Source organism: Mauremys mutica, chromosome 2 (assembly GCF_020497125.1).
Source record: "Mauremys mutica isolate MM-2020 ecotype Southern chromosome 2, ASM2049712v1, whole genome shotgun sequence".
In the NCBI taxonomy this organism is placed as follows: Eukaryota; Metazoa; Chordata; order Testudines; family Geoemydidae; genus Mauremys; species Mauremys mutica.
The window spans coordinates 106,587,705-106,831,497 of NC_059073.1; the positions used below are offsets into that span (position 1 = coordinate 106,587,705).

Below are 243,793 nucleotides of genomic sequence, written 5' to 3' on the forward strand. Positions count from 1 at the left end.
GATTTGGAATGTGGGAGGGGGCTGTGGGTTGAGGCAGGCGGTTGGGGTGTGGGAGGGGATGAGGGCTCTGGAGTGGGGCTGGGGGTGAGGGGTTCAGGGGGTGGGAGGAGGCTCTGGGCTGGGGCAGGAAGTTGGGGTGTGGGAGGGGGTGAGGGCTCCATCTGGGGATGCAGGTTCTGGGATGGGGCCAGGGATGAGGGGTTTGGGATGCAGGAGGGGGCTGTGGGTTTTGGGGGCTCAGGGTTGGGGCAGGGGATTGGGGCGTGGGGTTGGGGTGTGGGCTTACCCCTGGCGGCTCCCAGTCAGCGGCACAGCGGGGGTGCAAAGGCAGGCTTCCTGCCTATCCTGGCAGCGCAGACTGCACTGCACCCCAGAAGAGGCCAGTAGCAGGTCCGGCTCCTATGGGGAGGTGCGCAGGTGGCTCTGCACACTGATCTCACCCACAGGCACAGCCCTGCCGGCCAATGGGAGTGCGGAGCCGGTGCTTGGGGTGGGGGCAGTGCGGGGAGCCCTGTGGCCCCACTGCCCAGGAGCCAGACCTGCTGGCCCCTTCCAGGGCACAGCACAGTGTCAGAATAGGTAGGGACTAGCCTGCCTTAGCCAGGCAGCACCGCTGACTGGACTTTTAACAGCCCAGTCGGCGCTGCTGTCCGGAGCCACCAGGCTCCCTTTTTGACCAGGTGTTCCTACCCTTCCACCTGAGGCCCCTCCACCTGAGGCCCCTCCCCTTCCACAAGTCCCCCCCACCATGGCTGCCAGCCCCCACGTCAGGCTGGCTAGTGCCTGCGGTCCCCAGCCCTGAAGCACCAGGAGGGAGAGCGTGTGGTGCCGTTGTTGCAGCCTCCCCAGCCCCAGGAAGGCAAGTGGTGTTGCCCCAGTCCCTGGAGCCCAGCAGCACCACCGAAGCGGGGCCCTGGGGCGAAGTGTGAGCAGGGCCATACCTGGCTGTTTGGGGAGGCACAGCCTCCCCTACCCACCGCCCATGCTGCTTCTTATTTACAATGTCACCTGAAAGTGAGAACGCGTGTTCACATGGCACTTTTGTAGCCGGCGTTGCAAGGTATTTACGTGCCAGATATGCTAAACATTCATATGCCTCTTCATGCTTCGACCACCATTCCAGAGGACATGCTTCCATGCTGATGCTGCTTGTTAAAAAAACAAATTGTTAATTAAATTTGTGACTGAACTCCTTGGAGGAGAATTGTATGTCTCCTGCTCCATGGTTTTACCTGCATTCTACCATATATTTTGTGTTATGGCAGTCTCGGATGCAAATTTGCAGATTTGACAAAACACAAAGAAGGTTCCAGTATCAGATTTCTAAAGATAGCTACAGCACTAGACCCAAAGTTAAGACTCTGAAGTGCCTTCCAAAATCTGAGAGGGATGAGGTGTGGAACATGCTTTCAGAAGTCTTAAAAGAGCAACAATCTGATGCAGAAACTATAGAACCTGAACCACCAAAAAAAAAAAAATCAACCTTCTGTAGGTGTTATCTGACATAGATGATGAAAATGAACGTGCGTCAGTCTGCACTGCTTTGGATGGTTATTGAGCAGACTCTGTCGTCAGCATGGATGCATGTCCCCTGGAATGGTTGTTGAAGCATGAAGGGACATATGAATCTTTAGCGCATCTGGCACATAAATACCTTGTGACAGTGGCTATAACAATGCCATGCAAATGCCTGTTCTCACTTTCAGGTTACATTGTAAACAAGAAGCGGGCAGCATTATCTCCTGCAAATGTAAAAGACTTGTTTGTCTGAGCGATTGGCTGAACAAGAAGTAGGACTGAGTGGAGTTGTAGACCTTAAAGTTTTACATTATTTTATTTTTTAATGCAGTTATTATTTTTTACATAATTCTACATTTGTCAGTTCAACTTTCATGATAAAGTGATTGCATTAAAGAACTTGTATGAGATGAATTGAAAAATACAATTTATTTTGTTTTTTACAGTGCAAATATTTGTCATAAAAATAAATATAAAGTGAGCACTGTACACTGTGTATTCTGTGTTGTAATTGAAATCAATATATTTGAAAATGTAGGAAACATCCAAATATATTTAAATAAACGGTATTCTATTATTGTTTAATAGTGTGCTTAATTTTTTTAAATTGACAGCCCTAGATATGATGTATCCTTTTTATTAATAAAGGATTTTGCCAATGATTTTATTTTCTTATATAATGCTTTAGGGTTAGATTCTGCTATCCTTACTCATTCTGACTAGTACTTTACTCAGGTACTACTCGGTCAAATAAAAGCAGGAACTCCAATGAAACCTCAAGTGTTTATAGACAGCTCTCCCAGACACCAAGTTCTTGGTTCGCCAATGTCCTTTGCTCACCTGTTATCATCTCACACCCTTGGTAGAGATAAGGCAACAAGATATGAGCATGCTCCTTTCTGGCTGCTTAACAATAGTGGCAGAACATCCTAGCCATGTTCTCAGTGCAGGGGACAGCAAAGGAGGCAGCTTCCAGAAGAAGCAATGTGATGAAGTATATTAATCGTAGGACTAGAAGTTGGCCTCTACTACATATTTGATGTGTAGCCTTTAGAAAGTCACTCAAACTCAATCTGCCTCAGTTCACCCAATCTGTAAAATGGGAATAATTATACTTGCTTATCTACTAACCTACCTGACAAAGATGCTGGGAGTATTAAGTAACTGGTTAGTGTTTGTAAAACCCTGAGTGTATGGAAGCACTAAATAAGTGATAAGTATTTTTACTTTTGATCAGTTCAAGTGATTCTTATAATTAGGCCAATAGAGGCACTCCCTGGCCAGTTTGGAAATTTTCACTGTCATTTTTTTCTTCCATGGGTTTTTAAATAGTGTGAAACTGAAATGAGTGTGAATGTTTTCAGTTCTAGAGTATATTTAAAAACAGAAGCACCATACATTTTAATCAAAGTTAGGATGCAATGAAAGGGTTTGGGCTGGCCCTAGTGGATGCCCAAAATGGGAAGTGAGCTAGCCAAAAACAAGCATTTTTAGTTCACTGCGCTGCTGATACTGTCTCAAAATTTGCTGAAATGAAGGGCCTGGCTAAGAAGAACAACTGTTGCTTAAACAGCCCCCTAAAATATGGATTGATGGCAGATGCATATTCCCATATACAATAAGATCTGCTAAATAAAGGTCACATATAAGACATTAGCAATCCAGAATTGCAAGCTGGCTGTTGACCGTCCCTGGAGTCTACATTCCCCAAGACCTTATGAAATCAGGTTGGCAGTTTATGAAAAGTACAATGCTGCTCCCACATGTCTAATACAAAACTTCAGGAAATTGCGCTCATGTTTCTTCCACTGGCACTCACTAATAAGACTCGCTTTTCAGTGGAAAGACATTCAGAAACTCATATTAAACAACTACTACCCTCACATAGTCTAGGATTTCACAATACTGAAGTAGAGTCTGGCGCATATACCCCAGACTGCCTTTTACATTTCAAAGCAAGAAGATCATCAAAATGTCACACAGAGCTCCATTACATCACATTAGCAGAGAGGACTACTTGCCTCCTAAAGCTGAGTGAAATGAAAGATAGGGGAGAAAAGCAGGCAGGCCAGGCATCCAATGGAGATTAGCAAGGCTGGATTAAGGAGAAAAGGACATCCAGCCCTTGCATGACCCAGTGCTATAGGACAGTAGACTCCTGGGCCTCTCCAGGAAAAGGGGAGTGAGGGTTTTTACGAGAGTGGTCTGTGCCTATATATATGTAAATAGATATGATGCCAGTAGCTGGCACTCAAGAATATGTAGCATAGTTCCTGGATCTTGTACAACCATTTAAACTTGTGTGCTCTACAGATGGTTTCTTCTTTGCAGCTTCTTACATCAGCTCTTGTCAGGGGTGTAAGAGAGAGTGGAGCATTCCCCCAAGAAGACAACACAGGTAGGGAAAGGAGGGGTCTAGTGGAGGGATTTAGGACCTATTGTGTGCCCCAATGTTTGGTTAATTCAGAGAAGCTTTTGGTACACATTCATACTGAGTCAAACCTTCAGACTTCCGAAGGACTACCTGTCGTCACTGCAACAGAACACAATACAGCAGTGCCTATTGCTTTGTTTTTTAACGTCGCCTCCTGGTGACGGTGAACATAACTTGTCTGATGGTTCAACAGAGGAGTTACATAATCACAGGCCTATGTTTCACTTGTTTCATTTTATGGAAAACGTTGTCTGGATAATTCATTGTGTAACAACCTTTTGGTCTTAATTGGTCTGTCAGTACAAATATATGTACTTCAAATAATATTAGTCTCATTTAAGGTGGACATTCTGTGGACAGTGAGGTGAGAGGGAACTAAAACATTAGGTCTGTGCTTGCCAGCTGGAGCAAAGTGTCTTGAATAGTCAGCATATGCACAGATATCACCCAACCTTTTACCTGAGCATAGCCATACACAGGAAAAGTTCAGATCTGGAAACTCCTTCTAATATCCAGAGCTGAATGGCAGAGGGATTTGATACATGATCTGCTGCCCTGCTGATGCCTGGAGATCTGTATGCACTGGGGACAGCGGATTGTATTCTAAATGTCCAGTGAAATATTCTAGTTCAACCACAAGTTATTGGGTTCTGTGCAGGAATCGCTGGGTGAAGTTCTCTGGCCTGTGTTAGAGGAGGTCAGACTTCATAGATTTTTAAGGCTAGAATGCAAAAATTTTGCAGTACCTTGAAATGCTTTAGAAAACTTCCCAGAAGACTGATTCATAGGGAAGAATCTTTGTTTTATCCCCATCATTACTATGTGATGTACATGAAGCAAAATACACCTCTGTGCTGCCTTATGCTGAGAACTCACCACAGTCTTCTTGAAGTGCCTGCATTCCAATGGAACGCTCTCAGTTATCAGAACACAGAGGCTGGAGCAGCTAGCTGTGAAAATGGTGGGAGGGGGTTTGTTTTTTATTTATTTATTTTTTAAAAAGCTCATTTCAGAAAAATGCACTGACTCAAATGTTCAGTCAGGTTTATAGTTTGCATGCAGGTATCTGGGTTACACACCAACTGCTTTAAAATTGTTGTTTGTCCATGGCAAAGGCTTTGTAGCAAACTGACAATGTTGCATGTTCAGCCAAATGCTAACTTGAGCCACACTAAGGCCTCGTCTACACTCTTCGGTGAGGCGGGGGGGAAATTCGGTCTAAGTTACGCAACTTCAACTACGAAAATAGCGTAGCTGAAGTCAGCGTACTTAGAGCTACTTACCACGGTGTCTTCATTGTGGTAGCTCAACTGCTGATGCTCCCCCGTTGACTCTGCATATGCTTCTTGCTCCGGTGGAGTACCGGAGTCGACAGGAGAGTGCTCGGCTGTCAATTTATCGCGTCTTCACTAGCCGTGATAAATTGACCCCCGCTGGATCGATCGCTCCGGAGATAAGTGTAGACATGCCCTAAGAAAGAGGCTGAACTACAGGAGATGGATTTAATTTACACACTGAAGGAGGCAACAGTTTGCATTAGAATAAACACTAGAAAACAAAATATAAAGACTCTGTTTCACAGCCTGCTTGTAAAAAGCCCCAAAGGGTATGTCTACACTGCAGAGAAAAACCTATGGCGCCAAGTCTCAGACTCAGGCTCACAGGGCTCAGGGCTAAATATAGCAGGGCAGATATTCCCACTCAGGCTGGAGCCAAGACCTGAAACTTGAAAAGGGGGATGGAGGAGTCTCAGAGCCCAGGCTCCAGCCCAAGCTGGAATGTTGATACTGCTATATTTAGCCCTGCAATCCAAGCCCTCTGAACCCAAGTCAGTTAACCCAGGCTCTGAGACTTGGTGTTGCAGGTATTTATTTGCACCGTAAACATGCCCTAAGAAGTCATTGTTGGGCTGCAGTTTTGCCAGCTGAATCCATTTCTGGTTTAGCCCGAGACACGACACAACATGGAATCTGAGTGACAGGCAGAGGAAGGTTTGAAATGTGATTCACTGCCCTGCTCATGATCAGAGACAGTTGCTCAGATGCCATGGTGATGAGCATTAAATAAATGCCTCGATAGATTAGTTTATACCTTTTAATATTAAATAAAGGGACTTTTCAATTTTGTGGCATAGCTTCGTACATATGAGGTAGCTGGCCTGTGAGGAGTCCACACTTTTTTCAGTGTTGCATATGGAACACATGCTATGATGCTTGTGTGCATCTTAGTTGTAACAGAGACAACAAAGGGACAGTTAGTTCCAATTAGTGTTGGAGGTATTCATTTCTTAAGGCATCTCAAAGCCTAACCCAAATATAATTAAAACTAAGAATTCTTTAAAAAGCAGCATGACCCAGTAAATAGATCCTAGAGCTGGCATAAATCTCTTTTATCTGTCTAGGTGCTTATTCAACCTTAATTACCATAATACCCAAGCATGTTAAAAAAATTCCCAATAACCTAAAACCATAGCAACCATAAATAAACCCCTGTCTTGAGCCTCATACAAACAAAGGAGAAAGGAAGCAAAGAAGAATGGAGCAGCTTTTGGAAGTAAATTGAGGACAGCACTAATCACTGGACCTTGATGGAGAATGCTCTGGTACCTGTCTTCTGAAAATGACATCATACAATGTCCCAAAGTTTCAACCCAGCTTATCTTAAGTGCCACAGCCAGAGATAGGTTGGTAGACAATATCACAGATTGTTCCTATATTGTTTTAAGCTTTAATACTACACTGGTCTTGATGTGCCCCCACTGGCAGCTTGCCAATCACTGCCAACATCTCTGACTCAGAACAAATGTCCTGGAGTAGTCATACTGCCACATTCTGCATTAGCTACTATCTACAAATTCATGACTGTCATCTAGCTTGCATTAATAATGGATGAGCACCACTGTGGTGAGACACATGCCTGGAATAAAAGTATATTCCAAAATGTCCAGAGTTGAAAAAAGTCATTTCTGACCACAGATAAAACCAGGGCTTCCATGTTCAGCACACAGTTAAACAAACAAACAAAAACCACCTCTCACATTGTGAATCATATTTACCTCCTTGAGACAAATCACTTCTATAGAGAGGGTTGCCACCGAACAGGCAATAGCCTTTGTACATGTTCTTCCTGACCACAAGCAGTTTCTCTGATTTTTCAGGGTTGACTTCAGCTGCTTTAGATCCACTCTGTAGTCTCAGCTAGGCAACATAATGGCACTTAGATAGAATTGCTGGAGTCAGGAGGATGATAATACAATTCTGGGTACCATCAATGTTCTGATATTAACTCAGGCCAGGACAATGAATCAGCTCTTTGTGTGGATTTATATGCATAATAGACAAAGATCACTAAACCAACCACTACTGTATACAGGAAAGGCTTTTGGGGTAAATGATTTATTACTTGATATCACTGAGTGAAACCTCCTTTGAAGCAATGATAAGAACTCTAGTCCAACCCAGTTAATTGATGCAGTCAGTTCATCAATACCTTGTGGTCAATGATATCAAAAGCAGCTTGATAGATCTGACGTTGCTTTTATGGAAAGCTGGCTCTCAGACAATGTCATCCCAACTATCAGCCTCTCTGTGCTGTACTGTGGCCTGGAAACAGAGTGGAAGAGGTCAATGAATCCCATTCAGTCCAGATATTCCTGGAGTTGTTCACCTATCACGTTCCTGATCACCTTCCCAAGAAAAGATAATGTAAGACTGGACAATAATTAGGTCCTCAGAATCAAGTGATGATTTCTTAAGTGGAAGTTGACAATTGGTGTATTTCAACTGCTCTGATATCTTGCCCTACCTGAAGGAAGCACTATTAGTGGAATTCTTCACCAGGATAATGCATCTGTGGTGGCTTTCACAAGCCAAGAGAGGCAAAGATCTTGACCATGGCTCGAACTTCCCAGGACACTCTCTGAACACTGTCAAGGCTCTGTGGAAAGGTAAAACAACTGTGAGTTTTACTGATCATGTTTGTACTGTATGAGCATCCACCTACCACTGCCTAACATCCCGAAGTCCTTTCCAAGCATGTAACAGGCTCAGGGTATCACTATCAATGGATTTCCTGGGAGCAGTCTCTTAATTGGATCTTCCAAAGTTCTTCCTAAAATTTGGCAGGGATTTGCCCAGGACATTACATTGGCCTGTCTGGAGCAAGTGTAAGAACAGTAGTGAGGCAGTCCAGAGAGATTTGCACATACCACTGCCCATGCTGTACGTGTACTGTGGCTAGACAAAAGATGTCAGTCTTCAGAGATGTCAATCTATTGCCTTCACCATTACAATATTCCTTAAGAAGGAGAATATTTTTAGGCAGAAATATTTTCAGCGAGGCCTAAGGTTCTCATGCCACATTACAGTATTCACTAGAATAATCTTTGTTTAGTGGTTGTGTCTTTACTGTTGCTTTTCAGAAACCTTAAGCAGTAGCCAGGTCTTGGCTGGTGTGCTTATTTGATATCTCTCTCTCTCTCTCTCTCTCTCCCCCTCTCTTTTGTTATTAAAACTATCTAAATAAAATGATATTTCAAAACCATCAGGGACTTTCCTGGTCTGAGTGTCTTACAAAAACATTTCACCAACCACACAAAAAACTATTTAAAGAAAAAAGGGAAACAGCATGTTTAGAACAAGCTGAAAAAATAAGCATGATCTAAACTTCTCCTTTTTTTTAAATTCAAAAGTGTGTCCTTTCCATATTTTTAAGGAAAACGTGCCTATGTGTAATAGTATGCAGTGCCTGATTGTCTCTGAAAGGAGAGATCATCTGTAAATTCTTTAATGGTAGAAAACAATGACAAATCTTTCCTGTTACTCATCAGGACTGAAGTCTTGCTGATGATTAGTGCACAGTTTCCTGAGCTATCACACTTGCATTGGTTAGAGCTATATTTCCAGAGTATAAGGTATCTGACTGATTTTGTACTTAATTTAGTACAGAATATTTACAGCTAGCAGATGAGTCAAGTCTGAGAGAGCTTCTTCATGTGCTAACAGTTATAATAAACGAGGAACAGGAAAAAACTCAATAAGCTTCTAATGTTTAAAGTAAATATTTTATGAGTAAAAATGGGAGAATATGCAGCAAATATATTTAACAAAAATAAGTAAGGGGACATTTTAACAAAAACTAATTAGGGAAATGTTATAGGTTTAGTAAAATTTTTTTTAAATTACTCATTTAAATTATATACTTTATCATCACTTTTTGGTGGTCTTTTTTAAACTTTTGCTACAGCTTCCATCTGTCACTTCGCTTTCTGATGTGCCTCACAAGGGAAGGAGTCTGGTTAGAACAAGAGAGTTGGCAGCCAGATACCCGTGGGTTCTGTTCCCTGCTTTGCCACTGATTGTGTGTGATCTTGGCTAGTCATTTTAAGCTCTTTGTGCCTTGATTTCCCTGTAAAAATAAGTATGCTAATACTTAGGTATTTCTCAGAAGTGTTGCATGACCAAGGGCCTACTAACTCACACATGTAAACCTATTGACTTAACTCCTGATTCTGCACTGACTTATGCACAAGATTAACTTTAACTGCTATAAATAACCTTGATTCAGCAAAGCACACAAGTGTGTTCTTAACTAAGCACTTACTTAATTTCCATTGACTGCCCTGGGACTGAAGCACATGCTTAAAATTAAGCACATGCTTAAATGCTTTGATGAATTGGAGCCTGAAAATAATCCCACTGAAAATACCAGGACTACTCACTGTCCCCATGTCAGGAAAGCATGTAAGACATGCTTAAATCCAGCTGAAGCAAAACTGCAAGCATATTTGTGTCCCTATTTGCACTCATATAGACACCTAGGTACTGTCAGGTAGTTCGAACAAAAAATTTCCAAAGTGGCCTCCTTGGGCCTGATTTTTCAGAGATCCCGAACATCTACAGCTCCCATTCACTTCAACTAGAGTTGTGGATGCACAGCATGTCTGAAAATCGGTAAAATATTAAGGTTGAGCACCCAAAATCAGTAACAGGTTTCAATGGTAGCCGTGTTAGTCTGTATCAGCAAAAAAAACGAGGAGTCCTTGTGGCACCTTAGAGACTAACAAATTTATTTGGGCATAAGCTTTTGTGGGCTAGAACCAACTTCATCAGATGTATGAAGTGCAAAATACAGGAGCAAGTATAAATACATGAAAGGATGGGGATTGCTTTACCAAGTGTGAGGTCAGTCTAACAAATTAAATCAATTAACAGCAGGATACCAAGGGAGGAAAAATAACTTTTGAAGCGGTAATTTTTGAAAATGTTGGTCTAGGTATCTAAAAGGATGCAGTTGTGGGTACATTTTATATCCAACTTTATTTAATTTCAGCTACAAAACTCTCCCCTTAGTGCCATTTTTGAAAAAATAACCATAAGACATATATATCACTTAAATATGTTAAAATATTTAATATCTACTTCTGCAAAAGGACAGAGGTTCAGATAGGGGCATCCAGCTCCACTTCAGATAGTGTCAATTATGCCCATTTTGAAAGTCCCCTGCATGAGGAGAATAACTTCATCAGTTTCACGGACCACACTGAAAGACTAGAATGGGAAACCATGCAGGTACTCCACCTACGTGAGGAATCTGTATCTGGAACATTAAATGTACAGAATTTATAACAGACCAGTTCCCGCACAGACATCTACAATGGTTTTGGGAGCCTGCTTAACTACTTTTGAAGGTAGGCATTAAAATTCAGCCTGCTGCATGCAGATTTAAACTCATAAATATTTATTGTGGAAGGTCTATTCACTAGCCAATATATGTAGTGCCAAGTACAGTTAAACATTCATTTGTAACATAAAAAATAAGAGGATGTAATGAATTTCTGTTTAGATTCTAGACCTGAAACAAATGACAGCTACAGTAACCCTTTAGCTTTTTCTGCTGCTATATATTTGAAAAATAATGGTGATGTTAGGGTGACCAGATGAGAGGAAGAAAATATCGGGACACATGGGGGGGAGGGTTGCCGGGACGTGAGACAAACACCTAAATATTGGGACGGTCCCGAACATCTGGTCACCCTACATGACGTAAAGAATCAGATTGAAGGAGACATACTGAAGGAGACATACGTACAGAGCCGTCCTTAGGCATAGACAACATACACAGCTGCATAGGGCACCTGAAAATTTGGGGCACCACTGGGTCTTAGTGTCCACCTCTCTGGCTTTCCTATCCCTGTTCTGACCCTTCCTGCAGGCTCTCACAGCTGGCTGCTGCAGCCTGGTGAGTCTTCCTGGGGAGGGGATCTAGTAGTTAAAAGTGAAAAAGCATTCCAGCCTGCCAGACCTATTAGCACAACATTGAAACTGCTAAAGAGCCATTCAAGGGGTAATGAAGCCATTTAACAGGCATTTGCCAAACCTCAGGTATATACTGTCAGTTTCTGAATGTACTGACAAAAACAGTTGTGCATTACTGTAATATTTACTCAGAAAATATTAGTCTACGGGACCTTAGTTTAAATTTGCTTAAAAATATTTCATTACTGTGTTGGTGAAGATTATAAAATCACATCTCTAAAAAATCCTTGCATAGATTTTTAAATGCACAATCATCTTTAGCCTTAAATGCTTGGCTCTTCAGACATATATTTTTTAAAATAAATCCTTCTAAAGACCACCTTTATCTAAAATACACATTCTAATTACTATAGTAAAAAAAAACTTGCTTCCAAAGTCTTCCTGTCCTTTCTGTCCTTCCCTTTCTCCCTTCCCCCTCTTTCTTCCTTCACCTCCTCTCCTCCCCCCCCAATTGAAGAGAGCCCTTAAAGAGACAACGTGTTTCCCTTTCTTTACTTCTAACTATTTGATTAACTACTTTTAAGAGGACCCACCAGCAAAATCAGTACCGTAGTAAGATTCCTTTGTTAAGCCTAAAAACTTTGGAAACATATTTTTTAAATCTGGTGAAATTTCATAAACATGTCTATTGTTATGGGGATCACACAAAGTAAATTAATGTTCCCTTTTCCTAAAAGCAATGAACATTGTTATGAACACACTAAACCTCTGTGACTGATTAATTTAAAATAATGTCTTTGTTTCAGTGAGTTAAATATGTAGTAATCTGGAATGATTACTTTATGAAGGCTTAAGAGTACATTTAAAATATAAAATCAGCTTAGAAATACTGATTAAGAAAATGTAAAACAGAGAAGAGCTGCATTATGTATTCCCTAATATTTAATGTTGTATTCAGCAAGACAGCTGACTCACCCTTACTACAAAGTTTTTGCAAATAAATGTCTGACAAACTTCAAGGCATACCAAAAAACCTGTGACCGACATTTTTTATTCTCAAGTTTAGTGCTTTTAATTAGGTACCTTCTGCATGTCCATTCTGCATGAGGGAGAGGGTACTGGGGTCTCTGAGAGGACCTGTGACTCTCTGCCACCGTGAGGCGGGCCAGGCATCTTGTTATCCTTTGCTGCCTCATTCCTCCCCCCGCTCCCGCCCACTGGGCTGTGAGCTCGGGCTGCCATCAGGCTTAGGGGCACCAGTTTAATAATACTGAGTAGGGCCCCATAAATCCTAAGGACAGCCCTGCATACATGTTTCTGATCTACACCAGTACATAAGAAGAAAGATGAGCCAATGACAGGGAAGATAATGAAGCTATTAGTGAAGTGCCAAAGGAAACAAAATACAGGAGGATATGTCATGGGATTAAGAGATTGATGAACATGAGATCTGGTCAGAATTTTATTTTTGGTAAAACGGAAAAATTTTGACTGAAAACTAAAATATTTCAATTCAGAAATGCCACTGCAATGCCTCCTGGGAGTTGTCCTTCTGGTGCCTCATGCACCTACTCTCCTCTATAGGTCAGGCTTCCATGATGCACCAGAGTCTCCTCTCTTGGAGGGGAAAGGCAATGCATCATGGGAGATGAAGTCAGGCTCGGGAGCCCGGCCTGTAGAGGAGAGTGGGGACATGAGCCCATGGAACTTACAACTCCCCTGAGGCACCAAAGTGGCATATCCACATCAAAATGTTATGTTTTTCAGCTAAAAATGTTTCAGTTTTTGATTTTCAGATACCTGTTCTTTCATAGAGTCACAGATTTCAAGGCCATAAGAGACCATTGTGATCTAGTCCAATAATTTTCAACGTTTTTCATTTGTGGGCCTCTAAAAATTTTAAATGTAGGTGCAGAACCCTTTGGAAATCTTAGACATAAATCTGTGGACCCCAACAGATCTGCAGACCATGGGTTGCAAACCACTGTTCTATGGTAACAACAACCTTTAATGACCCCCTTAGACATAGTCTGCGGACTTGCAGGTTGAAAACCACTAAACTAGTCTGACCTCCTGTATAACACAGGACATAGAACTTCCCCAAAATAATTCCTAGATCATACCTTTTAGAAAAACATCCAATCTTGATTTAAAAATGGTCAGTGATGGAAAATCCACCACAACCCTTGGTAAATTGTTCCAGTGGTTAATTACTCTCACTGTTGAAAATGCACGCCTTATTTCCAGTCTGAATTTATCTATCTTCAACTTCCAGAAAGTGAATCATATTATACCTTTCTCGGTTAGATTGAAGAGCCCATTGTCAAATATTTGTGCCCCACATAGATATTATAATATATTGCCCGAGTGGTGCAAAACAACTGTAGAGGGAAACCAGAATCTGGCCCACTGTGTAATTTCATTATTATGTGAATAACACTTTGACATCGTTCTAATTACTATGGAGCAATTTATAAATTAAAATGTGAACAAGACAAGACAAAGAAATTCTAAACTTTTTTTTTTTTTGCTTTAAGAGCTCTTGCATTTGTACATACATCACTCAAAGATTTGATGATATCAGTGTGCTATCACCAAGTCATTTAAGTTGCGACTTTCTTTCCATTGTTTGTTGCTTTGAAAACCTCTGTGAAAGCTGTCTGTCACAGAAGCTGGTCTTGCCAATGAAGCTATGTACGTTGTATAGTGTATTTTGAAAGGATTTAGCTGGTTAGGGAGTGGGAAGTGAAGCTAACAGTTGCTTCTCTACTTTCTTACACAGCTCCATCAGAAAAGTCATCTGGGCCTGAACTTTCCCCTGATACTAATCTCCTAATAGCTTGTTTTCCCTCCTCTGTGGGTGATGGGTTGCCCAATCTTTCCTGGGAGTCACATGATAAGCTAGAAATTTTTTCTAACCTGCAGTAGAAATTCGTATGCTTCCTCACTGCCTTTTACTTTCAGAGGCCTGTGTGTTAATACTTGATCAAATGCAAGGAGAAGGTATTATTTGTCTCTTGCTTGAAGAGAAATCCTTAACTTCACAGGGATCGTCTCGTGAAAGTATCTGATCCCGTTACTCTTTTTTTCTTTTAATTGCAATGCAAAGATCTTATCTTTTTATTACCCCCTTACTGTGACAAGTGCTTTAATGGTTCACTCTCCACAAATGTCTTGGCTTATATGTACAACTGGGAAAGCAGTTCATTCTCCGCCCCCACCCCCCTTTAGCCTTAATCATTTGCCTAACAACTGAATTCTGCCAAAGTGGTTTGTGAATCCCTTCCAGTGCTGCTGTTTCCTTCTCAAATGCCTGTTCTATGTCTGGTTTCAGAGTAGCAGCCCTGTTAGTCTGTATCCGCAGAAAGAACAGGAGTACTTGTGGCACCTTAGAGACTAACAAATTTATTTCAGCATAAGCTTTCCTGGGCTACAGCTCACTTCTTCAGATGCATAGAATGGAACACACAGACAGGAGATATTTATACATACAGAGAACATGAAAAGATGAATACTTTTCATGTTCTCTGTATGTATAAATATCTCCTGTCTGTGTGTTCCATTCTATGCATCTGAAGAGAACATGAAAAGATGAATACTTTTCATGTTCTCTGTATGTATAAATATCTCCTGTCTGTGTGTTCCATTCTATGCATCTGAAGAAGTGAGCTGTAGCCCACAAAAGCTGAAATAAATTTGTTAGTCTCTAAGATGCCACAAGTACTCCTGTTCTTTTTGTTCTATGTCTGTCTGTCTCTAGTTTCCACGCACAGAGCAGGCTTGTGACTCCTTCTCTAATAACTGCCTGAGATACAGGAGACCACTTTACAGGAATTCAGGGAATTCACACAAGCCTATGTTAAAATAACAGTAAAAAGAAATTTGCAGCAGAAGGGAGCTATCGCATGTGAGGCATATGCCCACTACACCCTTAGCTCAGTCTCATTGTGGCTTTGCATTGTAGTATGTTTAGCAGTGTAAGGTACAGTGTGTGGAAAAGATGATCTTGTGGATAAAGCACAGAACCAGGACTCAAGAAATCTGGGTTTTCTTCCCATCTCCACTACAGACTTCCATGTATATGTCACTGAACCAGTTTGCACTTCCATTTCCCTACTTGGGCACTAAATCCAGTGGCTTAGTTCTTCTCCCTCCACATGGGACACTGCAGCAGCAGGTAGGAGGAGCTCACAGGGGGCAGACTCTGGAAATTCCAAGACACTCAGTGTTCCCAGAACAACCAGCTCCAGCCAATGTGCAAGGGGTAGGTAAGTTAGGGCCTTTTAGGTGTCCTGCTCTCTCACTGAATCCAGAAAGACCAACCTTGGACATTGACCTCTCTTCACATAAGGAACTGCAGCAGCCAGGAGGAACCTTCATAGCATCGTGATTCAGTCCATTCTGAAACTTCATCTATGGAGATTTGGGGGGTGTTCAGGGGGGTGTTGTTGATGCCCTTCAATCCTGCACCTCTCCCACCACTGCAACACCTCACCTGCCTGCACTTCATGTTTCTCACCCTCCACTGTTCCCTTTCTTCCTCTCTTTCACCTCCTTAACGCTTTGTCCACTCTAGCAATCCCTTCCCAGCTCCACTTCAACCCCAAGTGCTTCAGCAAAAAGTCAAACTAAAACATGAAAAACAAATACAGAGCAAACCTGATGTGAGCCTGCCATCACAGTAGTTACTTTGCATATGTCATGCTCGTTCCTCTCCCTTTGTCTGGTTTTGTCTTTTAGACTGGGGTAGGGACGCTCTCTTCCTATATGTTTGTACGGCGCAAAGCAGATTGGAGCCCCAATCCTGATAAGGACCTCTGGGCACTACTGAAATATAAATACTAATAATCTATAACATGGGGATCAACATATTTCCCTATCTCAGAGAGGCTTTGGGAAGCTTAACTCATTAAGGATTGTGGAATGCACTATGTGGTGTATGTAGCTATGAAATTGTGGTTTCTTTATTTGTTGGGGTACTGTATCTTTAAATGTCTAAGAGTGTTGCCTCTAACAGAGAGAGCAGCATTTTGTTCTGAGACCTACCACAGTCTGTTTCAGACGAACACACACACTGTGCTCTCTCATCGGGTATTTGCTCTTGTTCTTTTGTTCTGTATTCCATAATCCAAAATAAAATTAATTCAGGCTGAAGACATGGTTGTTCTTGGTCTGTGGAAGAAAATAACCCCAATTATTACAAATCCAGGAGGGAAGGAGAGGGAGATGCCCTGAAGTGAAATTCTCCTCTTTATGAACACAAATGAAGTTTACTTGTAGCTGTCCTGCAGAGAGAAAATACAAGATTCCAGTAATTTTATTAATATTTGCTGAATTCCCCCAATACCCAGTCTAAGATTGGCATCCAGCATCCTATGTACTATAAAATGTGTTTGTCTCCTTTCAAGTCCTGCAGTATACTTTCCCATTACATGCAGGCTGGAGCTGAAGGCAGCAGGACCATGTCACAGATATCAGAGACCCTCTGGAGTTGTCCTTTAGAGGGGGAAGTAAGAGCTGCCTTTATGTTTTGTGAAGCCTTTGTTATACTGCCAGCAATGCTGCTTGTACTGTACATTTTATTTGTTTAATCTTTCAATTGGTTTAATGTGTTATTTGGAATCTCTGGACACATGTACATCAATTTAAAAACAAAAAATATTGTAACAAAACTGACAAATAGCTACCACTAGAAGAACTCCCTTCACATCGTAATTAAAACTCAAACCATGTGCCTGAAACAAAAGTTGGAGTAATTAGATGAGCCATGCCTATGTCCTGAGTGTAATCCAAATCAGGCTTTTTTCCCCCAGTGGGGGGAAGGGGGGAGTTCCATAGTTAAGGTCTGAGAACGCCCTGCCTCCAGTCCTCTACACTCAAATCTGAGGTCCGTTAGCAAATATGCCTCAGCAGACCTCCACTGTTGGGATGATGCATAAGGAAAGCACCCTTTTTGCCAATCCCAGGAGTTCAAAAATCATGAGTCAAGCCTGAAAAAAATCAAAAGATTGGCTTAAATACTGTGAAATTTTAAAAATAAAAAGTATTGGATTCTTTTTCATTTGCCTGCTCATTTTTGAGCCTTGAGAGTTCACATTTTTAAGCTGTTCACTGCAGCATGAGGGCTAGAAACTTGCTGTTTGTAAATGAAAGTGGAGATTCGCACACAATCACAGGAGTTGGGCTTTAAGAAAAACTAGAGCAGGTTAGAATAATTCTGACAAAACCGTTTTTCATTCAGATTTACTGATTCATCTTCATTGAAATGTTCTGCGCAATTTTTTTACAAAATTCATTTGGAATCCAGGAAGCTTTTGAAATCTGCCACCAGGGTCCACAACTTCCCAAAGCAGCCAGCCAGATGGACTGCCCCCATGGTGGGGATCTTAGGGATTCCAGGGTCTGTGACTCCATAGCAGCCAGCTAGACAGATGGCCCTGTTGCCGAGGTCCCCAAGGCTTCCAGCATCCATGGCCCTGAGCCAGCCAGCCAGCCAGGTGGATTGCCCCTGAGTTAGAGAAGCCAGGGCTTTCCCTTTTGTGAAGAAGTTTGAAATTTTTTATTTCATTTTGATTCTAAATTAAACCAAATTTCAAAACATTGTAATCCTTTGCTAAATGGAATTACCTTTCTCTGTACAGCTCTAAGAAAAACACAAAATACAGCAATAAAAAATGAATAAAATCATAAGCATTGACAACACTGCATTCCCACTCTAGGGGCTTGTCTACATGCAGTTCTTGTACTGATTGAATTAAATCAACAGAAAAACTGGTTTAGATAAATCAGTGCAACCCTCTGGCATGGAGACAGTTATACCCATATCAAGGTGTTTATATGGGTATAATTTGTTTCAGTAAAATTTCACAGCAATGTTCAGCAATATAGCTGTTACTGCTCTTGGCATTAATGTATCCCTAGCTGATGTTTTCTGCAGTGCATGCTAATCTGAAGACAAATTACTTTTTAAATGTGTCCAGAGGTTAACAGGAGGCTAGTAGCTGTGAACAGCAGTGCCGGAAAGTTGCTTGTGCAATGACAAATCAGTAGAATCAACATAAATGGAACCTGGGGTTGAAAGTTTTCTAAAGATACTCTTTAGTGTACAAATAGAGGACATAATTTTGGAAGCCAACCCCCCCCCAAACTCAAAAAGCACTTAATAGCTACAATCTCTACAGTCCTTACAATGTAATTTTGGGTCTCTGCTTCTACTAAGAACCATTTTCTACAGTGAGAGTTGTAAACTGAGCAATTATATAGTTTGCATAGAAGCTAAAATCAGGACTGAGATGCATTACTGAGACATGATTTTTCATGACAGGATCTCAGAGTCAGCAGCAGCAAGCAGCACTTTCCTCCTGTTCCATTAGGGATATTATAATCCAACCCTATTTGAGAGGAGCCTACTGTATCTTTGTTTTCAAAATGGAAAAAGCATCACTGTTTTTAATTTTCTGTCTAACTACGTTGCCACATGCACACAAGACACGTACACACCGTGCAAATCCAGAGGCAGAAAACTAAAATCTTGCACTGCCATCCTGTGGTGAAAGGCAAGAAGCTATTATGTTGTCCAGCTCAATAGAATTGTATTATTCTATACAAAATGTGAACATTGGGCTGCTTTGGAGACCTTGAGACAGAATTACCAAGAGCTCTGCACTGAACTAGTAATCATGGAAATCAATTTCTTACTCCTTGGAAAAGTAGACTGGGAATGTTATGAAGGTGCGACACCCTCAGCTTTGTATGAAGGGAGAAGGATAGGCTTTCTGATACTCTGGCTTGGTCTATGCTAGGAACTTAGGTCGATATAACTACATCACTCAGTGCTATGTCAACCGGAGGGCCTCTCCCACTGACATAGGTACTGCCTCCTTTGGATGTGGAGTACCTATGCCGACGGGAGACCGCTCTTGTCAGCATAGGTAGTATCTTCATTAAGCACCACAGTGGCACAGCTGCACTGGTGCAGCTCTAAGTATAGACAAACCCTCAGAAGCAATCCTCACCAGGCCCCGATCCTGTCTATGCAGTGATCAGAAACTTGCTGCTTTAAGCATGATCATTGCAAACCAAGTTCTGTAGCATTGTATCCCTGACCACTGTGGATAGGGAATTGTTTTATATTAAAAAAAAATTGTAAATCTATGAGTTTTAGAAAAGTCTCTGTCCACACTGTAGGAAAACTATGCTAAAACCCTGATAGCAACAACCATGCACACAACCCAGCATATTTCTGATCCCATTGTGTATGGTAGGGGATGGAGTGCATTCTGCTCTCAATTATGCCAGTGTAAATTGACTTCACTGGAATTACTCCAGATTTTACACCAGCATTGTTGAGAGCAGAATCTGGGGTAGTATTCTATTCATTTATCTCTGCTTTTGAAATAGCACCTAAAGCCTATGCACCTTCCAGACACGGAAACATGCTCCCTGCATTCTGATGAGAGCTTAGTTAATTCGATCAGGGTGTGGTCATGTGACTGAGTAGCGTTCAGAAAGATGCCACAGAAGTCAGTGGGAGCTGAAGCATTCAGCACTTTGTAGGATCTGGCCCTAAATGCAGTTTTTGGGTTGGTGGTTGTTTTTGTTTTGTTTTGTTTACTTGGGAGGTGGGGGTGTTTGGTTTTGTAGACTTGTGAAAACAGGGTGAACTCCATTTTGTAAATATGTCATAAATTCCTGTTCACTGGATAAAACGACTGTTTTCCAATGACTCAACACAGGGCTTTTAATATATTTTTTTTTTTAAAAAGGAACAAGCCAAAAGGAAAAAAAGCCATAAGTCAGTTAATAGGAGAAAGAGAGAAAAAGAGAGGTTATATAGATAATGTGCAAAATATGCAATAAAAAAGTAGAATGTTTACCAGAACGTCTGGTCCATAATTGAATGCTGTCAGGGGACGGTTCTAACTTATGCTCTGACACTTCAGACATGGTTTTAGTCTGAAGCCTTTAGACCACAATGTACTATTTCAGAAAAATGTGGATTTAGTATGGTAAGCACTATACCCCGGGAGATCTACTCTTTTCTCTTTCAAGCCATGGGGCATGGAAGCATTTTTTCCAAACAAAAATATGTAGAACGTGCATTTATCTGAATACTTGACAGCCAGGTTTGACATTGAATCCCATGACTGGCTTCCCCAGTACTTACCATGTCTCCTTCGAGGTCCTTGTCCTATAAAATACATAATAAGTTAGTCCTGTGTTAACTCAGGAACTGCCTCTCCATCTGAGTTATGCTGCAGGGACTGTGAGCTGCAGGCATGTAGTGGCTGAGAGGACCTCAGGCAAAACTACTAAGAAACAGTGGTAAGGCTTTCTCAACTTAGGGTCCTGAGCTATGGAACTGCCTGTCAACAGAGATCAGGATGACCCCAAGTTTTGCTATGTTTAGGGCATGATGCAAAAGTCACTTTTTCATACAGGCTTTCCCCAAATAATGGAGTGGAAAAACAACCAGCAGCATTCATATGGGAGACAGAATGTATAGCTAAAATAAGGGAAAGGAAAGATTTAGATCCCATTTTAAGCAGAACTCATTGTGATTCTCAGTGTATGAACTTATGATAATAGGTTCCTTAGTTAGATCAGAAAGAACTCACTCCCACCATCTCAGCCACTTAATCCTAGCTTTACGGTCTCAATCTGTAGTTTGCAGGACAACATTATGTGGCTACCTTGTGAGCATTCTATATTAATGCTGCAGCTAGTGTCTTATCTCTGATCACTCATGTAGGTATACACATATTCCCCCATCCCACTTAAAAGTACTGGTATCATCCTCTCTTTTGAAAGGCAAAATCCTCGCCTTACCCTTCCTCACTTGCTAATGACCAAGCTGTGGCCAGTCTCTTTACTCAACAAGAAACTGAAGAAAATACTCTTCTCATATTACTCTTCTCAGAACAAGCTTTCCTTCATCAGGCTTCTCACTCTGGAACAGTGGTTTTCAACCTTTGGTCCATGTACCCTTGGGGTCCGCAGACTATGTCTAAGATTTTCAAAGGGGGCCACACCTCCATTCAAAATTTTTAGGGGTCTGCAAATGAAAAAAAGGTTGAAAACCACCACTCTAGGATGTTTCTTCACTTAGCATCAACCTTGGCCATCATTTCTGTGCAGATGAAAAGCACCCTGTGAACCACTTCAAATTTTACCTTGAAATTTTCCTGTTCAAATTAGTGGATGAGGAATGTTTTTATTTCATTCATCTCAGTCATCCCTCACTGTGACTAGTGTAAAGGCTTGCATCTTCCCAACTGAGCATTCTTTTCTTTTGCTTTAGCCATTGTTTTCTCTTTCTGTATAAACAAGCATTATTAGATGCAATATTTTGCAACTTCATCTCGCTCTGTTGAGCATTCTGTGGCATTTTGTGCAGAGGAGCTATAGACAAATATTGTATCATGTGCAGACTTTTAGAGAAGTCCATTTGTGCCACCTTGTGGGAATAGATAATAACACAAGCCACTGTATCTAGCTGCACTACTGCCATCAACTTGTCTTGAAAGTGTGTTCAGAAACATTTCTTTTTCATATTTAAAAGGAATAAGGTCTATTTAGTGGCCTGCGGCAGAAGTCTGTAAAAGGTTTTTGTTTGAGTAATTGAATCTTATATATATACTTAATAAAAGGTCTACCCTTTTCTTTAAAATGTTGCAGTTAGGAGGAGCTCATGGAGGCAGACTGTGGAAATTCCCCAACCCTTTTGGCTCCTTCACTAACACGCCCATAACTGTGGGTGCAGAGGATATGTCAGAGCCTTCCCTCATGCTCTTTGGCTCCGTCTACACAAGGATCATTGTCCAAAAATCTTCCACTTTTGCTAAATGGGGTTAAGCGCCACTGGTTTAGCAACGTTAGGCACCTTAGTGTAGTGAGCCCATTGGTGGCTGACACTTCTAAGCACCATGTCATCTCACCTGCTCAGAGTAAGTCTACTAGACACAATGCATTAAATGGGGTCGGGTGCCGGCAGGCTGTCTTGTCTACCCCATGACACTAGCGCCACTAACAATGGTGGAATTGAACACGTTTTAACTTATTGTAGACACTTCCTTTTTGGCCAATGAACTTGTCGAGAACGTTTTAGAGCAGAGGTAGGCAACTTATAGCACACGTGCCAAAGGCGGCACGCAAGCTGATTTTCACTGGCACTCACGCTGCCCGGGTCCTGGCCACCAGTCCGGGGGGCTCTGCATTTTAATTTAATTTTAAATAAAGCTTCTTAAACATTTTAAAAATCTTATTTACTTTACATGCAACAATAGTTTAGTTAGATGTTATAGACTTATAGAAAGAGACCTAAAAATGTTAAAATGTATTACTGGCACGCGAAACCTTAAATTAGAGTGATTAAATGAAGACTCGGCACACCATTTCTGAAAGATTGCCGACCCCTGCTTTAGAGGATCTATACTGTGATGCTACAGGAGCCTCTATCATGAGCTTCAGCTGTCTCCCCTCCCAACTGAGGAAGGAGGAAATGCTGAGTCGTAGTTCTCCACTCTACCAAAGGGGAGTGGAGAACTGCTGAGTCATGCATCTCATAGAAATTTGAGCTTCAAGGCCTACAGCCAAATTCTAACACTCTCATACAAGTAGCCCCATGGAAGGCAATCGGATTGTTTTATGAGTAAGGATGCCTCCCATAAGGATTTACAAGATCAGGCCCTAAGGACTTGCCTGCACTGGAGATGTACCTGTAGCTACATTCACGTAGATGCATTAGTGCAGTGTAGATGTATTGCAGTTTGCACCTGGTTTGAGACAGGTAAGCTGCACTCACACAAGTCAGTTTTTACACTGGTACACCACATCTACACTAGGGCTTTGCATTAGTGCAATTACTTCTGTGTAGTTGCAGCAGTGCAAAAATACCCCTTTTGTGCACAAGACCCAGTTGGGATCATTTAAATGCTACCATTCGTGAACCCATTGCTTTTCTATCAATTTTGCTTTCAGGTTTCCTTTAAAATAAATAAGTAAATAAAAACAAAGAAGCAAAACTAATCTCTGATATGCTTCCACAGAAATCTATAAAGTTTCACCAGGGGTGTTTTTGCAAAGAAATGAAATGCAAGAAACTATGCTAACTCAGCAATGAGGCTGCATTTTCAAACATAGAAACTGAGGTAGCATAAAAGTTAAGATTCTCTTAGTGACACTAACTCACTGACATTGCACATATATAATATTTATGACTATTATTTATTAGGATATTAAGAGTTTGCTTACTCTCCCTAAGGCAATAACAAAGCTTCTGTTGACTTAAGTGAGAAGAGGATTGAGTCTCAAATGTACATTTTATTATATGCAGTGTAAAAGAACGAGTGTAGACTGCACCTGTAAAACTGGCACAAACCTTGGCAGAGGGTCCATGGCTGAGGAGAAGCAAGGGAGGAATTGCAACAATGGAAAGCATCTGCAACTTCACCTCCGCTGGGGCTCAGAGTCAGCCAGTTCAGCTTCAGTATCAGATAGTGTCAGCTAGATAAAGAATTGTGCTTAGAGTGGCTGGGGGATCATACACATCTCCTCTGAAGCCTCCTTGAGGGGGACTTTTGTGGAGCACCTTGCTGAGATTAAAACTGTCCTCCCTTAGCGGAAATCCCAAGGTAGGGCATGTGGCAATGCCACCGTTTGCCCTCCCTGAGGTGAATCATACCAGCTAGGGTGCAGTGAGTTAAATTGGCCCAGTATGTGCAATGCAGGTGAGGTAATACGAGAACCATATCTTTTGAATGCACTAATGGCTGGGTTCACATGTTTAAAGTTAGCTGCACTTAGCCCTCTACTACCTCCCTAGAATTACTACAGTGAGGTATCAGTGCCATTTAAATGTGCTATGACAGATCTCCGCAGTGAAAGTCACCCAATCTGAACAGAAAAACAGACAGCCATCCTGAAGAGACAGCATTTAATACACTTCAAGCTTCTAGGACAGAAGGCCTAAAATAGAGTGGGGTGTATTTTATTTCAAGGGAAGAGGAGTTCAGGTTAGTGAGGTAGAAGCTAAAATAAGTTCACTATGGCGTATCTTTTTTACCTTCTTACAAACCAATCCTGTATTTTATAATTCCTTCAAAGCCTTCACTCATCTATCATTTGAAAACCTTGTTTGCTTAGAGGTCTGTAGCTACCAGCCCAGTGCCTTACAGGCTGCAGTCCTGTGAAGCTGATATCTAGAGCAAATGCCTTTGTTCATGTTATGTACTTTTAAATAAGTGGGTGTGGTTAATTCTGATGTCCTTTTCTAACTGAAGACTGTGGAAAACATCTGCTTTTTAATGTAAACCATCTGCTATTACCAGACACAAAGTCAAGCATTTTAACACAGTATATGCCTCAGAATTACACTTGCTGAAGAGAACAATATTACAGATTACAGATTCCCCTCCCAATGTTCTCATCACACACCAACTCAGGGATTTTCCCTTGCACCTTATCTGGGATTGATCAGTGCAATTATTTTGTAAAGGTCTTTGTCAGTGAATTCAAAATAACTAGAAACAATAATTATTATTGTTTAGGATTTAACGTGTAATCTTCCAGCTGAGATGCTGCCTTAGCTTTGCACAGTTACAGGTGCAGGGAAAGTCAAAAATTGTTTTTGTGCAGTTGTGTGTGTAGAGGGAGGGCGGGGGGGGCAAAGGGTTTGCTGAGCTAGTTCATTACTATTTGACATGTGGAATACTCATTTAAATACTTAGCATTGTTGCAAAAGCTACCCTGCTGAGTTTTACAGAGGTCAGGAATTTGCAAGCACCAGAGTATTAGGAAGTGTGAGGGAGGTTTTTCTTGCCTTACTGGGAATCATCCCTTTCCAATGGAACAACATTGACATTTCTAGCCCTGCAAGGCCATGACATATCAGACTTTAAAGTCATGACATTTTACACCTACAAACCCTGTTACTGACAAAGGTCTGCATCTTGTCCACTCTGGCAGTTGTAAATTTTTGGATGGTGGGTAGGGTGCAAAGAGGAAACGCTTTCGTGTTAGGCTGACTTTTAAAAACTGGCAGTAGTTTGGAGTGGCTCATGGTTTGGAATGTGAGAATAAATATTGGAGATGAATTAATGTGAAAAGAGCAGGTGTGGCTGTCAAAGGCTCATGATAAATTCATTTATCATAGTTCTGCAATTTTGTCAAATGGATCTCACCTCCACACACTGGATCTTGTTATAAAGGGCAACTGCAGTTTGACAAATATTACTTGTTTAATGGAGGTGATCTAGTAGAATTATACTCACTGAGTTTTGGGATACTTTGAGTGGTCTCTTAAGGCACAAGGTTGCCTAATCAGGTTTGTTGCTATTGGTGGAAACCGAACAAATTACTGCCGTAATCAAGAGCTGATCTTGAGTCTCCACTCCTGTCTCCCAATGGGTCCAGATGATGCTGTTGCTAAGTGGTCAGCTCTTTCCCTTTCCCCCATGACTACTTCTCCCCATGGGATAGAGGGGTTTTGAGTGGCTCTCCACTAGCCTGTCTTATTGCTAGGCCCAAGGACATTTCCTGAGCAGTTTTCTTGCTCCCTGGTGATGTGTGTCTCCTTCTCTTTTAGCAGAATGTCCCTTTTCTAATCCCTTGAGCAGAAACAGGGACATCTGAAGTGGGCGGAGCTCACAAACACAGAGAGCAGGTCTCAGCATCCTGCCCATACACACTTGCACAGGCACTTTGTGCTGCCTACTACACACAGAGGGAGACGGAGGGGAGGAGGGAGCCTTACTGAAGTGTGTCAGGAAGAAAAGGGGATGGGAGGCAGCAATCAAAGACATAATCTCATTGGTCCGAATGAGAGTTGGGGTGGGACTCTTCAGGCCAGCACATCCATTGGAGTTCCTGTGCGCTAGGGATCTCAGAGTGCAGTCCAGTGTCTTCTGTTACTCTCCTCGATGCTTGTTGCTTGTATAGATTTTGATTTCTCACACTCAAAGAGCAAAACATGGATATTTCAGTCTTGCTTACTTTTATTTCAGATTAAACCAAAAACAGAACAAAACAAATGAACCCATAAAGTCTCCATGAGGGTGAGGGAGAGTGTGTGAGAAAGAACAGAGACTAACTGTAACATTCTGCATCTGAGTTGAAAAACCAAATGCCAGGTGCCTCCTAGCCAGGGCCGGCTCCAGACCCCACCGCGCCAAGCGCGCACTTGGGGCGGCGTCCCGCGGGAGGGCGGCAGGCGGCTCCGGTGGACCTCCCGCAGGCATGCCTGTGGAAGGTTTGCTGGTCCCGCGGCTCCGGTGCCTGCGGAGGGTCCGCTGGTCCCGCGGCTCCGGTGGAGCATCCACAGGCATGCCTGCGGGAGGTCCACCGGAGCTGCTGGACCAGTGGACCCTCCGCAGGCACGTCTGCAGGAGGTCCACCGGAGCCGCGGGACCGGCGACCGCCAGACCGCCCCCCGCGGCGTGCCGCCATGCTTGGGGCATCGCAAATCCTAGAGCCGCCCCTGCTCCTAGCTACCCCAACAACAGTCAGGCAAGATTTCTGTACATTTTTAAAGTGTTGTATGCAAACAAACAAACAAACAAACAAAAGAATGACCATGTCTTCTTTCAATTATATAGCTATACTACACACACAAAAACTATGCTAGAAGAACATTATTAAGGTTGTAAAGTCAAGCACTCAAAAGTTAAAAATGCCAGAATTAAGGTTGCCCAACCTTAATTTGGGCCCCTTGTATATATGTGTTACGGTAGAGTCTTTAATTACACTATCACATACTATTTTTTCCACAGGATCCCTGTCTCATTCAGTGCCCAGGATGGATCTGTTCTGGGAAGGAAGCAGGGTTGTGTAGTAAAAGAGCTTGTCAGTAGGAGCCCTGCTTCATTTGTTGTGGAAGTCAGAAGGTGTGTACTATTTGCAAGTATTGGGACAGGCAGGTCAGAAGGTGGATAATGAAAGAGGCAGGAGACTGCAGGGAAAGTAAGGAGGGTCTCTGTTGTATCAACCAGGCAAGGTACTAACAAACTTCAACAGGACTTTATTTTTACAGTGAAGACCTCTTTACCAAGCTGCAGCTGCACACTCTGTAACTCTCACTCAGCCTCCTCAACTCCTCCCCCCTCCTTCCTGTTTCCTGTCCTTTCAGACTCCCAACAGCCAGTGCTCCGAGTTCTAATAATTACAAGCACATCTAAACACCACATTCCCTCCTCTCTTAAGAAACTCTCCCAATTAGAATAAACACTGTTGTTCTAACCACAGGAACAAATAGGAAACAAGACACTATACTATTGGCAGAAATATTACACTGGAAACACTGTGCATACCAGAACATAGTCTTTAGTCCAGACAGGTGGTCATCTGGGTCTGACAGGCCGTCTCTCAAGCCCTGGTTCCAGTGCAATGTCTTGTTGTGTTGGTTCTACAGTGAAGTCATCCAATGCAGACTGGGTGTTGGCATAATCTCCTCTTGGTGCATAGGCAGGTGCAAGATAAGAAGCATTCCATACCCACCCATCAGAAAGTCGATAGGTGTAAGGTCCCTTCTTCTCTATGATTTTAAGAGGAGCTGTGTATTTATGGTCCCCTTTGCATAAAATTCCAGGTTTTCGTATTCTAATGAAGAAACCACACTCAAACTTTAGTTCCTTAGCACCCCACCGCTTGTCTGTGAAAGCCTTATACTTTGCTTGGTTCTGTTCAACTGTTTTTCTCACATCATCCTCGTTTGGGGCATCAGGTCGTGCCTTTAAGAATCCAGCAATGTTCAGTTTAGTATTCATCTGTTTCCCATGCAGTAACTCTGCGGGTGATCTTTGCCTTGTGACATGTCGTGTAGCCCGGTATGCTTGCAAGAAATCAGTAGTGAAGGGTATCCACAATCACTCTTCCAGTTTAGCTGTTTGCAAACTCTCTTTCAAACTTCTGTTAAACCGTTCGATTTCCCCACTGGCTTGAGGGTAATATAGGATGACCTTCTGTGTAAAATGTTCCTCTCTGCTAGAAAGGTTTCAAACTCCAGGGAAGTAAACTGACTACCATTATCGGAAACCAGGTCTTTGGGGTTACCTTCCCTGCTAAAAACTGAAGAGAGGAACTTAATTACTGTAGCAGAAGAGATTTGCAATGTAAACGCTACCTCAGGTCATTTACTGAAATAGTCTATTAAAGTGATAGCGTAACAACAGTCAATTGGAGCAGTATCAAAGGGTCCTACAATGTCAATCGCCACTTTTCCCCATGCAGATTCAGGAAGAGGAACAGGCTGTAATGGAGAGGTACATGTCACTGCTCTTTTATCATGCATTTGGCAAGTGACACAGGATTTTATGAGTGCTTCAATTTGAGAGTCCATCTCCGGCCACCAATACAGATCCCATAGTCGTTGTTTGGTTCTGACAATTCCTTGATGAGTATCGTGTGCCAGGTGTATGAGTTTTGACTATAATTCTTCTGGAACAAGTAGCCAGTGTGTATCTCGTAGCACACGGCCATCGAGCAAAGAAAGTTCATCCTGAACTCTAAAATAAGGCAGCAAAACTGGGTCAAGGTTTTTAGGGTTACTGGGACATCTCTTTGTCAGAAATTCCCATAGTTTTTGTTGAATTGGACATGCTGAACAAGCAGCTTGAAATTGTTCTCTTGTAACTGCAGTAAGAGTGCTTGTAATAAGCGCAACTACTACATCCTCATCCTCCGGTGGACCATCTGGTGAAGGCAAAGGCAGGCGAGAAAGGCAATCAGCTACCACATTTTTGTTTCCAGGCTTATATTCCAGGTCATAATTGAAAGAGAGTAGTCTTGCAGACCATCTAGCAATACGATATCCTGCTCTTCCCAGTCTTTTCGTGGTGAGCAACATCGTCAAAGGGCTGTGGTCTGTGCGCAACTTGAATGTGCGGCCCCACAGGTAAGTTCTCCATTTTTCAGTAGCCCAGACACAAGCAAGTGCTTCTTTTTAGACTGTAGAATATTTTCTCTCAGAATTACTCAGTGTCCTTGAAGCAAATGCAATCGTCCTCTCTGTGTTTTCCTCATGAAGTTGTGTGAAGACAGCCCCAAGTCCGTAATCAGAAGCATCAGTAGTTACAATTGTGAACAATGTGGGACTGAATAGTGCAAGTACTGGACTATGTACAATCAAGTCTTTTACCGTTTCGAAACTAGCTTGTGCATCTGTTGTCCATGCTAAGGTTGAATTTCTCTGTAGTAATTCTTGTAATGGTTCAATGACAGAAGCATAACTGGGAATGAATTTTGCATACCAGGAGGTAAGACCCAAGAAGGAACATAAGGTTTGCAAATCTGTTGGAGGAGGAGCATTTGAAATTGCCAGGATATGATCTGGATCACGTTTAAGTCCAGCCTGTGAAATTGTATGACCCAGAAAGAAGAGTTCAGTTTGTCTAAATTTGCATTTGGACCTATTGAGCTTGAGGCCTGCTTTGCTGATGCAGTTTAGTACAGACTGCAGGTTATTGTCATGCTCCTCAGTAGTATTTCCAAACATGATAATATCATCCAAATAGCATTGAACTCCATGATGATTCTTCAGAATCAATGACATCATTTTTTGGAAGGCACTTGGGGCTGATGCAAGACCATATGGAACACATTTAAAACGAAATAGTCCCTCGTGTAATAAATGCTCTGAGGTCTCTGCTGTCTTCATGCAACATAACCTGGTGGTATGCACTCTGCAAATCAAGAGTAGAAAACATCTTTGCTCCATGGAGTTTTGCAAATACTTCTTCTATGTGAGGAAGAGGATGGCTGTCGATCACAATAGCTTTATTTGGCTCCCTTAAGTCCACACAAAGGCGAATGCCTCCACCCTTCTTCTGCGTCACCACTATAGGTGAAACCCATTCCGAGGAGTTAATCTCTTCAATATTATTTTGAACAAGTTTTCTAAGTTCCTCTGAAACAACTTCCCTGACTGAAAATGGTAAGCACTGTAATTTCTGTCATATAGGCATCATTCTGCATTTTAACTTTATGCAGAAACCCATAAGCACAGCCGAGTTTCTCCTCAACCTGGTGTTGGGTCCCAACTGAAACTGGTGTGTGTACCGCAGGAGTGCTTTGCTGAGGAAGATCAATTCGTCCATTAACTACCCTGAGATTTAAAGCAGCCAATAAATCTCTGCCAAGGATAGGAGTGCCTTTGTGGACAATGTAGAACTCTGCAGTTACACAGCAATCACCAAAAGTAACTATTGCTGGCAGGCAGCCATGTACTGGAATATGGTTTTTCAAATAGCATACCAACTGAAGTTTGGGTTCAGTAAGAGGCACTTCTTTAAAGTAATGCAAATAAATAGAATCAGGTAGTACAGATACTGCTGAGACAGTGTCCAACATTAGCTGAATAGAGTGTGATTTGCCTGAGGGTATGGCGGAAACGTTTACAGTGCACTTTATCTGTTCTGGAATATGTGCAGTAGTGATTTTGTCCACACTCAGCACAGTAACATCTGGTATTGTAACTGTATGCACCTGTTGATTGAACTGGCAACTGCAACATACTTTAGCAAAATGCCCAGGATTTGCATCAAAGAAATACCCGACTCTGTGATCAATTTCTCCTCCTAACAGAAACAACCTTGGAGGCCATGAATATTGGCTAACTGCTTGGGTCAAAAGTTATAACAAAAACTAGCCAAGTCGGGGATTCCCCCAGTGTAAAGGATTCCTTCAGTGGTGTAGAGACAGTGTAGGGGCTCCTGTGTCAGCAGTGTGAGGGGAGTGGCTGGCAATTCTTATGTCCTGCCAGTCCCTGGGCACTGGACCAGTAGTTGGGGCTATAGGACAATTTAGACTAGCCTTCCGAACGCTCTAAAATTCACCTAGGGATTGGCCTAATTCAATATATTTGAAATATCGGCACGATGGTTCACTTTTTGACCTCCGTCGCCTGAACGCAAAGACTAAGACAGTGCAGAAACTCCTTCTTGAGGCACTCTTTGCCGACGACTGTGCTTTCATGGCTCACACTGAAAATGATCTTCAGCACATTGTCAACAAGTTTGCCGAGGCCTCGCAACTCTTCGGACTATCAGCCTCGGAAAGACAGAAGTTCTTCATCAACCTGTACCTGGATCAAATGCTTCTGTCCCAAGTATCTCCATTGATGGCACTCAGCTTAAAGTAGTGGAGAACTTTAAATACCTGGGTAGTGTCATATCCAGTGATGGATCACTGGATAATGAGATCAACGCACGAATATCCAAAGCAAGCCAGGCACTTGGCTATCTGCGTGTCAAAGTTTTAAACCACCACAACATCCGGATGTCAACAAAACTGTTTGTGTACAGAGCTGCTGTTCTTTCATCTCTTTTGTACGGGTGTGAAACATGGACACTATATAGGCGTCACATCAAGCAGTTTGAAGCATTCCACATGCGTTGCCTCCGCAACATCATGAAGATCCGCTGGCAAGACAAAGTGCCCAATCTTGAGGTCCTCGAGAGAGCCCAGATGACAAGCATCGAAATGATGATCATGAAGTCACAGCTACATTGGACCGGTCATGTCAGCCGCATGGATGCCAACAGAATCCCCCGCCAGTTTCTCTATGGTGAGCTCTCCCAGGCCATCCGGCATATAGGTCGTCCACGAAAACGTTACAAGGACACCATCAAAGCCAATCTGCAGTATAGCAGTATTAAACCCAGGGACCTTGAGGACGCTGCCAGCGACAGAACACAGTGGCGTGCAACAGTCAGAAATACCTGCATCGCCTTTGAGGAAGACCGCTGCCGGCATCTACAAGAGGCATGCGAATGACGTCACAGAGCACCAGCAGCGCACAACCCACTGACTGCAAACTTCCCATGCACCATCTGCAGCAAAATGTGCACCTCTAGAACTGGCTTGTATAGCCATCAGAGGGCACACCATGAGACCAACAATAGATGATTTACTCAGATTTGTCATCATCGGATCGATGGACTACCAAGAAGGGGTGCCTCTCAGGCACACCACACTTGCACTGGCTAGGTGGCTGCGTCTCTGCCATATCTACTATGCAGAATCCCCATAGCATTAAAAGAAAAAAATACTGAAAGCAATAAAACAAATGGAAAAGGATGTCATTATTGCCAAAGTGACTGAGCCTGCAAAATGGAGAAAGATGGTGGCCATAGAAAAACCAGGAAAACTTTGTATATACATAGACTTAAGCAATTTAAACAAGGTGCTGTTGAGGGCTCATTACCAGATACCCACAAAAGAAGAAATTATACCTGACCTTGTTAAATCAAAGATATTTTCAGTGGTGGATGCAAAATATGGATACTGGCAAGTCCTATTAAAGGAAGAAAGTATTTATCTCACCAACTTCTGGACACCAGCAAAACGATACAGATGTCTGATAATGCCATTTGGAATCAAACCAGCTGCAAAAGAATATCAATGCCACCAGCAAGATATATTAGCAGGTTTCAAGGGGATTAGCATTATAGTTGAGGACATTTTAGTATACAGGTGTGGAGACACAATGGAAAAGGTGCAATATCAGATCATGACCATAATCTCCTTAATCTCCTAGAAAGAGCCAGGGAGGTCAACCTAAAATTCAACAAAAAGAAGATGACTCACAGAGGTACCACACATGGGATGCCTGCTGACCAGATCCAGAAAAGGTGAGAGCAAGATAGCAAATTCCCAAACCTTCAAATACCAACGCCTGCCACGGCTATTAGGATTTGTAAATTACCTGACCAATATCCTTCCTTGTTTCTCACAGGTACGTGAGCCTCTTAGACACTTACTAGATACATGTGCAATGTGGATTTGGCTACCTGAGCATGACACAGCTCTCATGCACATTAAAGACTTGGTCACCACAACCTTGTGCTAAAATATTATGAGGTGAAAGAAGTAGTTACCATATAGCATGATGCCAGTGAAACTGGACTTGGAGCAGTCCTCCTGCAAAAAACACAATAAGTAGTCTTTGCATCAAGGTCCTTATCTCTGACAGAATGACAGTATGCTCAAATTGAAAGAAAAGGTCTAGCAATAGTACTTGCCTGTGAAAAAATTGATCAGTACATACAAGGTGAAAAATCCATACATACTGAAAGCGATCATAAGCCACTTGAAGTCATTTTCAAGAAATCACTGCTGTCAGCTCTAAAGCACCCCAATATACGCTATTAAATGACAATGTCACCACCTAGATGTATGCTATTAAAAAGGAACCAAAATGTATATAGCAGATTTCCTCCCCAGATAAGCTCTGCCTCAAGAAGCAGACACAAATGAACAAGAAATCCTTAACCTAATTAGGAGAAACACAAACACAAAAGAAACACAAAAAGAAATAGAAAGTATTAATCAAGCCAGCTACATTCCTATTTCCCAGCAAGGACTACAGAAAGTCCCTGAGCATACACTACAGGATAAAGAGCTACAATTTCTGACATGTTACTTTAACAAGAAGGCCGGACACACAGGAAGAGGTCACTTGTGAATATTGGAACTCTTGTGATGAATTCAGTGTGAAGGACATTATATTCAAAGGCAACCAAATACCTAAACCCTGAAGAAGAGAGATCATATCTCAAATACACCACAGGCCTTCTGGTATAGAAGTGGGTCTATGAAAAGCTAGGGATGTAGTATTGTGATGGGATCCCTGGGGTACAACCTGGAAGTCGGGTACCATTGCGCCCCCTTAACTCTCCAGCCTGGGCTGTCTCTCACAATGCTTTGCTAATGACAAGCCGCAAACCCCTTCAGGCATTGTTATCCCTCAGTAGGATAGCATGTGGAGCCCCACTCCCAACTAAATTGCATGAATGCTCCCTGAGCCACTCACAAATCACAAAGAGAAAGGCACCAGCAAATCTCCCAAGCCCCTAGCCTTGCACCCCAGAATGTACCATCTTGCCCTGGTCAGAAACCTGACCAGTGTAAGTTCATTATCCAGTCCACCCCTCCCTCAATGTGGAGAGGACACACACTAGCCTTTGTAACCTGAAATGAGATTTCCCAAGTACTTCAACCAAAACACACAGTTTTTTGTAAAATATAAAACAGATTTATTAACTACAGAAAGATAGCTTTTAAGTGATTATAAGTGGTAGGTACAAAAGGTCAGAGATAGTTACCAAAGAAAATAAAAGGTAAGCATGCAGTCTAAATCTTAAACCTTAACAGACTAGACGGTATTTGGATCAAGCAGTTTCTTTCACCGCACTGAATGTTGCAGGTAGGTTACAGTTCTTAATCACAGGCTTTTCCTTTAAGCCTGGGACCAGTCCCCTCAGTTCAAGCCTTTGTCTTTTGCCTTCACTGTAGATGGAGGAAGAAAAAGGTAAAAGCACAATGCCACTGTCCCTTACTTTATACCCTGAGTCTATATATGCATGGAAAATACTAGTGCGGATATGTCCTGGTGGGCTTTGTTGAATCACAGAGTTGAGCAATACTACATTGTGGGATGCTTGCATAGTTCTCTTACAGCTTTGTAAATCTGTTTACAACTGACCTGCTGATTAATGGTCATTTCATACCCTCCTGGGAGTGGATCATCTTCTTTGTTGTCTCTGGAGAATTGGCAGTGCACAACCTCTCAAACATACAACATATTTCAGTGGTAACCAAAGAGCAAAATCTCATAACTTCATATACACTAATGATATACATATTTTGACAGAACAATGGGTTTCAGAAGATAATGACCTTTCGTATGATATCTTACATAGCATGTGTTTTATGAAATATTACAACCATATATGAATTATGAATATGGAGGTTCCAGAGTGCTGCTTTGAGGTACAGAGTGCCACAAGTATACTGGCCAATAATGAAATTAAAGACCTGATAAGGAACTGCAATGCATGTGCAGAATCCCAAGCAAGTCAGCAGAAGGAAACTTTGAAGATACATAGCATTCCCAACAGATCCTGGAGCATGGACTGATTACTAATCTTGATTCTGGGGAATTAAATGAACTATCAAACTCTACTGCAGCAATGATAATAGACAAAGCAATGGAAAACTTCAGTAGGCATGGTATACTGGATTGTATCATCTCAGATAATAGACCACAGTTCACCAGCAAGGAATTTGCACATTTAGCTAAAGATTGGGCATTTAACCATGTTACAACCTCCCCTACAACAGCCAGTCCAATGGCAAAGCTGAATCAATGATAAAAATGGCAAAAACTCTCTTTTAAAAACCCCTCAAAGAATAAGGAAAACGAGTGACAAGCTATCTTAGAATGGAGAAACACATCCACTGAAGGCATGACCAGCAGCTCTGTGCAACTTCTAATGTCCACACACACATGCACAGTGGTACCTATAGTCAATGTGCTATTACATCCTGAAATAATGGAAGGAGTCTCAAATCAATTAGAGAAAAAGCTCAACAAAGCTAAAACTAGGCCAGAGACTTTCTAGAACTACAATCTGGAGAACCAGTTAGAGTGTGATTATTTCTTTAAACCAGATCCTGCAGATGGAAATGGGCAATATGTATGGAATAGATAAACCTCCACTCCCATACTGTTGTGGTTGATGGACATACATACCATTAAAACAACGAGCAGTCTGGTGGCACCTTAAAGACTAACAAATTTATTTGGGCATAAGCTTTCATGGGTAAAAAACCCACTTCTTCACCTGCATGGAGTGAAAATTACAGATGCAGGCACTATTATAATGACACATGAAGAGAAGGGAGTTACCTTACAAGTGGAGAACCAGTGTTGACAGGGCGAATTCAATCAGGTTGGATGTGGTCCACTCCCAATAATTGATGAGGAGGTGTCAATACCAAGAAAGGACTCCTGCACAATGCCTGCATCTGTAATTTTCACTCCATGCATCTGAAGAAGTGTTTTTTTACCCACAAAAGCTTATGCCCAAATAAATTTGTTAGTCTTTAAGGTGCCACCAGACTCCTCGTTGTTTCTGTGGATACAGACTAACATGGGGGCTACCCCTCTGATACTTGATACATATCACTGGAACAGTGAATTAATCTGTCCAATACAATATCCTACAGCCAAGGGAAACCTGATCTGGGGTGAGGAGAAAGGCAAGATCCTCCAAACAGTGATAATTGGAATACACTGAATTCACTACCTAACACACCCATGGACAGCAGTGGAACCACTAGAATATGCCACCCAACAACATGAAAAGACAAGCAAAACCAACACCAATGACAAGTCAAACACATCAGCCTTTCCTGGCACATGAAACCCCATACTTTGTATTGAGTGAATGGTAAATGTTTGACCCTCCCAAACTACATCAACTGTTGTTGCATAAATTCAGTCAGGTCTGTTCTAGTATTTGTTGTGTTATGAAGTTTTCTTACTGAACCACATTGTGTTGCTGAGGTATGCTGTCCTAAACAAACATGTTAAAGCGGATGTTATATGAGACAGCTTCCCACCCCTAAGAACGAGCTGCAACTAGAACTTCTAAGGGCCTGAGCTGTGCAACATCTTGTATAACAGGATGTAGAAAAGGGACGAGGTGGGTGACGTGAGGTACTGTATATTATTGGACCCACTTCTATCAGTAAAAGAGACAAGCTTTTGAGCTACACTGAGCTCATGTGTAAGCTCAAGAGCTTATCTTTTCACCTACAGAAGTTGGAACCAATAAACAATATTTCCTCACCCAGATTGGCTCTAAGATGTATAATAGTCAGAACCAGGGAGCTCATAGTGTCAGAAGCTAAGGCAGCAGTGAGGTCTGTGCTGCAGCCCTGTTTGTATGTATGAAATAAATGTTACTGAAAAACTTCAGGGATTTCCATGCCTTGTGGACAGAACCAGAACCACTTTGAAATCACAGAACAGCTCTGGGTAGTGACTGCACTCTCATTTTGTGGAGAAAGATCTAAGTTAAAGTTACACTGAAGAATTATCTTTGAAAAACAGCAGCTGTGCCCAAGGCCCCAGGGCTTGTCTACACTTAAAATGCTACAGCTGTAGTGCTGCTAGACACTACCTCCAGAGCCAGGGACGGCTCTATTTTTTTTGCCGCCCCACGCACGGCAGGCAGGCAGCTTTTAGCAGTGCGCCTGTGGGCGGTCTGCTGGTCACGTGGATTCAGCGGTATGCCTGTGGGTGATCTACCAGTGCTGCGCCATCAGTGTCCCCGCTGCTGAATTGCCACGAAGCCGCGGGACCGGCAGACCTCCTGCAGGCGCACCACCGAAAGCCGCCTGCCTGCCGCCATCACAGTGGCCAGCAGGCTGCCCCACGCGGCTTGCCACCCCAGGTACGCGCTTACTGCGCTGGTGCCTGGAGCCACCCTGTCCAGAGCTACCCTAGGGATAATCCACCTTCCCCAGAGCTGGGCCCCAGGTCAACTGGAGAATTCTTCCATTAACCAAGTGCTGTCTACATGGGGACTTAGATCAGTTTAACAACCCTGCTCTGGGATGGGGGGGTTTCACCTGACAGGTGCATTCTAACAGTACCTAATTTCCTCATGTGGACCAAGCCACAGGCATTAAGCTCTGGGGGGAGGCACAGATCGGCAGGGAGGTGCATGAGGTCGCTGGACACCTGGAATAACACGGGACGCTCGTTCATCCCTGCGAGCCCCTTAGCTTCCCGCTATGCCCTGCAGCCGCACTGCACGCGCCGGGCACCGTTATCCCGCACCACGGCCACGCGGGGCTGCACGATGCTGAGGCGCTGTTCTCCGCTGCAGACCACAGAGCCCAGCATGCAGCGCGCCTTCCCCACCCACCTTCCCTTGCGGGCCCTCGCTGAGACTCGCACCAGCAAGTTAGTGCGGGGGACGCGCGCAGGCGCGCGCGGGGCAAATGGGAGCAATGCATTTTGGGAGTGGTAGTTCCTGAGGTGCTGGGAAGGTCAATATGGAGCTTTGCCTGCCGGGAAGCGTAGTTCTCGTGTGCCGCGTTGCATGCCGGGATTGAGGCGGGTTCGTGTGTGTGTGTGTGTGTAGACCACCTATTAAGTTCCGGGAGGTGAGCACGCGCTCGCTGTTGATTGTGAGGTCAGCACGTGGTGCCGGAAGTGTGGGCCGGAGGGGCGTGGTTGTCACGTTCCTTCCCCGGAGCGGGAAGAGTCAATGTGCGCGAGTCTTTCCCTCGCTGGCTCCGGGAAGCGAGTTCCGCGTTACTGTCCCTTTAAGTCTGGACGGGCGCGTGCGTAGAGTGCCCTGCGCGTGCGTATCGGGGCCGTGACCTCGCGCCCAGTCGGCGCCGCTCGTGACTGTTTGGATTTTTTTAAGGGGGGGGGAGAGAACAACAGCCCAGCGTTGGAGCCCATTATTGAGTCAGTGGCGGGAGCGTTGCCATAGCGACCTTCTCCTTGGCGGCCTGGGGCCGGGACAAGCCGCCGCCGGAGCCATGGAGGAGGCGGAAGGAGCAGGGGCCGCCGAGGGCCCCGGGGCGGCGGTGACCGAGATCCGGGTGCCGGGCCCGCGAGCGCTGCGGTTGCTGGAGTGGAAGGTGTCAGCGGGAGCGGCGGTGAAGATCGGGTCGCTGCTGGCGCTGTGCGCGCCCCTCCCGCCCCCGGGCCGCGCCGCCACCCCCCCGGCCCAGGGCCCCGGCGCCCGGCCCCCGCGAGCGGCCGCCGAGCGCCGAGTGAAGGCGGAGCGGCCCGGTGTGGTGCGCGAGCTCTGCGCGCGGCCCGGACAGGTCATCGCGCCCGGGTAAGGGGGCGAGGGGAAGCGCGGTCGCCCTGGCTGCGTCACGGGCCGAGGAAGGGAGGCGGGCGGCCGGGCGGGATGTGGGGAGGCCGCTGCCGGGGGCTCGCGGAGACGGTGCTGGCCGCAGCATCGCTCCGGCCCGACGGAGCCTGCCGTGAACGTCCCCGCCGGGCCGCAGCCTCGGGGCTCGGGCAGCGCTTCAGCGAGAGGGACCCTGGAGGGTGGCGGGCTGGGCTGGGCGAGTCGCAGGGTCTCGCGAAACCGTGTGCGTCTCCGCCTCCCCCCCGTCTCCGGTTGGTTTTAACTTCGTGGCTGCCGCTGGCTGAGCGTCCTCGCGGCGGTCCGGCCCCGCAGCCCTCCCGAGCGACTAGCTAGAGGCGCATATGCGCTGTCGCAGGGGTGGGAGTTGCTCAACTGAAGTTATGGTTTCGGACCAGTTCAGCTTCAGAGAACTTCGTTTTCCGTTTCCTCTGCTGAGTGTCCGCTGTGTGCTTTGAGCGCCTCTTCCTGTGGATAAAACAACACAACAATCACCAGTTACACGGAGCTTCTTCCATCTGCTACTGTCATATCCCCTCGCTTACTGGACTGGGGCTACTAGCCACCTCCCAGCCCCGAGTTATAAAACGCCGCCACCTAACTGACATGAGCGATTCATCTGTAGTGCACATCAGTGTAAAAGTTTGAGTAAATAATTTAAATTGACAGCATAAACATCACTTGAAAAAGTTATATATCCAGGAAGACAGAGCTCAGCGTGTCTGCTGCTATACCACTGAAATGTGGACACTTACAGCAATAGATGGGATTTTTTGGTCACTGTATTAAATGCACCTCTTGGAGAGATGAAAGCTTGGTCTAGAAAAGAATTCTTCCCAGCAGCAAACTTTCACAGTCCTGGGTGATGTAGCTAGGTCATCCTAAATTTTAGGAGTGCACTATGCTAGTCCTTGATGCTGCTAACATCTGTGTTAAGGAGAAGGCAAGGCGAGCTCCAGAAATAGCTTTCATAACATTGATGTTTTCCTCTCTCTTTGCCTCAAATTCCTTATCTGTAATATGGGACAATAATATTTCTATGCTTCACAGGGTTATTGTGTGGATAAACTATTTCATATTTGTGACCTGCTCAGATCCTATGAGTGTGACAGAAAAAGCCTATAAAGAATTATAGTGATGATATATGTCTAGCAGAGAAAGGAATAACATGGTCCAATGGCTGGAGGTTGGAGACAGACAAAAACACCCTCTGCATATGCTCTAGAATGCCACTGAAATGAATATTGTACATGGATTACCATTTAGTGTTAATACAGTAGTGCTTTTAACACAGATCTGTGCAAATAGGTGTTTTTAATGTATTTTTGAACCAGTAGTTTCCTGTTTGTTGTGTGTGTTGCAGGAGCGAAGATCAAATAGTGAAGGAAGCTAACATTTTTCTGTTTAAAATGAAAGTTTAATCTGGAGATCAATTTTGCAGTAATAGAAGAACTCTTGTTTTCTACAACAGTTGCCATAAACATTAAAATATTTGTATACCAACCCTATGTATTAAAACATTTTAGTGACAAACTCTCAACATTGAGAGAGATTAAATGACAAATATTTCCCATTATTTAACAGTTCTCATATAATCTATTGATTTGACTTCTAACTTGTTAACAATGTTAAATAGTTTGTCTTTTCATTTCCAGCTGTGACTAGCATGTTTTTCAGCTCTCTGGGTTAAATTGGGCTAATGGCTTTGCTGCTCTACACTTCAAACAGGTGTTTCTCAACAGGAAACCATTGAACCCTTCTATTTCCTTTGTTTTACGATGGCAAGTTATTTTCTTTTATTGCAGTTCTTTTGATATTTTAAGTGGATGCAACCAGGCCTAAACTTCCTTTATTGAAAATCAGTGACATATACATATATCTGCGTAACTTTACTTTGGGTCTTTTCTAAGATCCAAGAAACTAGTATCAAAGCATATATCAACAAAATTACTTTTATCAGTCAATAATAGAAGTAATATATATAAAAGACCATTGAGTTCTCCTTCCCATTGAGAGCAGTTTCTTTTAGTCATTTTTATTCTTGTGATAAAACTGAGTGGGGAGGGGATAGAACTACAGGTTTCTAAAGGTGCTGCCTTAGTATGAGGCAAAGTATATTTTAAAAACATTACCTGTTTTGTCAATATTAATCTGGAACAAGGGTATGCCAGAAGGTTCTGCTAAAGGGCTTTGTGGTGGGAAGGATACCGAGCATATGAGGACTAAAACTATGAAACAATAAATTGGTATTTAGATGGTGTGGGAGAGATACAGTTATGTACCTTAACCAAAAACAAGGACATCTTTATCATGCTGTGTCAGGGCAAGGCTTATATTTGTCTTTCTCATTTCTAAGTCATAGTTAAATTAACATACATAGGCTTATGTGACTTGAGACGACAACATTTTCAGACAGCTTGCACATACTAAAAACTAGTGGAGTGTGGATTTATGTTAGACTTAGTTTCCAGTAAGTATAAACATTTGATGTCGGTGTATGCACAAAAGTTGTGCACAAATTGTGTGTTGGATTCAGTTAATGCTTATCCTCTTGATTGGAATTAGCAGATGTTTGCATTACACCCTTCAGAAAAGAAATACACTGGTTGTTATTGACTAATAATGTTCTAGTTGCCATATAAGCTGTGCTTGGTGGTATAATATTGGTTTGGGGCAAATTGTCACCTGGAGTTTTGAATATTGAGGTAGTACATTTGTTTGTAGGTCACTGTTAATTTAGTATTTTATGAGTTAACTGTAAGAGAAAATTGACAACCTGTAACAGAGAAAGAGGATGGTCCAGTGACTATGGCTCTAGTCTGGGACTTGGGAGAAACAGATTCAGTTTCCTATTCTGTCACAGACTTTAAAATGTGCTAATAGTATTTCCCTACCTCACAGGAGTTTTGTAAGGATAAATATACTAAAGATTATGAATCAATCAGATACTACAGTTACAGGGGGGCCATATTAGTACCTATATAGAAAAATTACATGTGTATACACCAGGGGTCAGCAACCTTTCAGAAGTGGTGTGCTGAGTCTTCATTTATTCATTCTAATTTAAGGTTTCGCGTGCCAGTAATACATTTTAACGTTTTTAGAAGGTATCTTTCTATAAGTCTATATATATATATATATAACTAAACTATTGTATGTAAAGAAAATAAGGTTTTTAAAAATGTTAAAGAAACTTCATTTAAAATTAAATTAAAATGCAGAGCCCCCGGACTGGTGGCCAGGACCTGGGCAGTGTTGAGTGCTGCTGAAAATCAGCTTGCATGACGTCTTTGGCACACATGCCATAGGTTGCTTACCCTTGGTTTATACTGATCTCTTGGGATGTTGGAAGGGATTTGCTGGCCTTTCAGTTGGGTCAGCTGTTGCTTTCAGCTTCATTTGTTAAAAACCCAAGATGTACAGAAATATTTCTATACATTGTTTCTGAAAGTATTGGTGAAAACCGTTTATAAAATTGTATTTAAAATCACTGTATGGAAATGTTATTTACAACCCAAACACTTTACCATTGAGCTAGTTCACGACAACTTAACAGAAGAGTCAATTTAACTTTTACCATCCAGGTTGAGAGAACTACAAAGAGTAAACTATAAACCGATTTAGATTTTTTAAAAAATATTTCCATTTTAATAATTTACATTTCCCTTTAGGCATGGTTAATAACAAAACAAGTAAGGACATCTTTAATGTGAGTGTCCCTTAAAGGAAGGTACATTAGGGGTCTTGAGAGGTTGGCAATTTCCCTGTTTAACACTGAGCTATGATTAAAAAGTCACATGGTGAGGGTGCACGTGTAAATAAAAAGAATCTACCGGAGAGATCAAGGAACTTAGGACTGTAAGTGGCAGGGGTGGCAGTTGTGTTAACATCAAAGGGCTTGGCTACACTTACAAGTTGCAGTGCTGAGAGATACAGCGCTGGTCATGCAGCTGTGTAGGGCCAGCGCTGGAGTGTGGCCACACTGACAGCTACCAGCGCTGCAGTGTGGCCACACTTGCAGCATTTCCAGCGCTGTATTGAGAGGTGCATTGTGGGCAGCTATCCCACAGAGCACCTTGTCCCATTTTGGCGCTGAGTATTGTGAGAAGGGGAAGGAAGTGTGTGGGTCATTCCGCTTCCTGTGCCAACGCCCCGTGGTGCATCGCTTCACATCCCAGCATTCACAGTCTTCCCGGCCACGTTTGGCGCCGTTGTGAGTCTCTTTCTGTTTTTTACTCTCTGTCTGTGAATCATGATTTCTGTGGGAAATGGAGCCTGAGCTGCTGAGGACTGTGCTGATGAGTGTCGCCAGCACAACACGTTTGGCAGTTGAGCTATTCCTTCAGCTCCAAAGTGACAGTGAGGAGTCCGACGATGATATCGAGTCGCCTGCCGCGTGTGACACTACAGTGCTTATGGCATTCACGGAAATGCTCAGCACCGTTGAACGCCGCTTTTGGGCTCGGGAAACAAGCACTGAGTGGTGGGATCACATCATCATGGAAGTCTGGGATGATGAGCAGTGGCTGCAGAACTTTCGTATGAGAAAAGCCACTTTCATGGGACTGTGTGCTGAGCTAGCCCCCACCCTGCGGCGCAAGGACACAAGATTGAGAGCTGCCCTGACGGTGGAAAAGTGGGTGGCTATTGCAATCTGGAAGCTGGCAACTCCAGACAGCTACCGGTCAGTCGGGAACCAGTTTGGAGTGGGAAAGTCGACCGTTGGAATCGTGTTGATGCAAGTTTGCAGGGCAATTAATCGCATCCTGCTAAGAAGGACCGTGACTCTGGGGAACGTGCAGGACATTGTGGATGGCTTTGCACAAATGGGTTTCCCTAACTGTGGAGGGGCGATAGATGGGACGCATATTCCTATTCTGGCACCCCCCCACCTAGCATCAGAGTACGTTAATCGGAAGGGGTATTTCTCTATGGTTCTCCAGGCGCTTGTGGATCACCGTGGGCGTTTCATTGACATTTACACAGGCTGGCCTGGAAAGATGCATGATGCACGCATCTTTCGGAACAGTGGCCTGTTCAGGAAGATGCAGGCAGGGGCTTATTTCCCAGACAGGAAGATCACAGTAGGGGACGTCGAAATGCCCATTGTGATCCTTGGAGACCCCGCTTACCCGTTACTGCCTTGGCTCATGAAACCCTATACAGGGAAGCTTGACAGGAGCAAGGACCGGTTCAACTACAGGCTGAGCCGGTGCCGAATGACTGTGGAGTGTGCTTTTGGGCGTTTAAAAGCCCGCTGGAGGTCCTTGTATGGGAAGCTAGACTTGGGGGAAAGCAGCATCCCCGCGGTTATATCCGCATGCTGTACCCTCCATAATATTTGTGAAGGGAAGGGTGAAACATTCAGTCAGGAATGGACCACCGAGGTTCAAGTCCTGGAGGCTGAATTTGCACAGCCAGAGAGCAGGGCTACTGGAGAGGCCCAGCACAGGGCTACAAGGATTAGGGATGCCTTGAGGGAAGAATTTGAGGCTGAAAGCCAACAGTAATGTTTGCTGCCTTGCATGGGAGTGAAGTGCAGTGGTTACACTGTTAGGATTCTATTATTCCGTAAAATGATTTGCAGTGACTGTTTCTTTACTGGGATAAGGTATCTTTCACTATCTGCAATAATAAAGACTGTTTTCAAAGCCAAGATTTATTTGATTGAAAAGAAAAAAACTTCATTGACAGACGCACAACATTTCAGGAACCTAAAAGGGCAGGGGGGTGGGTTGGTGAACTGTACAGTCACAATTGTGCATATGTCCTGTCTGGAGTGCTGTGCAATGGCTGCTGCACTTCAGGGTGCATATACTGCATGATGATGGGGGTTGAGTGCAGAGGGTAAGGGTCGTAGTTCTCAGGGCTGGTTGGTGAACGTACAGGTGTTGGAGGCAGCTGGTGGTGGTAAGAACCTGGATGCTGGGGAAGGGGGTTTGGAGCCGACATTTGGGCAGAAGAGAAAAAAGTTTGGGACGGGGGGGGGGGGGCTGTGGGGCAGCACGGGACTGCTCTGCCTGCATGGCTACGAGAGCCTGGAGAGAGTCCGCTTGGCGCGACAGGATGTCTAGCAGCTGGTTTGTGCTTTTCCTCTTTGCCACAGCGTTTCTCCGCCAATGTCTCTGGCGGATCATGCTTTCCCTTTCTCTCCACTGCTGCAGCTGTTTACTCTCTCTAGCAGAGTGATCAATAACGGTTTTCAGCATGTCTTCCTTGGTCTTTTGGGGCTTTTTCCTCAGATTCTGCAGTCTCTGTGCAGTGGTAGATCTGGTCAGTCCAGCAGTCAAGGTCACTTTTGGAAGGCAAAAATGGCAACAGTTAACAGGGTAGCATTGTTTTCATTATCTCATCCAGACAGTAATTCCCACACACTGAAGGAGTTTTCAGTCCTCACCTTAGCATACTTTTCCCACACACATAACACAACAGAAGCCACGAAATGGCGAGTGAGGGGTACTGGGTGTTTCATGGCTATGCAGGGCTTTCTGTGCGTTGGGGACAGCAAACAGCTGCAGGGGGGATCTGCACTAAACAGTCTCCCAACATTTTCCACAGGAGTTACTCCTAGAAGATATCTCCCTGCTGTGGGTCACAAGGGAAGAGCGGGAAGGTCTTCTGCAGCAATGCAGATTCCGCCCTGGCCCCTATGCAGCTTGCCTGTGTGCAGCAATGGTCCCCCCACCCCTCGCGGCACAGTGGCGCGGACGCGTTAGCCTGACTGGGACAAGGACCACAGCGGCTCTCCCTATAAACCTGCGCAGGCACATTGCCCACGCTCTGGCTGAAACTTTTGAGGAGATTACTGCAGCCGATTACCGCGACGTGATAGACCACATCAATGGGCTATTCCACATCTAGGCAGGCATGCATGCATCCCTAACCCCCTCTCCTCTCCCAAAACTTTTCCACCCAGAAAATAAAAGCCGCTTACCGGTAACCCGCTGCTCTGCTTGTCCTTCAGCAACTGCTGGCTGCTGCGATTGGCTACCATCCTCCTGGCTTGAAAAGAGCTCCTGGCTGCATGCCTCCTGGGACTCTGGGGTGTCTTCCCCCATCCCAGTAGCTTCACTCGCGGTTTCCACCACCCCCGCCGCCACTGCCGCCTCCTCCTCCTCCTGCTGCTCCTGTCCCCCACCCTGCTCAGAAGTGTCCATCGTGGTCCTCAGATTGGCAGTGGGGTCACCCCCAAGTATCGCGTCCATCTCCCTGTAAAAACGGCAGGTCGTGGGGGCAGCGCCGGATCGGCGGTTCCCCTCGCGGGCTTTGTAATAGGCACTCCGCAGCTCCTTTACTTTAACCCTGCATTGCAGCGCGTCCCGATCATGGCCCCTATCCAGCATAGACCTTGATACCTGCTCAAAGATATAATTCCTACGGCTGGAGCGCTGCTGGGACTGCACAGCTTCCTCCCCCCAAACACTAATGAGGTCCAGCAACTCGCCATTGCTCCATGCTGGGGCTCGTTTGCCGCGTGGAGGCATGGTCACCTGGAAAGATTAACTGATTGCACTCCACACCTGGCTGCAGCAAACAGGAAGGGGATTTTTTTTAAAATTCCCGGGGCATTTAAAGGGCGGGTCACCTGAGGCCAGAGCAGTAGAGTGCAAACTGATGAGCAGAGTGGCTGAACAGGAATTCTGGGATAACGCCTTATTCCCAGGAGGCCAATTAAAGTGCTGGTGAGTGTCCACATCTGATGAGCAGCGCTGGATCACCAGCGCTGCATTCCTTATACCCCAACCCGACCAGGTTTTCAGCCAGCGCTGCAGCCAGGGAGTTGCAGCGCTGGTTGTGCCCTGTAAGTGTGGACAGGGTGTAATTGCAGCGCTGGAAAGCCTCCACCAGCGCTGCAACTTGTAAGTGTAGCCAAGCCCAAAGAATTCTCACCAACTTCTGTGGCATGAAGAAAATGCCAAAAATTTGCTGGTCTGTGCTCTGTGTATTTTTAGGATGTATATTTGCTGCTGCTTTTTTTTTTTTTTTTTTTTTTTTAAGTGGCAATGTACTTTTTAATACCAGCTGTTTCTACTGAGGTTAGTGTTAAAGGGTATGTCAGGGCATTGTACTGGAATAGTGTTTTTACATAAACAAAGCAAACTTTTATAATGTGAAGCTGTTATTTCATCTCTGGGTCCTGATACCTACACAGATCACTTGAGTTCACTTTCATTATTCATGTTGGCAAAACTCCTTAATGGAATTACTACCTCATAATTCCAAGATGTTTGCCTGCTTTATCTTAATATCTGGCTGTATTTATTATGTGATTCATTTTATAGTGTATCTTAGTCGTAGCATTCTCTGTTGCTGAAATGTTTTTAGGATTCCAGTGAAAAAGACACTTAAGAGGCGACTGATTTTTTGATCAAAGGGGAAAAAATGTCTGTTGCTAAAAATCTTACAATGTAAGGTGTTGCTGTTTGGATTTTTATTTCATGTATAATTTGACTTTAAGAAAATTGAAGGGAGAGCAGGAATTGGAGGAGGGGGAAGACCTGACTGCAGTTAGCCTCGGTACTTAGTCTGCTTGCTACAGGAAAAAATATCTTTCCCCTCACTCTCTCAGAGATACACATTCTACATTTTAAAGGAATAACATGTCTGTGTACTGTTGTGTACTATAGCTTATTTTAACATGATCAGATTTTAATAACATTTTAATAAATGTATCTTATCGGTAGCTACAGCTAGTCACATAGAAATGTTTTCCTACTATATTATTTAGTACATTTCACTTGCATGTGTCAAATATTTGGCCAGCTATAGCGCTGATTGAATACTGAAAGGGGAAAAAAAAGTATATGATTTAAAATGTATCTATCAGTGAAGAAGTTGGTGAAATAACATTTGACCACCACGACGTACTACATCTCTCCTACTTTCTTTCCTCCTTTGGCTTCACTCTCTACTTTTTTTCTTTCTAATAATAGATCACAATATGTATCTTCCTGGGTTTTTTCTAATGTCTCCTATCTTCTCTCCTCCCTTATTGTGCACTCTCCATTTTTCTACAGGGTTTCCTCTATCTCCGGGATTCTCAAACGGGGGGTCGGGACCCCTCAGGTCGCAAGGTCATTACATGGGGGGTCACAAGCTGTCAACCTCCACCCCAAACCCTGCTTGCCTCCAGCATTTATAATGGTGTTAAATATGTTAAACACTATGATTAACTTATTGGGGGGGAGTCGCACTCAGAGGCTTGCGATGTGAAAGGAGTCACCAGTAAAAGAGCAGTGGGTCTCAAACTTTCTTTTCTCCTGTATTTTCTTTCCTTCTCTCTCCCAATTTATATATATGCATTTTACATCTCTCTAAATGTATTTCATCAATTTAGTCTTCTCCACCATTGTATAAGGCTTGGACACTTTTGTCAGGTATTTGTTAGAGGTCTAAACCTAGCAGCCATAAATTGATATGGAAGATAGTGGAGACCATCTAAGGGGTAGTGCCTAGGGTGAGAAACCAACCTCATATTTGTGACTAGAATTGGAGCAGTTTCTGGGATTCTTAGCAGGATGCTGTAAGTGGAGTGTCTTCCATGTTCCACACCTTCCCCCATCTTTTTTTTGTTGTTTTTGTTTTGTTTTACCCTCCATAGTGAATAGATCTATTCTGTGCTGGTGCTGCTGCTTATAACTTTGCTAAGTAGTCCCAGAGTGAAATTGGCAGCAGCTTAACTGGCAAGAATCAAGTCAATGAGATTCTGGATAGTACCAGTGAAGCCTAGTCAATTTTCACTCTGGTGCAGCTTGGCAAAGCAGTGTGCAGGGGCATTGGAGAGTTGTCTGTCTGCAGATGTAGGAGAACAGCACTGCTTACTTTAATATTTGGAAAGTTATTTTTGCAACCATAAAGGCTATAAATGCAAACTTAAATTCTGCAGAAACTGCTGGGACCTATCCATGAAAGCTTCTTACTTGCCCTGGATGAGTGGATTGTCTTGAGGGCCGGTGTGACTTTCTTTTTGGTGGTGTTTAGGAATATACACTTTGATGTAAAAAGCTGACCAGGGTTCATGACCTATTGCACAAGTTTGTTGAGTGTGTCCTTAAATTTTTAATGTTTCCATCTCTTCTTTGATTTCCCGATGGGGAAGCTATGATGTTCCTTCTCTTTTAGGGGTTGTTATTGTCTTCAGTGTTTTTCTTTTCATGATAGTTTACTGAGACTGACTTGGCATGAAAGTAAAGCTAGCAGTGAATCTGTGCATGAAGCTTGAAAATCACATATAGCTGGAGTGTTACACGTCAATTGGGAAGGCTGAAATTAGAAGTAGGATGGTGTTTGTACATATAACATCTCCATTCCTAACTCAAAAGGAAATAAAAATTTAGTATTGTTAGGGATAGTAAGGTGACCTGCTTGGCCTTTACTTTGCACCCATTTTATAATTTATAAAAGCCATTTCTGAAGACTCCTGGAGTGCCGTAAGAAGTGGTCAAAAATCAAGGAGCTGGTTCATGTCAAATTTTGGTGTAAGGCAAGGCAGCATAGCATCACTGCCACTTTCATCAGGTTCTTAAACTAGCCATTATCATTCTTAGATGAGTTGGAGGATGCGATGTCAGATGATCTAGAGTTAAGATCCTTAGCTTATGCAGACGACGTTGTACAACTGGCAGATGCATTTGAATAAATGATGATGATAATCCTTGCCATCTTGGAAAACTGGTAGACTTGGGACTTAAAATAAATCCCAAGAAGATGAAGTGGTTGAATCTTGAAAAAGGGACAATAGCTAGTGTTGCACTGCAGCAGCGGTGAAGCTATAGGCCAAGTAGAATCTTGTTACCTAGGAAGTTTTATCCAGCCTTGATGGAACCATCAACACGAATATAAAAGCATATGTGCCTTAGCCGCAAGTCCTGTATAGAAACTAATAAAATTCTGGACTGATAAAAGCACTGTTTGGTACTAGAGTGAAAATATATCAAACCAGTGTACTAACAGTATTACTCTGTGGTCTGGAAGCTGCTGCATTAAAAGAAAGACATTAGAAGACTGGAGCTGAGAGTTGTCTAGAACAGGGGTAGGCAACCTTTGGCACGCGAGCTGATATTCAGTGGCACTCACAGTGCCTGAGTCCTGGCCACCGGTCCGGGGGGCTCTGCATTTTAATTTAATTTTAAATAAGGCTTCTTAAACATTTTAAAAACCTTTATTTACTTTATATACAACAATAGTTTAGTTACATATTATAGACTTATAGAAAGAGACCTTGTAAAAATGTATTACTGGCACGCGAAACCTTAAATTAGAGTGACTAAATGAAGACTCGGCACAGCACTTCTGAAAAGTTGCCAAACCCTGGTCTAGAAGATGGCAGGTGTAAAGTGGAATGATTTTAAAACAAATGAAGTTAGAGCAGAATGTGAAATTAGGGTACAGGATTGGCTTAATCGAGACTCTTACAATGGTAGAAACACTGTAGACGATAAATAGAAGATAGAATGCAAACACAACCAAAGTCCGTTTGACATAGAGCCTGACCATCAACTAAATGGCAAGATGTATGCAGTGACATGACTAGGCTGGGCATAATGGAGGAACAAGCCATGGACATGAATGAATGGTGATGCTGTACTGTGTCTGCAAGGATGCTCTTGAATGAAAAGAAGACTGTAAGATCGCTGAACCTTTTTTAAAAAACCAAAACCAACACTGTTGGACAGAGATGAGACATAGGAAAGACTGAGAAATTTGACAGCAAAGAAATGCAATTCTTTCTAACACAGAAAAATCAGGCATGCTATGCATGTGTTACCATTTGTTCTGTATAGAATTTATTAATTTTTCAGTGATTAATTTACATACTAAACGTACTGTAATTTTGAGATGTTCAGTTTTGTGAACGTCTTGATAGTTTTATGAACTTCTCAATCTCCAAATAGTTCATAGGCATTCTGCTGTGTTAAAGTTCTGCACTACACTAAAGCAGGCTATTCTAGTTGGCTTCCCTACTCATTTGTTTTCTCACACTTACATACTTGAGTCTTGAAATCTGCAACTTTAGTACATGATTGCTTATTAAAAAGTTGCAATCCCAAGTTTGTTTTAAAAAATGGGTGGGTGCATACCCTTAGTTAAAGTTGTCTAATTGTATTGGTTCTCTTTTTGTGACATTCAGTAGTCAGTTTTTAAACAGAAATTTCACCCAGTTGATAATAGTCATGCTTGGGGAACTTGCATTGTCCAGGATTCTCAATTGCATGTTCCTGCTTTTGGGTGCTGTCTTGTGTCCCTCCAGAATGTGTTGGAGATGGTGGTTTATGGAAGAATTGGATTAACAAGGGGATTTCAAACATGCATCATGTTTTTGTTTTTTAACGACTCATATCAGAAAATTTCCTGCTGTGCATATATAATATTTAGTGGTGTTTGTATTGTATGTGACAACTTTAACATCTCTTAACATGTGGATTGTGCTCCAGGCTAAAAGTCTGGTTCTGTTCAAAGAATCTAGTGATGGTAGATTTAAGGAAGGGAAATGGGGAAAGACAAATCGATACTTATAGACTTTAAGGTCAGACGGGACCATTATGATCATCTAGTCATACCTCCTGCACAATGCAGGCCACAGAATCTCACCCACCCACTCCTGTAACAACCCCCTAACCTATGTTTGAGTTATTGAAGTCCTCAAATTGTGGTTTAAAGATCTCAAGGTGCAGAGAATCTTCCAGCAAGTGACCCGTGCCCCACGCTGCAGAGGAAGGCAAAAAATCTCCAGGGCCTATGCATTTAACTGATTTAAAAAAAAAATTTTTTTTTTAAACGTGGCATATTCAATTCAAATTCTATATGCTCTGGGCCCCAAAATGTCTATTCCCCTACAGCGTTTTCAGAAATTGAACTTGGTAGCTTAGGTACATGGAGCTGCTGAGCCCTCTAACATGCCATCAGTAGAGTCAGGTTTTTCATCTCACCCATATGAACTTACTGATTACAAATATTACCTGGGTTGTAGAGCTCTGAGTGTTCCTGCTGCACATCCCCAGAGCATGCAATTTTTTTTTTTTGGCCTTCCTGTTCTTAGTATATGGTTCCAAGAACAAATGGGAGGGCAGAAAACAGGAGCCATTTTCATGCATCAGTGGGATGCAACTCTTAGCAACCAGTGGAAATAGAATGTCAAGCCAGGGGAAGGAATGGAAGTGCAGAAATTAGGTGCAGGGGAGAGAGGAGAGGGTAACAAGGAAACTTGTACAATGAAAAGGATGAGGCTACCAACTGGTAGAAGAGCACAGACCAGGAGGTGAGAAAGGAACAAATAGGAGGATAAATGGTATTGAGGAAAAGTAGCCAATAAGATTACCTTACTAAAAGGACAAAACTTATTCCATCAAAAAAAGCTAAAAATACATATATTTTCTACATAAATAATTGTCAGATAGATGTTAATGGATTGGCTCCCAGGATGAGGAGAGATGGGCTGTACTATCAATAATCCTAGAGAAAGGGAAGTGATCCATGAGACAGTCTTTCTCTAAGTATATGGTCTTCATTATGAAAATGTTTAACAACCTTAACTTGACTGATCCAGCTTTTCTAAAGGCGGGGGGTGGGGTGGGGGAGTGTCAGTATTAGCATACTGGAATCTGCAATATTAGCCTCAATTTTGTTAACACTGCGGTCTCCTTCCCTGTCACTGTGAAACATGTGACTGTGCTGGAAGTAAGCATCTGTAGGTGTCTTTTTAAAAACTAATCCCTTGTTGGAATTCTACAGCCCATAATGTCTGCGCTCTTCACCGAGAGATGATTTGAGCACGAGAGTTTGAGCTTTGAGTTGATGCTGGCTTATTGTGCCACAGGTTTAAAGCCAAAGAGACTTTATCAGAGCCAAAATATGTACTGGGAAAAGCACAGGGTTAAAAGTGCTGCCATATTATTTTTTCAGCTAATTAATTTCTTTTTGTATTAAGTCCTAAAATGACCAGGATATACATTGGGGTCCCACTGTCATGAGCAGGTATAGGGACTTAATTATATTTTGTCTGACTTTTTAAATTCTTAATAGGTACAGTGCTTTCTACTCTCTGATTTGGCTCCCCCAGAGACTGTTGATGAAATCCAAAAGTCTCTTGTATTTCAGCTCAAATCATTATATTTTAAAACTGTTTTGAAGCTTGAGAGTAGGATTTGAATGATGAAGTGCTTTAGTCGCATCACAGTTGAGTCTGCCTGCTGTGTATTCAGGCTTCCTGTGTTGTAGACAAGGTTTGGTCTCAGAGGTGGACTAAAGTATCTCCATTTCAAGTTTCAATTTTTACATTTGTGCTTTTTGACCTGTTGCCTAAAAAGCTAAATGGTACTGTGTGTATTTCATTTTAACTTATGATACTTACACAATGTGCCTATCAGAGACCTTAGGCACTTGATTCATAAAGGAAAATAGTCACATAAAAAGATTGGACCATTAGATGTTCCTAACCCCCCAAACAAGAAAGTAATGAACCAAAGATTAAATCCAAACTTAATCAGAACCCCTTCCTCTCATGATTAGTGGGATATAGTGTGTAAGTAGCAAGTTGTATCTAACTGTAATTTGAGAAGAACTATTTGCCCAAACTTTTGTTTGGTTAATATACTGTATCCGTAATCTCTGCTCTTGAGATAAGCTGACACCATTGCATATTTGGGAGTTTTTTAATAAAGGTTTTAATTGAATAATTCAATCAGTAATACTTAACTGGCCTCTTCTTAAACCTTTGAGCCAAACTACATACCTCTTATTGAATGGGCCATTCAAAGCAATTTTGAATCATAATTGAAATGTTTAAAATTTTGATTTAGTTGGGAATTGGTCCTGCTTTGAGCAGGGGGTTGGACTAGATGACCTCCTGAGGTCCCTTCCAACCCTGATATTCTATGATTCTATGTATACTTCAAACTTGATTCGGTTATTGGTGAATTGCTATAAATTTAAATGTTTAATAAATCAGCATTTATTAAAGAATTCAATGTTGTTGTTTTTTTTGTTTTCAGAGGCATTTTGGTGAGACTGGAAGGATGTAGCCATCCTGTTGTTATGAAAGGTTTATGCGCAGAATGTGGCCAGGACTTGACTCAGTAAGTATTATTTAGGCTTTTTTCTACTTACACTGACACAAAATTAAGATTTTTTTTTTAAAATGTCATTGATCTTAGATTCTCTTCTCTCTCTGTCCCTTCTAAAGTGGTGGACCTTAGCTGCTACTAGCAACTATGAATTAAGGGTATAAGAATCATTAGGAATCTGAAAGTATTGTACTAGCTATTGATGGAGAAATCCATGTAATTGCACTCAATATTTCATAAGCGAAAAGTTGATGCTCTGGGACAGGAAGAGAAGCCAGTACACACAAACCTTTCTAGATATCACTGTACTGAGAGAGTAGAGATCAGCAAGTTCATGCCAATATTTCAGAAAGCTGAGTTTACTACAGTATTTAAAGCACTATATAAACATGATTTCATCCTGAATGGATATTTGTACTACTTGAGGAGCACATCTGTCAGTGTAGAGCAACTTCTTAAATTAATAACTTCTTTCTTCCCTTTAGGTTCACATGTAACTAGTCACAAAACCCAAATAAGTAAATAGTGCATATTTAGTTCAGCTGTAACTTTTAAAAGACTATGAGTGCAAAGGTTGTTAATAGTTTAGTTAATGCCTGACAAGCTGAAGTGTAAATCTATGCAGCACACTAGAATCTTGCACATTAACTGGTTGTGTGGCACCTGCTACCGTGCACTGAAAATTCACTAGTGCAGGGCATAGAAGCAATTCTGTTCTTGCTGAGTTTAATGACTAAGGCTAAGGTTTTGGCACAGGTATTTTTATTAAGAGTCACAGACAGAATGTAGGCAATAAACAATAAAATCACAGAAATGTACACAGGGCTGGCATTAGGGGGTAGCAAGCAGGGCAATTGCCTGGAGCTCCATGCCATAGGGGGCCCCAGGAAGCTAAGCTACAGGTGGCAGGGCTTGGCCTTCAGCCCCAGGAGGTGGGAGCTGAATTGGTGGAATTTTGAGGATGTCACAGAGGTCTCACACAATCACTGAATCTGTGATCTCCATGACTGACTCGTAGCTTTACTCATGATTAATGCAGTCGTTAAAATGCCTTTTTATAGAAGGGTATTAATGCAGTGTGTTTATTATCAAAAGATATCACTTGATAATAGTTTCATTTGAAAAGAACTGCTTTAAGATATACTCTACACATTAGAATCCTTAATCTAATAACCCACAATAATGAGGATATAAATAAAACTATGAGCTAGCATAAATGGCTAGAATACTGAAGTTTGAATTTCTGTTCCGTGTAACGATTTCGACACTGCAGAGATCTAGTTAGTGTTCTGTATTTCAAAAAGATGTGAATAAAGGGGAGCTTGTTCTTTGTCTAGTGCAGAAATTTGCTTCTTCTTCGAGTGATTGCTCCTATGCATTCCAGTTAGGTGTGCGCGCCGCGCGTGCACGGCTCTTCAGAAGATTTTTACCCTAGCAACTCCGGCGGGCCGGCTGGGCGCCCCCTGGAGTGGCGCCGCTATAGCGCAGGATATATACCCCAGCCGGCCCGTCCGCTCCTCAGTTCCTTCTTTCCGCCCGTGACGGCCGTTGGAACAGTGGAGCGCAGCTTAGCTGACCTCCACTTCCCTAGCTACTCGTAGTTTTCTCTCGTTCTGTTTATAGTGTAGTTAACTCTGTTTGTAGAATAGTATAGTGTATTTATTTTACAGGGGTTGGGGTTTATCCCCTTCCCCTCACTCGGTGCCGGGTCCGATGCCCGGTCCACAGCGTGTTCTAATGCTCGGCCGGCCGCAAGCCGCTGCCGACAAGAGATCTTCTCCTAAGTGCCTCGAGGGATCTTACCTCCCAGATAAGTGCCGCATTTGTGAGGCCCTTAATCAGTGAACAAAGGGGAGCGGGGCTTTCATTTTAAACAGCTCCTGCAGGAGGCAGCTCTTGCTCCTCCGCTCTCAGCGCCGAGCGCTAGTTAGTTTTCACGGCGCGCTCCCTCGGCACCGGATCGCCAGTACCGGCAAGGCCTCCTGGCACCACCGTCGCTACCGACATACCCTCGGCATGGACCCCTCTCCTGGAGGATGAAGAGTTACTCCGGCCAGGCAAGAGCCGTCGAGTCCGGTGCTGTAAAGCTCCCCGGTACGCACCGTGGTTGAGCTCACCCGGAAGCTGCGTCCGAGCCTCCTGCTCCGCAGCCGAGCGCTATGCTCAGTCGGATCGCCCGGCACCGATGTCTGCCGCGGCACCGACAATATCCGCACCTTTCACTCCGGCCAGGCAAGAGCCGTCGAGTCCGGTGCTGGAAAGCTCCCCGGTACGGACTGTGGTCGAGCTCGTTCTGAAGCTGCGTCCGAGCCGCCTGCTCCGCAGCCGAGCGCTACGCTCCGTCGGATCGCCCGGCACTGATGTCTGCCGCGGCACCGACACTATCCGCACCTTTCACTCCGGCCAGGCAAGAGCCGTCGAGTCCGGTGCTGGAAAGCTCCCCGGTACGGACCGTGGTCGAGCTCGCTCTGAAGCTGCGTCCGAGCCGCCTGCTCCGCAGCCGAGCGCGATGCTCAGTCGGATCGCCCGGCTCCGATGTCTGCCGCGGCACCGACAGTATCCACACCGTTAGCTCCGGCCAGGCAAGAGCCGTCGAGTCCGGTGCTGGTAAGCTCCCCGGTACGGACCGTGGTCGAGCTCGCTAGGATGCTGCGTCCGAGCTGCCTGCTCCGCAGCCGAGCGCTATGTTCAGTGGGACCGCCCGGCACCGATCTCTACCGCGGCACCGACAATGCCCGCACCATTTACTCTGGCCAGGCAAAAGCCGTCGAGTCCGGTGCTGGAACGCTCCCCGGTACAGGCCGTGGTCGAGCTCGCTATGAAGCTGCATCCATGGTGCCAGTTAGGGTCGAGCTCACTATTCCCTCCACGCCGGAGACAGTGTCCACGGCGAGGGGGCTGATTGCAACGACAGCATCTGCGCTGCCTCAACCCCCGGCACCGCCGGTGGGGGTTACATAGTCGATGGGCAAGCCTGCCTTGATCAAACCACCCTACCTCGGCACCGCAGAGCGGCACCGTTCAGGGTCGCGATCCCGCAGATGTTCTCGGTCCCGTCACCGATCTAGGTCTCAGCACCGTTCTCCATGTTGGTACCAGTAGTGCTCGCGGCACCGGTCAGCATTCTGATCCCTGGTCCGGGACACTCAGCACCGATCAAGCCCCAGGCACCGGGACGCTCGTAGCCACTCCTGATCATCGAGCCTCGCACCCTCGGTCGACCGCCCGGCACAGCTTCGGTGGCGGGTCCCGTTCTCGGTACCGGTCTGTCTACCGGTACCGATCCCCGGTGCCGCATCGAGCGACGTCAGTTGCAGACGGAGACTCTACCAAGAGCTTTCAGCTCCTCCAGGGCCATCCAGCCACGCATCAGTGTCGTCCCGTGCGGACACTTCATATGCGTAGCACTCTGTTTCCAATGTGCCCTCCAGAGTCTTCCAGGAGACCTATCAGTGGTCATTCTGGACGCCTTGAGTGTACTACCACGCCAGAGGCGTACCGGTGACCCCATCTCGCTCCGTTCCCTCGGAGCTCTGGGTGCCAGGGGTGACAATTAGTCATCTCCGTCCGACCGGTACAGCGCAACCCCCGGTTCGGCACCGGGCTCCCAGATCCCACCGGATCAGGAGGTCGTCCAGGAGCTCGAGCCCACACAGGACCCGCTTGTCCCTGGCCTTTCTTCTTCCTCCTCCCAGATGAGGCGGGGGCAGGAACATGCCCCTCCGGCCCTCCTCTAATCGAAATGCGACCAGCCCCTAAATCCAAAGAGGCTGGGCGTGTGGTCTTACTGGGCCGTAAGATGTACCCGGAGGGGACCCTGCAACTTCGTGTAGCGAACCAGCAAGCCCTACTTATCCGCTACTGTGGGTAGCAGTGGGCAAATTTACAGAGTCGCTTCTTCGGAACTCCCGTCAAGAGTTCGATGCCCTCCTGCAGCAAAGGACGGAGCTGGAGAGAGCTTCCCTCCAGGCCTCGTTGGGCGCAGCTGACTCCGCTGCCATGACTCTGGCCTCGGGTGTTGCCACGCGGCGCGTTTCATGGCTCCAGTTGTCGAGCCTTCCCTCGCAGCTGCGGCACGCGATACAGGTCTTGCCCTTCAATGGCACAGGCCTGTTCTCTGAAAACACTGGCCCTAGGCTGCAGAACCTAAAGGGCAGCAGGGTCACTTTGCTCTCTCTCTCTCGGCATGCACACGCCAGTGATTCAGCGCCGACGTTTCCGTCCCCAGCCTCCGCTCTTACCCTGCACCTTGACAAAGTCAGGACTTGGCCAGCGGGCGTGGCTTACACGGTCGTGGCCATCAATCCGGACCCCAAAGGAGCCGAAATTAGGGTACTTTTAACCACCAATGGGGCAAAAGCCTACCCATCCTCGCCCCTCCTGGGGACCCCTCTCACGAGCGATTCCTCTAGCAAGAGGTGCGGACGCTCCTCTTCATCGGAGCTATACAGGAGGTACCTAAGGGCGAAACCTAATCCCCTAGGCGAAGGGAGGTCTCAGACCTACCCTAGACCTGCGGGAACTCAACAAGTCACGATGCAGAGTTCCACATGGTACCCAGGGCGACCGTCATCCCATCCTGGGATCCCGGAGACTGGTACGCCGCCCTCGATATGAAGGGCGCGTATTTTCACGTCACCATTTCTCTTCCACACAGAAGGTACCCTCGGTTTGGGGCCTACCATCGTTATTCCCAGTATACGGCCCTCCCGGCTGGCCTCTATACAGCCCAGGGGTATTCAAAGTGCATGGCTGTAGTCGCCGCCTTTCTTCGCCACCGTCGCATACACGTTCTCCGTATCTAGACGAGTGGCTCCTTCGTAGAACCACCGGGCCCAAAGTACCAGTCGTGTGGGCATCGACACGAACCTATTCCTGTGTCCAGGCCTGATGATCAATAGTAAAATCCACTCTGATTCCCATACAGGGAAGGGAATTCATTGGGGCTGTCCTGGACTCCAGACTCGCACTTGCCTAGGTTTCCTGAGTCACATGGCTGTCTACACGTTTGCAACCAAACATGCCAGGCTTCGCCTCTGTTCACTTCAATCATGGCTCACCTGGGTGTGCCACCCGGGCAGAGATGGCATACTCGTGGTCGGCTCGTTCCCCCCGAGCAGCCTAGGCTCCCTCCACCGGGAGTCGGCGTCCACCCCGGTGCATCCGGGGATGCTGTTTTTCACCCCTCAGGGTCCCTCATGACAGACAGCCCATCTCTCGGCTGGGTGCGCACCTGGCGTAGTTTCGCACTCACGGCCTTCGGTCAGCGCAAGAGCTGGCCTTACACATCAATGTCCGAGAGCTGAGAGCAGTCTGCCTTGTGTACCAGGCGATTCAGCTGGCGGATCGCTTCAGCAGATCCTTCCTGTCTCACAAGTGGTGGTTTCCTCCCGTCTTTATCTATTCCGTTTTCCAGAAGTGGGTCTTTCCCCGCATAGCCCTCCTCGCTCTTGCGAGAACGGGCAGAGAGAGAGAAATTCTCCTCGTTCCAAGGCCTCTCCCCAGGCTCGGTCTTGGAGGTTTTTCCTGAGGCCGTGGATCAGCCATCTACCGTACGCTTTCCACTGTCCCCGCCGGTCCACAAGGTCCTACTCAAACTCCGCAGGGACAGAGTGCCCCTGATCGGGATCGCTCCAGTGTAACCTGGGCAGCAGTGGCACACCATGTTGCTACACCTGTCGGTAGCAACCCTCGTGGCACAGACCCCATGACGCGGGATCACGGCAACCTTCACCACCCGCTCTTGTAATCCCTGCACCTCACAGCAGGACTCCTGCGTGGCTAAACCGATCCGAGTTACGTTGTTCGACCTCGGTTCTACGGGATTCTCCGGGGTGGTATAAAATCGTCCATTCGGTTGAAGTATCTGGCCGAGTGGAAGCGTTTCTTATGCTGCTCCAAAACGCGCAAGGTTTCTCCCACCGAGCTCCCGCTCCATTCCATCTGGTTCCTCAGGGCTTGGAGCGTTTATACACTCCCCCAGTGGGGCCCCGCCATAAACCTGGCTCTTCAATCTGGTTCTAACCAGTTTTATGACTGCCCTATTCGAGCCAATGTCAACATGCTCGTTGATATAACTGTCCTGCAAGTCAGTTTCCGGTACCCTTTCCTGCGGCCACACGAGTCTCCGAGCTTCAGACTCTCACAATAGGCTCAAGGTATACTGTGTCCTCAAGGACAAGGGCAGTTATTACCACGTCCGACCTGCCTCCCTAAGGAGGTGTCGGCCTTTTATATCTACCAGGATATCTTCCTTCCGGTCTTCTTTCCGAAGCCACTCTCTTTGCAAGGAGAGCAACGGTTGCCCTCCTTCGACATCTGTAGGGCGTCCGCAATCTATATCTAGCGGACAGAGCCCTCTCGTAATGCCCCCACAACCTTCATCGTACCGGCATACCGGACGAAGGGCATACCTGTCTCCTCCTAGAGGATTTCATCTTCAATGACGTTGTGCACTTGCACCTCTTCTGTTTTGGCCCATGTTCCATAGAGCCACCTTGCGGCACATTCCGCCAGGGCTCACGCTTCTCAGCTGCCTTCCTGGCTCGCATACCCTTTCGGGGGATGTGTTGTACACCTATCTGGTCCTCGGTCCACACCTTTGCCTCATTGGTCACGGAGTCCAGAGCTGTTGCAGCCTCTGGCTTAGCGGTTGCGTTCTGCAACATCTAACTCCGACCCCACCGCCTATGTAAGGCTTGGGAATCACCTAACTGGAATGCATAGGAGCAATCACTCGAAGAATAAAAGACGGTTACTCACCGTAGTAACTGTTGTTCTTCGAGATATGTTGCTCCTATCCATTCCAGACCCGCCCTCCTTCCCCACTGTCGGTGTAGCCGGCAAGAAGGAACTGAGGAGCGGATGGGCCGGCTGGGGTATATATCCTGCGCTATAGCGGCGCCACTCCAGGGGGCGCCCAGCCGGCCCGCCGGAGTTGCTAGGGTAAAAATCTTCCGAAGAGCCGTGCACGCGCGGCGCGCACACCTAACTGGAATGGATAGGAGCAACACATCTCGAAGAACAACAGTTACTACGGTGAGTAACCGTCTTTTCCTTGATAGTTCACAGTAACAGCTGGTTATCTTCTGGTTGTTGACCACATATATTTACAGTAAGTGGTCCTATGTAAGAAATGATACAATCTTGAGTGAAGTTGTGGAGACATTAAATCTGATAACTTGGTTCAGTTGTTGCTCAGAAGTGTGTGTCTTCATGATCCCACACACTGGAATGTTTAGTCCAGGTAATAGTAGTATAATTTTAATGAATTAAAGCAGGTAAATATTAATCTTGTAAAACAAATAACTAATTTGGTAAAAGAAAATAGGCATCTAATAAAAATAACACAGACAGCTGTATTGTAATGCTAAGCAAGCCTTAAATCTGTACCTGATTCTGGTGCTAGAATGAGATTGCCTCCCTAATCCTAACTATAGCATCACTGCTACTATAATTTTCCTTAGCTCCTTGTATAATAATTTTAATGTTCTCCAGATTAACCCAGTCGTATTATATAGTGAATGTCACCTATGTTCCCAGTAAAGTACTGAACTGCTTTGATACATTGTCAGCTTACTTTGTTCAAAATGCTTTCTGGGTTTGATTGAACTTGGGAGTGATAAATGACAGTACTACAGGGAAAACTTTGTATTACGCTTGTCAGAATTACACTAGACACAACTTTAAAGATTCACCACTTTCCTGATTTGAAAAATGGGTGCACAGCCAGCACGTTACCATATCTTGTTAAGTGTCTCAATCAATGGTACATGTCTCCTTGTTAAATTCATATTCATGTGCAATAAATAACCTAAAATGAGGTTTAATGTATTTTTAGAAAAGAGACTAGATATCTGTATGAATAAACTATTGGAGGCACACTGGAATATGAACCAAAGAGATGAGGAAGGAAAGACAGAGTGAAATACATTTTATAGATTGGGTGAAGGGAATAGATAATGAACTTGCATTTGATTTTGGGAAATCCATAGTATTTTCGAATACTACTTGACTCAATGAAACGAGTCAAGCAGGTTTTTTCAGACTATTGTTCCCATTAAGTAACATTTGCATAATTATTTCATAACGTACCAACTAGTAGAATATTGGGTGGTGCTGCATGTCATGATGCAGTGGGATTATATGAGCAGTATGGAGAAGCTTGCACAGACCCTGTAGACCTTAAGCTTGGCTGTGTCTGCTGTAGTTCTAAAGACTCCTTGCTTACATCAGTTTAGCCTATAAAAAATGAGGGGGAAGTAATTTTCTCGTTTTGTGGATCATCCCTTAAATTGGGTTCTAATCTTAAAAGGTCTGCTTCCTGTGTATGTACAGGTTTGTTTTTGTGAGACAGATTTCCTCCCCACCCTTTTTCTTTCCTTTTTTTGTTCTTAACTGAAGACTAAATGCTCATGGGAGAGTGAACTTAATTCTGGCTCCAGTTGCAATACCAGATTCTGTCCTCAGTAACACCTGTGAAACATGATTGAAAACACAGGACAGGGTGAAATTTGGTCTGATGAATCTTTATTGGGGGTAGTGAGGCATGAACCAGAAATATAGGCACTTGGTATAGAGATCTCAGGATGAGGTAGCCAGGCTGGCCGTTGCTTGTAAACTAACCCATTTTATGTAGAAGTTAAGATACCAACCTGATACCTTGTGGTGTCGCTCCTTGGTGAGCTTTCAGAGAAAAATTGCACATTGTAATCTGTCCTCTAGAAAGTACCTGTAGAGAGAAGCAAGGTATGTACAGTAGTTCTTTACATTCTTTGTATAAAGAATCAGAGTATGCAGCCATGTTGCTATTGGTATGTAATAGCATTGCCCATATTCTCAAGTATGTGCATACAAGTCATTGTGGGCTTCAGGGAGTGAGTCATTTTAAGGAACTTCAAACAGCTATTTTGGAGAAGAGAAATTTAATCTCATACCTTTGATTAACACTAGGTTAATCATTCAAATTTAAATAAACTGTTTTACTGATGTCCTTTTAAATCTGTATTCAATAGTTCTAAAATATGTGTATTAGAGCAAATGCAACAGATGTAAAACTTAATAAAAGATAACTTAATCCTGATCATCTTTATATTCTGTATATTCTTAAGAGTTCTAGTAACAAAAGTTACAGCAAATAGTTATACTTACATGATATTATAAGCAAGCTTCATCCATTTTGTTCAGTAATTGGTGCTGTAATGATCCTCTGAAAAAGGGTGTACCATGCTGAATCAATATATTAAATGAAATCATGATTTTTGACAGTGGCTGTTTGACATTGCAGTTTTTAATAATTAACCGCCTTCATTGATGGAAATCATTAGCACTGAAATGTACTTGACTGAAACTTTTGATTTTCTTCCCTGTTTGATTAGGCTACAAAGCAAGAATGGAAAACAGAATGTGCCATTATCCACAGCAACTGTATCTATGGTTCATAGTGTTCCAGAACTGATGGTTAGCTCTGAGGCAAGTTGAGTCGCACTACTTTTATTCCACAGTTTGAGATTGCATTTAGCGGGGATTCCTCAAAGAGGTGTGCCCATTTAATATAAAATATTGGATTGGCCTCACTTTGAGAAGGAAGCTGAGATTTCAGTAAGTATAACTAAAAACTGCAAGTCTGCTCTATAGACAAGTATTGAGTAATTAATTTTTCTAATAGTGTTAGCATGTACTGATATAGATTATAGAACTACATTAGCAATCACATCTGATTCTGCAGTATTGTAATGTTGCTTACTGCAAGGCTATGATGCCCTTGTGGTAGTAGCTTTGAAATCTTCTGCTTTCCATGAGGTGTTTCTGCCTTTTCAGAAAAAATCAATTGGTGAAAGTCTTATTTTCACCACTTATAATAACCTCCAAAGGCTGAAATATTTCTGAAACCCAGTTTCTCCACATTTCAAGGGAAGGAAAGAGAAATGGTCCATTGTCTTCTGTAACATTTTAGTGTCTGTGACATAAACTTTGTATTTGAAAAGCTTGTGAGGCCTAAATATTGCAATAAAACTTCTGAGCAGTGAAGATGTTAAAATAAACAGGAATGTTCCTGTCTCACTGGCCTTTTTGGGAAAAGGAGTTGATTATTTTAAATATAATTTAAAAAACTCTCCTATTTCCCTGTTTTTTTCACCAGCTTTCTTTCCTTTTTTATACTAACTCTCTTCTTCTTTCTATCCTCTTCTCTACTTTATTCTCTCTTTTTCCTCCTCTTACCTCTTTCAGTTTTAGAAGTTTATAAATAAATAGTTTGGGGGAAGATGCAAGAGTCTAAAAAATGCCAGTTTTGGTCGAGCTCTTCCAAGGCACAAAGGGTGGTTACAACCCAACTCCCATCTGTGCCTTTTAAAAACCTCAAACTTAACTTATGTAAATTACTTGCATACTTAACTGGCTGGTGCCCAGCATTCTAGTAAACTTCCTGACCTAAATAAGGAGATATAAGTATAACACACATTAGAAGACCAGTTTGTGTTTAATTATAACAACTTGTAAGTACACCTCTACCCTGATATATCGCTGTCCTCGGGAGCCAAAAAATCTTATCGCGTTATAGGTGAAGCTTGCTTTGATCTGCCAGAGGGCGCCCCCCCTTCCCTCCGGAGTGCTGCTTTACCGCTTATATCCAAATTCGTGTTATATCGGGTCGCGTTATATCGAGGTAGAGGTGTATGTTAAAATTGTATAGGGAGAAACAAATGGATCTCTTTAGTTCAAAGAAATGTGGTCAAATCCAACTTTTCATAATGTTAAATTTGTTTACTAGCCATTGATTTTAAATCTCTTCTTGGAGCTTAAAATTATTTGTAAAATCTCCCATTTGTTCGATTTGACAAATATCAGTTATTTCCTCTAGCACTTCTTCTCTCATTTGGAGCACAAGCTAAATATGATTTTTTGTTTGTTCTTTTTGTCATTTGCAACTTGTATATTTTCATCTGTTACACCAACAGAGTTTTGGCAGTAGGGTTTAACTTCTCTCTGCCTGGGGTGTCAATAATAGAAGAATTCACTGGGGTTAATTTATTTTTAACTTGGATACTTTATTCCATAGACACAGGACACTCTGAAGGGAGTGTTATTAGAAGGGATTTTCAGTTTTTGGATGCACAATTTGAGACTCCTGATTTTATTTTATTTTATTTTTTGAATATGCTCAGCACTTTCTGAAAATCAGGCTCTGCTAAGGTATCTCAAGTTGTGCACCAAAACTAGTGGTAGTTGCTTTTGAAAATCTTGACCTTTAATGCTTTTTGGTGCCTTGATGTGTTGTAGATTGGTTGCTTTTAATACAAGAGCAACAGTGTTTGACAGGTTTCTATACATAAATTACGTGGTTCCTTTTACTGAAAAATGGCTGGAAAGCTAGCGAAAGTAAAATGGGTGAGTGGCAAAATTTCTTCAGAAGTTACTGAGCATTTGGTCTTCTGATGAGTCATAAATTTGACTTATTTTAAATTTCATTGACTTGTCTCAGATTATGCTCAGTCTGTAAATCTCTTTATTATAGCAAGCTGAACAACTAGGACGGGAAGACCAGCAGCGACTACACCGAAATCGAAAGCTGGTGCTGATGGTAGATTTGGACCAGACGTTGATCCATACGACAGAACAGCACTGCCAACAGATGTCTAATAAAGTAAATATTATTTACTATTATGTTCTCAAACCACTAATCACAAGAAGTTTTCTGTTCAGTTCTAATGAAGTGACAGTTCTGTAAGAATGCACATTGTACATTAAAATGTAGGAGAAAAGCTAGTCAAGGAATGAAAAAACATAAGGGACACAAGATTTATAAAGCATATTTCAATTTTTTTGTCATTAGTTAATGAAACATCTTGATTATTTAAATTGAAATTATTTTTAAAGTAAATAATTTGCTTTCCATCATTTATATAGTTCTGTGATTTCTGTTTTACTCGGCTTGGACAACCAAGTCCAAGCTAAGCTAGTCACTTAATTCTTGGTTTTCATGCTAATACAATGTTGGCTTCTCAGGTTACAGCACTAGAAAGAAATAGCTGAACTGAGTGTCTTCAAAAATAAGATGAAGATTTCTGTTCAGGTTAGGTTAACTTTGTCCCATCTCGTACTGTGGTTAACTAAACCTACCATATATCTTTGATCTAAGCTTCTAGGTTCTTAATTAGTAGGGCATCTTCAGCTTGAAAACAAAGAAAATGAGTTAAAAGTACCTTGGATGCTAGATGTCCACCTGTGTGTGTCTGCCAGTCTGTGGGTTTTGCAATCACATTTCATGTTTTTCTGTCTCTTTGCTGCGTGAAAGATTGTCTCACACATGGGAAAATGACTATACACAAAGTAAACTAATTCAAAATAGACTTTTTTCCCCTCATCTCTTATAGTTCCAGTGTTACTTCTGACTAGTAGGTCAAACATTCTGATGCAGTTAATTTACCAAAAAAAAAATCCTCTCTGCTGCCCCTTAGCACTTTTTCCTTTTCCCTGAACTCCCACTTAGAAATAGTACACAGGATGCTCTTAAGGGAGTGTTGTTAGAAGTGATTTTCAGGATAACACCAGGTGATTTCCCAACTCTGTCTTCATCCTTGCTTGCAAAAAAAGTATTAATGTGATCTTTCAGGTAAGTGTCAAGTTGTTTCCTTTCAGAGAAGTTGGTAAGCAACTGCACGGATGAAAATTGAGTTTGTTTTCATGTTTCCTTGTTGGAGACCTTAGAACAAATAGAGTAACTTAAATTCACACTTCCACTGAGTAGATTTGATTTAATTCACTAGTCAGGAAGACTCAATTTAATCACGGATTTCTACATAAGTGCATTATTGTTGGTTGTTATAACCTTAATACATATTCGTCACAGCTCAGAGATAGATGTAGGTTTAATTTTTAGAAGGTACACACTATATACATTTTTTAAGTGATTTATTTTGAAAACTTTTCAGACTAGTTTTATAGCTATATCAGAAAATGGATGATTGGTTATTTCATTTACCAAAGGTAATTGAAGCAGATATTTATGAAATTATTGAGAGGTGAACTATTTCCAGTTCAGCAGGTTAATCATTAATATTTGGAGGATTTTCTTGCCATGCTGTATTAGGAGTAGAACATCACCAGATAGACATTTAAATTGTTCTTTTAACTAAAACAACAATGTTGTGTATTCTGGATTATTTTCTTCAACAGAAAACACATATAATATTTTAACAAAACAAGCACATGAATTTTTGAATTCAGTTAAATATTTAAGGTTTTTAAAATGAGGTTTGTTTTTTTGTTAAAATTGTTTTTAACTAAAATAGTTGATTTTAAATGGAATATTTTAAAAAAATTAACTGTCAGCCAGGTCAACATGAGAAACTTAAAATATTGGCTTCTGCAGCTAACTCAGTCATCTTCACCTTCATTTTCCTGTTTGTTTCTAATCTGGAAAAGAAAAACAAGCTTTCCTGCTTTTTCAGGTCACAAATGATTTCTCAATTTGAAATGAATTAGTCCAAAGGAAGAAAAATATTCTTTCTACGCTGGCAGAAGAAGCTATTGCTGTTAAAAGTGAGATTATCACTTAAACAGTCTCTGAATCCAAGTGCTTAAGTGACTTCCACCAGTTCACTGGTGTGACTTTCTTTAAAACATCATCAGCAAACATGTATTTCTTGAATAGTTCACCCTTAATTCAGAAGTTTATTATTATAGTTGGCATTATGGAGGGATGATTGCTGGATGTCCATGTCATAGCCAACTCCTCTTCTTCAGCAGTTAAGGTTTGACCCTGATACCGAGTATTGATAATATTTGCAAGAAAATGAGCTGGAGATAATACTTGTCCCATTTGTTTTTTTAATGTTTGTAATTTAACTCTGTCATTGCATATTTCTTTTTTTAAAATCTCAGTTCCTTTCCAAATTTCAATAGCATCAGCAATAAAACAGCTATTTCCCTGCATTTTGTTCAAGGCTACAGAAATAGGCTTCAGGGTACTCAGCATGTGTTCAACATTTCTCTTAAGCCCAATGTTAAGAGCTTTGGCTGTGACAGTGCCATCTATTTTTTCACAATTTTGTTCACAAACTGTCATCAGATTAGGCCAGTTCTTGATAAAGTGCTCAAAACAGTCCACTACTGAGTTCCATCGCACATCTTGTGGGAGAGTTAGCTTCGCTCCTCCCATTTTTTTCAGAGCAGCTACTGCAAAGTGGTTGTTATGGAAGTATTTTGTAATTTCAAAACTATTAGCCTTGATTTCTGAAACACTGAAGTCTTTGGCTAGAAGGTGCATTAAAATGAGCTCTGCAACCGTATGTTATTAGCTTGGGACTCTCTTCTAAATTTCTTCTCATCTTGGATACGTTTGCAGCATTGTCTGTGACCAAGCTACGTACTAGACATTTGAATAATTTTTTTTCAGTTTATTATAGCTTTTACTGCTACTTATAAGTATTCTGCTGTGAGTACATTTCCTGATGTATCAATTTCTGTAAGGAAGACATTTCCCTTCTTCTGTTGTCACATAAGCACATACAACACCCATCAAGACTCAGGTTAACAATTTTACCCTCTAGATCTTTTTGCACACTGCTCAATTTCTCTTTCATACACTTCATCCAGCAATTTGCCTGCGACATCTGCTCTGTCGGGTGGACTGTATCCTGGTCTTAATGACTAAACCATGTTAATGAAGTGTGGATTCTCAATCATAATGGAAAGAGTTTGTCACATGAAAAAAATTGCATTTGTTTATCAATTACCTCCTTTTGTAATCTGCTGGTTCTTATCACAAACTTCTCTATGGTTGTTTCTGGATTATGGAGATTTTTTTTTTTTTTTTGGCTACAAGTGATATACTGTGGCTATGTGACATACGTGATGTGACTGAAACACTGTCATTGGCAGATAACTCAAACTATAGAAAATGATGATGATCTTGAAGGTGGATAGTGTTCAGAATCCTGTATGTTGAGGATGGATTCTCCTAAACAAAATAAGTTAATGCAGTTACTTAATTATTATTACCATACTGCGCATTTAGTATTACTCATTGCATTCACTGACACTCAGTACTACTTTAAAGGTGAAATCGTAAAAGGAACATATGCCTATTTCAGCTTTTTATTTTATCACAACTGCATCTAAAATGTTGTACCATAGAGTAACAACTATATTTTTTGCTCAAACATGAGAATTCAAGAATAGTCCAGAAGGAAGACAGGCAGTCCTTAAGAAAGAAGTATGAAATAAAGACGTTTACCAACCTGAAGATCCTGCATGTTCAGACATGTTCCTTTCATCATTTTCAACGCAGCTTCCTCCTGAGAAGGAATACTTCTCATGATGTTGTTTCGTTTGGGCAACCAGGCCTTGCATTTCTTTGTTGCACTGTTTGCATTTTGCACGCATGTCTGTCTTACCACAGGTAGAGGAACTTCATCAAAATATTCCCAAAGTGGGTCTCTTTTATGGCCTGCTGCCATTATAGGTTTTCCCTTCTAGTGAGAGAATAGTATGGTAGATCTCAAATCAATGAAGGCTACACCCAGAAGGACCTCAAGATTTCTGGAATATGCTGCTCACACAGTTTCACTTTTGTTTCTACTGCCTGTCCTTCCCTCCTCACATTTATCTCCAGACTTCTTCTCCTTGTCCAGATCTATTCCACCTCCAACAATCTTCTAGTCATTGAACTTTTTGAAACTTTGCACTTTTAGAGAGACATAAGGGATTGACTGTGTACATGAATTTGCAGAGTGACGATAGGGTTGAGGTCTGTTATTTCTCACCTCTATATATTAAAAACATTTTTGCTGTTAACAAGCATGTTATCTCTGGGGAAACACATCCACAGTTCGAGAACAGCAAAACTAAGCATCTCTGATGGTATCTTCTAGACTGAGCACTGAGTCCCATTGGGTAGATAGAAAGATTAACCTAAATCTATACAGAAGCCCCTGGAACCCCATAAGATTGGGTTCCTAATCCATGAACTATTGAACTCATTTACAAAACTTTTCTTAAACATTACATGAATATATTGTCTCATACTATAAAATTAGAATTTATAATCCCTATTCCATGATGTGATATCTTTGCGCTATAATGTATCTTAATTAAAGCTATCGTTAGATGGGGTTTTTCCTCAAAAAGCAGTTGATCAAAAAAAATCCGTGGTTTTTAAATTTATTTTTAAATCATTGATTTTTATCCACCCTACACTTCCACATGCCTAACAAGGTTATACTTGTTAATGTTTTAGCTCATCGGAGAGGCATCAGTGACAGCAAAATAAAATAAATGACCTGCATAGTTCAATGACTGTCTGTATCTGGGTAAATCCATGTTTATAAAGCAAGTATTCAGGGGGTTCATAAATGAATGCACAGCTTACTCTGACACTTCTGTATGTTCCTTCCTGAGCTGCTATATGAATTTTCATAGGTACAATTTTTTTCATTCAACACAAATTGGCCATTTGTTTTATTTTTCAGCCTAGTATGTAATAAAACTAATGTCTCTCATCACTGAGAGTAAAACAAACCCTTTAAGAAATTTCACTGGATATTTTCTTAAAATTTGTTGTGTAAACAAACCTTTGAAAGCCTAAGGAACTCTTTCAATATTCTAACATTGTAAACAATTACTGCAAGTCAAGAATGTGTTTTTCTGCCTTATAAAAAACAAAATATGCTTTGGGTCAAATATATTTCCAAATGAAAATCTTATTCATCTTAATTGGGCTGAAATAGGATCTCCGAATAAAACTGAGGTAAAGGGAGGTGCTTGTAGGCATGTTTATTTTTGTACTAAACTTAATTTCTTTACAAGTCTTGCTATGGGGTTATTTGTTCTCTTCTAGGGAATATTCCATTTCCAGTTAGGTCGAGGTGAACCTATGCTGCATACTCGTTTGCGTCCTCATTGCAAGGAATTCTTAGAAAAGATTGCCAAGCTGTATGAATTACATGTTTTTACCTTCGGTAGCAGACTTTATGCACATACAATTGCAGGTGAGTAGCATGCTGCTTGGAATACTTGAGTTATCAGCCTTTAAGATTTGATGTGACTGACTTTCTGTTCTTTTCCAAGTCTCTGTCCACCTATACCTCTAAAGAAGATTCTGTGCAAACTATAATGCCATTAAAGACCCAAAACTGTAAATTAATACTGCAAATTAAAATACTGCATTGAAAATTTTGTCTAAATATAAAGAATAAGTTCCATAAGCAGAATGCTTAGCTTTTTTGGAACCCAGTCCATGTAGTAATTTTTCCTTTTTACTTAGATACAGCCCTGCTGTTTGTTTTTTAGGAAATGAGCCACAATTTTCTTCTCTCTTTGCATCTCAAGAATGTCCTTACAGGTTGGATTAGATGAGGTATCTGGGTTTCACCCTATGCCTTCCTCAGGCAGTCTGGAAGCAACATTCCCTTCAGGATAGGGATTGAGAGGCATAAATCTTTTGTCTCCCTTCCATAGAAGTATCACTGTTAATGTCAATCAGCTGACATGAGAACATAAGAATGCCCACACTGGGTCAGACAAAAGGTCCATCTAGCTCAGTATCCTGTCTTCCAACAGTGGCCAATGCCAGGTGCCCCAGAGGCAATGAATAGAACAGGTAATCATCAAGTGATCCATCCCCTTTCACTCATTCCCAGCTTCTCGCAAACAGAGGCTAGGGACACCATCCCTGCCCATCCTGGCTAACGGCCATTGATGGGCCTATCCTCCATGAATTTATCTAGTTATTTTTTGAATCCTGTTATAGTTTTGGCCTTTAGAACATCCTCTGGAAAAGAGTTCCACAGGTTAACTATTGAAGAAATACTTCTTTTGTTTGTTTTTTAAACCTGCTACCTGTTAATTTGATTTGCTGTTTGTTAGTTCTTGTGTTATGAGAAGGAGTAAATAACACTTCCTTATTTATTTTCTCCACTAGTCATGATTTTATAGACCTCTATTGTATTTCCCCTCTCCCAGTCATCTCTTTTCCAAGCTGAAAAGTCCCAGTCTTATTAATCTCTACTCATATGGAGACTGCAAAGAGGTGCTTATATGATAGTTCTATTTGTGCTCTTCTTTTGGAGCAGAGAATAACATTTCTCAGAGAATAACATTTGTATTTCAGTGTTTTCATATCCTTTCCCATCAAGTTACAGATCTTGCCTCTCACAGTCTCATTAAAACTTGTTCTCAATGTGTTAATTTAAAAGGAAAGGGAAATGTACAGTATCATTTTTCAACAGACATAAATGAAAGTTAATTAATGCTAGGCACTTGCATGTTAGGGTAATGTTGAGGACATGACCACCAACATATGATTGAACTGTAAACTTGGCTGTTTTCCCCTACTGAACTTCATGTTTCTGTTTTTGTTAGTTTCCTTAGATTTTGCTTTTAAAAATACTCTGTTAATATTCTGTTAGGATCATGTCAATGGCAGCTAAGTAATTCATTAGTTTGTGACACCAGTGGAAGAAATAAAAATACACACTAATCTGTGTCTCAATCTAGTGAACGTTGTCAGTGAGTAAAACTACCTATTGCTGTTATCCGTATCCTTTTCCTCCTGTTGTATTGTGTCTTGTGTGTTTGTAGAGTGTCAAGCGCAACGGGACTCTGTTTTTTATTAGGGCCTTTCGGCCTGTCTGGATACCAGTGTTAAATAATGACATGAGATGATAAGCTACAAGAGATAAACTACAGAACAGGAGATTTTATAGAGAATTTTGATCCAAGTTAAGTAAGGCATTGAAGATGCAATTTGATGTGCTTAAAGATTGCAAGAGACTCCTGTAACCTGAAACTAATTATTTAGTTAGAGGATCCAAGTAACTCTTTATTTCTGGAGAGAAGGGAAGGCTGTCGTCCCCGTCCCCCCCTCTTTTTTTTTGGCAGAACCACAAGACTTGTTCCCTATTGACTCTATATCATTCATTATTTGGTGGCTGATATACTTGGTGAAGCTCCCTTTAGAGGCCATCAGTGTCATTATAAGATAATAAATTTTGGGGACAGGGACTGTCTTTATTGCACAGCACAGGACACAATGGTTATATCTTAACACATTCCCCTTTTCCTGATGGAGTGTGGTTCTGGTTTGTTCAGGGAATAGAGGAAATGGGACTTAAGTTTGGTTCTCTTGCATGATAAACTTGAGCACTTGATGTGGTGATATCACATCCTCGCTTTTGCTAGTTTCTGCTGTAGTATTCTGTGCTGGTAGGAAGAGAAAGTTGAGCTGCTGATGAGTATGTGACAGATTGATGGCCAAGCTGTAGTAATGTGAAACTAGACGTAGTCTGTGCATGTGTTGAACACTTGATGGCAGTATTGTTCAGAGAAATAATTTATATGAGAAATATCCTGTTAGTATTTAGAAAGGGGTAACAGATGGCTGTAAGGGAATATCTGACACATGGGGAAATAAAAGATGAAACAAAGTAGTCTTTTATCCATATGGAAAAACTTAAACCACTCTGCCTTGCTAGATTTCGCATACACCTTCTGTATGCTTTCCCAGATATTCTGCGCACACCTTTGATTGCCCCTTCCTGCATGCTCCTGAGATTTTTTTTTTCTTATCTCTGTGAGGCCCATGTATCTGAGACCAGAAAACACGATTCCCTGGCACTCCTTTTTTTTGCCCCTCAAGTGGCTCCAGGTCTGTACCCTTTTCACTATGTATTTTCTGTTTTTGATCTCCTGTGTGTATAAATTTTGCACAAGCTATGATCCCCACACCAGATACCGTCCAGTTGCAATACGGAACATTGGGCTGAGCTCCCACTGAGACTGGCTGCCACTTAGAGACTTTTGGGCCATTCTTGTGGCCACCCCTCTTTGTAAAGAAAAATGATAGAATATTTCTGATTCAGATCGGAGGGGGTAGAATAGATGGGCGGTATGTTTCCAACTCCAGTGTATAGGGCCCTACCAAATTCAGTCCATTTGGGTCAATTTCACAGCCATAGGATTTTAAAGTCAGTTTCACAGTTTTGATATTTACATCTGAAATGTCATGGCGTTATAACCCTGGGGCTCTCAAACCAAAAGAGAGTTGTGGGGGGGCGTCGGGGGTCAGAAGGCTGTTGTAGGGAGGTCACAGTATTGCCACCCTTACTTCTGTGCTGCTGCTGATGGTGACGCTGCCTTCAGAGCTGGGCAGCCAGCGAGCAGTGGGCAGCACAAAAGTGAGGGTTGCATGGTATGGGGGGGGATATAATTTAGGGGGGGACAGGGCCAGCCTTATAGGTAGGTGACTGCCCAGGGCCCCATGGTCAGGGGAGTGCTGTGATCTTCCTCCCCCTCAGTCAGCCCAAGGCTCCTTTAACCCCCAAGTGCTAGGCCCGTAGCCAGGAAGGGGCAGGGCTTGGGTGCAAGGGTGCCGGAAGCTTTGTAGAAGTGAGGGAGGGGGTCACCAGAACCGGAGGGGCCCCTACTTTTTAACATGGGTATAGTTTGGGGGGCAGATAGAACCTTTTATTGAAAGTAACATGATTTTTTTTTAAATGGTATAACTTCTGTAGTTACCTGCTAGAGCTAATTTTATATTTATATATAATATATAAATACACAAGTTAATATAACAATTTAGTGATGCTATGTTATTTAGGCTCATAATAATAATAGGTATATCTCCACATATCATTATTATTATCTCGTAGAACTGGAAGGGATCCTGAAAGGTCTTCGAGTCCAGCCCCCTGCCTTCACTAGCAGGACCAAATACTGATTTTATTTTTTTTTTGCCCCAGATCCCTAAGTGGCCCCCTCAAGGATTGAACTCTCAACCCTGGGTTTAGCAGGCCATGAGCAGCTCAAACCATGAGCTATCCCTCCCTCATGACATAGCTGCTGTGAACCTAGCTACTGTAGAAGTAGTATGGTGATAAATCTAACGAAGGTGCTGCCTGATTGATTTCCCAATGAAAATGCCTTTTGAGCAGTTAAAATCGTATTGCCTGACAGAATTTGAAGAATATGAAATAAACATACTTGGCCAGTGCGTCAGACCAGAATAAAAAATAGCATGACTTGCCTATAAATGTAAGTACTGTATATGGGAGAATTTTAATACAGATAAGCTCACACCTTCAAATGTCTGATTATAAATTCATTTGGCAATGATTTTTGTTATACATGCCAAATATCTTATGATATTAACGTGATGTGATTAACAAGTGTAAGATTGTGTCTTCAGTTTACTCTATGTAGAAACATGTTCTTCAGCAACTGGAATACACATGTTTTATCTGTAACTTTCAGCTGAACATATTGAACCATCTCCAAGTTTTAGTGAGGGTGTAGAAGCTTCTGCCAGAGATGACTGGTGCCTGCTGGTGGTGGGGGAACGACACAATTTAAAGGTTTGGGCTCCTCCAACAGCTTGAGTCAAGCCCACCCTAGGCACGCCTCCCTCAGCGGGCCCTCCCTGCAACTCCCAGGTGTTAGCTCCATGTGGAGACGCAGAGGCGAACAGCTGGGAGCTGCAGGAAGGGTCCACTGTTTTAGCTCCACAGAGAAAGGCAGCAGCAAAAACAGTGACTCTCCCTGCTGCTCCCAGCTGTTTGCTGCTGCCTCTCCCCACAGGCTGCAGCTCCCAGGTTGCTGGTTCCAGCAACTGCCGTGGCAAAGAGGGGGCCTGGCCAGGGCTGCCGAGGGGGGGAGGCAAGGGGGGCAATTTGCCCAGGGGCCCCGCAAGCCATGGCCTGGCGGCGGTCCGGGTCTTCGGCAGCATTTCGGTGGCGGGGTCCCTTCAGTGCTGCCGAAGACGGGGAGTGACTGAAGGGCCCCCCACCGCCGAAGACCCGGACCGTCACCAGGTGAGTACAAATGCTGCAGCTCCCAACTTTGCCCCAGGTCCCCTGAATCCTCTGGGCAGCCCTGGGCCTGGCAGCACCACATGACTGAGCGAGCCCAGCAAGCCCTGGTAAAAATTGGGGGAGGGAGGGGCTTGTGACCCCCATTACCTCTGGCTTCTACCCAGCAAGGAGAAGGGTCTTGGGGCTTCAGCCCTGTGGGATGCACCTCTGAGGGCTCGGGGCATCAATAGGAGTGGGTCTGATGCCCCAGCAGGCGCCTCCCATGGAGCTGAAGCCCTTGCTCTTGAACTTCTGAAGATTGTCGTATGTGGCTCGGAGGGTCAGTAAGTTTGGTCATTCCTGATATATGGCAAAGTAGGTTGTTCTAGAATTAAAGTAAATCACCAGGGACTGAGAATCCTTGACTCCCATTGGAGGATCAGGTCAGTAACTCTGGCCAGATTCTATGGTAAATAAGGGAATGGCAGAATTAAAGTTGAGGCTTAATTTCTGTGGTAAGCCCCATGTTGGTTTTATTTTGATATCCCCACTAAGTAAGGCTATGATTTTTGGCATAGGAATTTTCAGTACATTTTATAACAGAGGTGCAGGGGGGGAAACCAATAAGTCACTGAAAGGTTGCCAAGTGTAGTTTTCACTACATCAGCATGCATGAGTATACTTGAAGATGCTGAAAGGTAAGGCCCAGGGAATGGGGTGTGGGGATTGGAAAGTGAGTACATGCCAAAGCAGTGGCACCTGTTCCATGGGGCTGTGTCTGGCTCTGGCACTCTGCTCTGGGTGCTGAGACCTGGATATGTATATAGAGGAGGTAACATTTGAACAAAGGCATTCTTATACTGAAATACTAATGATCTAGTTAATGTCTCCTATGTTGGCCTGTGCTAGATTTTTTCAGAGAATGACTGCTTCTCTAAAGCAGCCAGCACTAGTTATGCTCAAAGATGCAGGGAATAAGTCCAGAGCTTTCCTGCCCAAACCCCTTCCATATGTGGTCGGAGAGGCCCACTTGGGTCACTGGGCCCAGTGGCTTTCTCTCTGAACTGAGAGCAACAGTCGCAGGGAGATGCCGCTGCCACCTCCTGACATCTTCCTGTCTGAAACTTGGCCTGTGGACCTTCTTTATTACTTGCTGTACTGCTGTCATCCCTCTCCTACCACTGCAATCCTTCAGCTGTCCTCCCACACTCTCCCCGGGTGCACATAGCATTTTGTGCTGTCCGCTTGCTTTACTCACTTCCCTCTAACAATTCCTTCTCCTCCCCACTTCACCCATGAGTTGTCACCCCTCAAAATACCCTAAAACTAAGTTTTTGTACTAGAGGGAAAGCAAATATATAAGCAGATGCATAACAGACATGTATGCCTACCATCAATCTGATTGTTTTCTTAGTTTGTATCCCTTTCCTGCACCTTGTCTCTCTTTCTGTCTGTTGGACTGTTAAGCTCTTCAGAGCACGGGTGAATTCTTCCCATACTTTAGCCTAGCACAATATAAATGTTGATAGTCTAATTGTGCAGAAATATAGTATAGTGGTGCAGGTGCTGTAATCATTTGCACATTCATTTTCTGTCATCTGATCTTTATTGTAATCAAGACCATTCATTTTTCCATTACTGAATAGTAAGCCCACCCAAAAGGTGTGCAGATGCTGGACTTATAGGACTCTAGAAGAACCGAAATAGAGTAGATAGGCTCATGTGTTTATACCCAGAGACGACATTAATGTCTTCATTAGGTTTTTGGTGTTTTTCTTTGATGGCATCCTAGTTAAACTTTATCATTTTTCCTTCAGGTTTATACAAAATAATTACATATATTTTCTCCCCAGGGTAACTTGTAAAAGTGTTTAACTTTTTTCCAGTTTGTGGCAAGTACTGAATACATTCCCTCTTCCTCCTCCTAGAGATATATCTGTCCCAGATAGAACATTTGTTTACCTTCTGACATCTGATAGACTAGTTGAGCTTTTAAAATGTATTGAGAAGGTCAGATTTAAGATAGCATACTTTTAAAATATTAAATATCACTATGTACCCAGTGCTTTACATTCATTTATCTAAAAAAATTGAAACGGTTAAGCAGTAAAATTAACTAATTACTAACTTTGAATCATAAACTTAGAAACAAACAAGTCCTGTGCTTTTAAGAAGTAGGAGACTAAATTCTTCTCTCTGTAATTTTATATTATGTCCATCACCACAGTGTCTGAGCATCTTGGAGTAGAAAAATCAAGTATGGTGATGTATCTGTGATATTGTCCTCTTTGTCTCTCATTCCCATGTGCTGGTGGTGGTGGTTGGAATTTTTAAAACTGATTATTGTTACTTTATCTTAATTATTGGTAAACAATTCCATAGCTGCGGAAGAAATTCAGTGGGCTGAAACAACTGGGGGACAGGGTGGTGGTAAAGGGGGGCTGTAATGAGTGCCACTTAAATAATTTTGGGTTTCTGTAGAACGGGTGTGTGTGATCTCTAGATCTATAGAGAATTTTCTATCAGTATAAAAGCAGGAGAATGAAGAGCTGATTGTCATCTTTGTGTAATGGAACATGTAATTGATTAAAAATTGTATTCAACAAATGGGTGGCTGCTGTAAAAGAATAACTAGGCCTATATAAACTCACTGTTTCTAGTTAGGACTGTGTTAGTTGTCTACTTTGGTTTCTATAAAAGGCTTTAAATAATCCATGTTTGGCTGTACTTGTTGTATGTGCAATGAACTTCTTTTGATGTGTGTTAAGATGTGACTTGATGGGTAAATGTATTAATGAGTAAAATTTATTTGTGAAGCTCAGTGTTAAATGCTGTTCTGAGATGTGCATATATTGTGGTATGAAAAATATTGAAAATGTATGCTAACTAGTGAAAGGTAGCAATTATAGCCTAACAGGAAATGCTTTCAACAAAGCCATAAATAGCAAGCCATAAATAGCAAGCCAGCTGTTTTTTCTTTCTAATGTATAGCTTGATAAGTAATAACATTAAGAGGTTTTTTTAATTTTTCACTTCACATTTTCTGACATTCCTCCTAAGAGGAAAAATGTGTGTAGTTCTTCTTTTTGTAAAGAGGAAGAAAACCTTTACCAATGAACTACAAGGAACTTTGTGTTTAGTCAGTACCTGCTGGTGGATCAGTTGCTGGGTGGTTTTTTTGTTTTGTTAATACATGGTCTAGCCACTGGGTGTCAGTTTTTCTTTTATGGAAGAAACTCACTTCATAATCAGTACTGGTGAAAAATTCTTAAAGATTTAATGACAGACATTTTGTTAAAGCAAATTAACCCTATTCCATCAGTGAAATATTATGTGCCTCCCATATGCCATTTCTGTGAAATATATAAACAAATTGATATTATACTTTTTGTTTTTCCATTGAGTTGGCAATGTTTTAGAAAAGTAAATTTGAGAGAGAAGTTCCTTAGTAAAGATTATGCCTTTTAGTTACTTAATGTACTTTATTCAATTTAATACCAATCTATAAGGCTTCACTGAAATTTTGTGTGACTAATCCATAATGAGCTGTCTTAGGAACTGGTAAAGTCGTATGAAAGCTTAAACTTTAAGAAGATAAAGATGTAATGGACCTGACTTTTTTTTTTTCAGATTGGGCCTTCAGTTTGTGGGGACAGTTTTGCATCTGTAGTGACTGTCCTCAATTTTCTTTTTACCTGCCATCAGTTGCCAGGAAAAAGCATAAATGAACTAGACTTTTACCAAAGCCCTGTTAATAATTGTGGTGTTCTGCATCTTCCATCATCATTATTTGCTGTCAACACTTATGTATGTCACATTACATGTAGTAAGAACAATGTAGCAAGTACTTGATTGTGGTTTCACTGACAAATTAGGCAGGAATGTGCTAATGAGAATGTAAAGCTTCTGTTTTACTCTGATGATTGGCAAGAGGGAGAACAGCTGATGGTGTGACAGTTGTACAATAATGCAGTATATGATGAATTACATACAGTTTGTCAAAATATATTCTTTCTGTGTGTGGCAATGGTTCTCTGTAGTTAATATTTTCAATTCATTATGCCTAGGTACTGCAAGGGTCTCTCTACAGGGGATGATTCTACATGCGTTTGCTGCAATTCTTAAGCATAGTCGGGTGAGTTAAGGTTGAACCTCTGTCCTTAACTCAGAATTTTCTTGCTTTTTATGGGTTTTAAGTTATTCCAATGACACATTTATATTAATACATATAGGTCCAAATTTTCAAAAGAGATTAGTGATTTTGTTTGCTCAAAATGAGACCCCTAAAAGGGGACTGACTTTCAGAAAGTTCTGAGTGTACACACTGGAAATTCATAAGGCCCCTGCAGGGAGCCTCAGATTTGCCCCCCTGACATCAGTAGTCACTTCTCAAAACTTGCGCAATAGACTATAACATGGCCACCTTTTTTGAAATTTGTTTTTGTATAAATAAGTAATGATTGTGTAATCTGCAGGAATAGTGAGAAGTTCAAGCTAATCTCAAAGCATATTATAATCCAGTCAGTTCAGCAAAATGACAAGTCCAGAGTAATACGTGAAACGCCACTTTTTTTCTTTCAGAGCAGTAATGAAACCACAATGTCTGTTTATAAAGAGAGGTTAATTACATTGACAGAGAGGTCAGCTGCTTTACCGTGTTTGTATATGGATGAATTTGCCATTTTGCCAAACTAATTGTATTTTATCTTGCCTTTAAATTAGCTGGCATACCTTCTCATATTCCTTCTTAACAAAGAGCGCAATCAGCACAGATTTACATAAATAGGTCAACATTTCAACAAATCCTGTGATTTATTCTTAGTACAAGTACAAATGCAATAAAACAATGTTATAGGTACAATTTAAAACCACAAATGCAAGAGTTCAAACTGAAACTGCCCCTTAACTTGCCCATTATGCTTAAGCATTGCAGTACTTTGCCAGTTCGCATGAGACTTCTCTGCAGACCTTAGGCACAATGTGCTAAGGACAGGATTTAGTCTTAAAGTGTTATAAATGTAAGTTGCCAGAACCTTTATTTAACTGTCAGCGATGCTTACTTCCTTTTACCTTAATTATTCACTGATGCCACAACTTTTGTAACTTCATTATTGCTTCTGTGTTAAAAGAATTGGGATTGGATATTTAAAGTAAGAGTCCTACTGAATTAGTGACGGGTATCTAATCTACTGTGTTTACCTACTATCTAATGAATACTTTTTGGAGCTTAAATATCTCAGTGCGTTTTTGATTACACCAGTATCACACAGTTTATTTTAAATTTCAGATTGAAAGGCTGTGTTGCTCCATTTGTACTGCTGTTAATGCACAAAGATGGGCTCAGTCTAGTCTGGTGTGATGGACTATGAAAACAGATTATGTAGAATGTTAACAGGGAGAAAATGTTGCTGTGAAGAAATATTAACTTCAAACTCTTCTTTCAAAAGGATTTTTGGACCCTGAAAAGAAACTTTTTTCTCATCGGATATTGTCAAGAGATGAATGTATTGATCCATTTTCTAAAACAGGGAATCTTAGGTATGTATGGGGGTGTGAAACTTCTTAATAAATAATCCAGGAGAGGAAATGAAGACAGAATGTTGGGAACATAAGTATTAAAGGGAGAAATTGTCTTTATCCCTTCTGTACCCCATAAATCTGTACCTTCACAGAGATCAATAAAACTGAGAACTGCTAGCTAATGCTCATAGGCTTCATCTACTTAATACTTCAGTGGGCGTTACAGCCTGTAGTGTTCAAGCAAGATAATTTAGAGTCTCGTATTCAGTGATAACCTTTTGTTTTCAGATCTTTTATGCCTGCAGATAATTGCAACTCAGGGCAAATCTACACTACAGCGCAACATCAGCACCGCTGCACCAATGCAGCTGCGCTGTTGTAGTGCGTCTGGTGAAGATGCGCTATCCCATCGGCATAATTACTCCACCTTCTTGAGAAGCGTAAGCTATGTTGGCGGATAGTGCCAGTGTGGACGGCGCAAAACTTGCGTCACCTGCGGGGGAAGGAGGGGACTTTTTCACACCGCTAGGCGACATAAATTAGATCAGTTTAAGCGGTAGTCTAGACTGGCCCTAAACTTTTTTCCCTGCAATGATTTGCAAGCAGCCCATCCTATTTTGTTTCATCTTGTGGTTCATTTCATAATATAATTTGTGCATTTTTATATTGTAGAAATTTAGGCCAAGATTTTCCAAAATAGTAGCCTAAAGCCTAGACTCTTGAATCTGTATTTAGGTACTTACGTGGCCTGACTTTGCTGGGTATTCATCACTTTCGAGTTTCATTGATGATCAGCACTTTTGAAAATTACACTTCAGTGCTTAAATTAAGCTCCTTAACCCATATTTTAGGCTCCAATTTTTGACAATCTTGGCCTTTTGTCTGTGTAAAACATAGGATTGCCTGATATTTAATAATAACCATATTGGAGCTCTTATGTGGAGGGAAGGATTCATCACCGCAAATCATACTTTTTTTTTTTTCCCCCCTTATCCTGGGTATATTTTTGGATCTATTCTGAGTATTCTCCTGTCAGGCTTATGACCAGTAAATACTAAGACTTCTTGTTTAGATGTAATCTCTGTGGAATGAATAAGTGTGACTAAGTTTCTGTATATGATACTGCTCCTGCCCCTTTATTCCTGAATTATTTTGGATTATTTAGGTAGAAGAACCTAGACTGAAATTCAGTGCAATACACTATGTATACTCAAATTTAAACTTTAGGAGGGCTCATATTTTTGACCACTGGAACTGAAGGGGATAAATAAATTTAATTGCTATTTATTTATTTATTTGAGACTTTTGTGTAACTAACTTGAAAAATTCTTTCTAATTGTTCATAAACTTTTAAAAACTACAAAAAGATGATTGGTAGAGTAACCAGTAAGAAGAGCTGCAGATTGTATGGTAACTGTTACAGGTAAATGAATCGACTCATCCGGAATCCTAATAAATGCATTGATTTTCAAAAATCATTCGTGTTTAATGTTTGTGCTCATTTGACGCACACAACTAACAGAATGTCAACCCAGAGTGTTTTAAATAGTAATCTTAACAGACAATAAAAACAAGCAACTTTTTTTTTTGTTTGTTTTTAGAAATCTCTTCCCATGTGGTGACTCCATGGTTTGCATTATTGATGACCGAGAGGATGTTTGGAAGTTTGCACCCAATTTGATAACTGTAAAGAAATATGTATACTTTCAGGGTATAGGCGATATTAATGCACCGCCTGGATCAAGGGAAGCTCAGATGAAAAAGAAGGGTAATTCCATTTTATTTATTTACTTTTGGAGCAGCAGTTGACTAGCAAACCAAAACCATGCTAACAAAGTGTTGTCCAAACCAAAAAACTAATAGTGGGGTTTCATCCAGTTTGCATTTGACAGAATTTTATTTTCAGCAATCTTAAGAGGGTACTGTAAACAGTGGAAAAACAGATGCTACAGCAGTGGTTTTCACCTGAGAAAATAGGTCTGAAAAGGTGATGACTGGGAAGGCCAATATATCCAGGATTTATTGAAACTCGTAGCTGGAAAGGAACTTGCTTTATTCGTAGTTGGGTATTTTAGAGAGAAGCTTTCATTTCAGGATAGTTAATATTTTTCTGTACATATTTAGTTCCTGATGAGCCTGTTTACCATTCTTTTGCCGTTGTTACTATCTAGAAATGAATTCAGTTGTTGTTTTACTCTAGTAATGTTTCATATGGTTAAAAAGTAATAAGAGTGGAATGAATAGCCTGATCATGTACTTCTCAAGATATATATATATATCTCATACTATATATATATATATATATAGTATGAGATCAGCATGCTGTAGTGGCAATAGTGGTGACCCAAGGGGCAGTCAAGTCACATGTATGCCTTTTTACGTACAAGATGTGGTCATCTCTGCTAAGAATGGCCTTGGCTATTCCTGCCAAGAATATTAACTGCATTTGTCTGCTGCTTGTCAGCTGCCCAAAAAAAGCTGTCTAAAAGCTATTTACAGAGTAGTCCTTTTCCTGCATATGAAGCACACTGCTCTCGTTTGTTGCATCTCACTAGTGCCTTCATAAAGGGTTTGATCAACAAATTTATATGGTAGTAAAATTTATTTTTCAATTTCTAAAGCATTTTCTTGGTTTTATACTCAATCAGTTCTGAAAACAGACGGTAGAAAAAATATGTGCAGAACCTGCAAGTTTATAAAGAGGACGATCTTATGGCTAATACTCTGGAAATATGCTTTTTTCCTCTGACCTTTGGCAGGTTTTTTTATGCTTCAGTTGCACATCTAAAGGGGAATGATACTTCCTTACATAATAAGATAGTCATTAAATTTTGTGAGGCAGACAAATAATATGATGAGGGTGACATAAATTGGGATTTTCAAGAGGCTTACGGGAGTTAGGCACTCCGCTTCTATTAAGTTTCAATAGGAGTTGAATATCAGAGGGTTAGCCGTGTTAGTCTGGATCTGTAAAAGCGGCAAAAGAGTCCTGTGGCACCTTATAGACTAACAAACGTATTGGAGCATGAGCTTTCGTGGGTGCATCCGACGAAGTGGGTATTCACCCACGAAAGCCATGCTCCAATACGTTTGTTAGTCTGTAAGGTGCCACAGAACTCTTTTGCCGCTTTAATAGGAGTTGAGTACCTATAAATCTCTTATGCCCTTTGAAAATCCCAGCTGAGAGTATTCTGATGCATAGATATGTTTATCTGTAGATTGAATTTATTTAATTTATGGAGGAAAGGAAGGATACTTGGAAGGATCTAGTTGGAAGGATAAAACAGGGAAACTTCATCTTACTTGTTTTGTGTGTTTGTTCAGTAAATCATTCTTCAAAAACAACTGAAGCATCTGATCCCGCAGTGATAACAGCAAAAGATTCTGAAGAAGCAAAGAATGTTACATGTGTGGAAGAACAAAGTAATGGTCTTGGGAAATCTACAAAAGAGATGTGTACTACAAATGGTAGTAACTTTATGAGCAGCGAAACTTCTAACTTGGGGTTAAATTCCAATGATAAATTAAATGTTAGAGACTCCTTAAGTGGTACCATTGATAACAAAACAAATGCTGCCGTCATTAATGATTCAACAAGTGTTAAGGAGTCTCAGATTTCTTCAGAACAAGATGATAGGACAGTTTCAGAGAAGCAACAGACCCAAGACAAGGGAACAAATAACTTGGACTTTGAACTGTCTAGTGACAGTGAAAGTGACAGTGGATTAGATGCTAGGAAGTCGTCGTCCTCTTCTGCCTCAGATAGTGAAAATGAGGGGAAGAGAAGCTGGAAAAAATCAAAGCAACCTGTACCAGATGAAAATTTGCAGCAAGAATGTTGCACTGACATGAGTGGGGAAAAGGATGGTCAAGTGAACCATTCTGAGGAGGCGACAGCTCCACCTAGCGCGTGTCCTCATGGCAAGACGGTTGATCTTGAAATGCAAGAAGAAAGCGAACAGGACAGCCTTTGTGATCTGGGAAATGGGTGTGCAGACAAGAAAGAAGCGGAGACAGAGTCCCAGAATAGTGAGCAGTCTGGGATTACAATGGGTGAGTCTTTAGATCAGAGCATGGAAGAAGAGGAAGAAGAAGAAGATACGGATGAAGATGACCATTTAATATACCTTGAAGAGATCCTTGTTCGGGTGCACACTGATTATTATACCAAGTATGATAAATACCTGAAAAAGGAGATCAGTGAAATTCCAGACATAAGAAAAATAGTACCAGAATTGAAAAGCAAGGTATTGGCAGATGTTACCATAATATTTAGTGGACTCTATCCAACAAATTTCCCCATAGAAAGAACCCGAGAGCATTATCATGCTACAGCACTTGGAGCTAAAATTATAAAGAACCTAGTACTGAATGCTGATGATCCCAACAAGGCAACCCATCTGATTGCAGCAAGGGGAGGTAAGTAGGTGAAATGTATCAGTCTTCTGTTAATGAAAATATTGTTTTCACTCATGATTTTAGTTACACAAAAAGTTGGCTGAAGACTTGAAAAGGTTAAATATGGGTCTTGATATACTTGCCATCTTTAATGTTGATTTAAATTATGGGGGGAAGTAGCTTAAAGATATACTGCAAATCATTTTTTAAAAGGTCTTGTATCCTTTTTTATTCCTTAGGATTAAGAATTTTTTTTAATTGTTTTTCTTTTAAAAATACCAAACGTCAAAACTGGTCTTTCCTGGTCTTGAGTGTGTCAGATGAGAAGTGTATTGCTAGTTTTTACCCTTTAATGGAAGAGGGGAGATGCTGATTATTCAATGAAGATGTTGTTCTAAAATTAGTCAGGTATTTTTTAAACAAGTGTAACTGAAAAGAAACAAATGATAAGCAGTCTTGACTTAAAGTTCTCCTCTCACTTGCTCAACTTTCATTCTGTTTCTTATGATGTCATTTCACTTCATTGTCTTCCAGGCTAGACAAGACCTGAATTCCCAATGTGATTAAAAAACAAGCCTTTAAAAAAATAAAACTAAAAACACCTTTTAAGTCCTCTTTATACACCATGAAGAAGCAAACAAAGAACAAATCCAGTTTTTTCTGTCACCTTTGATTTATTTTCCTAGCCTGCCTTCTTTCTTACAAGACTAGAATATATGCAAAAATAAACTTTAATTTCATGTCAAAGGATTACAGTATAAAAACATCATAATATATTTTTGTTAGCGTGGTGAAGCTTTTTTCACCCAAATCTATAACTTCAATGCAAACTCATAATATCATTTCCACTTTAAAAGTCCAACCAATTCAGTCTTCCTCTTTTTCTTGAAAAAGAAATATGACGACGACTATGGAAAAAATATTGAGTTCTCCACTGAACATTGAAAACAATGGTGATTTCTAGGTTCCCAAACTTTGATTTTTGGCACATTATGGCAAAAAAAACATTTTTGATGAACTTGGTTTCAGTGGTATAAAAACTGTTTGGCTAGATCAGGGATCGGCAACCTTTGGCACGCGACCCGCCAGGGTAAGCCCCCTGGTGGGTGGGGCTAGTTTGTTTACCTGCTGTGTCTGCAGGTTCGACCGATCGTGGCTCTCACTGGCCTCCAGGCCAATGGAGGCCGAGGGATGTGCTGGTTGCTGCTTCCTGCAGCCCCCATTGGCCTGGAGTGGCGAACTGCGGCCAATGGGAGCTGCGATCGGCTGAACCTGCAGATGCGAGAGGTAAGCAAACCAGCTCGGCCTGCCAGGGGGCTTGGCCTGCCAGGGGGCTTACCCTGCCAGGCTGCGCGCCAAAGGTTGCCGATCCCTGGGCTAGATGAATGGTGACTAAGTCCCTGCCTTCGCGGCCAGAAAAAGGGGTGTTATTACAGTGGGATAACTAGCTTGGATTAACGATCTCTTTGTAAAATCCTAGTGGAGACATGGCACAGGTAGCTTTTACTGTGACATAGCCAGGTAAGATATCAATGAGCAGGGTATGCGTGTACTGTTGATCTTGGCTAGCTACGTTGTGGTAAAAGCTACTTGTGCCTCACCTTTTTACGATGAGATACATAACCCGCGTTAGTTATGGCACTTTAATACACACCTTTCTTGACCGTGAAGACGTAGCCAAAGTGTCCAGATTGGGAACAGTTTTAGATTGACTAGGAGTTGACTTGCAAGTGTGCTAGTTGGAACTGTGCATTCATATAATTCTCATTTTGTGAATGTTTGCACGCTTCTGAAAACTTGGGTCACAGTATTTCACTATTCCTCGGGCTCTGCTGCAGTTGCTATTGAGAAGATCATACTCTGAGAATTGCACTGATGTCAATGCAGTTCCCTCAGATGAGAATTAAGCACAAAATGTGAGTCACATTCCATTGGAAATGTAAAGGGCTTGATAGTATTTTAGTCATAAAAATCACTAAATTAATCTCTTATGTGTTTCTTCAGGCTTTTCCATTCTAAATGACAAAACGTCGCATTTCAAAGGGGCTTTGCCTCTATGGCCACTAATCTGTTTGTTTTTTGCATAAAAGCAATAATCTTGAATTTATGACCAAAATATTTCCATGGCAGTTTGGCTCAAGATAATTACACACTCGGATTTGCAGCATGATAAAGAAGCTGGAGCAAAGGGAGAATAATACTTGAATGTTTTTTATTTAAATAAGTATTGAGGAAAGAATGCAGGAAGCTAGCATAATAACTTGATTTTTGTATATGTTCTTGTTGTCTCTTCCCTCGTGTGCAAAGTAAAAGCTCAATGCACTATTTTAGGAAGACCTAGTTTTGAAAGGCTATATAAAAGTGTCATAATATACATATTCTACCGTGTTTGCTTTGCTGTCCCATAAGAGGAAGGGGAACTGACGGTTCAGTTTTCTGGAAAAAGTCCTTGTGTATTTTTTATCTAATTTGTAGACCTAGGTATAAAAAAACTTGTTCTACAGGGCTGTTGTGCATATCCAAAAATACTTATAATGAATTTAAATTGGTATTCTATTATTGTTTAACAGTACAATTAAAACTGCGATTAATTGCGACTATTTTTAATCTTATGATTAATTGCAATTTTTTAAATCATTTAACAACCTTAATTTTAAATGAAAACTTCAAGTCTGCAGAAATAAATGGCTTGTGTCCCCACACTCACCAAGAAGAGCTTCCCTTCTCCACTAGTGAGTGGATATTTTTAATCTCATCTGATTTTGATATGAGGATCTAGATCCCCAGGCTCTCACTCAATAACATAATTTAAAAAGGAAAAAAAAAAAACCCCAAACCAGCTAAAGTTATTTTAACTATGTTGGTGGTTTCTGTTGTTTTCCTCTCAATATTTCACCTACACGAAGAGTAAACATGTGGTATTGCTTACAAATTAGTCCTGCAAATTCTATGTTTTATGTGGCCTTTTTGCATGCCTTTGGTGACTTGCAAGCTTGTAAGTAAAAACATAAGGATGGCCCCACTGGGTCAGACCAATGATCCATCTAGCTTAGAATCCTTTGACCCCCCTCCAAGAACTCTAATAGATTAGTGAGGCATAATTTCCCTTTACAAAAGCTATATTGACTCTTCCCCCAACATATTGTGTTTATCTATCTGTCTAATAAATTCTTTACTGTACTTTCATCCAATTTGCCTGGTACTGGAGTTAGGCAAATTGGATGAAAGTATGCAATTCCCAGAATCACCTCTGGAGCCTTTTTTAAAAATTGTGTTACATTAGCTATCCTCCAGTCTTGTGGTACAGAGGCTGATCTAGGCATTTGGTTACGTACCACAGTTAGCAGTTCTGCAATTTCATATTTGAGTTCCTGGTCCTGGTGATTTTCTTATCGTTAAGTTTAAACAATTTGTTCCAAAACCTACTGCCACTGACACCTCAAACTCAGTTCCTCAGATTTGTCCCGTAAAATGAATCCTCTGCAGTGAAAACCAATGTAACGTTTATTTAGCTTCTCTATAATGACCTTATCTTCTTTTGGTGCTCCTGTTGAACTGTGATCGTTCAGTGGTCTCACTGATTTTTGACAGGCTTCCTGCAGCTGAGATACTTACAAAACAAAACCAATTTTTTTTTTTTAAATTTTTTGTTCTTTTACTCTGCTCTTTACCCATGGTGGCATTTTTGATCCTCTGACTGTTCTTTTGGTTTTGTTTGATTTTAAGATATAGGTTTAGTTTGAACCGCTATCATGGTGCTTTTAAATAGTTTCCATGCAGCTTTCAGACATTTCACCCTTTTGACTGTTCCTTTTTATTTCCATTAACTAGCTTCTTCATTTTTGTTTAGTTCTGCTTTTTGAAGTTCAGTGCTATTGTGATGGGTTTGTTTAGTATTTTCCCTCCTATGAGGATGTTAAATATAGTTAGATTACGGTTGCTATTACCAAAAGTTTTAGCTATATGCACTTCTTGAACCCGATCCTATTAGCTGTTTAGGAGTAAATCAAGAATTGCCTCTCCCCTTATGGGTTCCAGGACTAGCTGCTCCAAGAAGCAGTCGTTAATAGCATCTAGAAATTTTATCTCTGCATCCCATCCAGAGGGGATATGTCAATATGGGGATAGTTGAAATCCCCCCCATTACTTTTGAGTTTTCAGTTTTTGTAGCATCTAATATCGCTGTGTTTCATAGTCACTGTCACCATTGTGGTGAGGTGTTGGTAGTATATTCCTACTGCTAGACTCTTATTATTCAAGCATGGAATGTCTATCCATAGAGATACTGTGATACAGCTGAATTCATTAAAGATTTTTACTATATATGACTATTCTTTCTTTCACACATAGTACCACTCCCCCACCAGTGTGACCTACTGTGTCATTACTTTGTATTTTGTACCTGGTCTTACCCTGTCCCATATATTATCATCATTCACCAAGTTTCTGTGATGCCTGTTATATCCGTATCCTCATTTAATATACCTACAAAATCTTCTAATCAATTTCCTTCTCTTCCCTCTCACTTCCTTATTGTTTGCACTTAGCGTATCTTATTTCAGATGAGATTATCTGGCAAGGTATAATATCCTCCTTTGTGTACATACAGCACTGTGTCCAGTGAGGCCTTGAATCTGTTTGGGGTATTTGGTCACTATCAAAATGCAAATGACAGTTATTTTATTTGTTGTGTTTCCTGTGTACAAAATAAACTTTACATGTAGTAGAACCAAGAAAATATTTCTAAACTCTCTACAAAATTGTTTAAAAAAATATGCATTAGTTTCCAGTTCTGGTTGGTCTTGAAAGCAATTGTGCAGATAATTTCTGGACATATTTATTTTTCCTTAGTAAAATTGCCCTCTGTGGTGTAATTTTAATGCTTGTTGTTTGAAAATATCAGTATTATTCAAGGCTAGCTGGAGAGTAAGGCACATAAGGGGTTCTCAAACTTCATTGCACTGTGACCCTGTTCTGACAGCAAAAATTACTACATGGCCACAGGAGCGGGGGGACAGAAATCTGTGCCTGCCTGAGCCCCACTGCTCTGGGCAAGAGGGCCAAAGCTGAAGCCCAGTGGCTTCAGCCCCAGGCTGGGGGTCTGTAGCCTGAGCCCTGCGTGGTGGGGCTTGGGCTTCAGCCTTTGGTCCCAACAAGTCTAAGCCAACCCCACTGACCTCATTAAAATGGGGTTGCAAACCACTTGGGGGTCCCAACCCACACTTTGAGACAGTGAAACATTTTGGGTGTTTCCTTTTTTTTGTTTCTGGAATGTATAATTTCACTATTAACATGATTTTGTTAAGAGTGTATGGTACCTTGCTACCAAAATTAAAAAACAAAAAACCCCTAGACTAGATAAGAAAATTTTGCAAAACTATTTGTATCGTAAATGTCTTTAATGACTGCACATCCTTCAATGAATCATCCATTACTGTTAAATCTAATATTTATATTAAGCTAACTTTAGGTTTTAATTATATTAATATGCTATATCATAGTATGTGAACTGAGTGCATTAACGATTTGAAAACTAATTAACAATACGATTGTGAGCAATATTGCAATACAAATGAGCCTTCACTGTGTGGAGCATTAAGTAATAGAGAAAAGCTCATCTTTACAACCCAGTGATCAGGAATGTAGTCCTGCATAACCGTTTTAGCAAATTTCCATTGCAGTGGTGGGAAAGGGTTCTTACCTAAATGTAACACCATTGTATCTTTTCCTACACCTACTGCAGAACGGTTGAGTCATACAACTTGGATGTGGCTGTGGAGTAAATTTTTCTCTCCTACATATAGATAGTAGTGATTGTGCTATATCTTGCCCTTTGGAATAGAAATTCTGAACTGCTGACCTAAGATTTCTAGGTGGGAATCATGCCCCTACAACATAATTGGACACATGATTACTCAGCTGGCTACATGCCTTTCGTGCTCATTCTGTTGTGGCTGCTTACAAGCTGGTGTGTGAATTTCACTAGTGAATCTGTTATGTTATGGGTAACCTGTAGAAATTTTGCAGCTCTATCTTTTCTTCAGGCAGTCCCGCCTCTTTAACACTATTTCCACATGGATACCATATGTCTTTGTCTAACAACAGATGTACCAAAAGACCACCTAAAGACATGTGCCTGTGGCATCTGTAGGTAATTACGGCTAGCAATTAGTTTGCAGTACAAACCTGGCTTCTTACATGGACTATATGAAGTGACAAAACAAGTAATATGCTTCGAGGCATTTTGTGACATGAAGTCCATGACAATAAACAGCAACAAGGGCTCCAAGGGCACTGGAGTGAAGTCAGAGTCTAAAACATAAATTGTGCACTTCGTTAGCGTAGTTGATAAGCAGATGAAGATGTAAAATGCTAGCTGGATCTTTGTTTGGTGTCTAGCATTTTCTTGAGACTTAGGCACAATGAGAATTTTATACATCCTTAGCTTGTAAACCCTTTGGGGCAGGCACAGCCTCTGCCTCTGTCTTCACAAATTTATCAAAACAGAACTCTGATCCAGATCAGGGCATGTGAGTGCAAAATGATAGAAGTATCTACACTTACACACAGGGACTTTGGTGTGTTTCTTTGATGTCTCCTTATTTTAATCTGAGATAGGTGAGACAGCACCTTGCTGTTTGCCACATAATGGCAGAGCATTATGAGCTTGCAAAGGCTACAAAGGGATGGTAACATGTAAACTTAGTGAGAATTTATAAAGGAGAGAATCATGACATGTTTGTTCTAGTTCTGTAAAACCTTGTTTTTACAAAACATAACTAAGCGAAGTGCCCCTCTAATAGTCCAACTATCAATTTCATATGTACTGAATTCATTTAGGGCAAAATAATTCATTTTATTCAGTCTTATCTTAAGATACCATTGTATAAAAGCTTCAGGATCTGGCTTTTAAAGACTGTAGGTATGTTTATCTATATATCACTAGCCCCTGCTTTCTGAAGAGGGGAAATACCCTGTTCCCAGAGCTAAGTGAGTATGAGGCAACTGGTAGGGCAGCTAAACATTTTAAATAGTATTGAAGTTTAGAGTAAATTTGTCCATAAAAATGAAGTTTAAAATCTTATTAGTCATCAAGCCACTGCAGTATTTAGACTATTTTGTATTTTAGATGTGCCAAAATAATCTCGTCAAAATATTTGAACAGAGGACTAGAACAATAAAATGTGTATAACCTGAAGATCACAATAAAAATATTATTGCATTGTTGCTTTTATTATTTATTAGTTACAAATTGGGTAGGTTGTGTGCGCAATAGTTCTCTTTTCCTCTTTTAAACTGAAAGTCACCAACAATAGGAGTGCAACCGCTGTTTCCTTGCTTCTGTTGCTAAGACATCAAACAGCTCTGAGAAGGACGTTGTTTTCTACATACTATGTCCCATCCTTTTCTTTACAAAAGGTAGTGAATAGCTTGGATTCATTTTTTATGCCTAAATTGACATTGGTCTAAAAAATTTATTTTGCAGTTTGTGGTTGGTATTCATTTAAAACAGAATGCAAGGTAAAGTTCTAGGCATGATCACAAAGCTGTCTTTGTGAGATGGAAAGGTTTCATGAGTGCAGAGAAACAAGTTTTGTTTCTTTAGCAGCAGACACAGATGATGTTTATAAGCCCAGAACTGTTCTGTTTCCTAGGAACAGACTGTATTAAAATAATAAAGGCAACTTTTATTAAGACTACTACAAGCTTTATCTCCTTTATTACTGCAACATAGAATTTAAAAATAAAAATATAAATGCAGTTCTGCTCCTCTGAAACCAATATGATGTCCTGTGGGTTTTTTTCATCATAACATATAAACTGTCCTCCCCATCTAGCTGCTTTTTTTCCACTTTATCTCTTGAAGGGATAGATTCAAGTCCATTTGAAGCCTAACAGTTACTTGGTGGGGGACCGGGAAGAGAGGGTAATCTGCAAAGGAAATAAATCTATAATGAGTGAGAGTTGAAATGTGTAGCTGGTTGAAGTAGTTGTTCCACACCACTTCAAAAGTGTTACCATCTGGTCTAGAATATTTTTTTCTTTTGGATTGACTTTCTCAGTAAGAGTGGGCGCCTAAAAGTAAAAAGTGCATACAGGGGGATTAAGGTTCATGTAGTAATTCTCTCACTCTCTCTCCTGCTCTCTCTTCCCCCCTCCCCCTTAAATTGACTCACTAAGTTTCACTCTAGGAAAGTTATGTATGCATTAAATACTTTAATTCTTATCACTAACTGAAATCTTGAGAGGACAGTCCCCAAAACAGCCTCAGTTTATTCAGTGTACATTGCCTTGTTATCTGTATGATGCAGATTATTGTAAGTGCTATGCATAATTGCATTGTAGAAGTTGTCAGGGAGAAAGCTGGAAGTTTTGGTGCCCAAGTGGGGGGACAGTAGGGTTTTTGGGCCTGCAGCAGCATTTTTAGAGTTCAGTGTTAATAACCTATAGAAATGAATGGGAGCTGTTCACATCTCTGCAGGACTGTTTCAGGCTTTCTACAGATTAAAGAAGACAATATGGTATCAGTTTGTTTTTATTGCTTTCTTTAGAACCCTGTGCACTAAAAATAAAACTTTCATTAAAAAAAAACATTAGGTTCTGGAGCACAATTGCACAGGAATATTTGATTCTACAGAATTCTGGAATATGTAGGACCCTGAATGTGGCTGAACTCAATTTTTTTCCATTCAGTGGGGGTCTGACAAGTGCTCTCCATAAACTCCTCTCTTCTAGAAGTGTGTGGGAGAATTTCTTCTCTTCGGTGCCTTACAAATGAAAACGAGATGATGGTGCACATACCCTTTATCACTTATGTGGGACCTGGGTATTATACGTGCAGGCAGTTGTGGACTTTATGCATCCCACAAATGTTGGGTTCCTTTGGGGAACCTTATTTATTAATTCTTTTTATCTTTTGTAATTTTGGTAAGGTAGTCTGCCTGAACCCAAAATGTAATATGTCCAAAATAGTACAACTAGTCTCCTGACTTATACCTAATACAAGAGAGTGCATCATCCTAACCCTCAAACTTTTTGCTAACCTCTTGTTTTTAATCAAGATAAAGAACCGCTTCCTATTCTTCATCAGGAACTTATTTCTCTCTTTTTCTTAGACCTAATCTCTTCCTGTTTGCTCGCTTAATTCCAGCTCCCTTAAAATATACATTTTCTTCCCCTTTCCTTTTAGTAGGTTGGAGAGTTCCTCTCACTTTTTACTTGTGGGGCTTGCTGATCATGATAGTTCTCTGGAGAGATCTGTAGCAATGTAGCTGGTGTTTTGCTCTTTCCAGTGTCTCTCATATGGGTTTTAGTCTACACTGGATTATAAATCAAGGCCTTTGGCCATAATGGTTCTAGAGTTCCCTCTCTCTCTTCCCCAACACACCCCCCCCCCCGATATGTTGCACTGTCCCAGGGTGCATGTTGACAACTTGCTTCCCTACCCTGAGTAATTTTACATTCAGTGCTCCCATTTGACACTAAAGAATCCATGATTTCTGCTTTAGTGTAGGCATTCGCTCCTGCCACACTCATGGCAAATCAAAGGGGGTGACCATGTGCTTGACGGTGTGGTATAACTGTTTGATATAACAGAACACTGCATACATGAATGTAATATGAAATATGCTTAGGTTTTTAGGGGTACTGAACAGGCCACTCTTTGGCCACTCCTGCTTTAGACTGTGATATCTTTTGATACAAGGCTGTGTTTTTGGAAATGTGTAACTTTTTTGTTCCTTTTATCTTTTTGACTGTTTTCTCAGTGTAGAAATGTTCAAGTGTTATGAATTGATTGGTTCCACTTCCCATTTGAATGAGTTTTAGTGGAACACTAGCTTTGTCTGTACTAAGGAATTTCACAAACTTTCACCCCCAATAAGCTTCTTGTAAAATGTCTTAAGCCTTGGCTGCACTAAGGTTTGTTTAAAACATGACCTGTAATGTCTTTGAGCCAGCTGATAACTTTCAAAATAGGTCACAGAACATCCTATTTAAAAACATAAGCCTCTTCTTTTCTATTCAGAACACTGTAATGTTGTGTTTGACTTAATAATAGGCACAGAAAAAGTACGGCAAGCTCTGGACTGTAAACACCTCCATGTTGTAAACCCTGACTGGCTGTGGAGCTGCTTGGAGCGTTGGGACAAGGTAGAGGAGCAGCTTTTTCCCTTAAAGGATGACTACATCAAAACACAAAGGTAAAATTTGTATGCAAAAAAAAAAATGGACCAAAGATAGGTTGATCATGTTATTAGTCTGGTTTTATTCTCATTCTGTATAGAGAGTTGATTCATACGGTGTCATGAACCCAGAATTGTATGTGAGATGTAGGGTTTGTATGAAAATTCCATACCATATTTCAGCCGATTTCTTGTCCTGTTTGCATGCAGGACTATCACTGGGAGGCAGTTGATCCAAGCTTTGGAGTTCAGGGAAGTCCCTAGAACTAGTAGTACCACAAGCGGGGACTTTAATTAAGCAGCAGCAACAGGTCTGACCAGTGGTGCTGCATACTAGTGCTGTGGAGGGCCCGTAGGGACCAGGAATGGAGGTGTAGCATAACATAATCATTCAGTCTCCCATCCTGTGAGCACACAGATTCACGGAGTATGAGAAGCCTGACCAGCTAACCATTTTACTCTTGGTAACCAAGAGAAGGAAAGAGAAACCCAGGACAAAAACAGAATGTAAGAAGAAAAACTGAGGGGGGAGAGGCTGGAAGAGAAAAGGGGAGGATAAATATGAGAGCAGAGGGGAAAACACTGATGGGAGAACAAAATGGGTGAAATGAAGGAAGGATGGTAAGAAGGGAAGGAGACAAAAACAATGGAGTGGGATGAATAGCAAATAGGAAGAGGATAAACTTGGTATGGGAGAGGGGAAGCAGAAGAAAGGTTAAAGAAAAACACCAAAGGGGGAAGAGACCACTATAGATGATGAGCCCTCTTGAAGGAGGTGATGTGACTGAAAGAACTGATGGCAAGGGGCTTCCAATGGAGATTCTGCTTTTGCTTCTTGTCCTAGACCTTGTAAGTCCTGGCTGTGTTCTTGTTTGCACCACATCAGTTGATCTTATCAATCTTGCAAACTGATCAGAAGAGCCTGACCTTTTTATAGGAGATTGCTTTGGAAAATTCACAGTGCTGCAAAAAGTGATATTGGTGATTTAATGAGTGACATTAGACTAGGGATTGCTTTCTGCCATCCTTTGGTGAAGACTTAACTGAAGTCATGTGAATGGAGTAACATTTGTACCATAAATAGGGTTTGTGGGTGCCCAATATGTCTAAAAATGAGGTAGTTTTTAATTAGAAAGCTAAACAGGAATCTAGGAGCCTTGAAAATTTTGTCCAAAGTAAATAGATTGTAACTTCACTAGCTTTTAAAATGTGCCATGAGATCTTACACACCCAAATATTCAATACTTTAGTTATCCTTTCATCATAGGATGGTGCCTCCAGACAGAAAGTAATCCTTAGCAGAATGTCATTCAGTGAATTGCCAACATCGCTTCCTCTAAGACCAAAATGTTGGCTTTCCTGCTTACTTAAAATTCACACTGCAGTTTCAATGAGCTGCAGTGATGGTCTTCTCTTCCATATACTGAACATATTCATTTTAAATAAAATGTTGCTCTGGCATCATATACTTTTTTTTTTCATATTCTTACTACGGAGACTTTTAAAATACGAACTAAGACTTGAATTACTAATGTGTAACAGCATGTGCATTTTTTCTGAAGTCAAATCCTCTGCTGTCAGAGTTGTTTGTGGCAATGATTGCTATCCTAGAGGGCTTATAACTTCAGGTGCTGAATAAATTACAAAAGCAGATAAACTCTTGAAGAGATCCTATTTGCATATAAAATGAATTTACTAAGAACATTGGAGAGAAATGGATATGAAGTATCTATTGATCTTAAATCTCAGTGTTGTGGAAAAACTCTGGCATGTATAAATATGAGATTAACTTACTTTTGCTGAATACCCTTCTTAAGATAGGTTTGCCTCCTCCTTACATCGCTATATGATGCATAGCTAGTTCTTCTATCCCTGCTATTGTATGTGAATGTTTCCACATGGTATTAATCTAAGTGGCTGACATATTTGATGGCATTATTAATGGCTTTTTTCTAAAGTAGCCATATATGTGGCTTAGTGCAATAGTAAATTAATTTGGTGTTTTGTAAATTTCTTTGAGGCAGTAGTTGCTGTACTATTTTTGTTGTTTTGCTTTAAGAGCAATATTGAATAGCAAATATTTATTGTATCCTACAAGTCATTGTACAAATGAACGTGTGTGCACACGCACATTTTATCTGGCTTGTATTAGTATCTACAAATTACTGTGGTAGACAAATACTATGTATTCGTTTTAATGCTATAGGGGAAATTGTGTTTTAAGATGTTTCAGAAACTAAATTTTAAGAAATGTTTTAAGATAGCTGTTTTAGAATATTTTCATTTTAGTGAATAAATATGACATTAAGTCTCTTCTCTCCCTCTGCATACGTTATTCCTATTAAGTTCTGTGGAATTTTCATGTGTATGGAGAACATACTCCCTAAGACATTTATTTTCAGTTTTAGAAAAAAGGCAGATCCATTTTGCCCTGTAATAATGTGTGACTGCTCTAATGCTCTGTTTTGTGAGAGCCTGATGTGTCCTTTCTCTGAAAGGGAAATCCTAATGCTTCCACTTCCAGTTAGAAATAATTAATGTAAATTTCTGATGTAACTTTTTTAAAATTACATTCAACAGAGAGAACAGTCCTGCCACGTTTCCTGATACACACAGCGCGTTCCAGACTGCTCTGTTTCACCCGACGCCCATCCATCCAAAGTTTCAGCCGGGTCCTGAAGTTCGGCTTTATGATTCCAACACTGGAAAGCTAATCAGGAAGGGCTCTCAGTCTTCTGTCCAGTCTCTGTATATCCAGTCTCCAGCTCCTCCCCTCACTTTACCGGTCCACGGGGAGCACTCATCCTTCAGGTACATGAAAGCGTAGCTAAGGATCACTTCAGTTTATTTGCAAATTAAATTTTTCTAAGATCACAATTTTTTTCAGTTGGCTTAGTTAGCTTACCTCTTTAAAAATAAAAATGATTTCAACTCTTGCAATATCTTACTAAAGGAAATGAACAGAAATAGGTAAACAGCTGTAGTGTTACAAATGAGTTTAATTCCTTAACTGTATTTTTAGAAACCCCAAAGAGAATATACTGTTTTTTGTATGTTATTTGCTGTAGAATTTATTAGGCTACTTTATATCCCAAAATAAGTGTGTTTTGCGTGTGAATTTCAGTTCTAAGTTTTAGTGATTACTTTGGATTTGTTTGGCTATCAAATAAAATATACAGCTGTCTGCATTAACAGTTTTGTTCGAGAACTTTTCCTCCTTGTTTACCTCATACACGTACTTTCAGATGGGAGATTACTCTGGAATCCTATTTTGAGGTTATCTTTGTTTTTAAAGGGTTAACTGACCAGTGTTACAGTGAGTTTCTACTAGTCAGTCTGCACTAAAAACATTAACTCACCTTCGAATTAAGATACTAAAATAAAAGGGGAGAAAGTCTGTCTTTGAGATTTAAGGAATAGAACTAGCAACTAAGATCTGGGAGCCCTGCCACAGACTCTTTGTGATCTTGGTCAGATCATTTAAGCCAAGATTTTCAGAAGTGGGATTCTTAGGCCTGGTCTACACTACGCGTTTAAACCGATTTTAGGAGCGTTAAACCGATTTAACGCCACACCCGTCCACACTAAGAGGCCCTTTATATCGATATAAAGGGCTCTTTAAACCGGTTTCTGTACTCCTCCCCAACGAGAGGAGTAGCGCTAATATCGGTATTACCATATCGGATAAGGGTTAGTGTGGCCGCAAATTGACGGTATTGGCCTCCGGGTGGTATCCCACAGTGCACCACTGTGACCGCTCTGGACAGCAATCTGAACTCGGATGCACTGGCCAGGTAGACAGGAAAAGCCCCGCGAACTTTTGAATATCATTTCCTGTTTGCCCAGCGTGAAGCTCCGATCAGCAGGGGTGGCGATGCAGTCCCAAATCCAAAAAGAGCTCCAGCATGGACCGTACGGATGTGATCGCTGTATGGGCAGACAAATCTGTTCTATCAGAGCTCCTTTACAGAAGACGAAATTCCAAAGCATTTTTAAAAAATCTCCAGACAGAGGCCACAGCAGGGACTCAGCACAGTGCTGCGTGACAAGCGTAACGGAAAGCCAAAGAATCAAATGGACGCTCATGGAGGGAGGGAGGGGGGACTGAGGACTCCAGCTATCCCACAGTTCCTGCAGTCTCCGAAAAACATTTGCATTCTTGCCTGAATTCCCAATGCCTGTAGGGTCAAACACATTGTCCGTGGTGGTTCAGGGCATAGCTCGTCAATTTACTCCCCCACCCCCAGATGGAAAAGGGAAAAAAATAGTCTCTTGACTCTTTTAAATGTCACCCTATGTCTACTGAATGCTGCTGGTAGATGCGATGCTGCGGCAGTGAACTGCAGCATCCTCGCCCCCCCCTCCTTGGTGGCTGATGGTACAATATGACTGATCTCCATCGTCATCATCAGCCTTGTGGCAGATGGTACAGTGCAGAAGGACTGGTATCCGTCCTCATCATCAGCCCATGAGTGCTCCTGGCTGGCTTCCCAGTCATTCCCAGTAGATAGTACAGAATGGCTGGTAACCGTCTTCGTCATAGCAACAGGGAGCTGAGCTCCATCAGCCCCTGCCCTTCATGTGTAAAGAAAAGATTCCGTACTGCCTGGACTATCATAGCAGCTGGAGGCTGCCTTCCCCTCATTTTATCTCACTAACAAGTCACTGTTTCTTATTCCTGCATTCTTTATTACTTCATCACACAAATGGGGGGACACTGCAATGGTAGCCCAGGAAGGCTGGGGGAGGAGGGAAGCAACAGGTGGGGTTGTTGCAGGGGCACCCCCTGTGAATGGCATGCAGCTCATCATTTCTGCGGGATCTGACACGGAGCGGCTGTACTCTCTGGTTCTCTGATACACTGGTTCTCTGGTACACTTGCCCCATATTCTAGGCAGGACTGATTCTATTTTTAGATACCATAAAGGAGGGATTGACTCGGGGAGTCATTTCCATTTTTGTCTTTTGCGCCCCCAGCCGACCTCAGCCAGGGGCACCCATGACAGCAGCAGACAGTACAGTACAGAAGGACTGGTAACCGTCATCTCATTGCCAATTTACAATGGCAGCAGACGGTACAGAACGGCTGATAACCGTCTCTGCTATCATGCAAAAGCAAATGAATGCTGCTGTGTAGCGCTGCTGAATCGCCTCTGTCAGCGGCATCTAGTACACATACGGTGACAGTGACAAAAGGCAAAACAGGCTCCATGGTTGCCATGCTATGGCATCTGCCAGGGCAATCCAGGGAAAAAGGGCGCGAAATGATTCTGCTGTTGCTTTCCCAGAGGAAGGAGTGACTGATGACATTTACCCAGAACCACCCACGACAATGATTTTTGCCCCATCAGGTACTGGGATCTCAACCCAGAATTCCAAGGGGCGGAGGAGACTGCGGGAACTATGGGATAGCTATGGGATAGCTACCCACAGTGCAACGCTCCAGAAATCGATGCTAGCCTCGGACCGTGGACGCACACCACCGAATTAATGTGCTTGGTGTGGCCGCGTGCACTCGACTTTATACAATCTGTTTTACTAAACCGGTTTATGTAAAATCGGAATAATCCCGTAGTGTAGACGTACCCTTAGTTTGGCACCGGAGTATGGATTTTAGGTATTTAAATTAGTCACCTAATTTTCAACAGTTCTGAGCACTCAGCAGCTCCTGTTGACTGAATTGACTAAACTTAGGCACCCTCTCTGTTCCTCAGTTTCTCTATCTATAAAATGTAGCTAACAATTACTTGGCAGAGTATTGGGGCTAACTTAATTATCTCTGAAAACAGTTGAGATCCTCAAAGGTGCTACAGAAGTACAAAGTATTACAAATGCTGAGATGCAAGGTGAATTCTTCTGCATGTTCTCCTTTTCATTGTGTCTATCCTTTTATATTCTTAGTCTTCATGTGTTACAGAAATCTCTTGCCACCTCTTTTTTTCTTTGTCAGAAGACTTACATGTTTTCACTTCTCCCTTCCCGCTTTCAGTTCTCCCTTCCCACTTCCATGGTTTGTCTTTCTTCTTGTCTCCTTCATTCCACTTTCCGTGCCCCTTCCCAATATGAATTTCTTAAGTTCCATTCTGATATTTGAAAAGGCAGTTTTCTTTTCAGCTCCTTTTTAAATCACCATTTTTTAGCCTGCATTTTATTCTAATACTTTTAAATGAGCTGGCAAGAAAGAAACTTGAAACAGTCAAGACAGCAAGTATTCTGAAAGAGTAATTAAAAAGGTTTTGTTGTTCCTTATCTGACATGGGGGAAGAGGAATTCGTCTCGAAGTTTCAAGGAGCTGGGAAGCTTTTATGTTGGACTGAATGTATGTATGATTTTCCTAAAATGCTTGCATGTAAAAATCTGATGCATCAGTGTATCAATCAGCAACTTCAAAAGTGCACTCTCTTAATCTCCATATTCTTCCCTTCTCCCTCTCCATGTTTACAAATTACTGAGCCAAAAATTGACATCCACACAACGATTTTCGTTTTGCTTTGTAATGCAAAAGTGGTACCTCGTTTGATTGTCTTCCTCTTCCGAAAGGTATACGTCAGTTGGTATCTTCAGCTGGGCGCTTCTGAGAAACCAATCCCAGACTAGGCCTTTGGAAAATTGTTTCCTCTTCTTAATCATAATTGTTACTCTTTAGCACCCCTGACAGCCAGTGATTGTGGTACAATTGGGCTGCTTTGATTGTAACTAAAAATACTGCATATTATGTCCAAAATTTTACAAATTCTGTTGGAGAAAGGAAAAATCTAAGAATTTAATGACTTCAGGAAGAAGAAAAATGAGATTTTTAAATAAATGGGTATTCTGAATTTTAAAATAAAGAATAATGGGGAGGTCATGGCTTTCAAGATTACAAGTTTCATGGACAGAGGTCAAATTTTGGTCCTAATTTGGTCACCAAGAACAATTTGTAGTATATTGGACAAAAACCTAAGGGAAAAGTGACTACGCATTATGTATTTTTTCATGGATTATACAGATTCCTCAGTTGACCCTGTCTGTCTTCAGATTTGCCAATTATGTAGAACAGTACAAAGAATTAATGCTACCTATGATATAGTCATATAAAAAGCTAACCTGTAAACTTCTCAGATTCACTCCTGTCTTGATGTTAACAGGAGCCACTCTAATCATTAGTTAATTTAAAATACAATTTTCTATTTGTCAAACCTTCCGTTTCAGAAACGTAGGACTTTTACAAAACCGGTAGAGCACTGACTAATTTTTAAAGGTTCCCTGGGGCTGCTAGGAAAATTATGGAAAATATTGGTTAGAGGCATTTCTGCTTAAGTTGCTATGTTTACTGGGGCTTGACAAAAGCACTATCCAATTGGAAATCAGGGGAACTCTTTCCTGGCAAATTGGGGCTTTTCTCATGAGTTTATTTAAAAAAAAACAAAAAAAAGTATTTAACCTTTATATTTTGGTAGCACCCAGAGGCCAACAGTGTTGAGGCCTCATTGTGTTAGATGCTGTCCAAACATAGAAAATATGTCCCAAAGAGCTTAAGTCTGAAAGACAAGACATAATGAGGGCATGAGACAAATAGGTGGCTCAGAAAGGGAAATGGGGGAGAGAGACTAACACACAGTAGGATGTGCACAATTCTTAGCCACAGAAAAAATAATCATAGCTTGCCACCTTCTTGCCACCTAAGTTTAAATATTTTGCCCATACTGTGTTCCTGTTTAGCAGCACAGAAACTGGGAGGTAACAGTTACGCTTCATTGTCTCACTTGCTCAGTTGTGGGATGGCTAGAGGTGACAAATTATGCTTTTTAAAAAAAAATCATAAAAGCAGCAAACCAAAATGTTTAAAGTGGGGGCTTAAATTTAGGTATTTATATTCCACTATAATCAGCGGGGACTGCTGGTATTCAACACTTCTGAAATTCAGCGAGGTGAATTAGCTAGGTGCCTAATAGGGTTTTATTATCCTAATTTTGGGCATCTAGTTTTCAAAGTTTATTCGGTTATTTTCATAGATGTCTCCTCCAGGACAAACAGTCACTGTAGGTAGAGATGGGCTAAAACAGAACATAATTTCAACAGATTCAAACTTCAGATGCATTATTCTGAACCTGTCCCTATGGCTTTGGTTGCAGGTACAATTCAGAATTAGAAAGGACCTATCTTCTGGTTCTGGTTTAGAAATGCCCAAAAACGTGTAAGAACTAAATGGGTCAGGAGTCAAATTCAGAGCCTGTATATGCTAGTTCCAAAAATGCTAGTGCTGAAAGTCATTTAAAAACTGCCAGTTGTATTAAATGGCATTGCTATTTCACCAGGGAGTTTGTCCTATATACCACAGAGCAGGAATTTTTGAGACCAATGGCATACAAAACAAGGTGGAAGGGGATACCCTAGATATAGCAACCCAATGTTCTTTGAGTGATTGCACATGTCCATTCCACTGTAGGTATTTGAGCTCTCCAGTGCATAGTTGACAGAGATTTTTCTCTTAATGGGACCCATTGGGGTGGCCACAGTGCTCTCTGCTGCCTTGCACATCATTCACAAGCATAAAGGGCCAAACTATCTCTGGGTTTCAAGCCTTACCACGAAAGTGGTGGGGCTTGAAACCCAATGTCAAATAGTGACCCTCACCCCAGCTGCCTTGCTTGGGCGGGGAGGGGGGGAATCTCGCATGAGTGACAAGTGTGCCATTTCTAATGGCTTTTAAGCCCCATTCTAAAAAAAGACTGCAGCCAGATTAAATATTTACTGCTTGAATCAGTGCTACAGCCTCCATCTTGAGCCATTAACCTCAGTCCAGATATTGAGCATCTCAGCACTGGTCAGTAGCACACCTCCAGTGCTATCGGTATCGAGAGGCAGATCAGCGTAGCCAGTACCAAAGAAGAGGCATCCAAAATTGGACTCAGTTCCAGGATTGTTAAAAGATGCAAAGAGTTCTTCTAAAGACTCCAGAGTGCGTTCAAGGAAAAATCACTCCCAGAGCATACCTCTAAGCAGGGGAGTTTGTTGTCTCCAGAGCCCAGTATGGGCCTGTTGAGATCAGCTCCCAAAGCACCTTCATTGCCATGTTGTCAAATCATGGTACCACAGAGTGTCTTCCCAGTGTCTTCTACTCCTGAGGCATTTGAGAGTTGCTAAACCTCTTGATGATGCTGTTACTGCCAGTTAAAGATACTTTCCCAGCACTGGTGCCCAAGGTACTGCCATCAGCACCTTCACCTCATTACTGGGCAGATTCATTGGATTCAGCAATCAGGGTACCGATGTAAAGGGTATTACCTAGGGGAAAGCCACAGATGATCTCCCCGCTCCCTTTTCTTCAGAGCTTGAGCTTTCTTCACCAGTACAGACAGGTATGGCGTCTTCATGGTCACAGGAAAAGGCTTTTTCATCAGACTCTGAAGTGGGATCCTGTGTGTCCCAGCTTAGCATGTCCCACCATCAAGAGTATGCCACCTCCCCGCCCTGCTTTCAGATTCAGTTGCAGCAAGGGGCATCCCTGCAGCCAGCTCCATCTACTGGTCATCAGGAGCATCAGCACCATAAGCATCAGCACCATAAGCATCATATACCAAACCCAGCGCTGAACAGATTTGGGATCCTTCTCGTTACCATCTGCAAGAGGAGCAGGAATTGAACCAGCTCTTGGTACTATTGGCATCCTCTTCTTCATCTACTAATGAGGCAGTTGTGGTGGTGCTTATTTCTCCATCTCTTGATAATTTTAAGACCCATCAGGAATTATTGAGGAGGATGGCAATGACATTAGACATCAGACATCCACCTGAAAGAGTCCTGGGAAAAGTCTCAAAAGCTGGTAGACACTTTGACATATGTGTCTCCAGCCAGAATAATCTCATTTATAGGGAGAGCTATTTTAGAGCCTACCGAGTCTCTCAGTCCCCAGATTCCCTGCCTCCTTCTGTGCGCGCACACACACACACACACACACACTAGAAGAGGTACCATGTCCCCCCTCAGGAGTTTGAGCACTGGTGTATAATCTCTTTCTTGACTCCCTTCTAGTGGCAGCAGTGAATGAGAGAGACAGGAGCACCAGGTGTCCACCCCCCAAAAACAAAGAGGACAAGAAGGTGGATTTTTTTGGGAGGAGCTTTTATTCCACAGGCAGGTTACAGCTTTGTACTGCAAACCTTAAAGTAAGCTTTGCTGTGGTAGTTCGATTTCACCCTGTGGGATACAGTTTGAGTTGAAAGACAAGCTCCCAGATGAGATGAAACAGGACTTCCAGTTTTTAATAGAGGAGGGAAAATTTGGTCGCAAGAACAGCTCTGCAGGCAGGTCTCGATGCAGGAGATTCTGCAGCTCACAGCCTGGCCTCTGCTATCAGGATGAGATGCTTGCCCTGGTTACACTCTTTCTGGACTTCCTCCCAAGGTGCAGCAGTCAATCCAGGATTTATCTTTTTCACTCTTCTCAGAAAAGCTGGACAAGACTTTACGAAGTCTCAAACTCTAGAGCAGCCATAAAATCCTTGGACATTTACACCCCAGCAGTGAAACAGAAGATGTTCCATCCTCATCAGTTCCAGCATTTTCAGGGCTTTGTCCGTCAGGCCCAAGGCCTGCCATGGAGAAGAAGCTGAGGGTACAAGAGACACCCACCACCACCACCACCCTCTGCTTCAACAGCCACCAGTTCATCAAGACAGGCAGCATCTTCTGAGAACTCATTTTAATGGGCAGGTAGAGAGCAGTCTGCCAGTTATAAGAGTGCCATCTTTTTCTTCTCTGATTTTTGCAAACCATCTGTTCCATTTCTGTCATAGTTGGAGCCACATCACAACGGTCTGATGGGTTCTAAGCACATTGGAAGTGGGATGTACACTCTGATTTATTTCTACCCTGCAATCTCCATCCCTCTTCAAGATCCCCTCTCATCAGACAGTTGATACAAGAAATACAATCACTCCTCCTTGTAGCAGCTATAGAGGAGGTTCCTCATTTGTTCAGGGGAAAGGGGTTTTACTTCTGATATTTCTAGATCTCGAAGGCAAAAAGGGTCTCAAGCCTATTTTAGGTCTACTGCAGTTAAATAAGTTCCAAAAAAAACCCAAAGCAAACTCCATGTGGTAACAGTTGCTTCCATTATTCCTCCCCCGAAGGTGGGGGATGGGTATGCTGCTCTCTACTTGAAGGATGCCTGCTTTCACATGGTGATTCATCATAGTCGCAGAAAATTTCTGAGATTCACTGTCAGCGGACACAGTTATCAGTTCATACTGTTCCCCTTTGGTTTCTTGGCTGCCCCAAATGTCTTTACAAAGTGTGTAGCAGAGGTTGCAGCTTTCCTCCTGAGGTCAGAGGTCCATGTATTCATTTACCTGGACAACTGGCTGATAAGAGGTCAATCCAGGTTGAAGGTGGTATCCAGCATGAACATAATCTGATCCGCCTTTGATGCACTTGGCTTGTTGATCAACACAGACAAGCCAATCCTGAGTCCAGTAGAGAAAACAGAATTCATAGGAGTTGTTGAGTCCAGGATCTTACTACCACACGCAAGGTTTCAGGCAATGCAAAGCCTCATTCTGGATTTAGGCTTCAGAGTGGTAGCTGTGTTAGTCTGTATCAGCAAAAACCATGAGGAGTCCTTGTGGCACCGTAGAGACTAAATATACACAAATAAATTTGTTGGTCTGTAAGGTGCCACAAGGACTCCTCGTGTTTTGTGGGGTTTTTTAATTCTGGATTTAGAGGTTTATCCTCTCAACATGGTGAAAAACTGTTTAAGGCTTCTGGGGCACCTGTGGCAGTGTCCACTTATATAATCCAGCCCGCCAGATTGCATCTCAGATCCTTCAGGACTGGTTGACAGAGGTGTATTCTTCAAAAAGGCACCACGTAGACATGTCAGTGCACATATCAAGTCATAGCTTATCCTCCCTAGATTGGTGGATAGACCCACCCAATGTCTAGTAGAAAAGCATCCAAGTCTGCTGTAAATTTTTCCTCCTATCCCTCTTCTGCCAAAGTCCTGTACAAGGCCAAGCAGGACAAGGCATGGCTTATAATGATCTCCCCTGTATGGCTCCATCAGCTCTGATTTTCACAGCCTTTGGACCTCTCAATCAGTCTCCCACTCTCACTCTAATTTCACACAGCTCTTGGAATCACTGCTGCCTCTTTCACCCAAATCTTCAGGTCCTTCACCTGACAGCCTGGAGCTCTAGAGAGGTGTGGGAGGTACTGCTGAATAGTAGAAAACCACCAATTAGGACAACTTACCTTGCGTAAATGGAAGAGGTTTTCCATCTGGTCAAGGCTAAAAATTTATTCAGCCTTGCTTTTATTTAGCAGGTGCTGGACTATCTTTTATCTCAGAAACATTAAGGATTGATTACTAGCTTGATCAGGATATGCCTACCAGCTATAGAGCATTATACGCTCTTGTGGGTAACCACTTCCTTTTTTTAATCGGATGACTGTAAGAATTTTAAAGCGTGGACAGACAGTTTCTGCGTGTACAGAACCCTATTCCACTATGGAGTCTGAATCTAATCTTAACAAAGCTGATTGGTCCTCCCTTCAAACCTCTAGCAATTTTCTTTCTGTTGAACCTTTCAATGAAGGTAGCATTTTTAGTAGCCATTATATCAGCGAGGAGAGTGAAGGATTTAAGGGCGTTGGTGTCAGATCCTCCATGTACAATTTTTTCACACAGTCTACCTTCATCCCCATCCAAGTTTTCATACTGAACTTGTTTCCACTTTTCATATCAACTAAGCGATTTTTATATCGACCTTCTTCCCAGAGCCTTATGGCAATAAAATAGACTGCACACACTAGACATTAGAAGAGCTTTAGCATTTTATCTGGAATGGACTAAACCTTTCAGGTCTTCACCTCAGTTCATTGCTTTTGCAGACAGAAGGAAGAGCACTTCAGAAGGATTTTGTCATGCATATCCAATTGTATTCACCTGTTACAAGCTGACTAACATGATGATGCTGCCGGATAGAATATTGGGACATTCTGCTAGATCCCAAGCAACGTCTGTGGCATTTCTAGCTAACGTGCCCATATTAGACATTTGCAAGGCAGCAACCTGGTGATCATGTCACATGTTTGCTCTTGCTATGGTATCTGTCTCTAGATTGTTGAGAGTGCTAAATTTGCATGAGTAGTCCTCCAGTCCTTGTTCAAAAAGACTCCTAACCCACCTCCATTTGGGACTGCTTGAGTCCCCTACAGTGAGCATGTGAAATCATTCAAAGAAACAATTACTAGCCTTTCCATTACTGTGGTTCTTAGAGATGTGTTGCACAACAGTTAGGGAAAAGTTAGTAACTGTTTTTCCCTATTTTTTTCCCTAAGTTGAGTATAATATTCAAGAAAATGAAACCTATTGCTCCATCCTGCAACCTCACCATATATTTTACTACCATTTTACAGAATACCTCTTCTGTGTGACACCCCTTCCAGGTAGTCCTTGTGTGCCCTTCCTCCCCAAATGGTGAAACAACATAATTGGTTTCTTCCATCTCTGTTTTCCATAATTCTATACCAATTCTACTCCTCTCTCATCACGCTTTGGATCGAGAAGCTCATCCCACCCTCGGCATTGAGTACAGGGTTAGAAGTCACAAAGTACAGAGTTTCTAATCCTGGCTCTGGCATTGAATCACTGTGTGGCCTCCAGGAATTCTTTGCTTGTTTCTTTATCAGTAAAATGGGAATAATAATACCTTTGTCCTGCAAGGGAGATGTGGAGATAAATTTAGTAATGAGAGCCCTAGAAAAGACCATAAGGAAAAGAATCAGTATTCAGAGCAGAGTTTAAATTGTGTGGAAGTAAAGCATGGAGCAACACATTGAACTATGGGGATAAACCAAACCTATGGGGATAAACCAAAACCAAGAATGGTGCATTTTTTTGAGTGCTGTGTATTTGAATGAAGCAGAATACCTGTGTGTGTTGGGGGGGGGGGGCAAGTATGTGACAATCTTCAGTTAAATCATATCAGAATGCATATTAGGGCAGAAATAAAGTTGCATTGGCACTGTGCTTGACTTTGCAACCTACGTGTTTTTTAAAAGATAACTATAGAGTTGTGTCTCCTAGGAGTGTCTGTGTCTCTATTTAGTGCAATCCCTAAAATGAGAACACTTGTAAGCAAGTCTGCTTAATTCAACCACAAATTAGTAAAGCAATCAACATAGAATTGTTGATTCAGTTTGAATGTTGCTGTCTCTATAAAAGGCTTAAGTAACTCCTCTTTAACAAATATTTATGGTTTTCATTTGAGAACTGATCTTTAAAACATTTTGAATTTAAACAGATGCAGTGGTGTTTTTCGAGTGCTTGCTCATGTTAATTTCATTCTAGTTGTGTGCGCACTCACATGCACGGCCATCACAGATTTTTGCCTTAGCAGTATCCATAGGGCTGGTCATGGCACCCTCTGAAGTGCCGCGCTCGTGTATATTAGGCACCACTGGCCCGCGCCCCCTCAGTTCCTTCTTACCACCCGGGATGGTTGGTCAGAGTGTCTTCCCCTTGCTTTGCAAGTGGTCAGCAGTGTTTTCCTAGTGTTACTCTGCCTTCTTTTGTATATAGTTATTCACTGTAGTTAGTTAGTAATTAGGTGTTAAGTATAGCAGTTAATAAGTTAGAGTTTCTGTTGGGACTTTGCCCCGAGACCAGGCATACCCTGGTCTCTGGGCTTTAAGCCTTGCTCAGTGTGCAAGGATCTGATTCCCAGGAGCAGTAGGGTATCCCGGCCCCCGATACTGCCTCCCACGGCAGAGGGGGCTAAAGATCAGAGAGTCCCACTGGTGCTGCATATGCTGATGGAAGCTGCAAACGTCCTCCCCCCTCCCAATCTAGGGGCAAACAGATCATGGGACCACCTCAGAGGGCAGTAGTACACCACTAGTCCCCTGAGCAGAGGGCGAGGTCTCCGTCTGCACAGCCAAGGTCCCTGATTCCACACCGTAGGTCCCCGGTTAGACAGCTTAGCTCGCTGGCACCACGGGCATGATGCAGATCATCCACAATGGGACATCAGTCCGTATATGCCCGGCACTGTTCGCCCTCCTGTCTGCTGACACAACGGCACAAGTCTCTCTCCCCGATGTCATGAGACCCATCCTCTTCACGGCACTGGTTCCTGCATTCCCGGTATCGGTCCACTGGCAGGCGCCTGTTGGCACCACTCCCCTGCTCCAAGGGTCAGCCACAACACTCAGGCATCCACAGCCCCTCCCTGGTCACTGGAAGGGGACTCTTCAGGGTGGGAGAAGGACTTTAGCACCTCGCCAAGGCATCACCAACCTCAGGGGGCCCCGGAAATCGTCTCGGCCCCTACAGTGCTGGCATGGTAGCAAGGCCAATGGCCTTATTGGAATGCATGGGGCATGCCGGTGCTGTTCTCGCAGCAGTCTTCCCTTGCTGCTTCAGAGAGGCAACCTTGTGCACCAACATTACTGGAATCAGTGCACGGAGCGGACTCCGACACTGGGGAAGAGGAGCAGCTGCCCGCTGCAAAGGAAGGGGAAGCGGCCCCAGTCCCTCCCCCAGTAGTAGTCATCCTCCTCATCTGACAAGGCAATTGTGGGACCCTCATGGGCCAGCCCACCCTTTAGGGAGCACCAAGCCCTGCTGTAGAGGGTGGCCTCGGATTTGGGCTTGGAGCTGGAGGAGATGGCCAAGAAATCCAAAGGTGGAGGACTCCCCGGGTGGACTTGTTCATTTCCTCGCAGAACAGGAAATGTCACACATTCTGCTCAATTCTAGGATTGACAAGGGCTCCCTGTTGGAAGCCTTTTTGCTCCACTGGTCAGGAGCTTTGATGTAGGTCTTTCCACCGGTACCATTGATCCACAGGGTCCTGGTGAAGATCAAACAGGACAGGGTGAGGGTTATCCTGATCGCCCCAGCGTGGCCTCGTCAACACTGGTTTGGCGGCACGCTCCTGGACCTCTCGGTGGCTGCCCCCTGCGACTGCCACTCTGGCCGAATCTTCTCTCTCAGAACCACACCAGCCTGCTGCATCTGAACTTGGCAGTGCTGCACCTGACAGCGTGGCTACTGCATAGCTAAGCACAAGAACAGCAGTCCTTGGTCTGTATCCAGCAGGTTCTGATGAGCAGCAGGAAGCCCTGCACCAGGGCCACCTACCTGACCAAACGGTAACAGTTCTCATGGTGGGCTGTGGACCAGAGTATCTGTCTCAAACAGGCTTTGCTGCAGTTGATTCTGGACTATCTGCTGCATTTCAAACTTCAGGGCCTGTCTCTTTCGTCAATTAGATTCCACTTGGCCACTATTTCATACTCCCACACTCCAGTACAAGCAGGTTGGTCTTTGCTCATGACATGACAGTCTGGTTTCTTACCCTCATGTCCGGTACCTTGACCCTCCTTGGGACTTGAATCTCATGCTGTTGTGACTCATGGGTCTTCCCCCTTTCGAGCCTCTGGCTTCCTGCTGTCTTCTCCTCCTCTCTTGGAAAGCTTTTTTTTCCTGGTGGTGATCACATCTGCCCACTGGGTCTCTGAGCTTAGGGCACTTACCTCGGAGCCGCCCTATACAGTTTTCTACAAGGACAAGGTTCAGCTGCGTCCACACCCAGCTTTCCTGCCCAAGATAGTTATAATTTTCATAGGCATATATTTGCCTGTCTTCTTTCCAAAACCTCATAAATTGGAGGAAGAGCACAAATTTCATTCTCTCGACATCAGAAGGGCTCTGGCCTTCTACATCGAAAGAATTAAGCCATTCCATAAGTCGACACAGATTGTCATGGTGGCAGACAGGATGAAAGGTTGTCCAGTGTCCACCCAGCGGATGTCATCTTGGATCACTGCCTGCATCTGTTTCTGTTACAGTCTGGTGAAAGTGTCTCCGCCAGTGATTAACCGCCTATTCAACTAGGGCACAGGCCTCATTGGTGGTCTTCCTGGCCCAAGTGCTGATTCAGGACATCTGCAGGGCTGCTACCTGGTCATCTGTCTACAAATTCTCATCTCATTACGCACTTTACCCAGCAGGCCGGAGATGATGCTGGATTCGGTAGAGCAGTGTTGCAAGCTGCACGACTGTGAACTCTGAGCCCACCTCCATGGATACTGCTTGTGACTCGTCTAGAATGGAATTGACATGAGCAAGCACTCGAAGAAGAAAAGACGGTTACCAACAATTCCCTGACTATAATGGTAGTTTAGAGGGACAATTTTTTTTAATTGTTAGGGTTGGTGACAGCAGTTAAGTGGCCACTGTTTTTAGCAGGGATTAGTTAAGATTTTTTTTAAGTCATTTATTTATATGCAAGCATCTTGACAATTGGCATCTTAATATAGAGGGTTTTTTAAAAAAAAATTAGTAAATGTTAAGAGTGGAATTATAACAATTCTTGAGATGAAGTAATTAAATGCTGTCTGAAAACCATTGCAGATGGCATGCTGGACTTAAAGTAAAAATAAGATGATGATAAACCCCAGCGAACACTAATAATATAGTAAAAGATAAAGGCAGACTTGTTAGAAAATGGGTATAATTTACATGTGAAAGGTAAAAGCAGCACTGTGGTTTTTAAGTGACAGTAAACAGACCACCAAATATTTTAGCTTACTGAAGTGCGAGCACTTATGGCTGAAGTAAATATTGTGGAATTCATTTAAAAATGCATGTTCATCTGTAGAATTTCTAGTCTTAATTTACGTGCTCAAAGTGCATTTTTTGCTTTTAAGGTTTTGACAGTAGTCATTTAAAATACTAAATCCATGGTAGTTTTCATGTCATATTTACACCAATGTGTTTAATATAGTCTACAATGGAACTAAGTGGAGAAGACAAATCAAAACCCAACTTTACTAAGCATCTGTGTCTTTTAATTCATATGAATAAAATGACACACTTGGAAGGTCATAAATAAGCACTACTACCATATGGCAGTCCCACAAACACCTTGTATGCAGATGCTTAACTTAGTACAGGTAAATACTCCCACTGATGTTAATGGAACCACTCAACTGTATAAAGTGCACATGCCTACATGTTCTTAGGATCAAGGTCTAAATTAACAAAATACATGCAGTTGTTAGTGTCCAGCTGTCAGAATTAGTGTTCATTACTGTTCAACTGACTAGAATTGTTTTTAATGCTGCTTTGCCAACGTTGTATCTCTTGCCACTGTTCTTAATGAGCGATGTAGTTTAAGAATGGCGTTTGAATGTTTTTTAACCTTTCCTTAACATCATTTTAGTTGTTGCACTGATATCTGTACCAGTGTAGAAGGGTGTAAGATATTTATTATTTTCAGAAGTGTGTTCACGCATCCTGGACATTAATACATGTAATCACTTCAGTGTGTAGGTACATGCACATTCATGTGTACAGAATTTTGTGCTCCCAGTTCTGAAAATATATTCCTGAAATTTGTGTGAGCAGAATTCAATAAACATAACTGAGATGCTGGCATTAGCATTTAATCTTTTATTCAACATAATCAGTGGAAACTGTAAAGATTGAAAAGTGTTTAATAAAATAAAACTACTATCTTCACTACAAGCCTCTAAGTCGTCCCTCATGTTTTGTACTATTGTTTGGTGTGACGTCAGTGGTGTAAAACCTATTATTCTTTACTTAGTAATAGTGCTCAATTAAGATTGTCAACATTTCTCCAATATTTTCAATGTCTTTTTTTCCTGTAAGTTCAGGATGTGCTGATATTAATGTGAATATACATGAAACTGGGTTAGAACATACATCCCTCTATCCCTGCACTCTGTATGAACAGTAGGGAACTCAGACCACTTCTTTGCATCCCTTGTTTGCAGACAGAAATTTTGGTAGTCAGCTGTATTATTTCTGTGTATCATCTTCTTGGACTATATGAAAGTGACTTTCAGGCTACGCCTTCTGGTAAATGCTTCAGTTTGGGAAGTAGATGAAAGCAAACTGTATTAGTGACACTATGGAAGGGCCATCTACCTCACCATCCAAGGAGAGACCCCTAAATTTATTTTATTGGCACTAAGAAGCAAGCAGGATCATTTGATATCTGCTACATATAATTAAAGTGTAACTTCCTATCAAGTCATATGCTTAAACTTCCAAACTAACCTGTAGTTTTGTTTTGTCATTCCCTTTCCGAAAGAGTTTGACTAAAAATACGAATACCATCAGAATCTTTCTGCTCGCTAGGGTATTTATTTAATGAAAAATGAGTAGTCGTGTATACTGAAAAAGATGCATATTTTGAACATTTGCCTTCCAACAGTTGTATTGAGGGTACAAGTGGACTACTGTATTTTTCTAACTGTAAATAATATTCTCCAGTTCAGTTTCTTACCAAGATGGAATTTTTCAGATTGTATGTGACAAATTATCTGGCAAAGGGAGAAATACTACAGTGAATAGTCCCTGATGAGCTAACCAAACTCCTTTTAGGCCCCTTTGAAAATCCCATCTTATTTGAATGAATACAAAATTTGAGAATGTAAGAGAAAAAGGATAGCATTTCTACTATATTGTCATATCTCCCATATTTTACATTGATAAATAGCATCCTGTTGGCAGGAGACTGCAGTGCCATATTAATCACGTCTCAACAAGCAATCAGTGACTTCTTGCAGTTTGAAATTAGGGCAGAATTATTCCTATAGCTTTGGAAAGCTAAGGTGTCTTTCTACTGAGTATTCAGATGTGGTGGTGGTGGTGATTTTTACTATTCAATTACTTTTCCCTTTTTAGAGAGTCTGTCTGGCTTTCAAATGTTGTGTTCTTGGAAGGGAGCACCTATATAGAATACAGCTTGACATCTAGATGGATTTCCTCAGAAGGTAGTGTAGATGTTTCACTTAAAGTTAATAAAAGTAGGCCTTGATCCTGCAGACATTTGTCCATGTGCATAATAGGCTCATGCGAGTATTCTCATTGAAGTTGAGCATATGCATAAGTGTTCAGTCCGGGATTATATATTTCTTGTGCATCAAAGCTTAACAAGGCACAGTTATTTTGTCTTGTTGCTCTGGCTGTTGAGAGCATATGGTTAATTTCATAAATTTATACAGCTTCCTAGAACTGTGTGTTGATATTGGTGCCCTAACTGCTGGTGACAATTTGAAATAGCTAATAATTTAAGACAGACTTGCAAAGTTGCGTTCATCTTTGGTGAGCAATTCTTGTTGCTGTGGATGCCATTAAGGGTCATACCCAGGGCATACTTATGATTCCAAATTTCTGTTATGAATCTTGGGATCTTAGGCAGCTGGCACAAGTTTGGGCCGAGCTGAGACCAGTGTAGCTTGTGCCACAGGTCCAGTGTGGCATAGAGAGGCTGTAGGATCGGAAGCACAATGATGGCTTAAAATGGTTTGTAGAACAGCTAAACATTTGACTCACAGGAAACCGATTCCACAGTTCCTTCTTAGTGAGATTAAACTAAATCAAAAAATAGTGAATTTAATTAAGAGCTGTGAAAATCTCCTGCTGTTTCCTGTTCGTGCCTGCAACTCTATTTTCCTGTCTCGAGAGATGTCCTCAAGCTTTTTCCTTTTGGAATTTGTCATTAAAACAGTAATCCTCTTGCAATTACACAGGTGCTCAAACCATATCAATGGATGTTTTGACATTTCAGGTATTTAAAAACATTCCTTTATAATTTTTTTGTGTAATTTATATATGCTGATTAAGCTAAGGCAGTAGTAAAAATCAGTAAACTCTACTTTGGACTATGAATACACCATGCAAAAAGAAGTCTGGGTGGTTTCCAAAGTGCAGACTAACATCAGTGAAAAGTTAGCAAGTCCTGGTGACCAGGTCACAGAATTGGACTCCATCAGTGCTGTTGCAAACCTCTTAAAATCTCTGATTGTAGATTAAAGAAATACTTTGATCTCAAAGGATGCAAACACCACCTGCACCACCTGCAGCTGACTGAGGATTTGAAATGTAAGAGTTGTTGGTTTTATAGATAAACTCTCAAGGGGCTATATGCAATAGAGATTTTTTTCAAACTTTATGACAATATGGGGTAACAGCATCTCCTGTCTTGGAAGCTGTCTACTTCATCTAGAGTGCAAAAGCTGCTGAGAAAGAAGACAAGGAAGGAAGGACCAAGATTCCACTTGATAACAAAATCTTAAGAACAGTCAGACTGAGAATAAAAGCAAGCATGAGACTTGCGTCTCTGTACTAGGAATATACAGTTGGTATTATTCAGGTGTATCATAAGTTGTGCTAAACCAGAGGTGGGCAAACTATAGCCCGTGGGCCATATCCGACCCACAGGACCCTCCTGCCTGGCCCCTGAGCTCTTGGCCCAGGAGGCTAGCCCTGGGCCCCTCCCCCACAGCCCCAGCTCACTGCACCGCCAGCGCAATGCGCTGGGTGGTGCAGCTGCAGAGCCTGGCTTGACCCAGTGCTCTGTGCTGTGTGGTGGCATGGCTGGCTCCCACTGGGTGGCGCAGCTGCCTGTCCTGCGGCTCTGGGCAAAGTGGCTGTAGCGCCGCCAGCCACCGGCGCTCCAGGCAGCGCAGTAAGGGGGCAGGGAGCAGGGGGGTTGGATAGAGGACAAGGGAGTTCGGGATAATGGTGGTCAGGGAGCGGGGGTGTGGATTGGGGTTGGGGCGATCAGAGGGTGGGGAACAGGGGGGTTTAATGGGGGTAAGGGTCACGGGCAGTCAGGAAGGGGGAGTTGGATGGGGCAGTTGGGACAGGGAGAAGGGGTGGTTGCATGGGGCAGTCAGGGGACAGGGAGAAGGGGTGGTTGGATGAGGCAAGGGTCCGGGGGGGGCAGTCAGGAATGAGAGGAGGAGTTGGATGCAGCGGGGGTTCCGGGGGCGGTCAGGGGACAGGGAACAGGGAGGGTTGGATGGGGCAGGGGGCCTGTCAGGGAACAGGGAGGGTTGGATGGGGCAGGAGTCCCAGGGGCGAGAAGCGGGGGGGAGGGGGGTCGGATAGGGGGTGGGGGCCGGGTGATGCCTGGCTGTTTGGGGAGCACAGCCTCCCCTAACCGGCCCTCCTTACAATTTCGGAAATCCGATGTGGCCCTCAGGCCAAAAAGTTTGCCCGCTCCATGCTAAACTCTAGAGATGTTAAATCTATAGAGCCCCTGCACAGATACAAAATTTGTATCCACCAGCATGGTCCACAGACGTGGATGTAAAGTAGATATCCACAGATTTGCTGAGCTTTATAAATTCACATTATGCTTCAAAAATAATTTCTCAATGGCTGCTATCAGAACTCAAACCATTTCACAAATGTTACACTTTGCAACATTATGACTCTCTCCTGGGTGATACATAGCAATATCCCTTTTTTACACATGAGGAAACTGAGGTCAGAGTTGGTAATGTCCAAGTCAAGACTAGAATCCAAGTCTCTTGTCCTCCGGACCACATTTTACAAAGGAGGTAATATCTTGCAAGGTTAAATATTTGTTTTGCAGTGCAGGGGTACGTGATTGTGCTTGCAAAGGCTTACTTTGGAAAACCTGATGTGATTGTTGGGGGATAGAGAAGATGAAAGCTCTTCAAGACACTACCAGACTTCTAAAGGTGAAGGCATCGGGGCTTCTTGTGTATAACTATAGTGTTCACTGATAACTTAATTTGTGTATATGTACAAATGAGCTCTAAGGGGAACATATTCAAAGGCACAAATGTCAGTTACATGCCTTACTTTAAATAGTATGTAGGTGCCCAATTGCCATTTGTGCCTTCTGAAAATTGACCCGTGTTCTTAGTTGCACAATGTAATAAATATATTTGAGAACCTCTTCTTTGGGTTTTATGTAGTTTATTTAACGTAATTACCCAGTGAATATAATTCTGTCCATCCTCTCCCCTCCCCCTCCCCCCCCGCCATGTTCTTCAACCTTAAAATGTTAGCACCAGTAGGAGTCATAGCTGGCAGCAGGAGAAAACTATTGGAAAAGGATGGGGTTGGGACCTAGCTGTATCTCTCAGCTAGGCCAAACATTGAATAAAAATGTTATGTCCCAAAATACAGAAGTACATTGGATTGAAAGCTCCCACTGGTGCTAGAGCCGCACTTATTTTCAGCTGTACGTCTGTTGACTCAACATATATTCCCTTTATGAGGTAGTAAAATGAAATATTTGGGCTGCTAGAAGTTCAGATTGTTGAATCAAAACGGTAATGGTGTGTGTGTGTGTGTGCGCGCGCTTATAGCTGAGTTTCCCAGCATCTTTTCTAGTTTACCTGCTAGCCCAATTCTTCTCTCACCCCGTAGAAAATTGGGAGTAACTCTGTTGAAAACAAAGGAGTTACAGCAGTATAAATCTAGTGTGAGAAGAGAATCAGGGACATGGTATACAGCTTTTATATCAGTGCCAGGTAAATGGGTATATTTCTTCTGCACTGTAATAAGTATTTTACTGTGGATGATGCTTTCTGTGTAAATGGATTGTCCTGGATAATTCATTGGTGCATTGACAACATTGTATTGCTCTCAAAATTTGTCAGTATAAGAATACAACTTGAAATATGGCCTTCATGCTTACCACTTTGGATAGTTGGGTACCCTGGAGACAGAACGGAGCTACAGAAATCAAATACTGGAACAGGCTAACTAATTTGTCAGTCCTTTTTAAAAAAAAAAAAAATCACAGTAATAACCAAAAACATCTAAACTGACTAATGATAAACGTTTTGACGGGCCAAAACTAGCAGTTAGCACAGGTTGACGTATTTCAGCTCCACCTTTCTCTAAGGTAAAATGTTTTTGTACATGTTGTAAACAATATATAATACTTAAGTAGAACATGTGGTAATAAACTCATGCCACTCTTGGACGTCATTACTCTTTTTGAAATACAGTGGATTTATGATGGTGTACATAGAGGCAGTGGAGGACTTTGCCAATGTGCTTCAGCTCTGTAGCACTGAGGTCTGCATTTCAGGAGAGACTTTCTTGGTTCATTGTACCCTATTACAGCCATTGCCACAATAGGGAGTGTAGCACTAGTACACTACTTACTTGGTTTTCTTTTTGCTAATTTAGATACATACTCTGTTTAAAAATGTGGTCTGGTATTGCTAGCAACATATTTCTGTAATACATAAGCTATCACAATTTGCACTTGTTGGAGACAGAGTGTCCAAGGAACGAATAGCCATGGAGACGCATACAATATCTGTCTTCTCCAGGGTGACGTGAGGAAGCTTGTATTGACATCTTCCTGCACTGTCAATGAGTTTGGATAAATAAATTCTGCCCTCCAAGGCTGTCAAACATTTCATACATTTCATACTGACTACGTTCACAAAACAGCATTGTTTTGTTGTTCAGTCAGGCCAATATAAAGGAAAATTAAAATTTGAAAAGCATAAACTCCCAGTATTACACATGATGTAGATTAAAGTGTATACAAAGGCCTTAAGTGTCTCTAGTGTTGTAATAAGACCTCTCTCGCTCTCTCTTTTGTAATAGACAGAATAAATCATTTTATTTACCAGCACTTGAGATCCATGTGGTGATTACCTTCTTTTGTTTGACACACAAGCAAAAAAGATTACCATTGCTAGTCTATGGATTCAAGGTCAAGAATAAGTGGTATTGTTTTTTTAACATTGGTTTTAACAGCCAGTATCCCTCCTTCTTTTAGAACATAAGAACATTCTTGTCTTTTTTTAAAGCTCCTGTCCCTCTCAACAAAACCACAAGCTACTTTTAATTTTGAATTTCCCTCCTTCAGTCCATGTGTCTACAATATTAATGTTTTAATGAAAGTGTGCATGGTTTCTTTGAGATCTTACAGATGTAGTGTAGCTGTTCTTGAAGTAATGAACAATTTCTCAGAATGCTGGGGAGGAAGGGCTTATCTTCACTAGAAAGCTTTACCAGCAAAAGTTCCGCCAGTGTAGCTCTACCTTCAAAACTGTTTGGAAGATTGTGTTAGCACCTGGCTGATTATGCCAATACCTGGTCCACATATCTTCAGATTGTATTGGCAAAAGACATGTTGCACTGTGGATAGGCATTCCAGTGTCCTGACGAGCTTTCTATATTTATAACTTTTAAATTGGTATAGGCAATTCGAATATGCAGATTTTTGTTGGGGGGAGGGGAGAAGAATACAGTGAGAAAGAGAAGGTGTAGTGATCAATTTTTCCAATTCCAGACACATGAGATTGTTCCAGGTATTCAAAGGAGGGCATAGCAGTACTTCAGTGAAGCTGTAGCTCTTCCGTAACCGTACACTTCATGTTGAATCTGATTCAGTTCTATGAAAGTTGAAATTCAAAATGATTTTTCTCATGTGAGACCTCTGAAATTTTTCAGAGTTGTTCAACCACATCAGCAGCAGCTGTTTGATGAAGAGGAGTTACCAGCAAATGAGAATGAAGATCAACCTGGTCCATCCAAACGGAAACGCCAGCCAAGTATGTCCGAGACAATGCCACTCTACACACTATGTAAAGAGGATTTAGAGAGTATGGATAAAGAGGTGAGCTAAACTAACTGTGTCAGGATTCTAACAGTATCATTGAGTTAGTCAGTTATGCATAATAGTATTTAACTCTGTTAAATTATGCACATACATGAAATGACTTTGCATGTTACCAGGTGCGTGTAACTACTGATGGGGAAAAGTCAAGTTACAGTAACTTGAAACAAAAATATTTTAATTGACTTAGAAATACAGTTTTGTTCAACATGCAACTATGTGCTGTAAAACCAATTTAAACTACACCGCTGTAAATACTTTCATGGTCGTAGGCCTGTAAAGTAGTTATTTCATATCAATATAATTTTGGCACAAAAGAAAATGTATGGGATCTTAAGTTGGTGCATGTTAGTTATGTAAAATACTATACATTGTCACACTGAATTTCATATAAATGAGAACCTAAAAACCCTTAAGATCACCAATTAAAAAACCCATCATATGTGTGTGACCTTTCAGAAGGAACCATAGTTTCCTTTTCAACCTTGTGTAACTGGCATTCAGTAATACACGCAGTATTTGCCTAAGAAAGGAGAAACAGCTGTTTCATGGAGAGTTGGATATGTGCATTGTTTGAGTCTTAAATTATGGTGAAGGTGACTTTTAGAATTTGAAACCTAGTTTCACCTAAAAATGAAAGTCAGTGGGGTATGGGAATAATCCTTTGGAAATAGGATTATGTTCAATGCCAACTTCAGACTTTTTAAAAACCTAGCAATATCTTTATTTATTGTTGATTTATGTAAAATTCTAGGTTTACTGGTATATCTAATGTCTACTTAGATGCTATAGTATACATTCTAGGTTTAATTTACACTTTATTTTTTTTTAATGATGCGTAAAATAATGAATATTACATGGTAAAATATTTAGATCAAATGCAAAAAATAAGGCCACTTCATGTAAGGCTGTAAGATAATGTTATTAATTACAAAATAATTACAATGAACAGTTGCAAACTAAATTTGCTATCTGTGGGTATTGTCAAAGGTTAATATGCCAACACCTGAATAAAAGATGTGTATTTGTTAAATGCACTGAGAATACTCCTATAACTTAATTTTCCAGCTCTCGTTTGCATCACAAATCAAACAGTAAACATAGAAGGGCAGTATGTATTAAATAGTTTTTTTACATTAGTTAGGACTGGTATTGTTTGCAATCCCATCTGGGCTTGGAGTCTTCGGAATGCCGTCTTGGAGGTGGATATAATAATTTCCATACAGCTTGGTCAAGAGTCTGCCTTTCCTTTTGCATGCTGGATTGAAAAGTATAATGAACAGTCCCATTTACATCACATTTGTTTGCTAGTTCTCTCAAATAATCAAATATTATTTATAGCACTTATGGTCCCTAGTTAAAGACCCAACTGCATTGTTCTAGGTGCTGTACAAACACAGTAAAGTGACTGTTCCTGCACCAAAGAACTTACAGTGTAAGTGTAAGACAAGAGATGATGGATACAGACAGACATACCGGGGGCAGAGGAGTGAGGGGAGTACAAGGAAACAATGAGAGATTATTGGTCATCATTGGTCAGCACAGTACAGCACCAACCTAGCTGTTAAGCTTTTTTGTAGGCACCACAGCAAAAAAGTTTTTGGATTTTTGTTAGATTTTCAAATTAGAATAATGTATTAGTTTTGCAGATGTTTACAGGAAGCTCCTTCCACGCATAAGGGATGGCTTGGGAGAAAGCAGTTTTCAAACAAGTACGTTGGAAAATTTAACAAGTAGGTGATGGAGGCTGGCATTGTGGGCGGAGGTAGGAATGAAGGAGAGATGATAGGTGGGGTAGGGATAGGCTATAAAAGGGCCTTGAAAGTGAAGTAGCTTACTCTGTGATAGCTGAGGGTAGAATTTTCTGCTCAGGCATTTGTCAGAGAACCTTTCTTGACTCCTTACTTCTTGGACCATCTCTGAAGTGACTGTTCCAAACTCTGTGTTCATTCCTCACACTTCCATATTTTTCCATCTGCAATGTAAGGGTTGAGTAGTGGTCATGTGACAACAGCAAGCTGCTTATAAGTATGTTGTGATAGCAGTAGCTATGTTTCTGAATATAGACTACATTGCTTGCTTTCCTGTGCATGTGATCTACTTTTGAGCTTCTCTTGTTTCATGTTTCATCAGGTAACTTTAACTTTTCTTCCAACATCTGGCTCCCAGGTGACACAAGAGCTAATCTTCCATTGCTTAGATTTTCCATGTAGGAGCCCTGATGATGAGGTTACTTGAACTGGCAATGCTCTCAAGAACAAATGTGATTCTGTGCGAAGTCTAAGTCATTGTAAGGAAATGTTGTCACCTACCCATCCAAAGCAGCCATTTATTTCTGGTTGTGTCCCTTGGTCCTTCTCACCTATGCTGTTCATAGCTGATCTTCTGGTTAAGCCATAATATTAAAAAAACATCAGGACTACAGAACATCATAACCTCTGTTCTGACATTTTTGTGCTGAATTTGAAATAGAAATTTTGTGGAGAGTGCTGTAGAGGTAACATGGTACTTATTATGGAAAAGTAAAAGCAGCAAAGAGCAATACATACATACTGATTGTATTGGAAGCATAATACAGGGAGATTGGTCTAATACTTCAAATAATGATCCAGATTCCTTAAATGTCTTGAAGGATTTCAGAATGCCCTGAAATGACAGAAATGCCTATAATCAGCTCTATCATGTTAAATTACAAAGTTACAAGTGACACACTAATGAAACATTAGAAACTTTAAAGTTTCTGAAATAGCTAAATGTATTCTAGTGTTCTAGGTGCATTATAAATAAATGTGTATTCTCTGCAGTTTTCCATTAGTTCTTCTTGGTTCTCTTACAGTACACATTAAATTGATATAATTATCTCTCTTTAGTTGATTACTAAGTATTATCAATAACTCCTTCAGTGTTTGAAAAAATCTTTCCTGTAGTTTTTCATTAGATAGACTGCCATTTCTTAAAAGTACTTCTTAAAAGCGTGTTTATTGCTTCTGAATGTTCTGACTTGAGCAACAGGGTGAATGTTTGTACAGAAAAATGTAAGACTTAAGATTATAGAAACATGTCATTTTCAATAAGATCAATACTGTATGAGAACCTCGGTATCTGGAACCTTGTCTTGCCATCTTATCCTCATCAGTTTCCTCAGACAGCCCATGTAAAAGTGATTCAGCTTCATATCATGGCATCTGTACATGGTCCAGGTTTCACATGCATACATCAGAGTTGGCAAGTATCATTACATGTATATATGTGTTCATGTAATGATACTATGAGGCATGCAGGAGACATGGTGGAAGATGAACACTGAAAGCACAGCTCTGGAGAAAAGACACTGCCTGTGAATGGTCCAGCCTAACAGCAAAGAACTTTGCTCTTTTCTTCTGCTCTATCAGCTTCTTTTACAGAAATCATCAGAGATCACCCATGTGTAGCTAGGAAGTGGAGGCAAGGACAAGGAAAATTTAAAATGAACCTAAATTAACTACTAAAAGTGAATTTAAGATAAAAAAAAATGACCTGTAGGAATTTTACCTCTAAACTTATAAGGATCTCCCTGTAACTTGCAAAAAAAGCATCAAAAAGAAATGCACTCTGTATCAAAGTGAATTAAGTGCGCAGTGTTTGACAGCATGGGAAATTTGCTATTCTGAGAGGGGGGTGGGGGGAAGTATTAGGATTATCTTGAAGCATTTAAGCCTCCAAGCATTTTTTCATTGTAACTAATGGACAACTTCCATTAGTAAAGTCTGTTCATGGATGAATCTGCTTCTCTTGCAACCAGTTGCAAATAGATTTATGTGACTAACTTTTTTCCTCCCCTTGTTTGCAGTAGAAAAGCAAATGATAGCTGTAAAGTATCATCCCAACAAAAAGGAAAGATGTTCACAAATTGGAAAACGTCCAGAGAAGAACAACAAAAATAATTTAAAGGTCTAGAAGACATGACCTGTGAGGAAAGATTGAAAAAATTGGGTTTGTTTAGTCTGGGGAAGACTGAGAGGGAGCATAAGTTTTCAAGTGCATAAAAGGTTGTTACAAGGAGGAGGGTGAAAAATTATTCTCATTGACCTCTGAGAAAAGGACAAGAAGCAATGGTCTTAAATTGCAGCTATGGAGACTTAGGTTGGATGTTATGAAAAACTTACTGTCAGGTTAGTTAAGCACTAGAACAAATTGCCTTGGGAGGTTTGTGGATTCTCCATCACTGGAGGTTTTTAAGAACAGGTTAGACAAACACCTCTCAGGAATGGTCTACTATTGCTTAGTCCTGCCTTGAGTGCAAGGGACTGGACTAGATGATCTACTGAGGTCCTTTCCAGTCCTACACTTCTGATTCCTCAGAGCAAGTGCATTAAGAACAGCTCTACCTCCTACCTCCTTCCCCAAAAATCCTTCTCCAAAACCCAGCCTTTTCTTGCATATGGATCATAAGTATCTTTTCTATATTAGCTGCCACATACAGATCTTTTTTTACATTAAATAAGCAATCAGTAGCAAAATTACCAATACTTGACGAGATCACCAGTATCCTTGTATGTTTAGAAACAAGGTTTATCACATCCTTTTTCAGACCAGTGTTTCTAAGCCTCTTAGATATTAAGAAAGCTATACTTCTAAGATCATTCTCCTATTTAATGGCACTAGGAGAGATTTCTGTGAAACGTATCAAGTATAGAATTAAGTAGTTACCCTTATTTAATCAAGTTAAATTTATCTTACTCTCCTCTTGTCTTGTGATGCCATAGATAACTTGTATGCTTGTTGCACAAAATTTCATTGCTGATGGAACTTGGCTTCACATTTGCCTGCAATGGTCTTGTCTTGGCTGTTTTGCATGGATATCTATCAGGCAACTGAAGGGTGGCTTTCAGCCTCCACAGCCTTGTTCAGATTTTTACCCCTTGAAACTATTTTTTTTTAAAAAGACCCGTATTTTGTTACCATGTCTTCTCATAGCCCTTTCACTTACTTGTAAAGAGTATTTCTCGTTATGAGACCAGTTTGCATAATGAATTTTCATTTGACAGTAAGTCAAGCTATCAAAGCCAGGATTTTCCATCCCATTTCCCTGCTCAGCCTCCAGGGAAGCAATCCTTCCCAGTTGTTCATTTATCTCCTAGTAGCAGCTGCAGAAAATGTCCTTCTGATACCTCAGTTCTCTTGCTGTCCATACTGAGTCCATTCTGGGAAGAAGTTCCGACTTTCCACTCCCTACCTTGTGTGGTGATGTCACAGCCATGCCAGACTAAAATGGGAGCAGAATATAATGAAGCAGATGTTTGCACCACTTGTCAGCAGCTCCTCTCAGCATCGTAGATCAAAAGAGAACCAGCCCTAGAGGAGCTGCCAGGATGATTTGGCTGATCAGATTTATAGGGAAGTTCAGTGATGGGGGGTCTCATGGAGGAAGGAAATGCCAAAACCTCTCCTTGGCGCCACTGCTTTCTCATCCAGCAGAGCCCTCCTTGCAGTTACCATAGCCTGGAATAACTGGTCCTTTGCAGCCTATGTGAGTAAGCATTTCACTTCCTTATTTACTAGAGCTAGAACCCTTTTTGCTGCTGCTGCCGCCTCCCATCCTTGGGTTCACCAGCTCTACCCATCACCTCTAGGATTGTCTTCTCTTCTACCTACAGCAAAAATAAATAAATTCTCTTCCTGTCAGACAAGGCTCTCTGGGAAAGGGAGAATTAGATCCAAACTTGGTCACACTCAACTATCCATCTCTTCTGTCTCCTACCAAACTCAGTGGAGATGCACTGACTTACACCGGCTGAAGATTTAACCCATAATCTGCAAAAGAATACATTAAAAAATGTGCATTTTATATCAAAGTGGATTTAAGTATACACAATGATTCAGCTAAGCGGAACATTTTCCATGTTTTATTCTTTCAAACAAATACTTGTGCATACACCTTATACAAAGGCTAATGTAAGCAGAATATTGTAATTCATTGGTCCATATTATCACTGTCCCTACTACTTCCATCCTGCTAAGCATATTATAGATTACTGTTTTGTGTTCTAAATTAGTAAATGTAGCTATAACTAACATGCTGTGAATTAAGGATCAGCATTTCCCTCACACAGTTTAATGAAAGCTATTATCTCAGTGAATACTAGCCCTTTGGTTAGTTTAAAATATTAATTGGATCTGATGGATGTGTCTCTACTGTAAAATGACAGTTGCTTTGAGCTCACTTATACACATAGCTCTACCAAATTCACTACCCCTTTTCATAAATTTCATGGTCATAGAATTTTAAAAATCTTAAATTTCAAGTGTTGAAAGAAAGCATGAATATAGATAGATGTGTATATATATTAAATGGCAAAATATAAACATATTGTAAAGCCCTTAAGTTAACAAAAGCAGGTGGGGGGAAAAAAGTTTGGGTTTTGAATGTGAGTATGGAGTATCCTGCAACTGTCTGTCTTCATTCCCTGTTTCTGCGCTGCTAACACTTGTCCATGTTTAGGCACAGCTCTTTCTGCATCCATGGAGTTCATTGGCATTGTCAGACAGCACGAGCTAGCCTTGTGAGATGGGAAATTCTGCCTTCCACTGACTTCCAAAATTGTAGCTCAGGCAAAGTACATTCCATTTCATTGGCAATATTTTTGTAAGCAGGAATCTCTAGCCTACAATTCTTGTCAATGCCAGGAATTGCATTGAGATGTTAAATCCAACATCAACAGGTGCATTTGTGCAGGGTCAAAAATATGCACAGTTTTTAGGAATCTTGCTGCAACTTGTTGAAACTTTTGAGCTGTTTTTTTTTCTGCACAGCTTGACTTCTCTACAGCTGTAATATTGTCTGAGCTTCTTTGCCATGCAAGAAAACACCTGCTGAGCACTGGCATTTAACTCAATGTTGTCAGAGTGATTTTTGTTTGACACTGCTTCAGCCCAGAACAGTACATCCATTACTTTGTTGTAAGCTTTGTGGACTGTGACATGTCAAGATTCAAACCAACTTAAGTCCATCAGTCCTCTGGCATTTTTGGCAACAAACTGAATTTCCTCATTCAGCTGAGCATCGTTTAGAAGAGTTGAAAGTTCTATTAAAACTGGTATTGTGCAGCCCAAAACCAGGAAGTCCAACAAGTAATTACTGGCCCTGGGGGAAATGCTATTTTTGTTCCTCCATTTCAGTCTCATTTGCAATGTACTGCCTGTATCAAAGACTGCAGCTAGGGCATTGTTTAAAGATCTTTTTTAATGTAGCTGAGCAGTTTATCAACTTTACCAAACTTGCGCCTTCACAGAAACCTTTGGAAGGTAGTTCTGTCATAGGTTATTTGCACTTGGTAAACAACTCCTTTTTTGTATGTTCCACTGAATGAATTTGCACAGCTTTGGGTGATCAGGTTTTTCCAGCGGTATATTAGTGCTTGCAAATGCATCCACAAGTTCCATTGTAGCTAAATGACAGATCTCAGAGCTCTGTTGTCTTAAAAAGAGAACAAGTTGTTTTGGGGGTCTTTTTGTTTTGTTTCCCTGCAGTGCAACATCTGCAGCCACTTTCTGAGTCTAAGTGGAATCAACAAAACGTAGCTTTTACAAAACAGTTTACCATTGGTATGTAGAATTTGGCTTCTGCTGTAGTAATGATTGTAGAGGTTTTTGATTTACTTTGGACACTCATTTTAGAATAATTTCACTTGTCTTCCAGTAGGCTATCAATTGAAATCACTATGCTACAAAACCACCCTGGATGCCCATATCTACCAATCAGTGAGTTGAGCCCTGAGTGTTTGCTGCTGTAAAATGTCAATCAATAAATCCTGTCAAGTTCATGACCTTTCTTTATATTGAAACAAGCTAATGATCACGTCTGGAACCTGTAACTGTGCATATAATGGCATTGGATTTTACTATAGGGTAAAAGTACACAAAAGACCAGCTTTCAATGTCCGTGATGCATCTTTCACGGCTGTGAATTTGGTAGGCACCTACTTACACAGAACTATGGCTATTAAAAATCTGCTCTTACACTTCTGACTTCAGATGATTCTTACAAGAAATTTCATTATGCCTGGCTTCTTAAAATACGTACACTATACATTGCATAGAAATTAACTTCTGATTCCCTTCTATAAATTGTTAACTTGGTTGGCTTCAAGAACATTCAGAAGAGGACCAAATTTTAATTGCTCTTGTTAAGTCTTCTTTCAGTTGACCCATTGGCCTTCTGGAGGTGTGACCCATGTTTTAAAATTTGTTGCCTTAATTCTGGGTGAAGTGGTCTGAATTTTTTTCAAGGAGGCAGGATGAGAATGGATGAAAGTACGCATGTAGCAGAGTCTCAAAGTTAATAAATGCAGTGGGCTACATTGGAGACAATTATGGGTTGTCTAGGCAATATGACAACCATCATGAAAGTAAGTTTGCCAGAACAACTTGTATAGCTTGGGCTGCTACTTACGTCATACAGATTATCGGTTTGTCCAGACATTTGGCGGAACTGGTTGTATTTCCCAGTTTCTGCTCAAGCACTTCCAGTACCTCCCATGTTCCTGCTCTCTTCCTTCTTTAGTTGTCTTCTTGAAAGGTCCCCTTCTGCAACCTTCTTCCCTTACATGGTCCCTGAACTAAGCCAAGTCTAGCTGTACTCTGTCTGCAGCCCATCTCGTCTGTCAGCTTCCTGTGTAAGAAAGCTTGATGTCTGCATAGTATGGACATTGATCAAAGATCCATTTCTCTCCCCAGTGTGTCCATTCCAGCCAGCTCACAATGTGCAGTATTCAACTTTTATTGCCTAAAGTTTTTAGTAATGCAAGACTATAAATGTCGTTTTTTTTTCTTTGTTTCAATATGGTGGCTAAGTCCATAAATGGCTATTAGCCAGGATGGGTAAGAATGGTGTCCCTAGCCTCTGTTCGTCAGAGGATGGAGATGGATGGCAGGAGAGAGATCACTTGATCATTGCCTGTTAGGTTCACTCCCTCAGGGGCACCTGGCTTTGGCCACTGTCGGTAGACAGATACTGGGCTAGATGGACCTTTGGTCTGACCCGGTACGGCCTTTCTAATGTTCTTATGTTCTTATTTTAATTGGCTGTCACTTTAAGTATATGATAGACAAATGTTAAACCTGTGGTGCTAGTACTTTGGCATTCAAATACCCCATTGCATACACAAAGCACATGTGGTTAGCTGTTGCATCAGAAAATTTACATCAGGTTTGTAATGAAAATAAACTGCCTAAACTGTTGTGGAAATAAGTAAGATGTATTGTTTAATTTCTGGCTACGATTTTATTTTTGTAGTTCTACGAACACAATTAAAGACTTGTTGTTGTTTGGTGGCTTGTAAAGTATAATGTCAGACTGGCTATCATACCTATTTTTCACCTTTGATTATTAGAGAGAACTGTGATAATTGAAGTTGTAGAACACATTTAAGTACATCAACTGCAACCCAATGTCTAAAGGAAAGATCACAGCTTATTTTGAGTGATAGTGAGAAGATGAAATTATGGGTATGTCTACACTACAGGATTATTCCGATTTTACATAAACTGGTTTTGTAAAACAGATTGTATAAAGTCGAGTGCACGCGGCCACAGTAAGCACATTAATTCGGCGTTGTGCGTCCATGTACCGAGGCTAGCGTCGATTTCCGGAGCGTTGCACTGTGGGTAGCTATCCCGTAGCTATCCCATAGTTCCCGCAGTCTCCCCCGCCCATTGGAATTCTGGGTTGAGATCCCAATGCAAAAACAGTGTCATGGGTGATTCTGGGTAAATGTCGTCACTCAATCCTTTCTCCGTGAAAGCAACGGCAGACAATCATTTCGCGCCCTTTTTCCCTGGATTGGGAGCTCAGCCAAGAATGCAAATGCTTTTTGGAGACTGCGGGGACTGTGGGATAGCTGGAGTCCTCAGAACCCCCTCCCTCCCTCCATGAGCGTCCATTTGATTCTTTGGCTTTCCATTACGCTTGTCACACAGCACTGTGCTGTGGCCTCTGTCTATCATAGCCTGGAGATTTTTTTCAAATGCTTTGTCATTTCGTCTTCTGTAACGGAGCTCTGATAGAACAGATTTGTCTCCCCATACAGCGATCAGATCCAGTATCTCCCGTACGGTCCATGCTGGAGCTCTTTTTGGATTTGGGACTGCATCGCCACCCATTCTGATCAGAGCTCCACGCTGGGCAAACAGGAAATGAAATTCAAAGGTTCGCGGGGCTTTTCCTGTCTACCTGGCCAGTGCATCCGATTTCAGATCGCTTTCCAGAGCAGTCACAATGGTGCACTGTGGGATACTGCCCAGAGGCCGATACCGTCAATTTGCGGCCACACTAACCCTAATCCGACATGGCAATACCCATTTCAGCGCTACTCCTCTCGTCGGGGAGGAGTACAGAAATCGGTTTAAAGAGCCCTTTATATCGATATAAAGGGCCTTGTTGAGTGGACGGGTGCAGGGTTAAATCGGTTTAACACTGCTAAATTCGGTTTAAACGTGTAGTGTAGACCAGTCCTAAGGGATGCAACAATTGTAAAAGCACCATTTAAGTCTATAGGAATGTAAAAGATAGTGGTTTTACCTGTAGAAGAAAAAAATAAAAACCTAGAATGGGAGATAGAGGAACATGGGGGAAGTAGACAATGGGATAGAAGTTATTTGCTTTCATATATTTCATATGTTCAGTTCTGAAGAGATTCAGAACAGTAGAGAGGACTGGATCTAGACGAGTTCTAATAGTTGTTTATGCAAACTTCCATTTCAGCTTAAGGGAATTGGAAACGGTCATTGACGATGTATTCCAGAAATCAGCATTGATCATCTTTAGGCACTAGAAATCAGTCTAATGAAAAATATTGGAGAATGGAATTAGAATTAGAAGCAATTGAAATAAGTAAAGTTAGGAAACAAATGCAGTGCAGACAAATCAGTAGTACAGTTTGAGTTGGTAACTGACATTTGAAAGATTTATTTACTGTTTTCCTAGCAAGTTTTTGTCTGCAGCGTATCAATTTACTGGTCTGGCTCCACAGATTTTTTTTTTTCAGTGGTTTACCCGTTTTAATGTTCAATATGCTTTTTCTTTGCTCAGCCATGCTCAAGGCAATGTATTCTTGCAACAGATTTTTGAAGTACTAAAATGTGTTCAGAGGTTTTTAATCATTAAAGCAGGAAATAGATGTGATAGCTGCTTTCATTTCACATCAAACCAGGCATCAAATACCAAAATATCATCTCTGTTTATACTAATAGAAAAATCAGTCTTTTAGTAAAGAATAACATAGTATACTTAATGCCTGCTGCAGTTAGGGTTTTCTGTTTTTCTTTTCTCTATAAAGTTCTCTATAAAGGCATTTATAAAAATCCATTCTTCTCTTACACTTGGTGAATTAAAAAGTAGCATGGGGGCAAATTAAAAGTATTCTACAGTTCTTTCAAAACTGCACCCTTGAAGCATCTGTAGGTTATATGGAACCTTTTGAAAACCTTTTTGATGTCATTCTATAAGGAAGAAAGTAGTTGGAATTTTTACACCTGGTTTTAGCTCATTTGTGGAGAGACCATTTTTTAAAGAATCTTCACTATATGCTTTGTGCTGTTCTATGCTGCTGGCAAAATGCTACTTAAGGCAGTGAACTCCACACTTAACTGTGGATTTCTAAGCTTGCTCTATAGCTTCTGTCTATCTTCTGACATGAGACACTCCCCCAATTAGTCTTTAGCAGTGTTCTGATTATGTGGCACAAATCACCTTTTGGCTCTGACTTTTCAGTATTTTCATTTTTAATACAAAATCTCATTATTATATGTAAAATGAAGTATAGCTCTTTAATGGGTGCTTCCCAGAGAATAAGTAGTGTAAAAAAGTAATGGTTTACTGAATATTCTTTTCTAAAACCCTTGTGTCACACATCTAAAGATAAAACAATTTCTTTGTATTCTGGGGATTGTATTCTGCCACCTTGGTTTTTGATTGATGATAGAACTCTATGCCTGGTGCCTTCTACCTTAGACCTTTTAAGTGAAGCTTTTAAGTCTGTTTAAGCTCAGCTTGTTTCTCCAGTGAGGATGGGGCAAAACTCTGTTGAAACCATGAAATTCAGTAACCATGTTTTAGCATATGTGCCTTCTTAGGTTATAACATACCGGTAACTTCTAAACTGAATGCTGCTAACCCTGTCAACGCTAGCCTGACAGAGTTTAAAATGAGTTAGCCTGAGCCGTGTTAAAGCACTTTGCAAAATGTTCAGCTAATATAGTGATGTGGTCCTGTGTTTCATCACAAAATAGTGAAAATTGTTTACTTGTAGATTATGATGTTTAACCCATTGATACTCAGCCTGAGGCTCATGAGCCCCAAGTAGCTCTTTAATGTGTCTCCTGCAGCTCTTTGCAGCACATGATATTGGTTGATAATTAAATCAGTGTTTCAATCTAAGTTATTAACCAATCAGGATGCTTTTACTATGTTAACAAATTGTAGAGTATTTGGTCTGCCATTTTGCTGTGAGAAATATTTAGTAAATGAAACCATGAATTTACGTACTGTGGCTCTTTTGGGTAATGTTGATCACTAATTCGGCTCTGTAGTTTTTCCTTCACATGTTCGTGCTCTGAGAAGCCTCGCCATTTAGTCTTGGGCAATGTCCAGTATGAGCTCCCTTAATACAGCAAGCCTGCAGTAACAAATACCCTAGCAGATGCATTCAGTTACTTGAAGTGGAACTTCATGGGGTAGACTGCATCATAAGGTGGTGAAAGATTTTTCCTGCATGTCTGAAAGCTACAAATGAAGCTGTTTGCCAGTGAAGCTATTTGCCAAAGAACAATCAGTACCAGTCTTCTGAATAAGGTTGTGCCGGTGAAGGTGATCCCCAATCACTTTCCCTTTGCAGCTCACCTTCAGTTGTGAAAGCTAAAGAGCTCCAGAAAAATAGACCACACCCTTTTAAAGGCTAACAGTGAACTCCTCACCCCCTCTCCCATGCAAAAGAGATCCTATTATTTTTGTGGACTATTATAAGAAAAGCGGCACACAACACCAAATCACTCTTTAAGGGACATCTACTTTTCTATATAAAAATGTATTGCTATTCGTAACAGAAATGCTCCAGTGCTTTGAAACCTCCATTTATTTCTCAGAGGAAGTGGTCTGTGGTGACTTGGCCTTTCTTGACATTCAAAGAAAGGTAGAGCGCATAGGAAGACAAAGGGTAGAGAAGGGAGGAGAACTCTAGCTGCCCTGTGCTCTCAGTGATTGTCAACATTTTCAGAATTTTAACTTACTGAGAATTTTTTGTTTATTCTGAGTATGTCAGGTAATGGTATAGCTCAAGTTAATTTAGCAAAGTTATTTTGAGGACCGCTGAAAGGCCCTTTTCTTCAAAACTGAGAAGTCACAGTTTCAGAGCACGGCCTCATTCATCTTTAAGATAGTAGAAATACTCGGTCTATTCAGAGCCTCAAGAACGCACAAGGAGAAGACACTCGACAAAAGTGAAAAAACACTACATTACATTTATTTATAAATAAAAGATGACAGAGATGTAACATTCTCAGTCTTTATCTGTACTTCATGCAATTAAAGCACTGGAGGAATATACTGGGGCCTGTGTTTATTTTAACTAGTATGTGGCAGCCTGACTAAACTTTGCAAATGTTACATTAATTCTAGTACAGTTTTTAATTTAATACTTTCAGACAAGTTTCTGGGCACCATTTATTCATTCTTCCTTTAAATTTTCAAGCAACATGGATCCTCGCCTTTTTCTTAGTCCTCCCCACCTGTGTCAGTTCCATACTGGGGGGAGGGATAGCTCAGTGGTTTGAGCATTGGCTTGCTAAACCCAGCGTTGTGAGCTCAATCCTTGAGGGGGCCACTTAGGGATCTGGGGCAAAAATTGGTCCTGCTAGTGAAGGCAGGGGGCTGGACTTGATGACCTTTCAAGGTCCCTTCCAGTTCTAGGAGATTGGTATATCTCCAATTATTATACTGAGATAACTCTTTGTTTCAGCAAGGTCAGAGTATATCTTGTGAAATTCAGTTCAGGAAATGGTGTTAAAATGGTCTACTGAGTGGCAAAGAGGACTGTATTGCTTATCCAGTGGTTTCTGCTGCACTGTGTCCATTGTTTTTGCTTGTTCATGTGCATATACTGTCTGTTATAAAACTGTATTCGTATTAATTTTGACAGTATTGCTTGTATGCAGTGTTGGTGTAGCCGTGTTGGTCCCATGATATTAGAGAGACAGGGCAGGTGAGGTAATATATTTTTTGTTGGACCAACTTCTGTTGGTGTGAGAGAGAAGCTTTTGAGCTTACACAGAGCTGCTCTTTAGGTCTGGGAAGCTAACTCAGAGAATCACTGCTCGATACAAGGTGGAACAGATTGTTTAGCATAAATAGTTAAAACACATTTAAAGGGACCATTCAAGGTAAAGTTAACACCCTTTAGTTATAGGGAGGAAAGTAAGGGAGGGGAGGGAAAAAGCAGCTGGATGGGTTGTTAGTGGGTTAAAGATTGGTGTAATAAGCCAGAAATCCGGTCTCTCTATTCAATCCATGATTTTTGCAAAGTTATGGATTGAATAGAAAGACTAGATAACTTTTAAACTAGCTCCAAATCTTCCTGTTCATTTGGAGCACTACAGTAAATAAATAGAATATATTGTCTGCTTTCAGAGAGAAAGCATCAATCTATTTCTCTTTCCACCCACCTGCTGAGTCCTGTCAGATATAGATTATAAGCTGTCTGCAGTAGAGACGGTCTTTGATGCTTGTCTGTGTGGTGCCTTGTATGTAAGGTACTTGATCCTTGACTGAGGTTCCGAAATGCTGCCATAATTTAAATGAGGATGCAGAATTAATAAAGAAATTTGAAAAAATTAATGGTGGTGGTCACGGTGGTTGTTAATATTGTTGTGAAATGTATGTACAGATACTATGTAAGGAGATATGTATGTATACTGAAAATGGGGGAGGGTTAGTCTATATCAAGGCAGAGTTGACAGACAGATTTTCTGTGAGACACAAAATACTACTTCACCTCTGTCACCATGTACACAAAGCCTTGTGAGTTAACACAGTGGCTTCAATATCTATATGTGAAATCAATGGAATGTGAAATAAATGGGGCAGGAGCACGCCGGAAAATAAACCAGGGGATTATCCTGACTCAGGCTACAATTATGTTTGGGGATATAAATAGACGGCAAAAGGAGACACCTTTAATTTGCCCCTTAGGAAGTAAACAGTGTGTTTACATTAATGAAAAAGGGATCTCTGCCTACATTGATAGACGATAGTACAAAAAACTGACTTAGCATGGAGGTTAGCCTGTTAAGTTAGTCTCTAGAAAGCATGTTATGATTTTGTTTTATTCTGTTTCCATTATCCTTACTCACTATCTCTTATATGTTGAATCTTTGGTAATAAACTTATCCTTGATTTCTCTCTAAATTTATCTAAGTGCTGTGATTTTAAGTTAAGTGCTGATCCTGAGTTGAGTCACTGAAGCTGGCATGTACACTGTTCCCTTGGGAAACAGCAGATCTGGTATTTTTGTGAGTGTTCAGTGGCTACAAGGCTGAATACTACAGGTGAACACTTCAAAGGGGCTCGGGGACTGGGGTATACCTATTAACTAGAAAGGAAAAGTAAGGGCTGACATAGTCTAGGAGTGATTGTTTTGACCATAGAATCATAAGGGTTAGAAGGGACCACAACGGTCATCTAGTCTAACCCCCTACCAAGATGCAGGATTTGTTGGGTCTAAACCATCCAAGACAGATGGCTATCCAGCCTCCTTCTGAAAACTTCCAGTGAAGGAGCTCCCACGACCTCCTGAGGCAGTCTGTTCCATTGTCCTACTGTTCTGACAGCTAGGAAGTTTTTTCCTGAGATTTAATCTAAATCTGCTGTGCTGTAGTTTGAACCCATTGCCTCTTGTCCTGTCCTCTGTGGCAAGAGAACAACTTTTCTCCACCTTTTTTGTGGCAGCCTTTCAAGTATCTGAAGACAGCTATCATGTCCTCCCTCAATCTCCTCTTTTCCAAACTAAAAATACCCAGTTCCTTCAGCCTTTGTTTATATGGCTTGCATTCCATCTATTTGCTCGTCTTTGTTGCTCACCTCTGGATCCTTTCCAGTTTCTCTACATCCTTTCTATACATTGGTGACCAAAATTGGACACAGTACTTGAGCTGAGGCCTAGCCAGCACCAAATAGAACGGTGCTATCATCTCCAGTGATTTGTATGTTATGCGTCTGTTAACTCAGTGTAAAATTGCAAGCAAGCCTCCCTATTGCTGGAGGCAGGATAGGTAACAAGGTGACTCTCAGTCCTGAGTACCCTGAGAACTGCCATGGGTGATGAGACTATTCATAAGGCTCTACAATTGTTCAAATTGCTTCTATATAATATCTCACTTGCACAACTGTGGTCACTTTTCAACTAATTCTTGTTCATTTGGGAGATGGACAGTCACTATTGACTTGTATAATAAATGCAAACTTGTATTTGAGGTTTTTATATTTCATTAAGTCATTTCTTCATATCCAGGTCTCTCTGAAAGATTCTGTAGGCCTAATACAAAACCTAACCCCAATGTAGAGAAGGACCATATGCTTGCCTGAGGCTGCTCTTGCTGCAGGCTATGCAACTTAAAGGACATGCTCTTCTTGTCTGGGGAAGGACCCTTTGCCTTCTTAAGGCTAATTTGCAGGAAACAGCCACAAAGGTTTGGGGCAGTGGGAAAAGGGAGAGGCGAAAGGACACCAGATGTTTGTGGAAGCAGCAAAGAATCCTGTGGCACCTTATAGACTAACAGACGTTTTGCAGCATGAGCTTTCGTGGGTGAATGCCCACTTCGTCGGATGCAAGAGTGGAAATTTCCAGGGGCAGGTAAATATAAGCAAGCAAGAAGCAAGCTAGAGATAACGAGGTTAGATCAATCAGTGAGGATGAGGCCCTGTTCTAGCAGTTGAGGTGTGAAAACCAAGGGAGGAGAAACTGGTTCTGTAGTTGGCAAGCCATTCACAGTCTTTGTTTAATCCTAAACTGATGGTGTCAAATTTGCAAATGAACTGAAGCTCAGCAGTTTCTCTTAGAAGTCTGGTCCTAAAGTTTTTTTGCTGGAGGATGGCCACCTTAAGATCTGCTATTGTGTGGCCAGGGAGGTTGAAGTGTTCTCCTACAGGTTTTTGTATATTGCCATTCCTAATATCTGATTTGTGTCCATTTCCTTAGAGACTGTCCAGTTTGGCCGATGTACATAGCAGAAGGGCATTGCTGGCATATGATGGCATATATTACATTGGTGGATGTGCAGGTGAATGAACTTGTGATGGTGTGGCTGATCTGGTTAGGTCCTGTGATGGTGTCGCTGGTGTAGATATGTGGGCAGAGTTGGCATCGAGGTTTGTTGCATGGATTGGTTCCTGAGCTAGAGTTACTATGGTGCGGTGTGCAGTTACTGGTGAGAATATGCTTCAGGTTGGCAGGTTGTCTGTGGGTGAGGACTGGCCTGCCACCCAAGGCCTGTGAAAGTGTGGGATCATTGTCCAGGATGGGTTGTAGATCCCTGATGATGCGTTGGAGGGACTTTAGCTGGGGACTGTATGTGATGGCCAGTGGAATCCTGTTGGTTTCTTTCTTGGGTTTGTCTTGCAGTAGGAGGCTTCTGGATACACGTCTGGCTCTGTTGATCTGTTTCCTTATTTCCTCGTGCGGGTACTGTAGTTTTAAGAATGCTTGGTGGAGATTTTCTAGGTGTTGGTCTCTGTCTGCGGGGTTAGAGCAGATACGGTTGTACCTCAGTGCTTGGCTGTAGACAATGGATCTTGTGGTGTGTCCGGGATGGAAGCTGGAGGCATGAAGGTAGGCATAGCGGTCGGTAGGTTTTCGGTATAGGGTGGTGTTAATGTGACCATCACTTATTAGCACCGTGGTGTCTAGGAAGTGGACCTCCCATGTAGATTGGTCCAGGCTGAGGTTGATGAAGGGGTGGAAGCTGTTGAAATCGTGGTTTGTGGATCTTGGGTAGTAGATAGAATAACCCTGGTCGGGGCTCTAAGGGTATGTTGATTTGTTCTGGTGTTAGTGTAGGGAGTTTCCTGAGTAGATGGTGCAGTTTCTTAGTGTATTCCTCAGTGGGATCTGAGGGAAGTAGCCTGTAAAATTTGGTATTGGAGAGTTGTCTGGCGGCCTCCTTTTGGTAGTCAGACCTGTTCATGATGACAACAGCACCTCCTTTATCAGCCTCTTTGATTATAATGTCAGGATGGTTTCTGAGGCTGTGGATGGCATTGCGTTCTGCACAGTATAGAACTAGTGATGGTGTTTTGACAAGTGTCTTCTATCATGTTTTCTTCCTCTCTTTCCCAGTGGTAATTATGAGTTGATGCATCTTCAGGTGTAGATAAGTGGGGATGGATACTGCTTAAGTCTGGTGAGAGCACAGTCTGTCTTGATGAGATAGTGAGGTTCTCCTCACTCTTACTCCGTTCTTGACATGTCATTAGTTGGCTTACTTGCTCCTTAATGGTTTTACTTTGACTTGAAGCTAAAGTGAATGAGCTCTGCTCAAGAGTGCATTACTAGAGTAATGAAGCTGTTCCAGTTGTCCTTCATTGACACTTAATTCCACCAGTGAAAATAAGTTTTAAGTGATCTTTTCCTAGGAGCACTTGAATAAGATCTGCAGCTCAGTATAAAAAAGGATAATACTTCCTGTATCTCACGGGAGAATTGTGAGGTGCTCAGATGTTCTAGGAATGTATCAGAGATGTCTATAAATGCCTAACCTTCCCCTCTTTAGGGGGAAGATGGCGTTTGACCATTTCCAAGGGCAGCTGAAAATCTGTGCTGTCCTGGGTATATGCCAGTTTGGATTCCTACCTTTCCTTTTGGAATTGAGACTGCACTGCTCATAGTCGCAATTTGCTGGTTTTAGACTGGGGTCAACTGACCATTTTGGTCATACTGGGCCTCTTTTCAGCTTAATATGACTTATTTGTTGTTTATTTCTTCTGTGACTTTTGCTGCAGGGTGGTCATGATTTGTGGCTGAAATAATAGAACACTCATACAAGTAGCTCTAGGTACCCTTACAATCTTAAAAAAAATAAAAATAAAAAAAAATTAAGTATTTAGATTTCTTTTTCCCCTAGAGAATCTGATACTTTCCTGCACTGTTTCAAGTTACGTACCTAAGAGATAAGTTAATCAGCAGTGATGGGCAGTTTGATCCATTTCAAAGATTTGTCCTGTAGCATTTGTTTAAGTGATCTGTCCTAGTTCTTGTGGCTTAATTTATATATGAGATAACTGGTGAAAAATTCTAAATACAGGATAGAATGTTATCACAGTGATTGATGTAAACATAAGCAAAGGAACACTTTTTTCATTGTACTGATCCAAACAAGAGTTTATAATGAAAAGCTAATATAGTTAGTTTTTCTGAATATTTGACTTCAAACTGACACTTCTTTTTGTGTAGTCATATGTTTGACCTTCCTTTTTATTATTGCATCCTAAAGTGAAATGAAATATTGCGTTGGTAAGAATGTAGGGAAGATGACTGAAATATTCTCTTCAGAAAGTGGTAATAATGACTTAATTTTGTTAAATGGCTTTCTGAAGAAGATATATAAATGAGGTAACTTGCACTAAAACTTGAACTTCATGCAATGAAACTTTTGGAAAATTAGTAAGGTGGAATGAATGTATACTGTCCTTGTACTATTGCATTACTTAAGTTGAATTTAAATTTAAACTTATTGTAAAATATAAAACATTCTATTTTATAGGGATGGGGAGTAGATAAATTGTAGTGAATGCATATAAAGGTTCTTCGGAGTCTGAAGTTTCCGGGAGACACTGATAGGACTAGTGGGTCATAAGTTACAATGGTCAGTTCCTTTTTTGTCTGATTGACCTAAGAGAAGGACTTGTCTTCATCGTAGCATTTCAATATTTGGTAAGAAACATTTTTATTTCATGACTACTACATGCAGGAGAAAAGTGAAGGAGTATAAGCCCTGGCCTGAATCAAGGATAATGCAGTACAGCAACTGTGTATTCTTCACTGCCATCTCTCCAATGCATCTCAGTCCTGATTCTACAATTTACCATCTAAATTACTGCTGGGATTCTCTTGAGGAGAGTCTGAATCAGAAACATTAAGTAAAGATTACATTAGAGAGACAAGATGGGTGCGGTAATATCTTTTGTTGGACCAACTTCTTTTGATGAGAGAGACAAGCTTTTGAGATACACAGAGCTCTTCTTCAGCTCTGGGAAAGGCACTCATTGTCATAGCTAAATACACTTCAACTTGAAAGGTCCCTTAGAATATGTGCTAACAGTTTATGGTAAATTATGTGTTCGATCTTGTATTTAGCTGTGACACTCTGAGTACTTATATACTGCTATTAGACATCCATGGCTGGACCATGCCAGCTGACTCGGGCTCGTGGGGTTTAGGCTAAGGGGCTGTTTAATTGCAGTGTAGACTTTCGGGCTCAGGCTGGAGCCCAGGCTCTAGGACCTTGCAAGGTGGGCTCTGAGTACCTTTTTCAGATCTGTAGAAAAGCTCTGTCTCTCAAAAGCTTGTCTCTCTGTCACCAACAGAAGTTGGTCAATAAAAATTCTCGCCCACCTTGTGTCTCATACACTGGGACTGACACAGCTACAACAACATTATATAAAATAAAGAACATAGTCCACCATAAAAAATGTGTTTAAACCTCTCTGTACAGTGGGATATCTAATAATTTTCTTTGTATTTGGTGTGCTACAAGTATATTTAATATCTGGTATAAGTCAATGTACCTGGGTTTGGGACAGATTGGTTCATAATTATTTTCATAATATTCTATCATGAGATATTAAAAACATGACAGGATGCACTATTAAAATTCACAGGGAAACAAAAGATTAACTCTAAAGTTCTGTATAAGCCTACAAAATCGGGTAGACTAGCATTTTCTAATTTGGCTTATTACTAGAATGGATCATTGTTATGCACAGATAGATATGATCGTTTCATTTAGCAACAGACCATCCAAAGAGTTGAGCCCAAGTATAGCTATTCATGTAATTGTGGGTGAAAAAGAAATGTAAATCACCCAAAATTTAAAAATCGCCCATTCATCTGGACTGTATTAGCAGTTTTTTAAATTCCTGTTGCCGAGGCCCTCTTTCTTAATTACTTTCATTAATAATCAGGATTTATTTCTAAGAAAGATCAAAATGACTATTCATTGTGGGTAAGAACAGAGACTACTCAATTCAGACAGCTGTTCCTGGGTCCTGATCTGAAATCATACCAACAGGTAAGTAATGTAAATAATATAAAGAGCCCGTATTTTCATTATTTACAAGTCAAACATTTTATTGTGAAATGTGTATACATGACAGCTGTGTTTAGACCTTTAACCATATGTGAGAAGTTGACTGAGGTGCAAGCTGGAACAAAAGGCTTAATTTCTAAGACCTACAATTTTTATTGAAAAAAGATAAGAAAACAACCCAAATTAAAAGATGGGAGAGGGATTTGGACAAAAATTGGTGTGTGATTGAGTCCCTATATGGGAAAGGGGAGAGTATCTTCAGTTTCTGTAGCTCATAGAGAATTTTTTATAAATTACCATATAGATGGCATTTGAGTCCAATTAAGATCCATCATATTTTTAGCCACTGGGGAGGTGTACTGTTGGAGGATTTTCAGGGAAAGGGGAACATACTTGCACATGTGGTGGTTGTGTCCAGAATTTAGAGCCCTGCACAGACACAATTTATATCCGTGAATGCGGATAGGCACGGATATAAATTGGTATCTGCAGAGCTCTACTGGGAACCGCAGTGGTGAAAGCAGCAGCATGTCGGGCTGCTGCTAGCAGGAGCCAGTGCCCTGTGCCGGCAGCTCCTCTGGTGTGGCTGTACCGCCTCTAGCCACACCCAGTGGGGCGGGCACCAGGCTCACCGGCAGCTGTCTGTGGTTGGCTAGGGTGTGCAGGTAGCTCACACACTCCTAGACAGAAGCGTCCATGGTTGACACAGGAGCTGTCCATGGTTGGCCTAGGAGTGTGCGGGAAACAGCCACAAAGGAATCTAGCTATTATCAAAAAACAATATTTGCATATGAAGATGTACTGTTTGTAGTATGTTCTAATTAAGGGTTAGATATCTTGAGGATAACCAAGGAAAACTGCTTCACACTGATGATGATTATTTTTTTGAGTAAAGGCCACAATTTGTATTTATAAACAATAATCAATAACAAATGAATGGAAGACCGTTTTTACAGCAAAGGGTGGCTGTGGCGTGGCAGTAGGCAGCTTTTTGGTTCAGTGGCCTTTATTGACACCAGTGGAGCCCACCTGGGCATAGCCCCTGCATGAACCCCACCTCAGCATCCTGCATTGAGGGAGGACCATCTTTGAACCCCTGGGTCCCATGCCTCCCTCTTTGCGACATCACAGGCATAGTGTTAGGGAAGAGTGCTGGACTCTAGCCTAGCAGCAGATGATTCTGAAACATTTGCTGTTGCAAAGGAGACAGGCAACTGGCCACATGACTTCCTGAACAGCTACCTAAAATGGAGAAGGGTAGCTCCTGCCTCACAGCTAAATGACCCCTTCACTTATCCCATTTACTGTATCTTGTGACCCAATGCAGTCAGTCCAGGATTGGAAGAGTGGGAGTTACCATATTTAACCTCTTTCACATGACCCCAACAAGAACATACCAGCCAGCTACTGCTCTTCTAGTAAATTTGTCATGTCACTGTCCAAAGCAAGCAGGGATGAATTTTAGTATTGCCAGATTTATTGTGGTAGTCTGGCTTTTGTCTGAGAACTTCAAAAGCAAAGCCCTTGGTGACTTTCAGAATTACTGCTGTATAATGAAGAACTTTGAGAATTTCTTTTGAAAACAGAACAAAGGAAAGGAAGATTAAAGGTACAGTTTGCACTATAATCAGATCAAGGCTACAGGTAGAAGTATGAATCAAACAGACACTGAAACTGCAATAGCTACTCTGCTGACTGATGGAAGCTTCACTTGAGCTCTTGTATTACGTCTCTGGAGACACTAATTCCCCTTCTGAGACTTTAAATTACTGGATTAAAAATGTCATTGTGGATTTACAGATACCCAACATTGTGAATTTACAGATACTAACTTGTTAGACCTTTAGTAAGCAAGAATGTGTTCAAGTAATTGCCATCTGGAAAGCTTTGAGGAAGCGGAGATGTGACCTAATATGTTCTTCTCCCCCCCCCCACCCCCAGTCAGTAAACCAATCATCAAATGTTGCTTTAGTTGGAGAAAATGGATGCAGTATATTATTGAAAATGCCAGTGCCTTTTAGTTGGACTGTTAGTTGGCTGTGTTGGCCTTGTGTGGACTGCTGTTTAACCTTACTTAATTCAAATGTGGAAAAACATGCAGGAAGCCAACCTAGAGAGAGAGAGAGAAACTAATTTGTGAAAAAGGAAAAGATGAAGGAAATTGTCTCAGAGAGAATACGGGGATAATACCCTACTAAGGAAGAGAAAGGAATCTGTTAAGTTATTACCAGTTATCTCTAGGAGCAGAGCGGGTTTTTGTCAGTTCCTATGATCTAGTCCTCCAAGATATTTCCAGTCAACTTATGAGAGATCCCCAGTACACCAAGTGATTTTAAACCTTGTCCACATAGAGTAATGTATTTGCACTGGTCTTAACTATTCAGGATGTAAATAATTAAATTAAAGGTTACAGTTCCAGTGTGCCATTACCAAAAGAGGGGCAGTGTGTGAGAATAAGTGTTTCTGTCCAAAAAGTGTCAGTTTTCCTTCAGGACATCTGGTGTTCTGTAATCAGTTACAACTTAGTTATTTCTCCTCATCTTCCAAGCACGGAGGGCTCCTCTTTAATTTATTTTTTTTAAATCACTCACACTTCACAATGTAGTGCCTGCAGGTGGAGCTGTTCAAAGAAATTCCCCAGTGTCTTACATCAAGAGTGACCCGATATCAAGTGAAAAATCAGAACAGAGAGTGGAGAGTAATAGGCGTCTATATAAGACAAAGCCCTGAATATCGGGACTGTCTCTATAAAATTGGGACATCTGGTCACCCTACTTACATCTACGTGAAGACACAGGAGGGTCCTCTAATTTTTATCCCTCTTCTCACTCAGTGCCTCTTGCAGGAAGAGGATTTTTGAGTACAGGGGTCAGCAGAAAACACAGCAGCATAACAAGCCCAGCAAAGATCAGAGGGACTCTTGCTTGTTGCCTAGCCGTGCACTAACACGCTGCCTCCCAGGCTGTGCAACAGTGTGGCAGGCAAGCCTTAAATTGGTTGGAATTTTAGCAACAGCACATGGCATTCTGGCATCCTTGAAGTTTTTTCTTTTCTGATTGGCATGAATTATGGTGTCCAGATGTGTCTTCCAGGAGAATGTCAGAGGGACAAGAATCCCATGGCACAGGACCCTTCAAGATCATAGATCAGGAATTCCCCCAAATGTTTCATCTTCATGACCCCATTTTGAGCTTCTCTATGTCGCATGGTGTGGTAGAAATTGCACATCTAATCTACAGTGTGACATCAGTGATAGATCAATACTGAGACTGTGTGCTGAATCCTGCTTCACATAAATATGTGCTCACAAATGGCACCATCAGTTTCAAGGCGCATGTTGAGAGTGCAGAATATTAATTCTCGACAGTGAACCAGAACTCCAGGAGAGAAGTTGGGCGTGTGTTCATCACAAGACTCAATCTCAGGAAATTTGGATGAGCTGTTTGATTTCAGCTGCTGGCAAATCCATGGCATCAAGCTTGAACTGAGAGGAGTTTTGCACGCAGTCATACTTTTTTGTCCAAATCAGGGGGGAGAGAATGCAAAACTGTTCACTCATCTGGTTGAGCTGCTCAGCCATCACCTCTGTGGGAGCCTGAATAATTTTGTTGTCAGCCAGGAATTTGCAGCACAGGCAGTTACATGCAATGATGCTTTATCAAGTACCAACAGAGTACTCAGGGTGGCATAAAAGATGATGTGGCCCCAGCCTTAAGGTGCTTAAAAGCCACTGCAGATTCCCATCTCAGAAAATGTTAGTACAGGCTCTGCATTTCAGGCAGAGAGGTTGCTCTGTTAATAAGACTGCTGCCCACATATAAAGATCTGAATTCAAATCTCAAAATGGTGGCCTCCTGGCGTGGCATTTGTGGAGCAGGTCTGGACACGTTTGAGGGCAGACGGCTTCATCTTGCAGGCCAAATCTGGCCTGTCAGCCTGTGACCCATCTGCTGATGGCACAACCCCATTTGAGGTCACAACCCACCGTTTGGAAACCGCTGTCATAGATGCTTGTTGATTGTCTCCCTATATGAGGTAGTATCGGTAAATAATCACAGGACCTTTAAATACTCGAGTCCCTCATCTTCATGTATTTTCAGAGGAGCTATTTAGTGCCCGTTCAGGACCTGAGCATTCTATCAGGCATTCATGTTTCCAGTCCAGTTGCCCAAGGAAAGATTTCAGTTTGTATTTCTTCTGGAAACTCCAAGTATTTGCCCTCCAGCTCTAAGAAGAGCTCATGGGCTTTCTGATTTTGAAACTGTCCAAGTCTGGGCATTTCATGGGATTCTGATCTCAGTCCTCATGGTACTTGAAAGGGCAAGAATCCCATTTTGTGTCTCAGCCAGGGATATATTAAGAGTTCCTTCTGAATGGGTCTGAGTTCTAACTTCCTGAAGGTCAAAGTCTTAGCATTAGGAGCCTTGTAACACATTCTGTACACTTCAGGACTTTTTTGCAGCACCCTCACATTTCCCAATTCTTTAAAATTCTACTCTGCAGGGATGCCATCAAGAGAAGTAGAATGACTATGTTCCAAGTAATGTTTTGGTTTTTTTTAAACGTATTGGAGGAGTCTTCGCCATACTTTTAATTTAAATATTTTTCCTGTTGGCAAGTACATTGGCAAAGAATAAATTTGGAGGCATTACCCATCCTGGGTTCTTTTATGTGCAGTTTTTCCCCACATGAGATGATTCTTAGGTCTGAACAACAACTTTGTCCCCAAAAACTATGGGTTTCACTTGAACCCACTCATTCATTTGCCTTTCTCATATTCTAAGCCCTCCCGCACCTAGGAAAATGTTCTACACTTTAAATGTGGTTAAATTAGGTTTATGCAAGACTAATCCTTGAAGAAAATCTGATCAGCACACAGTGCTTCAATCAAGTAATTACACTATCTGATTAACTGATCTTCAGTGCATTTCTTTTGTAATGCTTTAAAATAAAAGGGTTGTCTTTGTCTAATTTTACTTTTGGACTAAAGGTTTTTACAGTCTGTTTTCTTTCATTAAAATCCTTCACATAATGGAAGTTCCCTAAGTGAAGTCTGGCTGTTTAGTTCTAGCAGTAGCTTCTCATGCTTCTAGCTCTGGAGGTTCCAGATTCAGTGTTCAGTATCAGCCAAGCTGACAGCAGTCACAATTTCACAATAAGCCAGAGTTCATGTTATTATCCAGTAATTCCTGTTCTCTTCCACCTGTCACCCTACCACATTTGTTGACAGAGATCAAGTTCCCATTGTATGTTCTTTGCCCTGTCGACAAGGGAGTGCAGAGATTCAGATTTTTTTGAAGGGAGCAACCTGTTAGTGAACCAGGCAGCTGAGACTTATTCAGGTCCCTATTCAATCCAGGGAATGGGTACCAGAGAGAGCATAGTAGCTAGCTGGAATACTTCATTGAGGTCTTGGAGCACTGTTCCTTCCGTGGATAACAGACTTGTTTTTGGTCATGAGAGTCAATATATCTAATGGGGTTTTCATAATTAAACTAGGATGAACAAATCAGCCCTATACTAGAGAGGAAAAAACTGCTGTCCTGGGCAGAGCAAAGTTTCCTATCTCAGTGTTCAGTGCCCACCAAGAGTCAAATTATCAGACTTATTATCACTGTTAGTTTGGTGGTCTGGTGATCAACCTCTTTGCATCTGGAAACAGTATATAAAGTGCCCGGTGGTCTCTGTCAGGACCTAGGGTATGAGGTGGAGAATGACCTCTTGCAACATTGGACAAGGTCCATGCTATGTCTTCTCATCTTTGCTACTGCTTCCTAGGACCATGCACAATATACGAAGGAGAGAGCATCAGTAATACTGTTTTGAGCCTTTTTCTAGCTGTGGAGGCTATGGCTCTCAGATCTGGCTAACTTCACATTGGACCTTCCAATGTCTGTCTCATAGAGTAGGCCTGCTACTGCCCCCCCACCCCACCCCACCCTAATCCACCTAGGCCCAGATAGCTTCAAAACAGAGATTTAGCTAAAGTAACTGTCATTCTCATGGACCTTATTTAACTTACGCTACTGACTAGTGTAAATTCCTTAGTTTAACCGCCATGTTAAAGTGGAACATAGCCTTGTATTCTTCCAGTAAGGTCTTAATCTCTGCGTATGAGCGTCCAAGCAGAAAAGTAAAGTTTCTGTAGTAAAATGTTATCAGCATGCTCAAGAAAGTGCTGTACAAATCCTAACATAAAAATAATTCCTTCAGGCAACAACCCTTAGTCCAGCCGCTCAAAGTCTTAGAGCATGACCGTGGAACCTCACTCTCTTCTGCATGACACTACCCAGATCAAACCTTCCTTTCCAATTAATAGAGCTCTTAATATCTACTATCTAGAATCAGTTGAGGTTCTTTCTCTGAGTTTTCTCTGAGACCCAATATTGTACTTTTAGTCAGACAAGCAGTCCTCACAACTGTCAATAGCACTCATTCATATGAAAGTTCAGATAATCTAAGCATCAAAGTCCAGTCCTTATGGTAGAGAAGTCATGTCTCCTGTGTGGGGATTTGCGCATCTGCATGGCTATCAATTCATAAGTTCACCAAAACTCTCTATATTGGTCAATCCTATTTATTAGCCAATGCCATGTTTTGGCAGAAGCCTTCTCCATATCTCAGTGGCAAGGGGAAGATGAAGATAATTATGTACTTTTATTTTGGAGTCCCATATTTAAGGGATCATCCTGCTTCCCACCTAAAATAAATGGCTGTAAAAATTCCATTGTAATGGATCTGTGGAGCTTTGCACGATGAAGAATAGGAACATTTATCCCTGCTTACCTGAAAATGTCCTTTCTTTGAGTAATAAGGTCTGCAGATCTTGGCCACTTTGAATACAAATGGATCCTATAGAATAGAAATAGAAATTGACATCCAAGGATTTGGGTTTGTTTTATTTGGGGGAATTTCCCATTTTCTGCAGTATGAGAAATTGTTTTCCCCTCAAAGTATAATTGACAGTCTGTAATTTAGGAAAATAGATTTGAATTATCCTGGCTGTGGAGGTTGTCTTGATTGAAAGGAACTTTAGGGGACAGGACATTGCTCTGCTGCCACTGACTGACAGTAGCCCTCAAGCTGCAACCCATTGTAACTACTCAAAAGGAAATTCCAATAAGTGCAAATAAATGTTTCTGTTCATTAACACACAGGGCTTCTAATATGAGCCAGCTTCTGGTACATTTTTGTAATAATGCATAATTCTTGCCCTGTGGCAAACAAGTTGTACAAGAACAATGGGTGCCATTAAATTATTCACAATTTTGCCTTTTGCCTAATTGTTACTGTAATAATGCAACAACAAACTACTTGCAAATACCAGTCATAAAGACTTTAATGGTGACCACGGAGTAATACCATTTTATATTGTGCTGGTACAACTTTATAGAAGAATGTGTGCTTTCATTTTAATGCATAAATACTTCCTCAGGTTTGGAATGCTGGTGGAAATATGCATGTTCAAAACATCACTTTGAATATTCCTTTACTTACAGATGTGTGGTAAAACCCATTGAAGTAAAGTGAAGCGTGCTGCCTCAGCGCCATTTGTGTATTGCAGGTGGATATTAAGTATGAGTAAGCTGGCAACTTGGTGTGAGCAACTCAGATTTCTCATGTATTCTTGAAAAAAAGATATTACAGTCTCATACCCAGGAGTTCAGTTAAATTTACTGCAGGGTTTACAGCCATTACTGTACAGTGTTATAAACTGCAGCTATTCGGGTTGCTGCTCCAGCTCATTTCGTAATATGGTCCAAGTGCTTTCTCTGGTGTTTGCCAGTGGGATCTCCTCTAAATAACTTCTTATAACATTTTCAGATTGCTGTTTTTCCTTTTTTCAGCATGACAGCTGTTCTTGGTGTGGCGCCAATATGGCTTTAAGGTTTTTTCTTCACATAATTGCTTTTTCCTCTTAAGACAAAGTAGGAGCTCTATATGTATCCCTGTGTGTAAATTCTCTCTCAGTTCAGTTATTTCACATAGGTGAGAAGGGTAAATGGGATATAGCATCATGAATGATATATACAGTTCTCATTTTATTACCAGTGCCTGAATTTTTTATAGTATAACTAAAACAGTTTTCAGCTTTTAAATAAAAAACTGTTTTTAAGGGTTTACAAAAACTATTCCCTCCCCTGTCTCTCTCCCCCTTGCCCCTCCCCCTCGCCCTCAAAAAAAAAACACTAACAAAATAAGAAGCCACTGGGAAGAGATTTAAAGGGTAGATTTAAAATAATGTTTTCTTTGCATAAATCACATCCTGTATCACTTTGTGCTTTCTGTGATTTATTTCTTATTGCTTATAATAACAGCACAATGAGTGGCTTTTGGGGGGTGGTTACACACAGCATGGGAAGATACGTTGCAAAAAATTAGATTGTTTACATTCTGTCTACATTTGAGCAGAAATTAGTTGCTTCATTAGTAAACAAGTAACCATCAAAGGGCTTTTTTAAAAATAAATAACCTTTCTAGGATGTTAAGACACTAAAGTAACCAAAATTCAGAAAACGAGTAAAAATAGGAACTGAAAACTGGAATCTGCAAATATAATATAGCAAAATACTTGGTTTCATGAATTTATCCTAGAATTTTGGCCTAGATTCAATACTCTGATCTGTTGAACAGTTGCACAATTTTTTTTCCTTTGTGAAGAATGTCTTTCCGATGAGTATTTGCCTTCCCCCGCTGCCCTTTTCCTTCCAGTCCTCACGTGCTCACTTTCATTTGAGTCTGACAGTAGTAGTTTGCTTGTACTGTTTCCTATTTGGCATACTCAATATTTCCAATAATTCCCTTTTTCCTCCTAGGATTTTAAAATTGTATCTGGGATACAATGTGTACTTGAAGGGAAAGTATAGTTTAGCTAGAGGATTGAGCACAGGACTAACAGCCTGGACTAATTCTAGTAGACTTCTTCATATTCTTCCTGTTTCCTTGAGAGCATTATGTAACTTCTGTTGATTACCTCTTTGTGATTTGATGGTTTAAATTAGAGGTAGTTCTGGTTACTGTTTTTGGTTGGAAGAATTTTTTATTTTGTCAGTGTAAACTAATTTACCATATTTGTTATGATAGGATATGACACTTGTGTGTTACCAGTTTAACTGTGGTGCACAGTAAATTGAGGGCGGCTTGCCATGGTTTCATTTTTAGCTCCTCACCATTTTGTTTTTTTCTGTATTGTCCTTCTGCTGTAACTCAGTCTGTGAACTAATTATAAGGCTCTGCATGGGAGTGACATTTTCAAAACATCACTGTATAATAACTTGTATCTGTCACTTACTTGTAATGCTGTTTTCTGCTTTCATTCTCACATTTGTAATTTCTTTTCTTTTATGTATTCCTTAAATGGATCATGGAGGAGGAGAGAGACATTGACTAACAGTAGAATTAAAGCCTGCAATGGCTCTTTATCTATTAACTTCAAGAATGCCACCCATTGGTTTTAATTGAGCTTATACATTCAGTGGTCTATAAAACAGATTCTCCTGTAAGTACTAGTCTGACACTTTGGTACTGAGGCTAGTCATCCAACTCGGATCCATTCTCCTGAAGTAGCAATTCATTAAAAAAAATCAATTCTAGCTCAATTTGCTCATCTTGCTTTGAAACTAATTGGTAGTTTCTGAAACCTCATCACAAATTCCCAAGGATTCTATTTTCAATTTTTTTTCCAGTGTGAATAACTGCAGTTGGTTTTAATCATCATCAAAGCTAAACATATTTGGCTTTAAACATCATCTTAACTTGTGCACTAAATATAGTTGAGGTTTTTAGTAGATTTTATACTTGCAGAATTCTGCCTGCAAATACAGTGTAAACCCCCTCTGCCCACTTTGTTTTGGTACCACTCACTAATTTTCCTGATTATTTTTACCAGGAATAAAATAGATGTGCTGTATGACTGACCTATTTTTATTAATGGCATTAAGGAGAAACAACAACAAAAATCACAGCTATATATTTTTACAAAAGTATACAGTTTTGAGGATGATAATTTAGACAAACCAATGTGCAGATTAGTAGCCAGTTCTCTCAACTTATCTATAAAGATGGGTATATGGAAGTTATTTTACAGCTTTCTTGGGTAAAATGTTTATACATCTTAAAAGAATAAATGTGCTTTAGAAGTGAAGCACAGGCTTGGCGTGAAAGGAAGAATTGTCCAGAAGACCTAGCTTCAGTTCCCTGTTTCCTGTGTGACCTTGGGCAAGTCACTTAGTGTCTCTGTGTCTTAGTTGCCCATGTGTAAAATGGGGATAATTGGACTTCCTTACCTCACAGGGTATTGTGAGGATAAATACATTCAAGATTGTGGAGTGCTCAGATACTATGGTGATTGGAACAAGATACGTACATAAGATGCCTTACTTCTCAGTCCTATGTTCTATGTCTATTGTATATAGACTTAGACATTCTTAGAGGAGTTTTATGAAATGTACATAACATGGGCACTTTATCCTACAATTTAGAAAGTAATCAGGTCCCAAAATGCTTTTTTTTTTATTTGTAGGTATTTTTTCTTGCTTTCTCTAACAGCTGTTGGTCCTGCAATAGAGCATGTAATGTTTATTAAACAATGGATCATCCTCAAAATGTAGTTGATTTAGCAAAGGGGAAAAAATTAGAGATTTTGTAAAGTTTTTTAAATCTAAAAGTTAACCTCATTGCTGGGTAGCACTTGATTCTTACCACCAACTTGAGTAGGACACTTATTCAGGGATGTTCTCAGTGTACTTAGGCACACTGCAAAAAAGTCTGGTGTAAATTATGGTATACATAGCTATGCAATTAAATGTCTGTTCTCTGTACTGCAATATTCAATTTCTAAGGAGTCTTACAGGCATTTGATATTGTTCACGCATCATGTTGGAGTTGATACACTAGGCTTTTCTCCACTGCGCGCCAAAAAAAAAAAAAAGCCCATTGCCATCAACAGATACAGATGAATGAGTGTTAAACATGGTTTAACCGCACATATAGCTAAAGATAAACCTCATTCAGCACCTTGTCACAAAGTGTGGTTAAAACTTAATAGACTTTATGCTGAAATGCAATTTGTCCTTGGCTGCACTTGCATTCAGCAGCAGGTCAGCTGCAGAAATACGTCAGTTTTGTAGTACATAAGAACTACCATACTAGATCAGCCCAATATCTGGCCCAGTATTCTGTCTCTAGCAGTGATCACTACCAGAACTTCAGGGAGAGTGTACAGAAGAAGGCAATTTTTGGAGAGAACAACCCCAGTCTTCCCTTCCTGTCTTCTGGCAGTCAGAGGTTTAGCCAGATCATTTTGGCTAATAGCCAGTGATGGACCTGTACTCCATGAACTTACCTAGTTCTTTTTTTAACCAAATTATACTTTTGGCCTTCAGAACATCCTCAGGGAATGAGTTACACAGGTTAATTGTGCAAAAAATTATTACCTCTTGTTTGCAATAATTATTCATTTCATCGCCTGACCTCTGGTTTTTGTATTGTGGGAAATAACACTACTTCTCTCCACTTTTTCCACACCAATCATGATTTTCATAGACTTCTATCATATCACCCCTTCACTGTCTCTTCTAAGCTGAACAGCCCTGATCTTTTTGGTCTCTCCTCATATGGAAGCTGTTCCTTACCCTTAATCATCATTGTCCTTTTCTGAATTTTTCCCAGTTCCACTATATCCTTTTTGAGGAGAGATGAACAGACTAGGCTTTCCTGTGAAACCAATGCAAGAGATTTCTGTAATCTCAGGAAAGAATTAATACGGAAATGCTACCTATATTCAGAGAGGTCATGCATTCAGTTAGTTTTGTGTATTAATAGCTGCCATGTGAGAGAAATGAAGTATCAAAGCAAATTGTTCTCTGCTATATTTGCCCTATGATTCTACCTCATTTCTCAGTTCTGTACAAACTGAATTTTTAAGCACTTTTTTCATTAAATAGTAGGAGCAGCAAATTACTTTTAAACCTTTTATTTCTAAAAGTTTGATTATACAGGATCTGTTTCTTAAATCAAGTGATTTATATTTATGTTGCTAGAACTTCTGGAAAGCAGTGACTTGATGTTCACTGAAGATGCAAAGCAACACCATGAGCCTATATGTGCTGTAAAGATATCCCCCCCCCAAAATCCTGTAAATTTGCTGCAGTTGGAATTATTAATTTTTATGTGAATACAAGGTACTACCAGACATTAATTTAACCATACATTCCTTTATTAAATCCAAAGTCCAAATGATATTTCTATAATTGCTCTAAACATGTCTAAAAACCTAAGTAATAAACAATAAATCCATATAGTAAAAAAACATTCATAAGCATTTGACCAAAATACTCACAAATGGAGATACTCTATTCAAGAGATACAACACATTCATCCTGACTTGCTCCTGCGTGATCAGATAGGATCTTATAAATACTCCTAGCAAGTCTGCCTCTTTTATACAGTGCAACAAATAAGTTATGTCACGCTGACCATTATTGTCTTAGCAAAAAAAGGGTTTGGACTGTTTGAGTGTCAGCTCTTTCTTAGCCTTGGCTAAAACAAGATACGGTAGTTGGTCCTCCTCCTTTCAGATTATTTTAAAACTAGCTGCACCCAGCGTTTCATCAACTTGGAGCATACTTAAATGATAGTAAGTATCCCTTTAGTTCTTGTGAACTAAAGTATTTTTCAAAAGCTAAGGAAGGTAATTGCTATGAAAACCTATAGCAGTTGTTAAGCTAACTGCACCTCTGGTCCTCCTGGTTTCATTAAGAGCATCCCCATTAGGTCTCAGGCCTCAAGCCTTCACCTTTTTCTTGGAGTGGAAACACAATTCTCCTATTCTGACCAGAGGCTGGTCTGTAGTCCCCTGGTACTAACAGTGATTATTTCAGCAAATCAGACCTAAGCTAAGACTCTGAAGTTCTGTGCCCACCAGGAGTATTAATAATGATATCCAGTCAATACCGGGTTTACAATAGCGCCACTGGCGCTGGGCCCACGGTCAAAAGGGGCCCCGGCCTGCTCTTCTCCACCCCGCACTACTGTGGGGTCAGAGAAGCTTGACGCTGCCAGCTGCTGCGGCTCCGTGGCAGCCTCTGCTGGCAGCAGCCGGGCTCCTGTCCCGCCTCTTTCCCCAGCGTGCTACGTTCCCTCCCCCAGTCCCTGCTGCAGATCAGCTGCTTGCGGGCGGGGGAGGAGGAGGAGGGAGCCTCAGCATGCTCACAGCTCTGGGGAAGAGGAGAAGAGGCGAGGGTGAGGCCCTGGGGAAGGGGCTGGAATTGGGGCATACCCCCACCAGCTCCCTGCGTGTGAGCACCCCCACGACCCCAGCCTGCACCCCCAGCCCCTGCCCACCCTGACTCCTGCACCCACACACACCCAGCCCCCTGTATGCCCCTCACATACCCCAAGCCCCCTGCCCTGACTCCTGCATCCTCCCACACACACCCTGCATCCCCTGAAACACCTCCAGCCCCCTGTCCTGATCCCTGCACTCCCCTCACACCTCCCCAGCCCTGACTCCTGCATCCCCCCCCACACACACACACTCAACCCCTGCCCTGAAACCTGCACCCCCCTCACACACCCTCAGCACCCTGCCCTGACTCCTGCACCCCCTACATCTCCACCCCCATCCTGAGAACCAAACAGGAGCTGCCCCACATAAGCGCTCCACACTCCAACCTCCTGCCCCAACCCTAAGCTCCCTCCCTTACCCTAGCTCCTGGCCAGACCCTGCATCCGAACATTTTTTTACAATATTTGGAAAGATCATTAAGTGGTCTGTCGAGACCCTCCGTGATTTTCAAGTGGTCTGTGGCAAAATAAGTTAGACTACAAGAACAATCAAGGTACCTCACTTTATTTTCATTTACTTGCTATTACTTTTAGGAAGAGGATGAAGAAAAGAATGAAGAACATGGGCAGGGGGAGATAAGAGAGAATGTTCTTTTTCTTGGCTGGGTCCCAAGGAGAAACCCCAAAAATGAAGCTGAGCACAGGGCTGAGGGACCGCACGAACTCTAAATCCACCACTGGCTGTCACATCACCTGGGCTGGGGATACTGTCGGGGCCAGTGTAACCACTAGGCGAACTAGGCGACCGCCTAGGGCGTCAAGATTTGGGGGTGCCAAAAAGCGGTGCCCAAAACCTTTTTTTACACTACAGTGGAGTTGCATCTTACATGGGGGTTAGGTTCTAAAGTCACCACGTAAGAGGAATATCGCATATTGTTAAAATTACCATACAGTATACACTAGAACAGGGGTCCTCAACCTACAGCACGCATGCCAAAGGTGGCACACAAGCTGACTTTTTTTTTTAATGGCAGGCTGTGGGTCCCGACTGCCGGTCCCGACTGCCGCTGAGCCTGCTGCCGGCCTGGGGTTCTGCTCACTTAGCTGGCAGCGGGCTGAGCAGGGCCAGCAGTGGGCCGGCTCCTGCCAGCTGGGGTCCCAGCCGCCTGCCCTGCTCAACCCACTGACGATCTGGGGTTCCAGCTGCTGGCCCCGTGCCAGCCCAGGCTCTCAGCCACCGGCCCCGTTCAGCCTCCTACTGGCCTTGGTGAATGGCAGGAGGCTGAGGGGAGTCACCGGCTGGGATCCCGGCTGGTAGCTGAGTGAACGGAACCCCAGGCCGGCAGCAGGCTCAGCGGTGGCTGGGACCTGCAGTCTGACATTTAAAAAAGAAAAAAAAAAAAAGCTTGTGTGCCACCTTTGGCACATGTGCCGTAGGTTGAGGACCCCTGTTCTTGTGTATACTGTAGTTTATAGTAATTTTCACTATACACGATTTTTCCTCTTGCGCGCTTAGAACCTAACCCTCGCGTAAGATGTGACTCCACTGTATTCATTTTTGAAAATTTATAATAAGCTATGCTCCGGGGGTGGGGCGCAAGGTGGAAGTTTTGCCTAGGGTGCAAAATATCCTGCACCACAGTTCTCCAATCTACTTGGGCAGTACAGCAGACATGGCCCTGCCCACCAGCTCCTCTCCACTCCCTAGCCCACCCACCACTTCCCCCCCTCCCCCCCAAGGCTTAGCCCTCTTACTTTTAAAAATGATTGCTTGCCCTTCTCCCCCCCTCCCCTCAGGCTTTCCTGGCAGCCCTGTTGCCAGGTATCCAGTTTTAGACTGGAAACTCCAGTAGAAAACGGGACCTGAGTGTCCGGTTAGCAGTGCTGACTGGAAACTAAATGTCCGGTTATAGGTGTAACCACATTAGCCTCCGCTCCTCCCACTCCCAACACCCAACCCCAAAGGGCTGGAAGAGAACCTGTCCTCCTGCTGCGGGAGGAGGGGCAGCTCAGTGCAGAGAGAGACAGAGAATGGGCTGGAACCAAGTAGGTACCTGCTCTATGTGGGCAGGGGCTGGGGGGGATCCTGTTTACCCCTTCCCCAGCCCTGCTGCGCTTGCAGTTTACCCCTGACCCCTCCCTTGCGCCAGAGACCAACCCTAGCTCCTGCCCCACTGTGCTTTTACACCTGGCTCCTTTTACAATCATTCCCCGGGGGCGGGGGGGTCCACAAATATGTTTGGCACTGGGCCAACAAAAAGTTAATCCATCCCTGTATCCAGTAACCAAACAGCCTTCTTAAAGCCAAGTATTATTTATTTAGAACAAAAGCATTTCAAAGAGAACAAATCCTAAAGCAATAAACCAGTCTAGACAGATGCCTGCCTTCCCTAAGGCTTACTAGTCCCCAGATTCAGGGAAGGCCCCAACTTCTTTAGACTTCTGCACAGAGATACTCTATCAGCTTGTTCCCCTGGATGGCTCCTGAAAATTGACACCCACTTCACTTCCTGACAGTGGCTTTTTAACTGTTTATAGCCCTTTTGGTCTGTTGGTTCCCAGCACTGCAGAACAACTGTGTCACTTCTGCCTGTAGCCCTCAATGTTTGCTGGGAGGCTGCTTACCTGTAGCTCTTGTGATGTTTTCCTACTTTTCTCTCAGTCCCCTATTAAGCTAGATCAGTATATTCATACAGGAAAGTCCTATACACAGTGTGCAATAACTTCACCTCATTAACCATATCACTTAGTGCTTATAAAATACATCTCCATAGCCATCGAAGCAGTGATATATTTCTCTGCAGCCTTGCAAAATTTTAACTGCTGTAGTAATCAGTTCTGTAGTTTAGTTGTATTGCGTTCAGAAAAAGGGTTTTATCTGAAAACTAAACTTAAGCTTTCAGGAAGGATATAAAATATTATACATAATTTTGCAAAGTGAGTGAGTTTTGTACCATGTGCCATCTGTTTGTCATAAGAAAATTTAAATTCTAATACCTCATACAGATATGTAATCTATATTTAGTACTGTACCAGACTTGTATCTATTAGGTATCTTTCTTTAGATTGTCATGGTACATTAGCTCTTTTGGTTTTGAAAGAATCTTTATTTTCCACTGAGGCAGTTTTGTTAGGAAAACATTAATAAAATCAATTTTCTGAGATATTCATCTCATTAGTTCCTTGTTTGCTGTATCATGAACATAAGAATCACTGTATTAAGACAGAACTATCTTTATCAGTCAGACCAATGGCCAATGCTGGATATTTCTGAGGAAGATGTTAAAATACACTCTCTCTCTCCCTATTTATGCAATACTGTCAGATAGTTTATCCCTTAGCCAAGCTAATGGTCAGTTTCACTTTAAACAAGAGGGAAGTGGATGGCTCTTGTAATTTTCCTAACTAGTCATATTCATTTAATGTGGTTTTTTTAATCTTACTAAGCTAGTAGGGGTACATAATTGAGTCTTTTTAATGAACCTTTCCAGAGCTCTTTTCTTCATATTTACTATTCTGCCTGGATATCCTGGTTATCCACATAAATGCATAATCTCGTTTTGAATCTTTCTAAGTTTTTGGCCTCGGTGACATCCTGTGGCAATGAGTTCCAAGAAGAAGAATGGGACAAGATCCTTTTGACGGTCACGGAACATGGAAACCCTAACATCACCTGCCAGGAGATTCCACTGCTGTAGTCTGGAGCCCAACAGCTCTGCCTTACTCTTGGGTAGTTCCAAATCCCTGACAAGGTCATTCAGTTCACCTTGTGTTATGAGGTGTGGTTCAGAGGAGGAGGATGGGAGAAAATGTGGGTCCGGTGACATTGATGGTTCAGGACCAGAAGTTTCATCCTCTTCCTCTTCCTCGTCTGACTCAAGTGAGAATGATTCTGGTGCATCAGGAACCGGCAGTCCTTCTCCATGGGGTACTGGGCGTATAGCTGATGGAATGTTTGGATAATGCACAGTCCACTTTTTCTTCTTTGACACACCTTTCCCAACTGGAGGCACCATGCAGAAGTAACAATTGCTGGTATGATCGGTTGGCTCTCTCCAAATCATTGGCACCGCAAAAGGCATAGATTTCCTTTTCCTGTTCAACCACTGGCCAAGATTTGTTGCACAAGTGTTGCAGCATATGTGTGGGACCCACCTCTTGTCCTGATCTCCAATTTTGCAGCCAAAATAAAGGTGATAGGCTTTCTTAACCATAGTGGTTATACTGTGCTTTTGTGATGCAAAAGTCACTTCACCACAAACATAGCAGAAGTTATCTGCACTGTTCACACAAGTACGAGGCATCTCTGCTCACTTTGGCTAAACAGAAATGTGTCCCTTTGCAAAATCAAACACTGACAAATAAGAGAGCACGACACTGTATGATTTCTAGAGCTGATATAGGGCAATTTGTTCAGCAGAGTGATGTAAGCTTCGTTATGATTGCATCATTCATGACTTCTAGGAATAACATGATGCAATTCGTATCATGTATGAGGCAATACCAGCTTCAGATTGCATCATTCATTGTTTTGCCTAAAAAGCAAGTACTATCCAAACCCAGTCATAGATTTATTCATAGATCCAGTCAAAGATGTATTTTAGTCATTTCTGGTTTAAATTGAGATCCCTTCCCTTTATTAACTCACTTATCCTCCGCTATTCCCAAGTCAAGGGTCGTATATACTGACCCAATAGCATAACTTGAAAACTAGAGCCAATCAACAATTTTAAGCATCATTTTCGTTCTCAGTGATCCAGAATTACTAAAGTTTGACTACATTTATTTCAGAAGCATTTTGGCTGTAGAGCAGTGATATTAGGAGCTCCAGCCCCCCTTTTTCTATCTTCCTTATGGGATGTCATCCTTTAAATCCACTTCCAACACCTGTTTGTCAGAAAATTATATCCCCTTTGTGAACATGTACAGGGGACACCTGCCACCTACTGAGTTGTGACATCTTGATCTAACCTCGTTACCTCCCCCAACCTGCTGTGGGGAAGGCAAACAACCCCACCCCACCTCAGCCAATTTGGCATTCTCCCCACCCAAAAATAAAAGGTGAGTAGCAGACGCCCACAGTAGATGATAAAAACCTGATTCTGTTCTGATCTATGGATGGGAGGGTGGATGCTATTGATCACAGAGAGAGAGAGTGTGTGTTTCCTCTGGATAGCAGGAGTATAAATACCTTCCTCTTCCCCCAGTACATATGATGGGTCACTGTCCCTCTCTGGTCCAGCTATTTACTGTCCACTCAGGTAAGTCCATTCCCTTTTCCCCTCCTTTGTAACCCAAATGCAGTAGGGAGCTTGAAGGAGTCCTGTCCCCTTTTTTCCCCCCCCACCCTGCTGCCCAGGCAAAGAGTCACCACATTCAGTTGTGGTTGGCATGTATGGCCCAAATCAGAGGGACTGAATATAACAGAGCTGATTAACATGAATAATATGCAGTTTTGTATCATGGTTACTCCTGTTCTAAATTTCTCATAGAGCTCCACATAAAAATGAGTGTTATCCATGTGACCTAGAATAGACTGTACTGTAATCTCCCTTATTTTTTTAAAAAAATCTTTAAATGGCATAATTGGGAAAAATGCATGTATGTGGCATTTTTCCAAATGGTCAGGCATTAAAACTATTTTTAAAAGTACACCAGATCCAAGAATCAGTGGATGGTTTTTTTAATCTTGCATGTCAACATTTTCAGACTTCAGAAATTTTGATTCCCTTTTCTGTTGTTTTTGTAAAAATGCCAAAGAGCTATGAGTTAGAATGCAATGTGGCAGAAGCAACCTCATTTGAAAGACATTAAATTGATTTTTGGGCTAAAATTAGTATGATTGGAGAACAAAAATGAACTAGACTGCTCTTTGAGGCTCTAACTAGTTAAGTCCCAGCATTTCTTTCAAGCATCAATAGCAAGTGGCCCTCTTTTGATCCACTGTCCACTGCTGCAAAATCCCTGTCCTTCCTCTTTGGGATTCATGAGGGATTCATATTTTGTCACTCTGCATGTACAAAGGCATTTTTGTCAGGTTAAGGAGGTGGGGGCATTCATAGCCTTTGAGAACAGGGTATGGGCATATTGCAAGTTGGGAGCAATTGTGCGGTTTGTCTTAGGTGCATATTTTCAGACCTTAAAGCAGTGGTGTGCGTGTGGGCACGTGGTATAATTGATTTGTCTTCAGTTTATTTTATTGCTACTTTGGCAGCTGCTTTTGGCAGCATGGGTGATACTCTCCCACAGTGGAGACAAACTATTTCGGGGAGGGGGTTATGACCCTAGCGACCCCGGTATTCACACCCTACACGTTACTGCAATGATATTCGTACAAAATATGCCTGGTGAGCTACCATTTGAAAATTAACACAAGGGTCATAATATCATTGTACAATATATGTAACAATGCTGTATGTGAAATTATGGATACTCATTGATATTAGGCTTTAAAGTCCATGAATAAAAGGTATTTAAACCAGGCATGCGTGTCAAAAGGCATTGATAAACAGGTTTTCAACAAACAAAGGAAAGTGGCCACAACCTCAAACTAGTTGTGGCCAAATTCCATGGGTTATTCATTTATATTAGAGGTTATAGCAGGAATAGATAGTTTCCATAGTAGCAGCCACCAGCAGGGGAGGAACCAGTATGGAGCCTTATCCTCCAAACCTTATGGATCATTGACTCAGCCTGCATTAGTGAACTTTATCTGCTGGTATCCTTCAGAAGAATACATTTCAAAGAGATCTATAAAGAGAGGGGAAACCACCCCCTAAGTTATCCTTCACCTTCAGGAGACAAAGAAACCAAGCAATTTGATTTCTGTGATGGGTCCTGGTCAGACGAGGGTGAGAGACACCATCTTGAACAAAGACTGCATTTTGCTAGATTAAGTTTCAGGCTTTTAGATGGTTTTTTCACTTTTATTTGCTTATAACTGTCTCTACCTTTATTTCTTTTACTTGGTATCACATAATCCTTGCTCTTCTGTTAATAAACTTGTTTTACTTTTAATCTAAACCAACCCACTGCTGTGTTTTGAATTTAAGTGATTAACTCTCGTTAAAGTAATAAGCTGTGCTTTGCTCTCTTTAAACACCAATGAACCACTTTACTTCCCTGAGTGTTCCAGGAGGGAGTGGGACACTTCAGGGCAGACATTTTTGGGGAAATTTGAGATTGGGGCTGTGTTGGGGTCACCTTGCAAGTAGTAACTTGCTGGTGGAGATAAGGCTGGGCCTGAGGTGTTGCAGACAGGCTTCTGGGGTCAGACCGCTGAACCAGGGCTGCATAGCACAGAGACACTCAAGGAACCACATGCTTGTCTGTTGGTGTTTATGTTGAGAGACACAGCAGGAGAGTGTGAAAGGCATCTGTGGTTATAGGGAGGCAGTGAGACCTCTTGCTGGTCACCAAAACATTACAGGGATGTTGGTTATCCTAACCCCACAGGAGGTAGGGTATTCCCCTTTTCCTTTGAATTTGGCATCACCCTGTCTTAACCAGAGAAGGGGGATTAGAAAGATCCAGGCATTTCTTTGAGGCCTGGCATTTGCCTCATACAGTAGCGCTGCAGCAGGTTGTGGCCTGGGTCAGTCTAGGGTGACCAGACAGCAAGTGTGAAAAATCAGGATGGGGGTGGGGGGTAATAGGAGCCTATATAAGAAAAAGACCCCATAATCGGGACTGTCCCTATAAAATCGGGACATCTGGTCACCCTAGGTCAGTCATGGGAATAAGATGATCCTGGTAGGCCTAAAAATACTAGCATGCTATGGATTTGAGCATTGAAAACGGTTAGGCCACTGATAGGCTGGGGGATCTGGGTCTTAACCCACCTCCTTTTTCACTGCTGCCAGGACATGTTGCTTTTTGAAGAAAATTTAAGGTTCAGTAGAGTTGCAGTCACTTGTCCCAAAGAACCCAACAGTCCTGCTTCCCTTCTCATTGCCCACTACCATTCGCATTGAGAAGTTAGTGTGTGGCAACACCACCTACACCTTCTTACTCCTTCTCCACCTGTAGTTCAAATGCTTATTTTAAAAGTATGGAACCTCTTGCGGCATTCAACACAGCACATGGTTTGTTTTGTTTTAATGTTTATTTCTGCAGCTGCAAACCTAGAATGAATAAGGGTATTTTAGACTAGCATAAAATCCATGCTAACTTCTTAGAAGCAAAAGACAAACTACTATTTAATTAAATGTATAAATGTTTTGATAGACTTGCCTTCTTAAATGGCAAGCAAGTAGTCAGAATCTGATTGATTATAACAGTGTCTTCTGTATCTTCAGTTCCTGTCATACAGTATCATTTGGGGAAAAAAACCTTTTGCTAAAATTAGGTTTTTAAATAGGAGTGCCTGAAAAAAATATAAATTCTTATTAACTGAAGACATATTTAAATATATGTTTTTGAACAAATGACCAGCTGTACATTGCTGTGGTGGTGCAAAGTTTGTCCCTTTAATTTCTAAAGAGTTTGCCCTTAGCAATAACATGGCTTCATGGCTGTTTCTATAGTATTCCTATACATTATTTTAAAAGTCATTTAAAATGGAATTGTATTGGTGGTGGTGGTTACTGTAGCTTAGAATGTATCATACTTGTGTGAATATAAACTTAGTTTAATCTGCATAAAAATGTTGTCAATATTGTGGAAACCTTTAAAGACACTGAACTTCATATTTTTTAAGCAAAAAGAGCAAGAAAGCTGTTTATAAGACATTTTAAAATGGATAATTACAAGTTACAAGTCTAGTAACTGTGTGAGAGAGTGATATAATTAATAACTCAGTAGAGCACATACTGACTCTTGACCAATTGGCAGGTTGATGACATCTTAGGAGAAGGCAGTGATGATAGTGACAGTGAGAAAAAGAAGACAGAAGAGGAGGGAGAGAAACCACAGAGTAGTGCAACAGAATCGCTAGGAATGAAAATAGAAGAGAGGCCTGGATCATCATCATCCTCATCAAGTGAAAGGAGCTTAACAGGCAGTGTACCCAGGTATGAGTTCTTCAAATATAAGAATGGTTTTTATATCAGAAATTCAACAAAATGATATTTAAAATGGGATTCACTTATGCTTTATATAGTCTTCTAAAAACAAAGAGTTGGAGTCGTCTACAGAAAATCTTCATAAGAAATAAACACAAGTTCCTCCCCAGCCATTGTGACCGAAGTTCCCTCTAAGCTGGGCGGCTGCCCAGCAGGCTATCAAGTGCTGTGCACTTCAGGTGTCCCTCCCGTCACTGCCATGATGCTCCTGCCCTCTGCCTTGGAGCTGCTCCCAGGAGCCTCCTGCTTGCTGTGCAGAGGGGGGGAGGTGATGCTGATGTCAGGGTGTCCCCATCCCCCTGCCTCTGTACCCCATCTCCACCACAGGGCTCAGGACGGAGGGAGCTTGCTGGCAGCTGCTGCTGTCTGAACGAGCTTATCTACTTAAAAGGGCAGTGTACTTTAAAGGGGCAAGCATGTCTGTCTGTCTGTGTGTGTCTCTCTCTCTGTCACCTCTCAATACATACTTGTGGTGTTGTTGTTGTTACTTCTTGATACTACTTTCAAAGTGTGTTATTTTAGTTTTTTGACTGGTCTGTTCGTTTCATAATTTTTATTTCTCTCTTGCACTTAAATTTAATTTTTTGAGTCATGAGTTCTAAAATGCCTAACCTGTCCTGGCTGGAGTTAATTATCCCTATGGTAACTTTTTAAAAATATATATATAGCATATCTAGGTTTTTTATTTCTACTGGTGGTGTACATCCGCACATTACCACGAGATGGTGCACATAACAAAATTCATTCCACACATGAATGGAAAAAATTAGAGGGAACACCGAAAGTATAACTATCAACCAATTTTATGTTAAAACCAGAGTTAGCATTAAATCATAAACACAATAAAGGAATGCTAACAAGGTTGAATAGCCCTACATTTAAAGCCCACTCAAACTTAATTTTTCCAAGTCTGCAGCTATATAGAAACAAATAAAGTATTACCTTCAAGATGAGACCCTTTATTGTCTTAAAATTCCAACTGGTAGGTTCAGTATCCATCTACCACCAATTGGTAAAGAATCAAATGTGATGTAAGGATGCTCATTCTGCCTTCCCTCTGCTTTCCTTTGGGGCTTTTTGATGATTACATTTATAAGAACTTAGATTTCTTAAATCCCAGCTCAATAACTTAAATCTGCAGCTGTCTTATTAGAGGCAAATACATTTCTCTATAATGGAAGAGAAATGTAAATTTTAAAGCCATCAACTTTTGATTGTCTAAATCACCTGTTAAATTTTTTTTATCATAACTCAGAGAAATCTTTCTTTGCAGAGTGAGTTTACTGTAATTGACTGAAGCATCTCAGTCTGGGGGTTAAATGGTAGCTGTGGGCTTCTGTACATTGTGTCCTACAGTTGTATGTGAATTAGGCATAAGTGAATTCACTGGTATTTTAGTGGCACAAGTGCGTATATCAGGAAACCACCATATGGTATGACATGATTGATGCTTATGAGGAGGGCCACAGCTGGGACAGCCAGGTTGCTGTGGGTTAGTCACTGTTGAGGAGCTATATAGAAAACCTATATAGAATTTGCTATCCTGGTTCTTAGGTTCTTGCACTTAATCTTGTATATATGATCACTTAAATTCATCAAGTAAGTTGGTGTGACCGGGTACCTGGAAGGGCTACACTGAAAATGCTTACTTGAACAAACTGCAAGGAATAGGGCAGACAATCCCTAAAATTGGTGGTTTATTCTGTAATTAGATTCACCAAGCCAGTAACAAAACAGCTTCTGTAATACCACACTGGTTACCAAGAAGCAAAAATACAGTCCCTTTTAAGCATCCCAGTCCTTGATCCCACCTAGGTAGCCAAGTCTAATATGGTGAGTAGTTACTGAAAACCAGATTCACCATATGTTACATCCACCAGTCCCAAAGGACCAGACACTGATCTTCAGGTCAATATGAATCTCAGATCGTACCCAATAATGACACTGATACCAATCCTTTAGTAACTAAAACTAAAGGTTTTAATAATAATAAAAAAAAAGAAGAGAGTTGCTGTAGTTAAAAAGATAAGATACATATAGATCTGTGTAAAGGCCTTAGGTCAGTCTCATAGCTGAGTTGGTGAGGCTGCTGATTTGTAAAAGTCTTTCTAGAATCATTGTAAAAGGTTATAGTCCAATAGCAGTCTAGGTGTAGAGTTTGTTCAAATTGTTCCATGAGAATTCCAGGGTAAATTCAGAGTAAACCTGGAGAGCTCAGTCTTGTGGCTTAGACCTTCCCTCTCAAAGTTTATGAAGACCTGAGATAAAAAGGATCAGCCCTAGGGCTGCTTCATTATAGTCTTCTAGCAAGCTGATAATTCTCTTGACAGCAGACCAGCCCTTCCTCAGATGAAGAATAGGTAGTGTATATTGTTGCTTTGAAGTTAATCTTCTATTTTCTATGCATACACAGGTAACTAGCTGCATTTATTCATATAAGCAATTAGCCATTCAAACTATCAAGGTATTTCATTATAGCACAGATAAGCTGAAGACAATGTAAATAATATTATTAGTTCCTACAGTATCTTACATCTTTGATCTTAAAGTTAACTGAACCATCTGCATGCATAATATAATTCCATTAAGACATGAAATGGAATTAGCATCTACAAGCTACTTCTAACATGATATAGGTAAACACAAATACACTTGGCATCCACCCTTTGATTCTCTAACAATACAGGCAGACATGTTAAAGATTCTAATCTACTTAACATGGCTTTGATAACTGTCTAGAAGGAATGGGCCTGTTTACCATGGTAATACCCTTTTGATACATCCTTAAGGGTTGCTTCCAGGTCTCACAGCTTGCTAATTGTTTAACCTGTGCTGGCTCAGCATTACAGCTGGGAAAAGGAAAATAGTGTTAGGCAAAATGGGTCTAAAACTAGGGATGTAAAAGGTTAACCGGTATTAGGCTCACCATTAACCGACCTTAACCGTTAACCCCCTGCACACCAGCCACAGCAGCCCTGGCCGCGCCGGGTCGGCCAGAGCAGCCCTGAGGCCGGGCCGTGGCAGACCAGCGAGTGTGACCTCTGTTAAACGATATAATTTTAATCATTTAACCGGTTAACTTTTAAAACAATGTTTACAGCCCTATCTGAAACAGTTAAAATTAGTCACTGTACTTTGACAATTAAGGATAGGATTTTCAAAAGTGCTCCTCATAGGCTGTGTTCTCATCAAAGTCTATGTTAAAACTCCACTTTGACTTTAATGGGAGCAGAGAGTTAGGTCAGTGCTGAGCATTTTTGAAAATCCCACCTTGAGTCACTTGAAAAATTAAATGGCATGTTTCATTAATTTGTCCTAACAATATTCAGTGTTTCACCAGAGATCACAGGTTCTGAAAAAGAGTAGTAAAATAACCAGAGTTGTAGAGAAATGGAGTTGTTTTAAGTGATTCTTTGTGTTTCTTGCATAAAGAGGTGAACAAGTAAATCTGTAATTGGCTTGGATTTTCTGCAGTAAAGGATTATAGATAAACCTGACCACTATTGTTTTTATTGCTTAGGTTCTCCCTTCACTGCAGAAGCAGATATGACCTAGAAACTAGAATAGATGTAGGGTTGTCTGAACGTTTTTGTAAGGGCTGTGAAGTAACTTCTCTCCCCACAAGAGAAAATGGCTAACCCAAACATTGTGAAACATTCATGGTCAAAGGCTAATAAATAGGCTGCTGGAAAACATATCATGATGCACTGATTCTGTTGCTGAACTAATTTTTACTAGTCCAGGTGTTCTTGGAGAGGACATTTAATTTGATAGACTTCCATCTGTAAATCTTTATTATAGGTGAAGATAGTAGTTAAGTGTCTTAGTTACTGCAGACCAATTGCAACAGTAGAGGGAGGGCTTTACCACTGATCACTGAAGCACTTCCCCAACACATGCAAGTCCCACAAAGATAGATTATGGCATAGACAAACTTAGTACCACTAATTAACAAAATTCAAGATCATGTATAAAATTTTTCCAATTAGCAAGAATGACTCAGCCTGGGACTAGAACTAGCAATTTTGTTTTTAATTAAAATTGGAAAACATAGATATAACTTCCTGAATATATTAGTTTTTATCAATTATGATAATAAAATAGATATTGTTGTGTTCCACTGTAAATATTTTTGAGTAAATCAGCTGTCATAATTTCCTGTTACAGATAAAAACAGTAAAATGACTGCTTAATGCAGATATCTGCATTATCTATAGCAATTTGGTTGAAGTTTAAATTACTTTATGGCATAAATAACTGATTTAATGTCAAAATATTATTTCAGTAATTTATAGCTGTAATTGTTTGACAGGACCAAATAGAAATTTCCTAATGGATATAAACCAGTGCATTGATTTTTTTTTTTTCCAGCAAGCAGGTAATGTAGTAAATGTCTATAACTTGTTCTCCAAGTTCATTCATCTGTGGGCTACATCAGCAACTTGCCAGATACCTGAAGATTATATTTATATTAAGTATTGTGGAGCTGATTAGTATTGCCCTCATCTTTAATGTGGAAGGAGTCTGTGGAATCTGCAGTTCTGGTTACTTATGGAGTATTATTGCATACTGGGACCTGTAGTCTCTGCAGGTCGCAGTGCTTTAAAATGAGAATGGTCACAAAATATTATAGAGCTCTGGAACACACGTTGACCATAAAAACCTGAAAGATAAGTTTTAGAGATGTTAGCTTAAAAATGAACATCAGTCCGCCTTAGGGGAGAGATTGTCACTGAACTTCAGACCAAAACTAACTTATATTGTATCATGATACCATGGGTGCTGAAATTGCAGTATTGCACATGGGCGTGTGTAGTATTTGGGGCACACACAAACTGTAGCATTAGTAGCTGTACCATCGTTATGGTCTAAAGTATAATGCACATAAAATAAAAAACTGTACATACTTTCCAAGAATATATGGAGAAATAGCACATGGTATACTTACAACAGATAACAATGCTTCAGTTACTGGCACTATGACCCAACATAATAGTTAATGTGCATTACAAAGCATGCACTCTTGTGTAACAGTTCGATGCTTCGAGTGTTGAAATCTGTAGAATGCCATGGTGAAATGTTGACCTGAGTTGTCAGACTGGATATTGTTTTTTCTAGCTAAAGAATCTAATAGTTATAAAGAACAGTGACATATACACCTCTTTAAATGTTTGCTTTTAAACATAAAATTGTTTGGTTTATTATATTGTGCTGAAATACGAACATTAATTGAAAAATTCAGGACATCCTCTGGTAGCTACCCTAGAACCATTTCTAAAATTCTAATAAGTGGTGGCACACCTCTGAGAAAAATAATGGCTTTCAGAAACGGTAATGACTGTCACTTTTCAGAATAGAAAAGGAGCACCTTTTTCACATTCTGTTCTATTATGGCTTGCTGATAGTACGTTGGTGCAGCCAGTGCTACATTCTACAGAATCCTTTAAAAATCATAGCTCCTTCTGCAACTTGATAAAATGCAGGCCTTTTTCTCCCAGCTTTTTAATACTTGGAAGTACAATCACCTGCTTGCATACGCTGAAACGTGACTATATTCCATGCTATATAAAAGATAAAATATAAATCAATCATTGAAAAGACTTGTTCATGATAATACCGTTTTGCATTTGTTCCATGATATGATGTTATGACTTACATGAGAAATTAAAAATAAGTTGAAACAGCATATGTGTATCATCCTTAAAAAGCTAGACAATCTAAACTGAACTGAATTTTGTACATAAATGTTTGTTGCACTCTGTAGCTTGCATTCTTCTTTCTAATTTTTAAAAGAGAAGTTGGAGACAGATCTAATCAAGCACCTCTTTTAAGTAGATGGGAGTTTTGTGATTTACTTTGGTGGAAGCTGCATTGTGCCCCAGATGTGTCCAGTAACTGTTTCTACTAACTGAGAGATAACGAAAGTGTACTTGTTAATGTAATAAAAACATGCCATGCATTAAGTTTGTTGCCATAATTCTTGAATAAGTAGTTATAAATTATCGAAATCCAACAGCGGTTTCAGTAAGTGTAGGTAATGATTAATGTCATCTAGTATGAAAAAGCTTTTAAAGAGACTCATACATTTAATCATGAGCATTTTCTTCTGTAGGAGAAGCGGGTGACTAGTCAGCTCCAGTTGCATAGTATATCCTTGTATCAACAAGAAATATCTAAATATACGAGCCTCATTTACATCTTAAGTAAATAATAATATTTTGCTTTCTTTTTCAAGTGCAAGCAATTTCTGTAACACACTTGTCTGCAGTAACAAGTGAGGGGGTGGCAACAGCAGTATATTTTTATTTTACAGATATCATACCCTGTGCACATTTTAAATTTGTATGCTGTGGGATCCCTGGCAAGGACAAAACATTTATTGAATTGAGGTTGTGTTACACATCAGTAGATTTTGAAAGTATCAAAATTGCTGCTAATATTTAGTGACTATAAGTCATTCTTCTGTTTTTTCTGTTTCAGTGAATCCTGCCCTAATTTGGAGTCTAACACTAGCATTTTTTGTTCAATTTTGTTTTTGTTTTGGACCATTCTGTAATTGAACTATGTGGTCTGGACTTCTTAGTTTTCTATTCATTAACTGTTTTATGTGGAAATTGGAGGAGTTTTTGAAACAGAAAAGGAAAGTGGTTCTTCCAAAATGTGGTCTAGACTCAATTACAGCAAATAGAAGAATAAGACTTTGTCTTTACTGCAAAGAAAGATAAAAGGTGAAAGGTGTGTTTTTTTTACATCAAGATATCTAGGCTTGGAAGGATTACATTTTTATCAGTAAATGTTGGTAAACCCCCCCACACACACACACATGCGTGCACACACATTGACAAGAGATAATTTCCATCAATAATTGAAATGTACAGCTTGGCAAAGTAAGAAAAATGCTGGTTGAGAACCTAGAGTTTGAGTTAAGGGTATTTACTTTGCATATGATATGTGATGTTGACAATTGGTGTGTTAATGGTTATAACAGTTATAAAGCTTTAACTTATTGAATCTCAACATCTAGTGTCATTAAATAATTATCTAACCCCCTCCTTAATTTCCCACAATCATGAAAATTTACATGAATAAAAATTGAACAAAATAAAATCCCTAATTTTGCACAACTGTGAAAATGTAAATTGATAGAGCATGCTTAAAAATAAACATTGAAATTAAATTATAAAAATAATTAATATCGAATTCTGTCACATCTGATGATAGCTATCTCAGTGTAAAATTCTAGTGGAGACAACGCACAAGTAGCATTGTCCACAGGTAACTAGTTGAAGTAAACGCCGCACCCTGCACCAGGGGTTTTCTTCAGTTAGCTATATCAAAGAAAATATTACAGTGCCTTGTCTCCATTAACTATTTTACTGCTGATCAAAGCATGTAAGGGTTTGTCTAGACACAAACTGCTATAGCAGTGCAGCTGCTTGGCTTCAATGAAGACCCTACCTATGCTGATGGGAGGAGTTCTCCTGCTGCAACATATAATCCACCACCCTGATAGATGGCTACTGATTAGAATTATATTTCACTTAACAAGTAAAAGAAGAAGTCTTTAAAGCTATATGTGGTAAATCCTCTGTGGTTGTTTCCATCTCAGGAAGCGGATGTTCTACATTTCCATTGTAGACTTCGACACCTGACATCAGCACTGCTAGCAGCAAAATCCAATCCAGTACCAAGGCACTTTCCTGTGCAGAAATTAGAATTTCCTTTATACAAGAAAAGCTGGGAAAAGCAGATTTTCTTTTACAATGTCTTAAAAATCATTTCTCCCTAAATCAAGGCTGGAGAGCAACTATGAAATACTCTCTCTGGGCATCTTTAACTATATTTTGTTAGAGAAAGAAAGCATTCCTTGTTTTTATATCCATCTTTGATTTAGGAGCAAATGCATAAACTGTAAGGTATAAAAGTATGTATATTTAATCTTCTCTATACATGATAAATCTATAAAACTTTAAATGTAAAGCTAAAACTTTAGAAACGCTTTCCACACTCTTGAGTTGGAGTTACTGGAAGATATTTTTTCTCCAAAGATTTCAGTTCTATACCTAATAAGCTGCTGCACTACCAAGTGATAAAACATTTAATGCTTTTCAGAAATTCTGCATACAATAAAGCTTTCACCCTACTTAAACTAAAACAATAGAGGTTTAAATTTCTTAGCTAAGAGAGTTCTGTAAAATTCTAAGTATTCAAAACATTCTCAAATTTTCTTACTCTCCAAAGGAGATTTGTCACTCAAGCCCCTATTCTTTGTTTCCTGTAACTTAAGGAGGAAGTTGAGAATATGAGAAATATGGGTTTAATTAAAAATACTGTTATCTCTAGGTGATTGGTGGAGTGAAGACTAGAATGTTTTGGTTCTATCGGGAAGAGAATGAGGGACTATAGGAGGAAAGTGTTTAAAATCTCAGAAATTGCTGACATTCTTCTGCAAATATGTGAAGGTTTCCTACAGTAAGCTTTTAAATTCATTCTGAATATTTTTCAAAATTCCCTTTATTTAAAAAAAAAAAAAAGCTTAATTTCAGACTGAATTTGTAGTTAAACTTATTGTATGAGTAATGAGTCTACACTACAAAATTAGGTTGATGTAAGCCACCTTGCGTCGACTTCACTGTGCTTGTGTCTACACTTAAATTTGTCTCCCACTGATGTAAGCACCCATTATGGCAGCGCAGTAATACCAACTCCCTGAATAGCACTGAGCTCAGTGTACTGAGGTTGACATAATAGGAGTGTGTTACCTATGTTGACCAAACAGTCCTCCAGAAGCTGTCCCAAAACGCCCAACACTGACCACTCAGATCACAATTGTGAACTCCACTGCCCGTGTTGTGGAGAACAGAAGTCTCCCATGCTCCCCTTTAAAACCCTGTGAATTTTTTATATGGCTTTTCCTGATTGCCCAGCTTGGTGAGCCCACCTGGCAGTTCTTCCTTGTGTGCAACTGCCCAGCCGACCATGCCAGCTAAATGCACCTGACAAGCTCCAGCCTGGAGTAGACAGGAGACGTTGGATCTCCTGAGCCTGTGGGAAGAGGAGGCTGGGCATGCACAGCTATGGACCAGCCATAGAAACATGGACATCTATGAGCAGATTGCACAGGGGATGCAGGAGAAAGGGGTACAACAGCAAAGGACCTGTAGCAGGCATACCAAAGGGCCATGGAGGCCAGCAGTTAATTGGTGCCAAGCCACAGACATGCTGCTTTTACAAAATGCTGCATGCTATACTTGGCAGAGACCACCACCACCTCAGAGGCCACCATGAATACCTCTGAGGAGCCTGAGACACAGGCCACTGCCGTGAACAGCGAGGAGGAGGAGGGGGACATGGAACTGGGAGGCCCATTTACTCTGGAAGCCAAGACCTGTTTGAGACTCCATCACAGTCCAGGCAGAGCCAGCAGTCAAGCAGGGGTGATTGCCATTCACTTCTGCACTGTCAGTGCCACACTCATTCTGGTGTCCCTGCACTGAAGGGCTGAGGTGAGCTAGGCACGCAGATCCAAGAATGTGGCCTTTTGCATCCAAAAGTTCTGCAGCTACTGTTCATCATAGACCTGCATTTATAATGTGATTCCCACCAGGGAGTGCTTTTTTTTCTCAGGCCCAGAAGTAGTGCTCCTCCAGTTAAAGCTTCTCCTTGAACGCCACCCACAACCTTTAATGGTTTCTCACTATATCTCACAGCAATCTGTCCTCCAAGAAATAGTCATGTTCTGTGCTCATTCATTTCTTTGTGCGGCTCTGCAAATACCAGATGATTGTGAGTCCAGTGCTCAGTGCAGTAGTGCAAAGCTGCGTGGGTTTCATGCTTCTGTCAGAGAAGGCGGACAGCAAGGAGGGCTGTGCAGGTTTATAGGATTTTTATAAAAAGCACAAAAATTATTGGATATGGATGTTGTCATGGGATGGAGAAAGTTGCATGCTAGGAACTTGACCCCTTGCTCCTAGTAACCCCTGTGCGACTTTTTTCTACCCCCACCATGCATTGCCAAAACTTCCCAAAAGACAGTGTGCGGACGGTGCCAAGTTGCAAACTGGGGTAGCTACCTATGCTGCGTAGCACTGTGCATCAACAAAAGCACTCCTGGTGAATATGTGCAGCACCATCACGAGTAGCCAAGCATGCATGCGCACACAGAAACAATACACTGAGGCAGATTTATGCTGACATAACTTGCTCAGTCAAGGTTTGTAGTGTAGTCATGTCCTAAGCCTCTGATAAGTTGTGTAATCTTTGCAAAAGTTATGTATGTACAGCTGTAAAGGTTGATATCTAATAGAGGTAGCTGAATGACATATGAATAGCATAATGCATGAATCTAAGGGCATGTCTACACTACCAGATTAGTTCGATTTAAGTTAATTCGAATTTGTGGAATTGACCTTACAAAGTCAAATTTGTGTGTCCACACTAAGGACACTAATTCGACTTTGTGAGTCCACACTAACGGGGTAAGCGTCGACATTGGAAGCGGTGCACTGTGGGAAGCTATCCCGCAGTCCCCGCTGCCCATTTGAATTCTGGGATTTCCCCACAATGCATGCTGGGGGGAAAAATGTGTCGAGGGTGGTCTTGGGTAACTGTCATCATTCAACGTGCTTTCGGACGTCTCAAGGGGAGATGGAGGAGCTTACTGACTCGCTCGGATCTCAGCGAAACCAATATCCCCATTGTTATTGCAGCTTGCAGTATGCTCCACAATCTCTGTGAGAGCAAGGGGGAGACCTTTATGACGGGATGGGAGGTTGAGGCAAATCGCCTGGCTGCTGATTATGCTCAGCCAGACAGCCGTGCAATTAGAAGAGCCCAGCGGGAAGCGCTGTGCATCCGGGAGGCTTTGAAAGCTAGGTTCCTCAGGGAGCAGGGTAACTTATGACTGTTCAGTTTCTTTACAGAGAAGCTGAACCTGCCCCTGCTTCAGTTACTGTTGACATTCTTCTGCGGTTACATACCCCGTTCACCACGTTTCCCCCCCTTCCAACACACGTTTAAAAATAAAGTTAATGGAACATTGTTAATTAACAATGTTTTCTTTATTAATGAATTCGCGTTAAAGGGTTGAAACAGGGACGCAGACTGTGGTGGGTAGGGTGTGCAGTGATGTTAACACCGCTTCTACACTCGAGGAATGACAGGCTCCTGCTCCTAGAGCGGTCTGCACTGCCGGACTGGTTGTTTCAACGGAGCCTGCCATCCCTCCTTTTCGGGACTCTGTGTGCGGGGGCTACGTGACCTTGTGGCGGGGGAGGATGGTTACAGATTCCCCTGCTGCGTGGCTCTGTGGTCCGGGACAAGGACCGCTGCATAAGTTCTGTAACCGCCCTCCCATGCCTCAAAGTCACGTACCCCCCACCCACACAGAACATGGAAAACACCTCCCAGACCGACCAGGGTGCCTACTGACTGCACTGTTGTGTGACCTGCTGTTGATCCTGCTCCCGTGTCTGTACCCTGGTAAAGGTGACTGTCCTATGCAATTAACAACCCCCTCCCCCCCCCCTTCACAGACAGTCTTCTGTAGAAAAACTTGACGGAAATAGTAATTAACAGCAAACTACTTTTAATAATCAACTACACAGTTAGGGGATGAAACTGGGATTGGGGCTTCGGTGAGCCAGGAAGGGAAGGACTTCTTAACATTTAGGGAATGAGAGCCTTCTTGTATTTGTGCACTCTGCAGGGGTGCAGTGACAGTTTTCACGGCCCCTGGCGCCCCTCCTTCTTGTTACTTTGGGTGAGGGGGGTTTGGGACTTTGTGGCGGGGGAGGGCGGTTGCAGATACAGTGCAGGGGGGCTCTGTCCTCCTGCCTGCGGTCCTGCAGAACATCCACAAGGCGCCGGAGCGTGTCAAATTTTCCCTGGGCATTTCCTGTGTGGCTGGTCAGAACATCCAAGCTCGGACTGCTGTCCAGAGCGTCAACAGAGTGGTGCACTGTGGGATAGCTCCCGGAGCTACTAAGGTCGATTTCCGTCCACACATAGCCTAATTCGACATAGCCATGTCGAATTTAGCGCTACTCCCCTCGTTGGGGAGGAGTACAGAATTCGAACTAAAGAGCCCTCTAGGTCGAACTAATTAGCTTCCTGGTGTGGACGGGTGCACTGTTAAGTCGAATTAACGCTGCTAAATTCGACAAACTCCTAGTGTAGACCAGGCCTAAGTCAACATACTAATAAGGACTTGGTTGAATACAGGGTTATAGTATTCACATGAATCTGATTTTGTTTCCTGTTTTGAGAAGCAGTAGGATTCTGAAAAGGCATTTATAAAAAGCAACAGCCTCACTCATCATGGTAAAGGATGGAAAAATGATTTGATGCATCAGTTGATAAATATTTCATGTCAGTTTTGTAAGGCGGATGTAAGAGTAAGGAGTTACGGCTGAACAAGCATCATCCTCGCAGTTTCAGAATTGATGTTGCACTGATTCTCAGCAAATAGTTGCCTTCCAATTTCTTGGTGTGCTACTTTTCTTTGGGGTAGCATGGGAGAGGATGGAAAGTCTCTCTCCGTGGCTTCTGACTACGATTCCTTTAAGAAACCTAAAGTTTTTTTATAAACCTGTTTTTCAGCTTCTGTCTTCAGCATTCTACTCTTCTTTACCTGAAATGCTACTATACTTTAAAGGAATCAGCATATCATCTTAGAAGGTTGGAATTTTAGTCCTGCTCCTCTGTCGTCTTTACATGCTGTCAAAAGAAAGCAATATTGTGAACTTGTTTTAATTTTCTCTAACACTCAAACGAGTAGATTTTCTTTCCTCATAAGTTCTTCTCCAGTTCTCAGATTGAGACACATGTCCTCGAAATCCATAGGACTTCAAAATTCTGTAGCGTAGCTTTCTAAAGAGATGAGAATGATAAGCTAAAGATTAATATTAGTTCAGATAGTGCTGATCTAAAAATTAAGCATTTAGGGCAAAAACTTGCAAAAGCACCTAAGTAACTTAGGTTCCTAAGTCTTGTTGATCTTCAATAGGACATAAGCACCTAAATAATTTAGGAGCTTTTAAAAATTTGGAGGTTAGTGTTCATGAATCAGTAACTTATAAATCAACCTTGCAGTTTAAATAGTACATGTGAAAAGTTCCATATAGAGTCAGAATTTATTTAGTTTGTTTTATTGCAAATTTTAATTTTTCTTTATAATTCTCTACTATGGATTATTTAAAAATATTTTTATACATATTGTACCCCCATGTTTAAAGTCAAAAGCACATCATTAATGTGATTATTTTGCAGTGATCTTTTGGTATTAACTGGTTTTGGTTTGTTGGCACTTCAGCTAGCGGTATGATAAACAGCTCAAGCAGATATACCTGCGTTAGCTTTCATCTAACTGGTTTGTCAAAAATCGAAGTAAGGATGCGGCACTGCAGGCTTCAGCACAGGCTACTGAAACCTGGCTAACCCTCGTGGATATGTACTTGCTTCTGCAGCCTGCTCTGAAGTCTGCACCACAACGTCCTCACTTCTCTTTTTAGCAAGACAGCTTGATTTAAGCTAGTGCAGGTATGTCTGCATGAGCTGCTAATCACATATTTGGCTGCAGTTTAGACATAGCCTTAGTGTATTCTTAAATATATAATTCTTCATAATAAAACAAACCAAGACCTACATATTTTGACCCTCATTCTCCACTATGGTTTCTTTATGTCACTCATGTGCAAAGGTTTGTGAGCAAGGTGTTACCTGGCCACTGGTCCAGGGTTGCTAGGTGTCCACTTTTTGACCAGAATGCCCTGTTGAAAAGGGACCCTGGTGGCTCCAGTCAGCACTGCTGACCAAGCCATTAAAAGTCAGGTCGGTGGCACAGTGGGGCTAAGGCAGGCTCCCTGCCTGCCATGGCACTGCTCAGCTCCCAGAAGCAGCAGCATGTTCTCCCTCCGGCTCCTATGTGTAGGGGGAGCCAGGGGTCTCCACACACTGCCCCCGCCCCAAGTGCTGGTTCTGAAGCTTCCGTTGGCCAGGAACCGAGGCCAGTCGGAGCTGCAGGGGTGGCACCTGTGGGCCACACGCAGAGCCACCTGGCCACACCTCCATGCAGGAGCTGGGAGGGGAGGACATGCCTCTTCTTCTGGGAGCTGCTTGAGGTAAGTGCCGCCTGGAGCCTGCACTCCCTCTCGTGCCCCAACCCCCTGCCCCAGCCGTGATTCCCCTCCCCTCTCTGAACCACTCAATCTCAGCCTGGAGCACCCTCCTGCACCCCAAGCCCCTCATCCCCAGAGCCTGCACCCCCAGCTGGAGCCCTCATTCCATGCCCCAACCCCCTGCCCCAGCCCTGATTTCCCCCCCCCCGAACCTCTCAGTCCCAGCCCAGAGTACCCTTCTATATCCAAACCCCTCATCCCCAGCCCCACCCCAGAGTCTGCACTCCTAGCCACACCCCTCGCATCCCCTGCATCCGAAACCCCTGTCCCAGCCCAGTGAAAATGAGCGAGTGAGGGTGGGGAGAGTGAGCAACAGAGGGGGCGATGGAGTGAGCATGGGCAGGGCCTCGGAGAAGGGGCAGGGCTTCAGAGAAGGGGCGGGGCAAGGGTGTTTGGTTTTGGGTGAGTAGAACATTGGAGTGCTCAATCAGTACGGTAGGGTCCGTAGGTGGTACTGGTTCTGCTTCCCTTTCCTTTACAGCCTCCAGCATATAGGGTGTTTATAGGTGGGGAGAGGAAGTGGAGGTTGGCAGAACACATCTCCTTTCAACTATTCTTGGCTGCCAGTGCAGCCCTGTGGGCTGTATACAACTGGTCGTAATATACTGCACCCTTAAAGCTTGCTTTGAGTTACACTGGCAGCATTGAAGGTGCAAAATAGGGGAATTAGGTGCCTTATAGACATCTTTTTTGCACTTCTTCCTCTGTTTCTCAGTTCAGTTGAAAAACAAGCTTACTCTGGTACAGAACAATTAAATTTAAGAAAACCCGTTTTCTAGTGCCATTTAATTACTGTATCTATTGTATAACTGATATAAAGCCCCTTTTCCTTTTTTTATCAAACCATGCTGTGCTGGGTTAGGTCTCAGAACTCAAACAATTTAAGGTGTCAGAGGCCAAAACTGCAGAGTTCAGGGTATCAGCAACTTCAGAACACAAGAGCAATGTGCTTGCTGGATGCAGCAATGAGATCAGTTTGTCCTGCCATAGCCGTCCATAATTCAGCATTGTGTACTGAATCCTTTATTGTAATTTGAATAGAAAATAAGTAATCAGTACAGCATCTTGTGCAGCCTTTCCAGTATTCCCTACCTAAGGGTTACTACCTGCCTTTGAAGGTAATTAATAGCAGGGTTTAGCAGGGAAAACAAAGAATACTAATCTTACAAGGTTAAAGAGTCCTGAGGGGAAATCCTCCCCTTGTAGCAATCAGCTTGGCTGCAGACATCTAGGAACTCCTTAGTACTGAGGTGGAGCAAATAATGTAGCCCCTTGTAGATTTGATCAGAGTTCTTGTTTAATTGTGTCAAATTACTAATCACGCCCAAATCATTTCATAACCTACTCCAGTTATGTTCACTATGATTTATGTGACAACACATTTATCTTTATCACTTGTAATTTTAGGGTAAGTGTCCTTCTCATAAACTCTCTATAACAGATATCAATAGTGTTGTTGTGTTTTTTTATTTTATTTTAAGTACTGTATTGGTAAAAGTCAAGTATTTAAAATGCTTTCCGTAGGCATGGTTACTGTAGTTCATGGTCTTTCCACAGAGGACAAGAATTAATACTCAAGACTCTGTTGGTGTGTAATTATTACATTCTTCTTCGAGTGATCGCTCATGTCTATTCCACAATAGGTGTGCGTGTTCGCCACATGCACCAGTGTCGGAAGTTTTTCCCTTAGCAGTACCCATAGGGGAGCGCCCCAAGAGACCTCTGGAGTGGTGCCTACATGGTGCGGTATAAAGGGTGCTGCGTGCTCCCCCCACCCTCAGTTCCTTCTTGCCGCCAGTGAAGATGCTTCGGAACTGCTCTGCTCCAGCTTTGCTGTAGCTTGTCCCCAGAACTCTTGTTCGTTCAGTGTATGTGACCTGTAGTTAGTACTCAATTAGTTTTAGTTTAATTTAGCTAGAGTGCCCAGGCTGAGGCATGCCCTGCGCCCCGGGTTTTAAGTCATGCAACACTTGTAGGTACCCAATGCCAGTGAGTGATCCGCACGCAGACTGTTTATGCTGTTTGGGTGAAACTCAACTCAGCGATCACTGTAAGATTTGCAAGTCGTTTAAGCCTCGGACCAAGAGAAGAGAGACATTAGGCTCTGGGCTATCCTCATGGAGTCGGCGTTGACCCCCAACTACAGCACGCCGCTCAGAGTCGGCACCGGGCTCGCGATGTCAGTGCGCAGTGACCCCCCCCGCAATCGTCATCTACTAGTCGGCACTGCTCTCTGTCCGCGGGGCATACCAAGAAGGCTAAGAAGAGGCCTTCTCTGCCATGACACCACAGTAAATCTGGGGCAGAGACTAGCCCCGTGTTGGGCAGTCCTCGATCCCCATCAGCCTCCAGGCCTCCAACTCAAGTCGAGCAGAGTAGCCTGGCCCATTCGGAGCAGGCTTCCCCGGATGTCCGGATGCCCTCCACGCCCTGCAGGCAGCCCGGGATGTCATGTCCATGCTGGTACCAGGAGCACCGCCAGGATTGGCCCCATGCTCCAGAGGCAAGCCGCCACTGGGATCTCTGCAGTTGCCCCTGGCTCGGTCTCAGTCAAGGGAACGTTCCCAACGCCGTTCGCCGCTCAGCGACTGTTCTATGCATAGTCCACGTGGGTCACCATCGACTCCCACCAGGTTGTCTGGCTGGGTTCTGTCCGATCGAGGTTCTAGGCACTGCTCCACCTCGAGGAGTGAACACCGATGGGACTGAGGCAGACGACGCTGAAGGCCCTCGTCTTAGAGGGACTATCGTATCTGGTCGCGACACGAACGTCAACGCCGTTCCCGTTCGTCATCTCGATCTAGGACCCTGCCACGGCACTGCTACCGCAGCCCTGGGTGTCGATCGCCGACGAGCATGCAAAGTACGGCGCCAGCCTCCTTGCCCTTCCCTGATGAGGCAATTACAGCCCCTCCGTCCCGCAGGCGGACTCTAAGGCCCACCAAGAACTATTAAAAAGGGTGGCATCAAGCCTCAGCGTCCAAGCAGAGTAGGTGGAGGAGCCCTCAGACTCTCTGTTTAACGTACTGTCTGCCTCGGTACCGGGCAGGGTGGCCTTGCCTTTCCACAAAGGGGTGGCGAAAATTTCAAATGCCCTGAGGCAAACCCCAGCCTCATTGGCCACCATCTCTAGGAGAGCGGAACGCAAGTATTTTGTGCCTGCCAAGGTGCATGAATACCTACACACCCACCCTGCCCTTAACTCCCAGGTGGTTGAGTCGGTCAACTGCAGGGAGCAGCAGGGCCAACCAGCTCCTACTCTGAAACATAAAGATTCAAGGAGGCTGGACTCATTTGGAAGGAAAATGTATTCGTCCTCGAGCTTCCAGTTACTGCTGGCGAACCATCAGCTTCTCCTGGGCTGGTATGAGTTCAACCTGTGAGGCTCTTTGCCAAGGTTCAAGGACTTCCTCCAGGAGCGTGACAGGAAGGAATTCAAAGCGCTCGTGGAGGAGGGTACAGCGGCTGCCAGGGCAACCCTGCAGGCAGCGACGAACACGCGGTCCATGGCGTCTGCGGTGTCCATGAGAAGGGCATTGTGGCTCCTGCTCTCTGGTGGGGGCAGCTCCTTGGCCTAGGAGCAGTGGAAGTAGTGCCAGTGGAGTTCAAATGCAAGGGGTTCTGCTCCAGGGCGGGGCTGGGATGGGACACTATCTCTGATGCGTTCCTTCTGTCCTGGTCGAACTGGTTTCTTTATGCCTTCCCCCGTTCTCACTGATAGGCAAAGTCCTGGAAAAGATAAAGACAGATAGGGCCTGGGTCCTACTGGTTTCCCCGGCATGTCCCAGGCAGCATTGGTACGGGACTCTCACGGGCTTGGTGGTCGCCCCGCCATGGCCATTGCCATCCCACCCAGACCTGCTCTCCCAGGACCAGGGCCGCCTTCTCCACCCCAACCTAGCAGGGCTCCGCCTCACTGCGTGGCTGCTCAGTGGTTAGGCTGGGAGGAAAAGACGTGCTTGGAAGGGGTCCAGTGCGTCCTCTTGGAAACCTGGCGTCCCTCCACGCGCCGAGCCTAGTTGGCAAAGTGGTCTCAGCTTTCCTGATAAGCGGGACATTTCCCCCGTGGCTGCCCCGATCCAGCTCATTTTGGATTACCTCCTTCACCTTAGAGCCCAGGGCCTGGTGCCCTCGTCTCTCAGGGTGCACTTGGTGGCCATATCGGCCTTCCACCCGCCGGTGCAGGGCCACATGGTATTCTCCCATACTATGACTGGCTGATTGGATCATCTCTTCTCTTCCCGTACATCAGGCCCCCGGTCCCATGGTGGGACCTGAACCTGATGCTGGCCCAGCGGACGGGCCCCTGTTTGAGCCGCTAGCTACGTGCTCTTGGTCGCACCTCTCATGGAAAGTAGCCTTCCTGGTGGCGATCACGTTGGCTTGTGGGTCTAGGAACTCAGGGCCCTGACCTCCAAGCCCCCATACATGGTAGTCCATAAGGATAAGGTCCAGCTCCGTTCACATCCTTCATTCCTCTCAAAGGTGGTCTTGGCCTACCATGTGGGTCAGGACATTTTCCTGTCGGTCCTCTGCCTCAAACCCAATACATCCAGTGAGGAGCGCCGCCTCCACATGCTGGATGTACAATGGGCTCTGGCTTTCTACCTAGAGCGGACAAAGCCATTCAGAAAGTCCTCGCAGCTGTTCATCGCTTCAGCCGAATGCATGAAGGGTTGGACAACTTCCACTCAGTGGCTTTCCAACTGGATCACATCATGCATCCGTACCTGTTATGACCTGGCGGGAATCCCCCCGCCGTCAATTGTGAGGGCACACTCGACTAGGGTGCAGGCCTCATTGGCTGCCTTTTTGGCCCATGTTCCCATCCAGGACTGCTGCTACATGGTCTTCAGTTCACACTTTCACCTCGCATTATTCGATCGGCGTCCTCCCTGGTTTGGGAGACGGGGTCGACAGGGCTGTACTCCGTCCTGAGAATTTGTGAATTCCTACCCACCTCCAACAGATGTAGCTTGGAATCACCTATTGTGGAATACACATGAACAATCACTTGAAGAAAAGACACTTACCTTTTCCGTAACTGGTGTTCTTTGAGATGTGTTGCTCATGTCTATTCCACATCCCGCCCTTCTTCCCCTCTGTCAGAGTTGTCTGGCAAGAAGGAACTGAGGGAGGGGGGAGCACGCAGCGCCCCTTATACCACGCCATGGAGGCGCCACTCCAGGGGTTCTAGGGGTGCTCCCCTACGGGTACTGCTAGGGGAAAAACTTCTGACACCAGTGCATGTGGCGAGCATGCACCCCTATTGTGGAATAGACATGAGCAACACCTCTCGAACACCAGTTACAGAAAAGGTAACTGTCTTCTGTTTCCTTAAAATTATTGGACTATATTTTTTTTTAAATAGTTCTAAATATACATTCAAGTTTTCAATAACTTGAGAGAATAAAAGTGTTGCATATCCTAGTATAGGTTTTGGTTGTGCCGTGAATGCCACTAAATAGGTTTGCCAACTGCTCACACAGCTATTTCCTGTTCCAAGTATAGAAAACTGTGATAACTCTAAGTGAGAGCTGTTGGAAAATGCCATACTGTTAATGGTAACTACTGTATTTAGACTTATGGGTATTGCACAGTACTCCTGAATTAAGTGTAATATTTTAAATAATTTTATTCAAAAGTAATATTTTTGAAAGATCCAGAATTAAAAATACCATAACAAATTTCTGTATAAATTGTCCAACTTTGAAGGGATAGATGGATTCCTGTTGTATCACAGATGTAACTTGGCAGGGTAAAATATTCTTGTTATAAATGAAATCCACAACTGCAGCACCCAAAAGAGTGCTTTAAAATGACTGGAGTGCCTCACATTTCTAACAGTCTGGTAGCAAACTGGATTCCTTGTATGTGGAATACAACAGCAATTTAAAAATTATTGCAGCTTCAGTTAGTTTTTTCCAGAGGCAGTGATGACACACTTGAGAATGAAATCCAGTATCCTCGTCTATCGACAAGTGTTGCAGTTGGCAGCACATCTTGCTATTTTCACATGAGCAGGCTATTCTGCAGAATTTTAGGTGTCACTTCTGTTTGAAAGAGATTTTGGCAAGGGCTTTAAGAGGAGAGGGGCTCTGAGTACGTGCAGCACAATCTACTTAACCATTCATCCTTAATTAAGAGAACTATCAATTTTAAATATGTCCATTGTTAACATTAAAAATAAAATAGTTACCATTTAGAAACCTGTTTTAATTAAAAGCTCTTGTGTTATCCAAAATCCCTACATAAAAGAATTAACACTGTGGCTTTCAGCACTGATAAGCTTTTTGAAGTCTCTTAAACATTTATTCCTACAGAAGATAACATTTTGGATTCCTACTCCAAAATGCTCTACTGTCAGTAAGATCAAAGGGAAATATGATGGGGGCGAATTTAGCTACAAGAAATCAGGAAAAAGATCTTGGAGTCATCGTGGATAGTTCTCTGAAGATGTCCATGCAGTGTGCAGAGGCGGTCAAAAAAGCAAACAGGATGTTAGGAATCATAAAAAAGGGGATAGAGAATAAGAAGGATAATGTATTATTGCCCTTATATAAATTGATGGTACACCCACATCTTGAATACTGCGTACAGATGTGGTCTCCTCATCTCAAAAAAGATATACTGGTACTAGAAAAGATTCGGAGAAGACAACTAAAATGATTAGGAGTTTGGAACGGGTCCCATGTGAGGAGAGATTAAAGAGGCTAGGACTTTTCAGCTTGGAAAAGAGGAGACTAAGGCCTGGTCTACACTAGGGTGGGGGGTTGAACTAAGGTACGCGACTTCAGCTACGCGAATAGCGTAGCTGAAGTCGAACACCCTTAGTTTGAACTTCTTACCTGTCCAGACACCACGGGATCGAAGTCCGCGGCTCCCCCGTCGACTCCGCCACTGCCGTTCACAGTGGTGGAGTTCCGGAGTCGACGGGAGCGCGTTCGAACTATCGCGTCTAGATTAGACGCGATAGTTCGAACTCCGAGAAGTCGAACGCGCTCCCGTCGACCCGGCCGTCAGTATGGACGTACCCTAAGGGGGCATATGATAGAGGTATATAAAATCATGAGTGATGTGAAGAAAGTAGATAAAGAAAAGTTATTTACTTACCCCATAATACAAGAACTAGGGGTCACCAAATGAAATTAATAGGCAGCAGGTTTAAAAACAAATAAAAAGAAGTTCTTCACATAGCGCACAGTCAACTTGTGGAACTCCTTGCCTGAGGAGGTTGTGAAGGCTAGGACTATAACAGCGTTTAAAAGAACTGGATAAATTCATGAAGGTTAAGTCCATTAATGGCTATTAGCCAGGATGGGGTAAGGAATGGTGTCCCTAGCCTCTGTTTGTCAGAGGGTGGAGATGGATGGCAGGAGAGAGATCACTTGATCATTACCTGTTAGGTTCACTCCCTCTGGGGCACCTGGCATTGGCCACTGTCGGTAGACAGGATACTGGGCTAGATGGACCTTTGGTCTGACCCAGTACGGCCGTTCTTATTAAATCCTTTGAGTCCTATCAGATTAACCCTTTGGCGCTAATTGCCAGCAGTGTTTGCAAACCAGAATATTGAGGATACTGGTGCCAGAGGGTTAAATATAGCAAGTAACAGGAGAAGCTAACAAATGCTTGAATTTTGTATATTGAAAAGCAGTAATATACAGTAAATCAGCATTTTTATTAAAATATAATTTCTTAATTCAGTGTCTTTGCATAATTATGGAGAAATATATACCGTATATAATTATACTGTTTCTCGTGCGCTCTCTGACTAGTGCTCAGAGTGGCATTCATTAATGACTTTATTTGGAGCCATGGTTAAGTTTTCTTGGCTATAAAGGTACAACAGAGGCAGTTACAGTAGATTTTCTGGTGTTTGACATGATCTTCTCTATAAAATGGTATCTGGCACATTGTTGCGAGAAGTTGGAAAGAGTTATTGCATAACTGTGGCCTGTTAATGAGTTTACGGAGAAGGTGTCTTAAAACATTTTGTCCAAACTGAACTTCTTACAATTTGCCCAACCATAAATCAAAATATAGTAGTATTCATGAGCTTGTCATCTGTGAGATCCTCGCAGATCTATTCAGCCAACAAGTGCTAGAAAGAAAAATGGATAAAAATAGGTATTTTGAAATAAATGAATTCTTCTCAAAAATGGTCTCTCTATGAATGTTTATATAGACTTACTGTCTTGGGTACTAGTGCATACAGAACAGGAAATGCATAGTATTAAGTAAGCTAACTTTTAACCTTCCCAGTTTTTTGACCCTTTTGATACAATATGTGGTTTTGTATATGCTTTTCATGGCTTGGATGCATCTGACTTGATTTTATACCTATTTTGGTGTGCTTGTAGTAATAGCCAGGTTAATACATTTTAATCTAGTTTAAATGTTAGAGTTCTGGTACTTCAACTATTAAATTATTAGCCATGGTTTAACATGCATTAATTAACATGTTAACTAATACCACTTTAAATTCTAATGTAGACTACAAAAATATTTGTTCTGCAACACAGATGTCTTGCTAGTTGTTTATCCTGAAATGTTTGTCCTGTTTATGCATCAGGATTTACAGTTGTGTTAGTATAATCCACACACCTCCTGGATGTGATGATTGATTGACTCTACAGCCTTAGTTAATAGCCATATGGTGTTTAGCTTACGCAGTAAAGGCTCAACTAAGCTCCAGAAGCCCCAGGTTTGTTGGTGTTACAAGTGGGGGCTCGTCCAGGATTTCAACTGGGAAGTCTCTGAAGCTCAGGATGCACTTCCTCAGCTAGGGGAACTTTGTAGCCCACACACCTCCTGGGTGTGGTGTTCTGTCCCATCTAGTGGCACCGAGAGAGAGGGAGAGAGAGAGGGAGAGATATTAATGACTCTGATCTACAGCCTTAGCTAAGTGCCCTATGGGTTTTAGCTCATGCAGTAAAGGCTCATGCACTAAGCTCCAGAGGTTTTAGCTCATGCAGTAAAGGCTCATGCACTAAGCTCCATAAGGCCCCAGGTTCAAACCCGCATGCCAATGATCAGGGTATCTCCATGTTACATTAGCACTGTAAAATGCGACTAAAAAACCAAGTGTCACTGTATCCTTGCTATATATCATTCTGAAATACTAAAGACCTCTTGTTTCCTTTCAAAATTAGGACAAATAATATTTGAAACTTCCTGCCGATCATCCTATTTATATTGATCATAAGTTACTTTGTCTATTTCTGATGTGACATTTCCTCATCTATCGTCTCTTCAACTTTTCTAATGCATAGAACATTTATATTAACTTATTGGACAGAGGACAGTTGTGTTTGGATAACGTAGTTGTGACGCTTGTCTTATTTTCTGTGAGTATCTTTGCTTTGTATAAAGTAGGTAGCCTTGGAGTGAAAATACTGTACAACACGTGAAACGATTTCCTTTTTTCTTTCTAATCTTTGTAGAAATGTTTAGATATCGTGGTAATGGATGCATGAGGAATCTATTCCAAATGTACATCAGTGCTGTGGAGCTTGACTATTAATCAGAATTTGTGCTGGTTTCTTAAATAGAGTTCATAGAATTTGAAATGTGCAGCAATCTGAAGGTGTAGAGCATTTAAACAAAAAATTCTGGTCACAAGAAAAGTCACTAAGACAGGAAACTATCATTAGCTTGTTATATAAAACACTCCATTTTCTTTTATTTAGGGGGAGATTTCTAATGCACAAAGGGGAGTTAAGACATTGGGAACTTGGTACCTAACACTTCTTTTGGCCTTGAAAATGTTCTCCCTCACATTCCCTCCCCGCCCCCCCAAGCAACAGATACCATTCTGCAGTAATTATAATACTTTTACCTTAGGGGAAGTATTTTCCTAACATCCATCAGTTAGTTATTTGGATTAAGACCTGAAGCATGATGACCTTCTCTATAATCTACATTATGTATGTACTGATCTAATGTCCCCTTCTATTTTGTCGCCTCTGTAAACAGTCCTAGTCTCCAATATTTTGCTCAATATAAGATCACACAACAAAACTGCAATATAAATTTAAACCAGTGTTGATTCATACAACAAAATAAAATTCAGCATAACCTACCTAACTCTACAGTCATTTTGATGCTACAATGGTCATTTGGGCTGTACAATACTATTCATCACCACATTTGCTGTCAGTAAATAGGTGTACGCAGTTTCAAGATGCCAATTGTGTAATCAGTTTTCTGGCTGTAACCATACTTATAAAAATCATTTTCATGCTATGGTCTGGACAAAAACAATACAGAGTATGCTGTGTGTCACACAAGTGAAATTAACTTTAGGCAGTTGCTAAAGTGATTCCTTCAGGGTCAGCGCAAGACTTGTGATACAAAACAAAGTCTGAACTAGAACTATGTGCACTTCATCTCTGATAGACAGATTAATTGTATTAAAATATGACACAAACTTGAGAACCCAAGTTTGACCCATACAAAGAAAATTGTGCCCTCGGAATAATGATTAACAATTTGTCCTCTTAAAAGTTTAAACTTTGCAAGTTATGCACCATGACACTGTTGCAAGAAAATATATTGTCCAAAAATTTGAGTCACTGTAGAGAACTTTAAAAGTGCAGGTGCCCTCTGACTCTTAAAAATGTTACTGTTATTGACATGACAGGCTTGTGGTTGACTTCACTCAGATGGAATGCATGAGAATAAATGAAAAAGCCACAATGCCCAAGATGAGGTGTATTAATATTTTAAGTGTGTCAGGTTGGGCATACTGCAACATCCTTTTATATAGTTTCAGTATTGTCTTGAATGCCAGCTTTGGGACATTGAAGCTATATTTGTAATGCCTTATTGGTGAAACAGTATACAATTTCATTAATGGCTGCACAGTAAAAGGATTTCTACTATACTTCTCATTTAGAGTTTTCTTTGCACCATTCATCATCTAGCATATTAAATTATATGCATCCGAGCCCTTCAATCTTTTTGCACGATAGTGGAAATACTACATTCGTATGACAGAATGATTAGTAATCAATCTTCTCATTATAGTTAGATTAAGCTTTGTTTTCTTTAGTTGTTTAGTGCTCAAGTCAATTATTCTTTAATCTAAAGCTATTAAAGATTAAAAGTGTCCTTTTTTAAAAGTTCCCATATCAGAGAGTCTTCTTGATATTTCCAATTATCAACAATAGTCCAGGGTTCACTGTTAATTTTATGCTATCTAAGTAAACTACTAATTAGAGATGCTATATGTATTTTCATGCGGGAGGAGAAGAGGATAGAGGAGAAACCAAAAAAACCCTTAATTGGTTTTTGGTCCTCAATGCTTCAGTTCATTTTGTTAAAAGAAATTTGGTTCTTTTAGCTCTTCACAGCAAACAGAAAAACATAAAAGCTTGGTCCTTCCTTCCAAACTTGAAAAATCAACTACTATTCTGATTATAATCTGTTCTGTGGCTATCCAGTTACAGTATCTTCTTGTAACCACAAAAAAACAAAAAAAAACCCACAAGCTTCTATTTTAGGCAGAGTGTTTAAATACAAGCAACATAGTCTAGTGAAGAAATGAAAATTTCTTGTACCCAAGGAGGGAAGGACCTACAGAATTTGTTTCATTTTTCTGCACAAGATTGTTGTATTTTGCACTGAAATGAAACCTACCTATGAAAATGTAATTTCTTTATTTTCATTAGCATAAGTGAAAGTACGCTTTCTCTCTTCATAGATATAGTGGGTCCAGCTGAAGGAGACAAATTAGAAAACACATGGTGAGGTCTTTCATATTAATCTCCTGTGCCACACATTCCACCAAAACATAAATTATTCATCTTTTAGAAATGTTCCTTTGCCTATTTTTAGTGTGTTGTTCACCTTGGTTGGTGTCTGTCTCCTTTTGTTCTCGAAAGTCTTTTTTCCTGGAAAAAGATGAGAATTTAATAAAAACAAATGGTCATTAGGCGAAAGCATGCTAATTACTTGACTGCAATGTCTTAAGGCACATCATCTTGGTAGCTGTAGCTCTAAGTTTAGGTGATTGAGGAGTTACTAAATTTCCATACCTGTTTTTCTTAAATCCTGGCTCTGTTTGAAAATCTTAAGGAGTTTTTTTTACCCTCACGTGTTTTTTTTTTTTGCATTAACTTCACTTGTACTGAAATGTGTTTACTGCGAAATGGGAGCTGAGCCATCATTCACTGTTTTTCCATACAGGATTAAAGTGGTTTCTATAGTTGTCCAAAGAGAATACATAAAAAAATGAGTTGATGCACCTTTTTTAAACACACTTTAATTAAGCTCTGAATAGCATTTGTTTATGGAAATAGCTTTATTGATTGGCTTATATTCACTTACTAAGTCTTCTCTGAATCTTTTTGTCCTTAATATTGAATCATGTACCTCCTTGACATTTAATATTTTGTATTAACAGTATTCTACTCAGTTTTCCATCTTATTTATCTCTTTTTGGCAACTAATCTGTTTTACTTGTTTTTATCTTTGTCATGTACACAGGAACAGTTCTAGTATTGTATAGATTTTTTTTCTCTTTCAAAAAGAGCTCCAAATGCCTCATTTATGAACTGATCCCATCCATTTTGTTACTCAATTCTGTGCAGGGTCCCTAGAAAACTTGTGCAAAACATCATAGATATTTTTTTTAAATAAAAATTAAGATTGACAATTCTGTTTGCTGTCATAGATGAAATGGGAACCAAGCTGAAAAGCAATGAGAAAACTAGGATAGGTTATAAATGATTCAGGCAATAAATATGTTTATGGGCACACTCCTATGAATACATGCAGAGTACCCCCTCCTACACCCAAACTCCCTCTCAGAGCCCAGAGCCCACACCCAAACTCCCTCCCAGAGCCTGCACGCCCTCCTGCACCCCAACCCCTTGCCCCAGCATGGTGAAAGTGAGTGAGGGTGGGGGAGAGCGAGCAACGGAGGGAGGGGAGATGGAGTGAGTGGGGGCAGGGCCTCAGGGAAGGGGCAGGGCCTCAGAAGGGCGCAGAGCAAGGGCTGAGCAGGACAACTAGGGGATGGGGTCCCTGAACAATTTTAAATCAAAATGGGGGTCCTCGGGTTGCTAAATTTTGAGAACCACTGAGCTAGAGCATATCTTTTAGTAAAATGTGCAGTCTTGATTTTAAAATTGCCTGAGAATTCACCGGCCCAATTTTCAGTTTTTCCTAACAGGACATCTAGTGTCTTTTTTAAAGTTACACCAATGAGGAAAAAAAAAGCGAGACGGGTACATAAGAGATCTCATAGGTACTATTTCTCAAAACTGAATTAAACTGAACTGACATTGGAGAAATGCAGAGACGGACATCCGCTTTATATTTGTCGGGTTTATCTATTTTTAGTTATTCATTTCAACTAAGGAAGTTCATTGTCACTTTACAGATATGGTATCCTCTCTCCTAATTATAGAGGTGGTGCTGAGAATGTAATACTAAATAATGGAGTGTCCAACCTTGCACAATTGCTTAATGAAACAAACCATGTGCTTCTGTATTAATGGAATAAGTTTAAAAAACAACAACAACAACAAAAACTGTTCCCCAGAATAGAAAATTATGATTTCTAAGCAGTTCAATTGAACTAAATATGCAAACTTTGTAAAACTGTTAGTTGTTCCTATTAAGGAGAGCAACAGTGAATAAAATTTAGAACCTATGGAATTAGGGCTTAACCTAACCTAGCAGGACTTCCACAAAAATCTGCATCAGCTGGAAAGCACAACGAATGCGTTCAAAAAAAATCAGTTACCATTTTCTGCCTCTTAGAACCTCGAACATAGTGGATGTTTCTTTTTTGTGACACACATTCTAGTTACTGTGTTTAAAACATGTCTTTAAAAATAATGCGTTGAGAGGTAGATATGTTTTGTCCTAGAGTGCAAATTTATCCAAATTTATTTTGGAAATTATATTTCTAAACATCTACATGTTAATATATGGGAAAGTGCCAGGAATTATTTTTAAAGAGGTGTATTTTTAGGAGCATAAATGTTTTGATGATGATGCTGTCTTCCGTAGTCTTGTAGTTTGTGTTATATGCACATAACTGCTCTAAGGAAAAAAAATCAGCCTCCTAGTGTGCCTTAATTTAGATGTTTGAGGAGCATCGGCTTCATGGAGACAAGTTACATTGTAGCAATAATTAAAAAAAAACAACAGAAATCTTAGGTAAAATAATTCATCTCTACAAATAAATTGTGAAGTACATGTAGCTCAAAACATCAGCAGGACCAGCCAAAAAAGGCCACTATATCTTAATTATATATCAGGTCCTTGATTTTTAATAATATTTTTCAGGAAGAATGCTCTAGCCCCAAGTAAAAATTAAACTGCCACATCTTGATGAAAATTATTTTCTCCCTTAATTTGCTCTTACATCACATCTGATTGAGCTATTCTTCCCTATGGGGATTTTAGAGAGAGAAACCTCATCTGCTTTCCTGTAAGCCTTCAAATCTGATTTCTGTGTTTTCGTCAGTTTGATGAAAAGGAGGCATTCTGTTCAGTTTCTCCTTTCTTCTTGTGTTTTCAATTTTCGTCTGTATTGCCGTGCTATAGTGATGGTTTATTCTGTCTCTCTAACATACACAGATCAAAAATATTCCCATTGGAATAAATACAGAGGCTTAATTTAGCTATACTCATAGGAATGAAGCAAAAAAAAGTTTGCCCTTACCAAGTTTAAGATGTTATATGTCACAATATTGTGTAAACTGCTTCAGCAGGTATTCAGAAAACTTAACTACTCAAGGAGTATAATCATTACATTTGTCAATAATTGGACTGTAATTATGATTTCTCAACTAGATTATGCATTTTGCCTCTGGTTTTCAGACATCTATATATGGATATAGAGTGCATAGTATATTACTGTTTTAGACAGTGTATAAATTGAGCTGTACAGCATTCCGTTCAGAGCAATTTAGGTCATTTATTTTAATAACTTTTCCATTTGTACTTCAGTTATTTTCTAAAGAAACGTGCATTCTCATTGATTATAACCACTAAAACATGTTGATTCACAACTACATAGAGTCTTTACACTAGATTTGGTACATGTGTTTGCTATCTAAGAGGGTACATTATAGCTATATACATTTATTTAAGCAATTATATAGCTTAATTTTTTCAGACTCTTATTAATTGTACATTTTTAGTGTGTTAGAAAATGGTGAATGATATATTGCTGCTAGATAATTAACTTTTTGCTTGATTTGTGTTAACCTGCATTAGGATGGTAACTGGAATTTAATTAAACACACAGAACAGCATATAAGATTTATTTTTATTAAACAAAACAACCTTAAGTGTTGTGGATACATAAACTTCCCTTATCAAAACATGTTTCACATTTACAACTAAATGGTTTATTAAAGGAACAGAGGGATTAACTGTAGTCAGTGAATTAAACTGACTATTTCAGGTCAGCCTGGGAAAACTTTCAAATATGCCTAAGTGAAAGTGACTGAAGCCTAAATTCCTACTAGCCTAAGTTTCTTGAAAACGAGACAACAGTCTCCTAAGTTACTTAGGCTGACCATCAGACTTCTAAAACTGATAGATCTTATGCCCTCCCTCCTCATTTTTATTCATAGACTGGAAGAGAGAGTTTTCCTGATTTTTTTTTTTCAACTCCCAATCAGTTTCTCATCTTTGAGTGAATTAGTCCAAAAGAAAAAAATATTCTCTGTGCCTTCAGAAGAGACTGCTGCTCTTGAAAGCTGGTATAGCACTTCAACAAACTCTGCTTCTAGGTGCTTAGTTAGTGCCTTCTCCCAGTTCAGTGGCGTGGTTTGCTGATGTTTTAAAGAAAGCATGTCCTGCTTGAATGGTTCACCTTCAGCCCTGAAATTTATTATGGTTGGCATGACTGATGGGTAATTATTAGATGCCCATGTCATTGCACCAACTTCTTCTTTAATTAGGCCTCTGCCTTGGTACTTTGGTTGAGAGTAATAGCAAGAAAATGAGGTGGAGTAAGTGTTTGATCTATCAGAGGGGTAGCCATGTTAGTCTGGATCTGTAAAAGCAGCAAAGAGTTCTGTGGCACCTTAGACAAACAAACGTATTGGAGCATGACCTTTCGTGGGTGAATACCCACTTCGTCGGATGCAACGTCCGACGAAGTGGGTATTCACCCACGAAAGCTCATGCTCCAATACGTCTGTTAGTCTATAAGGTGCCACAAGACTCTTTGCTGTTTGATCTATTTGCTTCTTTACTGCCTACAATTCAGCTTTGTTGTTGGGGATTTCTTTCTTTGACATCTCTTGAAGTTCTTTCCGAATTTCAGCAGAATCCGCAATGCAGCAGCAATCTTTCTGTGGTTTGTCCACAGGAATGGAAATAGGTTTCAGTATATTCAATATATCTTCTATGTTTCTCTTTAATATGATGTTGACTACTTCGGCTATGATAGTTCCATCTATTTTGTCATAATTTTCTTTCCCCTTCAGTGAAGCTGAAGTAACCTGGCCTTTGTGGAAGTATTTTGCAATTTCAGGAGTTGTATATAAGTTTTTGGCTAAAAGATGCATCAAATGAGCATTACACCCATATGTTATAAGTTTCAGGTTTCCTTCATTATCTTCTTCTTCATTCCTTCTCATCTTTGCAGCATTGTCTGTAACAAAACTATACACTTGACACTTGAATTTTTGTTCGGTCACAGTTTTACTGCTACTTCTAAGTATTGTGCTGTATGGTCATTTCCTGATGTATCACTTGTTTCTGTAAACTAGACAACTCCATCTTTTGTTGTCACACAAGCACTTTGTACTTGATCATTGTGTACATTGCTCCACCCATCGAGACTCAAATTATCGAATTTCCCATCAGTGTTTTTTGCACACTGTTCAATTATCTTTTCATACACTGTATCCAGGAACCTTCTAGTAATGTCTGCTGTGCCAAGTAGAATGTAACCTGGTTGTAACGATTGAACCAGGTCCATGAAATCTTAGTTCTGAACAAGACAAAAGGGACAAATTGCATAAATAAACTGAGCAATCTTTTCGTCTATCGAGTCGTGATGGAATTTTCTGGTCCTGATTATGAACTCATCCATGGTTTTACTGGATGATGAAGAAAGACTTTGTTGTTGAGATACAGGTAACTAAATTTAGTGCAGCACTACTGGTGGCACTGGCAGATGACTCTGAAATTGTAGATGTTGCAGATGATGGATGTTCATAACCCTTTATGTCTAAGCTGGACCCTGAAACAAAATGGGTAAAAAAAAAAAAATTAAAAAATTACTTTTTCACTGTTACTCAGAGCACTGCTTTAAAAAATGAGACTGTAAATGAGTCCTCTTTCTGCAGCTGTTCTAACCACTTTTTGAATGATATATTTTCCCTGTAAAACTGAGTTTAGAATAATTAAGAAATCATTAGGATTATCTAAACCTATATAAACCCTATCTCTAGCAAACAAAACGTGCTTAAATGTTAAGACTCATAAATGCCTAATAAAGCTTTACTTTTAAGCAGGAAATCTTCACCTAAGAGGTTTGATTATACTGAGCAGTAGAAAATCATTTCAGAAATCCAGCAGTAACAGTAAAAAAGTAATTGGTAAATATTCCCATAACTAACATACCAATTATATTCTGAACACAAACATTTTGAAATTCATGAGAAGTCATCTGTCCAAAACACAAATTTATGACAATAATCTAAGTGATCATTTACTAGCATAGTAATACATGGTAGGCAGTCCCTAAGAATGGTGCAAAAATAAGTTTACTAACCAGTAGATTCAGATTCTTCAGACATGTCTACAACATCATCTCCAAAGTCATTGCCTTCTGAGGATCATTTTTCATAACCTTGATTCATTCTGACAACCGGCCTTGCGTCTTCTCTCTTGCACTGTTTACATTTGGCATGTATCTCTGGGTAAAAAAAGGAATTTAAGAATTTCTTTAAAATATTCCTAAATCGGGTCTCTTTTATGATGTGCAGCCGTGGCAGTTTTTTCTCCAGTTCCCAGATGTTGAAATCAGCACTGGAGGCTGCACCCGAAGAATGCTGTCATTTCTTCCCAGTGTCCTGCTTTGACACCAGTGTTGCTTCTTTCTGGTTGCACACTCTGCTCCTTCTCCCTTGTTATATAACCCACCCACCCACCACTTCCCCTTGGGGAGGAGAGGAATTAACAGTCCAAGACTTCTGTTTGTGTAACCTACCTGCCTTTTGCACTGCAATATTTTATTTTTTTTAAAGACACATAGGGAGGCAGTTGAGATATTTATGGATTTCTGTTTGTATCTCTGTTTGTATCTCTGTCTGTGTACACATGCAAGGAGACCGAGCAAGGCCATTTATCTGAAGTGCCCAGAACTATCCAGAAACAAAGGCTGGTAGTTACTGGGCAAATCAGTGTTTTTCCCCTAAGCTGGAGAATAAGTTTCCATAGTGGGTGGCATCATAAATATTCATAATTTGAGAACTGTCAGAGCTCTGGTCAGGGAAAGCTATAAAACAGGAGTGTGAGACCACCCAAGTGGGCTCAGTAGATGATCCTGATGATGAGATACATGATGGTGTGTCCTACAGGTAGTCTGCATCCCAACACAAGTAATGATTTTTCCAGTAGCATAGCCCTGGGATCCATCCCCACACAGACACCCCCATCCCTCAGGATCAAGCCCTTAATAGAGTACATGACCTATTGTGCTATATTTACAAAGCTTGACTTCAAAAGATGGATGTTTTTCCCCTGGTTCTTTCTTTATCTAGAAAAGCAGCCTTTAATTCAAAGTTTTTGATACAGGTTCATGGATTCAGTGTATTTATTTTTTTATTTAAATCATAGACTCAGACTTTAAGGTCAGAAGAGATCATTATGATCTCACCCACCCATTCCTGTACCAAATCTGTGTCTGAACCATTGAAGTCCTCAAATCATGGTTTAAAAACTTCAAGGTGCAGAGAATCTTCCAGTAAGTGACTCGTGCCCCACACTGCAGAGGAAGGCGAAAAACCCCCAGGGCTTCTGCCAGTCTGCCCTGGAGGAAAATTCCTTCCTGACCCCAAATATGGCCATCAATTAAACCCTGAGCATGTGGGCAAGACTCACCAGCCAGACACCCAGGAAAAAATTCTCTGTAGTAACTCCGATCCCACCCCATCTAACATCCCATCACAAGCCATTGGGCATATTTACCGCCAGTAGTCAAAGACAAATTAATTGCCAAAATTAGGCTATCCCGTTATACCATCCCCTCCATAAACTTATCAAGCTTAGTCTTGAAGCCAAATATGTCTTTTGCTCCCACTACTCTCCTTGAAAGGCTGTTCCAGAACTTCACTCCTCTGATGGTTAGAAATCTTCATCTAATTTCAAGTCTAAACTTCCTGATAGCCAGTTTTATATCCATTTTTTCTTGTGTCCACATTGGTACTGAGCTTAAATAATTCCTCTCCCTCCCTGGTATTTATTCCTCTGATATATTTATAGAGAGTAATCATATCTCCCCTCAGCCTTCTTTTGGTTTTAAGCGATTATGGGGTGTTTAGGCTTTAGTGTATTTTGGATTAAATTTAGATTTCATTTTAAACAGGTTTATTTTTTTAAAAGAAAAATTTATTTTATTATTTTCAAAAAATATCATTGATTTTTATCCACCTTGATTCAGTTTCCAAATCCTGAGGAATAACAATCATATGAGTTTCTGTTGAATTTGTATGGTAGCAGCTTATACTCAACTATGGCAATATGATGCCATCCAGTTTTTCAATCACACAATGAAATTATACTTCATTCACCAATTTTAGTAGCACTTATACAGAGTTTTATATCTAGCAGGTTTTATAGAGGTTTTTTATCTATATTTACAAACATTAGGTCATTCTCATCGTACCCTTGAGGTAGATAAGTATTATCCCTGATTTACAGGTGAGGAGACTGAGATAAAGTGAAAACAACGAGGAGTCCTTGTGGCACCTTAGACTAACAAATTTAGTTGGGCATAAGCTTTCGTGGACTAGAACCCACTTCATCAGATGCACGGAGTGGAAAATACATGAAAAGATGTGAGTTGCCTTACCAAGTGTGAAGTCAGTCTAATGAGACAATTCAATTGACAGCACGATACCAAGGGAAGAAAAATAACTTTTGAAGTGGTAATGAGTTGCCCCATTTCAGACAGTTGACAAGAAGGTGTGAGTAACAGTAGGGGGAAATTAGTATTGGGGAAATTACATTTAGGTTTTGTAATGACCCAACCACTCCCAGTCTTTATTCAGGCCTAATCTGATGGTGTCCAGTTTGCAAATTAATTCCAGTTCTGCAGTTTCATGTTGGAGTCTGGTTTTGAAGTTTTTTTGGTTGAAGAATTGCCACTTTTAGGTCTGTTTATTGAGTGACCAGGAAGATTGAAGTGTTCTACTGGTTTTTGAATGTTATGATTCCTAATGTCAGATTTGTGTCCATTTATTCTTTTGGGTAGAGACTGTCCGCTTTGGCCTATGTACATGGTAGTGGGGCATTGCTGGCACATGATGGCATATATCACATTGGTAGATGTGCAGGTGAACAAGCCCCTGATGGTGTGGCTGATGTGGTTAGTTCCCATGATGGTGTCTCTTGAATAGATATGTGAACAGAGTTGGCACCGGGGTTTGTTGTTTGTTGGTCACTCAATAGCAGACCATTTTTGTAAGTTAGTACTGGCTTCCTAAGTAATTGACGGCTATCACAGTTTTAAAATAGTGTTTGTTGTCAATGTGCTTCAGAGATGATACACTGCAGTATTCTATTTCATTTTTAAATGATTAAGAACAACATAAGAACATAAGAAAGGCCGTACCGGGTCAGACCAAAGGTCCATCTAGCCCAGTATCTGTCTACCGACAGTGGCCAATGCCAGGTGCCCCAGAGGGAGTGAACCTAACAGGCAATGATCAAGTGATCTCTCTCCTGCCATCCATCTCCATCCATCCTCTGACGAACAGAGGCTAGGGACACCATTCTTACCCATCCTGGCTAATAGCCATTTATGGACTTAGCCACCATGAATTTATCCAGTCCCCTTTTAAACATTGTTATAGTCCTAGCCTTCACAACCTCCTCAGGTAAGGAGTTCCACAAGTTGACTGTGCGCTGCGTGAAGAAGAACTTCCTTTTATTTGTTTTAAACCTGCTGCCTATTAATTTCATTTGGTGACCCCTAGTTCTTGTATTATGGGAATAAGTAAATAACTTTTCCTTATCCACTTTCTCAACATCACTCATGATTTTATATACCTCTATCATGTCCCCCCTTAGTCTTCTCTTTTCCAAGCTGAAGAGTCCTAGCCTCTTTAATCTTTCCTCATATGGGACCCTCTCTAAACCCCTAATCATTTTAGTTGCCCTTTTCTGAACCTTTTCTAGTGCTAGAATATCTTTTTTGAGGTGAGGCGACCACATCTGTACATAGTATTCGAGATGTGGGCGTACCATGGATTTATATAAGGGCAATAATATATTCTCAGTCTTATTCTCTATCCCCTTTTTAATGATTCCTAACATCCTGTTTGCTTTTTTGACCGCCTCTGCACACTGCGTGGACATCTTCAGAGAACTATCCACGATGACGCCAAGATCTTTTTCCTGACTCGTTGTAGCTAAATTAGCCCCCATCATGTTGTATGTATAGTTGGGGTTATTAATGATTTTACCTCTCTGATTATTTACTTAAATTGGGGGGGATGTTGTGATAAATGGTAACATCTATATAATTTAGTGTGTACTTGACTTAGTTTTATACATAAGCATTGAGGTCATCAGATCGGGCAGTTCCATACTTTGAAGCTATTTCTCTATCGATATAGTGACCTAAATTTTCAGGCCATTACTACAGATATGTCTATTACACAATGAATTGCAGGTATAAATGGTAGTTTATTAGCCTTCTAGGTATTGATTGTGCTTGCTTGTTCTCATACAGAATATAAAACTCACTTATGGCTCCGTATAAATGAATAGCCATGAGTGACAGAGAGTCATTGAGCCTCGTCCCAGCCTCTCATTTTATAGTAAAGTGTGTGAACAAATGGTAGCAACTGGACCTGCATTCTTGTAATAAGTTATCGATACACTGCCATATGTGGTTTTATGTATATGCGGTTGTTTGCTGTGTATGCATATGCTGTATAATTGAAAAGTAGTGGATGCTGATCTTCATACTTGAGTAGATGCAAGGACATTCTAATGGAATCCAATAATCCCACAACCCTAACATGTCACAAAAGCGGATTCTATAGTTTCATAATATCAAATAGGTGGTATTTGTTACAACTTTTGGAGATACAGTAGAGAGACAGTATTATCTACTTGTTAGAAGGGCTGGGAGTCTTTGGTTTCTGTTCCCAGCTCAGCCACTAACTTGGTGTGTAACCTGTGTGCTGCAGTTTATCTGTCTGGAAATAGGGAAAATGCTGCTTTATCTCAGAGTACCAAAGCTTAATTTTTTGTACAGTGCTTTGAAATCCTTAAATGAAGGAACCTAGGGCAGTACTCGTGTATGATGAGCCCCTTTTCTACATGTTTTAAAACAGTCAAGGACTTTTTTTTAACCAGTCAGAACAATTACCAAAGTAATGGAAATTTATGCAAATCAACTTAAGGTATGTTGATGGGCGGGGGGGAATATTACGTTGGCAATTGAGCTGTAGTGATTTTCCACGTAAAGCATGATCAGTTTTCTTTACCTCTCAAGACAGTATAACCATTTCAAAGCATAAACCCATTGAAGTGGTGATACATTTTAGCTTTTCTCTGAAAATTTTATTTTAACAACATTTTTACGCAATTACATTTAATTATATATTTTATGTGAGAATGTTTTATTGTCTCTTTGGGTTATTCACATAAATTACTGCTGCTTCTAATAGAAGATTCCCGAAGATAAAAGACAAGTCATCAACATATATAATTTAGTAAAACTCAAGTAATTTAGAAGAGTCAACTCTACTTAAAGTAACTTTTGGCAAGGATGCTGACCTGGGAAAGCAAGAGATGTTGGTTTTATTAAAAAGAGATTCTAATTTAATTTTGATTCTCCCTTTAGACCGTCAAAATCAAGTTACACATATTTATACATGGATGGGCTATAAGTAGATGAAATGTGCAGTTTTCTTCTGCAGCTTCTGGATAAGAAGGATAGAAGAGACTCAACCCATGCACCATCACTGTAACCAAGAGGTATTAGTTATGAAAGGATGGGACAGAGAATGGTGCATCATTTTTAATGCAGACATTAGCCAAAGGCTGAGAAGAAAGATACAGCTCCTAAGCCGTGTCCAGGGACATTTTCCTGGTAGGAATCACAAAAACATCTCCTTTTTGCAGCAGCTGGTGAGAGGGCACAGAGAGCATTTCTTACCAAAGCATAACCTCTGGGCAGGGGCTTCCTCCTACCTGTAAATAAGTCTTTGGCTAGTAGGTTTAGTCACATGGCTACTGAATGTCTGAATTTAAAATAATTCAAATCTTGTGTTTGTATGCAGATGAGGGAGTGTGTGTTGGTGAGAGGGAGAGTTTGCTGAGATAAATTTGAAAAGTTTAAGGTACTGATAGATTTTGAGGGTATTTGTAAAATAGAGAGAGAGGAAATACAAGAGGAACGGTAGAAAGCATAATATAAAAAGAGATAAAGGGCTGAGGAGGGAGAGAAATTGGACACTAATGACAGCAAAAGAAGAGAGGTCCATTAAGGAGCTTGTCATCCTGGTGTTGGGAACATGTAATCATATGTGGTTGTACAACATCTACTTAGCATGATGGCGCCACTGTCCTGATTGGGGCTTCTGATTGCTGCTGCAATACAAATATTGTAAGATCAGTGCAAGCCTTTTGGGAGGAAAAAATTGTCACCAGTTTGACAGTTCATTCTGTTGCTCTCCTCTAATTGAAGAAAGCGGGGATTCTGAAATTTATTCTTCCACTGAATGCCGTAATATTGTTCATGTAATATAGTGCCTTCCTTCAGAGACCGTCTCTCTCTATTCTTTTTTTATTTATATTACTCTTAAAAGCCCTGTAATTGAGTAGACTTCCTATTATATGGAAACACTGTTCTGGGTAAAGTGCCATAGCATCTTTCTAAACATAAAAATGTTGAATGAATAATTTCCGTGGACTCGATGAGTCTTTTATTTTTTTTTATTTTTTTTACATTTGATCACTAATTTTCTGCCTTAAGTATTGTCTGTCATCTTCCTTATAGCAACAGGCTTCAGTGCTGTCAAAATTGTTTCAATTACCTAAGAGAAGTAAATATTTTTAAAGGCCGTTCATAAAAACCCTTACATGCCAGTTCGATTTTTAAAGGGTGCTGTCAACCTTATGATGCCATCAGAATGATGTGCCTTAAAAATGTAATTCCTACCATGTATGACAGTCAGAATTATCCCTGATGTTTGTCTTGAGCAAACTGGGATGGGATAAGATATGAAGAAAACACAAAACCATGATTTCTTAGGCATCCTGACGTAAAGCTGTGCTGTACACCTGCAGAAATTTGTTTTGAAATTAACTGTCTCCAGGATAAAAGCTCTTTTTTGCTGATATCGTGGTCTCTCGTATATGCCACCTGTAAGGTCCTGTGGAAGGAGCAATGTTTGTAACCAGTGCCATGCTGTAGCTCTGAAAATAAATGCTGGCTCCTGGTGTGAGAATGTTCATATTTCACGACAGACAATCTTTTTGTTTTGTCCCTCTAAAAACCAAGAATCAATAATGAGTGATTGGCATGGGCCTGACAGGAGCAATAGTGCTATTTTAGGGGAAGGTAGCAGTCTTACCATGAAGAACCACCATTTGTTTTTATAGGTTGCATGAAATATATATTTTCACTTCAAATATATTTTATAAATGTCTTTCAAATGCTCTGTCTGGTGCATACAGAATAGTACATAAGACTGAAATATACATGTGTATATAAGTTTTAGGAAAAATAGTATATTTGAATAGTATGATAAATTGTGTGTCATATATTGCATAGTAACAGAGGGACTGAGTTAAGCATGTGCGTGCAACTTTAACTTTGGCATTTCTTGACCGTTGAGTGCTTTACCATGCAACATTTACATTCTTATAGTGTAGTTTTTGTTTAAATAATTTTGTCTTTGATTTCTAAAATAAATTTAGATAAAAGACAGATTTAACAATAACAAGGATTGATGGCTATTAGCTTTAGTGTTTCTCTAACATGTGCAAGCCACTGTAGCTTTATATCAGAGGGGTAGCCGTGTTAGTCTGGTTCTGTAGAAGCAGCAAAGAATCCTGTGGCACCTTATAGACTAACAGACGTTTTGCAGCATGAGCTTTCGTGGGTGAATACCCACTTTTTCGGATGCAAGTAGTGGAAATTTCCAGGGGCAGGTTTATATATGCAAGCAAGAAGCAAGCTAGAGATAACGAGGTTAATTCAATCAGGGAGGATGAGGCCCTGTTCTGGCAGTTGAGTGAAAACCAAGGGAGGAGAAACTGGTTCTGTAGTTGGCAAGCCATTCACAGTCTTTGTTTAATCCTGAGCTGATGGTGTCAAATTTGCAGATGAATTGGAGCTCAGCAGTTTCTCTTTGAAGTCTGGTCCTGAAGTTTTTTTGCTGCAGGATGGCCACCTTAAGATCTGCTATTGTGTGGCCAGGGAGGTTGAAGTGTTCTACAGGTTTTTGAATATTGCCATTCCTAATATCTGATTTGTGTCCATTTATCCTTTTCCTTAGAGACTGCCCAGTTTGGCCGATGTACATAGCAGAGGGGCATCGCTGGCATATGATGGCATATCATAATCTCCACCAAGCATTCTCAAAACTACAGTACCCGCACGAGGAAATAAGGAAACAGATCAACAGAGCCAGACGTGTACCCAGAAGCCTCCTACTGCAAGACAAACCCAAGAAAGAAACCAACAGGACTCCACTGGCCATCACATACAGTCCCCAGCTAAAACCCCTCCAGCGCATCATCAGGGATCTACAACCCATCCTGGACAATGATCCCACACTTTCACAGGCCTTGGGTGGCAGGCCAGTCCTCGCCCACAGACAACCTGCCAACCTGAAGCATATTCTCACCAGTAACTGCACACCGCACCATAGTAACTCTAACTCAGGAACCAATCCATGCAACAAACCTCGATGCCAACTCTGCCCACATATCTACACGAATGACACCATCACAGGACCTAACCAGATCAGCCACACCATCACCGGTTCGTTCACCTGCACGTCCACCAATGTAATATACGCCATCATATGCCAGCAATGCCCCTCTGCTATGTTCATCGGCCAAACTGGACAGTCTCTAAGGAAAAGGATAAATCCTCCCTGATTGAATTAACCTCGTTATCTCTAGCTTGCTTCTGTAGCTTTATAGCGTGTGTAGGATTCAAGGAGGGGAGTAAATATATGGGCACATATTAAAAAATGGAATCTGGGCATGAAAGATTCTGTACAAAATAGTTGGTATTGTTGCAGATTTCTATTGCAGGTTTTTGTCCATTAAAAATGATGCAATGTTTTTGAGAGCAGTATTTCAATGTATAGTTGGCAAATACTGAAAAATCGATGATCATCACTGATGTGTAATAGTGAAAAAAGAATACCTGTCACTAGAGGGGGGCAAAGACTAAGATGCAATACACCAATTCAGAAACAAAAATATACTCTGCTCCATGAGTGTCTTTGTTCTATCATGTTTACAAAGACAACACTTAATGCTGGTCAATGAAAACATTAAGACATCATTGCAGATGCAAAGCTGCAAAACAGTCAGAGCTGCTTTATATAGAAGGAAGAGTGTATTTAAATTCAAAACAGCTGAGAAGTCCAAGCGTATGCAGTATTAGTAATCTGAGACAATATTTTGCTTTTTATTTTCAGTTAATTTCAGAAGCAATAATTTAAGGATATTCAACTCTACCTGTCTTCAATTCTTCTCCAGTGAAATCCAAGAGTCCTGGCTTTATGTAATTCCATAGCCAAATAATTCCTGGGTGGGAATGGAATTGAGACTTTTCAGTATTTACTAATTTGCCTCTTACAACCCAGGAACTTAATGAGAGGGTTTTTGACTCTTTAGACTTAAGTTAGTAGAGAAAACAGAAAGAAATAGACACACTTTGCTAGGAATTTTCCATCTAGATGCTTCTCATGTCTGCATTTTGTGGATTTTCTACTTCACATATCCGAGTTATAAAGCATATCACCAGACAGATTCAAAACAGCCAACATTTTAAACCAAGAATTCTGAAGTCCATCTAGACAGGTGCCTGCTAAGACTACTATAAAAGGTGCAAGTGCATGACTGATCATGTGACTCATCACTATCTGTGCCATCACAGTAAAACCATAAGAAAATAAGCAGCTGTGATGGGAAGACGGGCATTGATTCTCAAAAGCTTTTATTGCTTCTCCACAGGGATTATGTTTGTGTATGTTATACCCAAAACATAATTCATTGGCATCTGATTCCAATCAGAATAATGGTGTTGTGAGATCCAATGTTTAATGTTGGCACATGCATTTAAGTACTGGCACCATTTGGTGTGAAACAAAATGAAAATCAATTGTTTTGTATTCCAGGGTCCGTAGCCATCTCAGCTCCACAACAGGTTGAGAATTTTCACATAACTCTCTGGGCCCTGCTCATGCTTTGTGATTGAAACTAAAACAGTATGTGCAGTGTACCCTAAATTTTGAGGGAGGGTTCTGTGTATATTTTAAAAAGGTCTGAGCTTGTTCTGTTATCAGATAAAACTTTTCAAATTCTTATAGAAATTGTTCCTTTATCCATACTTTATTTCTGCATGAAATCATGAATAGAATTTTTTTCTTTTCCTTCTTCAGAATTGTAACCTGACTTATTAAACTGACACACAAGTTTTGTGGATAAAATTCACTACCTGCACAGTAAATCCTGCAGAGAATCCTTCCAAAGAAAAACGCTTACAAACCTAAAATATCTTGCAGCCTTTTCTCTCCAGTTTTCTTGATACAATATTTCTCCTGTCCAGCAGATGTTAATTCAAGCACTAGAACTGGGCAGAGAAATGTAATTCTTCAAGTATATGTGTCAGTGGGTGCTCCACTGCAGGATTTGTGCCCAACTGTGTACCCTCAACCAAAGACTGTAGAAGTAGTGTCATTGGGTTCGCACCTGCACAGAGGAGTGCCTCATGCTCCCATGAGGGCATATAAGGAAGCACAGACCTGCCACTACTCAGTTCCACTCAAGACAGTGCATTTTTGGTATCCGCTTTTCTCAGCTTCCCACTTTTTCTCACTTCTTGTGAATCTTTTATTCTCTGGAGTTTTTATTTCATTATTTGTTGTTTTTCTTAATTTCAGCACATTTGTGATTTGAAAGGGGATTTCCCTCTCTCCCTTCTGTACTACTTATTTAGTGCTTCAGCACTTCCTTGGGGTGTGCAGAAAACCCTGGTGTTCAATCCCTGCCAAATCTGCCACAGGTCTCTTACCCATAGCACAAGGTACTTTAGCTTCCGGTGTCTCAGACACCCATGTTCCATCAATGTGTAAAGTCTGCACAGGGTTCAAAGGAAGATCTCAGCCTCTATTCTTTTATGTTGAAGCTTCTCTAAATGGAATCTCCCTATTTTTGATGGATTCTGCTTCCCTCCCCCCATACATCAGCCTCAGTATCTCAGGCTGCTCTGGTGACTGCTTGAGCCGCAGCAGCAGCTCCAGAGATAAAGATATCAAAGAAAAAACCTCTTTCTCTGTCAAGAAAGGGGGTGGTTCACCCATATATGAGACTCCCAGGAGACCTCACATCCCACAAAGGGTACCACTGAAGTTCTGGCTGATATCAGTACCAAGGTGTCAGCACCACCTCAGAAAACCTCACTCATAGAAGTCTCCTCTTAAGCAACACAGAGAAGCTCCTGCCTCAGTACCGCTCAACACCTCTCAGTACTGAGGTGCACCCAAGGTTTCTTCACGTGCTCCAGTACCATTATCTTCACAACATCAGTGCTCTCAGCTCAGAAACGTTGTCCTGTCGGCTTCTCCAGTACTGCATAGTACCGATTCCCATTCCAGGCCCTGGTACTGACTTAGGCTCCAACTTCACACTACTATAGGTCCTCCACAGCCCTCCAAATTTGTTTCCCCAGAGGACCACCTCATATTGGAGGAACCAGAGTCCCCTCTCCTGAGGGCCCTTTTGTAGAGCTCATTTCTCTTGTACCACTTGGACAGCTGCAGCCTTGAACCCTCCTACATTAGGCCAAGATCAGACCCCCAGCCCTCGGTACAGGCACGGATACCTGAGGCTCCCCCTTTTAATCTGTGGGATGACACATTCTGAGACTGAGGTCTCTATACGAGGCTCTGTTTAGGTAGTATAGCCCTTCTAGTTCTTACCATGAGGAGGCCAGCAGACGTCCTACGCACCTAGTATACGAATACTTGTGGGGACCCTTTCCCTATCCCCACCTCAGTGGGCTTAATGGAACACTGGCGGTCAATGTGGTAAACGATTTTAGAGGATATCAGCTAAAATGAGACACCAACACTTACCAGTTCCATCCCACTCAAAGAAAAATCAGATTATCTGCCAGTTCCATATGCTGCCTCGGTACTAGAGACCACCTCCTTCCCCTCTACTGCGGAGTCTCTGGCTTCTAGGTTGGGAAGGAACTAAGTGGCAATGGGTGCATGCCTCCTTACATGGGAGCACAGCTGCTCTACACAAGTGCGGACCCACAGATATTCTTTAGAGTCTCTGGTTGAGAGTGACCAAGCACTTGCATATCCTGTGGTGGAGCATCCATAGGGACAAAACATCTCGAACTCAAGTTACCGTGCAGCTAAGTAACTTCTCCTTCCATTTCATGGAGGATTTTGAGATTTGCTTTCGTTCCAATATTCATCTGAAATTTTCTGACCCACCTGCAAGCAGCTTTGGCTGTAAGGATAAGCAGATGGCTTAAGAAAAACCCAGAAACTCATCCTTACTCCCCGGAGAATTACTTGAAGTGTGATAAGTGTTTTAGAGATACTAAGAGTTGATGATGGATAAGTTAATATAATTAGAAATCTTGGTGAGTAAATTTAATAGAAATCTTGGTGATTTGTATTGTTCCTTTGTATAGCCCCAACACTGGTCTGTATTATCTGCTTACAAGATTATTAGTTTGTTCATTTGGTTTATGACTAGTACATGCCTACAGGGCCGACTCCAGGATTTTTGCTGCCCCATGCAGCGCCAAAAAAAAAACAAAAACCCACGATCAGCTCTCCCGCCGCCGCTTCAGTCTTCGGCAATTCAGTGGCTGGTCCTTCCTTCCAACAGGGAGTGAGGGCCCCGCTGCTGAATTGCTGGACGTGCCGCTGAATTGCCAGATGTCGCCCCTCTCCATTGGCCGCCCCAAGCTGCTGCTTGCTCGGCTGGTGCCTGGAGCCGGCCCTGCGTGCCTAGAGCATTTATATCTACACTTGATTGATATAACTGTTGATTTTATACTTATGTTGGTCTGGGTGAATTAATAAACTATTGATTGGCTAAGAATAACAGAGTCCTGATCAGAGAAATACTGTGCAAGGTAACAGTAGGTCTAAAAAGAATCAAGTGTTAAAATTACAGCCTGTGTTGCCTTGTAGATTGGTTCAGTCTTTTTATAAATCTTCAAGAAGTTCAAATACTAATACTCCTAATATTTGTAGGTGTTTTTAAAATTTGTGTGAATAGAGTCTGAAACGTTCTGTATTTAATAAAATTATTCTTTTTCTCAATAATTTTAACATCAATTCTGCTCCATTTACAGGTCACACTACAATTTTTGTAACTAGCAGTACTTGCAAGTTGAATTGGGAGTCTTAAAGTTCATTCTGCTTCTCTGGATTTCTGTTTCATGCATCCACTATCACCAGCAATGAGGAGTCTGTTGCTATTTGAAAGATGAAGTAGAGTAGACTACAGCTTGCTATTGCATAACTTTAATGGCATCACAGTGGCAGTGGAAAAAACTTATCAGTACATTTAAGCAGACACAGATTGGAATTATTGATTACTGACACACAGAGGTTTTTTGTTTGGTTGGGGGAGGGTTTTTTGTTTTGTTTTGTTTTCACAATTCTCTTTTCTGACTTATCACTCTACAAGATGGTTCTCTATAAGGGAGATTAGTGTGAAACAACATATTTGATATTTCACAAATATGAGCTGCAAGTTATCAATGAGAAGCACAAAGAATAATGTTATGTATTGTTTTACAAAGAGTTTTGTTCTACAGTTTAATAAGGAGATATGCCTTTGGCTATATGTAATTTAATATCGATGCTGAGAGCTCTGGAGCATGTTGTATTTGATAAGGAATAAAGGCTACTGTAGATGACCAAAATAATGGGTGATGTGAACCAATATGTTACCAAGTCAGTGAATTTTTAGATTAAAGAGCCCAAAAGAAGATTTGGGTAAAAGATCTACAGCGGAATTTTGGGATCTGAGGAAGCTACCAACATAGTTTTCAGTTTACATTAAAATGAGCAAGCTGATGTGAAGGCTATGAGAAATACCCTGCTATTTGCCTTACGATAATTTACCTAGGCATCCTTGCATCCAGTGAGGTTGGATGGTTAAGTGCAGTTTGTATTCTGGTTAGCACTTAAGGTTTTTCAAATGAAATTTATGGGGATCTAAATGTCTCTTGAGAGCAGGGAGGCATTTAAAGTACAGTAACAGCTATTTTAAAATGCTTTTAATCCTACGTTTTATACCTATATTAAGCCATAATACTGTAATGAGAACAACATTGGTAGTCAGTGCAATACAAAAATGAGACAAGTGGTTCAGAAGCACAGCTAGCCTATTATTGCTCTCTAGTTTCCCTAATGAACTCTCCAAGTACTCTTTGGCTGTTCATAATTACTGAAGTGCATTACTCCTTACCACTGTATGACTTTAATGGCTGTTAGAAACCAATGTAAACAAACAGTTAAAATGTCTGCCTAACCTTGTGTTGAAAAAACATTGACAGAAGAGAGGTAACGCTCCTCCAGCAATTTAGATGATTAAAAAACAGAACATGAAGACATACACAAGAATAATTTATGTGAATAATTTGATCGTGTGGTTAAATTCAAAGTAGGTTCTTCCTCTGAGAGGTTGTATGTATGATCATTGTTTTTTCCTCATATTTTTTCTTGAACTGTGGATTACTTGATTTATGATGGACACGTAAAATGTTTTTCAGTCAAATCAGTGTAATGTTTCAGACTATATTTCTTTAAATTATATTAGCAACATCAGCATGCCAAGATGATTGATACAAATATACATAATTAAATACATACTCTATCATTTCCATCTCTTGATATCTGTGAGAGAAAACAAGTCAAACTTCATAGAAAACAAGTGTGTTTCGGAAGAACACTGATGTGTATATATAGCATTTAATGGCATAGGAGTCTGTTACTCAAAGAAAAAAATTACACATTGCCTATCAATAGCTAGCTAAGAGTTAAACTGGCAGAGCCCTTTCACCATCTTTATTTATGATTTCCTTATTCTTGATGCAAGCCTTGATACAACATTCATCTGTCTTGCCCATGTTAATCCAACAAGCTGGCCCAAAATGCTAAACATTGAAGTATAACGCTTGCTCTCTCAGGAGATGACTACCCGCACTGGTGTCATCTCTTCTGCTAATCAGCTAATTTTACTAGACTTTCTAAAACCTATTGAAAGCACCCAGATGTACTTTAAGAGTTATGGATATAAAGTACAATAGAAGTGCTAATTTATAATTAAACCTAGCCTAGATCAGTTCTGAAGGCAAATGTCTTTAGATTCTAACTTTAGATACCATTAATTTTTCATCACCGTTTGCCCAAGAAAAACGTAATTTCCCCTTTGTCCATACTTGCATTTTCATTTTTTCTCCTCTTCTCTCCCAAAACACACGATGACATCAAGCCCATGTCACTGCATGAAAAAGTGAGATTTTGATAGGATGATGATTCATATTAGATCTAAGAAACCTCAAACAATTTGTAATTTAAAAAAAAAAATCCAAACTGGTGTGTCTGGAAATGATTCTACCTTTTCTAAAGGTAAGTAGGTCATGGGCTGTATGCTCTAAGGCAGAGGTCGGCAACCTTTCAGAAGTGGTGTGCTAAGTCTTCATTTAATCACTCTGATTTAAGGTTTCGCGTGCCAGTAATACATTTTAACGTTTTTGGACAGTCTCTTTCTATAAGTCTATAACATATAACTAAACTATTGTTGCATGTAAAGTAAGTAAGATTTTTAAAATGTTTAAGAAGCTTCATTTAAAATTAAATTAAAATGCAGAGCCCCCCGGACCGGTGGCCAGGACCCAGGCAGTGAGAGTGCGGCGCACGCGAGCTATAAGTTGCCTACCTTTGCTCTAAGGGATACATAGCACACCTACCGGGTTCTTCTCCAATTTCTGAGAGAAACAGCACTGTCAATTGAGTGTTGTACCAAATAGCAGATCCTAATATAAGTGTATCCCCAAACTCTTAAAATCTTACCTATGTAGAAAGATGGGGGAAACTGGATCCCTGACTAATCAAGAACAGCATTTTGGAGGGGATTGAATGCTGTTAATGCCACCATCAGCTCGCTTCTATTCCCCAAAGTCTCATCTTGTCCCCCTGCAAGAGTTCAGGGCTTGGTTTGTGTTGTCTGCGGTATTTACACAGACACTGAGCTATTTTCACACTTTGTTCTTTTGGGTAAGGCATCTCTTTTTAAAAACAATCTTAGTGAATAAATATGCTAGAAACGTCATGTGTTGTATGGGTTTTTTCCCCAAACACTTTATATATTTGCAATTAAACCTCAGTAACATACTGATAGCAAAGTCAAGGTAATTCAGAAAACAATAAAACATAAGAAATGTAATGTAAGAACTTGACAGAGTGCTCTGAACAATCTATAAAACAGCTTCAGTTCCCAAGCACAAGAGTTAAGTAATTATCCTACATGTGCTTGTTGACATATAAATGTCTAATTTATAAAGCAGCTTAAGCACAGCCACAAAAGTGAGGGAAGAAATACAAATTCCAAATCTGTAGACTCAGACAACAAATCCTCATCTAAACTATGTAGATAATCCTTTCTTGTATCTCCCTTTTTTCTTTCGTTTTTCAGGCAAGAGCAATTTAATGTTATATTTTCTTTGAATGTGATGCTTTCTTCTCAGTGATCATCTGCAATTTAGCAGGGAACAACACTGATACAACAATACCCTCTGACATGAATTTTACATCTGGATGTAATCTGACATGTGGATCTAAAAACCACTAGTTTCTTCCTCACTTTTGTTTTTGCTGTATTGAGATTTAGTTTGAAGGTTTTTCCCTGTGTATTTCAAATTACTTTTACACTTCCAGATTGCTCCCTTGATTATCTTAGAGAGGTGGTAAAGTTATAATTAAAGTTTGGCAAAGTATAGAAACGGCAAAGCACAGCCATGCATATAATTTTGAGGCGGTATGGAAAATTTGTGTTTGGGGGGTGGAATGGAGACATAAATTTTTGTTCTAACATAAGTGCCACTAATTAACTGGAGAGGATTCAACTTCTCATTTTTCTGGTTGACAAAGAATAGGAATGTTGCAGTATTTAAGATTATTTTTTTTAAACATTAGTTTTGTGGTGCAGCAAAAGCATTATCTTTAACTCATGTCAGAGTTCTTAATCTGAGTCAGATGTTTTTATTTGAATCAGTGTGAAATGTGTTCATTCAAATTTGAATGAATAAATGTGTGACGCTGTTCAGTTTATGTATGATGCATGAAAGTGGCCGAGCACAACCAGGTATTCATGGTGATAAAACTGGATTCAATAATGAATTAAATAACAAGCTGTGATTGATTGCAAGATTGCATTACTCATTGTTCACAAGCACTCCGGAAAATTATAGACTTGGCACGTTAGAGAAATAGAAGTAATAACTATTAGCCTCATTTGAATACAGAGGCCTTTGGCATTGTTTGTTTTAAAGCCACTCAATGGACATGAAGTAGCATATGCATTCTGCATACTAGGATGGGATGGTTGAGCAAAAATAGAGCTTTCCAATCTATCAGAGATCAGAATATTTCTGGAATAAACAAATTAGAAACATGAGCTTTCAGAAAAGGAGTATTGGCTTGACTTCACATTCCTAACTGTGACAGATTGAATCAACAGACTAATACTGATAATATTTGATGTAGAGTAGAATTAATTTGAGGGAATTATACAAAAACTTGAACCTTTCTCTGTGAAGGCTAGGTTCAGCTGATTTCTCCAGCCAGACACTTAATATTCAAAGGCCATGGTCTTTTTGCTGGAGCAAAAAGCAGGCCACCTTTGAGCATGGGAGACTGACTTAGAAATAAGATGATGTGGTGGTGGAACATAACAGTCTGTGCACGTGTCTGTACCCTTTCAAAAGTACACTCAAGTTGCAGGAGAAGAGGAAGTCCCATCCTCCCTCAACCCCAGCTGCGCCTCAACTCCCACTACACCCAGAGGTGGGGCTCAGAGGGTGGGGGTTAAAGTGGGGGAGTCCAGTGGGGGATGCTCTGGGTGCAGGGATGGGGGTCCAGATGCAGGGTGGATAGGGCTTAGCAGGGTTGAGGGTCCAGGTGCAGCAGGGCAGCTTGTCAGTGGTGTCTGGGTGCAGGGCATGAGACTCAGCAGGGTGGAGGTTCAGATGGGGGGGCACTCTGGGTGTAGGGGAAGTTGAGGCTCAGCGGGGGTCTGGATATGGGCAGGGTCCAGATGCACAGGGGTTGGGTAGACTGTGTACCGTGACCCCATCCCCTACAGCTGAGGAGTGATGGGGGTAAGGTGATTGCGCAGCTGGATGTGTGTGGAACTGGGGGAGATTTCTGGGAGGGGGGGGTCGGAGCCAGCCCCATCCGCTTCTTGCAGGAGAAGAGGAAATCCCATCCTCCCTCAACCCCAGCCAACCAGGACTAGCAGCTGAGCCCTATGCAGGGTAGGGGCCACCGGACAAGATGGATGTGTTTTTTACGTGCACTGCTGGGGAAGGGCACGTGACTGCTTTTGCGGCTTCCATTTGCTTCTCTGTCAGAAAGTCATTTTTGTGCAGGGAAGTAAAGAAATCTGTAGGGGACATGAATTCTGCACACGCACAGTGGTGCAGAATTCCCCCATGAATAACCTGTGGAGGGAAAGGTGCTGGGGCGGAGAACTGGATATACAGCTGAAAAGCACTGGAGACTGGCAAAGTATCATTTTCCAGTTTCACATATGTCGAACTCTCCGCCATGCATCTTTTTATTAAATCCACAAATTTGTTGTTTAGCCAGTTAGTGGCCCTTATTTCCGATCTCCATAGCTACCATAGTCAAATGCATTTTAAGATAAATTATATATCCGGTCATTAGTATCCCTGATCAATTTTCTCTCTCAGAATGCACTCAGTATTTAAATGATAGGAGCAAAAACCACTGTGAGATTACAGCAGAGCTGAATTCTTAACATTATTTTGCAGATCTAGACCTTAACACTGAAGTCTTATATTATTTTAGTTTTTTGTAGAGGAAGCTGGTTCTATTTGTTTTAGTTCATTGCTTTGCTATTATTATGTATACTTGCAGACTTGAAATTATAAAATGGTGTAAGTAAAGATAAAAGAAGCAAATTTAAAGGTTGTACGTTACATTTTAAATGTATACATTTATATTACATTTGAATCTCCAGTGTAAATATGATTAGAAATAAGCACAGGACGTTATTCTTTGTCATCTGACAATCAGGAAGTGCTCTTTCACACATGTTAGTTTGAGTGGTGAAATTCCCACACCAAAAGGTTTAAGATCAAGTTTAAAGCATGATATTCTGGTTTGTACCTCGTAGAGGTGCTGCACAGAACTTGCAGCCCCTGGGAGAAAGTGAGGCTATGGTGGCTTTAAGCCCCCTTCTCTCACCTCTGATTGTGGGCTGTTCTGGGGGCTGGAGAGGCCCCCCTGCCACGGAACTTAAACAGCCCTGAGTACTTGTCCAAGTTATGGCAGTGTTTCTAGTGAATATTCATAGCCCTGTGGTCTGCAGTCCTGCAAGATTTGAAAGGGATTCCCTCAGAGTGTCTTTTGCAGTTCTGGGAAAATCTTCAGCCAAATGTGGTGCTTTTCTACCTGGCTTAAAGGGACTAGAGCAAGGGTGAGGCTCTCCTCCATGTTCACAGGCATATGTCAGTGGTGTGACTGCATATTAACTTTCAAGGACATTAGATGGAGGGCAAAAAGTTGGAAACTCAGGAAGTATAGAGGTATGGTTGCACTACCATTGCTCCATAATTACTAGGTTCATAATTAGCTCTTTTAAGAGAGAACAAGAGGAAGATTATAAAACATACATTAGGCTATGCTAATACACAGAGGCTTGCCTACACTATGGGAATCATCTATTGCTAAAAATGGGTATTAGCAGTGGGTGCAGCAGAACTAGTGCTAGAAACTGTTTAGCTGCAGTATAGACAAGGACAGAGCATGTTTGGTGTCTTCAAAAACCATGCTCTGCCTTTGTCTACACTTGTACCTAAGTTTGTGTTCAGCAATGGTTCAACTGCATCAGTAGCCGACACCTGTTAACAATTAATATTTGTGGTGCAGATATGGTTAGAGAGAGAATTTTGTTCAAATAAGGAATGCCAGTTGTAGTTTTTAAAGGAGAGATTAGCAGGGTGGTTGCCATGTATTTTTTGTCTGAATATTGTGCCATTTAAGGACATTAGTTCAAATAAAAACAGCTTGCTCAGCACAGGAGCAGGTGTGTGCACAGATAAAGTGAATAGATCTTTGTGTATATTTGTATAAAATAGGATTGAGAGATTACATGCCCAAATGCATCCCTGCATTTCCATTATGAAAAGGTCAGATGAACAATGTGGAGTTCACTGTATTGGAAAGGAATATCTAATTTTGTGTTGTTTTTTTACAAAGTAATACCAAGTGTTTATATTGTGGTCTAAAACCAACCATTCTTGCATTTTCCTTTTAAAGGAGTATTGTCCACTTCAAAATGGTATGTTGTAAACACTTCATTAATGTTAATATCATTGATTATTGCAAAAAGTAAATAGAAAGCAGTGGTTAGTAACAAGTAAAAACTTTTTTCTAAAATTTTACTACTAATCAGTGGTGGTAGACATATATATAAGTCGAATTTTAAAGATGTAGTTTTCTTTGTTATAGCTCTGCTCTTTTCTTACTTCCAATTTCTTAGTGTTGAAATGTTAGCTTTTCAGAGATGACAGATAAATATTTAATTGTTTAGAAATAACTGTTTACACTGAGTTTATTTTTTTAATTCTGGAAACACTTACATTGGTTGTAGGCACAAAAGCATATGTTTGCAAAATGGAAAGTTGGGCCAAATTTATGGACTATCCCTGTAAATACAATGCATTGATTTATGAACTTTGCTTACATCTTCTGTTTTTATGAACCAGAGAACTAACTTATTAAAGTAACTTAATTGCTGACTGAAAATGCTTAGTTCAAATTACTTATATTATAGAATTTATATTAACATAATACTGTTTATTAAAATCATACATTACAAACCTTTCAGCATTCATAGATTTATTTTTTTTTAATGTTAAAGTAGTGCACACGTCTAAGATTTCTTAATTTCAAAGCAAGCATATTGGCTGTAACCATTTTAAGTGTAGCTATCTGAGAGTTAATTTCCTCACATTTGACTGTCCTGCTCCTTAAAAACAGATACACAATCAGTCAATTAAAATTAGTGTGTTTCTACCAGGACTTTTTCTCTAAAATTCATTAAAATTAAAAACATGCATAACAGAAAGAGACTTAATCGCAAAGATCTAACTGCAGGATTAGTTTTTGGGATGCTTGATAATATGTAGGGTTGGAAGGATTCGATTTTTATCAGAAAGTGTTGGTAAACATTGATTTAACCTTGTCATACACAAATCAGTGAAAAATACTTCCGTTGATGATGATTGAAAGTTACAGATGGGCAAAATAAGAAAAATGCTGCTCGAGAATCTATTAGAGTTTGATTTAAGGATATTTACTTTGCATATTTTGACATGTGATATTGATAATTTAACTTTTTGAATCTCAATCTCGTGTCATTAAATAGTTATTGTCTGACTCACCCCCGCCCCATAATTATACACAACTGAAATTTCTAATGGTGTTAAAAAAAATCTTAAAAACCATCATTTTGTGCAAATGTGAAACTTTAAATTCATAAGTTGAAATAACTGCTTAAAAATAAACATCAATATTATTCATTGATATTTATTAAAATAAATCAAATTCTGCCAGGCCTAGTGGTATACAAGAAATATTCTCTGTGTGTTTTTCTTGAATATCGTTCTCCAGTCCTGTAGGAATTGTTAGTTAAGCTTATGAGAAAAAATGTGACAAGTTCAGAGTTTTTTCTTTTTATTAAATGGTACCGTGCCTTTGTGGACATTGTTGTAGATTATCAGCTAAAATTGCATTAAATATACATGAAAGGTTGTGTCACTTATCTTATGTCAAGAAAATATAATTGAAAACTTCAGCTTATCTGGTTGGTAGCTAATTATGTAATCTGTCCTTAAAAAAGAAAAATTAAAAAAAAAACTAATACCCAGAACATGTACAGTCAACATCCCTTTCAAGCCTCTGTGCTTCATTAGTTTTAATCCAATTAGCCAAGTGTTGAGCTGTGGGGGACTTGTACTATGATACAAAATAATGTTTTTTCTAGTTTATCTGTTCTAATTCATGCCAACACAGTAGCGATTGTAGGGTAAATGTTACTACATGAGTACTGGGCTATCTAAATGAGTTGTTTTCACATGGCTTGTTTACATGCTTTAGCCCACACCAGAGGGGTGTACATTTTATTCCTAGTTAGCATGGTGTTCCCTAACTAGCCTATATGAATCCTGCTCATGCATGCTTAATGTTTCCTAATGAGTAGTGAGCGTTAACATAGTACTGTTTGAAGGAAGGCTACATTAATGTGCACTAAGGAATTTTTAGTGCACGCCAGCAGGGTCCACACAGGGTAATTAGCACAGGGCACACTAATGCAGACTTAGTTCTTTAGTCTGCACCACAGGGATGTAAGTTTGTATCTACGAGCCTTCAGTCATTTTCCTAGTGCACTGGGTATCATATTATAAAGCTTACCATTGCTATTCTCTCTTTTTTGTGCACAGGTTCCATTTGAAGGCCATAGACTGTGTGGGCATGGAGATTGAGGTGGCCCTTTCAGATTAGAATTCAGAATCATGATTGGGGCAGTGTGGGGAATCTTGCACTTCTGTTGCCTGTGCTGTACCTGTCCAGAGATGTACTGTATGGAGGATATCAGTCCAGTGCCTTTCAAAAATGTTAAGGGCTGAGCCCATGATTCTTACATGGCAGTGAGAGGCAGGGAAGCCTCTGACTCCCACATATGGGAGCTCCATGCCAGACAAACTAATCTGTTGACAGAAAGGGCTGCTATAAATCTGCTTTGTCTGGACCTTTGTAACCCATGACAGGGCAGTGAACTCATGCAAATTAATTTCTCCCTACCAAGCCTTTAAATTGCCCTTTCAAGACCTCTCAGGCCTGGTCTACACTAGGGGGGGTGGTCGAACTAAGGTACGCAAGTTTGAACTCGAACTACCTTAGTTCGAACTACTCTCCCGTCCAGATGCCGCGGGATCGAAGTCTGCGGCTCCCCCGTCGACTCCGCCACCGCCATTCACGGTGGTGGAGTTCCAGAGTCGACGGGAGCACATTCGGAGTTCGATATATCGCGTCTAGATGAGACGCGATATATCGAACTCCGAGAAGTCGAACGCTACCCGCCGACCCAGGCGGGTAGTATAGACGTAGCCTTAGAGACTACTGGAGTTCTGATGTTGGCAGTAATTCCTATGGAGCTGCCACAGAGGGCAGTGTTCTCTTCAGGGCTAAGGGACTTGGTCATTTTCCTTCCATTTCCTGGTTGCCTACGGCTGTATTGGAAGAGTGGGTAGACCTGCAGCCCAGCTGCCAACTCCACTTCAGAGCTGTCAGCCTATTGTTCTGTTTGGGCTTGTGCAGCTTGTGCGACTTATCTATGGCTGATAAGATGAGTGGCATTCAGAGAGAATTTGAAGTCCAGACCGCAAAAGCATAGTCAGTAATGGGGTCCCTCACCAAGAACATCTTTGGCAGACCAACACCCTGATAAATAGAGAGGTGAAGCTGAGGATATATTGGTGGTCAGTATTTGGACCTGTGGGTCTGAAATATAGCCTCTCACTGTCAAGATTGAGAAGAAGTTGGACAACATTTAGATGAAGCATCTCTGATTGAAAACATCAATTCACATCAAATGACCGGATTCGTTTTCTAACTAAATAGGTCCCACTCTCAAATGGCTGTCCAACACTCTCAAAGGTGCTATGGTTATCTGTTCCAAATGCCTACCGACTTCCTTGTGAGAACCATCTTTGACTTTGACCAAGTGAAAGCAGGATGGTAAAGACCTCTTTCCCCCCAAAGATCTAAAAACACAATGGTTGGATAGCATCGACAGAGACCAGCCATCCTATCCTGTAACGCACCAGGTTTGGTTCAGGGCAGAACACTGTGGAGGCATATAACATATTCAATGGTCTCTAAACTGTCCAAGAGACAGCATGAGAAGTAACCATAGCCATTACACAGCTGACCCTAAAGAGGATTCCCTTAAGATTCCAGTTCCACAGCTGCAGAACCATTCTGAAACATAGAACTTCTGTTTTGCCTCTAAATATGAACAAGAATAAGACTGAGTTTGTCATAGTTATGTTTGCATAACCTAAAAAATGTTTTTCCTTAAACAAGAGTGAGACATACCTGGGCTATAGTCCAGACTAGTGAGTAGCTGTGTCACCCCTACCCTGTAACCTGGGGTGCCCTTTACAATGCCTTGCTGCTGTAGAGTCCAACCTGGACTGTTCACAAACAGCCTCCAGCATGTAAATCATATGTTTGTGTGCTGCAGCCAGCCAGCCACACCTTGGCTCTTACCAGTCTTGATTATGCTGCAGCGTAATCCCAATCCTGGATCTTCCCTCAGAAATGTATGTCCTGCAGTGCCCAGCCCTCTTCTGGACAGTACAAATATATTAAGTCCAATTATTCCTTTAGAGGAATAATATGCCAGCTCATTATTTTAAATAGTTATCCAGACACTTCATCTTACACACACTGGATTAGATAAAACAAGTTTATTAACTACAAAGAGAGATTTTATGTGAGTACAAGTAATGAGGCATAAACAGAAATCTTTACAAGAAAAATAAAGATAAAATGCTTACTGGTGCCTAATTTAACAAACTATATGAGATTCAAAGCAAATTTTTCTCACCACATGCTTTCAGCAGTCTTACTGACCAAACTGTTTGTCAGTACCCCTCCTCCCAGAGTCCAACAGCTGCTTCATTTGTCTTTTCAGATGCCAAGAATGCCATAGGCAGGGAGAGCAAAAGAGTGGGGGGGTGTTTGCCCCTGCTTTTTATAGTTTCAGTCCCCATCTTGAAAAACATTTCCAGCTGGCAGCAAGGTGACAGGCAGTCTGTTTGGAAGGAAACTCCTTCGTGTTTCTTTACTAAAGATGTAGGTGGTTTTTTGCCTCTGCCCCCTTTCCTGCCAACGAATGGCCGCTTAGCAGGTAATGGTCCACCAGCCTTGTTTACGCCTGACTTAGGCATGAGCTTACCCTTTGTCTCTGAGGAACCAGTTTGGCCACTCTCTAGACTTACCTGGAAAACATACTTTTAGTTCATGTTTATAACTTCACATATAATGCTGCTAATTGCATTTTGCCATATTATTGATCAGCAAATTGAATTTTTAAATGATACCTCCCAAGCATAAGTTGTAAAAACATGATTACAATAGTGCATAGGATGTGAACAAAGGGGTATATTCTTCACAAAAAGAATAAACTGGAAAAATCTGGGAAGGGGTTTCTGTACAAATCTCCCATTGTAATCCACCAAATGTCCTGCTCATTTAGGGGATTTAAGCATGATGATAATATGGGTACATTGTTACGGTCTGAGTCAAGAGTTTTGACTATGGTATGAAGCCAAAAATGAGTCCTAATTTCAGATGCTTAGATTACAAGATGATTCCTGTTGAAGGCTAAATCCATTTAATCTGTGGACTCTTGTGTGATCCACACAGAGAGCAACTGTATTTTTATTTTTTAAAAATGAAACTACATGTAAATATATAACCAGTTTTAGAAGTTACGGAGGAGGGAGGGAGAGATGTGAATTTGTGCAGTTTTAGAAATTTTGATTTTTATTAAAACTCACTCTTGTGTCAATATTTGGACTTTAAAGGAAAAATTCAGCAATCGGTTAATCTTAGCTAAGTAAATATTTATTGAAGATTACTTTTAAAAATGTGTTCAAGATGATTTATGGCTGTCTGTGTGTTTGTTTTCTTATTTGATGCCTCCATGTTGTTTAACAGTAAACAGAAGTTACCTTTAAAAGGCAAGGCAAGTTAATTGTATTCCCTGCATGCATAAGGCTGATACATTCTCTTTATCAAGAGTGAATAAAAGCCCTTCCATTTAAAGTGTAATGCAATATAGAATAGAAACTGGAAATAATGAGGAGTGGAGGAAAATATACTTTTCAAACTGCTTTTTAGCAGATTGTTTTATGCCATCATGGGAACGTGCTGCTGTTCTCTTGGGGTTATAAATGATTCAAGTAATGTTATATCTATTGTCTAAATTTACAAATATAAAATACAATATTTTATTGATGCCCCCTTTCCTCTACCAAAACTAGCTCTGGCTTGATTTCATAATACTAATTTAAAATATTTTGAATGGCTGTACAGGTACTGTTTATAGAGCACAAATTGTTAAAGGTGTTTGTCTTAATGAGAACAAACATATTCTCAACGGATTTCTCTACATTGTAGCAGAAGACTGATAGTTGGCTTGGAGGTTTCTTTTCAGTGAGTTAGGAAGTTTTCGAATCTAAATTCATCTGAGTGGAGCTGTCATTCTATCTTTTCTCATCAGAATAAGAACTGACAGGATATATTGCATTTAATCTTCCACATTTCCAAGGGTTCAGTTCAGTACAACTGAGTGGGGGAAAGAAATATGCCAGCAGTATCCCTTAAAGCATCATGAAAATTAATTTGTAGAATGGAATTCTGTGTCAAAAAGAACAGCTAATTGTACAAGTCATTTTGCTCAACTAATGGGCATCTTTAATGACCAAAAGAGAGCTGTATCTTCAAAGGCTGAAATCAACGTGAAGTGAGCAAGCAAAACTCTGCCTGCACATGTTTATATAGTTTTTGACGGGAATGTTCAAAGATATCTATTGGGCAGTTTTAGTCACAGTGCTTCTCATTTTAATTGTATGCTAATATATGCTGTGTAGCAGTGATTAATACATCTGAGAAATCCTTTTTTACTGTACGTGAGTCTCTATCCAGGGTACTGCAATACCCTCCTTCCTCCCCCACCCCCAAAAAGGTCAGGGTTATTTACAAGAATGATGTATTCAGATCAGTCCTAGACAAAGCTTTTCACCTCATTTCATTTAGCCTTATTTGGAGTTTTGGCCCAAAATTGAACCTCAAAACTCAGCATGTGCCACTATCCCCACCACGCCCCATTCCCCAAAAGAAGTAGTCTAGCTTCCTAGTGAGGTAACAGGCAGTGATGCACCAGCAGTGTTTCTGGGGAAAGGTGTTTTGGTCCTACTGGTATAAGATCAAGGCACAAATAAGGTAACCCACTCCACTTCCCTTAAGATTTTTATTTTGGGATTTGAGGTGAGCCTATCTTGTTGGCCTCCTTGAAAAAAGGTAAGGAAGAGGAGTTAAGATTACCAACATCTCTCACATGCAGGCCCCATCATATCAAAGGATCTGGACTTCAGAGAACTTCTGAAGCTTCTTTCCGAAGGACGAATATACTGAATTGCTCAAAAAAATAATACTAATTTCATTGCTCTGGATCTCTGACAGGCTTACAAGCTCATATGTTCACATCCCGATCTGTTCATATCTATATGTTTTTGGAATGCACAGTTCACGGTATTATTTTTCAGAGTGTCCTTGTTGCAGTATACTACATCTCTACGCTCTTGAAGGTACACAGTGGGCACTCTGAATAAATGTCTTTTTTCCTTTTTGCTAATAGGTCAATATTAACTGAACTAGAGTTATTTGCCATTTTATGTGTTGTGGACACATGGACAGGCCAGTATTACCTTACCTAATGGTTTAAAATAGTGGGGGGCTCTTAATTTAAGAGAAACGCATTGTACATGTTCATCTCTATCTTGATTATTGATGAGAGAGTACACATTGCCACCAGGGATATGGCATCTCTAAGGTTCCTTATACATTATTTCCAATACATTGAAGCTCAGACAGACTAAAGCATACACAGCTTTATCCTTTGCTGGTGTGGCCATCTCAGGTTAACCTATATGGAATCAAATTTCTTTGTGGCAAAAGAAGCAGACATCAAGGTTTCTCAGAGCCAAATACTTTTGATTATGGATGTATCACAGTTGACGTGTAGGAGCTTTCTTGGTAAGCTTTCACACCCAGGAACATGATTCTTTGAGGAATCTAGGATGTATTTCAACCTCTTATAAAGAGTGTGCTTAATTCTTTGGAGATACTCAAAGATTTGATGTGCAGTCTAGCAGTATTAATCCAAACAGACAAAACAAATAGTTGGCTATTACATGAAAGAGGAACATGGTCAACCCTCTTGTGGGGCTGCATCAGGTTTCGGAAATTGTATGAAGGGCTGGTTAGGGGAGGCTGTGCCCAAATAGCCAGGTGTGGCCCACTACCCCGAACTCCCCTGCCCTCTATCCAACCCCCCCACTCCCTTACCCTTTACCAAGCTGCCTGGAGCACTGGTGGTTGGCGGTGCTACAGCCGTGCCGCCCAGAGCATTAGGGCAGGCAGCTGCGCCTTCCGGCAGGAGCCAGCCACACCACCACGCAGCACAGAGCACCGGCTCAGGCTGGGCTCTACAGCTACGCTGCCCCAGGAGCTTTGCAGCCCCACCGCCCAGAGCATTGCACCGGCAGCACAGTGAGCTGAGGCTGCAGGGGACAGGGAATAACGGGGGAGGGGCCAGGAGCTAGCCTCCCAGGTCAGGAGCTCAGGGGCCGGGCAGGAGGGTCCTGCAGGCCGGATGTGGCCCATGGGCCGTAGTTTACCCACCTCTGGTTTAGTGTTTGAATGTTAAACTGAACTACATCATCAAAATCTCGAGAGTTTTTGGACAAAAATGGCAAAAATCTGACTTTTCAAGGTTTCTATAATCTTTCTTTAAAATATACCTGAATAAGATTAGGAAAACAGGCCTCTTTCACTTTAAGAACAGAAGTAGAACTGAATATGCAGGCTTGCAATCCCATCTCTTCAGAAATTTTAAAGGGGAGGGAATAGGATCATCCTTTTGGGGCTTATTTCTAATTAGTTTAGACTAGAAGTTTACAGGACATTATCAAATACAATAAAACTGTTGTGTTGCTAGTGTTCTTCATTGTTTTGTCAGGTCTCCAATCTTAGTTCAAATTTTTCTCATTTCCAGTTTTGTTCTTTGCTGTTTTTATCTATGACTATTGCTCTGTATTTCCTATGAGGCACAAGCTAATATAGCAGCGTTTCATTTATTTTTGCCTCTACATTAATATTTTTGCTTTTCAGTTTGGATTTCATTTTTACAAAAAGATAGACCCAAAACATACCTGGAGATTTTGCCTTAGTAATATTTTATTGCTGGTATTTAAATGATAGAGAAAAGACTTTTCCTAGGGAAGGAAGGAAATTAAAACAACTTTTTCAATTGGTCCTTAAACTTTGATTTGTTAGTTGCGCAGAAAGTAGGAATAATAAATTTACAGTAGCTCAGGTTTACAGTATCAAGGTTTACGGTATAGAATAGTGGACACAAGACCAAATGTTTGTGATCTAGTTCTGTTTGTTAGATAATAGGTGTTTTACCTTTTGTCTAGATCTGATAAAAGCTTCAAAAACCTTAAGCTGCCTATTTTCCATTGTTATAGGCAAGTAAATAATCGTGTTCATGTATTTTCTCTGTCCACACTTACAGGGGTCACAAGCGCAAACTGGATGAAGAGGATGCCGCCAGTGAATCCAGTAAAGAGTCCAGCAACGAGGATGAGGAGGGGAGCAGTTCAGAGGCAGATGAAATGGCAGCAGCACTTGAAGCTGAATTGAATGATTTCATGTGACATTCATATGAGAGGGGATTTACTGCTTGTAACAGATCTAATTTCAAATGAGCCCCTTATGTCAGTACTTAAGGTTTTTCCAAAATGTGTGTGTATATTTTGAAAAGCAACACAAGAGGTGACACATTATTTTACAAAATCAGAAACAGATGTTTTTAAGGTGTTTTACTAAAGGAAAATATACTTTTTTAAAAGGAAAAGTATTAAGGGGGACTTGGTGTACTATGCCAAAGAAGTGTTATGAGCTCTGCAGAACCTTCATATACTAGGACAGTAGTACAAAGATTTATGATTTAACATACTGTAACTTTTTTATATATCTCAAGGTATGGTTTTGGGTAACAGGCTTCAAAGGAAAGAAGGCCACAAAGAGGATGGAATTGCTTGAATAATACAGCAGGAACCTGATGAATCCGGTCTTACCTTTTTCCGCAGTTAAATACTATCAAATATAAAAGAATTTTTAAAATAAAAAAGAGCAATTTATATTTGTATAGAAACTGAGAATGTAATATGCAAGCTTTGTGAACTCTGCACTTGGCCTACGTGTCACTGGCTTCTAAGAGAATACAAACTGACTGAATTTCATGCTCTTAAGTTACTTTGTGGACTAGCTGGGTTCTTTAGGGAGACCACTTAGATTTTTAACTTTGCTTCTCTGTAACCTGGAATTTTAGCACAGCATACTGTGTGATCCTGTACTGCCATAAGGAGCTTATTCACCCATTTGTGTTGTTCTTGGAAGGAATGCGTGCTGCTTCATTCTAGATAGGATTTTATTTCTTTGAGAGATCTGATGTAAAGTTTTTGTATATTCTATTTCATATTTGACCCACAAAACAGATTTTCTTTCATTTAATAAAAATCCATTTTGTAAATTCTGTTTTCATTTCATGGGTTGCAAAAATCAATGACTATATTTCACCTGCTTCCATCACACAAAAAACTACTCACCTTTGCATTATTCTCTGTGAAAATTGTGAATATCATCTGAAGCAACGGCAAAACTTTAGAGTTTTTTAATAGATACTCAAATGTCCAAGTTTACAGTGTGCCCTTGTTATCTGAGCTAACATAGAACAGCTACAGAATAATTTGACCAGAAGATCTGTATTTTGATTATCTAAAAAGAGCATTTTTATTACTTTTCAAATATTTTCAGTATTTTTATAAGATGAATAAATACTGTATAAAATGACAAAAGTCGTGGAAAAGATTCAGATAATATAAATATTTACTGCCATTAAAATATAGAAGGCCCAGGCATGTTGACTAGTATTTGCAGAGCAGAGAGAGAGCTAAAATGCTACAGCTAATTTTTTCTGATGTCAGATGAAACACATTTCTTGCCATGCAAAATTATAGGATTTTTTAAAACATACGGTGGGTCATTGTTGGGAATTGTGTTAGTATGAAATAACATTGATTCTTTTATTCATTTTTAGGTCCCCTATGCTATTGGGTTTCAGACTGAGAAGTGTATTGATATTTATCAGACTAGTAAATCAAACCAGTATTGACTTCTAATGTATAAAAGGCTGGCTTGGGTTTCGGTCTCTAAATTTTTAAATACTGAGTATGTAACTGAACTGATATATTAGGTCAGCCCTGGTCTACACACAGCCCCGGGGTCGAACTAGGGTACGCGAATTCAGCTACGTGAATAACGTAGCTGAATTCGAACTACCCTAGTTCGAATGACTTACCCGTCCAGACGCCGCGGAAGCGAACTCCGCGGCTCCAAGGTCGACTCCGCCAACTCCTCCTGCCGCGGTGGAGTACCGGAGTCGACCGCGGTGCTTCCGGAGTTCGAACTATCGCGTCTAGATCAGACGCGATGGTTCGAACTCCGAGAAGTCGAACTCGCCGCGTCGACCCGCGCGGTAAGTATAAACGTACCCTCATTGTGAAGGGAGAGTTGTGCCAATTAATTATACACATTGTATTGATTTAGCATCAGCTCCAGAGCACATTGCCAGTTTGTTCTTATGGATTAAGCATCACTGAGGCTATGGCTACACTTGCACTTCAAAGCGCTGCCGCGGCAGCGCTTTGAAGCGCTAAGTGTAGTCAAAGCGCCAGCGCTGGGAGAGAGCTCTCCCAGCGCTGTCCGTACTCCACCTCCCTGTGGGGAATAACGTACAGCGCTGGGAGCCGCACTCCCAGCGCTGGGGCTTTGACCACACTGGCGCTTTGTAGCACCGCAATTTGCAGCGCTGGAGAGGGTGTGTTTTCACACCCTGCTGCAGCGCTGCAAATTTGCAAGTGTAGCCATGGCCTCAGATTGCTTAAGAGCTTGCTGTACTGTTGTTGCTACAGCACGGGACTGAAATCTCCATTACTATGCATTGTTCTACCGTGCTTCAGCAGCAAAAGTGACTTCACTGAAGGGACAGAAGAGGTAGGAAAGTGGCACTAGAAAAGATCTACTAAGGACCTGGGGATTACAGTGGACGAGAAGCTGGATATGAGTCAGCAGTGTCCCTTGTTGCCAAGAAAGCCAACAGCATATTGGGCTGTATTAGTAGGAGCATTGCCAGCAGATCGAGGGGAGTGATTATTCCCCTCTATTCAGCACTGGTGAGGCCACATGTGGAGTATTGTCTAGTTTTGGTCCCCCCACTAGAGAAGGGATGTGGACAAATTGGAGAAAGTCCTTGGAGGGCAACAAAAATGATTAGGGGGCTGGGGAACATGACTTGCGAGGAGAGGCTGAGGGAACTGGGGTTAGTCTGCAGAAAAGAAGAGTGAGGGGGAATTTGATAGTCTTCAACTACCTGAAGGGGGGTTCCAAAAAGGATGGAGCTCAGCTGTTCTCAGTGGTATCACATGACAGAACAAGGAGCAATGGTCTCAAGTTGCAGTGGGGGAGGTCTAGGTTGGATATTAGGAAACACTATTTCACTAGGAGGGTGACGAAGCACTGGAATTGGGTTACCTCAGGAAGTGGTGGAATCTCCATCCTTAGAGGTTTTTAAGGCCGGGCTTGACAAAGCCCTGGCTGGGATGATTTAATTGGTGTTGGTCCTGCTTTGAGCAGGTGATTGGACTAGATGACTTCCTGAGGTCTCTTCCAACCTTAATATTCTATGATTCTACTTGAAACAGTCCAAGGCTATTGTTTAAAAAAAAAAAAAAAAGAATTCCTTCGCCCTAGTCTCTAAGAAGCTGGCTCCCTGCATTTTGGGAGCTACATTTCCTTCAGATTAGGAACCTCTACTCTTGATTTCCATCCTTTTTCTGAACTAAGTAATATATCTGGGAAATATTTCCCCATCTTATCACCACCATATATTGAATTTGTCTATGATCCCTTAGAGCAGTGAGTCTCAATCTTTTTCATTCTGCAGACAACTGTTGGAGAGAAAGTGAGAAACTTTCATAGACTTCTCCTTCCAGACAGCCCCATTTCCCCATTGCTTGGTTTTCAGAATGTTTAAGTCTGCTGACCTCTAGTGGCCTTAGAACTCTTCATGAGCAAATATTGTTAAAGGACATGAGGCTAATCGCCAAAATACAATTTAAATCCTTACCATTCCAGTAAAGCTGAAATTTAGCAAAACTCAATATCTTTTTTCCATAAAATAATTAAGAAAATGTCTCCTTTATAGAATATCACAATTCAGGCTGTTCTAAGAGACCCCAGACACAGTAGCCACTGTCTTAGTGATGAGCTAATGTGTAACAAGGGAATTGAGAACATTGATATAGCGGCTTTGGATAGGAAATAGATTAATGAAAATAGACTCTGAAGGAAGCAATCATTAGGTGCTCCAATCAAGCCCACTCTAGCTTTTACCTTTTGAGCCATGCCAATACCCTTTATTTAGGGGAGCACATCAGAGATTAAGTGGGATAGAACCATTTGAGGGATTGTAAATTCTATTTGCTTTACATTTCCAAGCAAGATGCAAGGACAGTATTCCTAATGGGGAGCACCAAAAATTATTTTTCTTAACCAGGAGTTTGTGGAAAATGTTTGATTCATTAGTAACTTCTGACCATTTAAAATAACCCCATTCTGAGAAATGGACAATGATACAATCCTCTATACAGCCCAAGCCTAAAATGTTCTATCCACTGAAATGCTCTCTGAGAACACTGAATGCTACTCCAAGTCAGACTGTAGAAGGGCATCTAGAAATACTTACTAATTAATCTGTCAGCAAAATGGGAAGTCAAATAGTTGTCAAAAAGTTTTATGCAACATTCATTGTGCAACCTGTTCAGGTACTAGATGAGGATCTCTTGTGATTAAGCAAAAGTTCATCTTTTTAGAATATATCCCCTGTATCTTTATGCCATAAATAAATTAGTTACCTTTTGAAACACAACTGTTTTTCTGAAGGATGGAATGTCAGCTTTACCACTGAATGGCCTCTCAAGTTCAGCACTTGCCATTAGCTCAATGCTGTTGGGGTTTTGAGATTAGTATGAGGACTCGCAGGCATCACACATCTAAACTTCAACTAGATGAATCTCAAAGGATAATCACTCTTGCTCTTTTTGGGTTGTAATGTAGAGTACTGTTTTAGAGTCAACTCTGAATGTGAAGTGATGGTGTAAAGATCCAGTGAACAGCAGTCAGGTTATTTTTGTGATACAATTTTTAAAATGTCCTATGTATTGTATGGGTTTTTGCTAAATGCCTGTCAAATAGCATTGAAGCAATGTTATGTCATGTTGGTGAAAACTTTTACATGGATGCTGAGTTCCACTCTAAGGTAGCTGCATTTCAGTTGTGGGTGGAGTGATTCCTGTAGATGTAAAGTTTGAAAAGCTCTTTGGGATGAGGAATGCTATATAGAAATGAAAGATATATTTTCTCTTCCCCTTCCTTATTTTATTTATGATCACCACTTTTGGATTAACCAGCAGTGAGTGTCTAAGCAAATATCTTACAGATGACCAAGCTTCAGTCAGGCCCAAGATCATAGGGAATTCCATGTAAACATTGAAGCGGGAGCCCTCATCAAATAGTGAAACCTGCACCTACGTTAAGATCAGCTTCCATTGTAGGGAACAGGATTTGGAAGAGCCTAGAGCTAGCACTGAAAAACTTACTCATACCAAGTATATGCCTAGACCCCAATGCTCAAAAACTCATAGAACACAGCTGAAGTCAAAGCCAGACAGTTCTGCAAATTATGAAAAGACTAAGTATTTCACAGAATATTTTGTTCTTTAACATAATGCATTCAGATAGCTATAATACAATAATAGCATACATTTTTTCCAGGACCTGGGGCTACCAGTAGGTTTTCAGAACATACCAATCTATTGCCTATCTCTGAGAAATCCAAGAGAGATTCATCTTGCTTTTTGTCTTAAAGTAGAATCTCACGGTCATTCGGAGAGCTGTTTCTTGTAGGCCAGTCACCAAATTTCTTTTGTGATGGTAACTGAAATTTCAAGAGGCCACAAATAAAATGTCCTGGCTAAACTGGCGGTACAAAGGCACTAAATGTATGAAACTGTTATTTGTTACCACTAACTTCTGCCTTTTTTTTTTCCCCCAAGATACAAGAAGTACCCTACACAGGTTACAAATGTGCTTTATGAAATGGCTTCTAAAACTCCTATAAAAATGACCTATATGCCTTGGCTTACTGTTCCAAATGTAATTTCACATCCATAGGCCCAATCTTTGTTTAGGAAAAACAAGCTATCTGCTTGACCTACTTCTGTGCATTAGATCCTCAACAATAACCTGCTGCCAGGAAGGTACTCTTTGTGCTAATGTAAAAAGCAGAATCCCACTTAGATTATCTGAGTTAAACTGACCATGCAGTGCTGCTTTGACTAATGGTACTAGGCATGGAAATGGTCACAGAATGAGGATACAGTACATGCTGCCCCATTTAAGCTCTCAATTTGACCTAAGTCACTTCTCCAACCCTCCAGAGGAGACAGCTTTCTCGTGTTCTAACAACTTTGCCAGAAACACAAAAGAGAAGAGCAATTTTGTTCATTGTAAGATCTGTAGCTGTATTCAAATTTTCCTCCTTTTTTCAAGCAGTGCTTAATAAAAAACATTCTTATTTTTAATAGAACTGTGACATGCCTTCACATTTTTATGTATAGACACCTCATGATACCTGTGGGTGGTATCATAATGAAGATGATATCAAGTGATGCCCAGGCATTCTTGCATTCAGGAGTCACTGGAAGGGTTCTTAGTCAATGATAGGAGACTGAGCTGAAAGGCTCTAAGTATACAAATACTTCTGCTAGCAGGTTTTGTGCATAGATGGCGTAGTCCTGGCAACTCTCCAAGTGTTACATGGTGGTAAACTGCAGATGAAAAAATCTCAAGTTTCTCAAACTATTAAATTACGTTTATCCGATAACAAAAATTGTATTAATATTTATGAAGCAAAGTATAAAAATGTTAACTTTATTTTTATAAAATACCTGAAATAGAAATACTAAAAAGCAGATTTTTTAGTGTATAGTCACTTGTAGCTAAACCAGGTAAACAGGTAAAATAAAAATGTAAAGTATATTGTATTTAATTGCTATCTGGTATTTCAGTGAGAAAACTGAACGCAATAACATACGTGTGCACAGTTTCTTGCACACACAAAGAGCATGATTTCAATTCCCCTGCCCACTCTGTATAGTCTCCTATATCCTATCTTTCTCATTTGCCAAGTCAGTTTCATTCTCCACCTGTTGGGTCACTTCACAGCTTATCTGGCCTTGGTCCCTTGGGCTTATCCCATTCTTTGCCTCTAGCCATGCTGTACACACTCCTGTCACTTAAGGGAACTTTCTTCTGTCAGCCTTATTCTCCTTTCTCTGTTGATCCCATTTACCATATGCTTTAACGAACCTTTCTTCGTACTACTCACCTCTTTCTATTATTATCAATACAGATGCACATTGGGTTCCCTTTCAACTGCAGCCTATAAGGTAATGTTTGCTTATGCTAGTTGAAAATGTGCTGAAGTGTAAGTAGGGAACAGGCCTTTAGGCCTAAAGTTTAAATCTCATATTAGCTAAAGCTAAGGATTTTAGCATGGGTGACTAAGAGATATTAATAGAAATGCCACACGGCATAACTCTGGGTCATGTAGGAAATACGTTTTTGTGTTAACTGGTTTTAGCAGGTCTTGTAGGGGAATGTTTGGATGTTTTGGAATATCGGTAACCGCAGAATTTGCATTGACGCAAATGGTAATTAGAATGAGTTTTTATATTAATGGACAATAAAGAAGTAGAAGATACTGGGTTTTAGAGTATGGAAGATTAAATATGGTAGCGGAAATGTAGATATGGCTTAATTAAGGGATGTTATATAATTGGTTATTAAGAGGGTAGTTCACTAAATTTGGAGTAGTGTGCTCATCCACCATCCAGGTACCATTAGAGGAAGAATTATATACCCATTCTCATCCAGGCACTGATCACGCCTGAATGCACCAGTTCGTCTTGGAATGTGCGTTTAAATGCAGTGTGTGGATATACTGTAATGCCCGTTTGCTTTAACTATTTTATTTTAAATAAAGTCTTTAATTCCTTTACTCATTGTGTCATTCACAGCCCTCCACTAAATTAAATGATCTGTAACTGCCCCAGAGGCTTAAACCTTAGAGAGTTCAGTTTGGTTCTATTTCTTATCTTTATACAATTAACTGGGAAAACATGAATTAAAGTTACAGGTTGGTGACCACAGCAGGACTGTGGGGCTCCTGTTGAGTGATATGGGGGTTCATTGAGGAGTGAGAAAGTCCAGAAAGCGCCAGAGAGCAAACTCTCACTTCTCATAGAATCATTGATCTGTTCTGCACTCAGCTGTAAAGTGTTTTGAAACAGTCGGTGGGTTTGTTTTGCAAACAGAACACTGCTTATCAATCCAGAGTGCTTTCTCTTTGCTAGCAGCTGCATTAAACACATTTGTAGTGTTACATAGGGGAAAATATTTTTCAGGTATGAGATTTAAATTTTTTTTGTTGGTACTGGAGGCTGTAGAAACCCAGTACTGGCACAAGGACATAAATCCAAGACTGTCTGGGTACCCTGAGATATCAACAAGCATCTGACGGTTGGGTCCAGCATCCTCTCACAGTCCCAAAGGCTGTAGTGACTGGCCAGAGACATAACATTCCTCGGGGACTGCCAGGTGGTAGCATACCCGAAAGAGAGGAGGTGACCGTGCGCTTACTTTAGATTCTGGTAGCGAAGAGGAGTGTGGGAGGTGAATGGACATCTACCTCCACCTGTACTGATTCTGGTCCAGAGAGAGACCACAGACCTTCAGAAGAGTATTTGAAAGCTGACGGTGCACCTAGTCTTGATTCAAGTAACCAAAAGGAATGAACATAGCCTCCACCCTATATTGATTCTGGGCCAAAGAGTGGCCAAAGATTCAAATAAGGATATTGGGGAAACTGAGTCAGGTTGCTAATATATAAACTTTGATACGAGTTAATATTTACACTGTTAAATGTACTGAGTGAGGAACATAAGAATGGCCGTACTGGGTCAGACCAAAGGTCCATCTAGCCCAGTATCTATCTACCAACAGTGGCCAATGCCAGGTGCCCCAGAGGGAGTGAACCTAACAGGCAATGATCAAATGATCTCTCTCCTGCCATCCATCTCCATCCTCTGACGAACAGAGGCTAGGGACACCATTCTTACCCATCCTAGCTAATAGCCATTTATGGACTTAGCCACCATGAATTTATCCAGTCCACCTCCTCAGAATCTAGTGGTACAGAAGCCCTAGGAAAGGGCACTTAGAGATTTTAAAGTCTTACCTTGCCAGTCATTGGGGGAGGAAGAGGGGCGGACATCATGGTGAATGTAGCAGACCAGCCAGATCCTTTTGGGTTTGTGTATTCATTGAGTGCAAAGCTAATGATAAGCAGCTTAAGAGCTGAAAGGTAAAGGGAGTAGCAATGGATTGTTTGTTGCATGCAATGCATTAAAAATAAAATTCAGACAACAGGTAGAGAAACATGAATTAGCTGTAATAGAGAATAAAGATATTACAGACCAGGCAAAGTGCCACGTACAAGCACTGGTGAATCTTACTGCTAGGGTGTCTAATGATTTCGAACAGGCTCGGATTAGAAACAGGCATCTTAAAAGGGTTGCCCTCCATTTCCAGGTCCATGCCCAGCTATGGAAGGAAAAAGCTATGGAGCAGTAAGTTTGAGGAATTTGGGGATCATGCTCAAGAATTTGAGAGATTTGTAATACAGCTACACACAGTGAGTTGGCTGAGCTTTGTGCTGTTTTATGTGAAGGAAATCAGGATTTTAGAACAGATCCTCTGATGATCTGATGTTTTGGGAGATGAAGGCTGATATTCAGCTTCCCAGGGAGGTTTTTCTCTAATAGCGAATATGCCTCTGGAGAGACTAGATCTGTGTCTCTGCTTTTCCCAGGACACGAGCCAGAGGAGGAAGAGGGACAAGAGCATAGTGGAATACTAAAAAGATCCAGAGCTCAAAGACTGAGAGAGCAGTCAGTCTCTGACACAGAGCTGTTCAAACCATGATAGTCCAGCTTGGGATAAGAGCTTTGGTTTTGTTGAAGGAGTAGCAGGAATCTCTGATACACCTTCCTCTTACATCTTGAGATTCTAGACCAGGGATCGGCAACCTTTCAGAAGTGGTGTGCCGAGTCTTCATTTATTCACTCTAAGTTAAGGTTTTGCGTGCCAGTACATTTTAACGTTTTCAGAAGGTCTCTTTCTATAAGTCTATAATATATAACTAAACTATTGTTGTATGTAAAGTAAATAAGGTTTTAAAAATGTTTAAGAAGCTTCATTTAAAATTAAATTAAAATGCAGAGCCCTCTGGACTGGTGTTCAGGACCCAGGCAGTGTGAGTGCCACTGAAAATCAGCTCGCGTGCCGCCTTCGGCACCTGTGCCATAGGTTGCCTACCCCTGCTCTAGACACTGCCGAAAAAAGGATGTTGGAGACTATTACTGTTTGTGAGTAAGCATGGGCAACACTGACATTCTCTAACCCTCTTTATACAGAATTAGATTGCACAAAAGAGGCCGGGGGCCAAGTTCCCTGTAAGCTGCGTGACCAGGCAGCAGGCTATCAAGGGCCGCCCAAGCTTCCCCAGCCCAGCCCTGCCATATCTGCCGTGGCCCGGGAGAGGTGCCTCTCACCCGGCCCTGAGCTACTCCAGCAAGAGAAGGCTGGGGGGGGAAGCCCTCATCCCCCCTACACCCCAACCCTCTGCCCTAGCCCTGAGACCCCTCCTGCACCCTGAACTCCTCATCCCCAGCCGCACCCCAGAGCCTTCACCCCCAGCCACAGTCCTCATCCCCCCCCCACTCGAATCCTCTGCCCTAGCCTTGAGACCCCTTCCACACACCAATATCCCCATCTCTGGCACCACCCCAGAGCCCTCACCCCCCTCAACCCTCTGCCCCAGGCCTGAGACCCCTCCTGCACTCCAAACCCTTCGGCCCCACTCCCACCATACATCACCTCCATATTAGTGCACATAACAAAATTCATTCCACACACATGGATGTAAAAAATTTGAGGGAACAGTGGCCAGGGGACTTTCAGGCTATACTAACCTTCAGCTCTATAGCCCACCATCCACCCACTCTCCAGCGGTGACTTTATAACAGATCCTTGTAATTCAGAAGAGGGTGAAGGGTCAGAGGAACCAAATGAGGGACCTTGCCCTGTGGCAGTAGTGGGTGTTAAAACATTGGATTTGGTAGCTAAAAAAGTTGGTCAAGTTAAAGAAGAGTGATGTAATTGGTTTGCATGCTATGAGAATTGAGAGTAATAGTTAAATGTTTCCACTGTATTAGAGGGTTAGTTTACAAATGCCAGTGGACCCTTCTTTGTGGTAAACTCTCCCATGAGACTTTCAGTCAGGAGCTAAGGATTTTGCTGAGACACTGCTAAATTGGAAGAGATTTTATTTGCAGCACAGTCAGGAATTGCACCGTTAGCAAACGTTAAACAAAAAAAGGTTGAGTCTCCTCATGCCTATCATGAAGGATTAGCCACAGCCTGAGATGGCACTGACATGCACAGAGACGTTGGTTGTCCTCAATATGTGGATTTATTAATTAATAATGGTTTGCCTGCTATTTAAAAAGAAGATGGTTTGTCATATGAACAAGGGAACAACAGAAACCAGGTGCTGGAGTTGATAAACAAAACTGCTGATACAGTAGTTGACAAGGGATAAAGACAAAGTTTCCTGTAGCTGCAGGAGTAATTGTCCAAACTGAAGGACCCAGTTGTACTCCTGCAACCAAACCTCGCCCAATGGTGTGGAGGTTTGAGCCCTCTTAGCCTCAGGTAAGAGGGAATGCTCCCAGTTAGCCTCCAGGTGGGCCCTTGCCAAGGTTTAAAAACCAGGACCTGAGAGCACAGAAACCCTTTTATGGACCCAGGCAGTCCTATGGCCCTCTATGCACTTGCCCTTCACAAACTCCCTCCTCAACCACTTCACGAGGAGGCTGGGTGGAGCCCAGAAGCCTCTGCCCAATCTGATTCATTGAATCAGGCATGATGGCAGAAATTCACTGAATGAATTGTAGCCTAAGGGAAGGAATTGAAGTGGTCAGGCAGGTAACTAGATCCTATTGAAGAAGGGTAGTTGTCTCCTCTCTGATGGAATGTGATTTGTCCTGGCTTTCTGGACCAATGGATCAAGCCCCTCTCTCCAGAAACCAGGTCAGGGGTGGGAGAGTATAGTCATTCACAATTAAGCCAATGGGCCCCTCTGTATCTCATTGTGGTCTCCTTAGGTACAGACAGAGCAGGGAGACCAACTGTATCAGATCTCAAAAGGGTTGAGGGATAAAGTGAGATGGGTGCAGGTGTATCTACAGTATATGATCCTCATCAAGCCACATCTCCTTTGCATCATGCGTCTTGAGACTTTCACAAAACAGCCTGTTAAAACAAGGCTGTGACATTGATAGTCCGCACAGGAGACTTATGCAGGACTCGTGTGTTTACTCTGGCCAAGGTACCAGAACCATACAACCTGTTGGGAGCAGATTTTCTGGTGAAGCATGGATTAATTTTAGGTTTGATCAAGAAATTGATTTGTCAAACAGTAAAGAAGTTAGGAAAAGAACCCCTTGTGGTTCCAGAATACATGCTGTTGGTCTGGTTTCTGCATCAGCCTCTTGTGACCTTGATGTGGTATATAATGACCCCGTATTTGAGGACAGTTTACAGCCAATTGTACAGCAAACTGTTGTGGCTTTCACTACACACAAACATGACTGTGGGTGTATGGACACACAACTCTTTATTATAGAAGATCCTCCTTCTCAAAAGCTATAGGACATTCCTAGAGAAGCTATATCGGATTTGAGGAAAATTGTAGATCCTTGTTGAGTCAAGGGGTTATCAGGAAATGTAATTCAAGTTGTAATTTTCCTTTATGGTTGGTAAGAAAATCTGATGGCTCCTGGTGCCTTATAATAGACTTCTGGCAACTTGATAAAAACATTCCTGAGTGTGCTGCTACTGTAGCAACAAAGCCAAGCATGCTGAAAGCATTTGGCCCAGAATCAATTTGGTTTTCCACTCTGGACATCTCTAATGGCTTTTGGTCCATTCCCTTGGCCCCAGAGTGTCAATATCAATTTGCTTTCATGTTTGAAGAGGAGAAATTCACTTGGAATTGGCTCTCCCAAGGATTTCATTGCGCACCTGCAATTTTCCATGGGCAATTTTTAAAAGGTTATTGCATGAGTCTTCTAAACCTTCAAGTTTGTTTTAATATATAAATGACATCTCTTTGGCTACAGGACCAAGGAGAAGCATGTGATAATGCTGGAAGAGTTGTTGCAGATTCTCCAAAGAGCAGGATTTAAAGTGCAACCCCAAGACGTGTCAGCTTCTCTCCAAAAAGGTTGTCTTCCTGCGATTCATGCTGTCCAGATTTGGATGCGCTCCAGAATGACAAAAGGTGACTGCCATATGCACACTCACATTACCCACTTATGTCAAAGCCCTAAGTGCATTTTTAAAGTTTACTGGAGTATCATCAAGACTGCAAACCAAATTGTGTCACTTTGGCAGGTCCATTGTATCAGTTACTTAGGAAATGTGTTTATTGGACATGGACCGAGGAACACGCAAGCAGTGGCAGCCCTAAAGAAGGCCTCTGCTCCAGTGTTAATTAGACCAGACCCAACTAAGCCCTGTCACTTATGTATAGGCGTTAATGACACAGCTGTTGGTGTAGCAGTGTCTCGGGAACTTGAAGGAGTACCACGGCCTGTAAGCTGTGCTCCTAGATGCTTGATGTCTGTTCAGGAGTGTGAGAAATATTTATTAGCTAAAAGATGGGAAATTCAGCATTTCACCTTTTTAATTGGTGTGAGCCCCACTGTCCTGCACTTAACCTACACCCCAGTAAACTTTTTGCTGTCTGACAGGATAAAGGATGGGCAGGTGTCCAGTGCACACTTGGCCCATTGGTCCTCTCTTTCGATAGGGAAGGACATCAGCATGGAACCAGTGCAAGTTCCCTCTCCTTTGCCAGCAAGTTTGCTGTGGGAGGAAGAGCCACATGTGTGCGCTATTAGCAGTCCAAATGTTCAGCTGAGTCTATATTTGCCCCAAAGAGACTGAGTTTTCAAAATGCTTCAATATTTTTGTTGGTGGCTCTAGCTATTATCACTGAGCGAAACGGCACACGGCATTTGGGATGCATCTAGTACCTCCTCAGGGAACAGGTGATGAGCCCTCAGAAATAAGCCAGGCATGTACTCCTCATTCAGCTCAGTATGCTGAATTGGCTGCTGTTGCTTGTGCCCTAGAACAGTGTTTAACTAAGTGGCAAAGGCAATGCACTGCGCACTGTTCAGGGCCGGCTCTAGGCACCAGCAAACCAAGCATGTGCTTGGGATGGCACAATTTCAGGGACTGCATTCCGGCCACCTTTTTTTTTTTTTTGCTTGGGGCAGCAAAAAACCTAGAGCTGGCCCTGGAACTGTTGAAAGATTATGTCGTTCTAGTGTATTCAGACTCTGCTTGAGTGTGTATCTCCTTCTGCCTCTTTCTTCTGAATAATCCTAATCTAATTTACATCCTCCCGTTTCAGAAACTGAACCACATCTGGAGAAGGCAGAAGAAACATATTCTGCAACCAGAACATTGCTCTTGGACTTTAGGCAGATTTTCAGATGCAACCTGAAAAGGAGTATCTTCACAGACTATTGTTTCCGTAGTTTGAAGTATACAATGATATCCTGCTGCTTTGAGATCAGAACTACTACGTTATGATGTAATACTTGGATGAAAATACACCAAACCTAAATGAAATTTGCTAACCCAAGGTTGGAATGGCATTTCCTTGCCAACTTGGACTAATGGGAACATTTTGGTTATGCATCATGCCCCAGATCATAGGTTGGGTAGATATTGTGTTGGTATAAAATTGGGATTGCATAGATCTGAAATATTTGTGATTCAACGAGATATGTACTGTACTAGTAAATATATTATGGAATTCTGAAAATGAAAAACATGTTGCATTTGGAAACCCTCAGGGAAAAATCATTCTCCCTTTACCTATGTTCACTATCATACATCAAAAGGTGGGTATTACTTACAAAATAACTGCAAGAATTGGTGAAAGCCTTAGTTTCTATTATTTTATAATGGAAAAAACAAAACTGCCTTTTGTAGACTGGAAATGGTCTTCACTCTTTTCAGTTATTTTAAAGGAGGTGGTTGCAAGACGTGTGTGGCGGGGTAAAGGTGCAAGTTCTGCCTAATGGTATTTCCTGTGGTAGCTGGGAGAATGAATGCAATGTGCAAATTCTGTTTAAAGGTGAAATGATACCCTTTAATCAATTAGAGCTCAAGGATGAAGGAGAGTATGAGATCTGTATTCAAATTAGGCCTTCAGATCCTGTCAATAATATTTGATTTTGGGTAAAGATCAAATTGTCTGTAGCCAAATATGATTATAATAAAGAAAAAGAATCAAAATGTCTGCAAATGGACAAAGGTCCAAATTGTGAACTTATATCACTTCCATCCCTGGAGTACTGATTAATCAGGTTCAATTTATGCATGTCCCAGTGGTTTTAAATTTTCTAATTGGAATTTTCCTATTGCAAGAATACCAGAGTAGCTTCATTCTTTTTGGTACTTCTTGTGGATAAGATAACAATTTATCAGCAATGAGCTGAAGATATGGCTAATTTGAGACTTGACCACATTCCTCCTCTCTAGTCTACAAAACAACAGGAATGAAATACCTTGGGAAGAATAGGATCTTGTTTCAGGTTTGTGTAGCACAAGAATGTCTATTTGGAATCATGTAGATGTGGAAAGAATTAAAAAACAGGTTAATTATGCATTGCAACAAGAAGACGACAAAGTTGTTAACCCAATTTTACAGCATATAGATGGGTTGGCTCAGGAAGAAAGATTTACAGTTTTTAGTATGTGTGAAATTGACACATGGTTTAATAGAACCCAGATTAACATTAATAAATTAATTGCTGTCCATAATGATCAGGCCAAAAATCATTATATGGGAAAAGAAATAATTTGTTCCGTATGAAGAATATGTCTTAGACATAGTGACTCAGACATTATAAAGTATGGAATTGGGGAAAGTACTTGATCTGGTTAAGAATAAACAATTGTTGAATTTGTATGGTCCTCATTGTATAAATAAATATCAGGGAGAAAAGGCTGGACGTCTTAAGATGTGTAAAAAGTTTTCTATTGGGGCAATTAGGAATTTAGGCTCAGTGACACTTCATCCTATACCTGCACATCATTATTTGTGTCTTTTATGACTTCACTACCTGCATTTGATCCAGACACAGGTTTGTTCGCTGATTTAGCAACCATTACATTTATAGGCCATCTCCAAGAAAACTTCTATAAAGAAAGACTGGGTGACCTCCCTTGGTAGTATATTATTATGAGAGACAAACATGGAAACTCTTCAGATTGCCCGTTGATCTATAAAAGGGTTCCAGTACGTCTGGCATGGTGATGGGTTTAAAGTACTCACACCTGTCTGTGACCAAGAAGAGTGGTACAAAAGGTAGAAGAGCCAGAAGTCAGAAGAGCCAGACCCTTCAATATCATGTCCAGTATGACTATCAAGATGGAAGATCCCAATAGAGAAGGTGGCCTATGAGAATGATGAATGCTATTATATAGTGACTAATAGGAAAGAATTTTATTATGGTGGAATGAAGTGTAATGTGTCCAGTTCTGAATGCCTTCCAAAGATGTATTACATAAGGCAACTAGCATGTGTCCTATATGGTGCCTTCTCCAATCCTCTCTTCTTCCTAGGAGGAATAATTGTGCCCGAGGGGTTAAACATGATAAACTTTCATTTGGGAAAGCAAGGTAGAAGTGTGCCTTGAACTTGGAATGTAAAATGAGGAGGTCCATGGTATAACAGAAGTGGATTTCACAGCCTTGGACCAGTCCTTGAGAAAGTTCTGTCTTCTGCACAATCGAGCTTCACTTTTGCAGTAGACAGAACTTTTCTCATGCCAGAGGAGCAGAGTTAATAACTGTGGTCCTGGTCCATCCCAGGATGTGAGGTGATCTTTTAAGAATCCAGGGCCCAGATCATTTCAAGGCTTTTAATGAACTTAGGAGCTTCAATTTGACACAATATTTGACAGGGTCGTTGTGTAGGGAAGAGAGGACAGGTTTGATGCACTTGCATTAATCTGTGTTGCTGAGGAGATGCAGCGTCTCATTCTGTATCAGTTGTAGTTCTCTCAGGTCTACAGAGTATGCTGCTGTATTAATGAGGCAGCTTGTGCCAAGATAGGATGTAGTTTCCCAGCCAGCCAGAGATGACAGAAAATATTCCTAATGTGATGAATCCATTGTTCTTCCCACTCTCTGTTCTGATTCTGTTTCCTCACAAGGAAGAGCTCTTCATTCAGTTGATTATAAGCACATATTACAATTCAGTTCCTAGAATTTAGAACAGTTAGACAGTTGGGTGGGATTTGAAGGCTGCCATACAGGCAAAGCTGCCATCAAACTATTACTGACTGATCAGAGAGGGCATTTTGGGGACACCTTTGCAGCCAGGACATCTACATTTAGAATTTGTCAAGGGCCACTCTTTAAGGAGTAGAAGTCTCTATAAGGAGCATGGTGAAGTAAGCCCTTCTTCAGGCACACGGTTGATCACTGATTGTCCTGGCCTCTCTCAGTTCATAATGTGGGCAAAGGCAATACAAAAGGAATTTCTGATTAGTCCTTTCCCCTTATTACCTGGCTTTGAAGACCATATTCCAGTTACATTCAAGTTTTCAAGTTTTTTTTTCTATAGACCATTTTTTCATTGGATTGTAAAGTATGCCATCCCACTATCTAGCCCCACGGTAAAATCATTCCTTATGGAAAAGTCCTATAAAATAGGAGA

General features: G+C 41.3%; 1 protein-coding gene and 1 long non-coding RNA gene across 2 annotated transcripts; one reads left to right on the top strand and one right to left on the bottom strand.

Moving 5' to 3' along the window:
- The first annotated feature begins 38,188 nt into the window (after positions 1-38,188).
- CTDP1 (CTD phosphatase subunit 1) lies at positions 38,189-227,291 on the top strand. The gene is made up of 13 exons (XM_045006141.1): positions 38,189-38,849; positions 53,876-53,959; positions 63,325-63,418; positions 65,463-65,591; positions 70,788-70,938; positions 81,183-81,273; positions 82,857-83,023; positions 84,580-85,674; positions 95,714-95,855; positions 98,418-98,648; positions 121,104-121,269; positions 164,719-164,897; positions 226,256-227,291. The coding sequence occupies exons 1-13, from the start codon at positions 38,545-38,547 to the stop codon at positions 226,395-226,397; spliced, it is 2,976 nt and encodes a 991-aa protein (XP_044862076.1). The 5' UTR covers positions 38,189-38,544; the 3' UTR covers positions 226,398-227,291.
- LOC123364218 lies at positions 38,838-63,320 on the bottom strand. The gene is made up of 3 exons (XR_006577038.1): positions 63,098-63,320; positions 62,602-62,678; positions 38,838-39,353 (listed from the first exon to the last, which is right to left on the bottom strand). It is a non-coding gene; the product is annotated as an uncharacterized LOC123364218 (long non-coding RNA).
- Positions 227,292-243,793: the final 16,502 nt, after the last annotated feature.

Bases quoted from the DNA above. Each gene is read 5' to 3' on its own strand.
- CTDP1 (XM_045006141.1), top strand. From the start codon at position 38,545: ATGGAGGAGGCGGAAGGAGCAGGGGCCGCCGAGGGCCCCGGGGCGGCG. The intron at 38,850-53,875 runs GTAAGGGGGCGA...TTTTGTTTTCAG, and splicing joins GGACAGGTCATCGCGCCCGG to AGGCATTTTGGTGAGACTGG. The intron at 95,856-98,417 runs GTAAAATTTGTA...TACATTCAACAG, and splicing joins GACTACATCAAAACACAAAG to AGAGAACAGTCCTGCCACGT.